Source organism: Paroedura picta, chromosome 18 (genome assembly GCF_049243985.1).
Source record: "Paroedura picta isolate Pp20150507F chromosome 18, Ppicta_v3.0, whole genome shotgun sequence".
In the NCBI taxonomy this organism is placed as follows: Eukaryota; Metazoa; Chordata; class Lepidosauria; order Squamata; family Gekkonidae; genus Paroedura; species Paroedura picta.
Window position 1 is genome coordinate 14,760,494 of NC_135386.1, and position 259,710 is coordinate 15,020,203.

Here is a 259,710-nt window from a genome sequence, read left to right on the forward strand (position 1 = left end):
AGTCCAGTCAGGCACCTTTAAGACCCACAAAGATTTATTCAGGGCGGGAGCTTTCGAGTGCAGGCACTCTGACGAAGGATGGCAAATTTTGGAAATGTCTTGATTCTACTGGATCCTTTTTTCATACGTGGTGGAAATGTAAATTGGCCCAAACTTTTGGATCAAAGTCCATGATAAGTTGCAAACTGGGTTCAAATGTAAATTTGTACTAGAACCCAAAAAAATGTGGTTGAGTCTTTTACCTGTGGGTCTTCCTAGGCAAGGGGCAGAATTCTTTCTCCAAGCAACAACAGCAGCAAGACTTCTTATCGCTCCCGGCTGGAAGTAGCAACAGGAGCCACACGTGGCTGCATGGGGGGGGGGGACTCAGAGCACTTGCAGTGATGGCCAATATGATGGGCCTGGTTAATCAGGGGCTGCCAGAAGAATTCCAAAAACATTAGGACGAGGACTGTGAAACTTCTGTCCTAAAATGTTCTGTAAAATCTGCAATACTGTTAACATTATAAATGTGTGTGTGTGTAAAGGTATCCCCTGTGTAAGCACCGGGTCATGTCTGACCCTTGGGGTGACGCCCTCCAGCGTTTTCATGGCAGACTCAATACGGGGTGGTTTGCCAGTGCCTTCCCCAGTCATTACCGTTTAGCCCCCAGCAAGCTGGGTCTTCATTTTACTGACCTCAGAAGGATGGAAGGCTGAGTCGACCTTGAGCCGGCTGCTGGGATCGAACTCCCAGCCTCAGGGGCAGAGCTTCAGACTGCATATCTGCTGCCTTACCACTCTGCGCCACAAGAGTATGGATGGATGGATGGATGGATGGATGGATGGATGGATGGATGGATGGATGGATGGATGGATGGATGGATGGATGGATGGATGGATGGATGGATGGATGGATGGATGGATGGATGGATAGATAGATAGATAGATAGATAGATAGATAGATAGATAGATAGATAGATAGATAGATAGATAGATAGATAGATAGATAGATAGATAGATGTTAGTAGCACTAAGCAATAATTTGAGAGAACAGAACAGAACATAGTTTGCTGGTTAGTTTACAGTACACACCCCTGCTTTACTGCATTTCTTTGTGCTTTCTTGTATGTATTCCTGACTTTATAAGAGTCCTTAATTGCCCTGGTGGTTGGACACACTGTATTGCTTCTTGTTGTTTTGCTCTAATCATTTATAGCCCAACTCACTTGCTGAGACTGAAGGCAAAATAATGACCACCACTCAGTCAGACAATAAGCAATGCAATAGGACTACAATTACAGTACTGGAAAACGGAGAAACAAATGCCTTTTAGAGGTGAAATCCACATAGGCAAAGTGCATGGAAAGTGGGCTGGAAATGCATTATTTGGTGTGTGTGAAAGAGCCGTAATACTGTAATACAGGAAGTTGCCAGCCTTCAGGTGAGTCCTGGAGATCTCCTAGAATTACACCTGTTCTCTAGAGCAGGGGTAGTCAACCTGTGGTCCTCCAGATGTTCATGGACTACAATTCCCATGAGCCCCTGACAGTGTTTGCTGGCAAGGGCTCATGAGAACATCTGGAGGACCACAGGTTGACTACCAGACAGAAATCAGTTCTCCTGGAGAAAACAGGTGGTCTGGAGAGCGGACTGTTCGGCATTGTACCCACTTGGGGTCCCTCCCCTCCGCAAACCCTGCCCTCCCCAGGATCTTCTTGTAAATCTCCAGGAATTTCCCGCCCTGGAGTTGGCAACCCTAGCTGGATTGGCCAGGAGAGTTTAAATTAATACTTTGCCTGTGACCCATAGAAGGGCAGAAGAGAGCGCCTCCCCCAAGTTTCCTTCTATTTTTTGGAAGTGGGTAAAAATTAGAAATGGGTCTTCTGGCCCTTTAAGCGCCCCCCCTCCGCCCCCGCCTCTTCCACGTTCCAGCGCTGACCGCTCTGCCAAACCTGATTCCGGGCTCCGAGCTCTCCCGATGCCCGCACCCCACCATGGCCCCGCCTTCTTTTGCCGCCGATTGGTTGGAATCCGGCCGTGGCCCGCCTTTCCTGCTCCTCCGAGCCAATCGCGGGAAGGAGGAGCGGTCAGCACGAGCGGGTGCGCCCGGACCGAGGCTGCTGGCAAAAGAGGGAGGGAGACGAGAACGCGGTGCGAATTCAGGTTAGCAAAGGGGGGGAATTGGGGCGGGGGGCCATGCGGGCTGAGCCCCCCTGGGCCGCGCCAAGGGGTCCCTCTGGGGCCAGTCCTGGCTGCAGGCGTTGCATTTGGGGAGGGGGTCCAAGACCCTCCCCCCCCATAGCAAAGCCCTTTGGATGGGGCGAGGGGGGGGGGGCTGATCCAGAAAAGAAGGGGCGCTGCCCGGGGCAAGCCCTGCTTCGCTCGCGGAGGCTTTTGGACTTTGCCCCGGGAAAGAGGCGTCGACTCCGTAGGACCGCCAAACTGGAGCTTCGCCGGAGGGTGGAGGGGGGGGGGCGAAACAGGGGAGGGGGTGCTTTTGGGGCCCGGGCAGCAGCAGGTCCCGCTTGGGGTCCGTGGGTGGGCAGGACCGGGGAACAGGTGCGGGGAGGGGGACGTGGGGAACGCCAGCGCCTGCCAGCCCGGTCGGGCGATGCTTGGCTGCTGGACGAGCCGTGGGGACTGGCCTCGAGGCAGCTTCGAGCGCTTTGCTGCCTGAGATTGCGAGCAGGGGACGTGGCTCGGGGGGCGGAGTGGTTGGCAGCTGCCGGTCCGAGTGGACAATGCTGACCTTGATGGGCCAACGTTCAGCCTCGCGGGTATTCCCGCTGCCGCAGAAGAAGGCAGGTTTAGGAAGACATTGTGTTATGTTGGAGAGGGGCTGCGGCTCAGGGGTAGAGCCCCCTGCCTGGCATGCCGAAGGTCCCCGGTTCAAGCCCTGCCCTCTCCTGTTAAAAGGGCCAGGCAGCTGGCGATGCCTGAGACCCTGGCGAGGGGCTGCCCGTCAGAGCGGACAATCTTGTTTGGACTTTGTTTAAGGAAGGGCCGTAGAGGGCTCGGCTTCTATCTGCCCATCATTAGGCGGTTCCAGCCTTGCTGGGTTTGGCTGTTTTTTAGGGGAGGGAAGAGGTTCAGGCCCAGGTTCAGGCCCCGGCCTCTCCAGTTACAAGGACCAGGCAGGGCAGAGTTAGAGTCCAGGGGCAAGTTCTGTTCAAGGTATAAGCTTTCCTCTACCTGCAGGAGGCAGAGTGCGTGCACGCAAACGCTTCTACCCAGAATAAACCTTCAGGGTGCCCCCCGGACTCGAACTCTGTCCTGCTGCTTCGGACCAACGTGGCGACCCACCTAAATCGAAGGATCAGGCCGTGGGCATGGTGAAAGACCTTTGCTTGAGACCTTGGAGAGCAGCTGCCATCTGAGTAGACAATACTGACCTTGAAGGGCCAGTTCTCGGATTCAGCTTCTTGGGCTGAGTGTGACACCCACAAGACCAAAAGGCATGTTGCTTTTGAGGGACTCTCCTGGCTCCTTCTCTAGCCCTGTCTGACGGCCACTGCTGGACACAGGCCAATGTATCATGCTCAACCTGGGCTTCCTGACCAGTGCAGAGAAGACATTAAAATTGCCGTCGGTTTTGGGCTAGGTTTTACGGGGGCCATTCAGGCCATTTAATCCAACCCCCTGCTCAATGCAGGATCAGCCTCGATCATCCAGAATAAATCTCTGTCCATAGAACCATAGAGTTGGAAGGGGCCATCCAGGCCATCTAGTCCCCACCCCCTGCTCAATGCAAGATCAGCCTAAAGCATCTGTGATAAATGGATGTCCAGCTTAAAGACCACCAATGAGGGGGAGCTCCCCACCTCCTTAGGCAGCCCCTTCCACTGCTGAACTAGACTCCTAGAATCCTAGAGTGGGAAGGGGCCAGAGAGACCATCTAGTCGCACCCCCTGCTCAGTGCAGTATCAGCCTCAGGCATCCAGGATAAATCTCTGTCCAGCGTTGCTTGAAGACCACCAGTGGGAGCTCCCCACCTCCTTAGGCAGCCTATAAAATGGGGCCAACCCTGTTTAGCTTCCGAAATCAACATTACAACCATATAATACCTTTCGTGGATGCTGCTTACCAATTTCTTGCTGCTTTACTCTCTCCTTGTATATGTATTCTGGCAATTTCCATTTCGTTGTCTGAGGGGGGGGGTGCACAAAAGCTGACGCCTCAAACAAAACTGGGTCTTAAGGGTGCCCCGGATTCAAACTTTGTCCCACAAAGTATTAGATTAAGCCAGAACCAATGCCAGCGAGAGCAATGGCTTTTTTAGTAGACCAGATGTTTAAAATGATGGACGGAGGTAAGAGAAGATGGCTTGAGGAAAATGTACGGGACAGGGACTGAGGTATTTTAGGTAGCACAGGACACCAGCTCTCCTGGCCAGGGCAGGGGAGTCAGATCTGATTTGAGCAATCTTGCTCTTCCCAATTACCAGTATGTTTTTATGAGCAATATGGGGGGGGGGACACCATTTTCTCTTGCAGGGAGCGGCGTAAACCATGTGGCTGAAGGAGCATCTGGCCAGGCCCTTTCAAGCCCCGGCCTCCATCCGAAGGTACCCGAGCAGCCAGGTCGCCTGGTTCAGGAACGGGCCGTCCGATTCGGAGGACTCCTCGGAGGAGGAACTGGACGTCATGGAGCTGCGGGCGAGGGGCAGGGAACGGCCGAGGAGCACCGCCGGCCGGAGCCGAGCCGGAGACGTGATGCTGCTGGAAAGAGAAGTGGCCGAAGGCGACAGCTTGAACAAGCTGGCTCTCCAGTACGGCTGCCAAGTAAGGAGCAATTTCTTCTGCAAGAATTGATAGTCAGGGGTTCTTCTGTCAGGCTGCCGATTTCAGCCACAGACTTAATAGGCTTAACCGTGCAGGGCGTTGCAAACCGAGGGAAACCACGCTGGTTTGTCCAGTTCACCCGGAACAAGAAGGCGTCTGGTGGTGGAGCCATGCCCGGATGCTGTGACCTAGATCTTTGTGTGCTTCAGGTGGCACCGGTCGGTCCCTTTGGTGGCTTACCACCCGAGGAATTCTTTAAAAACAACAGCAGAGGAGTGTACTTATTTAGTTGTTTGATTTTTACATCGCCCCTTTCTCGTAACAGCCTCAGGGTAGTTGATGAGCTATAAAACCCCATAAATGCGCAGTTAACCCAAATCGATTTAAAAACTAGTTCTGGCTTTAAACGTTAAAAGAAAATAAAATGCTCCAATAATATCCCTGATAGGGGCGTAAACAATCTGTATCTCCGTTTTGTACCCCTAATTCTGATGGTGGGGAGGTGGAGAGGAAGGAGGCTGGTTCTGATGTTGTTCTGGGCGTAGACGGGCCTCAGCCGTATGCCTGGCTGGAGCGTGCTGTTTTGCAGGGGCTGAGGAACAAGGTGGGAATGGCCCATCATGGAGGTCCACCAAGTTAGGAATGGTGGAAAGAGAGCTTCCAGTCGCCCAAGTTCATTGGCAGCTGTGTTTAGACCAGGGGTAGTCAAACTGCGGCCCTCCAGATGTCCGTGGACTACAATTCCCAGGAGCCCCTGCCAGCATTCGCTGGCAGGGGCTCCTGGGAATTGTAGTCCATGGACATCTGGAGGGCCGCAGTTTGACTACCCCTGGTTTAGACTCCTTTTGGAATTCATAAGGTGTGGTCACGGGACATTATCTGAGCTGGCTTCCAAAAAAGAAAAAGCCCACCAAGCCAACATGGACAATTTCAAGGAAATAGTTCCAAGTGGGTAGCTGTGTTGGTTCTTTAATAGAAGACTGAGATTTGAGTTGGACAGCACCTTAGAAAACAGCCAGGCTTTCAAGGTCTGACCTTTTGAGAGGCAAAGCTCCCGTCATCCTGTAATGTTCATATCCTGGAAATCTGGTTGGTCCATGACATGCTGCTGGACTTGAACCTTCAGCTTCAGTGAAGTTGTACATTAATAGAATTAGCCCAGCCCTTCCGCAACCTCCTGACCGTAGAGTAACCCCTGATATATTCTTCAGGCTTCGAGGAACCCTGGAAGTGAGGCCAGCTGGCCACGCCTCCCTGCCACCCTCCGAAGTCACGTGTTTAAGGAGTGCATGGCATCACTCATAAAAGGCTTGTTAAATAAGAAGTTAGTTTCATTTTGTGTGCGTGCAGTGCCTTGCCTGAGCAAAACAGGGAAGCATCTCAGCTGTCATCAAGCCCACCATGCAAAGTGGGAATGATCAGTTTGGAGATCACCTGTAACTTTGGGAGTTCTCCCCTTTACCCCAAGGAGGTTGGCAATCCTAGCAAGACCTGAGAATAAATTTCCCCAGGGTCGGAAGTGGCTGCCAGGGAAAAAAGGAATCCTTGTACGAGCTGTGCACAGTCCTTGCAACAGATTCTAGCTCTTGGCTAGGGATGCCAGCCTCCAGGTGGGGCCTGGGGATCCCCTGGAATTGCAGCTCATCTCCAGACTGCAGAGATCAGTTTTCCTGGAGAAAAGGGCTGTTTTGGAGGGTAGACTCTGAGATTGGACACAGTCCTCTCCTGCTTGAATATCTGCATCCCTGTGCTTCGAACAGCTTTCCTCCAGCCGTTTTCGGCAGGCAGGGCTCTGCGAAAGAATTCTGGGAGGGGGGAAATGGGAGGAGCCAAAGTGGGGGGGGGGTGCAGCAGATCCAGCTCTTCCCTCCCACTCCTTCCCCACTGTGCGTGAATTCCACAAGGCCAGCACTGACCAGACAGGTGGGCAGAAAGCCACTCTGTCCTCCTGACTCCTCCCTGGGTTAGTTAAATTTTTTAACTGAAAAATTATATATGTGCATTTGAGTCCTGTTGCGAAGGGCGAGGCCGGTAACTTCTGCCCTACTTGAGAACTCAGGAGCATTTGGTTGGGCTTCTCCTGGAAGCAGAAAGCTGGGCAGGATGGATGCCGGGTCGAACGCCGAGGACAACTGTAGAACTCCTCCTGTGTTTGGTTTGGCAGGGTCCAAACTGCAGCCCCCGGGGAGCAGCGCGGGAGGAGCCACCTAGATGGTTGGGTGGTTTGGCTTGGAAGAAGTTGCCAGCTCCACCTCCGTGTGCCCTCGGGCGTCTGCTTCTCCTGTCCCCCTTGGCTCGTTTCTCGCTCGACGCCACGGTCGCCGAACGGCACTTAAGAGTCGCGCGTCTGCTCTTTCTGGTTTGGCCATGAAGCTTTTCCCTGCCAAAGCCAACAAAAACAATCCTGCAAAGTGACTAGCTCGGGGCTACATCGACGGAAGGGCAGGTTTATTTTTATTTGTTTGATTTATGATGGAAGGCAGGAGGGCCCGTGCCAGGCTTGGCTTTGGGACAAGACGGCTGGGCAAGCCTCACTGTTCCTTTTGCAAATTATTATTTTTTAGACTTCTCTTCCCCCCTGTCTTGGGCTTACTTCTCACGTGCACGGGCGCTACGTCAGCTGGGGGGTTCATTTTCTTTGGGGAGACGGCAGGTGCGCAGCTCAGATAGAACAGACTCTCCTTTGCGTGCAGAAGGTCCCTGGTTCAGTCCCCGGCATCTCCAATCCGTCATTAGTGATGCAAAAGACCTTGGCCTCAGACCCTGGAGCGCTGCTGCCAGTCCGATAACTAGCAATCCCCAACCTGTGGGCTGCGGACCACATGTGGTCCTTCGACTAATTGGAGGTGGGCCCCAAAGGACGCCTTCCCCCCCCCCCCCGGCCCTTTACAACACACTTTGGGTGTCATTGTCTCCCATCACTCCCAGATCTCGTTGCAGAGAAACAAGCTCAGGGTTCCCATTGATTTGTCATTGTCATGAGTTAACATTTCCATGAAAATAAAATGTTCCTTATGTTCATTGTTGTGGCGTGTCTGTATCTTATTTTGAAGGGATGTTTAAACATTACCATAGCGATCAGAGAGCGTTAGGGCAGTGGTTGAGAGTAGAGGAGTAAACTACCCCCCCCACCGGGCCTCAGTAAAAGGCGTTGAGTGGTCCCCGGCGTTGAGTGGTCCCTGGTGATAAAAAGGTTGGGGACCACTGTGGTAGACGATGCTGACCTTGATAGGATCGGGTTCAGTAGAAGGTAGCTTCATCAAGTCATCTGATGGATTTAAGGTGAAGGAACTGTCACATCTTTGGAGAATATCCTGCTAAATTCAACCCCCTGCCCCAATCCATGAGTTAAATCCTAAGGGACCCAAGCAAGAACTCTCCCAAGGGAATGGACCTTGAGAGCCAGCGTGGTATAGAAGTTAAAGAACGGCTGATTCGGGAGAACTGGGTTTGATTCCTCACTCCTCCTTCACGTGCAGCTCACTGGGTGACCTTGGGCTAGTCACAGTTCTCACAGAGCAGATCTCTCATAGCTCTCTCCACCCCGTCTACCTCCCAGAGTGTCTGATGTGGGGAGAGGAAGCGGAAAGTGTTGTTAAGCCACTATTTTTATTATTTATTTTTATGAGTACTGCCCTGTCATACTGGGGAGGGATTTCTGTACAAAGTGGGGAGAAAAGCTCTTGCTCTGATCATGGATTTCACCATTTCTCTGGCTTCTCCAGGTTGCAGATATCAAGCGGATCAACAACTTCATCCGGGAGCAGGACTTGTACGCTCTGAAATCCATCAAGATTCCCGTTAAGGTCAATGGCATTTTAACGGAGACTGTCGACCTGCCTTTGGCTCCTCAGAGCTCTGGTTTGCTCCCCACCGAACTACTTGGCTCTCCAAGCACAGGGAGCCCCTCTGCGGACGGCAAGCAAATTGATCAGTATTTCAGGGGGATCGACCAGAATATTGAACGGGCGGCGCAGGCCGAGGCTGGCTTCAGCCCAGACTATTGCATCGAAACGCCAAACCGGTCGCCTCCGGAGCCGGAGAAACCCAGCAGTGGAGCTGACTGCGGGATCCAGTGGTGGAACGCTGTCATGGTGATGCTATTGGTCGGAATCGTTTTGCCCGTGTTTTATATTGTTTACTTCAAAACGCAAGCGTCAGGAGTGGCCGCCCACGCCTCCAACACGACCGTCCCCGCCAACAGCTCTTTGCGTGCATCCGTGGTGACAGGAGTCTCAGTGTCCGTTTCGGGGGCCGAGCACCCGCCCACCTCGCACGCCCCTAAAACGAATGCGGCCATCTTGTCGGGTGAATGACTTCTTGCCCCGGAAACGAAGGGAGCTGCAAAGAGGCTTGCAAATGGGGGGGGGGGATGAACTCAGAAAAGACACAGAGGAGAGACGGGTCTCTCGTGGCCCAGCGCCACGGGCAGCCCCACTGCCGTGTATGTAAACACAATTCTATCCCAATCAGGTAGAAAAGAAAAAAGGAGGGCTGGCCAACCTTCTAACAGCAAAAGGGTATCTCACATCTGTACTGCTTCTCTTCCTCAAGCGAACAATTCATTTTGGTTGTTAAAACGGGATGCCACCCTGCCACACCTGTCTTTCTACGGGATCAGGGCCAACCATCGTTTAAACAAGGGGTGGCCAAACTGTGGCTCTCCAGATGTCCGTGGATTACAATTCCCATATGCCACATTCGTCAGCTATTATGCCATAGATGCCAACTCCTGGAGAGAGGTTACTGTGGGTAGAGCGGTACTTCAATGTATTTTCCCAGTTTATAAGCCCACACCCTCCTCCATGGTGAGTGACCCTGCTATTCTCCTATATGGGACTGCACAGAAACGATGAAGATGAAAATGGGGTTGTGCTTACCTGTAACTGCTGTTCATTGAGTGGCCTTCTATGCAGTCACACAACCCTCCCTCCTTCCCCACTGTGTACCGCTGATGATAGATTGCCTTACCTGTTCCGGCGGCAGGAAGGAGAACTGAGGGGAGAGTGCTAACCCCTACCATGTCACGTGACTTTGGGTGGGAAAGTCCCCTCTGTGAGGGGACGGGTGAGCACTCTTGGGAGCTTCTAGAAACTTTGCTAAGTTTGCTAGCTCTGTCTCCATGGCAGGCCAGCGAAGATGCAGACCATGGGAATCTAGTCCATGGACATCTGGAGAGACACCGTTTGGCCACCCCTGGTTTAAACAGTGAGATTTGCCATGGTGATATCTGGCTTGTTTCTTATGGTCTCCAGCATTTCTGGCTGAGGCTCGTCATGCTTTGAAAAATTAAAACCAAAAGAGATGGTTTATTGGAACTGTTGCTATAACAGCACCTACCCATCGAGTCTGGGGTTGCATACACTGAAGCTACGTCCTCTGTGTGTGTGTGTGCTGATTCTGTGAACTTAGGCAGATAGTAAGTGGGTGGGCAGAAAGGAATGTGTCCATGCTTGGCTCTTGTGGTCCTTTCTTGCATGCCCAGGGAAATGCTGATTGTTGTTCTGGAATCAGGAGGTGAATTTCTTCCAGGCCAGACTGGCCAGTGATCCTGGTTGTTGTTGGGGTGGTTTTTTTTTGAGGGGGGGCATCATCTGGGCATAGATGGATGGGCAGATAGTTGTGAATTTCTTGCATTCTGCAGGGGGTTGGACTAGAAGACCCTACAGATCCCGTTCAACTCTATGATTCTATGTGTGTGTTTAATAGGACATGCTAACCACTGACATTGAAGGAATCTTGGGACTCCCTCCTGCCAGCGTTTGGAAGTACCATCTAAGGGCAGGGCAGGCTTGTTTTTTAGAAGGGGGCTTATTTATACCCCTTGCCACGAATAGGAGTGGGAAAAGGAGCAAGAGCAGACGCTACTTCCTGCAGGCCTGCCCTCTTCCCTGGGCCGGGAAGGCTCTTCGCAGCCTTCTCTGAATCCATCCTTTGCTCATTCACAGGTGAATGTGGTTATAGTGGTTAAGAACGGCAGCCTCCGATCTGGAGAACCGAGTTATTCCCTCCTCCTCCACATGCAGGCCAGCTGGGTGACCATAGGCCAGTCACAGTTCTGTCAGAGCTCTCTCAGCCCCACCTACTACCTCACGGGGTGTCTGTTGTGGGGAGAAGAAGGGGAGGTGATTGTAAGCTGCTTTGGGACTCTGTTGGGTAGTAAGAAGCAGGGTACAAAGAGCCAGCTCTTCTTCTGTTAACGCTCCATGCAAGTCTCAATGTCAGAGCTGATCTAAACCATGACAGTGCATCTGCGCCTTCTTGATTTAGGGTGTTAAATGTCACCTGTTCCTCCCACCCATTCCCAGGTTTGCCCATGCAGGAGAGCCAAGCAGGTTGCCTGCCTGTCCGCCACACAGCTGGTGTGGACTACTGCAGAAGCCGTGTACCATTAAACTCTTCTGTCTCTCTGCCCTCCTTAAAAATACCCGTGCTCGGTATGGAAGAGGGACACATACTTTAGAAAACAGCTACTCCCAAGTTTCGCTGGATGCCCATGGAAACAGGCAAAAGCCCAACCGTAATGGAAAACCGCTTGAAAAAAAACCTCTTAAGGCCAGAGACCAAAATAGACACACCCTTCCACTCAGGCCAGAGCACTAAGCATTAATTTCCATTCCACGGCTCTCTTTTAGCTACCCGACGATGCGCGTTCGTGGAGAAATGTGGCTGGCCAAAGGACATGGTTCCTGAACGCATGAAGATAAGAGCAAATGCAGCGCTCCTGCAGTACAGGATTCCAGGAAAGCTCAGGGCAGGGATTGTTCTTCGGATCTGTTATAAATATGTCGAGACTTGTCCAAGGCCCAGAGGCGAGCCAAGCGATTGAGAGGCGAGGCAGGGCGTTTTGGTGCGACTCCTGGTCGGAAGACAAGTATACGGGGCCAAGCCCGAGTAGCCCAGGCGAGCCTGATCTTGGAAGCTAAGCAGGACTGTTACGTGGCTGGGAGACCACTGAGGAACGGCTGCGTTTCCACGTGGAGGCAGGCCCTGGGAAATTGCGTCTCTTGCCTAGCAAACTCCACGAGGGGTCCCCGCAAGGGAGCAGCGACTAGATGCCACCTTCTAGCACACAAAGGGCAGAAACTATCTTGGCTTTCGCCTAAGTTTCTAGTCCTTAGTGGCTTTGAGGTTTAGGCTTCAAAGGGCGTGTTCCCTGAAGTCGCTGAAGCGGAAGATTAACAAAACACCAAACTGTTTCCAGGGTTTCTGCGCCCTGCAGGGCTTCCTTCCCAAAGGCCTGGCAGAATGGGAATGGTACAAACAGCGTTTTAAGCTGCAGTGTTGACAGGCAAACGTGGTATGGTGTTCTTTTCGGAGATGCAGAGGAGATATTTTCGGATGGGTCTGCAGCGCTGCCAGCTTCGGAAGGTTTGTGGGTGTGGTGCGGAGAGGCCCTCTGACTGCTTCTCAACTCAGACCCCGCTCAGCTCTGAGCTACTGCTCTGTGACCTAAAGAGAATGGCCTTGGCTGCCATCTACCCATCAGTAGGCACTTCCAGCCTTGCTGGATTAATGACCCGGTTTAGCATCAGGCAGCTGTTTTTAGGGGAGGGGCTGTGGCTCAGGGGAAGAGCCTTGAATTGGCCTTGCAGAAGGCCCCAGGATCTGTCCCTGGCATCTCCAGTTGGGAGGATCAGGAGGAACAGAGTCCAGAGGCCCCTTTATGGCCAATCAAGTTTTATTCAAGGTAGATCTAAGCTTTCCTGTGTGCGCAAGAGACAGTGTGCACGCACACAAATGGCTTTGCTCCACGTGCTCACGCATTGCTGAATCACCCACAGTGAAATTCAGTGTACAGGTTGTAATTTTGACGCTCTTGAGTAATTGGTTTAACCATTTGTCAGCTGCAGAAAGAAAAGTTTATTTGTGGTTTGGGGGACACAGGAAGGGTGAAATTGGGGGGAATGGGGAGCCGGACAGAGGATGCCACATATAAAACTAACTAAACCCCCCTTTTCCCTACACCTCCTTTTCTATCTTTCTCAGACCCACCGCCATTATAACCTATGTCCTCCAAGCTTACAATTCTTTCAAGGATACAAAAGCTACAACCGGTCAGTGGAAATTGATGTTCTGCCCATTTTAGTCCCCGGTGTTTCTTGGGAACAATTTGGATGGTTAAAAAAAAAACAAAATACTGTTGGAGAAAATAAAACATACCTTTCTCTTGCCAGCTCCCCTCGTTTCTGTCTCCTTCTGCGCGGCTAGGTCATGGATCTTTCACGTCGATAAAGCGGTACTTTCTCAGTACTTGTGTGAATTCATGCAAAAACTGGATTTAGTGACAAAAGAGGCCAGTGCAGTCGTGGAAGCTGGGGGAGGCGGGAGAATAACAGCGAATTGATTTCTAAGCGTCCGGAGTGGCACTCTAAATATTTTTAGCCCTAGGAACTCGATGAATTTTCAAGAGCCACTAATAAACCCACGTACTTTTCAGCATTAAAAAACTAGGCCAGGAGGAAAGTGCCTGCCGTTGACTGTATGGGAACATCCACAGCTAAATCAGAGACACCAAACGAGTTCTCATTAAGGAGGCATTCAAAACCATGAAACTGCGAATCTACTAACTCGCTGGCTTTACTAAAAAGAGAGAATCTGGCTTAGAGCAACAGCATCGGCTCTGTGTACAGAAGAACCCTGGCTCAGACCTCGGATCTCTCCAGTGAAAAGAATCAAGTATTTGGTGATATAGAAGACACACACACCCTCCCCGGAGAGGTGCTGCTGCTCAGGGTTGAGCACACAACACTGGCCTTGATAGAGCAAGGAGGCCAGGGCTACCTCTAAACATCTAGTTTCGGATGGGTCGCCTGTTGGCCTGTAAAAGAAAATCGGAGTCCTCTGGCTCCTTGGAGACCAACTGGACTTCCAAGGTCTAAGCCAGCCTTTCTCAAGTACTGAGAAACCCCTGAAACATTCAGCTTTCAAGAAACCCCATGTGCAATATGGTTGGGAAGCAGAGCTGTGGACACGCCCACCTGGGGCCCCTCCCCTTCCCGCCCCCTCCAGGCCCATCAGTTATTGGCCATTTTGGGAGGGGAGGAGGGGGGGTCGTATCACCAGATAAATGTTTCTCAAATTTTTAAAATACATTAAAAATCAATTAACTTCCACCATTCAGCCCTGGGGTTTCACGAAACTCTGGTTGAGAGAACCTGCTCCAAGCTTTCAACAGGCAAACACCTTTCATCAGATAACTGAAAAAGAAGACTCTTATGCTGGAATCCTTGTTTAAGATGCTACCAGACTCAAATCTGCTCTCCTGAACTGCTCACTGGAAGAATTCCAGGAAATTCACCCTGATACCCCAGGTCCCTGAGCAAACCTGCCAGAATTCCCCTCTTCCAGACAACCACCATGAGATACTATCCGCTTTTGCATCTCAGTGTAGGAAAACCAAGGAGAAACAGGGCCCCGTGTTGTGGTGAACCAAGTGCTCGGCCTGAAGGCTGACTGCCTAGGTCACAAAGGTTTATTTTTGACTTCTATCATGTTATTACCTGCCCAGAACTTGTGAAAGAGGCCTGAGATAGAAAATACTCCCAAGTGTATCCTTGGCTGACCTTTACAGGGTAGGGCAAACCCTGCATGTTGTTCAGGCATGGGGAAAACTGAGCAACGGGGAACACGCAACTTCAAGAAAGCACTGAGTTCTAAACACGAGCGAGTCGGAGGTACACAGTAAAAGCCAGCATTTTTACTTTAGTGAATACAAGATACAAATATTTTACAACAACTTCTAACATTTTTCTTAACCGTTTGATAAAAAGTTCACTAGAATATTTATCGTATAATGAAGAGGGAGAGAGAAAAAAACACCACATCTGGGGTAGGGAGGGGGGGGGAGATTAACTTAATATTTTTTTTCCCCTTAAAGATTTGTTTCAAATACGGCAACAAAGCCCAGCTTGTGCTGCCAGACGGCTTCAACCGCAAAACCGCCTCGTCTGTGAACCGTGACTACAAACATTTACCAAATACATATATATTCATTTGTTTTTTTTAAAAAAAGCTTTTCTCTTTTTTAATTTTAAATATAGCAAAGGAGTGTTTTCTTCTTGCACAGCAAAACGAGGGAAGTATTCCGTAAGAAGTTTTCGTTAAAGTCTTTCACATTCTAAATTCCTAACTTCTTTCCCGTGGTTGAATTGAGGAGTCGACACGTTCCTTATTTACTATGTATTTCTTGTGCGCACGGCATACGCTGTCGATGCACGGGTGCCCTGGGTGCCCTTCACGGGGCAAAGGCCAAAGCATCTCCTAACGTTACTCCTTCCTTCCCGAGAAAACCCGCTCCTCACGCCAAGTCAGAATCGCTGATGTGGAGTCAACGCCGGCCGCTCGAGATCTAACTGCAACCTTAGGTGTTATCAAACCTGATTTACACCTTTTTAAAAAGGTGTCAAGAAATTTGGGGAGGGGGGAGGGTTTAAAAAAAAAACATATACTTTGAACATCTTCATGCGATGAAGCCGTGCAGCTCCCTGGCAGGCAACCTGCATCTCGGCCGTTGGGGTCGGGGGGTCATTGCTTCTTTGAACGCACTCCCCTGCCAATAAACTCCTGCTGCCACATGGGGATGAAGCGCCTCTTCTTCCTGACGTGCCAGATGAATGTCACAGGGGAGCACTTTCAAGCACATGCTCCCCTTTCCTAAGGAGGTCCTGGCCCAGAGGAGGCACACCACGTGCTCCCTAACTGTGTATTTCAACAGGGACCCTGGCCCCCCTATACCCAGGGCTGGCAGCCGAAGAGCTACTTGAGGTATGCAAAAGGACTGTGCGCCCAGCAACCCAGGAGGCCCTTCCCATGCCTCTCCCCTCCTACGACTATTGCTTTTTCTCCATTTCAAAAGTGGCTCATCGTGCAACAAGGGACTACCGTTCAAGACGTAAGCCCGGAACCCTGCCAAGCACGTGGGTCCTGGTGGACAATTCTTTGGATTCTGACCTCGGTGCGTTGCAGTGGCCACCGTAGCCAGATTTATTGTGCAAATGTCTGTTGCTTGGTGCAGAAGAATTGCTGGAAGTTAAGCGTTCTCCAGGCGCCACCGACACAGTACCCTCGACGGGCGTTTTTGTCCACCGCAGAGCCAGCGTACTTGGGTGCAAAAGCAAATATTTGGTACAAAAGGGGTCACAAACAGCAGGCGGTAGCGACTCACCGGCTCACCCACATGCCCAAGGAATGGATCCCGGCTGCAGTTACACCAGCACAGGGCAGTCCGGATGCCATTGCCACTATGCCTGTCTACAGGATCAAGGTGTAAATGTTTCCCAAAACGTCTGATCAAAATCACATGATTAGTGTTGCTGGTTTGCTAAAAAAGAAAAACGTTTCCTGCTTTCGGGCTGCAAAGTTCTTCCACGCGAGGATCCCGGAACAAGGAGACGGGCTGTGCATTAACAGTCCAAGAACCGAACTTCTGAATATTTAGCTGGCTTGATTCAAATGGGGGGGGAGGGGAGGGGGGGGGGAGAAAAAATAAGCACAAGCTGTCAGGTTCAATGCTTTGTTTTTAAGGGCGATGGAACTCCTTACAAAACCTGCATAGGAATAAAGACTTATTGAGATTACAGTCAGCAGAGCCATCTCATTAAGGCACACAAGAAATGGGACAGTAAATGTGAAAATGAAAGAACTCCCATTCAAAAGCACTGCGAACAGCTCACGGGGCGTGCGTCAGAGACAACAGAGAACCGAGATCTTTCGGAAGCCTTAAAAAGGATCCATGAAGTGGTGGGTTGGTTTGCTGGGGGCCGGGAGAAGGTCATTCTGGGATGTTTTACTGCTCTACATCTTGATGAATTCCTGAAACCAGGATTTACTGCTCTGTCACGGCAAGACAGAAACAGGTGAAAGTTCCTGAACTGAGTTTCTTGAGCTGTTGAGGGGCTATAAAGGGGGGGGGGGAAATAATATTCGGGACACTTATGTATTTATGGGACAATTTGGAAAAGAAGAGCCATCTATCTTTTTTTTTTTTAAACCCACAATTATATATAGTTTTTACATAAAGTGGGAAGGAGGGAATGTGAAAACTGGGAATGCCCTTAAAAGACAGCTGGATTTAAAAATCATCCCTTCAGAGAAACAAAAGATCAAGTCGAAAAGATCCACCCTCCTCTACTCCAATTTACAAATTTCTCTGTAATTTCAATTTTTTTAATCCCATTAATCCCAAGGTTCAGTTTGAAGAAGTAGAGTCTGTGGGTAACAAATTCTACCTCACAGTCTCCAAATTCACAGAAGCTGGGATGGGAAAACACAGCTGATGTTTCTGAATTAAATCTAAACCCCTCTGATAAAGAGAAAGAATCAAATTCTTGGTCTCTCAAAGGGAAACGTCAAATTTGGCGGCCCTTGTCAACAAACTGCCGCATAAAAACCCTGTCAATGGATTATGAGAAAAGGCACACAGGATCCATGCACACTTGGCTATTTCTTAAGGTGTGCAGTCTCATGTTTATGTGCAAGTCACATGTTACATTCAACACAGCTGAACATGTGACTTAAGCCCCACAAGTCCCTGGTGTCACTTGTGAACTGAACCCCCTGGCTGTTTCTCAAATACATGTACATGGGGGCTGTACATGCCTTGACTAGCATGTGAACAGGGCTACGGTGACCACGTGTACATCCCACACGAGGAGCCATTGTGCATGCATGGCTGCCACTCTGACTCTGAAGGCTGCCCTCCCCTCCTGGGGTGAGTTTTCTCCAGATTCGAACACAGACTCAACAGTTTTGTATTAGTAATCTGAGATGTGCCTAGTAGCCACAAGACAGAATCCAGCAGGGTGTCGTGGTTAAGAGAGATGGCCGCTAATCTGGAGAACCAGGCTTGATTCCCCACTCCTCCTCCACATGCAGCTAGCTGGGTGACCTTGGGCTAGTCACAGGGCTCTTAGAGCAGTTCTCCCAGAGCTATCTCAGTCCCACCTACCTCACAGGATGTCTGTTGTGGGGCGAGAAAGGGGAAGGTGTTTGGAAGCCACTTTGGGTAATGAAAAGCAGGGTATAAAATAACCACCTGTTCTCTTCTTTCAATGAAATCTATTAACCTGTGGACTATATTGCTCCAGCATGAGATGAAGGTTTCAGGACGATTTCAGGAATTATGCCATTAACACTTGCCCCTGTTTATATGTACTAAACCCTGTTAAAATTGACTTAAGACAAATACATCTTAGAATATATCTGGAGACATGCTTACAGAGTCTTCCATTCTATGGCTTTCCACAGGTATAGTGTTCAAATAATACCTAGTTAAGAGGAGGGTGTTGCCGGATTACTACGGGAGGGGGCTAGGGTGCTAGGAATCAAAATGTTTCTTAAAATATGATTTGCTGCAAAACCCACACACCACTTCAAAAAAAATTCTTTTTGCTTCTCTCACGGGTGTATCACTCACTTGGACGCGAGCAACAGGAATTGCTTTCTCCTCCGGCCCCTTCTCAACAAGAGTCAGTTCTTAATACGATGCCTAGAACGGACATGTTACGACGACTTTTCCCATTTCTGCAGGATGAGCTCCACAGCAGATTTGCATGTGTGTGTCAAGATGGGGAGGGGTGTCACTTCGCTATCTATATACATATATTTATATATGTATATATACACATATATGTATATATATATATTTATAAAATGTATAATGAAGCTTTACCATACAGCACAAAAAAGAGTACAGTTTAACAGCACACATTCACCACCAACGAGGGGGAGGGGGGCAGCCCCTTTTTTAAAGACCCCCTCGGCAAAGAATCCAAGTCATATTACTTAAAGTCCAAAGGAAGTACAGTATATTGAACAAAATAGTAAATATTAAACAGTGAATACTCTACTTAATAAGGACCTTGCCTTTTCTGGCTGGGATTTTTTTTTCTTCAAGTTGGCGTCAATCCACAAAAATATACTTTTTAAAATCTGGTGAACGTACAATACATAGATAGGTACTTACACCAAAAGGTGATAATATATTTAAGAGGCTATATACACAAAGTTTGGCTCCACTTTTAATTTACATATAGAATAATAAGTATTCATGGCTTATTTTTCCCCAAGGTTTTGCCTGCAAGTTTTTTTTTTCCTTCCTCTCCTGAAAACAAAGAGTAAAAAAAAATTTAGAACTATACTTTACAAAAAAGCTACCCCCCCCTCCCCACCCCATACAGCTTTGGCTTATATAAATAATTCATAGCAGAATGTGTTCAAAAAGTAAGGTATATAATTTTCTATATAGTCTTCAAGGAGGGTATGGTTTTCTTTAATAAAATATAGACATAAGCGAAAATTGGTTTTCTACTTTTTTTTTAAAAAGGCGGGAGGAACATAAAAAAAGGAAACTTTTTTTGACATACTCCAATTATAACTTAATAATATATTAAAATTTTCTTTTATGGTTTATCTCCCAGGGGTGGCCAAACTGTAGCTCTCCGGATGTCCATGGACTACAATTCCCATGAGCCCAAGTCCACAGAGATCCAGAGAGCCACAGTTTGTCCACCCCTGTCCCTAGGCTACTATCTTCAGAATAGTTCATGCAAGCTCGTTTTTGTCCTTCTTCATTTGTGTTTCTCTAAATCGCTTTTAACCTCAGTACCTTTTTTCTTTTTGCATGTGCAAAAAATCAGGTGTTTTATTTATCTGTGGTTTCTTTTTCTTTTTTAAACTAATGCCAGCCCTTCTCCATGCGCTCTCTGTAAGAGAGACCCATGCTAGATTGGGTAATATAAAGGTCATTCTATGTACAGTATTGCTTTCTTGTCGTACTGCTCTGCTGCTACAAAGCGGACTACGGGGCAACCTCTCAAAACACACACGGGAACAACTACGACGGGCGAGCCCTTGCGGGCCCCTCCCTCTAATTTGGTAGGATTATATACGGGGTATGACGTTTCTCTTGCAAAACGTTACGATATTCTCAAGGAACGAGTCCCAGGTAACAGCCGGACTGGACCAATACCTAAGAGGATTGTTCTGTTTTCTATCTCTCGTTTTTTTTTTCTTGTTTCACCACAGAGCATCTGCAGCTACACAAGGAGTCTTGTCATTTAAGTGCCTGCTGATTTTTGTGTCTTGCTACACACACTCATACATATATATGTGTACAAAGATATATATATGCACGTATGTATATACATATAAATATTCCTTTCGCGTCCTCGTTTATTAATTTAGATATGTCAGGACTGTTCGTAGAACTCAAAAAGGTAGAAACGGAGAGGGGCGGGGGGGCGGTTTATGTCACCCAGGCGTCCATGCGCATGCGCTTCACCGTTGGGCTCTCGCGGTCTTCTGCATTGGGGGGCCTCCCCAGGCCGACGGGGGAATGGAAGTCGCTGCGGGGGTCCTCCCGGTCGCTGCCGTCGTACGAACTGCTGGAGCTGCTCAGACTGTCAATGGGAGAGCGGCCCAGCTCCTGCCGTGGCGGCTGCGCCTGCTGCTGCGCCTGCTGCTGCTGCTGCTGCGGGAACGCGGACGGGGTCACACGGTCTCTAGGAGGCGAGATTGGTTCGGACTTGATGTTGATGTTTTGGTTGGTGTTAATGGATAAACTGGAACCCTGAGATAACTGGCCTCCAGCCCTAGGGAAATTCAAGAGGGGGGGGGGGAAACAGCCGTTAACGGGGGGTTCGTCGTGGCTGCAGCACGAGGGCCCTTCCGCCCGATGACTGAGGAAATCATGATCTCAAGTTTAAGAAGGTGAACAGCGAACGGGAAGTTAGAGAAGGACAAAATGAGCACGGGGGATTCAGATGGAGCCCAAACACCCTGGCATCTGACGCGTCCCCCCCACCCCCCGGCAACAAGAACTGCTCAAAAGTCATAAATCAGCCACCCACGAAAGCTCAAAAGCATGCCTGGCCCAACAGAGTAAGGCCAAGCCCAAACACGTGGGCTGCCCCGCTGGGCGTAACTTGGCGGAGGCTGCCGCTCTGCCCAGGGCTTTCGGGTGTGATTTAGTTTTCCACAGGCCTACTTACACAAGAGAGCTGAGGGCTGCCTGCCCTAGAGGATGCTGCTGCCAGGCAGATACTTGTCCTAAAGACAGCATTCCAGGGGAGTTGAATCCCTGCAGGGCCGACAGGTCTGCACTAGTCAAGGAGTAATCTGGATTGGGGGGGGGGAGGAGAGCGGGTGAAGGAGAGAGAGAGAGAGAGAGAGAGAGAGAGAGAGAGAGAGAGAGAGAGTTGTTTAATACAGTGTTCATCACACAGGTCCAACAGAAGGCACGGCGGCTAATCATCGCCAGCACTGGCCTGATGGGAGTCCACCGAAATGAGTCTGAGGTTCTTTGCCAAAGGCATGTGATGACTCTCCTCCGCAGGCCAAGTCTGTTTTTCTATGTGCATCCAAATACATTCTTAAGGGGCCTTTCTTTGGGAGCTCCCGCCTTTTGACGCTGGGTAGGTGGCAACCCAAGAAAAGGCCTCTGATCAGTTACAACACCCAAAATTAGGGAATTCTCTCCACAGGGAGATCTGTCTCTCCCTGCTGCCACTGTGGTCTGCCCACAGGTGAAGACTTACCTATTTCATTGGGGATTCCCTCACTGCCTCTCTACGTGTTTCGTTTAATTTTAATGTACACCAGTGTGGTGTCGTGGTTAAGGGCGGCCGCCTCTAATCAGGAGAACCCGGTTTGATTTCCTGTTCCTCTACATGCAGCCAGCTGGGTGACCTTGGGCCAGATGAAGCTTTCTCAGAGCTCTGTCAATCCCAGCTACCTCACAGGGTGTCTGTAGGGCAGGGCGGACGATGGTAAGCCGCTTTGAGACTCCTTCAGGTAGTAAAAAGTGGAGTACAGAAAACTAGCTTCGTTCGTTGCTAATTGTTTTTAGACAGTGTACTTCAAAACATGCAATGTTTTCCATGATTCGGTGCCTTGAGCACCCAGAGCCAGGTGGAAAAGGAAGGACAGAATTGATTTAAATAAAAAAAAATGAACAATAGAATCCATCCTCACAGCTAAAGCTGTCAGCTTCAGAAATCTGCTTTGCTCTCATATTCACAGACAACCTATTTTAGACAGAATGATTGAAATACATATATTTAGACAAAACACAGAACCTTCCGCTTGCTGCCTTTCAGAAGCCAGAATACTGCCGTCTAAAGGCCAAAACACGGTTAGTTCATTTGAAGAAACAAACAAGTCAGGGGTGTAATCAGAGTGAACGGATTTGGAGCGGCAAATTCCATTTAACGCTAGGAGAGGTGGCAACAGCTGACCTGAAAGAATCTAACCTGGAATGGATAGCGAGCTGCCCCAGGCATAGCAGCCGGTATCTGACAACATCCGTTCACAGCACATGGAATTTCCTTCCTCCTCCTCCTGCAAAGCTCCCGGAACCCCTTGAAACATTATTCTTGGGGCTCAATGGGCCTCAAAAAGAGCACAGGGGACAAAGAGCACAGGGGCTGCAGTGGGAGGGGGAATGACAATCATTGGCATTCCCTCTACTCCAAAAAGTGCCTTTAAGTCTTCTGAATGGGGTGTGATTCCCTGTCGGTTGCTCCTCCAACCCCCCAGAAATGATGAGACAGGCTAAGAGGGATGACGATATATATATATATCATTTTCTTTAACAACCTGTGGATTTGGTTGACTCGTTCTTGACTCCTGAGAGAACTAGTGGTGTCACAATAGCCATTAATTCTGACATAATTCCCCACTACCACCCATTTCTTGCTCAAGGAAGTGCATCGGCCAGGTGCCTTCTAGAACAAAACCCGAGAAAGTGGCAGAACCATTGGCCAGACTTGCACATTGGGGATGATAAAAATTGACTCACAGGGGCAAGAAGGTACAAGAAGTACCACGGAGAGGTAAAAGAGTTCTTGGGGCAATTCAAATATACCAAGAGAACTGGGGGAAAGAGCAAGCTGGAGGTCACTTATATAGGGCGGTTGAGATCTGGATTCTGGAGGCCCTCATGACCCACAAAAGAAGCACGATCAAATGGCTTTGCGCACAAACACGCTTTTGAAAAACTCCTTTCATTTGCCATAGTGCATAGGTTACACTCAAGGCACCCTCCTTAAAAGTTTAAGCACACAATGGAATTTGTTTTCCTGTGCTTTTGTGGCAGGAGGAGCTCTCTCGATTTCATTGTGCTCCCTTGATCTAGGTCGCGACGCTGAGATTAACTTCGGGGCCTAATCCACTGCTCAAATTAAAATCCAGGAATGTCACAGGGGAGACAAAATGAACACAGACAACAATCAGAATGGGCAGAATACAGATTTCTCGCTGAAGCACTGCTCAGAACATTATACTGAACGTGGATCTGCACTTATGCAATGTCCTTTAGAACAGGGGTAGTCAACCTGTGGTCCTCCAGATGTCCATGGACTACAATTCCCATGAGCCCCAGCCAGCATTTTCTGGCAGGGGCTCATGGGACTTGTAGTCCATGGACATCTGGAGGACCACAGGTTGACTACCCCTGCTTTAGAACACCCCGAGATGCTGATCTTGTCCCGGTTTGAAGGCTAAGCAGCATAGGCCAAGGTTGGATGGGAGTCCACCAAAGAAGATGGGTTTCTATGCTGACGCAGGCAAATGCAGACCACTTCTGCTCCTCCCTTGTCTTAACGACCCCCACAGTCCTTGGTTCGCCATGAATCAGCCATGACTTGGCAGTGCGCAATTCTGAATTCTCCCTGTGGAAGAAGGTGGGCGGAGAGGGCCAAAGCTGTGAAATGCTTACCAGTATTGTACGCTGTTGGCATGGCGGAGTAAACCAATCCCTGCGGGGGCAAGCTTGGCGTGGTCACTGACACGACCGGCGTGGCGAGAGGCTGCGTCGACTGCGAACTGCTTAACCGCTGGGTGTTCTAAAATGGTCCACAGGCAGAACAGGCGTCAAAGACAAGCGGCAACAACCAAACCACAGCTAAAATCAATGCAAAGCTGGGAGCACTTTGATCCTTGCCCGTGGGATTTCTACAGAATTTACAGCAAGCTCCTCCGCACCACTGGAAAACTTAAGGCTCTTTATGGGCTACTGCTGCTTCCAGATTGGGGGGTTGAGCTCAGTTAAGAAAGGAATGTTCCCCTTGTGGGCAAGTGACCCTGAGCCCCCATGTGACTGTGGAACTGTCACCTGCCTTTGGAGGGTTTCTGTGTGCGAGAGAGAAGTGCAAATGTATAAATACTAATACATATATCCTGTTTCGTGCATGTTTTTATTAACAGCGTACATCTCAATCTTATCCTTGAGTTACCCTTTATGGAAAGAGCAATTCAAAGACTGAAGATGCTGGAGATGTTCTCCCAATACCATTGAAAAAGAAGAAGAAGAGTTGGTTTTATATGCTGCTTTTCTCTACCAGGAGGAATCTCAAAGCAGCTTACAATCGCCTTCTCTTTCCTCTCCCTACTTCAGATCTCCCCTATGAGGTAGGTGTGGCTGAGAGAGGCCTGGTATGACTGCTTAGTTAGAACAGCTCTATCGGGGCTGTGATAAGCCCAAGGTCACCCAGCTGGCTGCTTGTGCGGGAGTGGGGAATCAAACCCAGCGTGCCTTATGAAAGCTGGCTTTGAGGCCAGCCTGACCTAGGAAGGCACCAGAAGCTTCCTGGGATATCAAAATTCAAGGGATGCTGGGCTGCCCTCCAAGCACTTCCTCTAGGGATGGGGAAAGAGCACAGAAAGTTGGCCAGGGCTTGCAGGGCCTGGAATGTACCATCTCCCTCAACTAGTTATCTAACTCTTCAGCATCCCCTCCCAGGGCAGAAGGGTTTGCAAACAGACACTCTGCTGAACCAGCAACAGAGGATCGGAGTGATAAAATATGTAGATGAGAAAGGATGGGGGCAAACAACTGGGGGGAGAGGGGAGTTAGGAAACCCAGATTAAGCTGGTTCTGGTTTATTTCAATTCCACATACCCATTTACTTAAGACTTAGGGGAGGACTGGTTTTGTGGGAGGGGGATCACTTGGGCATGGAATTGGGGTCACTGAGGGTAGGCAGGTAGTCGTGAATGTCCTGAATTTTGCAGAGGTTGGACTAGATGCCTCTGGAGGTTCCTTCCAAGTTCTATGATTCTTGTGTTTTGTTTCAGCTAGATGCACATTTCCCTTGCGGGGGTCGGTCCCACCACCAGAGGGCAATCTCCTCCTGTAACATGCTAGTTATGAGCCAATCTTTGCCCTTGTCTAGGGAACTTGTAGGACGTTTCATGTATTTTTTAAATGTCTTTGAGTTTGAAGACTTAACAGGGGAAGTGGATGTCTTTCCAAGACAGGGGAAGTCTTTCTTTTGCCATGTGCAGACTACGGCAGAGACACCGATCCCTGGCCTGCAGCCATACATCTCCACTGAGCACAGGCCATGAAACAATGGATCCCACCCACAAGCAGATTTCTGAAAATGTGTACCATGTAAAGCAGTCTCAGCTTACAAGCAAAATGATTGGTTCATCCCTCTGAAAATCCCCACTGACTAATTAAGAAAACCATTCCTTTCACCCAACAGTCCACGAGCCTGAGATGCCATGACGGGAAATTGGAGGCTACAGCCTGAGAACAGCCCTAATTCGAAAAGGGCACCAAATCTATACGAGAAACACCCTTTTATTGATTCAAGTGGGCCGCCGTGATGGTCTGAAGTAGCACAACAAAAATAGAGTCCAATAGCACCTTGAAGACCAACAAAGATTTATTCAAGGCGGGAGCTCTTGAGTGCATGCACTCTGTGCATGCATTCTGTGCATGCACTCGAGAGCTCCCGCCTTGAATAAATCTTTGTTGGTCTTCAAGGTGCTATTGGACTCTATTTTTGTTGCACCCTTTTATTGACTTTCACAACATGGCTAAAAACCACGGCTTTCAAACTCGGGAGGTGTATGGAGCGGGGATGAGTCACTAGCTCACATGAGCCACTGGCATTCAACTGGACTGGACCCGAGTTCAAATCACAGCTTAGCCAAAGACTGACTGGTGTGTCATTTTGGTTTCCTGTGACCCAGTTCAATGGCAAACACAGGAGTAAAACTGTTCTGTGACCCAGGTCCTACAGACGAGGTCAGTCATACTCACATTACCAGGCTATGGATTTATAACCTTAAGGAATTTCGCTGTGCAACTAGGTAACACACGTGTGACCTGCCTAGCAAAATCCCACAAAGTGTTTTCCTAGGGGAAAGGTAATTACCCCTTAAGGAAGCAGAGGACAGGGGCAACACGCTACCTGGCTCTGAATAATCACTAGCAGTTAATATACAGGTGCAGGTAGAAGCAGCTTGTTGCAAACTTCCACTGCAGCTGAACTCTTGCGTTTTTACTTCCTTCCCCCCCCCCCACACACACACACACACACAAAATAGGCATTCACAAACTCAAAACATGGCAGTCCATGCTTTGCATGCAACGAGAGCCTCAGAGCAGCAACAGGTCTGTGTGCGAAATAAACGGAAATAATAGAACTGGTTGGTTTTCCAGTCGGATTTCTCTTTTCAACACGGCTGGCCACCCTATTGCTCTTCCTTAAACCAAGGGAGAAAAAACGACCTGGGCTCCTAACAAATCCCCATTGATTAAAACCAAGCACGCCTCTGGGCTAAGGCAATGTAAAATATCCGAGGCAGAGTCCTTCCAAAGGCGTGCTTGTGTACGTATATAGACATATATACAATTCCCAGTAGGAGGAAACAGAAAAGAGTTGCTTGTGCTGATAACCTTCTTTTGTTGAACAAGGGAACCCCCTCGTGGTTTGCTGCTCTTCCAGAGCATGAAATTAACTCCATCCCTAAGACGGTGATCTCACCCAGAATGATGTAATCACCCAGAAGGGAAGGCAGCAGCGGTAGCGGCAGCGGCACAGGATCTGCCTTACAATCTGCGGAACTTCGCGAGCAAATTCCCTCCTCTAAAAATACTTAATAAGGTGCAATAAGGTGCCTTAGGGTAAAGAGTCCAAGTTCTCCTCTGAACACAGACAGTCGCTGCTGGAGGTCCCGCTCCAATGTTCCCTTAGAACAGGTGAGGGCAAACTGTGGCCCTTCCAGATGTCCACGGACTACAATTCCCATGAGCCCCTGGCAGGGGCTCATGGGAATTGTAGTCCATGGACATCTGGAGGGCCACAGTTTGCCCTCCCCTGCCTTAGAAGCTTCAACCCACAATAAATGTTAACTTTTTTCAGGGGTGGGGGCTTGTTAGCGATTATGATGTTTTTAAGCGATAGACACGGCCGGCGATAGACCAAGACGGGTTGTGGGTTTGCTTTCTTTCCTACGCCGAAGGGAACGTTGGGTCTACTTTACACACACACAGTGAAGAAGAAAGAGTGCCAGGTTTTGAGGTCTCATACCAAGTAGGACCCCAGACTCACCAACTCCAATTCATCCTCCTCCGACTGCGCTCAGCAAATAAGAGGGATGATAATAATAAAGTTACTAAGAATAGGACGGCTCTCAAGAATGAAAGAGTCACGTTTGGGCTGGAAGAGTTTGCTGTGTTTAGCTCGCTCGGGTTTTGATCTGACGACTATGGGGGGCGTCCGCACTTTGGCCCCCCCTCCCCAAAAAAACACAACACTCTGCCTCCCAACGCTTCAGAGCCCATACTGTCTTTACTGTAGTCACAGGGAAAGCTGATCCTGGCATCGGAAATTGTGATTTAGCAACATTCGTTGGGTTAAAACTCCTTTCGGAAGCCCATGGCTGGCAGCCGTGTTCGAGGCGGGAAACGCCAACAGTCTCGGTTGCGCCCTGCCCATTCAGAGCATGGAGCACGGAGAGACAGCCATTCCACGCTGCAGGGCTGCACTTTGCAGCCTGACAACCAGGACAGCCAGAAGGCTCAAAGATGAAAGCGTGTCTTCAAGGCTCTTGAATTACTGTCTCGGGAATCTCCGCGGGCAGTAAAACTCTCTTGTGTTTCTAGCCCTTATGGAGGGCAAAACGAAACAAAGGCGGGCTTGAGAGCACACGGCAATGCCAGATGCTACCTCAGAAGCTGGCGGGGGGGGGGGGGAGAATGCCATTCTGGGATCAAGGTGTGGCAGTGGCTCAGAGCCACCTGTGGGGGAGGGGGGACGTTACTTTTAAGTGCCACTTGGAGATGAAAACCTCTTGGGGTGATTTAAAGCAACACTAAATCACAGGATAAATGCTCCCATCAAACATTCGGTCTCTGCAGGGGCACAGTCCGAAAAAAGGTAGGGCAGGAACTGAGATTTATTTATGTGCCCCAAAGGGCACAGCCCTCTGCACAATTATTCATGCCGCCTGGCAGCACTAGAATTAGTAAGTTCGCAAATGCCTGGGTGCAATTTATGCCAGCAGTGGATTTCAGCTTCTCTTGGTGCAGAACTTAACTTCTGTTAACTAGTACCCGACCCTAGGCAATATGAGAGTGCAATCAATCCACAGCTGCCTGCAATGCCGTAGGGCAAGGTGATGAAACCGTGGCTCTCCAGATGTCCATGAACTACAATTCCCACGAGCCCCTGCCAGGCAGGGGCTCATGAGAATTTAGCCCATGGAAATCTGGAGAGCCACAGTTTGGCTGTAGGGTTTTCAAGGCAAGAAACAAGCAAGCATGCATTTACCAGTGCCTGCTGGTCTCTCACCCAAAGACTAACGCGGAGTAGCTGCCCAGATCTCCCACCCAGGGCAGTGCAAATGCAGGAAACGCTACCGTACAACAATTGACACAGGACGAAGAAATACATTTTTGAAAAACTGGCAGAGAAATGTGTCACAGGATGTGTTGGCCAGAGTTGACCAAGATCTCTTGAAACGGTGCCGGATTTAAACAAACAGACATGTGATTGTTCCTACCAACATGGCCAAAGAAAGAACTGCCCCACCCCTTCTTTTCACCAGAGATATCTGTTCTCTGGGATAAGTGGGGGCTAAAATATTCCCTGATGATTTCCTGCACATGATCCTTCCCATGAGTAGGACAGTTAAAAATTCCGTATTCAGGGTGAGACATCCTGCATGCAAGTAACTGAAGAATTGAAAAGGCCAAACATTACTTGATATACAGGCAGTTTGAGAAATAGGACAGGAAGTTCTCGTGGACTGCCTCTGTTACAGGCATCTAAAACAGGGGTAGTCAACCTGTGGTTCTCCAGATGTCCATGGACTACAAGTCCCATGAGCCCCTGCCAGCAAATGCTGGCAGGGGCTCATGGGAATTGTAGTCCATGAACATCTGGAGGACCACAGGTTGACTGCCCCTGCTGTAAAGAACAGCACCAATCAAGACATTTAAAACTTACCAAAGGAGGCATCATGCCTTTGCTGGAGGGAGGGATGACCACGCGGAGGTCTGGTTTCCGATTGTTCATGCTGAGGTTGCCCCCACCGGGGGGAGGGGGAGATTTCGTGGGCATTGCTTTGTTCAGGTTATTCCCGCCAGCGGTGCTGCCAAGCAAGCCTGGAGATGCTCGCGAGTTCACAAAACCATTTCCTGTAACGGGAGAAGAGCGGGTGGGCAGGGAGAAAGAAGCAAATGTTTAAGAACGGCCAAGCTCAATTACTGCACCAGGGAACATATGGGCGCTGAACAACTTCCGGCATTTTCAAAAACAGGATCTCATACCCACACAGCTGTCTTAACAGGGATTGCTGGAACCTGATCAAGTCATGATCAAGGAAGCCTTCCCAGTAATCCAGCTTGTTCCCTGAACATGCACGGCTGCACAGATACCTGTGTCTTCAGTTTGTGTGAATGTGTGTGTGTGTGTAGGCCTCACCATCTTTCACTGAAAGCCAACTCATTTGGCCAGCGCCCTGCATGACTACGAGCCCACAACCACTTCCCAGAATCCTTTGCCACACGGAGGGGTCTGGAAGAGTTGCAGCGGGAGTGTCGGCGTGAAGCTAGACAGCGTGAAAGATGATGCCAGAGAGGACAGGAGGGAAGTGGTCTGCATCCTACCAGGCAGAATGGGGCAGGGGAGTCTTTTCCTGGGGCGGGGAATCAAAATGGCCAAGATGGCAGCTTTTTAGGGCATGATCTATCAGCTTAGCTGCTGAGGAGTCGCAACAGGGAGGACGGTGTTCTAAAGCCATCTGTTCTTCTACTGCTGACGTCTTCAGAGTTTCTTTGGCACCGGTTGGGACCTTTCCCAGTCTCGCCCTGCCAGAAGGGGCACAGAATGTCAGCAGGAACGCTTTCCTACGTGACTCTCGGAGAGCTTGCAAACACTAAGCAGCCCGCTGAATGTCAGCAGGGCCAAGCAAAATGTGTTTGCTCTTCCCTTTTGAGAAACGCCACGGACCTCATCAACAGTTTACCATGGCCTTGGCAAGCTGACCCTCGTGGGTACATGGAGGACCACAAAAAGCAGGGGCAAATGTCTATTTCACAGTTCTCTGAGCTCAGACAGGGACTGTTTGGTTTCACAAGACATCATCTCCTACTAAGGGAGGTCCCAGAACACATGTTTGTTTCATGCCTTCATCCCAAACCGCAAAGGTTCTGTCCGGGAGCACTTTACAAACCAGCAAGATTTCCAGGGTTGAAGCTTTTGCAAACTGAAGCTCCCTCAAAACAGAGCTTTGGCTCTCAAAAGCTTATACCTCACAAACATTGCTGGTAGCTTGGTGCTGCTGGACTCGAACTCCGGCTCTTCTCTTGGAAAGCAATGCAGCTACCCACCCAAAAACAGCATCCAAGCCAGGCTTGGTTGTGATACGAGTAAGGAGACGCTTATGGGCAGGGGCGGCGGCTTCAAGTCCAGGTGCACCTTAAGAGACCACGAAGATTTTCAAAGTGTAAACTTCCAAGAGTCAGAGCCCCTTTCATATGGAGCTTTGACTTTCAAAAGCTTAGACCGGGGTGGCCAAACTGTGGCTCCTGGTCTCTAAGGTCTTCATTCCAGCACTTAAGCAGTAGCCCAATACAGCATCCCTCCTGAAACTTACGGCAGGTTCACACTGAATTGGCTAAAAAATCAAGGGGAAGGGGAGGGGGGTTTGTAGAAGGAGTTTAGAGAAGGACACTTTATAGAAGCAGAATGCAGCAAATATACTAAAATGAACTGAGGTCTTTCAAGACTGCCTGGCATCAGAAGAGCAGAGTTCTTGGTGTTGGTTGCATTTTGCCCATTCCAACAGCTGTGTTTACTCCAATCAGCCATTCGTCAGCATGATGTCCAGAATTACAAGTCGGTTAGATTTCTTACCCCCACCGAATGTGATATCGTCTGTTAATAAGCTGCAGGACAGCACACGCACAGCCACTCTACTATTAATTGAATATGAGTACTCCCCTGTGCCCTATTTTATTATAGCAAGTCCGTGTTAAATTTAGAGGCGTGCCAAAAGAAAAAAAATATTGGCTCTGCATTCCGTGTTCAAGTCTCCAGAGCTAATGAGCTAAGAATTGTAAGTTAATGAAGTATGTTAATAAGGTACAAGGGAGGTTTTCAAACCTCCCTGCTTTCAGAGAATACTTCCCACCTAAACTCACTGGCTAAAAACACCTCTATGGCAGGAGAGGCCAAACTGTGGCTCCCCAGAGGTAAGTGGACTACAATTACAATTACCGGCCAGGTCTTCTGACCCTCACCCATCACCATGCATGAAGACAGACTGGGAGGGCAAACAGCAGAGGGGAACTTGTACACCTGTGGAGGGTATTCTTAGGAGACTCACGGTTACTGAACAAAATCCAAAAGACAAACACTCCCTGTATGCAACCAACACACACACACACACAGTCTCAACGTACCCTGTTTCGGTCCTTGGGGCATACTTTACAGTAGCGATCCCCAACCTGTGGGCTGCGGACCACATGTGGTCCGTCGACTAATTGGAGGTGGGCCACGAAGGATGCCTTCCCCCCCCCCCCGGCCCTTTACAACACACTTCAGGTGTCATTGTCTCCCATCACTCCCAGATGGGACTATCTCGTTGCAGAGAAACAAGCTCAGGGTTCCCATTGATTTGTCATTGTCATGAGTTAAAATTTCCATGAAAATAAAATGTTCCTTATGTTCATTGTTGTGGCGTGTCTGTATCTTATTTTGAAGGGATGTTTAAACATTACCATAGCGATCAGAGAGCGTTAGGGCAGTGGTTGAGAGTAGAGGAGTAAACTACTCCCCCACACCGGGCCTCAGTAAAATTGTCAAGCATTGAGTGGTCCCCAGTGATAAAAAGGTTGGGGACCACTGCTTTACAGAACAAAACATCTAGAACTGAAGACAGTGGGCTTAGAGATGTGTGACTCTGCTTAGGACCACATGGAAAAACATTTACACTCTTTTTGGACAATTAAGCAGGCAGGATCCTGAGAAGCTGGTATGGTCACTTGGCTAAATGGGACAGAATATGGCAGGCAAAAGAGAGTCTGGTAGCCCAAAGGGAATCAGTAGAGCCCTTGGCTCCACCAAACAGCATTATGGGAAGGGCTGCTTGACTAAGATGGCAGTAGATGTTTCTGTGGTCATAGGAAAGGGTTCAAGGGCTGGTTCCTTGGTCCCTGTTTCTTACCTCCCCCACTTCTGGGGTTTCTCCAAGCCTGAAGAACGTTTCAAGGGTTTCTCAACGGTAAAAAAAGTTGAGAAAGGCAGAATAAGAGCATTTCATTCTGGCCACACAAAACCATCTATCTATAAAACCTAATCCCCAAATGAGAAGTAATAAAAAGATCACTGGCATGCGCAGTCAACTGATAAGACAGTATTTACCCAACATATCCATTTGTTTTTAAGGATTTGATGCTAAACATCTAACAAGCCCCATCTGCTTCCTTCCAGTCTGTTTAAACAAGGAGGTTTCGAAAGCATGCAAGGGGGAAGGGGAGTCCGTTGTTCTCAGGTTGTCCTCCTCCCGGTCACCCAAGCAACATGAACAAAGTATCCTTAAAACCAAAACGAGACCGACGCTATTTCACCTAGCCCACGATCTGCTCTATGGCCTCTCATCACAAGGAATGGGGCCAGCCACATCCTTTGCCCAAGGGACCAGCTTATTCATATTGCATGATAACATGGCTTATCTCATTTATTTGACTTCGCCTTTTCCCACAGGGGCCCCAGAGCCACTGAAGGTCTCCTCCATCTTGCCCTCACAACAATCCGGTGAGGCAGCCTAGCCTAGACTGGGTGATTAGATACTCATGGAAGAGTGGCCTTTCCTATCAATGGGAGAATTCCCGGAAGGACTAAAAGAGGCAGTGGTTCGTCCGTTGCTCAAAAAACCATCTCGCATGAGGTCCACTTGTTCCAGCATCTTCCACTAGGCCCCCGAGACTCCCTCCCATGAAGTTAATGCCTGTACCGACCATTCATGGGATCATCAGTATGTTCCAGTTATGATAGTATTGTTCTGTTTACTATTTATTGTTCCATTCTTTATGATTAATGTCTTCTCTGTATTGTTCCTGCTAATATGTTCAACGTGAACCGCCTTGAGCCTCCAGGGAGGGCAGTATAATTAATTAATTAATTAATTAATTAATTGAATGTTCAGGTGGCCATTGACATCACTAGACATCACTGGAGCCCACTTTCCCTGTTGCTCTACAGGCCCTACATAGAGTAGACCTAAAGCATTGACTTTTGTTTTATCCTCTTGCTCATTCCAAATGCTGGTCACATCAGGTGGAAATGTATGGGTGACATCACTTCCAGTGCTATGTCACTTCTGGGGGCCTGGCAGACAGGTGTGGCCAACTTCTGCGGTTCCTCAAAGCCTGGAAAATATTTCAGGGGTTCCTTCATGAATAAAAGGTTGGAAAAGGATGGTTTATAGGCTATCAGAGCCCTTGATTCCAAGTCCATGCGCTGGTGTTCACTAAGGCCATGCACAATTGTTTATCTCCATTGAATTAATATATCCATACACTCAGGAAATTACATGACTACCTGAACTTTTTCCTGGCCCCTCTCATAAATAGAAACCTTCCATTTCTCCACCCTGCAAATATCAACACAATTTAAACATTATTTTCAAAAAAATATGAATGGAGGAGCGGGCTGGGAATACATATTGTGATCCAGCCTGAGTTTCAATGAGAAAGGCAGGCTATGAAATAAATAAATAAAAGTGGCCACAAGCTCAACAAAATTGGGGACCCCTGCACATTCACGAGAAGTATCATTCCATTTGATGTAATCCCCCATTAATTTGAATGGGAGGGTCTTCAAAGCGATTATATCGTGTTCTCCAGCTCTTATTTCTCTTTACCTTAAGAGGAATTACATCCGTTCAGAGCCCTGGGCAACGAAAGTGATTCCTGAGTCTTTCACAAACCATGCTGGAAGCTCATGTGTTAAAACTGTTCCGCCTTCGTGTCCACACCCAGAACACTCATTTCCTGGAGCCCTGATAATAAGGGACTATCAGACTTCCAGAGTACATTGCATACCCTATAATGACACTCTCGGACGAAAGCTTCTCAACCGAGTCCTCTGTGCAGGACCTCAGCCACACAAAGCAGATGATCTACAAGCACTTTGACAGCGAGAAAGCCGTTTTCGAAACCACGTTTTAGAAGGAGAAGTAATTTTGCGCGCTGTACACACAAGCCCTCGTCCAGAGAAGAGCCCCCCAGGATCTCAACCGTTTCTTGATCTTTCAGATCTCACAAGCCACCCATACGACATGCAGACTTGGGGGCAGACCAAGAATACCAAACTGTAAGCACCAGACAAAGGGCAATTGAAAGCAGGGGATTTTGCACAGAAGGTCAGGAGCCAGGGGCAGATAACAATTACAGGATGATGTAACCGTCAGACAGCTTTCCCAAATGAAGGATCCCTGTACATGCCAGTGCTCACTGATCCCACACCATACACACACGTACACTCTCCCTGATCAGAGCTGGTCGTTTACACCTTTGAAAACAAGATTTTGGGGGGCAGGGAGATAAGCAATAACTGGCTATACCTGGAGAAGCAATGGAGACAAAGAGATACGGTATAGCGTGCTGGGAAAAAATATATAGATATTATTGACAGAAGAGAGTATATTTTTCACTCACAACAGTTTGGTGATCCAATATACTTCTCTTACAAGCTACAAAACTATGTACTTTTAAGGAAACGTATTTTTTATTGTTGGACCTTTGTACACTGCCATGAGTTGCTGGATTACGGTTTTGTAAATTGGGTGGGGTTTGTAGCTGGCTTGGAGTCGTATTACAATAAATCTAATTCATGCATACCTGGTCTTTCCCGTCCATGAGGACCCAAAGCAGCTGACAGTGCTCTCCTCCCCTCCATTTTATCCTCCCAACAACCCTGTGGAGTAGGTTAGCCTTAGACCATGCGACTGGCCCAAGGTCACCCAGAGTGGGGATTCAAATCCAGTCTCCCAAATACCCGTCCAACACTTTTCGCCCCTATGACACACGGTTGACTGGAAAGGAAATGACAAATATGGGGGATGCTTCTGTCAAGTCTCAGTGGACTTATGTAGGGGTTTCAAGACAAAAGACAAACACAGGAGCTTTGTTTACTACGGCTTTCCTCTGCATAGCAGCCCGCGACTTCCTCGGGGGTCTCCATCCAACTACTAATCACAGCCAACTCTGCTCTGCTTCTCATACTTGTCTCTGGCTAATCTGAGTCCCCCAGGTCAATGTAGCGCTTTCAAAATTAAAAAGTATTGCCCTAAGAGGTACCTTCGCACTAAAGCGGGCTGGTAGGGCACTCCCATTCAACAGCTCCCAACTCCACTATAGTATTTCTTGGATAATTGTCATCCCCGTCTCTGGCGCAATGTTTAATCCTGACATCCCTGCCTCCTGTTTCACCTGATAAGAATCAAGACCTGTCTCTGGAAAGGCACCCATTGTCCTTGGCATTCTTCTGAAAATGAATTACGGGGTATTGCTGTCAACTTCATGTTGACAGCAGAAAAACGGGAAGCTCGGTGGCTTCGAGGAGTCGAGGAAATCTCTGCTGAGTCAAAATGACAGAGGAGACCATTCTTAGGGGTGAGTGCTTTGGTGTGGTTTGGCCACCTTGGCGATCACCAAAGTTGGTTCTTATATACCACATTTCTCTACCAGAAGGAGTCTCAAAGCGGCTTACACTCGCCTTCCCTTTCCTCTCCCTGTGAGGTGGGTGAGGCTGAGAGAGGCCTGATATTCCTGCTTAGTCCAAACAGCTTTATCAGTGCTGTGACCAGCCCAAGGTCACCCAGCTGGCTGCATGTGGAGGAGGAGCGGGGAATCAAACCCGGCTCGCCAGATTAAAAGTCCGCACTCCTAACCATTACACCAAGGAGAGACCATCAAGGAATACAAGGTTTGGTAATGGAGAGGAAGGCAATGGAGAACCACTTCCGTTTCTCTCTTGCCTTAGCAGTGGCCTTGAGTCAGCTGCAGCTTGACGGCACTTCACCGTTCATTTATCCACCCGCCCAAAAGAAGACACTTTGTTTATGGATCGGGTTTCAAAGCTGACATAAAACCAAGTACACTTCACCGATTCTGTGGTTCAGGCCTTTTGTACTTCACAGTGGGGGCTTGAAGAATAAAAGAGATTTCCGAAAAGCTCTCTTATGAAATCACTAATGAAGTCACTAATCCGTTACCGGAATAAAGAAGAAATCAGGTAAAATGGATAGCAGATTTTCCTCCAACAAGAACTGCCTAGCTTTTGTTGTTGTTGTTGTTCAGTTCTGCTTCCAATCTAGTCCTTGAGCTCTTTCCACTCAACCTTTATTTTACTGGCACATCAGTATCATTTACATGGTAACCACCTGAAACACACAACAAGCTCCCCCCTCAACTGAGGACGCATTTGCCATTCAAATCCGGCAGCTGTCTACTGCAACTCCTGCATAGCACGCCCTCTCCCTTTATTTTAACCTTTCTAGAACATCTGGTGGCGCTGAGTAATCGTCCCTGGGAAACACTCACTAGATTTACCCTGAGATTGAGAGGGCCTCCAAAGTGTTTACACCACGATCCTGTGCTAAGCAAACCACCATCTCTTTCAGGCGTGACAAAACCTCATCATTGGCGACCTGGGATGGAGCCAAAACCGCCCTGAAAGTCACGCCCCATCCACAAGTGCATATGCGCAGCTATGTGAAACAGTGATGACAAATGTTTGGCTGGGTTTGGAGAAGCATGGCTAGAACTATTAACAGCGGTGGCTTAATCATGTTCGGAAATCATGCTTGCGGGTCTAAGCACTGATGAAAGTTGGGAGAGAATTTGTTTCATTGACTGGAGTTCCCTGGAAAACTTTGGCCCTCCCATCCAAATAGTCCAGAAGGACTTACAAGTAAATCCTAATTGAACAATAAAGTCAATGCCAGCTCCTCCATCCCAATACACTGTGAATCATGCCCGTCAATCATGAGTAGGGTTGTACGCTTCGGCTCAGTTCGGCCACCTTGGCGCATAGGAGGCAGGGGGGAATTAGCTTTTGCCTTCAGAGTCCTTTGGGGAGACTCATCTTGCAGGGTCCCAGCCAGAAGCACCCATTCGGGAAACCCTTCCAGGGTTTTACAAAACCCTGGTTGAGAAAGCCAGCTCTGACCTTTGAACATGAGCAGCCACTCCCCAACATAAGGCCCTGCTCAACGGCAGTCTACAGCCACTGCCCATCGCCCATTTTAAGATGGCAGCAGTTATAGTCTGCTCATCAGTGTGTGGAGGGGGAGAATGAGAAGGGACCACTCAACAGCGGCAACGTGGCTACAAGTAAGTCTTCAAGAAAGATAAGCTATCTAAAGAATGCCAGAGTTGTGCCATCAGCTTACATAGATCGGCAAGAGTCTTCCAATCTAAAATGCCGGACCTCTGAAACGGACACTTGTGGTGGGGGCCCGGTTTCCCTACATTACATGCTCTTTCCAAAGAAAAGCACTCTTGGCTCTCCATTCGGGGCTAACAGATCTTCTGTAGTGGGAGCTGTAGTGGGAGCAGGTGTTTCCCCTGCTGCCTTCCTGCAGTGTCAGAAATTCATCACAAATGACACCGTGCTGGCCCCAAGCAAGAAACACGCCTTCCTGGAGGAGAAAAACCAAAGATCCCTTCCAGGACTACGCGTTCTAGTGATGCAAAAGGCTAAGCATGTTGTTGTTGTTATGTGCGAAGTCGTGTCCGACCCATCGCGACCCCATGGACAATGATCCTCCAGGCCTTCCTGTCCTCTACCATTCCCCGGAGTCCATTTAAGTTTGCACCTACTGCTTCAGTGACTCCATCCATCCACCTCATTCTCTGTCGTCCCCTTCTTCTTTTGCCCTCGATCTCTCCCAGCATTAGGCTCTTCTCCAGGGAGTCCTTCCTTCTCATGAGGTGGCCAAAATATTTGAGTTTCATCTTCAGGATCTGGCCTTCTAAAGAGCAGTCAGGGCTGATCTCCTCTAGGACTGACTGGTTTGTTCGCCTTGCAGTCCAAGGGACTCGCAAGAGTCTTCTCCAGCACTAGAGTTCAAAAGCCTCAATTCTTTGACGCTCGGCCTTCCTTATGGTCCAACTTTCGCAGCCATACATTGCAACTGGGAAGACCATAGCCTTGACTAAACGCACTTTTGTTGGCAGGGTGATGTCTCTGCTTTTTAGGATGCTGTCTAGATTTGCCATAGCTTTCCTCCCCAGGAGCAAGCGTCTTTTAATTTCTTTGCTGCAGTCCCCATCTGCAGTGATCTTGGAGCCCAGGAAAATAAAATCTGTCACTATCTCCATTTCTTCCCCTTCTATTTGCCAGGAATTGAGAGGGCCGGATGCCATGATCTTTGTTTTCTTGATGTTGAGTTTCAAGCCAACTTTTGCAGTCTCCTCCTTCACCCGCATCAACAGGCTCTTTAGTTCCTCTTCACTTTCTGCCATTAGAGTGGTATCATCTGCATATCTGAGGTTGTTGATATTTCTCCCTGCAATCTTGATCCCAATTTGTGACTCCTCTAATCCCGCATTTCTCATGATGTGCTCTGCATACAAGTTAAATAGGCAAGGCGACAGTATACAGCCTTGCCGAACTCCTTTCTCAATTTTGAACCAGTCAGTGATTCCATGTTCAGTTCTCACTGTTGCTTCTTGACCTGCATATAAATTTCTCAAGAGACAAATAAGATGCTCTGGTATTCCCATCTCTTTAAGAACTTGCCACAATTTGTTGTGCTCCACACAATCAAAGGCTTTAGCATAGTCAATGAAGCAGAAGTAGACATTCTTCTGGTACTCCCTAGCTTTCTCCATGATCCAGCGTATGTTGGCAATTTGATCTCTAGTTCCTCTGCCTCTTCGAAATCCTGCCTGTACTTCTGGAAGTTCTCGGTCCACATATTGCTGGATCCTAGCTTGTAGGATTTTGAGCATAACTTTGCTAGCATGAGAAATTAGTGCGATGGTGCGGTAGTTTGAACATTCTTTGGCATTGCCCTTCTTTGGGATTGGAATGTAAACTGACCTTTTCCAATCCTGTGGCCATTGTTGAGTTTTCCAAATTTGCTGGCATATTTAGTGTAGCACTTTTACTGCATCGTCCTTTAAGATTTTGAATAGTTCAACTGGGATGCTGTCACTACCACTAGCTTTATTGTTGCTCAGACTTCCTAAGGCCCATTTGACTTCACATTCCAGGATGTCTGGCTCCAGGTCAGTAACTACCCCATTGTGGTCATCAGGGATGTTAAGCTCGCTCTTGTATAGTTCTTCTGTATAATTTTGCCACCTTTGTTTGATCTCTTCTGCTTCTGTGAGGTCCCTACCATTTTGGTCCCTTATCATACCCATCTTTGCATGAAACGTTCTCTTCATATCTCCAATTTTCTTGAAAAGATCTCTGGTCCTCCCCATTCTATTGTTTTCTTCTATTTGTTTGCACTGTTCATTTAAGAAGGCATTCTTATCTCTTCTAGCTTTTCTCTGGAATTCTGCATTCAATTGGGTGTATCTTTCTCTTTCTCCCTTTCCTTTCACTTCCCTTCTCTCCTTAGCTATTTGTAAAGCTTCCTCAGATAGCCATTTTGATTTCTTGCATTTCTTTTTCTTTGGGATGGTTTTAGTTGCTACCTCTTGTACAATGTTGCGAACCTCCGTCCATAGTTCTTCAGGCACTCTGTCTATCAGATCTAACTCCTTAAATCTATTTGTCACCTCCACTGTGTATTCGTCAGGGATATGATTTAGTTCATACCTGAGTGGCCTAGTGCTTTTCCCTACTTTCTTCAATTTAAGCCTAAATTTTGCAACAAGAAGCTCATGATCTGAACCACAATCAGCTCCTGGTCTTGTTTTTATTGACTGGGAAGAACTTTTCCATCTTTGGCTGCAGAGCACATAGTCAATCTGATTTCTGTGTTGACCATCTGGTGATGTCCATGTGTAGAGTCGTCTCTTGGGTTGCTGGAAAAGAGTGTTTGCTATGACCATTGTATTCTCTTGACAAAATTCTACCAGCCTGTGCCCTGCTTCATTTTGTACTCCAAGGCCAAACTTGCCTGTTATCCCGGTTATCTTTTGGCTTCCTACTTTAGCATTCCAATCCCCCATGATGATAAGCACATCATTTTTGGGCGTTGCTTCTAGAAGGTGTTGTAGGGCTTCATAGAACTGATCAACTTCATCCTCTTCAGCAGCAGTGGTTGGGGCGTAGACCTGGATCACTGTGATGTTGAATGGTTTGCCTTGGATTCGAACTGAGATCATTCTGTCATTTTGGGGATTGTATCCCAAGACTGCTTTTCCTACTCTCTTATTGATTATGAATGCTACTCCATTTCTTCTGCGAGATTCTTGTCCACAGTAGTATACCTGATGGTCATCTGAATTAAATTCACCCATTCCTGTCCATTTTAGTTCACTGATTCCTAAAATGTCGATGTTCAGTCTTCTCATTTCTTGTTTAACCACGTCCAGCTTGCCTTGATTCATGGATCTGACGTTCCAGGTTCCTATGGAATAAAAATCTTTACAGCATCGGACTGTCTTTTCGCCACCAGTTACTTCCACAACTGAGCGTCCTTTCGGCTTTGGCCCAGCCGCTTCATTCATTCTGGCGCTACTCGTACTAGCCGTCTGCTCATCCCCAGTAGCATATTGGACACCTTCCGACCTGAGGGGCTCATCTTCCAGCGTCATATTGTTATGCCTATTGGAACTGTCCATAGAGTTTTCATGGCAAAGATACTGGAGTGGTTTGCCATTGCCTTCTCCAGTGGATCACCTTTTGTCAGAGCTCTCAGCTATGACCTGTCCGTCTTGGGTGGCCCTGCACGGCATAGCTCATAGCTTCACTGAACTACGCAAGCCCCCTTGCCACAACAAGGCAGCGATCCTTGAAGGGGGTGGCTAAGCATACTGCAAACCAAAACAAAAGTCCTGTGACAACTTAAAGCAAAGGTAGTCAAACTGCGGCTCTCCAGATGTCCGTGGACTACATTTGCTGGCAGGGGCTCATGGGAATTGTAGTCCACGGACATCTGGAGGGCCGCAGTTTGACTACCCCTGCCTTAAAGACTTACAACACACACACACAAGGCAGCCTTATACTGAATAAGATAATCCGTCCATCAAGGTCTGTATTGTCTCCTCACACTGGCAGCCACTCACCAGGGTGTCAGGCTGAGGTTTTTCACCTAATCCACCACTTGGTCTTTTATTTTTTTTAAACTGGAGATGCCAGGAATTGAACCTGGGACCTTCTGCATGCCAAGCAGGGGCTCTGCCACTGATCTACAAGGTTTAAGCCCCTTAATACATTTAAAACAAACCGTTTGTGACTCACCCACTGGACTAGAACCAGCTCCGTTCGGCACCGAGAGATCCGCCGTGGATAACATGCCACCTGGTCAAGGAACAAAGAGGAAAAGCACATCAGTTTGCTCTCGTAACTGAATCGTCGGCCCTGATTTGCAGGAAACGATTTGCCAATTGAAACAACGGGAAGGCGGGAGAAGCGGAACAGCCATCTTACCTGCGCTGCCCGTGCTCGGGGGCCTCTGAGGCCCTCCGGGAGAGACGTTTCGATGCAATGTGGCCTGAGGGGGACTCAGCAGGGCCGTGTCCGTCAAGGTCGAGCTTGCAGCCAGCGCTGGCGAAACAAGAGAACTCCCTGGATTGCTGTAGGTCAGGGCATTGGGGCTGGACACGGGAACAGTGACGGACATTGAGAAGTTCTGTTGTGGCAAGCCAGGCTGGAAGGAAAAAGGAAAATCAGTGTCAGCTGATTTTACAGAATTACATTTTCCCCAAAAAAGAATTACAGTTAATAAATTAGAACACCAGCTTTTATCTTTTTTTAAAGAGCATCTCATACATTCACCTATAGAAAAGGCACTTTAAAAAGGTAAAGGTAAAGGAATCCCCTGTGCAAGCACTGGGTCATGTCTGACCCTTAGGGTGATGCCCTCTAGTGTTTTCATGGCAGACTCAATATGGGGTGGTTTGCCAGTGCCTTCCCCAGTCATTACCGTTTACCCCCCAGCCAGCTGGGTCCTCATTTTACCAACCTCGGAAGGATGGAAGGCTGAGTCAACCTTGAGCCGGCAGTTGGGATTGAACTCCCAGCCTCATGGACAGAGCTTTCAGGCTGCATGTCTGCTGCCTTACCATTCTGCGCCACAAGAGGCTCTTAAAAGGCACTTTAGATATTGTTAAATGAAGAGTCTTTCATTGTCCACATACAAACAAAACACAGCACTCTCCAAGACTCGTTACAAGTAACCCAAAAGCTACCTTCACTTCAAAGTTATCACATGGAAGTCTTATATATTACAAAGGGGACAGAACATGAAAGATTACGAGCATTCACCTGTTAATTTAAAGTTTAGGAAAGCACAACATCTGGGTTATCCCCACACACAAAAAAAACAAGTTCTGCCTTCTGGATGTTTTAAAGATGCATTAAACATCTAAACCCAGGGGCTTACTGGGAAGAAAAAGCCTAGAAATGTGCTATCAGTTTAGTACTCCCAAACCAAATTACATAGTCATCAAGTTAAAAGGTTAAGAAAAGCTCGGAGAAACTTGCACTAGGGTATGTTAACAACTGTATTAAAAATATTTTAGGCAAGAAAAGATGGCAAATTAATACACAACTCTGCAAAAGCATATTCGAAGAAATACAATTTGGGTAATATGCATTTCACTAAGAAGATCAACATGTATACAGGCCTTCCAAATTAATTGTGGAGAATAAGTGGTCGACTTCATCACAATTTAATAATCATATCAGCAACTGAGCAACAAAACATTAAGTTTTAAAAGGAAGCATGTCCCTCTGGTAATTCATTCAATAGCCACAGCCCATTTTTCAAACAAAAATCCTTAAATTACGGGATTACAAAAAATTAGGAATAAATAACATTTGACACAGAATGATAGGCCGTTAAACTCCCTTTGGCCAAGGGCATGCCTCTTTGCATCTGCAAAAGAATTATACTCTTCAAAGCTATTTTCCACTTCAATCCTAAACTCATTTGCTTGGCAGAAAGCCCCACAGTAGAATGCATCTCAAATGCGAGCACATGAATTAGCACACCTTTCAACAGTCAGAGATCAAAGCCCATGTAGCTGATCTGGCTGTACAGAATGAGACACCTAGAAATCTCTTGCTGGATCAGTTACGTCAGGCCAGGTGCCGCTGAGAGTTGAAGCATTAGATGTTGGTGTATGCTGGATGCTACTTTTAGGATGAAGGGAGTGCAAGTAGATTATGGCATTATCTACCCTGCAAATCTTAATTCTTGTTGTACTAATCTGTCACAGCGACTGGCGGCAAAGCTAGGAAACTAGTTTTAGAAGGACTCCATTAAAGGCTCTCAGCACTTGGAGGGAAACTCCTGTTTCATCATTATCTATGGATTGCCTCACTGAGACGGGGAAAAAATCCTCCAAACATCGCCAAACTCTAAAAAACATTCCAGTGCCAAATATCAGAGAACTAAAGAATCATACAATTGACAAAATAAATACATTGCACGTTCATTGCATCACTTAAAGCCCATTTTTTTTTTAAAAATAGGTTATCACTTCAAAGATTCTTTAAGCTTCTTGGAAGGCACAATAAAAGAACACCAAAAATCAAACACGGAAAAACATTTGGGCAGCTAGTCATCTATTAGATTTTGTAAATCATTCTCTTTGTTTACATATCACTGTGATGATACAGAAGTTTCAACTATATAACATCTGTGCTTGTATTGTATTTTAAACGCCCTATACCTATTTAAAACCTTTTTAAATGTCCTGTACCTATTTGTTGTCAAGGCCTCTGCTTCAAAGGAAATTTGGGTAACACTCAAATTCTGAACCTAACATGTTTGTGATCTTTTTTTGTTGTTCAAAAAAACACTGACATTTAAAAGAACTGGCAAGAGCGAGAGAAATCAGCCAGGACTATGACCCATGAGGAGGAATAAGAAATGGGTATATGGCATACATTTCCCTGCCTCTAAAAACCTTGTACTCAGCCTGCTGTTTGCGCTGATTTTAGTGAGCTTGACAGGCACTGAACGCCTGCTTTCCCCAAATTTTAAGAGGACTGGAAAGAATTTCTTAGGAAGGTAATACTAGTAGAAGAGTTTTTCCTTCTTTAACATCCTAACCCTAGTGGATATATAGCAGATGAAGGTCTTTCCTCCAGATCTGCATGTCAAGTTTCTTACACACATCCGTGATTTCTGGCTCAAGAATGCCCACTCTTTGGCTTTCTGAGCATGAACAGCTGTTGTATACTCATGGCAGCTGGGCAGCGTTAGAGAGAGAGATCGCAAAATGTTCTCATGCATGCGGATAGAAAACACAAGCCATACCACAGTACTCACTGCGATTTTATGATTCCGCATCATATTATCAAACTCTTCATTAATTTTTTTATATTTTTCTTCTGTATGTGGCGTGAGCACATAGGAAGTGTCAGGGTCCGGGCTGTCGCACCCTCTGTTTTCCTTCTTGTTCAGAGCCTAAATGATGAAGTCAATAAAAAGAATCAACACATACAAAGTAGGAGGGTAAGGAAAAAAAAGTACTTACAGGGCCTCGCTTGAAAATAAAATCACTATCTTCGTTTAGTTTGCTGAATCTGTCCTCCGACATGGGACTGTGCTCAAAGTAATCGTCAGCATCAGGGCTCTCACAACCATTAAGGCCTTTCTTTCTTAACGTCTGAAATACAATTGGAAAATTCACACACAGACAATACTAGCTTGCCATGAGACTTTAAGAAAAAATAAATTGCAAACTCGGATTAAGGAGGAACAAACCGATTCACATCCACAGCCACTGAAACCATTCCCAAATTTATCTTTGCTTCTTCAGCACCCCTAACATATGTGATTTTTTTTAAACCTCTGAAAATCCCCACAATGCATTTCTGGGAATCGCTGGGTTCCTCAGGCTCTTACTGCAAACCCTTGGTAAGAAGGGAATAGACAATCCCCTGATCTTCCTTTAGAAGACATATGTAAAGGTGAGCTTGGGGGATTTTTAAAAAAGCTTCACTAATGTCCTGTGTGAACCAAGACTCTCTTCTAGAACAAAGAAGGGGCAGAAAATAAATTGCAATTAACAATTATAAGGGACCCCAACATATCGCCCACCAAGTCGTTTTAGAAAACGGATGGGGCCACTTGCCCAACAGGGCTTCTGATTAGACACTGAAGTCCCCGAGAAGGTGGGGGGCTGGACTGGATGGCCCTCGGTGGTCTCTTCCAGCTCTAGGTGATGCTGATTCTAAACAGCTGGGCAGATAGAAATAACCTTGTTTCAGCAGCAGCTGCCCCCAGTCTTGGTTCTGTTCTCTCTCACGCCTCTTTCAAAGTGTCCTTCTAAAAAGTATTGCTCTTCTCTTCTGAATTTAGGCTTCCCTCTGTGCCTGCAGCTCCACCTCATATGACACCCATTTTGTGGTTCTGGCCATCAAACTACATAGATTCATAGAATCACAAAGTTGGAAGGGGTCATACAGGCTATCGAGTCCCACCCCCTGCTCAATGCAGGATCAGGCTCAAGCATCTGTCCATCCACTGCTTGAAGACCACCAGTGAAGGGGAGCTCCCCACCTCCTGAGGCAGCCCATTCCACTGCTGAACTAGACTCATAGAATACTAGAGTGGGAAGGGGCCATGCAGGCCATCTAGTCCCACCCCCTGCTCAGTGCAGGATGCTTAAAGACTGCCAGTGAGGGGGAGCTCCTTACCTTAGGCAGCCCATTGCACTGCTGAACTATTCTGACTGTGAAAGCAATTTTCCTGATCCTACGCTGTTTCCTTTTATTCCCTCCTCTATGATTTACTATTTAATATTCTACATTTTAATTTCCCCCAGGTTGGAATCACCCTAGCCAAGTTGCCATTCACCATGTTTGGCAATGGTAAGCTAGAAAGACCTCCCAGCTTGGCAAGGACAATTCAGAGAAGAAAGCAAAAGCAAAAAGGAGATCCCATCGAAGCTCAAGAAGGCATTCTGGCATTGTAAATGTAAAGCTTTCATGGCTGCCTGGGATTCTAGTCCTAAGAAAAAACTAGACTGGTCAAGACTTATTCATGTCGTAGACGAGGTATGAGGGCTGCCTGCATCCTCAGAACAAGCCAAAAATGTGAGTTTTAAAAGCTACTGATTTAGGCAGGGCTTCAAGTTGACCACCATGAGAAAGAGCCGTTTCTTTGTAACCGCTGTAGACAGGGAACCCTCATATACATCTCAAATATCCATTTCATTCCATTATTTGGGGGGGGGGGGGGTTTAATTTATATATATGGACCGCCACTCCCGGCACAGCCAGCTCATGGCAGTTTACATAAAAACATAAAACAGCGTAAAACCCCAATAAAATCGCACTACAATCGATGGCGGCAACAATTCACCGTCTACTTTCCCATGTGAACCCTCAGCCCTTGTGAGCAGCAGTCGCTGTCGCACTGACAGAAAACCGCAGGTGATGTTTGGCCTGGAGGGACCCGATCTTAACTCCGACCTCAACCAAACGCCTGGCAGAAGAGTTCCGTCTTGCAGGCCCTGCGGAACCCAGAGACGTGTAGTTTCTTGGCAGTTGAAAAATGGTCCTCCCAAGGGCGTTTTTTCAGATCTACCTGAGCCAAAAATATACTTCCAAAATATCTTTGCAGTATTTTCCAGGTATATTTCGGCCCGAATGTATCCAGGTTTTCTCGGGAAAACCCAAATAAATCCTGAGAAAATCCCGGATATATCTGGGAATTACTGGTAAATCCAAAACCAGCAGAGAGGTGGCAGCAGACTGCTCCCGCCTCTCAGCTGTTTGAAGGGACTACAGGAGGGCCTGACAAACATTTTAAAGGCACTGCAAATGACAGCCCAAAGTGGGGGGCAGATTTGAAGCTGGCTTTTTGTACAGGCCAGTTTAAACAGCCAGTCCCAGAAACTGCTCTGCTGCAGGAAACAATCTGCCTCCCTGCCCTGCACAGACCCTGTGGCCAGCTTCTTCTAACATGCAATTTAATCTGTGCTGTAGAAGAAGCCAAGTCAGTCCCAGGATTGTGTAGGCTTAAAAAAAAAAAACAACGTATTTTTCTTCTCAGGTCCATCAGCTCTGGGGAAAATTGGGAATTTCCAAAAAAATCCCAGTATTGGGATCCAGGAGTTTTTGAAAATACCAAAACACCGAGGGTCCAAGAAACCCACATTGAAAAATACCAATTAAAAACAACTGCACACCTCCTTCTAATGAGATTTTTATGCTTCAAAAAGTTGCTGACACTAAATTTTTAAAAAATACAGGAACAAGGAGAATTACGGGTACTACACATTTATCTGCCGTACCACTTGCTTTTCAGGGAACAAGCCACACTCCCTGTGCAAAGCTGCCGCATTTCCTATGCAGCTTCAAACACTGAATAACGTAAGGAGTCACAATCCGTGTAACTTCCTCCAAATACACAGCACTCTTCTCAGTTTCTTTCCTAACTCGCAAGAGCACACAAATCCAAATGGCTTGAAGAAGACAAGGGGGTCATCATTAACAAAATATAATTCCTTCTCAGGTTACTTGGCACGGCATCTCACACATACACACTCAGAGCCTCCCCCCCCCCAAAAAAAACCCAACTCAGGGCATCCAGAGGAAAGATGTGTCACTTTCCCCAACACCTGTCACAATAATCTCTACTGTCTAACCAATCAGGTGGATACTTATATGGACTTCACCATACATGGTGCTGCTTCTCAGGGCTTCTGGACGCTGGGAACCCTCCCAAACCTTCAACAAGTCCTGCCTGCCAGTCCTCCACACCGTAATATCAGCAGGGAAAATGCTCACACGACCGTCTGGATTACATTTAACCTTTCATAAATGATGGAAGGCTATAAATAGAAGCAGGAAGCTTTGGGTATTCACACCAGAACGCACTGATTTTTGCCAAACGGACTGCTTACTTGCCATTTTTTGGGAAAGGAATGCCGGCTTATATAAATCTGCAAACCTGATTAACAAATTATGGGCCTCAGCAATTGCTCCCGATTGACTACTTTTGACTGAAGCGTAATTGGGCGTGGAGAAATTCTGCAGAGTGCAAAATCTACGCAGGACTTCCACCCCACCCCAAAGAAAAAGAAAAAAAGCTGCACAAAAGAGCCAGAACGAGTGGAGTTTAACTTCTAAGCTCCAAGCAGAAAAGGGGTTATTTTTATCCTGCGAAGAACGGAATTAACCCCGACGACTTGGGAGGAAGGGAAGGTCTCATTATCTTTCTCTTACAGATTCTGGAAACCTTCATTCCAAGCAAAGCTCCTGTCACCGTCTAGCTGCTTTAAAGCCGCAGTCCCGATTTCTAAACAGTCAAAGTCCCTGTGTGGGTAATCTGAAAGTTGTGCCTCCTACTCTTGCGTGCAGAAGCATCCCTTTTGCAGGCCTAACCCTGATAAGAGCCAACACTTATTTTATCATTATCGAGTGCCATAAAAGCAAGCTGTTACTCCTGCACGACCAGGGAAGCAAGTGGAATGCTGTAATCTTCAAGCAAAGCCGGGCAGACTGTGGGAGTCAGGCCAGGGTATGTTTTCTCATTGGCTGTGAAGATAACCAGCTCTTGCTCCAAATGTATTTTGTTACAGGCCCTCGATTCATAGGAGTTTGCCAGTGTGTAGGCCACAGCATTTCCATGGCCTTGTTCTCAGCATCCTCTGGTTTGTACGCAGTGTGCTCTTTTACAAGTTTGGGGGCGGAAAGTGCCATCAAGTGTCAGCTGACTTATGGTGACCCAGTAATGACTTCAAAGCAAGAGATGTTCAGAGGTGGCTTTCCACTGGCTGCCTCTGCAGAGCAACCCTGAGTCCTTTCCTTTCCTTAGTCGTCTCCCATCCAGTTACTAAACAGGGTTGATCCTGCTTAGCTTCCAACATCTGACAAGACTGAGCTACCTGTGACATCCAAGTGAGGGCAGGTTGACTGGTACACATACACCTGGAACCTTGGACTCCATTTTAAGCCCTGTTTGAATTATAGGGTGAAGTTCATTGCTGGGTTGGTAATGGAATGTCCCAACATCCACCTTATGGAGGTATCCTCCACAGATAGATAGGAGACCACAAATTCTATGATCTCCATAATTCCGTCCCTTCTCTAACTTCAGAAGGATAGGGTTTCATCTCAGTCATCAGAGGGTGAAACGGCTAGAGCAGGGGCTCATGGGAATTGTAGTCCATGGGCATCTCGACGGCTGCAGTTTGATTACCCCTGGGCTAGACTATATGCCAAATTCCAAAATAATAATATATTTAGCTTGCCTTTCAAAAAATTGTTCAGAACAAGTAACAACGTTCATAAAAACATCATACAAAATGGGCTAAAAACATCATTCATTGAAATCTAACTGCCCCCAACCAGTATTTTCCCCAGACAGGGGAGTGTTGGGAACAGGAGCTGATCTTTCGTTCTCCCAGTGGTGAGGTCAATATTCATTGGTGGTGGTTATTTGGGGCTCCGACCATAAGCCTAGTGAAATAGCTCCGTATTGCAAGCCCAGCAGAACTGGTTAAGGCGTGCTACGTGCAGCCAAACAGACAAGCAGATAAGTGAAAGCACACTCACAACTGCAGAGAAGTGAAGGCCAGGGATCTCCATTTCTATCGAGGCCTTCATCTCTCTTCTTGGGTTTTACCTCTCACATATCTAATGGCACACAGAGCACTTCCTCTCCGAGAGCAGAAAATCGAAGTGTGAACGGTGCCATGGCTACCAGTGGTGGGGACCAGCTGTACCTGCCCCCAGGAAATGGAACTTCTGACGGTATTACCGGCCAAAGGAAATAGCACGGTGGACAGTGGCATGCCAGAGTAAAAAACCCAAAAGAGGCAAGAATGTGACCACCTCAAACATGTTCATTAACTGCCTTGCTTTTGGTGAAGCGTCACACTACTGAATTACAAAGAATAGCTGGGAGATAATTAACATGTGCTTGCTTGAGCTCCTAATTTGCCAGTGTGTGGTTCCACGCACTTTTTCCTTTCAGTGCTCAGCATCATGACACATTATGTTCAACCCTACAATTTCTGAAACTGCCTCACTGAGAGGGTGTTTTTTTTTATTATTATTATTGTGCTCCCTTGGCATTGAGTAGTACTACTATTTCTCTCGTTGAGTTTATAGCCTGAGATGGAGTTATTTTTATATCGAGCATCTCGGTTTAAGACCTAGGAGAGAAATCTCTTTAAAACTATGTGTTCAGTCTGACATTGGAAAGCATAAGTCATTGTTGGCATTAAACACACACACACACACACACACACACACACACACACACACACACACACACACTGGTAGCCACAGTAAAATAGATGCACACTTAGCCATAACTGTTTGAGTGGCACTCAACACGCACACACAAACATGCACGCCTGCGGGCCAAAATCTAGATGCTTCTAAAGCATGAGACATGCTTTCACATCCCCTTGAGAAGACACAACTAATGCCTTTCCCCCTCCGTTCTTTCCTGATGCCACCGAAGAGCAGGTCTATTATGCACAAAAGCAAGCGTGGAAAGGCAGGTGTGCAACGTGACCACAAAAAGAACTACTCCGAGAACATTTGTTGTAAGTGCAATTCCATTTCATTCTGCATCGCCTCTGTGCGGACCGGGAAAATGGAGGCTGAAAAGCTTTTCCTCGGCAGAGGAGATAAGAGGGTCAGTCGAGACACTGCAACTCTGCTCTGAGCATTCTTGCCGCCTTCACGGCCATCCATGTGTGATGTCACACTTGACAAACATGAAGGACAGAAACCAGGTTGATGCCTTGCAAATATATTGCCCGGAAGATGTCCCTAGGCAATGGGACTCCAAACAGAATGGACTTCTTAAAACATCGGTTTTTAGAAAACAAGATAACGACAGAAGAGATTAAAACTGTTGTTCTGTTGTAAACTAAGAAAGAGTGAGCAACAAGCTCCATCAGGAAACAGCTTAAGAAGTCAGTCGGTCTTCATGAGGGTGGAAGAACATTTTTTAACTGTCCCCCAGAACACATCGTGGAGAAATGTGCACATGTTGCTAAGGATCGTAACAACTGGATACACAAACACAAACCACAGCAAGTGGCTGAAGCAGCTTTGAGTCACCTTCTCCAAACTTCTCACTGCAGCTCTTACTTCACATGCAGAGGCCATCATCTCCAGCACAACCTTTTTGTGTAGTCAAAGTCAACAATGGGAAAGTGAGTGGAATTCACCCAGTTGACTCCAACTGGAAAGAGATGACAAAAGTCAAGGCTTGTTCCAATCGGCATTCTCTGTGAGGATGATAAAGGCCCTAAACTGGTAGATCCCCTGGACTTGGCTTTGCAGATTTAACCTTCTCCTGAGATAACATGAACTTAGATACCCACGGATCTCATTATCAACATTTTCTCCTTGGATAAGCAAAAGTCCTTGGCATGAGCTTCCAACAGCTTTCTCGCCTGGCTAAGGCACCGATGTGATTTATGATCCCGTATCAGAGCATTGAGCTTAGTCCTCATGTTCCAAGTCAGATGTTACTCTGAGTAGAGCATCACGTTCTTTGTTGGAAGCATATCATGAAAGAAGGTTAAAGGGATGGGGGTTTGTTGTTGTTGTTTTAAATGATACACTCAAGGATTGTGCGAGAGTTCCAGCATTCCACGGACCAAGGGAAATTTAAGCTTCAGCTGTCTCGTGGAAATTGGAGTTGTGACTGCATTTCTTCACAATGTCAGTCATGCTGAACCAGCTCCCTCCACTGCCTGGACACACATGGGCAGCTCCCACATGCATCATAGGCCTCGATGTGACACAATGTTCCATATTAGACTACTAGAATGGGAGGAAGTCATGTTAAAATCTGACCTGCAATCATAACCCTATAAACATCATACAAAGGCAACGAATGAAAGAACGGGTTCTATAAAAGCTAAACAAGGTTTGTACTTGGATGGGAGGATGTCAACGAAGACTCTTCGGAGGAAGGCAATGGCAAACGTCTGCTTCTCACTTGTCTTGAAAGCCCCTTGCTGGGTCACCAAATGTCAGGGGCGAATTGAGGGTACTTTCATATGTAATAGGAGACGGCCAAATCTTTATTGTGTACTGATCAATAATGTTTCCAGCCTAAGGAGGTGTGTATAGGAAATATGAATGCTAACTCCTTCATCAGGAATCCTGCCTGATCCTAAGTTTCTTCTGAAGCTAATCACAGGTAGAAGCACTGGAGACTGGGCCAGGAGCACCACTATTTCCTCATGGCCAGACAGGATCCTAAGAATTTACATAATCCCACAGGAATGTGTCTAGGACAGGTGTTCTGTTGATTTAGTGAACATACACTTGTCTTTAAAAGGTCCTTGATGGAAGAGTCATCTGTCCAGGCCTTTTCTCTACTGCCCGCTGCACCTGTCAACGGTCGATGCTACGGAACCACGGCCTTCATCAAATTCCTTCCATGTGAAGATTTAGAGCAACTGTTTTTGAAGCCTTTCCTTCCAGCAGTGTCTTACACACCTGTTAATTCGTTTTCAAGGCCAAAATCAAGAAGACCCAATCGTTTCACAGAATTAAAACAAGCGTGACTCTTAGGAATTGAGACCATCTAAGCCAGGGACTTGTGAAACTAGGCCGAAGAAGCAAATATGTGGATACCAATGTTTGGAAGTAGCATCAGGGCCCCACTTGTGGGGCCCTCCAGGGCAACTGAACAGTTTGCTAGCCATGAACCATTAGCCTAATCCAGCAGGGCTCTTCGTGGGTCACAAGTAGGGTTGTGTGCGGCAGCATCCGAATTGGCCATTCCAGGCCGACTCTGCCAGCACCGTGGGGCAGGGGGGAAGGCGCGGGCGCCGGTGCATAACTCGGCACACATAAAGGTAAAGGTATCCCCTGTGCAAGCACCGGGTCATGTCTGACCCTTGGGGTGACGCCCTCTAGCGTTTTCATGGCAGACTCAATACGGGGTGGTTTGCCAGTGCCTTCCCCAGTCATTACCGTTTACCCCCCAGCAAGCTGGGTACTCATTTTACCGACCTCGGAAGGATGGAAGGCTGAGTCAACCTTGAGCCGGCTGCTGGGATTGAACTCCCAACCTCATGGGCAGACAGCTTCAGACAGCATATCATACACACGGAGAATTATGAACACAAAGACAACTACTGCTCCAGCTCATAAACCTTAATGCCATTTTTCCGATGTTAATTTTTAATGACTTTTATGCCGTTTTGTGTTTTCATCACCTGGAAGGGGGGTCACAGAAATTTCCTAAGTAACATCAAATGAATCAATAGAAGCTCACAGCAGCAAATGTGGAGCTGAGAAAGAAGGAGTTCTTTTCTCATTCAAAAGCTCTATAAGTTACCACATGGACCCGCATATGCACAGGGTCATTTGTTGCATTGTACAAATGGCTCTTCTAGCACAGTAGACATTGGGCTTGGACATCAGACAGGTCAAAATGCCTGTTCAGCCACGAAGCTCACTGGGATCACAGAGAACAAAAGTCCCTCATCTTGCTGATCTGTGGATATTGTGAGTTCTGAGAACAGACGGAAAGCACCGCAACAAAATGGCTAAAATGGAGGGAGGAACCAATCGCAACCTGGCTCCCACAGGGGCTGAGCTGTATCCCAGAATGGTGGGAGGTTCCACAAAACATTAGGAGGTTCCAAGCCAAGCATCCTCCTAGGTCAGAGGCAGTTGTTTCCCAATAGGTGTTCCCTGTAGACCAGGGGTAGTCAACTGGTGGTCCTCCGGATGTCCATGGACTACAATTCCCATGAGCCCTCACCAGCATTTGCTGGCGGGGGCTCATGGGAATTGTAGTCCATGAACATCTGGAGGACCACAGGTTGACTACCCCTGCTGTAGACAAGCAAGTGATGCCTCCTTGGCTTTTCTACAGTACCGCCTTCTCCAACCAGGTGAGGGGAAGCTGCAAGTGAGTGCCAAGAAAGCATCTTTAGGAACCAGGGCACCTATGGCACAATGCTGGAGGATCACTTCCAGAGAGAAGCTTGCATCACAGCAACTGATCCCAAGGAGTCAATGAGGTTACCAGCGACTGGCAACTCAGCCCACGTTCCCCCAATGGAAGTGATACGATAGAATCGAACAGAAGTGACGGCTCTCATGCACGTGCTTCAGGATCTAGGGCATTTTGCCAAAAGACTGTTCCATCCTAAAGCCTGCACACACACACAAAATCACCGCCCTGCCTTCGACAATATAAGCACATAAGAAAACAAAGTCCCTAATAATCTGTTCAATTGTTTTGTAATCCTTAATGTCAAGCAACGTTTTGGCTTCGATTCATAAACACCACCTGATGCAATGCCAGCCGGGATCACCTAAACTGAATCTGGCTTCCATTGAGCAAAGTGTGCCGTTTTACTTCCTAGAGACGTTCAAGATTCAGAGGTCTGGAAGGATGGTTTCCAAGCGCAAGGATTGATTGCCAGGTGCGATACAGTTCTGCGGAGAGTTAACTTGGCTAAGCAAGCTGCAGAGGTTAACTTTATCATGACTTGCTTTTCATCATCTCGGGAGACACAAGGGCCACACCGCACATGACACGGCAGCGCACAAACTTCGACTCGCTAGCAAGGGTAGCCTTGAGTCACCCAACAGGTTGGCAAATATTTATAAATTTCCCTTGGGGGGGGGGGGCACGTACAGCACGGACACACCTCTTTCTCCACGTATGAGGTCAGGTGTATTCAGGATCCCTAAAAACAGGGATTACAAAATATTTTCCTTCCAAAGGGAAACACACTCGCTGCAAGTACTCTTCCACCTAAAATGAACTCAGCTTTTGTTCTCTTAGACATCAAGAACCCAAGGCCTGTTTCTACCAGCTCCCTACAGCTACTTCTCTCATTTCTTCCACCCATGGGGCAGCTGGGTTGTTTGGAACACAGAAACCACAGGCCAGGACGAAAGAGCGAGCGTCAAAAACAGGCCACGGCGGCCAATCGGCGCGCTGCTCATCAAAAGCCTCGCTGGGTGAGGATATGCCCCCGGGCACGCTCAAAGCAGCTCTCTGGATCCTGGCCAGATCAAACACAACAGCTGGCTTCGTTAATTGGTAGGTGGGTAACAGTTGCTTTGGCAGAACGAGTTTTGTTTGAGGACAAGGGGGAAAACCCTGCAGCTCCCAGTTTTCTGGAGGCAAATAAGGCTTAACGGGGTTTGCCCCAACATGCTAAGGCTTCTCCGTGTCCTAAAGTGAGCGGCTTTTAAAACCACCGTATCCTGCTCCTTGTAATCCTCTGTCAAACTGCGAGCAGAAAAACCATGTTGATTGGCAGCGCAGTATTCCTACAACGCATCAGCTCTCGTGAAAATCATCAGTGCCGTAACAAGAAAATCCACACCGTTTTTACAAAACCTCTTGGCAAAACCCCAAAAAAACAAGCAACCCTCCCTGCTCAATCACCATTCTCTAATATATGACAAAAATATGAAGTATTAGTCCTTTGTATTTCAGAAGGGGGTATATGTTGGGGAGAAGGCAGCCCAGTATGGCCTGAAGTTCAGATCTGGGTCAGTATTTGGATGAGAGACCAGCGAGAAAGGCACTGCAGAGGGAAACAATGGCAAACCTCTTCTGCTTCCCACTTGCCCCCAAAGTCGCCTCCAGCTCAGTGGCCCCTCAACAGCACTACGTACACACTGTATTATGTTAGATCATGGCATCCCCAAAAGATGGCTGCACATTCTGTCTCCGCTGAGGATCACTAGGAACCCATTTGCTCGGAACAAAGCTGAGCCCGGGTTACAGCGAATAAACTCTGTCTGTTCCCACTCAAGACATAACTACCCATTCGCCAAAGAAAAAATGCACAAGGGAAACGAGTGAACGACAGCGCACAGTTCAAGCCACGTTGTCGCATGCACTCCATTACTGCTGAACAACATGTAAGTTTAAAATTAACCACATATTTTAAACCGCTTACAGGAGACCCAACTGTGTTGCCCTGAGTTTCTGAAGACACCACTGAATCATAAAACCATGGAGTTGGAAGGCACCTGCAGGGTCCTACCCCCTGCAGAATGCGGGAAATTCACAACTACCTGCCCGCCCACAATGACCCAATTCCACGCCCAGATGATGCCCCCGGATTTGGCATTCCAAACTGACTACCAGATGCTGCAAATGAGACAAGGCAGTCCCACACAGAAACAGATTTCTTCCGGCATATTATGTGATGAACTGCTAAAAGCGGGACGTATTGCTCTTTGTACGGTAACATGCGAGCTTTCTTTTTGGTGTGCCAGCCAAGAGCTTCTGCATACACTATACACAGTTTAAAGAACAGCTTCAAACTGCTAGCTAGCTTGGAGTAGTGGTTAGGAGTGCAGACTTCTAACCTGGCGAGCCGGGTTTGATTCCATGCTCCCCCACATGCAGCCAGCTGGGTGACCTTGGGCTCTTCACAGCCCTGATAAAGCTATTCTGACAGAGCAGGAATCTCAGGGCTCTCTCAGCCTCACCCACCTCACAGGGTGTCTGTTGTGGGGAGAGGAAAGGGAAGGTGACTGTAAGCCGCTTTGAGACTCCTTCAGGTAGAGAAAAGTGGCATATAAGAACCAAATCTTCTTCTAGGAGCACAGAAATTCATTCACGTATTTTCAGAATGTGTGTAAACACATAACAGCCCCTCTAGAAACTAAAGACTCAGGAAGCCTACACTGCTGGTATTCCTGCTTCAGTTCCTTGTCCTAACTCTGTCCCTAAGCCCTTATCGTCTCAACACGCTCCATCAAATTTCATCTTATGCCGTAAATCTGCATGACAAATTAGATGCAAGTGCAGTCTTGTCAACCTACAGGCTCATAAAATACGTTCCCAAACCAATTAAGGCACTGGCAGTGAAGGTGCTTGCTTCCCAACTGCCTTCACTGCAGGGTTCCCCAGTTGGCCATCCATGGGTACCATGGCTCCTAGTGTCCATCAAGTGCTTTCAGAAAGCAAATGGGACTAGATGGGGCTTTGGCCTACCAGGGCTTCTGACTGCCTCTGTAGATTACAAGGCACCCTGTTAGGCTCCGCCTAAAATGTTGAGGAGTCACTATTAGAGTTCTATATAAAATCTCGATTCCTGACATTTTGTGATTCTCTCCACCTACCGCAGCAGCCATTTTGTCCTTGCATTGGGTCACAATCCCAAAGGTGCCTACTGGATCAAAAAGGCTGGGGACTCCTGCTTGGCAGATAAGCCAAGGTGAACAACTTCATCAGCTTTCAGATGTCTTCAAAGAGGGCTGCACGCCTTGGCTTGGATTCAGCAACGCACAAGCGGAAACGCAGAAAGGCTTAGCGCAGTTCCGCTGACACAAGGTATCGTGCAACCCTTGGAGCTTTCCTGGCCCTGGAGTTCTCCCAGAATTACAACTGATCTCTAACTACAAAGATCATTTCCCCTGAAGCAAATGGCTGCCTCAAAGGGCAAACTCTACAGCATACTGTAGATTCTAGATGAAAGTCCGCCCCAAACACATACACCTTACATGCACTGCCAAATCTCCAAGAATTTCCTAGGCTAGAGTTGGCAAACCTGACTTCAGAGTGCCTCGCTGATTCCTTGGTCCTCTGGCAACAGCTGTTTCAAGATGGGAACCACCTGTCAACCCCAAATCCCCCCAGACCAGAGCCTTACCCACTTTCCTGAAACACAGAGCAGGTGCTGTATTGGGGAGTGGCGCTCAGAAAGACACACTGAAGATCCACAAGCAACTCCCAAGCCACTGAGAGAACATTCCGTGCATGAGAGTATAAATTTCATTATGGGTGCGTTGTTCATATTGTGGTATACACAAGCAGAAGGTAATTTGATACAGATGGCGGTATACCTTTACATCGCGTTGCTATCAGCCGCCTGTGCTGGTTCTCCAAGAGACTGTCTGGCAGTTAAAGCAGGCTGATAACAGCAGCTCAGGCATCTAGTCTCAAGGTTGTGCTCTCGCCCTAAAACTGGAATCGTCTCAGCCACAACAGCTGGTCTAACACTGTGAACTAGGCAGAAAGAAGAACGTGAACAACAGCACTCAGATCTGATGAGCAGAGACTTGGTAGTGGAGGGTGCTTATATGAACAATTCTCAAGTCTTTCACTTGATTCCGAGGAAATTTTCTCAGGTACCTTCTTTCAGGTGTTCCTTTGGTAGAGTCCTCCAGCTTCCACATGCATAGCTAAGACTAGCCTTGACACATTTTCTTGGGCTTGACGAGCCAGCCCCAATACATTTTTCAGAAGAGCTTTAATGCATTTCAACAACCATATTTTCTCATTATCACCACCACAAAATTTCATCCACAACTGTACGGTTTCCCGGAATTTTATTAAAGCTTTGACAAAAGTGTTGCAATGTAGAAAATAAACACAGAGTAAACCCTGGTTGCCAACATAGCCATCAAAAGCTATCCTTGAATCCTTGCCTAAATTCTATCCAGTTATTCAAAATGCCATTCTTGATTTTAAAACATTCACTTGATTGAATATTGCGGACAATATAGAAAGCAGATTATTTGATCTACCACCACAGAATGATGGAAAGCTTTCATGTAAACAAGCAATGCTAACTGAATGGTGTAAACAGAGCACTGGATGTACCCTGAAGGTTCCTTCTTCTCAAGGGCGAGGAGGACATTCGGAACCACTTGGGTTCCTCTTCCCCCAATCCCTGGAGGCGGGAAACTGGTTGCATTTTCCAGCTCAGGGGAGAGGAAGAGCCTACTCTCAGTCTGAAGATTTCTGCGGCTGATAACAGTCCACAATGGGTGTCAAATAGACAGACAACAAGGCTTACAGAGAGAGCCCTACAAAACAAACCACACAGTAAACTGTCAGAAGAGGGAATGAACAAGGAGCATGGAGACTGGCATTCACCCTTTAGGAAGCATAATAGGCTGAGCAGAGACCCGCCAATTCTATAAAACACATTCTTGGGTGAAATGATATAAGCAGCTTTGACAATAATGAAGAAATCATGTTGGCATCACAATGAAATGCTCACCTGGCGCAAAGATCTGTCAGGGCCTGAGCTAAGAAGTGCTTGAATAACTGGAACAGAGGTCTGCATGCTAGAAGGAAAGCTCTAGCGGGATGTAAACATAATGGGTTGGGTCCGGTCAGTTTTTCACTCCAATTCACGCAATTCCCCTCCTCATGTCATTCCCCATCTCACCTGGCAACCCGCCATACTGGCCTTGCGGTTCTTCAGCATAACCTCTGAGGGGTCAAAAGGGAGTTCCTTCCTCTTGGAAGAAGACCCAGCTTGGTGTAGTGGTTAGGAGTGCGGACTTCTAATCTGGCAAGCTGGCTTTGATTCCCCATTCCTCCTCCACATGCAACCAGTTGGGTAACCTTGCGCTTGCCACAGCACTGATAAAACTGACCGAGCAGGAATCTCAGGGCTCTCTCAGCCTCACCCACCTTACAGGATGTCTGTTGTGGGGAGAGGAAAGGGAAGGCGACTGTAAGCCATTCTGAGAGAAAAGTGGCATATAAGAACCAACTCCTCCTCTTCTTCTTCTTCTTCTCCCTTCTTCACCAGCAGAAAAGTGGGTTGGCTTCAGCATACAGTATAGGCATACAGACTGTGGCCATGGGCATCTGACTTCCTTTGAGAAACATGGATGGGCAGGTTGACATTTTGGAATTCCCCCAGTTTGTGAATAGCCAGGATTAGACAATAGCCTTTTGGCTTGTGGAGCTTGATAGCCAGTGATCTAAATATCTGGAGGATTTTAAAATGCAGACCATTCTTTCCCCACGAGACATCAACATGTGTTTCCCTCTCTTGTGTCACCAGCAGAGATGCCAATTAATGTGACACAAGTCAGACAAGAAGGCAGGTCACACCACAGACAATCACCTGAACCAAGTCACTTCAGATTAATGAGAGGGCTGCCCCTGACACACTGTTTTCTTAACAGAAAAGGACAGAGCAAGCAGGGAATGACACAACTGTAAAACTCCCAAGCTCTATTGCTACACTCCAAGAATAAAAGGAAACTGTAAATACCGTTTGGTAGCATTCTTCTTACAGGGCGTTACAAAATGTAGGGATGGGTCCAAGCACTTCTTCCACAAATGAAGGCTACAAGAGGGAATGACTATTAAGAACGCTACGCTGTCGATGGGGGGGGGGGGGGAGTTGTATAAAAGCCAAGCAGGATGTGGTGAGAGGAGAAAGGCTGGACAAAACTGAGTGGGAATGCTGGTCAGAGTCCATCCCAATATGGAACTCACAACTTCCACAGTTTCTCTGAAAACAAAGAACACTAACAAGGATAATATCACTGCTGATATTAGTAATACATTTCTAATTGCAAACCTGGCCCCTGTGTGGATTGGTAAAAAGAAAGAATAGGCCAGGTACATTTTTCTGCAGACCTGGGAAGACGTGCAGGTTTGCATCAAAATCCCACCCACCCCCCCATTAAAATTTATGTTCCACAATTAAGGAGATGCCTGCCCATTAATCTCCAATTTTGACCTATTTATTTCCTTCACAGAATTAGACCCAAACAAATGGAAACCTTATACACCAAGCTCTTTATTCCTGTTTGGCCCTTGAATCTGTTAAACATCTTTATTATGCTGCATGCTAATTTACTGCTCACCCTCTATGTTTGGATGGGTAATTTCAATTTCATTCTATCTGAAGAAGGGTGTCTGCACATGAAAGCTTGTAACTCTGCTCATTCAGATTAGTCTATAAAAGTTACCAAGTCACTCATTTGCAGAGGATCATCAAAGGAATAAAAATAAGCAAACAAAAAATAACCAGCCATCTTAAAATGAACCAAAGCTTCTGCATCCAGCCAAAAAAGAGGAAGCTCTTCCTTGCAGTTGCCAACCAGTCAAAAGCTTATTTATAAGTAATGTTTTTTTTAAAACACTTTGTGTCCTGGCAAGAGGAACTCTTCAGCTCTACCTGTCTTGCCAGAGACAGACACATCTACCCAGCTCTGGGTAGATGTGTTACGAGGAAGCCACCACTCAGAAGACAATGCCTTCCTCTACTCCTTGGCTTCAAGGAGGACTCATATTGTTGTTACATTATTTAGAGTACTGGCAAGAACCATGGTACTTTACAGATGTTTAAAGGTATCCTCAAGACCCTGCAATCTAAAGGCTGCCATATTTTATTGAAGCATCTCTTGGCAGTCCTTGGTGGAGGGGCAGAGCATATGGATCATTTCAGATCATGTTCTGTTGCGTAGCGCAAAATTACCTGTGCATGAAGTTCTCCTTTACACCATTTGATGGTGTTGAATGAACTCGTTTCTCAGTTACTTTCTACACTAGCTAAAATACTCAATTAAATTGAGTATTTACAAATAAAAAGCCTCTTGTGGCGCAGAGTGGTAAGGCAGCAGACATGCAGTCTGAAAGCTCCGCCCAGGAGGCTGAGAGTTCGATCCCAGCAGCCGGCTCAAGGTTGACTCAGCCTTCCATCCTTCCGAAGTCGGTAAAATGAGTACCCAGCTTGCTTGATGGGGGGTAAACGGTAATGACTGGGGAAGGCTCTGGCAAACCACCCCATATTGAGTCTGCCATGAAAATGCTAGAGGGCGTCACCCCAAGGGTCAGACATGACCCGGTGCTTGCACAGGGGATACCTTTACCTCTGTTTACAAATAATAATATAGATCTAAGAAACTGGGGGGGGGGTGACTAGGTTAGGGACAGAGGTCAGCCTTTTGCCATAGTGACAACAACCAGGGTTACCCCATACTCCTTCGTGCACAGCCATGCTTTTTTCCATCACTTCAAGAAAAAATAACTGGGGAGAGCTGATGATTAGATGTTGTGGTAGCAAACATAGAAAATATGGTCATTGAAATATAAAACCCTGGAGGCTAAAACAAAAACAAAACCCCTGGATTTTAAAGCCAGCACAGAGACTTGTCAAGGCCTGGCCTAAGGTATGCAGAACGACAGAAGACATTGCCTTTCCACACCTCCTCCAAGGCTGCTGCAGCTTGCCAAATCCCCTCGCATGATGAATACTGCGCCGCACGGCTTCTCGGTGATGTCACATCCATGAAGGTTACTGCTGTGCCAGTGTGCAGACCCAAGCCTGCCCCCATTTGTTGGCACGGTGCCACTAGCTGTGAAATGCAACTATGCGATACCAGAAAATAAGGATGCGCTGAAGGTCAAATAAAGCGTTGCAGTTGTCCTCGGGTTTACGCCCTTTCTCTGCCATTTGCCGGAATGGCCACAAGAAGCATGCTAATTGTCTGAATGTATTATCAAGTGAAACTTCTAGACAAGAAGCATTTTGGCCACGTCCTGGAAAGGGCACACGGAGCAGGCCCTGGGTGGTCGACCAGCAAGAACGATAAGCAGGAACATTTGGTAGCCCCACCCACAGTAGGCAACCTCCCATGTGAGGGAACAGTGGGAAGGGGGGGGGAATGAGGAGGGGAATCAACCACACAAAGGCATTGCATCCAAGTGGGAAGAGGTCACATCACAGCATCTGTGACATTCTAGGAACTTAGCCAAACTCAGGACCACTGTGACGTCATTGGCACTCACCCGAAAATGACATCAAAGTGTCAACAACACTCTCTCCACCCAGGCGCTACCCCTCAGATGCTCACAGGGGTGGCCAAGTCCAGGGTTCTGAACCCAGGCAAAGACAAAAATTCATTTCTACTGGCCTTCCCCTCTTCTTCCAACCCCTCAAAGGATAGCTGGATGATACATTAGAAGCCATAATTTACAAAGAATTAACAGTAATTAATGTTGAACGTGGTTAGGCTCCTACTCTCCTTGAAACCAAAAACCCTGGTCCATATTTGCGTGGCAAAGGGAACAGAAGAGGGGCAGAGGCCATTCACTACATTTACATCTCAATGCTCACTGTATGACTTTAATTCCAGGAGCGAGCAACAGCAAAATAAAAGACAAGCCCAGTGGCACCTTAGAAAGTCAACAAAGCGCATGCCAGCATAGGCTTTCATGAGTCAGAGTGCATTAGATGAAGTGAGCTCTGACTCACAAAACCATATGTCTGGGGGGAAGATCTGTTAGTCCTCTGGGCCTCTGGACTTCTCTTTTACCCTCCAATGAACCTCCCTGGACTTCAATGCAGATCAAGGCAACTGGTATATCTTCTCAGTTAAAGGACAAAAGGGGGTTAACAGTTGTTCTACAGCCATATAGGAGATTTACAATGCAGAAACAAATCTTCCAACAGAAAAGCCTCTATGCATCTTCAAAGTATTTACATAGTGCTCCGTGCAATCTGCCAGCTCAACGGAGAGAAATGCCAGCAGATGAGCAATTCTACAGAAGGTTGGCTAAGAGCACCGTCCCACCCATCGCCACCTCAAGCAACCATTTGCTACTTGCCTGAAAAGACGCCACCCAGAACCGTACAATCATCTTCATGGCCAGAACTCAACCGACAGATCAATCACTCAGTTTCATTTAACACTGACCGATTTTCTTGTAAAAATGATGGGTTTTTTTAAAGGTTTGAATAAAAACGGCAATGGAAGGACTGAATAAGAACCCATTTACTGCAGTATGGGTTTTACTTCCCCGTGACATGAGCTCCAAATTATTTATATGACTACTGAAGCAAAACAAACAAACAAAGAGAAGTCTCTGACTCTTTGAAGATTGAGCCCAGGATGCTGTTTAACAGGTTCCTGAGCCGATTCCTAAAGTGGACCTTGTATCGTCCACAAAAATCCTGCTTAGCCAGTAACAATGAAGTAAGTAGAGTCATGGCTGGCTAAAACCCTATGGAAGTCCTAAATACTTTATGCCTCCATTGATACAAGGAGCACACACTAATCAGAACAAGCGGATGAACGGCAAAAGAGAATATTGGTAGGCCTAGAAATGCCTACAGAAATGTGATTACAGCTCAAACTTCTTCCATGAAAGAGAGAACATAAAACCATGAATTCCATGATGATAAAGGTTTGAGTAATACTGAGCATGTAATACTTGCCCCCATCTAGTCAGCGCTTGGACTAGCTGTAGTCAGAACCCGGATGGGAGACAATCAAGAAAGATGGGGGCTGCTATGCCAAGGAACACAAGGGCAATCCACCTCCAATCTCTTGCCTAGAAAACCACACAGTCCTGGGGCAACATGAGTTAGTTCTGACTTGACAGCCCACACGGGACAATTGTCATCAGAGCATGGAAGCTAAGTGAGGTTGGTCATGGTTAACACTTGGATGGAAGACCACCAAAGAAGACTGAGATCACTATATAGAGAACGGCCATGGCCAATCGCCTCTGCTCATCCCTTGCCTTGAAAACCCCATGGCCCTGGGGGCAGCAGGAGTCGGTTGCAATCTGACAGCACACAGTGATTATTACTTCATAGCACCCCACAATGACCTCTCCTCAAGTCGACAAAAAGATCCAATTACGTCTCGGCCTTATCTGAGCAAGCGTGCAATTCAATTCATTCCCAGGACTTTGGTGAACGCTCAGTTGGACGCGGTGGTTCTCCCCCCCCCCCCCAGACTAAAGCAGGAAAGGAATCAATTCAGTAGTGTTACCTCAACAATGTCCGAGTTGGTTCTACTCTCGTGAGGTTCGTTGTATTCTGTGTATTTGAGGAGGACTTTGTCCATATCTGTGCTGGCATACTGAAAGAGCTTGTTCGAACTGTTAAAAATGATGAGGGCGATTTCACAGTCACAGAGCACGCTCAGTTCGTAGGCTTTCTTCATTAATCCAAACTTCCTTTTTGTAAAGGTCACCTACACAAGAGAGAAGACAGAAGGGTTTCATTTTTAAGAGAAAGACATCAAACAGAACACTTGCTGTAGCAATACGTAATAGTCAGCACACAGAGCGTCTACAAATGGAACATCGTCAAGGTAACAAACTTTTAACAAAGGATTACTTGACACAGGTAGCCCAAGCTAGCCCTCCGTACTTGGATGGGAGACCACTGAGGGAGGTCCAAGGTTGCTACGCAGAAGCAGGTAATGGCAAACCACCTCCGATCGTGACTTGCCTTGGAAAATCCATGAGGGGGTCACCATAGGTCAGCTGCAACTTGATATCGCTTCCTACCATCTCAAAAAAGAGCTGAGAAGGACTGGTCTGTAAGACCTCAAACACAAACCCATGAAACCGAAACCTGAAAACATTGTTAAAAGCGTTGCTTCTGGGATGCTGGCCAACCTTAGGTGAGAACCAGAACTGGGCGTCAGATTAGATACAGTATACACACATCTAGTGCGTGTCCAGAAAGGAAGTTTACGCAGTGTTGTATAGAAGACTTCCAACATCAAATCACAGAAAGCTTGGCCACCAGAGATAATCATTGGGGGGGAGGACCGAAAGGTACAAAAGACAAAATGGAAACAGAGCTCATCTTTGTTCAGGGATTCATCTGCATAATTTAAGCAGCCCACAAAAATGACAGAGGTGAGTGACAGGAATAGATCAGCAGCTCCAAAGATGGATTCGAAAGACATTATCTGTCTACCTGCCTCTGACAAAGATCGATCCTTCCTACACGTTCCAGGCTAATTACAAGGCTCTGCCGCCAACCTGAAGTGACAGGGCAATTCTTAACGAGGCATCAATTTTAATTATGGGCCTGTCCCTCTACATAGTTATAAAGTTGTTACGAAGAGTTGCGCGTCCATTGCCAAGTCTCCATTAGAAATGTTTAAAAGGGAAAGTGGTAGTAACAATTATTGTCCCGAGCCTCAAAAGAAGATTCGGGAAATTAAATAAGCAACAGAAGCAATAACTTGGCGATTGTTCTCAATTTTACAACTTCATGCAGTTCAGACAATGTGCAAGATCAATGTGCCGGCTTTGCAGCTCTGAGACCAGAAGGAAAAACCTTTTCCATCCGGCTGCCCAGGAACACGACTGCGAGCCACCTGCAATGACGGCATGGGCCCCAGAGTCCCTCACCACCCCCAAGGCTCCCCAGTTTCTGGAGGGGCAACTCGCTACGGGGCCCAAGAGGTGGGGGTGGAAGAATGAGGCAGCAACTGGTGAGCAGCAACAGGGTCAGGAAAGATCCAGAAGAGAGCAGCTTGGGAAGGGGTGGCACCGACAGAATAAAAAGAGCTCAAGAGCAAAAGCCAGGGAGGAGCATGGTAGCAGAGCTGTGCATGTAATGAGTCTGCCAGCAGAGAGGCAGGGACATTTCTGGTCTCCAGAATCCCACCCCCATTCTGAGGCTTGGGAGTGTCCCAGTGAGAGATCCCTGGAACAGTGGAAGACGTCACCCCGCTGGGCAATCCTGTTGTGAAAAGGCTGCAGGCAGTGGAACTTCATATACTGAAATGATCACTCAGAAGGAAAAAATTAAGTATACATACAAACAGCCGCCAACATCCAGAGAGAATAAAACCACCCCTCAAAAAAAAAAAACCCTGTTATTTTTACACATTTCTTGTGTCTAGGAAGTGTTGTGAGAGTAACAAGGATTCATTCGACTGGTAGAAAATTGTCCCTGGGATATAAAAGCTGGAAGATCCATTAAAAAAAAAACGCAGCTAAATTCTCAAAACAGCGACTGACATTTTGAGATTTTGGAAAGCACCTGGCAAGGCAAACCCTTTCTTGCAAAACCCGGCCAGCCACAAGTCAAGATGGAACAGTTGCCATGTCACATTGCACTCCTATCTGAAGGAGTCTCAAAACGCTGGTAGACGAGACACTCCTGTTTATTCCAGTTCCACTGTGTGACCTATAAACAGGACTGCCTAGAGAGGATTTTCAAGGCATCACAAAAATTCAGACTGCAGGATAAAGGCCCAGTTCACTGACTGAGCCACTTTGTGGCAGCTAGGAAGGCAACACCAGTCAGAGTCAGACAAAATTATACAGCTGGATAATCCTATGCTCAAAGAAAGGATTATGCCCCTAACAGATAAAGTCAAGGCCTCTAAGGTCTGCAGCATGAGAGCAGAAGTAGCAATAACCAGGAGGATCTTTTTTTTAAAAAATCAGCTTGATTGGTCATGCAGGCTCCATCCCTTTCAAGAGAGACAAAAGGTCTGTTTTGTAATTTTTAGGGCATGTTATTGCAAGGTGTTTTACAAGGGTCTGCCCTTGACAACTGCTCCAGAAAAGAGTGCCTGGTGGCATGTGGCAAAGTATGAAGCTTCTCACTTAGAATCATAGAATTGGAAGGGACCTCCAGGGTCATTTAGCCCAACCCCCTGCGCAATGCAGGAAATGCCCATTGGCACTTACCGTGAAGGGTACTTCTCCCTGGGTTCTAGGACTCCATCCTTGATGGGTGGTTCTCACCGCTGGTGCTAGGGAGGCAGGCCTTAAATTTACTTCCTCTTCCTGTCTCCCTGGTAGAACCGCCCTCATCTTCAGTTGTGATCCTTCCAAAGCTCAGAGAAACAATACTCCAAACTACCGTAACCATAACTCTCTGTAATAATTTTTCTTTTCTTTCATTCTTTTTTTTTTTTTTATAATAAGAACATGAAATAGTGGAAGAGGAAGCAGAAAAAAACAGTTCCGAATAACTAAATTCCAATATTCCCCCTTTTCCTGTCCCATAATGACTATAACTGGACTAAATTTCAGACGACGCCCAGGGAGGGCTGGATGGAGTCCTAGAACCCAGGGAGAAGTACCCTTCACGGTAAGTGCCAATGGGCATTCTCCCCTGGTTCTAGGACTCCATCCTTGATGGGATATGCAAGAGCTTACTTTGTCCCGGGCGGGATTGTGTCGTCTGAATCTAAACCTTGTAAAAGAACACTTCTGCCAAAGGCAGCCTCCGCTGCACTGTAATCACTAAGCTTATATGGCTAAATTTCTGTCCTCAGTTTTTTAAACTTAAACTGTCCGATGCATCTTGACTATCTTTGTATAGCCTCCTAATCTGCTTTATGCCAATAAACGTATTGTATTGTATTGAATACTAAGCTTATAGTGCCTAATAAAGGTGGAAATTGAAAGACCAGGTAGCCGCCTTGCAGATCTGTTCTACAGAGGCAGAATTTATCATGGCAGCATTTGTTGCAGCCCCCCTAACTGAATGCGCTGTAATGCCAGAGGGCACAGGCCTACCCAATGAACTGTATGTTTCAGCAATACAATCCCTGAGACACGTTCCAACAGCCACAGTAGACATCCTTTCCCCTTTATTAGGCGGAGAAATGCTTATGAACATTGACTCTGATCTCCTAAATGGCTCCGTACGTATAAGGAATGCCTTGAGGGCCCTTCGTACATCTAATCTATGCCACAAAACTTCTTTAGGATGTTTAGGGTCAGGAAAGAATGTAGGCAAATTGATTTCCCGCATCCTGTGGAATCTAGATTCCACCTTGGGCCTAAATATAGGATCTGTCCACAAAACCACCTTATCTTTGTAGAACACCCAAAGATCTTTCCTAATGGATAAAGCTCCTAATTCTGAAATTCGTCTAGCAAACGTTACTGCAACTAAGAAAATAACCTTGAGTCGCAAATGTCTCAATGAAATATCCTGTAAAGGTTCAAAAGGTTGTCTCAGCAACGCTGATAGTACCACACTCAGGCTCTAAGTTGGGAAACGATGCATGGCTGGGGGAGAAACTACCGTGGCTCCCCTCAGAAACCTAGTAACGTGAGGATGCTTGGCTAAGGGAAACCCTTGAACCTTTGGAATAACTGTCGCCAAGGCTGCCACCTGTCTACGTAATGTGGATGGTTTCAAACCCTTATCCAATCCTTGTAAAAATTCCAAGATGACCCATAACCCAGTCTTTAAAGGGTCCTTTTTTTTTTTTTTTTTTTTTTTTTTGTCTGCACCACCTGACAAATACCTTCCAAGAATAATTATATATCCTAACAGTAGAAGGTTTTCTGGCCGCCAGTATGGTGCTAGTCACCTTTTCACTAAGGCTGCATTTTAGCAGAGCTGACCGTTCAGTCTCCGCGCGGTCAGCTGTAGCCAGCCTGGCTCGTAATGCCAAACTGGCCCCTGTGTCAAGAGATCTGGTATTACCGGTAATGACAGGTGTTTCCCCACCGCTAGACGCAGGATTGTTGCGAACCATGGTCTGCGTGGCCAATAAGGAGCCACCAGGATTACCTGTGCCCCTTGCTGTCTGACCTTTCTGAGCAACTTGGGAATGACTGGGACTGGAGGAAATGCATATAACAGACCCTGCGGCCATTGAGCCGTCAGGGCATCTATCTGTTCTGCTCTGAGTTGAGCAAACCTGGTGAAAAACCGAGGTAAGAGCGCATTCTCCTGACTGGCAAACAGATCTACCACTGGATTGCCAAAGTGATCCACAATCATTTTGAATACACCCCAATTCAAGGACCATTCTGCTTCGGAAATCTCCTGTCTACTGAGCCAGTCGGCCTGTACATTCAGGATCCCTTTGATATGTTCTGCTCTCAGGGACAGAAGAGTCTTCTCTGCCCATTGTAAAATCAGTGACGCTTCCTTGTGAATTGAGGGAGATTTCGTCCCCCCTTGCTTGTTTAAATAAGCCTTGGCTGCAACATTGTCCGTTCTTACCAGGACATGCTTTTGCTGTAATTTGATTTGGAAGTGTACCAAGGCCAGTCGAATTGCTCTGATTTCCAATAGGTTTATTGGAAACTCCCTCTCTTGTGCTGACCATTTCCCTAGAACATGCCTAGTCTCCAGAGTGGCTCCCCACCCCGACAGACTGGCATCTGTGAATAGGACTAATTCTTGTTCACGAAAAAGCGTCCCTGACCAAGATTCACCGGCTTCAGCCACCACAAGAGGCTGCTCCTTACGGCAGGAGTTAACCTGATTCTGATGTTTGACTTGGCTTTTATTTTCTCCTGAAATGGCCTTAGAAGGGACTGTAAAGGACGCAGGTGGAAATGCCCCCATTGTAATGTTTCCGTGTTTCTACCAGAACTCCCATGAGTTTTGCCAGTGTCATAAGTGAAGTTGATTTTTCTCGTATCACAGCCCCCACCAGATCTCTGGTCTTTTTGATCTTTTTGTTTGGCAAAACCAATTTCCCTTTTTATTTTATTTTATTTTATTTATTTATTTATTTATTTATTTCGTGTTCAACAAAACTCCCAGATACTCCAAAGCACTGGGTAGGAACCATGGAACTCTCTTCCAGATTGACTAGAAATCCGAATTCCTTCAGAGTGGTAATCACTCTCTCTGTGTGTGATGTTGATTCCTGAGCTGATGACGCTCGGATCAAGAGGTCGTCCGAAAATGATGTATTAACACGCCTGACTGGCGTAATGCCACAAATGGAATTGGACGCCAATCCCCGTTTGATTTTGGCACTGTAAACAGAATTTTCTCTGTTCCTCTGCAGGAACTATTTCTATTGCTCTTATGTTTAGTAGATGTTGGACTGCTTTTAGCAGAGCATCTCTCTTGAGCCGATTTGCGCTTAATGGGGACACCAGACACCTGTTGGGGTGAATTGCAAAAAATTCTATTTTGTAACCAACCTGAACTATCTCTGCAGCCCATTAGACGGACTGCGCTTCAACCATCTGTAAGGGAACAATGATAAACGACCCCCTACCGGAATCTCCCTGTCTTCTAGGGAGTCATGCTTTATTCTGGGAGGAGTCCCTGTCCGGCTTCTCCTGTCTGTTGAAGCCTTGTCTGCTATATCGGGAGTAACGTCCCCTACGAAGGGAATATCGACTATTCCCCCAGGATCCTCTCCTGTTCTCCCGAAATCTTGGTAGGGTGTTCTGTGATCTGAAAGAAAAGCCTTGAAACTTTCTATCATTACCACGTCTAACAAACTTTGGCATCATTTGCTTTTTATCTCGGGTTTCGATCAAAATTCTATTCAATGCATCCCCGAACAATTTATCTCCCTGAAAGGGGTAGGCAATAACAATGGATTTGGAATGATTGTCTGCAGGCCAGGCCCTCAGCCAAAGACCACGCCTAGCAGCTGCCAAGGACGCAAGTCCCCTGGCTGCAAAAATAACTGCATCCAAAGTAGTATCTGCTAAATAACAAACTGCCTTTAACAGTCGTGATACACCTTCAGTAGACTTCTTGTCTGCTTCAGGAATTAATCTTACCAGCTTTCCAGTCCAGACTATCGAAGCCCTAGCCGTTATGGAAGCTGTGGACGAGGCTCTAATGGCCATAGCTACAGCCTCATGTGCCTTTTTGAGAGAAAAATCTCCTTTTTATCCATCTGGTCTCTAAGGTGACCCTCACCATTCTGAGAAACCAGACCCTGTGACTGCAAGGCCGTGACTGGTGCATCGACCAGAAATGTCTGTAAAACTCTTCCACATAGTCTGAGAGTTTGTAAAAAAAAAATTTTTTTATATATATATATATATATATATATATATATATATATATATATATATATATATATATATATATATATATATATATATATAAATGCCAGAAATTGCTTGTTAGCCATAGGTTTTTGCCATTCTGCCTTAATCTTTTTTTCTTTTTTTTCTTTTTTTCCAAAAAACTCAAGCATAGGAAACACCTTTTGTACGACCTCCACAGGAGGAAAAAATTCTTCCTTACCTTTCACTCTAGGCTTCATATCTTTTTCTGGCGGTGCCTCAGCTGCCTCTGGCTGAATAAGGGCTAAAGCCACAATACATTTCTGTAATAAGGGCTAAGCCACAATACATTTCTGTAATAAATCTTGAAAATCCTCCTCTTTACAAAATCTCTGAGTTGACTCAGGGACCTGAATATCTTCCTCCATCGCCTGTGTCCCCTGTTCTTCATCCATCAAAAACTCACCTTCTGGATCGCTCACAGACGATCCTGAGGACATAGGTAAATTATAGCATATCTTTCTAGCCGCCTTGGTGGGAACGGACTGAGGAACCTGCTCATAGTGAACAGAATGCGATGGGGAATAATATTGAACAGGAGGATGCAGCATCCTAGGCGGTAAAGAAGGCACATTTAAAGCAGACCTCTGCTGATAAAACGAATTCATTTCGTTTCTTAACATACACTTCATAAAATTGAACATTTCAGAGGACATGCCAGCAGGCAGCCCTTCACTCACGTTTGCAGGTCTGTCTCCAGAAGAAGTGCCAGGCCATGGGTGTCCCAGAGAGCCAACAGAGGTTTGGGATTCACCTTGTATTATAGAGCTCGTGCAGTCATTTTGGCATTCAGCCACTAGGGGGACTCCTTCCCCCACGTGCAACTCAGAGCTCGGCACATGGCTGCCCTCAAGGCCAAAGCTCCCTGCAGAGCTAATAATGACGCAGTCAGAATTGCCTCCGGAGCTTGTTTGTTTAGGCAGAACGCCTCTGCTAGCCCGTTCACACTTCTCTCCACGCAGCCTTTTGGCTGGTTTGCAAATAGCCTTCCTAGGCTTATCGGGCTGCTGCTGGGCTGCCACGGTCAGTAAGGTTCCCGATGGAACGCAATCTGCCGGGCCCGTAGCTCCACCGGCAGCTCCATGCGTGCCTGGGAGATCAGACTCCAACAAATAATCATCTTGAAAAACACTTGTTGCCATTCTGAACAGTAAGTAAATTTCCTATTAATCTAACTTTTAAACTTTAAACTCTAACCTGGCAACATTAACTATGAACTGGGAGGGAAAGATACAGAGGAAAAGAAGTAGAAGGATTTTAGTATAGAAATTCCAACTAACAGTCTTAATCTAGCTTCTATAAAAAAAAGGTGAAGAGCTAATGCTCACACAACCGCACTCCCTGCAGGCAGGAGAAAAACTGAAGATGAGGGCGGTTCTACCAGGGAGACAGGAAGAGGAAGTAAATTTAAGGCCTGCCTCCCTAGCACCAGCGGTGAGAACCACCCATCAAGGATGGAGTCCTAGAACCAGGGGAGAATTCACAATTCCCTGCCCATCCAGTGGCCCAGATGAACCCCACCCCACCCCAAAAAAATACCCCAGAATCCCTGGCCAGTCTGATCTGGAAGAAATTTGCTTCCCGGTCGGCTTTTCCCTGGGCATGCAGGAAATGGCCACAACATACAAGCACCGACACAATCCCTTCTGCCCACCCACTCACAATCTGCCTAAGTTCACAGGATCAGCATTTCTGTCCAATGGCTATCTAACCTCTGTTTAAAAACCTCCAAAGAAAGGGAGCCCACCACCTCCCAAGGAAACCTGTTCCACTGAGGAACTGCTGTCAGGAACTTCTTCCAGAGGTTTAGCCAAACATACTTTTGAATTAATTTCAACACATTGGTTCTGGCCCAAACTTCTGGAGCAACAGAAAACAACTCCTCTCCATCCTCTATGTCAGGGGTAGTCAACCTGTGGTCCTCCAGATGTTCATGGAGTACAATTCCATGAACCCCTGCCAGCAAATGCTGGCAGGGGCTCATGGGAATTGTAGTCCATGAACATCTGGAGGACCACAAGTTGACTACCCCTGCTCTATGTGCCCTTCAAGTACTCAAAGATGGCTACCATATCACATCTTCTCTCCAGGCTAAACAGACCAAGCTCCCCCAACCCTTCTTCATACATCTTGGGCTCTAAACCCCTCACCGTTTTCGTTGCCCTCGTCTGGACGTGCTCCAGTTTGTCTACACCCTTCTTCAATTGTGGTACCCAAAACTGAACACAGTACTCTAAGTGAGGTCTAATCACAGCAGAGTAAAACGGTGCCATCAGCCCAAAATCGCAATTGGCAGGAAACAGACTGAGGAGGGGTATCTCCTACCGCATGAGACTGGCAGTTCTAAATTCTACCTGCCTCCTTCAGAAATCGTAAGTCACCAAAACAACAAGATGTTCTCCAGCCTCCAGAGGGGGAAAATTCACTTATTTCTATTTGCAAAATGCTTTTTTATTTAGTATATTAATGAAAAAAATGGTAAATAAATTCTCCCATGTAATTCTTTTATTGATAAAGAGGACAGCACTTGATAATGCCATCACCGGTCCCTTTGATAGCTAGTTTACAACACTTTATTCAGTCTAGTTCAATTATATAAATGGTCCACAGATCACTCAAGCAGATAAAAGCTCCTAATTACCACTACAATGACAGACTCATGTTAATTATAATCCCCTGGAGTATCAGTTACTTTGTATAGAGCGTGTTGATTTTAAATATAATCCTATCTGAAGGGAAATGTTTGGGTTTTTTTTAGATTTCCCTGTCTGTGTACTCAGTAAACTTCTCAAAAGAAAAAGGAGAAATTATCCTGACCCAAATCAAAGTCAAGAAGCCCTAAAAGGTCAAAACAAGGGGAATGAATTCAAGCCCGCATAGTGCAGAACGCAACTTTAAAATTAAAGTTATTAAAATGAGAAGCCCAAGGCTTATCTCATCTCTTAGCCTCAATAAAATCAGTGCATACATGCATACCAATGCCTCCACTGACCAGATGTGCTTCGGCGTTACCGCCTTTATCAACAGTCAAGCATGAAATACAAAAAGCACACATAAAATACAAGAATTACAAAGACTGTTATGTGCAGAGTTAGCTCCTATACATAAAATGATATTATATACTCTGGACCAGGGGTAGTCAAACTGCAGCTCTCCAGATGTCCATGGACTACAATTCCCATGAGCCCCTGCCAGCATTCGCTCATGGGAATTGTAGTCCATGGACATCTGGAGGGCTGCAGTTTGACTGCCCCTGCTCTAGACACAATGGACCTTAGGCCAGGTAAACCAAATTGAGGCCTCTAATGCTTCAAATGCAGGCCCTGGTCAAGGGAAGCACTTTCAGTGTCCAGTAAGCACCATGTAAACTTCAACATCAGAGTAAAACGGCAGCACTGTTGTCACCTTGCTTCTCACGACTCATTCAATTCTATTCCACCTTTCTCCCCAATGGGGACTTAACCTAACTTGCATCAAGGCCCTGTCCTCCATTTATTTATTTATATTGAGGCTCCCTTGTAACAAGTCACCTCAGGGCGGTTTACAACGACGACTTGGTAATAATCACAGAAAAACCAAGATATATATAATTATCACCAGGAGCAATGTTAAAACATTAAAATTGTATACAACCAGCTTGGTGTAGTAGTTAGGTGTGCAGACTTCTAATCTGGAGAGCTGGGTTTGATTCCCAGCTCACCCACAAGCAGCCAACTGGGTGACCTTGGGCTTGCCACAGCACTGAGAAAGGTGTTCTAACCGAGCAGTAACATCAGGGCTCTCTCAGCCTCACCTCCCTCACAGGGTGTCTGCTGTGGGGAGAGGAAAGGGAAGGCGACTGTAAGCCACTTTGAGACTCCTTCTGGTAGAGAGAAGTGGCATATAAGAAACAACTCTTCTTCTTCTTCAGTAATATCAGGGCTCTCTCAGCCTCCACTCCCTCCCCTTCCTTTTGGTAGAGAGAAGAGGCATATAAGAACCAACTCTTCTTCTTATAACGATTAAAAGTAGATAGAGGGGCCTGGATCAGAGCTTTTCTCAGCATTCCTGTGAGCCTCAGCCATAAGCTTGGAGGAAGAGCTCTCTCTTGCACGCCCCGCAGAACTCAATGAGCTCTGTCAGGCCCTGATCTCTCTGGGCAGCTCATTCCACCAAGTGGGAGCCCAAACAAACTTCTCAGAGAACAGGGACTACCAATCAGGTCTCCATGGATTCAACAAGACTGGGATCCCCTGATTTATAGGATAGGAAGCCTAAACAGGCAGAGAAGAAAGGGAGGGAGACTGCCACTGCTGGCAAAGCTGCTGGCTACTTTCTCTGATCACACGGGCAAATATGCATAGGGGGAGGGGGCCATTTATTGATTTATCGTATGATGTAGCCGGGAGACCTGAGGACTCTCTGGCAGCCAGGCAGCCTGCCTCCGTGTCATGATCCTTGGTGCCTCTTGGAGGAACTCCATCCAAATCTTTGGAGGTCTTCCATCCAAATACTACCCAGGGTCGGTCCTGCTTAGCTCCTGAGATCTGTCGGGATCAGGCTTGCCTGAGCTATCCAGGAGGAGGTCAGTTTTACACAATAGCCAAAAGCCATCCAGTGGGACCCCATGAAGATGCCTTCTAGTGAGTTAGGCCACTGGTCTATTGGATCAGTCTCAGCCCAACTGAATGGCAGCAGCATTCCAGGACCTTTTTGACAGGAGATGCTGGGGACTGAACCTGCAACCTTCTGCGTGAGGCGCAAAGGCTTTACCATTTGAACCACAGCCCCTCCACATTCAACAATCTTTTTTTCCAGATTCTGACAAATGCAGAGATGCTGTTTCCAGAGTCCTTATACTCAAATACGGACTCACTGTAAGACAAGAGTAAGAAGGGGGAAGAGTCGACAGTTCTATCCTGAACTGCGGTTACTTTAAAAATGAACACGTGGTATTTCGACGTAATCTGCAGCTCTTACCTGTCTGTTCCGTTCATCCATTATTCTCGTGATTTGTATTTTCTTCCTCCCCATTGTCACTGTTTCCCTCTTTATAATCCAGAAGCACTCAAGTAAAATAATCCGCAAACTCTGTGTCCTAGCACATGGTAGGCAGTTTTCTCTGGACTAAAGCCACAGTCTGTTCACAGTATTGCCTCCAAAACCTGGAATGGAAAGACACATTGAAATCAGTTCGACAGCGTTAGAAATACAAAATTTCACACCATTTATTTCTATACCGGAAGTCACCAGCAAGACAGACCAGCCCGTCCTTAATCAAAAAGGCACTCTGCGAACTAGGTCATACGAAGCCATCCCTGCACCCTGTCCAAAGCACTCGCATCACAACATGGGTTTATACAATTCGGCCACCGTAGCTGTGTCAAGGTTTACATTCATTGTCCAGTGACTGAGAATGCGCAAAAAGTCAACATCTCCTTTTGAAAACCCTGAACGGATCTTTAAACGGAAGAATGGCACTCTTATTTTACATTCCATTATGGGGAAAATAGCACACACACAATGCATTTCCTCATTCAAAACATTTATCGGTTCGGTGTTGTTGCAAACATGATGACATCAAACGGGGAAAGAAAAGTTTTCCAATGCATCGAGAAGTTAAACTGAGGTCCAAAATCTGGGTATAATTCCCTCTCAATCTCTTTTAGGTTTGTAGCCCTCTCCTCCTGACAATACGGCAGGCTTGAGAACAACTCTATGAGAGCGCGGTTAAAGACCAGCATATTCTGAATGCCGTTTAAAAATAGATCTATTGGATATGTCTCCATGCTGTGCTTCATTTTCCCCCACAGACTATTTCACAGGAACATACAGACTGACAAACAGCTGAGAAATGCAAGGTTAATGTTCATTACTGTAAAACTTGCAAGTTTTCACACATCACTAACAAGCCAATTACCGATCCGACACTCTTTCGCAGCTTGCAAACCTCTCCAAATGTAAACGGGAGTTACGGCCCACATAAAAAAATGAACGTCTGCGCACCAACCAACCTGCACAGAGCTATGCGCCTACACTATTCTCACAGTATATTGTTTTCTGAATGACTCTTACGTAGCAATCATACTATCAAGAGTTCAGCAACAGAATCAAGGTCTTCGCTTCCTCCGGCAAGAATTCCAAGTTTATTTTTATTGGACTTTTTAAATCCCTCTTGCCCCAGGCTTGCCATTTGCCCACCCACCCAGTTGTATGTTCTTTCCCCACTTTACCATCACAACAACCCTGCAGTTAGGCCAGAAACAGCGTCACTGGCCCGAGTTCACCCACTGAACTTTCTGGCTCCAAGCCCACAGGTCTACTCTATGCCACCTGCCACACCGCCTCTTTCACGCTCAGTGAGTAATCTGGGTTAGAAAATGGTTTGGCTTCTTTCCAGAATCCAGAGAAGTGAACATTGCTATATAGCCATGCAAAGGGGGGGGGGGGAGCAGAGGGTACGTTTTAACTAGCCCTCTCCCCACCAACCCATGCCAAAGAGCAAACCGCTTTGGAAACTGAGGGGAATTTTCAACTCAGCTTGAGGAGTGACCTGCTCTTCGAAAGAAAACCCAAAATCCCAAAGGAGGTGCCCAAGCTCTTCGGGGTGCCTAAATAGGAGACTTAGATCCTGAGCTGTGCAGCCAGGAAGATTAAAGGATTTGCCATCTTCTGAAGCTTTTCAGCAAAGGAATAATAATTTTTTTAAAAGGCCACTGGAATAGATACCTGAATCGGAGCCAAGTGTCACAAAATGCCCTCTCCTTTCAAGCCACGTGCAGGGAAGTGGTGCAAGCCATGCCACAAACCATCTCACAGTTAACGAAGAGAGACAGCAAGAGGAGATTAGTCACGGACTACATTTCACATTCTGTTTGCCCTCAAATGAGCAGACAGCTGTGACATTCTGATGCAACATTAAAAAATGGTTCAGAGGAATGTTATTGGAACGAGAGACGTCGGTTGACTGTTCCTGTGGCATATTTAAATATACAGGATACTTACGTGCCCCCCTTTCTCCTGAGCCGAGGCACAACGGTCAAGCCTTTCTTGCTTAAGAACAAAAACTGAGTCCAGTCGCACCTCACAGACCAGGAGTCAAAACGCAATTTGGTATTGGACAAAGCAATTTTGACTTACAGGCCTTTACACCAGTGGCTCTCAACCTGGGGGTCAGGACACCTTTGGGGGTCTAACAACCTTTTCACAGGGTCGCGGCAAGGCAAGCAGCGGGGGGGGGGGGGCGCTGCCAGTGTTGTCACTCCTCCTGAAGGCACCCACCAATTTATATACAATTAATAACCAATTTATATACAATTGGGAACAATGGATCTTCATGTCATTGGTCAGTTTTGGTTTAATTTCTGTGAAAGAACCCTTGCATCATTTTATGGTTTGGGGTCACCACATCATGAGGAACTGGATTAAAGGTTTAGGAAGGTTGAGAACTACTGGCTGACCCCCCTGGAAAGTTCTGCTGGTCTTTAAAGCACCACTGGACTCAAGCTCTGATCTCCTACTGCGTACTACCATGGCTAACCACCTGAAACTTGTTTTAAAATATCACCTGCGCCCAGAGACGCAGAGCAACTATAAACATTGACACGGGGCGCTAATGTTGACCTTTGGTTCAGATGGTAAAATACAGCTGTGTGTACCTGGGGATTTAATTTAACAGCACACCTAGCATTGGCATGACCACTGCCCCCTTATTACATCAAGGCACAGGAAGGACAACAACATTATGATTGCATGCACGTCTCTCAAGAGTGAGGAGACAAGGCAATGCTGCAACCGAATGAATGCAGATATGAAGAAATGGAGGACGTCTGGGCGATTTTGCCGCCCACCCTCCCCCTGGAGAGCTTACCGACCTTTATTTCCTTCCCTCTTCCATATTATGGTACAAGAGATTCTGCCAGAGTCAAATCCACCATCAGTTTAATGTGTTTGCTTGTTATGAGAAACCGGGGTGGGGATAAGTGCACCCAAGAGGGGAGAGACACGGCAGGTCGAAGGGAAGGCATGGGAGAGGTCCCGGGGGGGGGGGGGGGGGCTTGTGCAGCCTGAGCAATGGGAGGCAAAACATTAAGCATGCCAAGGGTGCTGCCTACGAACGCAACCTCAAGGTTTGCGGCGTTATTGCCTTTGTCTGGGGATGGAGTCATGACAGCAATCTTGGTGTGGAGCTAAAGTAGGTTAATTGCACTGCCTCACAAAATCCTGGCTGCGTCTTCTCTTCTCCTGCTCTCCTTTCCCCCACTCTTTCGCTGCTACATCTGCAGGATCATGCGAACGTTCAGCTTACTGGGAGTTCAGCTTGAGAGTCTAAGGAGCAGAGGCAACCCGCTAATTCCACTAAATAATTACTGCCCAAGGAGTGGAATCTGGGAATGGCCATTTTTGTCCCTCTCATTTATGCCCACCTCCCCGCACCCCAAGGATTAAAATAAAATGCAAATTGTATGACAGGTTGCTAAACAGATATCTTCCCTGTTGCCTCACAACATGCCTGGGTGAAGTCTAAGAAGCAGGCAGAAAATTAGCAGAGTCCAAGCGTCTCTTTGTTAGCCAAGAGCAGGGGTAGTCAAACTGCGGCCCTCCAGATGTCCATGGACTACAATTCCCAGAAGCCCCTGCCAGCTTTTGCTGGCAGGGGCTTCTGGGAATTGTAGTCCATGGACATCTGGAGGGCCGCAGTTTGACTACCCCTGGCCAAGAGCAATGGAATGTCTCAAAGTGATGCTGGAAAGCGACAGAATGAGGCAGGAGGGGGGGAAATGTAGCAAAGTGAGAGGGAACAGCGGATCAGTGACACAGAGCAAATGGGCTACTGCAGAATTGGTTATCACAGAAGAGGGCATGTGCCGGGTATGCATGGAGCCATTATTTTAAAAATAAATAAATAAAATGTATACCTTCCCTTGGAATTTAGATTTAAAAAGATAAAGCAAGAGGAGTTTAAAGCTTTAATGAAGTAAGAATGCCAAGTAAAACAGAAAAAAATTATCGTTCCTGATAAATGATTGATTCTTCAAATGTGCCTAAGTTTGCCCATAACAAATATGCACAATACAGAATTTAAGAATGCAATTCTTTCAGTCCTATACATTTAATGCACACTGCTTGATCTATTTAATACACATAAGCCAGAAGGTGTCCAATAGGACAGGAAGGCCTGGAGGATCATTGTCCATGGGGTCGCGAAGGGTCGGACACGACTTCGCAACTAACAACAACAATAGCAAGCCAGATACACTTTGTAGTTTACTATTTTCAGTTTATCTTTTCTCAAATGGCAAACATGTTGTGAATATGTCAACCATTACAATGTGTCAAGTGAAAGTTATGCGTTTTACAAGATTAAAATACACTTCGGTTTGATAAGAAGAACTACACGCATTCCAACTTCTCTCAACATATGCTTATTCCCACAATTTCAGAATTTCTGGAACTTGTTCTCTGCCCAAATGAAAACCACAGATCACGCAGGATCATGTAGGACAGGGGTGGCCAAAGTGTGGCTCTCCATGGACTACAATTCCCGTGAGCCTCTGCCAGCAGTTTTGTGTAAACTGCCCTGAGCCGTATGGGAGAGCAGTTTGATGATGATAATGTCATCCGTTCAGTCATGTCCAACCCTCAACGATTCTATAGGAAAGTCTTCGCCACACGTCTCTGTCGATGACCGCCACTTTCAGCTGGTCCATGGTCATCCCTGTATCGGCTTTGATCGTGTCGAGCCAGCGGATCCTTTGGCGACCACCTTTCCTTTTGCCACATTTCCTTTTGTGTTTAAAGGAAGTGAGGTTTAGCCGTAATATCTTCCCTTCTAATGACATAGTTGGTTTGCTCCTCTCTAAAACTGTCTTGTTGGTAACTTTGGCTGCCCATGGGATTCGCAGTATTCGTTTCCAGAACTAGTGTTGGGAGGGCAGTATAAAAATACGAGAAAATAAAATCAATAAAATTTGGCCACCCCTGATATAAGGAAGAAGTGATCTGTGTCCCACTATGACACACACACACACAACCCCAGCAGATTAGAGCTTTGTATAAAAAGACTTTATATATGGACAGACTGGAAGTCAATAAAGATCTTTTAAAATTGGGGAGAGATTAACGAATTTCTGTAACAGCTTGGCAGCTATATAGGGATTCATTTGAAATTCCCCGTTGCACTGCAGTGATCCTCCATGTATTGTTATGTCAAGCATTATCCCACACTTCCAAGAGTTTTTTTAAAGAAGGCTCTCTCTAACCAGGAGGGTCCAGAGCTGGAACACTACCCTAAGTTAAATGCCTTTGGTGCCAAAGAAACCACTTGGGACTCCAAAGCAAAGGAAGGATCCGGCCCCCTCCAAATTGCAAATCTTATCCAGACACCTGTTCAGAAAAGAAGAAACCTGGGTATCATCTGCATAGGGATGAAACTTCACCCCAAATTCCTTAACAGTATGTTATGTACTTCCATGAGGTCACAGGACGGGGGGGGGGGCAGGAACTTTGCTAAATTCCGCAGCAGAAGTGAAACAGAGCAGAGGGCAGCATCCACCAGGGCTGAAGAAGAACTGATTTTTGCACCCTGCTTTTTACTACCCGAAGGAGTCTCAAAGCAGCTCGCCAGCGCCTCACCTTCCTCTCCCCACAACAGACACCCTGTGAGGGAGGTGGGGCTGAGATCGCTGTGAGAGAACTATGACTAGCCCAAGCTCGCTCTGCATGTGAAGGAGCAAGGAATCAAACCTGGCTTTCCGGATTAGAGGCTGCCGCTCTTAACCACTACACCAAGTGGGCTCTCAAGCCATTAACTGTAATATAATGCAAATTATATAATGCAAAGAACAGCCAGGCTCTAGGGAACGCTTGGTGAATCTCGTGGCAGTCTGCTGAGGAGCCCCTTAAGCACCTGAGAACTGATCCAGCTGCACAGCAGGGTGCCACTGGTTTGTGCCACCCAGATACCATGAGGGAGCGTTCCTTCTTCGCTATTGCCAGATTCCACCCGAGTTTCCTTCATTGTTGCTGTTTTGTCATTCCAAACAACCTGGTACACCATGAAGCCAATCAGCCTCTATATAGTAGCCCAGGGCACTTAGGAAAGATTGTGTGCACAGCCTACTCTCCTCACAGGGATTCAAAGGAAGCACCAGACAGGTCGACAGGAATTCCCGGGGGCTGACAGGAAATCACCACTCCGGGAGAAGGGATGTCAAACTGAACAGTCCTCATCCCTGCAGAGGATTACTGGCATCAACAGGAAACAATCCATCCATGACAGCAAAATGTTACAAAGTCATCCACTCACAGACCATACCAAATCCAGATTACTGTTACGTTTTTCAATCCAGTAGTATTTTACATTTTAAGAAGTGGACACTGAGGTTCCCGAATTTGAATTTGGTGGGGCCTTAACACCACCTCCATGACAAGACTCTCCTAAGGCGGATATGAACAGCTGTGTTGGGTCTGAAGTAGTAGAACAAAATGTGAGTCTAATGGCACCTCTAAGACCAACAAAGATTTATTCAAGGCGTGAGCTTTCATGTGCAGGCACACCTCCTCAGATAATGGAACAGGGATCATAACAGTACGGATATAAAGAGAAAGTAAATGAGTAGCAAATTAGTAAACAGCATCGTAAGCCCAAATATGCAGCATAATCCTTTGCTAAGGCAGACAGAGCCAATCAGCTGGTTCCATATATGACTAACTTGTCCTGAGTACCCATTACCAGGTGAGCTTGAAACGGAGGTTCTACCTGACAGGAGGTTCTACCAGACAAACCCATGCAAGGAGAGGTCAGATCATAGCAACCCCACCTCCCTAAACTATCACGCCTAAGAGAGTACAGTACAGGTAACAGGGAAGGACAGGACTGGAACAAACTCCATCTAGCTTGTTCCCCCAGGTGGACCAGTAAGTGATCCCCTGGCCAAAGAAGTGAACCTGAACGTACCCTGAAAGCGATTTCCAGCCATATCCCACTCCTTTCCAAACAAGCGGCAGCACAAACCGTTCTTGGACAGCTGAGCTTGAGAAGGTTCCTTCATTTTGACCTCAAGCAAGCACAAAGAGGACGCAAATTATCAAAACAGCTCGCTGCTCATTACCTCTGGACCACCTACGGGAACTGGAAAAAGATAAGACACACCAGCTCTGCCCACAGATTTGCAATCCAGTGCAATTCTAATCAGGGTTTCACAGTTCTAAAGGCACTGAAGTCGATGGTCTTAGACGAGCATGCCTCTAAGACTGCGCAGGGGGCATAATACAAGGGGAAAAAACCTGGAATGGAAAGGCAGGAGTTTCTGCTTGAGAATGTCAGTGAAGAGGTTTCCTTCGCTGGTGGGTCACTTTGGATCTAAGTGTTCTACTATTGCGATCCCCAACCTGTGGGCCGCGGACCACATGTGGTCCTTCGACTAATTGGAGGTGGGCCGCGAAGGACACCTTCTCCCCCCCCCCCCGGCCCTTTACAACACACTTTGGGTGTCATTGTCTCCCATCACTCCCAGATGGGACTATCTCGTTGCAGAGAAACAAGCTCAGGGTTCCCATTGATTTGTCATTGTCATGAGTTAAAATTTCCATGAAAATAAAATGTTCCTTATGTTCATTGTTGTGGCATGTCTGTATCTTATTTTGAAGGGATGTTTAAACATTACCATAGCGATCAGAGAGCGTTAGGGCAGTGGTTGAGAGTAGAGGAGTAAACTACCCCCCCCCCACCGGGCCTCAGTAAAATTGTCAAGTGTTGAGTGGTCCCCGGTGATAAAAAGGTTGGGGACCACTGTTCAATGTACAACACAATACACAAAGGTTATGCCATTCAGTGATTTGCTACTTTTTCTGGCTGCGCGTTAACATCTAACCTACAGGCAGTAAATGTATTACTGCACCTAATGTCAAAGTTGCGGCTCAAAAGCTCCATGATTTTTTAATTTATTTATATTTATATACGGCCTTCCCTTGCGGCCCAGAGCAGTTTACAGAGAACATAAACGGAATTATACAACATAGTGCAATAACAATGCAGCGGCATCAACAATAAACATGGTGACATTATGGCTGTACCCTCACAGAGTGAGTGTATCTGGATGGGAGAGGTTTGGGGAGCCCGACAGGTCTTGTCACTGGCATTAATCAAATGCCTGGCGGAAGAGCTCCGTTCTGTGGAACCGCAATAGCTCAGACAGGGCCATGATCTCTTCTGGGATCTCATTCCACCAGGTGGGGCCAGGACAGAGAAGAAGCTGGCCCTGGTTGAGGTCAAATGTGCTTCTTTGGAGCAAGGGATCCTTAGCCGGTTGGTGTTGGCAACCAATGCTGGAGGCAACATCATAGGAAGGTGTGGGCCTCTCTGCCATGTTGATGGCCCCCTCGACCAGGGGTAGTCAAGCTGTGGTCTTCTAGATGTTCATTGACTACAATTCCCATGAGCCCCTGCCAGCAAATGCTGGCAGGGGCTCATGGTACTTGTAGTCCATGGACATTTGGAGGACCGCCAGTTGACTGCCCCTGCCCTAGACAAACTGGCTGGCCATTGTGTGGGGAAGATGGCATTTTTTTTTGAGTGTTTTTAGGCCTCTTCTTGACTTGGTATTTTTTTTAAACATGTGCAAGAATCCAGAGGGGAGCTCTTAAACTGTTGCCGCAAGAAATCAAAAAGGGGTCGTAGGGGACAGGTTTTTGCAGATGCTTTACATGTAGAGTCTGACTTGTCAGCTGTTCAGTAGTGTCTGACTCCAGCTGCCGCCACAATCTGCAATCCCTCAGCCGGTGCGGGATCGAGGATCGTGGTGGCGGCTGTGCCACAGGATCACCAAGAGTCTGACTAGGCAGCACCAAAATCACAGAATGATCATGACGGTCGAAGGCAGTAACAGCCACGCTCCTTAGCGGACATGGACAAAGTTCAAAATCTGAGTGCCAGGCTTCAGTGAAAGTAGTGCAGGAAAAACAATGCCTGGCTACCAAGTCGAGCCCTTTGATGAGCATCTGATGAAGCATAAGGAAGCAAAAGCATAAAGCAGCAAGCTGACAGGAGAGGGGCGTGAGAACCATGCACATCAAATAATACGGAAGCAGGAGGAGCTAAAGAATAGGGGTCTGTTGCTAGGCAGTGACTTCACATGAGTATGCTCAAGGCAAAGGGGAGAAACCAAAGTGAGGGGCAGCTGGGGCGTAGGCAGCAAACCTCTCGATCCCAACATCAGGAGAAGGCTCTGGTCTCTATGACCGGCTGCTGGCCCTCCAGATGAACTGGTCAGCCACAGGGCGCATCAGGATGCTGCCCTCAATGGACCGCTGGTATGATCCAGCTGGGCACCTCTTAAGTACTACCAAGCTTGTTATGCATTGCACTCACGGCAAATGACATCCAAGTGACTCATTTTAAAACTGCTCTAGCATTTAAGCCCTGTGCTAATGCGTCCCAGTTGTGTAAAATACACCATGAATTTTTTTAATGAGTTTTGTTCTTGTGAATTCAACTGTGGCAGCAGAGTTCATAGGCAATTTAGTCTGAAGTAACCTCATTTAAATTACAGTTCTGTATGCACACATTCCAGGATGCAAAACACAGCAAAGAGTGGGCATTACTTCAAAGTAAGAGCAATGAAATCCAAGGACCTCACTGCCTTCATAACAAGATTATAGATAGGAAAACACACAAAGTCCAGGCATTGTACCTAAAACTGTATGCAGCCGTACCCTAGTCTTTTAGGCCCAGGTTCTTTTTTTCTATTGTGGGCTCAGGGCCCTAGATTTCAACGTGTATTTTTGTGTCCAGTTCTTCTGAGACCATTTTTATCCCAATCTTTTTTGGGAAGGCGATTTTGAGTTCCCTTTTTCCTTATGGGTAATGTTTGTTGGATTTTCTTTTCTCCTTCCCACACTCACCCCACATCCAGCCCATTTTCTGGCAACTGGACTACATTGCCCAACCACTCTCTCTCCTCCCTCTACCTTGAAGACAAGTGGTTTAATTTTTATTTGTTTTCATAAAGCATCAACATTATCGATGCACTATGCTAATGATAGTTTAAGCAGGCACTCGGAAATCAGAGATTTTATTTCTAAAAAAGAAATCCTGGTTGCAAGCTGCACTTCCTCAACCCTCCGGTGCGGGGGCCTTCCTGGGGGTCAGACCGATCTGACCGGCAGGGAACCGTGGTCCCTCTCTGCTTCTGCATTGCGGACAAACCCACCCTCGAGGCTTCAAGGGGCTAACAGAGCACAGCTGCCAAGTGCACACAGCTGCCAAGTGCACACCTGAGTCCCAAATCCAGAAACCTCAGGCAAGGTGTCAGGAGCCTCCTTCAACTCCTCCTTTGGTTTTGAGGTTGCCACGATGGTGCAGCTGGTGGATGCAGCTCCTGAAGACTTGTCCTCCGACATGCTTCGAGGCAAAGTACATCCTTGGAAATCTAATCTAACTCCAAACTTAATTAAATTAAGCATGGACCCTCTCTGTTGGAGGTGAGGGGAGCTAGCCATGAGCTGGAGAAGCCAGCCCTTGGCCATTCAGAGAGGCATTTACATCTGAATAGCCCTACCTGAGCCAGCAGAGGGGCAACCTGACCATCTTTGGATAACTTCCCCAATGAAGTAGAACAAATATGAAAGAAAAACCTATTTACTGGAAAGTAAGTACTGCAGAGCATTTTTAATTGCTAGCAATATTATAAATCAAGAAAATTGCTTGTCAACAGGAACGCACATTATACTTCAAGAAAAACAGACGCCCAGATTAGTCTGCACAATTAAGCTTAAGGACGACCACTCTAAAATGTTACATGCTTTGATTCCTAAAATACAGATTAGAAAACTTAACCCTGGAAGGCATGTGGGGGTGGGGGTGAACTGCACAGTTCTTATCCTAGTTATTTTAGTTCTTTGAAAGGAAACAAAGAACTTGGCTCATGTCTATATATTTAATGGCTTTCTCTATATCCCAAGAGCTCCATGATTAAAAGAATGCCACCTACCAACAACTTCACATGATGAATCGGCAATTGAGTCCCTCTGAGTGCACCTAGTTATGTCTGTCCCTGCTTCCAATTAGCTGGATACAGGGAAACAGGACCCATTCCTACCAGGAACCTGGCATCCCTAGCACAGCTTTCCCCTTCTCCTCCTCCTCCAACTCACTCCAGACTAGGTATGCATAAAGGCAGCTGAACAATAATGTGAGGTCTGAGGGCATCTCTACAAGAGCCAGTGTTAGCACATAGAGGAGAGTGTCAGATTAAGATCTGGTACCCCCATGTTCGATTCCCCCCACTCCGCCATGGAAGCCTGCTGCATAGCCTCAGGCCAATCACACACACACACACTCAGACTAATCCATCTCACAACATTATTGTGAGGATAACATGCAGAGGAGAGTAACGTAAGCCCTTTTTAAACCCCATTGGGAAGAGAATCAGAGTATAAGTGAAAATAAATAACAGGCCTACACAACACAAATTGCTTTTAATTCTGCGGTGGTGGAAAACACCGAATCACAGCCAACTTATGGCGTCCTATGGGGTGTTTGAAGTGACAGATGAGCAGAGGTGGCTTTGTGGTTAAGTGGCAAGAACAAACCTTTTTAACTTTTCCGCAGAATCTGACTTTTGCAGCTGTGGTTCCAACATCCTTAAAAAATTGCAGAGCTCCCACAATGAGAATCTGGAACTTGAGAAATTACCTAATGACCTTCGAATGCCGAGGACATAACAGTGACAATGCTTAGTGTGCATATGAATTCGTAGATCCCTCGCATTAACTCCACACCACCCCAGGACTCCCCAACTCCAGACAGGAGATCACTGATGCAGAGCTTAAGTACACAGGTGTAAAATGTGAAGGTAACACTCCAGCCGATGCCTTAATAGCCTTCAGCCTGCAAGGCAGCCAAAGTCTTGTAAATTTGATCAAGCAGGAGAATGGGACGCTGCCAAGAGCCTTCAGGTTGGCAATGCTTTCCTATCTTCTTCTTTTTTTTTTTTTATAGAAAGTTTTTATTTTATTTTCCAGAGTTGAAAACAGTGAGATACATGCAATCTACATTGTTAGTACAGAAAAGGAGAGCTATACTCTTCATTTGATACACTTGGTTCCCCATTTTTAATCCCTTTTGTAAATAGTTCAGGTAAGGGCCCCATTATTCTTGAAAGGCCTCTTAGTGTCAGTTTGGCTATCTTGGTAAGATCAGCTAGTTTATTCACCCAGTCTTCTGTCGAGGGTAGTTCTTACGTTTTCCATTTCTTGGCCAATTCTAGTTTTGTTGCCGTCGTCGCATAGTAGAAGAAGCTCTGTATGTGGGTTAGGAAGCGCTGTGGAAAAACATTTTGGTTCCCTGTTTCAATCTTACAAACCCTCTTCTCTCCATTTAAGATTATAGACTGGCTACAATATTATGGACTTTTACCCAAAGCTTATAGACTTTTTATAGACTTTTTCACGTTTGCACCACATTTAAAAAGAGAAGTCTACTTTGTTACCATCATTTCAACATTTGTTTGCATAGTTTCTGATAGTTTTAACAATCATAAACAGTTTATACTTAACATAGTCCTAGAGCCCTCCACATTTTCACTAGAAAAAGGGAAAAAAGAGAAAAAAAATACTTAGTTGTACGGAAAGAAGGGAAACAAATATATATAAGTATACATTGTTGATACCAGAAATAATAAAATGGAGTCTTCATTAATTAATAGAAAATATTTTTCGTTAGTTATATATACACCTCCTCAGCTAGAAACCTTTTTTTAGTTATGCTTTAAATTTAGGCTGGAAGTCACTACATAGATATGCTAGATAATTCAAATTCAGCTATCATAGGAAATCTCAAACCCCACACTATAATGTAAGCCCATTCCATTAGGTGTCTCCTTTTAGTTATGCTTTGATTTTGGGCTGGTAGCCGCTGCGAAATTAGGTTTAATAATACAAATTCAGCTTACTTAAAAGATCTTAGACCCCAGATTAACTTGCTTTCCTAATTCTTTTGCTATCTACTTCCTTGAAGAGCTACAGCAGCTGAAGTATCAAGTTGATGAATGACAAGTTGCCAGCAGCTGAAGTGCCGGCCACAGTGGTCTCCTGTTTCTCCTGCATCGGCAAGGAAAAAAAAAACTGGATGCAAGACACACGTTGGACTTCAAGGTATTGTTGTGTCTCTAGTTGTGAAGGCAGCTGGGAGAGGGCCATTTGGTAAAGCAGCCAAGTCAGGCTGTTCCAAGACAAAAGAAAGTGGTAACATGAGGCATGGAGAAAAATGGCCAAAAGGGAAACTAAGCTTCACCAGCCCTCAGATTTCTCTTCAAGCTATGCATTTTTTAGGTATGAGAAACCTTCTCTTAAGTATTTTTACTCATTCTAAAAATGAAAGTATTTCACAAGCATTTTTGTTCTTTTTAATTGCTCCCTATTTTCTTAATTTTTCTACTGGAAGAAAAAAGCCCTGAGTATCCACCCACCCCATTTCCCTCCAAGTTTTCGGATATCTGATCAAAAACTTCTCCCAGGTTGCAAAGGCAGGAAGGGGAGAGTGATACCCAGAATGTTCTCAATGTGGCTGAGGTACAGGTGAGTGGCCATGGCTTAGTGGCAGAGCATCTGCTTGGCATGCAGAAAGTCCCAGGTTCAGTCCCTGGCATCTCCAGCTGAAAGATCTGGCAGTAGATTCATAAGTGTGATTCTTGCACTTAACAGGAAGTTTTTTAAACTGCCTCTTCAAAATGGGCTTGAACACAGCAAGCCATTTAAACTGCTGCTGGTTAATCTAACTTTTAAAAAACCCTGTATTCAAACATAGGTAAAGGTAAAGGTATCCCCTGTGCAAGCACTGAGTCATGTCTGACCCTTGGGGTGACGCCCTCTAGCGTTTTCATGGCAGACTCAATACGGGGTGGTTTGCCATTCCCTTCCCCAGTCATTACCGTTTTCAAACATTCAAACATACATAAAGCCAAACTTGTCAAGGGTGGGCTTGCTATCATCTCTTGCTGGACTGCCTCTCCTTTCTTCTTTCAAAAGTACAAAGACTGAAACAGGAATTCACAACATGAAACCGCAGGACAACATGCGGTGAGTAATGTGCCGTTCTGAGGCACAGGTGCGTTCCCAGCTGTTAAGCCGGCTTGAAATAAGTGAAACTCGCACGTCGCTCCTTTTTCGCAAAAACATTCGGTAGCAGGGAAAAACTTCAACAGACCTAATTGGAGAGTTACTCAGACGCTAACTGGAGATAAATTCCGATAATGCAGTCCGTTCCGGCAGCTTAGATTCATCACAGTGAATTATGGACCAGCCTGCTTGACTAGCTTAACGTGAGGACAGCATCACACCCCGTGGCATTGTATCAGGACTGCAGACCAAACAGAAAAGCACCGTCAGGCTCTCAGAATTCAGATCTACACAAGCTATAATGAAAAAGAGATGAAGTGTTCCATGACCTCTATTGCAGGATTCTTCGAAGAGTCTTCATCTCAGATCCTCCCCTGACACTTTACCCAACACACCCACAAGGGACCTTTGTCATCAACACTATATCCAAGATACAAAGTGGTTTGTAACAATCATCTGTATTTGTTTCAAGGATTAGCTTGGCTATAAACTTTGGCCACCTCATGAGAAGGAAGGACTCCCTGGAGAAGAACCTAATGCTGGGAGCGATTGAGGGCAAAAAAAGAAGGGGACGACAGAGAATGAGGTGGCTGGATGGAGCCACTGAAGCAGTCGGTGTGAGCTTAAATGGACTCCGGGGAACGTTAGAGGACAGGAAGGCCTGGAGGATCATGGGGTCGCAATGGGTCAGACACGATTTCACACCTAACAACAACAATATCCACTGCACACCCACTTCAACAAGCCCCTTTCGCCCAGCTTCTTTTTCTACTCCCTGAACAAAAGATGCTTCTGTACCACCAGGCAACATATAAGCCTTAATGAATTTATGGCAGTTCTGCTGGAAGATCCAAGTCACTTCCTTATTTTCAGATACCCTTCCTGTACTCTTCATCAGGCACATATGTATCTTTTTTCAAATGATTCAAGAATTGCTTTCTGCCAAAAGAATGTGCAGCATTGCTTTTCGCCAAAGGAATGCGTAAAATGCAAAATCTTACAATGATGTAAGTCAGACCAATCTCCACAAGGTGCAATAAAAATACTACCCATGTTGTATGGCTGAACACGTACAACTAAGCATGTATGGACAGAAGGTATACACTGTGCAGAATGCTCAGGGGAGAAAAGTTAATATAGATAAGGAAGTGTCACCGAAGCATGAGCACAAAATGGCACAAAGAAAGGGGATGGCCTCACAAACTTCAAGGATAAGAAATCATTGTATTCTGACAATGGTATATTTAAAAACTTCAGCAAACTCCTCGTCATGTGTTGTCTTCACAACGAGATTATGAAGCATGGCAATTAATGTTCCAAATTTAACACTGCCTAACGAAGACATGGCTCTGAAAACGGACTCTATGATTAAGGTTCCCTTCCACTAAACTTCTTCACATTCTGAGCCACGGTGGAAGATCCAGCGGATTCCAAAGCAAGTGTAGAAAGTTCTTTTCTGAAAAGACCTATTACAGCAGACCAGAGGCCCTCAAGTCTGGGCTGAGCTTATTAGCCAGACCAAATGCATGCTCACACCTGACCTTCTGGGGGGGAGGGTTCAAATGGCATCATGATGAGTTTTCATAAGGCGACCAAAGTTTACCACGCTCCAGAAATCTAAGCTGCTCCCCCCAAAAACACCCCCAAGACCAAATAAAAAAAAAACCAACATAAAGCAGTCTTTGTATTAAACCTAACAGCACTGCCAAAGCTTGCAATATAAAACAGCTAAAAACGGAATTTTGTACTTCCAACAGCTCCAATGGATGCCTGATTGTTATCCAACATGATGAACCATTCTTCCCTGTTACTTGTTTTCAATGGATCTTCAAGTTGATGTTTATGTTGCAATTCAAAGCTTTGGAAATTCCTTTTATTATATATTACCTTTCATGCTCCTTGTTTTCAATGTATCTTCAAGTTGATCTTTATTTTGCGACTCAAAGCTTTGGAAGTTCCTTTGATTACGTATTATTTTGTCTAATTTTATATATATATATATACATACACACACACACACACACTAGTAATAAGGCCCGCTGTATAACGAATACAGCGGGCGCTAGCAACTCACCGTTTTCCGTGGCTGCGCGCGGCTCGCAGTTGCTCCGGCGGGGACTCGGAGGGACCAATCGGCAGGCGCTTCGTGCCTCCTGATTGGTCCCTCCAGTAGTCTGTCCAGAGGAAGGGGCCAATTGGCACCCTTCCTCATCATGGACACATCCCGCCTCGCAAGCCCTTATCCTTTTATTTAGTCCACGGTGCCCGCGCTGCGGGCTGTGTTAAGATATGTATATGTATATGTATATGTATGTGTATGTGTGTGTGTGTGTATGTATATATGTATGTATGTATGTGTGTGTGTGTGTGTGTGTGTGTATGTGTGTGTGTGTGTGTATGTGTGTGTGTATGTGTGTGTGTGTATGTGTGTGTGTATGTGTGTGTGTATGTATGTGTGTATATATGTGTATATATGTGTGTGTATATATATATATATATATATATATATACATATATACATATATATATATCTTAAAACAGAGCACATCCAAAGAAAATCCCACCGGTGGTTCCCAGAATAATGGCCGGTGGGAGAGCAGAAGTTCACTCCTGCCAGCATCTGGAGGAACCTCCAAAACATCTATTGTCCTCTTCAGCTCTGAGCCAAGAGGAGGAAGGGCGCTCATTGCTCCAATGGAATATGGGGCTCCTAGAAAACCAGCCTATGAAATTCGGAAAACCATCCTTCTTGAACCACTTTGCACCATAACATGGTTTCAACACACTGGCTTCAGCCTTCATCCCGATGCTTCAGTTCCGCCAAAGGCCAATTATAAAATGGTAATGACTGGGGAAGGGAATGGCAAACCACCCTGTATTGAGTCTGCCAAGAAAACGCTGGAAGGCATCACCCCAAGGGTCAGACATGACCCGCTGCTTGGCCAGGGGATACCTTTACCTTACAGTAACTCAAGAGCCACTTTCCTATGGTATAATGCCATGCACCTGACAAAAGTGATGCCCATATGGTTGCTTTGAAGTACTATGGGATCACAGCCAGCTCCCCAGCCCAGAACCACGCTCCTCCGTGCTGCCTGTTACAGAAGTAATAACCGATGCAAGTCTACAGACTGCGAAGTAATAAAAATACACATGCAAGCTTGAATTCAGATGCCCTTTCCTTCCCCAGTAGAATTTTTCAGACTTTAAATATGCAAACATTTCAACGGTATCTGCACCAGCAGAGCACTGTAACCTTTAGGTTTCTAACTGAGCCTTCACGAAGGATAATTAGTTATCGGAGCAGAGAGACTGCCCTAAATAACCCCCAAAGTTCTCAAGAACCCAGTAAAGTAGAAGCAATTAAGACAGCTGATCAATGGACATTGCCACATTTGTTCATATGAGATGGGGGTGGGGCATTCAAATGCAGAAGGAAGCCGGCTATTATGAATTTATTTGATAGATACAGGGATTGGTAGATGCTAAGGGCAACTCAATACACTTTCATATTTAAGCTCCTGGAAAGCCGCGTGGGAGTTGAAAGAAGTACACAAAGCAATATATTTTGGAGTTCAGAGGACGCCAGTGCTAGCTTCCAGACATGCCCAGGGGAACTGGTGACTAGCGTACAGCAGAGAGTCTGGAAGTCCCAGACAATGATTCTACTGGTGAATATGGACGCCAAGATAGTAAGCAAGGAAGCTGTTATCCCCCACACCCAAATGTTGACTGTATTCTAAATCGCTTTAAACAGGCAATTGCAAAGTTCTAACTGCCCAACGAGCACATCTTTCAAACCGACTCTGGAACAGGCCAATTCTCCTCGATGCGATTCACAAAGAGGGTTGATTTGCCAGTCTGTCTGCATTTCCGACGGAGTAGCAACGCTGCTGTTTGTAATCACGATGGCATTTCAAGAAGAGTCATGATACATCTATTAAGCGCTCATCAATGTAACGCGACCGAAAAATGACAAAACAGTGGATCTGGCTTGCAGCTGTCACGTCTGTCAGAAGGGCAAGCTAATATAGGCCAAAAATGACACAAATCTCTCCCGTTTCACCTCATGATACCCAAGGAAGGCCACCCCTATTCTACTGCATTCTGTAAATGGCATTTCTGTCTACATTTCTAAAAAGACACAGGCCTATACAATGGCAGGATGTTGAAAAACAAGATACTTTAGACAAGGGTGGCCAAACGGTGGCTCTCCAGATGTCCATGGACTACAATTCCCATGAGCCCCTGCCAGCTGGGAAATGGGAAATGTAGTCCATGGACATCTGGAGAGCCACCGTTTGGCCGCCCCTTCATGAGCTCCCATCATTAAATAAGCAGTATCTCAAAAAAGCCTTATAATATTTAAAAACGGGAGAGGGGGGAGGAAATCCAGGCAGAAAGCTAAGGTTGGCTACCACACGGTATGCTACATATCACATGGAAGAATACAACTACCACGGTGCAGCTTTTACTTTCAACTATTTCCAGGTTTTACTCATTCACTGGACAGATACTACGGCAAACACCGTTCTAAATTAGACCAGCACAAGTAGTAAATTTCAGGAAGCGTTTATGTTTTTGTTTGTTAAAGCAGATTCCCTTGGGAGGAAGCCATGCCTCATTACAAGTCAATTACAATACCCTACACTTCAAACAGAAATGAGGAAGATGGGCTTGGATAAAGAACATCAAAGAGCTGGTTTTTAAACCCCGCTTTTTACTACCTGAAGGAGTCGTGATGCGGCTTACAACCCCCTTCCCCTTCCTCTCCCCACAACAGACACCCTGTGAGGTTGGGGGTGGAGGGGGGCTGAGAGAGCTCTGACAGAATTGCTCTATGAGAACAGATCTAATAAGACCGTGACTATCCCAAGGTCACCCAGCCGGCTGCATGTCCAGATTCAAAGCCATCACTCTTAACCACTACATTAAGATGGCTTACATGCTGTTACATACCGGCAAGTCATTCACCGCCACAAGAATAAAGAATTTATCATATGGATAAATAAATAAACAAACAAACAAACCGCTTTAAAAGGTGACAGACTCATGGAAGTCTATCAGTGGCTACTAGCCATAGTCACTGAGGGAAGCTTACAGTTCAGAGGCAATGTTGCCAGACCTCTACAAGAGCTGGCTGGTTCCTGTGTGCAAAAGGATGCTGTACCAGATGGACCACCGGTCTGATCCAGCTGGGCTATCCTTATGGAGGCCTCAGCCTCTGTGCCCTGTTGACTGTCCAGAGGAACTGGCTGGCCACTTTGTGAGACTGGATGCTGGGCTAGATGGACCCACTGGTCTGATCCTGCAGGGCTCTTCTCTTATGCCCTGGTGTTGGCTGTCCAGAGGAACTGGTTGGCCACTTTGTGAGACAGGATGCTAGACTAGATGGACCACTGGGCTGATCCCATACGGCTCTTCTTATGGTCTTATACCACATGCAAATTAAGTTACAGCTTATGCCTCCAAGATGCACACTTCCAACTGAACAACAGTTTACCAAAAGATTAAGAAGAGTTCTGCATAAAGCAAAAAAACAAAAAACTGTATTATTGGGTTCAAACTCTTTTTCAGCAATCTGCTCCATTATCATCCTACTTAAAATCTCTACGTTCAAGGTAATTTTTCCTACATCAGCATGAGGCAAACCTGAATATACCGTATCCGTATTACACAGCTCGCTTCACAAACATGGTTAGCGGACATGCACAGCGACTATTTTACAAAATAAGGAAACAGAGAGCAAATAAAGCCAGCGAGGCAGATGAGTAATTAGTTCTCGGCAATTTGCTCCTCACCATGACCCCCCCCCCCAAGTACCCGGTTCCGCCTCCTCCTTGATCCTGCTAATCCCCAAACCCTGGGCACTCCCTACAGTCATTTTCAAAGCCGAAAGGTCAGGCAGAAAGAACCCCGGTGCCACAACACTGGAACTGTTCACACATCAGCATTCCTAACAATTTGTTCCATGTAACATTGCCAGTTGTGTGTGGGGGGGGGGGGATGTTCATGTGGTTAAAATTGCTGCAGGGGTTCATTCCAGCTGTCCTTTATTAACAAGGGCAGAGAGATGCATTAGTGATACTGTTCTTCTGCTCAATAGATTCACTCGCAGGCATTAGCTTTCTGATGCATCTCCTTTATTACCTCATACATGGCTTCTACTGAAGACTAAGATTCTTAAACCACCACAACAGAGATCTAGCAGGTCAAAACAGGCTACAGCAGAATGTCTGTATTAATTTGGGGTATTCAAAGGTCGCCTAGGTACATACAGAGAGGGATTGGTACCGCTTGCATTTCTATAGCTACACCCATACCAAATTCAAATAAGGTGAAATCAGGGAGATCAAAACACAGCTCCTAAGGATAATGCTGGACAAGGTATAGCAGGGGTAGTCAAACTGCGGCCCTCCAGATGTCCATGGACCACAATTCCCAGGAGCCCCCTGCCAGCATTCGCTGGCAGGGGGCTCCTGGGAATTGTGGTCCATGGACATCTGGACGGCCGCAGTTTGACTACCCCTGAGGTAGAGTCTCAAAAGGAAATAAGTTTGTATTTTTTTTAAATAAAGCCTTCTGAAATGCAAGCTAAAAGCAACTGTGAAAAAATGTGATTTTGTTTGTCAACAAGGAAGCTAACGTAAGGAAAGTGTTTTTTTTTACTATTAGGTATCTATGTTTTTATCTATATTTTATTGTTATATCGATGACATCCAGAACACTCTGCAGGGGACTTGAGCCGTCATATGGTTATAGAAGCACATTCTCTTCCCATGCCTTATCTGTACAGAGATTTGGAAGTAGAAGACTCAAAAACCGGAGACCATAAAAATGGAAGAAATGGAATTCAGGCAAGACATGAGGAAGGGAAAGCAGCCTCTTCCATGAGATTTCATGGTTTAAATATAGTAGGCTCAAGTTAACAAATTACTGAAAAGCAATTAGAAGTCATAACATGCTAGAAAGTAGTATTTCACAGATTTTCACAACCATGCCAAGGTCAAATTATGCACATCAGCTGCAAGAGTCCACCAACTCAAGATCAAGCTCTCTTGTGTCCTTCATACCAAATATGCTGGCAGATTAAACTATGCATTCTTTGCCCAAATGGTAAAGCTAACATGATAGTAATGTGCACACCAGTGAAATACACATAAGCAGGAACATGGTAATGACAGTTATAGCGATACAAGATGCCAGCAAAGAAAGGGTGAATTATTACTCTCAGAAGCTAAGCAAGGATGGCCCAGGTTTGTGTTTGGAGGGGAAACACCAATGAAGTCCAGGGTTGCTATGGAGGGAGAGAAAATGGCATGCCACTTCCGTTCCTCTCTTGCCTGGGAAATCCTACAGGGTCACCGTCAGTCAGATGCAACTTAATGACACTTTCCACCACCAATGGCTAAAGCAATTTGATGGCCAAGCCCATTAAGCAAATGACTGAAGTGGTTTAAGCTAAATCATCTTCCAACTGCTCAGTTTAGGGAGCAGCTAAAAATAAAGCTTCTTTGAGGGAACAGAACTAATGAAAAAGGCATTCGAAAACTCACATGACCCTCTCCGAGTAAGATCTCGACGCTGCAGAGTCATGACTCGCTTCTGAACATCACAGCCACCTGAAACGGCGTTACTGAGTATATGCAACCCTATATTTTATTTAATTCAGAGAGCCAGCTTGGTGTAGTGGTTAGGAGTGCGGACTCCTAATCTGGCGAGCCGGGTTCAATTCTGCACTCCCCTACATGCAGCCAGCTGGGTGACCTTGGGCTGCCCACAGCACTGATATCAGGGCTCTCTTAGCCTCACCCACCTCACAGGGTGTCTGTTGTGGGGAGAGGAAAGGGAAGGTGATTGTAAGCCGCTTTGAGACTCCTTCGGGTAGAGAAAAGCAGCATATAAGAATCAACTCCTCTTCTTCTTCTACCCCACCTTTCTCCTCACTGGGGACCCAAAGCTATATCCTTGAGTTTATTCCCTCAAAAACCTTGTGAAGGAGGTTAGGCCGAGAGTATGTCACTGGTCCGAGGTCATCCGGAGAGTTTCCACAGCAGACCTGGTGCTTAGCACTCTAACCCAGGCTTGCTCAACTTGGATACCATTGAGAGACCCCTGAAACATTCTTCAGGCATCGAGAAACCCCAGAAGTGGAACAATCATGCAGAATATGGCTGTGAAGCATAGCTGTGGACACGCCCATCAGAGGCCCCTCCCCCTCCCACCCCCCTGCAGGCCCAATCACTGGCCATTTAGGGACAGGGGAGGCAAGAAGACATGACCATGCATAGTCATATCACTGATAAAGGTTTATCAAATGTCAGAAATATATAAAACTTAATTAACCCTCACCCATTCAGGAAGTCCTCCCGGGGCCATCAAGAGACGCCAAGACTTTACAAACCCCTGGTTGAGAAAGGCTGCTCTAGACATCATCCTATGCTGGCTCATGCCACTCTTGCCTCCTGAATCTCCCCCATGACCCTCTTCTTCCCTCCCATACTTTTTGTCCCCTCTTCTCATATAAATTCACTTCTAGCATGAGCCTCACTGGCCCAACAGCAGTCCTGCTTGCATTTGTTTTATTTATACCCCACTTTTCACTGCCCGGAGTCTCAAAGCGGCTTACGATCCCCTTCCTTTTGTATCCCCACAACAGACATCCTGTGAGGGAGGTGAGGCTGAGAGAGCTCTGACAGAACTGCTTGGTTGGAACAACACTGTCAGGTCTGCGACGAGCCCAAGGCTGCATGTGGAGGAGCGGGTAATCAATCCCGGCTTGCAAGATTGGAGGACACTGGCCTTCTCCCACCCTTCCCATAATCCCATACTGAGATTTTCATTCGATTTACTTTGTTTGTAATAAGCAGGAGGATAAAACTATTCTCACTGGCCCACCCCAACTGTATCCCAAGCTGGAGAAATTACTTTAGATTACTTTCACAAGGACTGATCCCCAAATCCATTTCTGAACTTGCTCCAAATCACACCTTACAATGTATCCAAGCATCACAGTTACCTTCCCTTAATTTTGCTCATCCTTCTGCAGATAAGATGCGACACAGGAAATGTGTTTGCAAACAGTCACTCAAAGTCCTCTGGCTGCATTGCGATCTCTTAATCTTCCCCTAAGCCACGTCCCTCAGATCATATTATTCCCCCTTCCCAACATCTAATCCAAGGAGGCTTCGCATTATTTACAAGCTCCAAATGCACGTTAATCTTCCAATTACTGACGTTCAGATCCTAAGACAGCCTTAGTGGTTTTTAACCTGTATAGCTATTGTAAATGGTTACAAACTCGGTAGGTAAGCCATTTGGCCTTGGCACTGGTCTACATACCAGCAAATAACCACACAAATTGCAATCTTTCTGCAGAAAAAAATCTTTACCTTGATATGCAGTCAAGGAGCATATTTTCAGTTCCCACAGCAAAACACACACACACTAAAGTGCCATCATTCCTTTACACTTTATATAAAACCTGGCTGTCTTTAAGGCAAAGTGGGGGTCTCACCTAGGAATCATGTTCCCCTCCTAATTTGCTAAGCCAACCTTTTGACAACTGAGAACCCCCTGAAACATTCAAGACTCAAGAAGCCTGGAAGTGATGTCAGCAGGCCATACCTCCCTGCCACACCCCCAAAAGTCACATGTCAACAGAGATGACATCACCCAGAAACTCCCTTCAGATGTGACAAGCCCAGCCCTCCCAGCAGCCTACTCCCTTGGGCTGGAAACAGGGCTGAAGCAGGCATCCGGTGCTCTTATCAACCCCTGCCATCCCCCCCAATGCAGTTTAGTTAAATTGAGAGTACTTACGTCTCTGGACTACAATTGCTACTAACCGTGATGAGCCTTAGCCAATAAGGATTATGACTAGGGGCCCTCCCCTCCCACCTGCTCCAGGCCCATCACTGACCCTGGGGGGGGGGGGAGGCAGGTTGACATAACCATGTATGGTCATATCACCCTTTTTTTTAAAAAAATTAAACCCCACCTAATTGGTGAAACACTTCCAGGGCCATAAAGGAACCCCCAGGGTTTCACAATACCCCTGTTGAGAAAATCTGCTCCACATGTTAACACTTAGTTAACACTTAGCTGGCCTGAAAATTCCACCCCTTCTGGAGTCTAATCAGTCTTCTTCCAGCCATTTTTTACCTCTCTCCCTCTGCAGACCTTATGTATTCTTCTACTAGGCTTCATCTTTATGACAGGTGAGGGGAAGCTGTAGCACTGCCTATTAAAAATTTCTGGAACGGGCAAGTGACATGTATGCCTGGCATGAGATATTGGCTGCAGGAAGACTGCTTCCCACTCATGGAAAATTTAGTTCTCCTTTTTCGCTTGCCCTAAGTAAATGCTTTGCAAGAAAAATTGCACAGCTAAATAAAGAGACAAAACCTATGACTTGAAATATTATTAATTAGAAATACTTCTATTACGCTTTTTATTGGGGAGAGTAAGCAGCCCTTGCCTTTAAAAATGTGTATCAACATGTCATTAATTTGCTAAGACCACTGTACATCACTTATCAGGATTCCTATATAAACAGGAACAGGGTGTTGGGGAAGTCTTAGCTTTGTACATTATGGGCCAGGGAAGTTTGTTTTCCAGTGACAGGGGAAAATTCTACTCTTTTGAGTCCTTTATTTCTGCCCTAGCCATTAAAATGAACTTTTAAAAATACATTCAGGGGGGTAGCCGTGTTTATCTGAAGCAACAGAACAAAGTTTGAGTCCAGCGGAATCTTTAAGACTAACAAATTTATATTCTGGACATAAGAAGTGCTCGTGCATCCAAATCTTATACCCAAAATTAAACTTTGTGGTCCTAAAGGTGCCAACGGACTCAGAATCTAGGTTGCCTTCTTGAAGTATAACCTTTTTTCAGAAGTTAGCAAGCAGCCCCTACACTGACAGAAGCAATCACAGCGGACTTCACATCAATTCCTTCCAAAGCAGAGATTGGCACTGATCTTACGATATGTCTGAAAATACTTCCAGCCAAAAACCTACCATTAATCAAGAGCTCTAAACACAAATAGAAATACTGAAGAAAAATACCCCCTCACATATACATTTCCTAGGCCCTAGCCATATTAAAAGGTTTTCCCCTGCTTGCTCTCTCTTTCAACCTAAATCCAACCCACTATGTTTCATGTGCCAGCTTGACTGATGCCATCCAATTTCTCATCCCTCCCCCCCCCCACAAAGGAAGGCACATTAAGTTCCCAGGATTCTTCCAACAATGAAAAGCCAGCCCTCCATACCCAATCTCTCCACATACCACACTTGGCATCCAAGACTCCCCCTCCCCTATGGCTGAAAGGGGAAAGGGAGAAAGAACAGATCTTCTACATCCTCTTGCTTCTACATTTCCACTCTCCCTGAACATAATTAACTCTTCCCAGCCCTGCAGTCCACAGATGAGGGAGGCAGAGGGAAGGAAGAAACCAGAAAGGATATCTCCAGGATACCATGTGAGAGGAATTTACAGTCTGAGAAGGAACATGATTCTGTCAACAAGACAGCCTACATCCTTCCTTCCTTCCTCTGCATCCCCGCACAGACACACATTTCTTGCCCTCAGAAGCCGCTGCTTGAAATGTTCACCAAGACTCCCATTTTGCACACTGTCCCAAAAAGGGAGCCCTGGGGAGGTATTTGACAAGGACTTTTACTACATGGATCCATTTTGGGGGGAAATGGGAAACAACATACAGTTTCAAAGGGTCCTTTCTGCACCGCAAAACCAACACAAGAACAGCAATAATTCGACTAAAATATTCTGATGAGGAAAAAATCTTATTTGGGGTGAAGGAGGAAAGAGGGTCAGACTTCTTAAAAGACATTCTTTACCCCTTCACCCCCAAAAGGTATCCCCCTAATCTGGAAGACACATTTCTCTTCCAATGTTTATAAGAATTTTCTGAATAAATACATTACAGATGATTAGCTGATTTAGTCAATAACAGCTAAATGAAACAGGGATCCTTATAGGCTACACAGATGTTTGAGTCCAGTGGAACCTTTAAAACCAACAAAGTTTTCTTCAAAGCTTAAAAGTGCCACAGGACTCAAACTTAGTTCTGCTGCTTCGGACCAACACAGCCAGCCTTCTAAATAAATGTTGTTAAAGCTGCTAGTAGACTAGCAGTGGCATGGATGCCACATAAAGTATTAACATTACAGAAAAAGCAGAATTCATTTTTTTACCAGCCAGCTATACCACGCCACACTGTCACTGGCTCCAACTATGGGGGGGGGGGGGAGAGAAGCAAAGCACAGTTCTTAAAAGAAGCACCACATACATTTGCTCCTGGCATTAACTTTCTCCCCCTTGATCCCAAAAAACCCTGACCTTCCAAAAAATTGATTCCTCTTTCATGAAGACCTATCTCCCCCACAGAAATCAGATTTCTCTGTCATACTCACACAAGACGACAGAGTCAAACAAATAACGTCACCTACCTGCCTCAATATGTACAGGTTTCTCAGTGTCTCTCTAGACTGCAGGATGTAATAAAGGACCAACGTGGTATAGCAGCTAGAGCTTCCTGCCAGGAACTAGGAGACCCAGGCTTGAATGCCCACTCTGCTATGGAAGCAACTGGTGACCTTGAATCCTTTTACACAGCCTCAGCCTGACCTACCTCACAGGGCGGTTTGTGAAGCTCAAGCTAAGAGAGTCCGATTGTAAGCCACTCTGGGGAGGAAAGCAAGAGTACAAACGAAGCAAGGGGGGAAATACACATGCAGTTCTTTCCATACCCCTCCCAATTCAGGCAACAGGAAGGCTCTTCCAAAAAGATTAGTACACACGTGTCTGAATATGCCTATATCTGTGAGTACGCACATGTATGTGTGCATATATACACACACGTATATAAATATATGTGTGCGTGCATATACACACACACACATGTGCATAAACATGTGTGTGCGCAGATGCACACAGAGAAAGCCAGAGAGGAACATGGTATCCTTGTCCGTCGGCTGCCTCTGCGATCTTCTCTGATCTGGTTCCACTTTGCAAGCCACCCCGGGGAGGAAGAGCCTCCCAAGCTACAAAAAAAAAGCAAAATGATGCATGCATGCATGCATTATCCCTCCTCCCCCCCAAGAAGCCAGTCCACATTGCTGGTGAGACCCTGCACGGCCGACACGGACCCCCGCCAGCCTCCCACTGCTTGGCTGCTCGGACTTAAAGGGTGGCCCCCATGCCAACCTCCCGCCCTCCCCGGGAGACCCTCGGCGCCCCCCTCCCTCCCTGAGTTAAAGGGGGGTAGGAAGGCGTCCCCAGCCCCCTAACCTCCCTCCCGACTCGCCCCCAGACTCACCCGCCCGCCCCTCCGCGCTCTCTTCCTCCTCCTCCTCTTCCTCCTTCTTCCTCCGCCGCCGCCGCCTCCCCAACTGAGGCTGATACCGGCGGACGGATATTCACAGGGCGCTATTTTTAGGCGACGCGGCCCGCGCTGCCGGAACTACTTCGTGACTTCTCGCGCCGCTCTCTCATATCCTTCCGCCCACAGGACCGCCGTTGACACTCTGGCCGAGCCGAGGACAAGGGGGCGGCTTCGGGGTCGTCGTGGTCGCCCCCCGCAAGAGAAAAAAGCCGAAGTCGTGTCTACACGAACGACCCTTCCTCACTAAAAACGGCTCAACGGCCGCGGGACTATATCGGCTTGAGCCGCGGGGAGCGGCTCGGTTTCTTATGCTCTTGACGGCCGTCGAGGCAATGCCGGGAGCTGATTGGGAGGCGTGGTGGGAGTGGCTAGACACCGAGAGCCAATCAGGGGCCAGAAAGGGAACGCTGAAGACGTGTTCGACCAATCAGAGGAACGTTGGTGGGCGGTTACCCTTGACAATGTTTGACAGGACGGCGGGTCCAATCAGAAAAATGTACACAGGGTAACCAGCGGCCAATCGGAACGTGGAAGTGCTTTGGCACGCTGCCCGAACCGTCCTTGCCTGGGTCCTGAGAGTGTCAAGGGCCTTGCGCATGCGCCCGAAGCTGCCTGCACGCCTCTTTCCCCCACCCAGGGAACGAGTGACGCATCAGCGCGGGTTGAAGGGGAGGCGCATGCGCATCCGCTTTGGCATGCTTTCAGAGTTTGTGAACCTGCCATGAGCGCCTGGGAGGGGTTTATTTCCCTGAGATCTTTTCCTCAGTAACCAGAAGTACTTTAAATACAATCCGCCCAACACATAACACGTGAATGACGCGCCTCACACGCGCGCTAATCAATCACGGGCTTTATCTTTCGGAAACACGGAGGTGTCATATTTTGACAGGAGAGCGCTGATTGGCTGGAATTGATACAGCCGCCGGCCGTCAGCCAATCACGTCGCTCCTCTTAAAAGGGAGAACCCGTCCCTCCCCATTTCTAATTTTAAAACAAATAAAGGATTGTTTAGTGGCGGGGACTTCGGCCTGATTCTTTTAAATGCTTTTTTTTTTAAGTCCTCTTAAAGCGTTAGGATGTTTTAATCTGGGCTGGTTTTTCTTGACAAAAGTTCTGTGAGGCATGTGCAAAGTGCAACCACACTGGGGCCTCCGGCTTTGGCAGCCTTTCCCCTTCCCCAATGAAAAGAAACGTGCAAAATAGAATAAATATCCACAATCCTTGCAAATCTCTTCCCGTGTTTGCACTGAGATCTTTGGCCCATGTTGGGCCTACGCAACTTGTGGTCCTGGAAGACTACCAAAATTTAGGGCAGGGTAGGGGCTTTCCTGAGTCACTGCTCATCTCTTCAGGTCTTCTTGCTCTGCCACAAATTCGGTTAGTCTTCACAGTGGGCCTGGCAGCATTCTGCACTCACTGGATAATGCATTTTCAGTACACTTTAGAAGTAGATTTTCCCGTCCCGTACAGGAAAATCCCAGTACACAAGCAGTACACACGTGCGGAATGGCCAGGCCTCTTGCTCTTTTCTAGTGCTACAGACAGACCTGTTAAATTCGTGGTTTCAGAGGTGGGACCAAACACCAGAAGTGATTTGAGCTCTTTATTAGGACCCCAGTATGGTAAAAGAACTGAACTGAACCAAAGAAACCCACAACCGGCTTATATATAGAAGCTCCACAATAGTTCTTTCCACCCAGGCGTGCTATTGGTCAGTTTTGCTTTAAACTGACTAGATCTGGCAGGCGGGATCTAGCTGTGCCTTGGTCAGTTACAGCACAGGCTTACGATCCTACCTTGGACCTCAAGCTTGGTCCTCAGCATAACTACAGACACAACGCTGCCCATCTTGATCTATTTATCTACATAAAGTTTGTCAGGTGTGCTTGTTGCCTTGGCAGGCAGTGGGGAAAAGTACCAGCATTTTCAAATACCTGACAAAGAAGACATGGTCTCCTAGTTCAGCTCCTTTCTCATCTGCACTTTGGTGTCATGAACAGTTACCAGATTTTGGGGGGGGCGGGGGGGGGCAGAATGAGGACTCAGCAGTGGAGTTTCTGACCTGCAGATGAGGCCCAGATGTCTCCCAATTGCTACAAACCTCCATAATAGGGAGATGAATTCCCCTGTAAGCAATGGCAGCTTCAGAGGGCAGATTATCTGGCATCCTATCCCTCCTCAGCTCCCTCCCTATTGCAAACACGACCCTCCTGGGTCAGATCCCCTCAGGACTTTGGTGGAGAATGGTTATGGAGTTGCCAGATTCAAGTAGAGAAACTTCAGGAGATTTGGGGAAGGAGCCTGCAGAAGACAGCTTTCTCACTGGGGTACAATTTTGTAGAGTCCAATCTCCAAAGCATCCATTTTCTTCAGGGAAACTTACCTCTGTGTCCTGGGGACGAGCTGTAATTCCTGGGGATCCCCAGGTCCCACCTGGAGCCTGACACCCCCTATCAGGTTGCCCTAAAAAATCCAGGATTTTCTCTTCTATCCAGGTGATGAAGTTCTCCCCAGCTCTTAAAAAAACACCCTGGCAAAAGTTGTTTACTTGTTTCTTCCTGTCTTCATTCCCACATCGAGATAACTAGATCTGATTCCTCTCTGTATGAAGATAAGCTCTCTACTTTTGTTCTTCTCCCCCAGCTAACCTGTAGGCCACAGAGGAAAGCCAAAGCAAATGATTAATTGCATCATTCCCAAATCATCTCATGATTTTGAGGAGCTGTAGCACGATTTTGCCGCCGAATGTTTAGCAACACAAACGGCACTTGGCTGGAAGCCTCAGCTGATGAGAAAGGGACTCATCAAACATCCTAACACACACCATTTCGATTGCTTCCAATTGTTTTCTGACACAGAGCAGAAACAAGTTGTGCCCTATCTGCAGTTGTCTCTAGCATGGGCATGCAAATCATATGCAAATCACCCACCGCATTCTTGCATGACAATGCCCTGTCGTGGTGAGCAAATCTAAATTCTTGTAGAAGGCTTCAGGAACAGTGCTCAACCTGACTACAGATTTGAACTTTCCAGGACCAGAATTAGGGATAATAACCCATTTTCAAGCTCTCGCTCTCCATAACGCTCAGAAAGTCAAAATCACGCTCACTGAGTATAATAGCAGTTATTCACATGTGAAGAACTGAGAGAAGGTCTCTCCTTGGCAATTAATAGGAATATGACACCATTTTCTATTGCAGGGAACCAGGAGCAAATGTGCATTATTATTAACTTCATGCTTTTGCAGAGGGTTGGGGCTAGATGTCTTTTGATTTCCCTTCCAGCTCTTTCTATATATTTTTTTTCAGTCAAAAATCAGCTCCCAATGTGACTCAGGGTTTAAAAACGACACACTGAAATGCATGGAGAAGATCTCAGCTGAGTTACAGCAAAATCCCAACAGGAGTCTCACTTCTGAGTCCAATGACTTCAATGGGCATTCTTAGTCAGGTATGGTGGATGTGCCTGGCTACTTCCCAAAATCCTTTGATAAGACATGGAAGTCAGGGGGTAGGGCTTCTTAACTAGGGCTACCAACTCTGAGTTGGGAAATTACTGGGAGATTTGCAGGTGGATCTTGGGAAGGGCAGGCATGGACCTCATTGGGATATCCTGATCCCGAGACTACAGAGAGCTGTTCCCCTGAGGAAAATGGCTGCTCTGGTGGGTGGACTCTATAGCACTATAGAATCATAGAATCATAGAGTTGGAAGGGGCCATACAGGCCATCTAGTCCAACCCCCTGCTCAACGCAGGATCAGCCCTAAGCATCCTAAAGCATCCAAGAATATAGCCTATATCGTTGTAGTTTAAACCCATTACTGCGCGTCCTTTCCTCTGCAGCCAATGGGAACAGCATCCTGCCCTCCTCCAAGTGACAACCTTTCAAATACTTAAAGAGGGCTATCATGTCCCCTCTCAACCTCCTTTTCTCCAGGCTGAACATTCCCAAGTCCCTCAACCTATCTTCATAGGGCTTGGTCCCTTGGCCCCAGATCATCCTCGTCGCTCTCCTCTGTACCCTTTCAATTTTATCTATGTCCTTCTTGAAGTGAGGCCTCCAGAACTGCATCCAGGTGTGGTCTGATTATATCCTCTTCAGGTTTCATATGCACCCCCAAAAAATCTCCAGGTATCACTTAACCCAGAACTGGCAACCCTGTCCAGATCCCACCGTGACAAAGGAGAATACTGGTGATTCCTGCGGAGACTACTCTTAGAAATATTCTCTGAAAGAAAAAAATCAAAATTACAGCCTGGAGTTCTTTTTCTAACTGGGCACTTTCACAGATCAATTCTTGGGGCACCACATGAGGCAAAGCATCTTTAGTTATCGCCAACGAGGGAGTTCATAGCCATTTTTAAAATCATGGAAATTCCCATGCTACTCCAGTTGGAAGGAGCTCTGAGTCACCTTCCGTGCGTGAGTCACGTTCACTAATAGATTCAGGTGGGTGGCCGTCTTTCTCTGAAGCAGCTGGACAAAGTTCAAGTCCAGGGGCGCTAATGGTTTACTTGGGGTGTGTCCACACTATTCCCATCTAAATCTCATTGGTCTCTACTCTAGACATAATTTACCATGCAGGTGGTAGTAGAAAATAATTTCGCGATTTAGTCTCCTTTCCCCTCTGCCTCTCCCATTTCGAGCAAGGGTCTGTTCAACCCTGTCTCCCAGGGAACTGCAAAAGGGAAACCAAGAGTATTGCAACATCGTAGATAGAACCATCAAAGTAATCTGGTGAGCCCACTACACTGTGCCAGAAGTCCAAAGATGCCCATGGGATCAGAAATGTGGGGCATGAGGACACACTGTCTGACCCAAAGAGGGGCACACCAGCAGCACTCTCTGTGGCATTAGAAGGAACAGTGGAATTCTCATGCGGGGCGATGTGGTATCAGGAGCGATCCTAAGGACATTTATTTACAGGGAGTCCCATTTTATTCCATAAGGCTTTCATTAGCCTCTCTTCCTTCACACCACCCTCAGAACAACAGCCCTGCAAGGTTACGCTGAGATGGCATATCTGGCACCAAGCAGAGGATCTACAGCTAAGTGGGGATATGAACCTGGATCTTCCAGACTGGTCTGGCACAGTGACCACTAGTCAGGGCCATGCTCAAGATTTTTAAGGGGTGTGTAGGTGTGTGTGTGGGGGGAGGGTGTTATAATACTTTCCAGAACATATGTGGAACTTCTTAATTAGTTCTATCTCACTTTTTCCCTCAAATTTTGAAGTCTTCTCACTATTATCATTCCAGCTCATACCATCATTAATGGGTTTTCATTGATTCATTTAGTAGCTTCTTGTTATTATTTATTTGTTTGTGTGTTTGTATCCCACCACACCCACACAAATGGATCAAGGCAGGTAACATTCATGCCCAAACCCCAAAATACAATAAAATAGTTAAAACCATCCATCAAAACGTATCAGGTGGCAATAAATATTCCCCTACTCAACAGTCTGCTGGGGAGGGGAGGGGGGGTGTTGTTAAACTCTCCAGTCTTGGGGGGGGGGTTAAACCCTCCAAAAAAAAACCCACACTGATGCTTATTCAAGATGAGGTTGGTATTTACAGGCACATGAACTTTAAAAATACCTATCTATAATAAAGAAGCAAACAGAAGAAGCGCTTGTTTTTTGTACCTCACTTTTTACTACCTGAAGGAGTCTCAAAGTGACTTATGGTCACCTTTCCCTTCCTCTCCCCTGTGAGGTAGGTGGGGCTGAGGGAGCCCTGAGAGAACTGTGGCTGGCCCAAGGTCAGCCAACTGACCGCATATAGAGAAGGGGGAAATCAAACCCAGTTCTCCAGATTAAAGGCCACCATTCTGAACCACTACGCCAAGCTGTCTCTCAATAGTATTAAAATAGTATTACTATTAATAAATAGTAGGAAATCCTATCTCAAAGGGAGCTACGGTGAAGGACGATGGCATGGTATAGCCCAGTCTCACATAGAAGCTAAGCAACTTAGGTATTTGGATGGGTGACCACCAAGGAAGACTCTGTAGAGGAAGGCCGTGGTCAGCCACCTCTGCTTCTCACTGGTCTTGGAAGCATCTTGATGGAGTCACCATAAGGGTTGGATGGGAGACCACCAAGGAAGATTCTGCAGAGGAAGGTAATGACCACTCACCTCTGCCTCTCATTTGCCTTGAAAGTCCCTGGCCAGGGTCGCCATAAATTGGTCAGGACTTGACAGCACGTCTTCTTTGGGGGAACTCTCGGGCACTTTCGTGTTAAACCAGAAGTGCAGGGGAAGTTTAAAAAAAATAAATTGGAATGATGTCATCCAGGTGAAGGCCAGCGAAGCTTGGTGTCTGTGGAGATGCCCTAAATAAAAGCACCTTGCATGGACCTCTGCCCCGAATGCCAAGTTAATGTGTCGTCCTCGGAGTGTCCCCCTTCCCCTGAAAAGGAGGTGGTGACTCCCCTCTTTGCGGTGCCTGCGAGGGGCCATTCAGCTCCACAACCACCCTTTCACCGACCGCTCCATACTCCTCCGGTGCTGAATATAGTGCACAATATTTAAATTGCCTCAGGAATATTTGCTTTTCCAGAACTGGCGGCCAAGGTACACAAGATTAGATCAGACATTGCTTGTAGAGGAATGCTGTAACGTGGGCGGGAGGCGCGTCCCCCAGATTGAAGTTGCAGGTAAAAAAAAAAAAAAGGATGAAAAAAGGAAAATCTTTTTCAAACACCTCCGTGCGCAAATTGTACATTTGTTCTTCAGCTGCTGAATTGGATTCTCCCTCTCTCTCTCTTTTTTAATCGCTTTCTTCTTTACATTTGGTATTTAAGGACAGAAACCGGGATGCTTTAGTCTGTAAATGGCGCTGCCTTATTGACCCAGATTCGAGCAAAGCTTAAAAGATGGAACGCGGGTCGCTTTGGGATTCACACTCCGCTGCTGGAATTTTCGCACCATGCTGCCTGTTAACATGAACCAACAGCTGGGCTTTAAAGAGTCTCTATAAATAGCATGCTCAACACTGGTTTTTCGGAACACCAAGAAAGTACACCTTTAATAAAATTCCAGGTGGAGAGGGCTGCATTCCCTTCGTTCAAAAGTGGCTGCCTTCCTTCCTTCCTTCCTTCCTTCCTTCCTTCCTTCCTTCCTTCCTTCCTTCCTTCCTTCCCTCCTTCCTTCCTTCCTTCCTTTCCTTCCTTCCTTGTTTCCTTGTTTCCTACTTTCTTTCTTTCCTTCCTTCCTTCCTTCCTTCCTTCCTTCCTTCCTTCCTTCCTTCTTTTTTCTTTCTTTCTTTCCTTCCTTCCTTCCTTCCTTCCTTCCTTCCTTCCCTCCTTCCTTCCTTCCTTCCTTTCCTTCCTTCCTTGTTTCCTTGTTTCCTACTTTCTTTCTTTCCTTCCTTCCTTCCTTCCTTCCTTCCTTCCTTCTTTTTTCTTTCCTTCTTTCCTTCTTTCCTTCTTTCCTTCTTTCTTTCTTTCTTTCTTTCTTTCTTTCTTTCTTTCCTTCCTTCCTTCCTTCCTTCCTTCCTTTCTTCTTTCTTTCCTTCCTTATTTCCTACTTCCTTCCTTCTTTCTTTCTTTCTTTCTTTCTTTCTTTCTTTCTTTCCTTCTTTCCTTCCTTTCTTCTTTCTTTCCTTCTTTCTATCTCTCTCTTTTGCAAATGCTATGGAAAACAAACTCATTAATTTTAAGTGATCACTTTCGAGAGGATTAGCAATCTTTACAGATGAATCAAGAGGGCTAACAGAAAAAGTAGGAGGGGAGGGGATGTGGTTCAGTGGTCGAGCATCTGGTGGGGGGGGGATCTCTGGGGCGTGAAATTGGGATCACCATGGGGTGGACAGGTAGTTGTAAATTTCCTGCGTTGTGTGAGGGTTGGACTAGATGGCCCTGGAGGTCCCTTCCAACTCTAGGATTCTGTGATCTGTTCTGCATGCTGAAGGTCCCAGGTTTCATTCCACACATCTCCAGGTAGAAGGGTCAGGTAGGCGATGGATTTGAAGAAAACGTTATTGGATGCTCTGGAGAATAGTCAGTGCTAAGTCTGATGGATCAATGGTGTGTCTGTATATACAGTAGCTTCATATGTTCTCCTGAGGGTTGCCAACCTCCATATGTGACCTGGAGATTTCCAGGAATCACAATAGATCTCCAGTCCATAGTAATCTCTAAGTGGGGCATGCAGAATTACTACTGTTATGTCCCCTCCCGAGGCCCCTCCCCTCCCCAAACCCTCCCTTCAAAATCTCCAGGTATTTCCCAACCCAGAGCTGGCCACCCTAGACCACAGCGTGGCTCCAAGCCCCTCTCCTGATAGTTTTGCACATGCATCCATCAGCAGCTCCTCTTCCACCGGTCTTCTACGTCCTTAAGGGTAAAACGGGGAAATTATTTCTGGGCCTGCCAAGACTGTGCTAATGAGTCACCCCCACCCTGTCTGGGGTGAGACCACGTGCCCCCAAGGCTGCTTTTAGCCCCAAAATGTTTCTTCGACAAATTAATCACTTGTATTAAGAGTGAACCGGTTCTGGGGGATTTGATCCTTCTGAATGCCTCCTTGTCACCGTGTATTCCGAACACGCAGGGATATTAACGCCGGCTTCCGTCTCCTCCGCGCCAATTGGAATTTTATTTTCACAGGCTCTCTCGGTTTCCTGCCGGTGCCATATCTTTCCATTCATTAAAAATGCAGCTCGCAATTAAACATTCTGACATAACATAGCTCAGATTCTTCGGCTGCAGCCAGAACCAGGAGCTGTTCCGCAAACCTTCTCCAGACGATTTTTTAAATTTTCATATCCTTGCCACCTTCTTTTAATAACTCTCGAGGAAATGGAGGGGGGGGATGGGGGGACTACAAGCCTCTCTGAGGACCAGTCTCGTCTCCCATGTGTTCTTAGCACACAAACGGGGGGTGCCAGGTCCCCTTTGACTACTGGAGGGGCTGGGGGGGAAGGTCCGCCAAATCCAGGTTGGGAAAATCTCAAGGGAACACACACAAATCCAGATGGCTGGGTTCCCCCCCCCCCCCCTATTTGTCTCTGTTAACCCTTTTCATTATGCTGTATATTAATTTATTCTCACACTCTACCTACACGTTTGAACGGATTACGTCCAGTCCAGGACATTACATCTGAGGAAGTGAGCGTGCGCATGGAAGCTCATTCCCCGAATAAAACTTGGTTGGTCTTAAAGGTGCCTGACTGGACTCTAAATTTGTTCTGTTGCTTCAGACCAATGTGGCGACCCGCTTGAATCTATCATCAGTGAAGGTGTACGGTTGTTGTGACAAATATGCTTTTCCGAATGTTCCCATTGAGAATGGGAAGGAAGAGCAAACATTCAGTAGACCAGGCTGGATTGTCAAGCCAGAGCAGTTCCCCTGAAGGAAACGGCATGCCCTCAGAGCTGAGCTTCTCCCCCTGCGCAAAGATCTTTTCCACGGCTTCTACCAACTTCAGTGTGTCAGCAAAGCTTAAGCAAAGAAGAGGTGAAGCACCAGGCTGTTTAAAATAATAAAATATTTTTATTTAGAAGAGAACCAACTTGGGAAGGAAAGAGGAGAGACAGAGTCCTAGCTAAGTGTTCCGTTCCGCATTCATTCAGTCTGTTCTGGAGGGAAGCAGGGCAGAAGTGTGCTCAGAGGAACAGGAAGAGATTATTTGAAAAATTTCAGGAAGTTCCTGAGCTAACTATGCTAAAAACATGCCTCCTCCAGTGCCCCCTGCTGGCCATTCTTCACACGCTTCTGAATCATGCCCACTACAGATCTTGCGTATTCCAAAACAGTGGCTGGCCGCCATTCCAGTTCCTCCATCAACAAAGCAGCTGTGGCGGGACTGGGTCAGACCCAAGAGCCACCAGCTATCAACGGTCTTCAGTATTTACTTAACCAAAGGACTTTATAAAAATATTATTTATCAATTTCATTTATATACTGCCACTCCCGGCCAGCCAGATTGGCAAACATTAAAGATCCAGCTTTAACTTTTTCTACACAACCACAGGGAAGGTTGTCTTCACGTTCTACGCCCACAATAATACAGTATTTTTATTCTAAATCGAGTCACATCTCAGAAGCTAAGCAGGGCTGACCTCGGTCAGTATTTGGGTGGGAGAAAAGGAGGTTGAGAGGGGACATGATAGCCCTCTTTAAGTATTTGAAAGGCTGTCACTTGGAGGAGGGCAGGATGCTGTTTCTGTTGGCTGCAGAGGAGAGGACACGCAGTAATGGGTTTAAACTTCAAGTACAACGATATAGGCTAGATATCAGGGGAAAAAATGTTCACAGTCAGAGTAGTTCAGCAGTGGAATAGGCTGCCTAAGGAGGTGGTGAGCGCCCCCTCACTGGCAGTCTTCAAGCAAAGGTTGGATGCACACTTTTCTTGGATGCTTTAGGATGCTTAGGGCTGATCCTGCGTTGAGCAGGGGGTTGGACTACATGGCCTGTATGGCCCAACTCTATGGTTCTATGAGAACCCCAAGGAAAATGAGGGTCTGGACACAGAGGCAGGTGATGGCAAAGTACCTCCCAACGTCTCTTGCTTGGCTGCTAGACAACCCTTCTGTTGTAGGATCTCCTGGCTACACGACACACACACCACAAGATAAAGAAATAGATCTTACCAAATCTGGAGGCTCAGGGCAATCAAGAGCCTAATCTTCTTAGATCTCAGAAGTCAAGCCCGTTAGGACTTGGAAGGGAGACCCTCCCCAGGGCTCATCATAAGTCAGCTGTGATTTGACTGTGCTCCACACGCTCAATCTTGATTCTGTGTTATTCCGCATGCTATCTCCTTTCTTTTTGTATTGTGCAATATATTTTGGGACGGGTTTGCAACGCACAAACACACACACAAACTGGGGGAGGGTGGGATGCTAACCGGCATTTGTGCAGTTCAGAGGTTCTCTTTAGAGGCACTCTGCCATTCTTTGCTATTTGGTGCCTTGTTTTTTTTAAAGGACGTTACCCGTAAAAACTGCACAGTCGAGTTTGCTAGCACAATGCGTGAGCGGGAAACCTGCGAAAAAAATTCCAGACCAGAAGGCCGGGCCAGGTTTTGCATCCCGGAACTTGCCAGATGGCCCGACAACCATCCTTAGGAACACCCGGAGAAGGCTGATCTCTGCATCTGGAGGGGTTATGCGTGAGAGTCGAAACGGAGCAAAGCTATCGAGAAATCGTCGTCCTTCAACATCGGTGGGGAAGGAGGGCCAGGCAAAGGTGCTTGGCATGTACAGAGGAGCTTGAATTAATTAAGACTTTGCCATTTCGGTGATTCAGTCCTGCTAGTGAAAGGCTCTGCCTCGAATACAGCCCAAGCCACTATCTTGCTGCTTCTATTTATTTGTATACATTTCCCCTACTTTAGGACTGCAGATCTCAGCAGAGTCCTGTGGGGGTACAAATTATAGTACTCCATTAAAAAAAATTGTGCAGACATGCTCAGAGATGCCAGAATTATAGCAGACTTGCAGACTTGTGCAGACTTGCTGAGACACCCCAGAATTATAGCCCTGCTCCAGGCAATAGAGATTAGTTCCCCTGGAGAAAATGGCTCCTTAGGAGGGGAGACTCCATAGCATTATACTGAGGTCCCTCCCTGCCCCCAAATCCTGCCCACTCCCGGATCGATGCTAAATTCACCCTCCAAAGCAGCCATTTCTCCCAGAGGATCTGATCTCTTTAGACTCTTTAGTCTGCGGACTGGCATCCCTAGGCCAAGCACAAAAAGTTGAGTCATTGCAAGCCACGTATCCTATTACAAAGGACACAGCTGTTTCCAAATGGGTGCTCTTGGTGGACACCATGGTAATGTCTCCCGGGTTTTTCCAAAGCACCTCTTACTACATCAGTGAGGCGGAAGAATGCCAGGGCTGACTATTTGATTTGTGGTCAAGGTGCTTTGGTGAAGAAGCCTACTGGTTCCAAGAAAGTCATCAACTGGAACCACAGTGTCCACATTTCGCATAGAGTCTGAAGTGTAAGAGCAAACCTTGTACAAAGATGGATTCGCGTGGGTTGCCGCGTTGGTCTGGAGCAGCAGCAGAAAGTTCAAGTCTAGTGGCGCCTTTAAGGTCAACCAAATTTCATTCTGGGGGGATAAGCTTTTGTGAACATGCACACTTCTTCAGATAGATTTATGCTGTCAGAGTCCAGTCAATTCTCCCAATAAGCAAACTTTGTTGAAGAAAATCTCTTTATTGAAGATGCAGTGAACCAAGCATCTCTAAACCTTTGCTAAGACTAAAACACCTAATGACCATTGCCCCTTCTTAACCGCTAGTCCCCCAGCTCCCTCTGCATACCCATTTAGATATAAAACACTCCCATCTCCCTTAGCCAGGCCAGGAAGACACAACTGACACCTCTGGCCCCAAGATCAAAGAGAGATTGCACATTCCCACGCAAGAAACAACTTTACAATTAGAATCCCTGGTGCAAACTTCACTGCCGTGAGCCAACTACCTTCACACCTAAAGCAGCCAATTATACAGAATGAAAGGCAGATAAAAACATATGGCAGAATGGTTTTGAGACATGCACATGAAAGCTTATACCCAGAATCAAACTTCAGTCAGCCTTCAACCTGGCACTGGACTCAACCTTTGTCCAAGTAGAAAGATGTTTGAGAAAGACCGCCCCACAATATCCTCGTACACAGATCCCAGGAGACAAGAATGTCCAAAAACAACCGATTCGTCGGAGAGCCAGAGAACAAAATAGCTGCAAGTGTTCCAAGGTGGATGCTGTCAATTGGCAATGCTCACCACCAACCACCTCCACACCAACAGGGCCGAATGACAGAGAAGACTAGAAACACGGCATGGCCTGCCAAATAGATCAGGAGAGTGTTTCCCCCCCCCCCTCTCCCCAGCACAGCTTGTCTGGCTTTGGATGCAAACCGAAGGCACATTCTAGTCCTCAACGACAGTCGTATGTGCCCGTCACTTCGGTGCCATCTGAACATTCTTGTTCCCGGCATGGCAGCCGGTTTTGCGAAACCATTTATCATTCAGTGACGGGAACAGCACAGGTGAGGTGGCAGCGTGCCAGGCCTGTCTTTATAGAAATGGAGGAATGGGACTTCAACAACACCCACGCACAAACTCTCTCCTCGCACGTCCAGGGCTCAGCGTTAAATAACAAGGAACCCAACGGGGAGAAAAGGAAAGCATGTAATTTTGCTGCACGGGGGGAGCGCACAAGGCCTTCCGTGTACGACTCGAGGTCGTCAAAGCAAAAATGTGTTAGGGCTCTGCTAAAATCTCGTGTGCGCCAGACACAGACGCTCACATTCATAGGTCCATTAAGCCAGGGGTAGTCAACCTGTGGCCCTCCAGATGTCCATGGACTACAATTCCCAGGACTACAATTCTCCTGGGAATTGTAGTCCATGGACATCTGGAGGACCACAGGTTGACTACCCCTGCATTAAGCAGCGATTTCCTCATTAATGCTCTTGAAAGGAAGAACAGTACACCAAGAACCTAATTGGCTTGTGTGTACTAACCCCCAGGGAAAGAAACAGTCATGGAAAAGTCCTTGTTTTGCCGGATTCCCTGTGGGGGCCTGGAGATATCGTGGAATTACAGCTGGTCTCCAGACAACGGAAAGCAGTTCTCCCAGAGAACAAGGCTGTTTTGGAGGGTAGATTCTGTTGTTACACCTTACGGAGGTCCTTTTCCTCCTCAAATCCCACTTTCCCTGGGCTCGGCCTCCAAATCTCCAGGAATCTCCCAACACAAAGGTGGCAACCCTAAACAGCACACCTAGGGATGCCAGAACCCAGGTGGGACCCAAGGACCCCCTGGAATTCCCCCTGGAGAAAATGGCTGCTTTGGAGGGGAGACTCCATAGAATTCTACTCCACTGAAGTCCCTTCCTGCCCCAAATTCCACCCACTCCTGGCTCCACCCACAAAGTTTCCAGGTAGGTCCCAACCCAGAGCTGGCAACCCTAGTTCAGGTCTACATTGACTTAAGCACATTGTTAGGAACTTCTTCTGCTCCAAAATCAGCATGTCTTCAACTGTTTGGCATCCTTCTTGAAACAGGATTGTCATTATTTATATATGGAGCTATATCCCCACTTTCCCACCCTGGGGATTCAAAGAGACCTATAATAAACTGGATGGATGGATGGATGGATGGATGGATGGATGGATGGATGGATGGATGGATGGATGGATGGATGGATGGATGGATGGATGGATGGATGGATGGATGATGAGAGAGAATGCTGGATGGATGGATGGATGGATGGATGGGTGGGTGAACGGATGGACAGGTGGATGGATGGGTAGGTGGGTGGGTGGGTGGATGGATGGATGATTTATTTATCTGAGAACTGTACCTCTGGGACTGTGGTTGTTTCTGCCCAATGGGCTTTCTTTGGGCTATGAGTAATGGGGGTGATGGGCTAGGGGCCAAGAGCCATAACTCCTTTGGCCCATCAAGCCAACTGTTGCCTCATCCAGGCCAAATACCCGCAACCAAAGTGGAAGAGAAGCTCAGGCGAGAGCTCCTTCACCTGGCGCCAAGGTGTTTATTTATACTCCACTTTCCCTCTCCAACAGCAGCCCAAAGCGGCTTACTGGGTTGCTCTCCCATCCTCCACCTCAAATTCACCACTCCCCATGAAACAGGCCGAGCGATGTTCTGCTGAGTAAGCTCTGAGCCAGTGGCGTGGCATTCCAGTGACTCTCTCTCTCAGGCCATGTCTCTGAGGGTGATAAGGTGTGGAAGTCAAGCAGGTCGGCCCCCCTCATAGCCTCAGAGAGGTCTCCCAAGATGTTTCCACTTCCTTCCCCCTCCCATGCTATATTTCTTAACTGTTCCTTTAACTAGAGTCCCATCACACCTTGAACCTAACAAAATTTGTGGCAGGACAGGAGCTTTCATGACTCACTGCACACTTCTTCAGATACTGAAAATTAGGGCAGTGACTCACAAAAGCTCATGCCCTGCCTCAAATTTTGTTAAGCTTTAAGGTGCTACGGGACTCTTTTCTCTTCTCTTCTCTTCTCTTCTCTTCTCTTCTCTTCTCTTCTCTTCTCTTCTCTTCTCTTCTCTTCTCTTCTCTTCTCTTCTCTTCTCTTCTCTTCTCTTCTCTTCTCTTCTCTTCTCTTCTCTTCTCTTCTCTTCTCTTCTCTTCTCTTCTCTCCAGACAGATTACAGCCAGCTTGGAGAGCTGGGTTTGATTCCCCACACCTCGACATGCAGCCTGCTGGGTGACCTTCAGCCAGTTCTCTCAGAGCTCTCTCAGCCTCACCTCCCTCACAGGGTGTCTGTTGTGGGGAGAGGAAAGGTAAACCACTTTGAGACTCCTTTGAATAGTGAGAACTGGTGTATTGTGAAGTTTCTACCAATTGCCACAATAAGAGACCTTGACTTGGTGCAAAGATCAATTTATTGTAAGATTGCAAGTCGGCCTTATCAATACGTTGCCAAGGCTAAGGAACAATAGCATCGGGTTGCTTATATCCCTTTCCACTGCCTGATTCCCAGTTTGAACGGAAAACTCCCTGATTCCCAGTTTGAACGGGAAACCCAGACCATGTAGGATCAAAGACACAACATCTCTCTGCAAAACACCAGATAAGACCTTGTAGCAAAGGGAGAGGAAATTGAGGACGCTTAACACAGCCTGCGCTCCCCAGGGCTCCCCCCCCCTCCCCAAGTGCCTATTAACAGCATGATAAATGGGGACAGGTACAGGGCTGGATCAAAAGCTAAAGAAATGGCTAGATGCACATCAGAGCAGAAGATCCCAAGAAACCGATTGCATGAATATATGAAAGAATCACTGACTTCTAGCAGGCATAAAACCCCACTCTATTTCTTCTAAGCCAATGACCCATCTTTATCTACCATTAACTAGAGTTCTCTTTACAACAGAAGGGCCTACTGGTCAGGGGATGTGTGTGTGTGTGTGTGTATTAAGTGCTGCTGGGTCACTTCTGAGATATGGCGCCCCTCTGAATGAACGGACTCAAAAATGCCCTGCTGTTAACAGCCCCTCTCAACTTAAGTCTTAAGTTCCTCTTTTCCTCCTGCCTCCCATTTTCCCGAGGGGGCAAAATACGGAGCCTGCAGGAATGATTATATCATTAACAATCGCGTGCAGTTCTGTAAAGTTTAGGGCAGCTTCCTCCAAGCCCCCACAGCGCCCTTAGGGCAGCACCAACACAAGTCACGGCTGGTTTTACCTGTGATCCTTTTGGTCTGGATATTTGGCCCATTTATTTATTTGGTGAGTTTTTCATCTCTTCAGAGCAAGAAGCAGGCAGAGCTGGTTAATTACTTAGCCCAGCTCACACGAGTGGCCTGCCCTTCCAGACACATCCCCCCCCCCTCCTGGGCTTTGTTTACTTGTTATTATCCTTTTTTAAAGTGTCATGTGCAATTCCCTGCAATCGCTCACAATGCCCTACATCGTCCTGCCTGCGTGTGATTTATTGCATCTGAAAGAAAGCCCAGTCGTATCTGTCGGAAAAGGAACAGGGGACGGGAGGGGGTGGCGGCGGAAGGGAGCAAACCGAGTTCCGGCTGTGGACGTTGACATTTAGCTTCCTATAAGAGATGGAACTTATAGCTTACTGTACCGGGCAAGCTTCCAGTGGTTCCTTTGTCCCCAGCTCCTTGCTAAGTGCAGCTGACGTCTCTTTTCAGAAAGCTTCAAGTGACAAACCGATGTTTTTTGTTTCCGGCAGAAGTGGGGGAATTACGTATTTGGGAGCACGGATAACAGAAGAGGCCATGAGTAAATCGCACCTTATGTTCTTAAGTGCCGTCCAGGTGCAGCTGGCTTATGGTGACTCCAACAAGGGGCTGTCAGGGCAGGTTAGAACAGGGGTAGGCAAACTGTGGCCCTCCAGATGTCCATGGACTACAATTTCCATGAGCCCCTGCCAGCTTTTGCTGGCAGGGGCTCATGGGAACTGTAGTCCGTGGACATCTGGAGGGCCACAGTTTGCCTACCCCTGGGTTAGAAGCCAGAGGGGCTTGCTGTTGCCTTTTTAGGCAGAGAGCCTTCCTCCGTGGTCTCCATCCAAATACCAACCTGGCTTAGTTTGCCAGATCTGACGAGATTGGGCTAAAGCACGCAGCCTTCCCTCTGGATCACATCTTAGCCCCGTTATGACAAAAGACTTGGGCTGCAAGGCAGCAGATGCTGACGCAAGATTACAGACTCTCTTGTGCACATTCAGCAATGGGGTCTGGGAAGGGGAGAATCTGGCAAGGGGTTTCAACTAGGTACATTTTGCATTTTGAACTGCCTTGAGCCCTCTGGGGAATGGGGTGGTAAAAACCTAAAAAGAATTTTTAAAAAAATGGTATCGATGGTATACAGCCCACCCTCCCAAGCGGCTGCTTTCTCTGGGGGAGCTGATTTCTGTAGGCAGGTGATCAGTGGTAATTCTGGAAGGACTCCAGGTTCCACCAGAAATTTGGCTCCAGAAAATAACTGGAGCTAGAATGGGGCCTTGGAGCCTTGGAAGGTCCCACAGACCTTCTTCCAAAGCTTTACAAATGGCTAGATGCACATCAGAGCAGAAGATCCCAAGAAACAGATTGCATGAATATATGAAAGAATCACTGACTTCTAGCAGGCATAGAAGGCTGCTGACAAACCTAATTTCACACTTGATCTCCGGAGCACGGAGCTGCTTTGGCAGTTCGGTTCATTATATTGTAATCTGTTCCACTATATATTTCTGGTATGGGCTTGGAGGAGGAGCATGTCTCATGGCTCAAGTGCCACTCAGCACTTAACACCCACTCAGGGCAGCTGTCCCGCCCCTAAGTGCCTCCCCCTCCAACCGGCCAGCCAATTGCCTTCCATCCCCCACCCCCGACCACCCCTCTCCTTCCACTTCCCTCCCCAAGCCGTACCTTCACCAGGCTCCACCCCAAATCTCCAGAAATGTCCCAACCTGGAGTTGGGAACCCACACTTCCTGAAAGGATCTAACTCCCAGCAAACCTTCCTCATTGCAATTACATGACTAACAACGGATAGCCCTTGGAAGGGAATGAGCAACTGAAAAATAGGTATCTTCCATTGATTGACTGTGTTATTTTACAGCTCTCAGTCTGCTTATTTTAGTGGCTGCTGTACATATCCTATGTTTTAATGGATGAGTGTGTGTCATAATCCGACCTCTGAAGAAGGCCCTACAGGGGCCAAAATGCATCAGGTCTATAGTTGATTGCTACAGTGCATATAACTTTGTTCTCGCAATAGCCTATGGGCTGGGTATGGTATGTTTTTCAATTTTTTAAAAATGTGCACAATAAAAGCTATATAATTTTGTAATTAACTGATGACATTATACAGACACTCAACCTTTTAAAGTCCTGGCTGTTTCCAGTTGGGTATAAGAAGGACGGTCTAATAATTAAAACAAACAGAGAGAAACAGACCTATCCACTGGCTATATGATAAATAAAAGAAAGAAAAATGTCCTATTTTTGTAGTTTTCCTTGTTTCTTTATTCTTTAGGACTTCTGTCAAAACAGAATCCAGGTAATCTCCATTTTCAGTGAGATTCTTTCATCAGTGGCAAGTCCTTATATATATTAATAGTATAATACTGGCCACAGGCTCACATAGGTATGGGGATACCAGTCTGTATTGACATGTTCCCCTTGTTTCCAGTTGGATTTCTGTGGTTCTGGTTCCAGATTCCCCCCCTTCCCTTTGTCTCTTGTTTGAACAGATTTCTGTCACTTGGAGATCCATCCCGACCCCAGGAACTCTCCATCCGCTGCCTGGAGGCTGGCAGCCTTAGAAGCAGCCCAGACCTCCCTCTCTTGAAACGTCCCTGTGACAAACACCATGTCATCTCCAGAGAGGCCTGTGACAACCGCCAAGCATTTGCTGCAAAGGTCTCTCCTCGGGCCAACCGGGCCTCATCTGTGCATCTATCGAGGGGCGAGAGGTTCCTGACAGCTGCCCGGAGCCAGAGGGGGCCGATAGCCAAGGCCGGTTTTAAGTGCTGTCTGAAAGTGTCACAGAAATACCAGCCTCTTTCCTTGGAGCAGATGGCACAGGGCGGGAGCCATTTTCTCCTTGAGATAACTTTGCCCTCCTTGGCTGCCGCTCATAAATAATGCATTTTGGCCCAGGGTCTCTCTCTCTCTCTCTGGCTCTCTCTGCCATGTGAAAGTGTCCGATTTCACCCAATGTCTTCTGACTCCGTCCCCCTCGTTCTGGAGGGGGGAAAGGAGGGCAAGGTAAACCAGGAAAGCACAGAACAGCTGAGAAGACTGAGCATCACAGCTTGGCGTAGGGGTTAAGAGCGGCGGCTTCTAATCAGAGAGCTGAATTTGATTCCCTGCTCCTCCACAAGCAGCCAGCTGGGTGACCTTGGGCTCGTCACAGTCCTGTTGGAGCTGTTCTCCCAGAGCAGTTCTGTCAGAGCTCTCTCCGCCTCGTCCACCTCGCGGGTTATAGGGAGAGGAAGGTAAGCCGCTTTGAGACTCGGGTAGTGAAAAGCGGGGTATAAAAGACAACTTTTCTTCTTCTCTTCTTATACTGCATTTTCAAAATAATAAACCTCTCTTTCATTCTCCTGCTTTCTTCATAAGAAGAGATCCGATTGGAATACAATCCAGAAAGCACCTTTTATCCGTGGTCGAATGCGCTCAGTCGCTGCCAATTTATGGTGCTCATTTCAGTGTGAGGTCAGCACATTGGAGAGCTCCAGACCATACACCCAGATCCCCACCCCCACTGCCCATCTGCTTCCACCTGGCAACACTAAGTACAGTCAAGGTCCCCCTAGGGTGGCCAACCTCCATGTGGGGACGGGAAATTTCCACCCCCAAAATCGCCATGTAGCTCGCAACCTATTCCACATGTGTAGGATAATGCACTTTCAATGTGCTTTTGCAGCTGGATTTTCTTGTGCAGAACAGGAAATTCTACTCCTAAAGTGCATTAACTAATGTGTGCAGAATGGGCACTCGAGAGGATTGTGCGGGAGGGTTTTAATGGGGGTTTTAATGGGGTCTTAAGAGTCTCTTGTGGCGCAGGGTGGTAAGGCAGCCAACATGCTGTCTGAAGTTCTGCCCATGAGACTGGGAGTCCTATCCCAGCAGCTGGCTCAAGGTTGACTCAGCCTTCCATCCTTCCGAGGTCGGTAAAATGAGGACCCAGCTTGCTGGGGGGTAAACGGTAATGACTGGAGAAGGCATTGGCAAGGCCACCCCGTATTGAGTCTGCCATGAAAACGCTGGAGGGCGTCACCCCAAAGGTCAGACATGACTCGGTGCTTGCACAGGGGATACCTTTACCTTTACCTTAATGGGGTCTTACTGGATTTTATGTTGTTACCTGCCATGAGCCGCTTGTGGGAGTGGCAGGCTACAAATTTTAAGAATAAATTTTAAAAATAGGTAAGTAAACCTGTCGGTGGCCATCTGAGTCCCTCGGGTTGTGATGGTCTGGCCTGGTCACGCTACTTGAATGAAGCCAGGGACAAAGAAGTCAATTAAATTCCATAGCGATTGACAAATTCCAACCGTTGTCTCTGATTGCTATTAGGCCAACAAGCAGTGATGTAAAAAAAAAATTAAAATCCAAGTTTTCAGTCACAGGTAAATAAACTGAGTGGATAAAAACCTGCAGGGAACTAGGGTTGCCAGCCTGCAGGTGGAATCAGACCATTCCCCAGAATTTCAACTGATGAGGGTGAAATGATGAACAAGGTTTCTTGCCCTGCTTTTCTGCCCTCACCTGGCCACCGAGGTAGCTCCTGGGGACGGGAGAGAAGTCTTCAGGGCATAATGCCAAAGAGGGGTTTCAGCCACATTAAATAACCCCCTTCCAGTACACTTTGCAAACGGATTTTATCGTGTGAAAAACAGCTTAGCTTTATTCGCCTTTGCGGCAATGAAAATTAGGAATAGATTTGCAAGACTTGATTTCATCAGATTTGGTTAAATTCTTTGTAACTGGTACAAATTGTGATTCGCAGGGGTAGTCAAACTGCGGCCCTCCAGATGTCCATGGACTACAATTCCCATGAACCCCTGCCAGCGAATGCTGGCAGGGGCTCATGGGAATTGTAGTCCATGGACATCTGGAGGGCCGCATTTTGACTACCCCTGCTATAGGATCTCTTGAACCCGTCCGGTTTGCTCAGTTGTCGGGATGATCACTTTCTTGTTTGCATGTTTGCAAGGGCCTTTGGCGATATGGAACAAATTTGACTGACTATTGGGCAGAAGGTCAAAACCCACTCGCAAATGGCTACTGAAGGGGATTGAAACCGCATTATTATTTAGCATGTGTGGACGCGCCCAGAGAGTCTGCCTTCTAAAGCAGCCATTTCCTCCAGGGGAAATTATCTCTAGAGATCAGCTGCAATCCCAGGAGATCTTCAACCATCAGCTGGAGGGTGGCAATTCCAGCTTCTTGAATGAACGACTGATCCCCCCCATCCTCATCCAGGAAATACAACAGGCTCTTCATGAGCAGCCAATTCCAGAAGGGCAACTGTAGCACAAAAACTCCACTCTCCTTCACACCACGTCTTCATGGGACCTTCCCCGGTTGCTGTGAACCAGCCGCAAAGGAAGCCGTCTGGCCACAGTCTGAGAAATCCGGAAGCAGAAGTGCAAAAACCTAGGCAGATCACAGGAGGGGTGTGTGTAGGCCTGCATAGGCCTTGTCCTTCCTGGGGTAGGGGGGCAGACAGATATCTTCCCAACCATGTCATGACCAGGAAATCCAACCAAGCAATTTGGGAAAGGCAGACTTTGATCTGCCCTCTTTTCTCCACGCATGGAGCCCGAGACGGCAGGAAGCAGGCTGTTTTTAGGGCTTTGAACAGGACGGACGCAAGGGCATTGCATTTTACAACAATCGCACACACGTAAACGCAGCCTTCAAAGAATAAAGTCATTAAGATAGCCTGTCTTTGATTTTGACTCCACTAGGCTTGCCCCCAGCCTCCCGTTGGGGCCTGGAGGTCTCCCAGAATTTCAACTGATCGCCAGGTAAGGTGTGGTTAGAAACGGCCTTAAGAGTCATCTAAGAACTGATGATGAGTTTTGTTGTTTCAAGAGAAAGGGTTCAGGAACTTGAGAGAGGCTATCAGCTTTCTGGAAACCAAAGGAATCAGAGAATACTCCAAGAAAGTGTTTGGAAAACCCTGGAGCTAAAGTCTCTCAATGTAAAGATTTGAAGGGACTGTGAATAGCTTAGCAAACCTTCATTAGCCTGAAGAACTAAAGTTTGTGCATATACTGGTTTCACCTCAGAGTTATCTATATCGAGGGATTTCACCCCTGATTTCACCTTCCCCTCTGTGTTGAAGAAAATATTTTGTTAATTTGGAATCTAAAAACATCTTGAGTGCCATTCAAGGTAAAGGGGGATTCCAGTCCTCCCCTCTCCCCAGATTTCATGGGCTGAACGAATGTAATTTTTTACTCTGTGTTTGTTTTTTAATAATTTTACTGTATCTGATCTTGCAGTGGCCTCTGGCCTAGTGCAATAAAGTTTGACTTGAATAGCCAAAATATCGCACTGTGACCAGGTGGGACAACCAGGGTTCTCCCGCAAAGAAGAAAACACATTACTAGGGTGGCTCCATCACAGGGATAGAGAAGGAGGGGAAATCTTGTCTCTGAAGGAGGGAAGTGGCCCAGGCAACAGAAATCAGTTCCCCTGGAGAAAAAGACTTATTTGAAAGGTGGAGTCCAGGCCAGGGCTTTATACCCCAGTGAGGTCCCTGCCCACCCTCTGCAATCTCCACTCTCAAATCTCCAGAACTTTCCCAACGTGGAGCTGGTGACTCCAGCATTCTCCGTGTTTTCAGCTGCACCAGGGATATGTCTGGACTCCCAAAAGTTCTTTCTTTACAGCTAATTTAGGCTGGTATGGGCAGTGTACCAGTTTGCAGAGGTCTATTTCGTGTTTTCCAGACTGTGCTTCTTGTTTTAAACACAGACAAACCCAAACACACATCCTTGTTCATCCAGTTTTCAGGTGGGACCTGGGGATCACCCAGAATTACAGGATCTCAGGACTACAGAAATCAATTCCCCTGTAGAAAATGGATGCTATCTCATTGCTGTCCATTGAGGTCCTCCCTGGGCTCCATCCCCAAATCTCTAGGTATTTCCCAAACTGCATCTGGCAGCCCAATATCCTGTCCATGCCCCACTGGTGGCCACTGCAGGTGGAACCAAAGGAGCAATTCCAAAGTCAAGTGAGCAAGATGAAAGGTATTATATACACTTGTGTTTTGCCAGTGATATATCACCACGATCTTCAAGGTCAAGCATGTTTTAAAATTGACATATTCATAAGGTCTGGGCTTGACGGATGAGGCAGAAGATTAAGGAGCGAAAAGAGGAGGGGGGAAGCCTGCAGTGTTCTATTAATTAGGCAGAAAGTAACTTTAATCTCCCTGCTTGTAATTCCAAATTCAAGATGGATAACAAGGAATCGGGGCTCCTTGATTAAGGAAGAACACGGCCAGACAATTAAAAAGCGGTTTCTTGTTCTTAGTGCATTAAGCCTCGCTTAGGGAAGGCCCTCTCTAACACCAATTACTTTACATGTCTGTCTGCACACAATGAGAGTTAATAGGGCTTCAACAGTGTAAAGGAGCAACTAGATGAAGAAAAAGAATGAAGAAAAAGAATAGTTCTTATATGATGCTTTTTTCTACCTGAAGGAGTCTCAAAGCGGCTTACATTCGCCTTCCCTTTCCCCACCACAGGCACCCTGTGAGGGAGGTGAGGCTGAGAGAGCCCTGAGGAGGAGGAGGAGGAGGAGAAGAAGAAGAAATTGGTTCTTATATGCCGCTTTTCTCTTATCCCAAGGAGTCTCAGAGTGGCTTACAATCACCTTCCCTTTCTTCTCCCCACAACAGACACCCTGTGAGGTGGGTGAGGCTGAGAGAGCCCTGATATTACTGAAAAGAAGAAGAAGATTTGGTTCTTATCTGCCACTTTTCTCTACCCCAAGGAGTCTCAAAGCAGCTTTCAATTACCTTCATTTTCCTCTCCCTGTGAAGGAGGTGAGGCTGAGAGGACCCTGATATTCCTGCTCGTTCAGAACAGCTTTATCAGGGCCATGGCAAGCCCAAGGTCACCCAGCTGGTTGCATGTGGAAGTCCACACTCCTAACCACTACAGCAAACTGGCTCAGGAGGAGGGTTCGAAATTCAATGTGTAAAAAAGCACACACCAAATGGCAGAAGAGACAGAACTACCCTGAAAAAGGATAGTTTAAGGAAATGACAGGCAGTAGAAATTCCACAATGAAGCTAGAACAATTTAGAACATGCTGCCAATGCTGTGACTTCACAAGTAAAGTCCAATAGGTGCTTATCCTTGAACTGTGACCATCATAGAGTATTCTCAGGGGCTTTCCGCACCGGGATCCTTGTAGCAAATTGTTTGCTGAACGAAAAATCGCCATTTAAAATAGTAGAATTCGTCATTATGCATACCTGACTTTGTAGTGGAATCCAGTTGCGTTTCCATCGTTTCCCACAAGCTTCCGGTCTCAGCAAAAATCGCTAGAAAGGAAGCGCTATTGCCGAGCTCGTCCCGCCCCTGGCCGTCAAGCAGCCAATGGGCAGCCGTCAGCATGCTCCCAAACAGCCCCTTTCCCTTTAAGAAAGGTTTTTAAAAAAAAAACACACCCATTGCAACGAATATGTGTTGATTCGTTGCAAGGAGAGACCCATCCAGCTGGCAGGTGTGTTTGAGCTGTCGTTTCATCATTGCCACGCTCCCCCCGAGTGGAAAAAAAAAATCCCCCCCCCTCACGGGCCCGATTTTCGGCCGAAAACAGTGTAAAAAATAACAGTGTAAAAAATAAAGGGAAAATACATCAGCAAACGGGCTTCTCTGTTGTTTGTGCTTAGTGACTAAACAGCTCTGGGGAGGGACTGAAGCCGGGGAAGCCTCTAAACAGGCTTGCTGGTGGGTTGAACTTCGCTCGCTCGGAGAAAAAAAAATGGCGATGGCTTTGCCGGAAGATCAGAGGAGAGAGCCAGGGGGAGGGACTTTGTAGAAACCACAACAATGGTAACGCACAGAACTTTCCCGCTAGTGTTGCAGATTGGTTGCAGGAGTGTAGCGCTTTCCGGAGGGTGAATCCACTTTGGGGGATTTCCCTGAAAGCGCTACAAGGAAGCGCTTTTTGCGGATCGGTTTCAGGTGTGTGGCAGATTGTCAACGACGTTGTGCATAATGGCAAATCAGTAGCGTTTTCAATTGGCAACCATTGTGCGATTTTGAAGGCGTGCGAAAAGCCCCTCAGAGTTGAATTGTATGTACCCAACAACTCAAATGCAGAAGTAGAGGAAATGGACATGAATATTAGAAGGAGAACTGAAGGCTGCAATTCAGGAAAAATTAATTACTGCTTTTTCTGTGCTGGGGACACAAGGTTAGAACGGGTCTGCAAAAGCACATCGGTAAAGCTGTATGAGTTTGAACAATAAGCAATGTGATCTTCTCAGGTTTCTTCACCTGCCCTGGACTAGACTCACAGCCTTATGCACCGAACAAAAGTTGATTTTTATAAAATAGTTTGAAATAGCTTTGCTGATTCTTTGCTCAGAGAACGGAACAAGGAGGTAACCACGGTAGAGTCCACCTGGAGTTTTGCAAAATGAACCGACAGAATCCGATGAGTGAAAGAGGAAAGAAACTGGGTTCAGAGCTGTCAGAATCAGAACTTTGGTGGGTTTTTCAGAGCCCAGTTCTGGTTATCTGACTGGATGTGGCTTTTTGGGTTAAGGACAGACTGGTTGGCAAGCTCACAGTCGGCTAGACGGATGCTGCACACTGAAGCTATTATTTCCTGCTGCTTCAGAGTTAGTTAGCGGCCTAACAGCAAGAGGGCAGAATAGGAATTAGCAAGGACAACCTTAATAATAATAACCAATAATTGTGCACAGCGGCCTCATGGTGATCCCTGGACAACTAACCCATCTGAGCACTAACCGGGGCCAACTCTGCTTTGCTTCCAAGATGGGAGAAGATCGGGCCAACCCTGGCTACTCTTTCGAGCATTGGTCTACACTCCAGGCCAGCGTGACATAGCGGTAAGAGAATTTGGCACTGAACATCTGCTATGCTTGGGTGGTGTGTTTGCTGCTACCACTGCTGCCTAACAGAGACAGACCCCACTGGCACCGTGGGGACCCACTTGCACCGTTCCCCCCCACCCACCACCTGTGCCTTCCTGTGGATTGGGGCCCAGGCGAGGCAGAGCAGAACGGGGCGTGTCAGAGAAGAGAGAAGGCAGGAGGCAGCAGGTGGAGCTACGGCCAAGCAGGGTTTGCCTGCTCCGAGTTGAGAGACTCTTGCCCCTTGCCCTGAATACCGGGTGTGGGGTAGGGTGGGGTAGCACCATAAACGTGCTCTGAACTTGAAGAGGGAAAAGGGGGCGTGGGGAGGAAGGTTTCTTCTGTAATTGTTCGCTGCCTGGTGCTCCCTTTGTAGCTACCTTACCGTTTCCTCCTTCAAACTATAAGAGGGAAAAACCTGGTTTTGTTTTCCCCCAGGTTGAAAAGGGAAATCCCGAGAACATGGTGTGTCATGGCTAGATAGGGAAATCAGCGTGACACGTGGACATTCCCCTTGAATGAAGGAGCTTCCTGCATTCCAGGTGGGGGGAAATCCCCTTGTGAAAGATACTGTGGTCTATTCAATAGACATTGTTTCTTTCTTTATATGCAGCTTGGTGTAGTGGTTAAGAGCAGTGGCCTCTAATCTAGAGAGCCGGGTTTGATTCTCCAGACCTCCTCCACATGCAGCCAGCTGGGGGACCTTGGGCTAGTCGCAGTCCTGTTGGAGCTGCTCTCATGCAGCAGTTCTGTCAGAGCTCTCTCAGCCCCACCTACCTCTCAGGGTGTCTGTTGTGTGGAGGGGAAAAGAAGGCGGTTGCATGCCACTTCAAGACTCCTTCGGGTTGTGAAAAGCAGGATAGTAGAAATACCCTCTTCTTCTTTATATATATATATATATATATATATATATATATATATATATATATATATATATATATATATATATATATATATATATATATATATATATATATATATATATATATATATATATATATATATATATATATATATATATATATATATATATATATATATATATATATATATATATATATATATATATATATATATATATATATATATATATATATATATATATATATATATATATATATATATATATATATATATATATATATATATTAAATTAAAAAGAAAAATAGTCCAAGGGAAATACAGAAAAGAGAACAAGGGTGTCATAATACCTTGTCATATATACAATTCAGAAAATATTTCTCCCCCCTATCCTCTTAGTTACCTTAAGACATTATTGGGATTTAGGTTGAACGTTTTACATTTCAAACTGAATATTTTGCAGCTCCAAGGTTAGCCTCCCCCCCCGCATGACTCATGAGACTGTAAGTCTGGCAAGGGTGTGTGGGCAGGGCCAGAGCGCAAAGTTTGTGCCCTGCACATCGAGACCAACCATAATGTGGAGAGCCGGTAATGGTGGCAGCGTCGTGCAATGGTCAGAGTGTCAGACATCTGGCCACGAATGAAGAGAAGGCTTTGCAGAGGGCAGACTAGTTCAAAATAAAATAAACTACTTGATAGCAAGGATCCCGAGCGGACCGCCCGCATTGCAAAATTTTTAGCAAAGGTTTTTAGTATTAACTCCCTGTTTTTAACAAAATTGAGTAACTCTGCCTGACTCTTATAATTGTACCATTTTGTATCTCCTTACCTGTATTGTTTTTTACGCCAATAAAGGCTTTTTGTATCTTGTATCTAGTTCAAAAGAAGAGTCAGCAACTGGCTCACAAAGTGCACGGTTGCGTCTGTCGTGCTGCTGGCGGCCGAGCTCGAGGTCCAAGGCAGGATTGCAATCTTGCCCTGTAACCAGCCAACGCACGGCTAGATCCCAACTGCCGGATCTAGTCAGCTTAAAGTGAAAGGGACCGATAGCACGGAAAGGCGGGAAGATCTATGGGGCTGTACTGTATAAAAGCTGGGGCTTTTGTGGGATTTCCCTAGTTCAGTTCCGTTTGCTTCTCTGTAGCATCTTGCTGGGGTCACAGTAAACACTGAAATGACCTCCCAGCGTCCTGCTCTCAGTACCTGTGGATCTAACTTGCACAATTCATGTGCTAGTGGGGTAAGACTGCCTATCTGATCCAGCAGTTAAGGGCTGCTTCAGTTCCTTGGAGCCACTTGTGGTGCAGACTGGTAAGGCAGCCGTCTGAAAGCTCTGCCCATGAGGCTGGGAGTTCAATCCCAGCAGCCGGCTCAAGGTTGACTCAGCCTTCCATCCTTCCGAGGTCGGTAAAATGAGTACCCAGCTTGCTGGGGGGTAAACGGTCATGACTGGGGAAGGCACTGGCAAACCACCCCGTATTGAGTCTGCCATGAAAACGCTGGAGGGCGTCACCCCAAGGGTCAGACATGACTCGGTGCTTGCACAGGGGATACCTTTACCTTTACCTCAGTTCCTTGGAGAAGGGGGTGGCCATTCATCCCCTAATCGCAGGCAGCACCAGATTCGTGGCTGTGCCCTTCTGGTTCCTATCGCTTGTCCTCATTTGTACAATACCCGCCCCACTGCAATTTGTCAAACCCCACAGAAGCGTCTGGCGATGCCAGCCTCCAGGTGGAGCCTGGGGATCCCCTGGAATTAGAGCTCATCTCCTGGTGACAGACATCAGCTCCCCTGGAGAAAATGGCAGCTTTGGAAAAGGGGCGCCATCGCATTATATAACAGAGGTCCCTCCCCGTCCCAAATCACACCCAATCCCAGCTTCACCTCTGACCCTGGACTCAAATTTTGTTCTGTTCAAAACTATCTGAGAATTGCCAGGGTGTGTCGTCTGCCACAGGGAGGCAACTGAACTTTTGCCAAGCGGGGAAGCTAGCATGGCTCGATATCCACGTTCTCTCTCCGTTGTTTCATTAAGGGCAGTGGTGACACGGCCAGCGCATTAATGTGCATCTCCTATTGATTTCAGTAGAGCTCACGATGCCTGGTGCATTGCGCCCCCCCCCTTAATTTTTTCCAGGGGTGTTCCTTGCAAGACTGTGCCCAAATTTAATGAAAGACCCACGTCCCGGTTTGCAGTTTGTGTTACGAGGGAAGCCACAGGTGGATGGAAAAAGAAATTGGTCCCCGCGGAGAAACTTATTACAGGTATTGCCTGGCAAGCCAGATATGCATGCTGGCAGCACCATCTCTGGGGAAGCTGAGAAAAACTGGGGATGCCCCCTAGGGTTGGTCAATGCAGCATCCAGCGGGACGGGGCCCTGAAGTTTTTAAAAAGCTGAATTAGAGCCACCCAGGGTCGAAATCTGGACTGGGGCCCTGTGGGAGGGGAGGGGAAATATGTACTTATTTAGATTTTTATACCACCCTTCCATATGGCTCTGGGCGGTTCACATAGAACATCACGGGGTAATCACATAGAACTTTGCAACAAATATAATAAATATAACAATCATAACATAACATGTCAACCAGAACAAGATTTAAACAGGAACATTGACACAGCTTTGGGTTGGTCAGATTCTTCAGCCATGGGAGGGGGTTTCTGGAGGGGCAGTGGGTGTTTTGGGGCTGGTCGGCCTCAAGCAAATGCCCAGTGGAGGAGCTCTGATTGGTTTTGATAACAGAGAGTCCACCTATAGTGTTAACTTTTGAAAGAAAAAACATGGGCATCTTTCTTTTGAAAAAACGAGCTAAGATAATATTTGGGAGAGGGCCTGTTTGGATCAGCAAAACCCTGAAGAAGCCACCCCCACCTCTCCGTTCTCCATATAGACCCAGTGTACTTCAGGACCTTGGCTGGCTCTAATTCGGTTTCAAAAAGTGTTGCGGAAATGCAGTTTCAGATCTCTCTGCCATTTGACCCTTTCGTCCCCAAGCGGATTAACCTCACCATTCCCAAACACTGTCCCTTTTGAATACTTCAAAGTGAATATGTGAATATTTTGAATATTTTAAATATTTCAAAGCCTTTCTTTCTTTTTCCTCTCATGCAACAGGTTGGTTTTTTATTATACCTGGATCCAGTGTGTGTGAGTGCGTCTGTGTGTGGGTGAAATGCACCGAGCACCAGCTAAATGGAGAAACAAGATACGATACATGCCCTTACTACGATTGTTTCTCCTGTAACCATATTGACAGGGTAACAGGGGTGGGGCTGGGCTGGTTTTGTGCCTGGCTTTAGCAGGCAAACATGGTCAAGCACCGGCACAATTTCGGATTCCGTTTCTCTACATGTCCTCAAGCCCCAATGACGAGATCCCAGTTCATCTCCCAGGTGCTTGGCATCTCAGCACGGCTCCCAGGAACGGCAGCCGGGAGATTTTCTCTCTCTGCTCATTCATCACTCTAATTAGGTCTCAGGACGGAGCAAGCTTCCCTCCGACGGCGATAAATCTAACATTTCAAAGGGGATAACTGTAACCTCGAGAATGCATCTAGTCACGATACTTGTAGCCTGTCTGCAGAACTGGGTGGACGCCGTGTTGCTCCCAGGGTAGGGTGGTCAATTCCATGTCGGGAAATCACTGGAGGTTTGGGGTGGAGCCTATGGAGGCTCAAGGGGAGAAGGAATCCAAGTCCAAGGGGAGAAGGAATCATAGAATCATAGAATCATAGAGTTGGAAGGGGCCATACAGGCCATCTAGTCCAACCCCCTGCTCAACCCAGGATCAGCCCTAAGCATCCTAAAGCATCCAAGAAAAGTGTGTATCCAACCTTTGCTTGAAGACTGCCAGTGAGGGGGAGCTCACCACTTCCTTAGGCAGCCTATTCCACTGCTGAACTACTCTGACTGTGAAAAACGTTTTCCTGATATCTAGCCTATATCGTTGTACTTGAAGTTTAAACCCATTACTGCGTGTCCTCTCCTCTGCAGCCAGCAGAAACAGCATCCTGCCCTCCTCCAAGTGACAACCTTTCAAATACTTAAAGAGGGCTATCATGTCCCCTCTCAACCTCCTTTTCTCCAGGCTGAACATTCCCAAGTCCCTCAACCTATCTTCATAGGGCTTGGTCCCTTGGCCCCAGATCATCTTCGTCGCTCTCCTCTGTACCCTTCCAATTTTATCTATGTCCTTCTTGAAGTGAGGCCTCCAGAACTGCACACAGTACTCCAAGTGTGGTCTGACCAGTGCCGTATACAATGGGACTATGACATCTTGTGATTTTGATGTGATGCCCCTGTTGATACAGCCCAAAAATGGCATTTGCCTTTATTACCGCTGCATCACACTGCCTGCTCATGTTTAGTTTACAATCACAGAGTCACTGGTCCACAGAGTCACTGGTCTACAGCAGGCATTTTCCTCCAGGTAAAGCAGATCCTCCCCAAAGGTAGCCCTGTCACCTTAAAAGGGTTGCCAGCATTGTCCTTAATCCTCAAAGGCAAATTGAAGAAGAGAAGGGGCTGCTTCTCTTGCTGGTGGCCTCCCTTCAAGGCACTTTGCTGAGCTTTCGAGATCTGATGAGATGGGCCTATCCTGGATGGGCCAGGAGTCATTACACAAGAGGAACCCTCCGATATCAAGACGAGGGACTCCCAAATTCCTGCTCTGCTTCCTGTTCTGTCAAAGGGGTGATAACGTCTGACCAAAGAGAAACATACAATGTCACGGGAAGAGCGACTGGCTTTGTTAGAGGGGACTTTCTCAATGCCCTGGTCGTGGTGGGCAAAAGCTAAGCTGGGCCGGCCCAGAGAGAAAGCAGACCTTTCTGGCAGGGTGTCATTTCGCTTGGCTCCAGACCGGACCGGAGCATTTCGACTCCAGCTCAGCTGTTATCCCTGGCGCGGTTTGCATCCCTGGCTCTTCTCAAATAATATCACTCAGAGGTCCGGGCCAAAAACACTAGATTCAATACAGGTTCTGAGTGGTGTGGGAGAAGAAGACAATGTTTTTGCAAGCATTTTCCCGTTCTGAATACCGAAGCCCTAACAGGCTGGGGTAGGTGTGCTCCGGCTGTGTGCACACACAAGCATTTTGAAAACACTCCACTGTTTCCTGCCATGTATCTGAAGGGCGTTCATTTATTTATCACAGGGCCATGTGTGCAATGTAGCCAGGAGATCCAGAGATTGTCTGGCTGCCAGGCAAAAGACGTTTGGAGGTGGTTCCCGATCGCTTGCCCCCGAGTCACAACACGGGTATTCCTTGGGCGGCACCTTTACAAGCGCTAGCCCAGGCCGGCCCTGCTTAGCAGCCAAAATCTGATAGGATGAGGTTTGTCTGGGTTATCCAGGCCGGGTCTATCCGAAGGGCATATGAATTATCTTCACTGGGACGGCCGACTAGGGATGTACAGGGTTTTTTTCTGGGTATTTTTCGATTTGGGCCTACTGGTCCCCCCCCCCAAAATGTTGGGATTCCTGGAAAATCCTGTATCCCAATAATCACAAAGTATTCATAATTCTTGGATTTTTTTTTTCTGATCTAATGTGAAGGGAGAGCGAGGAATCAAACCCGGCTCACCAGATTAGAAGTCCGCATTCCTAACCACTATGACAAGCTGCAAGAGTCCAGGAGCACCTGAAAGACAAATTCTGTGACAGGGGAGGAGCTTTCAAAGTGAGCGTTGACTCGTGGAAGCTCTCACTCTGCCAAAAAAGTTCTTCTTCTTTCAAGTATTTAAAAGGGTGCCATATGGAGGATGAATTGTTCTCTCTTGCCCCAGAGGGACAGACCAGAACCAATGGGATGAAATTAATTAAAAAGAACTTCCATCTAAACCTCCGGAAGAAGTTCCTGACAGTCAGAGTGGTTTCTCAGTGGAGCAGGCTTCCTCGGGAGGTGGTGGGTTCTCCATCTTTGGAAATGTTTAAAACAGAGGCTGGATAGCCATCTGACGGAGAGGCTGATTCTGTGAAGACTCAAGGGGGTGGCAGGTGACAGTGGATCAGCGACAGGGTTGTGAGTGTCCTGCATAGTACAGGGGGTTGGACAAGATGACCTATGAGGTCCCTTCCAACTCTATTATTCTATGATTCTAAGCGCTACTGGACTTTTGCTCTTTTCTACTTGATAAAGATAAATCAAACAAAGGAAAGATCATACCGCCAAGTTTATAACCCCCACAAACACGCCCCATATTTTGAACCGGCCGCCTCTCTAGTCTGATTGGCCATATCCTACCTGCCCCAACCTACCACCATCGTCTTCCTACTGCCCATGTTCAAGATGGCCATTGCAGTTATCTGGAAGGGTCACCTTTACTGGCTGCAAGTTAGACCTGGTGTTTGGAGCTCGGCTGACGAGCCGTCCCAAGGCAGAGATCTCAGGGCATTGTTCAGCTGGAAGGGTGGCGAGGGCAAGGAAGTTTTAAGAGCGCAAACCGCGCCAGAAAGAAAACGCTGCAGCCCATTGTTCTGTCACATCAAAGGAGCACTAATGAACCATCCATGCACAAGCCTGACCTCTTTCTTCCTTTCAAAATCTGGCCCGTCCTTTTGCATGAAGGGCACGCAGTGACAGGCAGGCGAGAGAAGAAACAGAAGGACCCACCTCCCTTCAGAAATTTATTTCATTCCAGTGAAAATCATTAGGAAGCTCCCAGATTCTGCCCTGCTTTAGGCTCTGAACGCGAGCAGATGAAACGCTTTCATCCTTCTGTTGGCCAAAGTCAAGAGGAAGCTTTGATCCTCAAAGATTTCATAATAACCATTTTGAGTTTCTTTTCATGGTTTTTGGACGAGCACGGAACGGGACTCCCTCCTCTCTTCGTTTTCACCTGGTTTGAAACTTTTTTTTCTCTCCCTTTGCCTTTGCGGGCAAGATGGTGGTCCGTTTTCATCAGTGGTGCAAAATCTACGACATAATTTTGCATTTCTCTGAATTGCCAGAGGGAAGAGAGAGTCTGACCCACCACGTCCGAGGTTCATAAAAGCATAAAATTTGGCCTTCGAATTTTTCTCCCTCAGAAACCAATTTCTGGACATTTACATTTTGAGTGTGTTTTCATGGAGCCATTTCCACACTGAGGGAACACATTCAGCATCAAGCGTGGTTTGCTATTGTGGAACCTGTGGTGGTGAAGAGTCTGTGGTCTTTTCTACTGTGAATGCTCTTTGTTCGCAGAAAGGGAAGTAAGACATGAAAGCTCCAAATAGATGTTTTGGGGTGGAGTTACAGGGTTGCCAACTACAGGTGGTGACTGGAGATCTCCTGGAATTAAAACTGGTCTCCAGACAAGAGAGATCAGTTCCCCTGGAGAAAATGGCTGCTTTGGGGGGCAGACTTTATGGAATTATACCCTGATGAGGCCCCTCCCCAGGCTCCACCCCTAAATCCCCTGGAATTCCCCAATACAGACCTGGCAACCCTAAGTGAGAAAAGACCAAGTAAATTAAAACTGTGTCCAACTGAAGACCAACTGAAGAAAATATTTATTTCACTAGACTTGGTTTATACCTCTCCTTTCACCCTCAAAGTGGCCCCTCTTCTCCTGCGTTTTCTCCTCCCAAGAATCCTGGATGAAGTGATCCAGCAAACTTCCATGGCCGAGTGAGGGTTCGAGTCTGCATTTCCCAAATCCAACCTGGCAATCTAACCACTATGCCAGGGGTAGCCAAACTGTGGCTCTCCAGATGTCCATGGACTACAATTCCCATGAGCCCCTGTCATCTGGAAAGCCACAGTTTGGCCACCCCTGCACTATGCTATGCAGGCTACCATAGCCAACCCCAGGAAGGAATTCTAGATGACGTTGCACTCCTTTTGAGAGCCAGCATGGTGGAATAGTTAAGAATGGCAGGCTCTAATCTGGAGAACTGGGTTTCTCCCTACCCCTCCTCCACATGCAGCCAGTTGGGAACCTTGGGCTAGTCACAGTTCTCTCAGAGCTCTTCTCACAGAGCTCCCTCAGCCCCACCTACCTCACAGGGTGTCTGCTGTGGGAAGAGGAAGGGAAGGCAGTTTGTAAGCCAGTTTGGGCCTCCTTTGGGTAATGAAAAGTGGGGTACAAAAAAAATGAGCTCCTCTTCTTTTAGAAGCTCCATAGCCTAGGAACATTGCTAAAGATACTTCAGTTCTCCTCTGCTCTGACTTTTTCCAGCCGTCTCCAAAGCCAACCGTGTGTACCTTCACCTCCCCAGCAACAGAAGCTTGGAAGGCACAGACCAAGAGAGACACGCATGGGGTTGTTCCGTCAGATGTTCACCAGATGTCCTACCAGCCGGTTGGCCGACCAGGTTCCTCTAGCTGACGGGTGAAGCGGAGGTGCGAATTTTGAATGGCTGCTCAGTTGCCAGCCTGTCCAAGGCTTCAAGAGAGGCAAGGATGCACAACCTCTTAAGTCTCCCACCTGGCAGACAGATCGTACGCGATAAAGGCAAGATCAAAGGGCGCCAGCAGGACGTGTTCTTTGCCGGAGGCTTCCCTCTGCAGCGCGAGTGGGCGGCCGCGTTCTGTGCTCCCCGGCCAGAAGGGCCCCGGGGCATGCAGGTGGGAGGGGGCAGAGCAGGTGAAGCCCATGTCCTGTGCCTATTATAGAAGCCCAAAGGCTGCCAACGCTGGGATGAGGATGGAAGGAAAGCCTCCCTTCACCCTTCATGGCATTTAAAGGAGAAGACCTACTTTCCAGGCGAGATCCTGACCAGGAAAGAGGGAATCGGGAAACAGGAATTTGGTGGAATTATTATCCAATCGCTGATGGATGGACAGAAGCACTGCCTGTCTTCGCACTGAATCCATCACCAGAATTTTCGTGGAGGAGGCCTTGCCAGCTCTGGTTGGGAAATACCTGGATAATTTGAGGGTGGAGCCTGAGGAGAGTGTAGCTTGGAGACCAGTGGTAATCCCAGGAGGTCTCCAGGTGCCGCCTGAAGGCAAGCAACCCTAATAACTGTTCCCCAAGGCGAAAAAGGGAATCCTGTTTTCCTCTACTTCTCTCATTGGAGTGTGAGGAGCTTCAGGAGAACTCAGGAGATGTCATCTTTGTGACTTCAAGAACCCCACACCAACCCCCCCGCCCCCGTTCAGAAACAATGGCTTTCATCATGGGATGATACTTGACTTGGACCCACCCAACATTTGGAACTGGTCCAAAGTCCCATGGCAGCCATTTTGTGGTGGGGTGGATCAGGTCCTACTAATGGCAACCATTCTCTCTGTTGTCCACCAATGTGGACTACTTTGTTTTGTTTTTTGCAATTAAGGTACGTCATCCTCTCTTCCCCCCTCCCAAGCTTGCTGTGGCTATGAACGTAAATGCGAGTTCTAACAAACTTCTCTTGGTAAGTGTTTCCCTCCAAGAGCCAGCTTGGTGTAGTGGTTAGGAGTGCGGACTTCTAATCTGGCATGCCGGGTTCGATTCTGCACTCCCCCACATGCAGCCAACTGGGTGACCTTGGGCTCACCACAGCACTGATAAAACTGTTCTGACCGAGCAGTGATATCAGGGCTCTCTCAGCCTCACCCACCCCACAGGGTGTCTGTTGTGGGGAGAGGAATGGGAAGGTGACTGTAAGCCGCTTTGAGCCTCCTTCGGGTAGGGAAAAGCGGCATATAAGAACCAACTCTTCTTCTTCTTTTTCTTCCTAAGGTCTTAAAAGCAGAGGCTGATGTCCAACGGACAACTTTGGAAGAATATCTGCTTGACCTACTGAACGGCCACTGACAAGGCATCATGGGAGATTTTTACGTCAGAACAGGCTTGGGTGACAAGGACTTGCTCTGTTCTAAATTTTGGAAGGAAAGCTTTTTTATATTATGACGTTTTTACTTTGCTGGTCTAAGACGGTATTAAAAAATACTGCTACAGATCTCTTAGAACAGGGGTAGTCAACCTGTGGTTCTCCAGATGTCCATGGACTACAATTCCCATGAGAATTCTCATGGGAACTGTAGTCCATGGACATCTGGAGGAACACAGGTTGACTACTCCTGCCTTAGAACATCACAGGAGGGCAGTGTCATGCAAAGGACAAAATTATTAATAGATCAGGAGCCAAACTGATGAACATGTTATCATTTGCAATGATTCATGGAAATAACATTGTCGTCTCCTCTGGGGATTGTCAGGTTGTCTCCACGCACAGTGCTAGGGTTATCTACCACACGTTAATTGAAAAAATGAGCTTTGCGAAAGTAAAATATGAGCTTTGCTAAAGTGATCGTCTCCCCATTTCCAGCACAGTATCCCTAGCCCAGCCCCTTTCACCCTTTTGACCACGGAGAAGCCCCTGAAATAATCTTTCAGAGGTCAAGGAGCCCTGGAAGTGATGCCAGCTGGCCACGCCCCCTGCCACACCCCCAGAAGTGACATCACTACCCGCACCCTTGGCCCTCTGTTTTGCTCTGTCCCCTCACTCTGCCTAATGTAGGTTGGAAAGAACAGGAGCTGAGAAGACAGCCCAACCTCACACCATCACCCCACTTCCGCGGACCCCCTTCAGAGCTCCTACAGACCCCTGGTTGGGCATCCCTGCCCTGGAGGCTACATCAGATTTGGATACCGGTCAAAGTAAACCCAAGATAATGACAACTAAATGAAGATGATTTAAAAAATCCAACAAAACTGCATCCAAGATATTAAAGACTGGAGTAGCACAACGCTTAAAAGGCTCAACCAGGTTTGGGACCCTTGCGGCATCTCACTGAATTGTACTTAGCATATATTAAAAATCACTCTTTAAAAATGTGCCCCAAAAACTAGGGGGAGGGGGAGGGGAGCAGGAAACCAGCAGCAGGAAGGCCAAAATGGGCCCTGAAAATGTGTCCTTTTTGAGGGAATATCTTAGCAGAATATCTGAGCAGGTTTCGCTCTGCTCCGGGGCTCACAGAGCTTAAGTTCACTAGAAGCACGTTCAGCTGCAGGGCCTCCCTTCTGTGGTCAACTCTGGCAAAATGAGCCGAGTTTCCAGTAAAGCCTGGTTAGCTTTCGGTCTCTGCAAGGTCGTAAATCTCATGCCGGAGCAGCTTGGGCCAGAATAACCAGAAGAGGATCCGGTGACAAGAATACACAGCAACGGGACGCGAAGACAGGTGAGGGGAGGACAGAGTGGGAAAATGGAAGCGGTGTTTGTATAGCTGGGCAGACTTTTGACACCTCTTGTTCGGCTGGCGGCTTTTCTGGTGAGCTCAGGTTTTTAAAATCGTCCGCGCACTGATTGACAAATGGTGCGTTTTTTAATCTAGCGAAAAAGGCAGAACAAAAAGGCCCATTCACGATCAGAATGAAAATGGACTTCTAATCTGGAGAGCCAGGTTCGATTCTGCACTCCCCCACATGCAGCCAGCTGGGTGACCTTGGACTGCCCACGGCACTGATAAAACTGTTCTGACCAAGCAGGAATATCAGGGCTCTCTCAGCCTCACCCACCTCACAGGGTGTCTGTTGTGGGGAGAGGAAAGGGAAGGTGATTGTAAGCTGCTTTGAGACTCCTTTGGGTAGAGAAAAGCGGCATCTAAGAACCAACTCTTCTTTTTCTTCTTCTTGTCCTCTGCTGTCTGGTTCGCAGAACTCAAGCTGAGTTCAAATTCGGAGGGGGGGGGGCAGGACATTGGGAGATGGCAAAACTGGCAGGCAAGCTTCCCACCTGAAGAGTAAAACAGATCTTGCAAAACGACACAAAGACACACACTCTTTCCGGGAAGGAATTTGCTTCCGCCTATCACAGCTGATCAGAGACAGCCCTCCTTAAATGTATGGTAAGTAGCAGTAGGCCTTTCAAAAACACGATACCTAAAGCCGAAGTCAGGAATCAGGAGACGGTTGAGCAGAGCTTCACTGTAGAGGACTGGAACAGAGAAGGGCCAGGGAAGACAGGCAGGAAAACGCAGGCCTTCCACCCATGAAGCCTCTCCTTAGGTACACCAAGGCTGGGTGGGGCAGCCTTCAGCCAGAGGGGTTGCAGCTGGGCTTAATCCTCCTGAGCTGCACCTGGACCCCATCTTGACTGACAGCTTGTTGCCAGCCAGCTGACCTTCTGACCAGCTGCAGGATTCACACGCTGCTGCCTTCACTGCTGCTCCGGCGAATCCTCTGGGCTAGAAGGGGTCTTGTCCCTGAATTGATTGATTCACACATGCTGGAACGTGGGGCTGAGTAGCAGCCTGGCTGGGACCGGGAGAAGAGCAGCGGGCCTTGCATGAGCTGAGCTGTCTCAAAGCCCAGCCCTTTGCAAGAGCTTAGCTCCTGAGCAGGAGGCGCAACGGGGGAAAAAGAGCGGATGTTTTTTCGAGACGGCAGTGGTTCGTTTTTTGGCGAGTGGAAATTCACAACGCTTCCGCCTTTATTTGAGCGTTCCGGATCTGGTTCTTAAATCAAGCTTTACAAAACCTAAATGCTATTGGCTGTACTTTTCAGCTGGGAGAGGAGAACGGCTGTGGGGACAAGCAGAGCTTTGGTCGCCATTGCTCTTTGGAGCGAAAAGCAAACATTTCCCTTGTGCAGAACTCTTTAAAACAAGGGTGGGCAAACCGTGGCCCTCCAGATGTCCATGGACTACAATTCCATGAGCTCCTGCCAGCTTTGCAAATGGATTTTATCATGTAAAAAATAGCGTATCTTTATTCGCCTTTGCGGCAATGAAAATTAGGAATAGATTTGCAAGACTTGATTTCATCAGATTTGGTTAAGTTCTTTGTAACTGGTACGCATTGTGATTCGCAGGGGTGGTCAAACTGTGGCCCTCCAGATGTCCATGGACTACAATTCGCATGGGCCCCTGCCAGCAAATGCTGGCAGGGGCTCATGGGAAATGTAGTCCATGGACATCTGGAGGGCCACAGTTTGCCCACCCCTGCTTTAAAAGGTTCAGGAATCCTCAGGTTGGTTGTGAGTTCAACAACACTAAGCTGATCTTTTTTCACCTGGCACAACCCCCACTCTTTAAAAAAAAAAAAACATTTATGGGTTCTTAAACAGGGAAGCTATTTTGACCCAAGCTGCCTTTGGCTTTCGGCTGCCTGGGCAAAACCAAGGTTCATTTTGAGCTTCCCTGCTGTTCAAAGCAAACAGACGCTTCTCTCTCCTGTTTCGAAAAGAGAAACTCTCTACCTCTCCTGTGCTCTCCGCTAGCGAGGGTACCTTAGAAAGCTCTCTTGGCTGAGGACGATAAGCTGTGAAAAAGACGGATTTGGGAAAAGCAGAACAAAATAGACGGGGAAAGACCCACCCTGCATTGTTGGGCATGACGCTTGCTTGTTGCATGCCGTTTTCTGGGCACGAATGCGCTGCCCAGCCCTTCTGCAGGCCTCGTGTCTCTTTGCTCCACCACTGGAAAGCTGGCAGGGCCGAGGTCCTATTGCATCTCACCGTCCCTGCGATTCTCATTAACTTTTCCAGCTACGGGAAGAAACAGACCCTGGTCTGTAGCTGCCTGGCCCTTTTGGAACACCCCGGCTCCTTGGCTTCGGCTGTCCCCGAGAACAGGCGGAAACCGGCCAGGCCAGAAACGCTGGACAGCCCATGCCAAACTGTGGCTTCAGACACAACGCCCAGTCCTGTCACCAGCATGGCTGCAGACGGACTAACCCGGCCACCCGGCCTGATCTAAGGGACAGCATCACGGGGCCTCCTGGTAGTGTGGAGCAAGAGGGGAAAGCTGAAGACAAAGGTGGAAGGCAAAACGGCCCGGGGAACTCCCATGGGCCGACTGCCAGGCCGAAATGTCTTAAATCCCCAGCCGGAGCCAGAGGCCTATTCTGGGACTGGCTGGCATCGCCGAGCTCTGCTGTGGTATTCCAGTGCCTCAAAGAGGGACCGGTCCAGAAGGGAGGCCTTGAGAGACGCATCAGCTGCCTCGGACAGGCTTGCAAGACAGCTGGTGGGGGCTTCCCTTGAGCAGGAAAGGTGGGCAGGGTCTCCTCCTCTTGGGGCTACGCTAAAGGTCGGGGGGGCAGGCGTACTTTGCCTGGAGCCACAAAACACCTGTGGCAACCCCATCGATGCATCCTGAGATCACTTGTATGCACAGGGAGGGGGGAAATACACAGGTAACATTACCACCTCCTCTCTGCTTCTTTGCCTTCGTAAACACCGGCAAACTTCCATTTTTGCCGCGTGCAGAGTGTTTGTAAGCGTGGATATGGGCAGATTGAGTCCTCTGAACGTATTTTACTGGGCCACGAAAACTAGTCTGATGCGGCCAGCTTGAAGAATTTGCTCTTTCTCTAAATCGATTATATGGATTGATGATCTAAAAATTTCCTCGGGAGGCAGTGGATTCTGCTTCTTTGGAAGTTTTCGAGCAGGACTAGATCGTCAACTGACAGAAATGCTGATTTTATGAACGTGGGCAGATGCTGAGTGGGTGGGCAGGAAGGGATGTGCCAATGTCTGTCTCTTGTGGCCCTTCCTGGCATACCCAGGGAATTGCTGATCGCCACTGTGGGATGGGAGGTGAATTCCCCCCAGACTGAATTCTGGAGTGTTGGTGTGTGTTTGGGGGGGGGGGGGAATCACTTGGGCATGAAATTGGGGTCATCATGAGTGGGCATGTAGTTGTTTCCTGCCTTGTGTAGGGGTTGGACTAGATGATCCTGGAGGTCCCTTCCAACTTCTATAATTCTGAGTCCAGGAGCACTTGGAAGACTTAACAAAACTTATGCCAGACAGGGCAGCTTTGATCAGCTCCTTCCCTGCCACAAATTCTGTTAGTCTTTCAGGTGCTCCTGGACTCTGGCTGTTCTGGATTGTTTCTAGGGATTATTTCCCACCACCCCTTCCCTGACCCCTGCCCTCCCTGGGGTTTGCCCTCCAAGCCTCCATGAATTTCCCAACCCAGACCTAAAGAAACAGCCATTGTAGAGCTTGGGAAAGGGCCACCTGCGCCTACGAAGGCCACGCAGCAGACCTCCATCAGAAATGGTTCCTCCTGTTATAGAGCTACACCTGTTGACTTCCTCACGAATCCCCCCTGGAGTTCAGTACAAACCCAACACCCTGTACTTTTCTCACGTTTGAGGAGTGGGATTTTGCAAACAAATGGAAAGCTCCTTGATTTGCTGGAGGACAAAAGGCTCCTCTAGACACAACTGGCTGGTTTTCTCGGGTCACGCCGACCGCACGCCGAGCCCTCCCAAAGGCAAGTTTGCTTCCCGAAGGCCAGAGGCACATGATGTGCTCTTCCTTAATTAGTAGAACCGCGATGTGTGCCGGGAGCAACGCTTAGGGGCCCAAACGCCAATTGTCATCTCTGCTGTGAACAAGAGAAAAGCACAACTCGTGCATCACGGGCGTTCCAGCTCAGAAGTGACCCCACTTTGGCAACATGGTGCTCCAAGCAGCACATGAGAGCCGCCTCAGGCCTCAAGAGCTGCTATGTGGCCTTGTTACCCAGCTCCTGCGAGGGGCCGGTCCAACAGAACTGGGCCGAACCGGGCAAAATGGGGCTCCCATCCTTCCTCTAAAAGGCTCAAGGGTTATCTTCCTCTATTTCAATCTCGCGACCACCAGGGAGAGCCCGAGAAAGACGGGGACTGGCTTCACAGGAGGAGGGGGACTTGAACTCAGGGCTTTCCAGTGTCTAGCCTGACCACTGTCACCACCCTGGCTGTCAATAAAGGTGGTGATAGTTAATTCGTCCTAAGCGGTTCTTTGCCTGCAGGAGAAGGGCTCATCATCTTCTTTGCTTGGCCACGTTTTTACTTCCATAGGCCAAGCCGAAGGGTTCTAAAAGCAGAGAAACGAAGGAAGACTTGAAATTACAAAGTGGCAGGAATAGACGCATGCGCGGGTAGAGGCAGGATGCGTCCGCTTGGATTTAATCCAGCATGGGTGTCATTCCAAAGGGGCAATTCCCTGCTGGTGGGGATGGGCAGGAAGGATTCCTTGGGTTTCTCAAGAAGAGACAGCTCTTACAGAGGGCGAGAGGGCAAGGCTTGTGCCACTGTCCTCTGTGGGCCACAACTTATATTTCAAAGGCCTCCCCCCTATTAGAAATCCTTTTCTTGCGTCCAACAGGGTAAGAATTCAGCCCCTTTCTTCCACCTTGGTTCAGGGTTGGAAGCTTTTTTCTCCCCCACTGACTGTTCGCCAGGGTTCCGGAGGGGCCATTTCACTGTGTACATCCACAGGGTCTTGCTGGAGTGCCAGGAACTTCCTGTCCTACCTTGAGGAAGTCACATGGGGAGGTGGACTGGGGAAGAAAGATTTTGGGCACCGGATACCCCCCCCCTCCTTCCACGCCATCCAGCCTCCCTGTCCTTGTGACTAACACACGGTAGGCAACCACCATGGTCCCCCGTATATTACACTGGAGCGTATGACCCTACTGGGCAAGGTGATACTTGTAGGTAAACGTCAGTAGGGGATGAATATTAAGAAAGCAGAATAGATATCGTATTAAGCCACTGCGGAACAATTTTTCTCCGAAAGCGAGCTTGTTCCGGCTGTGATTTTTCCATTTGCTGGAATAAAGTCCTCGTGTTCAGCCTTCGCCGGCTGGTCCTCTTCGTCGGCTTGCCACTGATGCAACGGGGTCCTTCTCCCCACTACACATTCCCAACCGCCTTCACTACGCCCTTTCCAAGATCCCGATCTTTCAGCACATTAACTCCCCCCCCCCCAAACAAAAGCCTCGTGTCAAAACCCACAAGCAATTTGTGGTTCTCAACTACAAGGCCAGCAACGCGTTAAGGAAAATAAATCTCTGTAAACGGACTAAGCAGGGCTCCGCCTTGCTCTGACTATTTTGTAACCAAAACAGCTAATGCCACCCTCCCTTCTGGGCTTCCCTCTGGCTTGTGTGCCATTAAGAGCCTCGGAAACTTCCCAAAAGACGGTCCCTCGCAGGGCAGGAAGAATCCCTGTAATGTCTTTTTCGATCCCAAGCATCTTACAAAAAAAGTCATGCCAGGGGAAGAAAGGGACTTTGTTTTGTTCTCCTTCTCGTGGCTTCCTCTGAGGTCAGGACGTTGGGCCGAACCTTCTTGGAAATCAGGGAGAGTTTTGAAGCAGAGGCAATTGTGACCCAGACAGCTTTCCGCCTTACGACAAGCGCAGCCAACTCCCCCGTGACACGTAAATTCTTTGCAAGCCCACAGCAGGCAGAACCCAACCTGCTGCTATTTTTAAAACCCCTTTTATGAAAAGTCCGGATCGCCTCCGAGTGAGACGGCCCCTCGCCACAGACTCATAAAGACCAGGACTCCGCGATTCAGGGTGAACTCCCTGCTTCCCAAAGATTTATAAGTTCTCACCAATTGTCAAAAGGGCAGGGGGGGGGGGGCGGAGAAACAGAGATAATATTAAAACCTAAATGGAGAGGGGGGGAAAGGAAAGAAAGCGATGTTCTCGCCAGCAAAAGTATGCCGTTACCTTGAATGGCTGTTCTCCTGTAAGCAGCAATACACACCCAAGAAGACAACTTTCTCTCTCTCTCTCTCTCTCTCTCTCTCTCTCTCACACACACACACACACACACACACAGAAACCAAACTTACAAGCAACACAACTGTATTGTTAAAAACCTCAAAAGGTTGGCCCAGGGTTGAACAAAAGCCTTGTGTGACTCCTACAGTGTTCCAGAGGGGGTCTGCCTGGCTGATGTTTCCTTGTGTACTTTCTGCCTGGAAGGGGGATAAGCGGGAAGGTGTTAACCTTTTCTCAATCTGGAGCGCTCGAGAGTTTTTGCCTCGCCTCCAAATCCAATAGGGAGCAGATTTAAGTGGGCTCTCCGCGTTCCCCTCCCGGTCGGGCAGCTCCTCCTGGCCGCTTCGGCACCCACGCACACAAACACACAAACACGTCCAGCGGAGTAGTCCTGCGCCCGCCGTGACTCCAAGTTGGCAAGGCTCCCCAGCAGCTGGGAGTCTTTATCAGCTCAATAGGTCAAAAGTCTGCAGACAGTGGGTGGAACAGCAATAGGCCACAAAACTAACACTTGTCCTCCTGGAACACAGAAGGGAGGGGAGGGAGAGAAGAAAGCAGTCAGGGGCGTAAGATTAAAAGCCTGGCTCTCATCCACAGCAGACGGCTTTTCTGGGCAGTGAAAAACAGAGAGAGAAAATTAAACGAAGCACACAAAAGACTGGAGTGCGTACAAACAGCGGAATGGTTTTCTTCCGTCAACACACGCAGCTCAAATACTACAGCAGCTCTGGTTGCATCTGGAGAAGGCCTCCCGTTGAGCTGCCCTTCGAGCTCTTCGGGGACATGCGGCTAGCTGCCCTGCACGATATGCACGGCTTTCCGTCCCCGGTCGGCTGCTCTGGTAGAGGCACCAAAAGCCTAAGTTTGCATTTCTGGAATACCCGAGAAATACTACGTGGTTTGCGTGCCCTGGTCCGGTAAAAGGGACTGTTCAGTCGGAAAGGGTGGCTGCTGTTAGGATCTAGAACCAGGAAGATGTGGGAATGCAGGAGTCTTTGTGGCCATGTGGCACTAGGGTGGGCCCAGGATGGTGACGACCACAGAGCTGCCAGCCACGCACTAAGCTGGCCGTCCCCATTCAAAGGCGAGGCGAACGGGCAGCTGTGGCAATCAGGGCAAAGCTTTCTAAGAGAAAGGAGAAGAAGGGCTTCTCGAAAATTGGGTTTCGAAAACCATCTGGCTGCCACCCAAATTACTGTTCTCTGTGTGTGCGCTTCATCTTGGGGAACACAATAGCATAAACATCAGGGCACAAGCAAAGAGCACCAGAAGTGGAAAAGGAGCCAAACACAGATATTTTGCTTCCGTCATCAGACTGCTCTTTTGTGAATGCTGCAGAGCACGGCTGCCTCAGACGGAGACAGTAACTGCTCAATTAGAAGGCTTCCGCAGAGCCCGTGAAGAAGAGCTGATTTTGATCCCTCACTTTTCACCACCCGAAGGAGTCTCGGAGCGGCCTTCCCTCCCTCTCCCCACCACAGACATCTGGGGAGGCAGATGAGACTGAGTGAGCTCTGAGAGAACAGCTCTAACAAGACTGTGACTAGGCCAAGGTCACCCAGCTGGCTGCATGGGGAGAAGTGCGGTATCAAAGCCGGCTCTCCACATCAGAGGCCGCCGCTCTTAACTGCAACACCAAACTGCTCTGGAGAGAAGAGTCAAATGGAAACAAACTCCACTTCTCCCTTCATTCCGAGAGGAGCAGCGCTTGGCTGTCCAGGCGTATCCGTTGCGCTTCAACTCGGTGCAGCCTTCGGGGGCTGCTGAGACCCTGTTGGAGCCCCCGTCTGTAAGGAACCAGCACAGGCCAGGGAGACGGATGAGTCCCGTCTGAGCACCACAAGCGTGGCCAAAAGAAAGCACCAGGTGAAAGCACCGGCCTCTCACCATCTACTTGAGTTCATGTGAGAATATTGCCCCTTGAAGGAGCATTTCTAATAGGAGGAAGAAGAGGAGTTTTGGCTCTCAGGATCAATGAGAACAAACGGTTGTGTGTGTGTGTGTGTGTGTGTGTGAGTGTGTGTGCGTCCCCCCCCGGTGAAGAAAACCTGACTTGGAAAGATTAAATGGCAAGCCACGGAAGGCCATGTTTTCCCGTTTCCTCCTCCGTTTGACTCCATCGCCAAAGCACAGCCAGGCAGACTCGCTTTCCGTGGCAGGAAGAAAAGCCTCACTGCGGGGAGGGCCGTGGCTTCAGAACAGTGTCCTGGGGAGGGGTCGTGGCTCAGTGGCAAGGCATCTTGCCTGGGGTGCAGCAGGGTCCTGGGATCACGCCCCGGCGTCTCCGGTTTCAAAAGTGGCGAGGGATTTGAAAGGCCTGCGACCCTGTGAGCTGCTGCCGACCTGAGCGGGCAACCCCGGCCTGCTCGGATTCGGAGACAGGCAGCTTCAGGTGTTCCGTGTTTCCAGCTTGAGAGGCAACGGCCTGCTGCTCCCTCCATCCCCGCTGCTCCTCGCTTCAGGGCCACGCAGGCAGAGGCAAGAAGGGCTGCGTCGTCTGCTGCTGCCATTCAGTGACAAGCCGCCGGGCAGGGTATAATTTTCCATATTTGCATGAAAAACGTACAGATGCTGGGCTTTTCTGTAAACGGGGAAAAAAGCAGCAGGAGCTAAAAGTGCTCTTATGGGGGGGGGGGAGTGACGTTTAACATGGCTTGTCTCGAATTGCACTTCCAGAGTTTTGAAAATACCTGCCCACTTTTGAAGGATGGGAAGCTTCTGTTTCTCCTGGTTCCGGGGGGAAGGGGAGGGGGAATGATTATATTTGGGCATGAGAGCCAGCGTTGTGAAGTGGTTAAGAGTGGCAGCCTCTAATCTGGAGAGCTGGGGTTGATTCCCCGCTCCTCCAGAAGCAACCAACTTGGGTTAGTCATAGTCCTGTTAGAGCTGTTCTCACAGAGCTCTCTTAGCTCTGCCGACCTCTGTTGCGGGGAGAGCAAGGATAGGTGATTGCAAGCCGTATTGAAACTCCCTCGGGTAGTGACAAGCGGCATATAAAAACCAGCTCTTCTTCTTAAATGCACAGAGAACACATCCAGAATGCCTGGCTGGAGACATTCCTTTCACTTCCCAATCTTGGTTCCCTCTTGGTTTCATACATATGAATAAATTCCAAATGACTGTGCTATTTCCCCGCCAATGGCCAAAAAAAATCCTTATTTTCAAGAAACAAGACTTTTCAAGAAACCTGCATGCAAATGAGACCTCTGGGGACCACTTCAGCTAGTCTTCTGTGTGGGACAGAGCCAGTGGTCAGTCCAGGACAAGGCCTAGATTCAAACCCTGTTCTCTGCCGTAAAAGCTTGCCAGGTGACCTTGGGCTAGCTGCACATCTACCTCAAAAGGACTGCTGTGAGGGTGAAAAGAACACAAGCTTTGGGTCCCTGTTGGAGAAAAGGGGAGGGTATAAAAAATGTAGTTCAATGAAGCCGGGTGTCGTTTCGATATTTGCACAGATGTGGCTTGCAAGAAACAGAAATAGGACATCACTTGAAGGGGGGGGGGGGATAAATCAACTATGCGGCTGGCAAGAAACACCGAAACAGAAGTTTCAGGCACAGGGGCAAATCTGTTTTGAGAAGACAAGGTTCCCGAGCAAGTCGTTATAAAACCAGTTAACACGCACAAGGTAGATCCCACCTTCCCCTCTAGCCGAGACCCCAGGGTGACTCCCCCCTGTCATTACCCCTGATGCAATCCGGCCATGGGCGTTTCTCTCAAGGGGAAGAGCTTGGGGTAGACGATGGTAAACATGGGTTGGCTGCAGCGGTGGCAGTGTCCCAGGGGGCAGCGCAAGAGATCGGAGAGGCTTCTCGGCAACGAGATCGGCGTCAGGAGCTGGAGACCTAGGCGTTAGGGGAGGAAACAAAAAAAAAGGAGAGGATTGGATGGAAAAGTCCTCGAGACAATGGACTGGTGGCCTCGTTCACCGAGAACTTTTCTGCATGGGGAATTCGGCCTAGTCCAGAGTGTGTCTGGGCTGAATTCCCCGTGTGGAGAAGGCCCGAGTGGACCACACCCTAGGTTAATACCTTGTCGGAAATTCAACAACAAAACAACCCAACCACATAAGTTTCAGTGGTGACTTGGGAGAATGAAATGCTCAAGGGGGTATTCGTTAAGACTTGGGCAGTGGGTCTTCTTCATGAAAACAGTCCAGGGCAAGGACAGACGATCATGGTAAGACTTCGGGGCTGTGCCTAGATCAGGCTTTTTCAACCTTTTGCTGGCAGAGGCTCATGGGAATTGTAGTCCATGAACATCTGGAGGACCACAGGTTGGCTCTACCCCTGCTCTATGGTATAAAAGTTGAGGAAGGCTGGATGAAGGTTTGCCAATCCACCCATTCAGGTGCTCGGTGACGGGCGATGGGATCCATCGCGGCTCGGCTACCTTTAAGAAGCCCGCAGTAGGTGTGGTGCAGAGTCCGCATGGCCATCTCTTGCAGGGGCAAGACGGGGTCCAGGTGGGTCCCAATCGACTTCACCTCTGCTGGGAGAAAAACTGTCAGCTGCCCCGAAGAAAAGGAGAGCAGCTTCGCATCTGGCTTCTGAACAGGAGAACCACAGCTGGAGAAACAGTGGTGGAAAAAAGAAGACTGTTTCAATGGGGAATAACATTGCACACTAAAGGCCATCACCTGGTGAATCCCCTGAGACTCCCTTTGGTAGCACGTTGCTTCCACTCACCCAACTAAAACCTGCATTTCCCACCCAACAACCTGCTAGGCCCATGGAAACAAAAGATACCACTGCTTTGCTACAGATTTCGGTAGCTCCCTTGAAACGGTCCTTGGCCTCAAGGGACATCAGTCAGATGGACACCAACTCCATTCTTTTCCCCAAGGTGGGGATCACCATATCCCATGCTAGTGGCACAGATGGTGTGAGTGACAGGGTCTACAAAGTTTCGTCAGAACACAGGAGACTGGGGTTCGAATCCCTGGCTGAGTTGCAAAACCCATGAGGTCTTGGGGAAGACATTAGCCTTAAAACAACTGCAGAAATCACCGAATGATGCCCTCAATCTTTAAGAAAGGAGCATGGAAGAATGCTAGATTCTGAACACCACTGGCCAGTCAAGGATTTGGATTTGGAAACGCAGCCACGGGCCACACTGGCTTTCACGAAAGCCGAAAGAAAAACCAACCAAGGTTTTTAGCAGCGAGCCCAAAAGTAAAAAGGGAAGAATAACTGACTGCAGTCAGTACATCCCAAATGCTTAATAGTCATTCATTTTCTGGGTTTTTTTTTCGGGGGGGGGATCATCTGGGCATGGGATTGGGGTGGCTGTGGGTGGGCAGGTTGTTGTGAATTTCCTGCATTGTCCCGGGGGTCAGACTAGATGACCCTGGAGGTCCCTTCCGGTTCTATGATTCTATGAGTCTGCCTCCGAAGTTGGGGCTCACTTCTGCAACTCCTGCCCCAAGCACAGTCACTTCCAACGGCAGGTACACACGAGGTTCTGTTTGTACGATCGCCTTGTAAAACACCACCCAGGCCTTCAAGAGGGGGAACCTGCCACTGGCACTTTCGTTAATATGCATGCTTTTTCGTTTTGCCAGCGGTGCCTAAAGCATACAAGTGGACCCTTTTACGCTCCGGATGGCTCCCAAATTAACCTGATTCTGTTTGCTAAAGGGATTCTGTTTGCTAAAAGGAATATTTTTTTTCGGGCCACAAATTACTGTCCTGGTGCAACAAGTAAATAAGAACCGGCGTGCCATTCTACGCTGAACAAATAGTTCGGCAGAATGTTTTCGGAGGGCCTTGGTCTCGGAAAAAAAAACTCCAGAGAACAGTCTGTGGATGCAGAGGTTTTGAAAAGTTACTTATGAAATTACAAACTGAGCCAGACTTTTATTCTGCTGGGCGATCGTCCCAAAAATGTCCTATAATGTCAAAGAAGTGGACAGTCTGTCAGGAGCTTAGGGAAATGAAATACTCATGCTGAAAGTATTGAATGTTTGGAAAATTAAAGCGGGAGACTTAGGAGACTGTAGGCCATCGTAATCCTTTCAACCTAAGGGTAAAAGCCACCCAAACGTGATCGGAAAAAGGCAGCCTGTGTGATAAGAAGGAGGGTGACAACTTAATCCGGACACTTACCCACTGCAGCCGATAACTTTATTATAAAGGTAAGAGGGAAGCCCTTTCAAGTAAATATTGTTATCCACATAAACGTACTGCAGTTCTCGGGAACGACCTAAATCTGGATGTGGGAAACAAAGAAAGGGGATGAAGAAATCAAATTTCTGCCAGAAATCGTGGTGATATGCAGACAAACCCGCCCACCGCTACAATCTAGCAAGGCTCTGCTGAAAGAGGAGCTGCCAAGAACTGCTTGCTCATGAAACAGACGGGATTTGTGCAATTTCTCCCATTTCTCATTTGCAAGGTCACGACGGGTTCTCCTTGCTCTCTTGGGATACCTCTAAGGAGCCCTATAACATGATGAAGGAATGACACAGGGAAAAGTGAGGCTTCCAGATTTACCAGGTACAAAGATTTCCAAATTCCTAAGAGGGCTGTCGAATCTCTCTCACCCAGTAAAAACAACCAGGGATGGTACTAGTGAAAAAAACCAGCAACAATAACTATGTGCATTTTCGGGGAGTGGAGAAAAACAATTAATATCACCTGCAGTTTTGATTTGCCGGCTTTCTTCGCAAGACAATGAAAACGTTCCACTCCTAGGAACAGGAATTTTGTGGCCGGTTATAGGGCATGCCTTTTCAGCGCAAAACATAACTTGGGGGAGCTGTTCTCATCCAGATACAAGAGTTGAATGAGGTTAGCACATGTAGTGAGGTAAGAAACCAATATCTTTGTTGAGTCCTGGGGGTTCCATTGTTTTGAGTGTTGCAGTATTTCCCGGGAGCTCATTAAGGGAGTCTTGGTGGTGGCAGCAAAAAGAAATAACGGGACAGAGGGGAATGATTGTTTCCGTTCAACATGTGAGTCCTAGAGAATAACCCCCATCAGTTTTTGTTCTACCGGAGGGATGCTGCAGAGACAAACCCTCAAGCCGCCGGGAAGCCTTCAGCCTTGCGGCATGAGGATGTGCTACTGTCTCACCTCAGCTGCTCGAAGACAAACAGCTGTGCCGAGGAGAACCTCAAAAAGATTCCCTAAACATCTGGCAGCTACCACTGGAACGGGCTCTTTCCCACCTTCCCCTGCCATTAATTTTTGAACTACTCTTCCTGCTATAAACAGCCCTTTGCTCAACGCAATCCCTTCTTGACTTTGTGGAGCAAGGAAGCTGTCCATCTGAGACTACAGAGCAAGTTTTCATGTGGCTTTTCTAAAGCACTTGAAGGGGGGGGGGACACTTTCCACTCTCCTCCTTCCAAAGCGAAAGATCAAAGCCTTTCTGGTGGAAATGACCAACTGCTTCTGAGTCCTGAACAACCCCCCCAGTTCAAATATTTCCCCACCCTTCATGTTTTAACCTCAGGGCACTGGCGTATGGTTTCCACATGGCTCTCTTTCATGACGGTCTTTAACTCTGCTGTGAAAGCGAACACAGAGATGAAGTCTATACTGTGAGAGGATAACACCCCCTCCCCTTTAATCACAGGAAGGGGGGGATCAGACCGGCTTGCCTAACACCAAATGCATGCGCACTCTCAAGAGAGCATTACCATTAAGATTTTGGGTCGTGCCATCCTATGGCCACGTTCTCAAAAATTGAATGCCGCATTTATTGGGGCAGTGGGAGCCAACGAGGGGTTGGATTCAGACGAAAATTCCCAGTAGCAGAATCGAACCCCCTCAAAACGGTGCTCCTGGGGGACACAAGACACCCCCTCCCCCGGGAATAACAACAGGGGAGGAACTTGCAGCAGGAAGGGGGCCTCTGCAGAAATTGCCGATTCAGTTTGGATCCAACCCAGTGATTTTCGCAATTGGAACCTCAAAAGCACTGCAATTCAGCTCAGCTTGGGATCTGCTTATTGTCAAGTTACTGAGCACCTTTAAACAACACACACAAACAAGCATGAACTGACTCAGATCTGCCCCCGCTCTCCTGCCTTCCACCAGGGATAGAAGTTGGGTGCCCTTCGTCATGCTGCTCCAACCAGCACTCCCTCTGCAATGGCACCACTGTGCTCTTCACCTGTGGGCACCCTCCCTGACTCTCTCACCACGGAAGGACCACAGGGAAGGCCCTCCCATCTCCTCCACACTCCCTGTCTCACCTGCACCCTCCTCCCTTAACAGGTGTGCCACTGCTCTTCTTGGCTGCTGGGGGACTGCAAGGAGATGCCCCCGCCCATCCTCCACTGCAGCCCCCCATTCTCCCCAACTTTCAGTCCACCCAGATAGCTGCGGGGGAGAGGGTCCCATTCCCCAGCCCATTTTCAAAACGGACCTCTCGGCTAGTTGCATTATCAAGGTGTCCTTCCTGAGTTGTTCAGTCTAGGCGGTTCTAGTTTAATTTTTTCGAACTGCCATCCACTACCATCTGCCACAGGCCTACCCAGCGTCCTCCACACGACTACACGGAAAGGTGCAAAGTCCTCTTCAGGATATGATATAACATCAGCTTGGTTTAGGCTTGGAAACTTATTTCTACATCAAGAGAGGCTGTTGACAACCATGAAGTAAACGATGTGGGTGTGATTATACATTATATTAAAATATCTGCCCGAGCCGAAACAGACGAAGCTATTTATTCGCCTCAATGAGAACATTTGTTGTCGACCCAGAAGCCACCAAACCTAATTTTAAGGCTCTTCCCCCCCCTCCCCTGCTTTAACATGTCGGTTGACATTTTTAATGTAGATATATAATTATGACCTGCCTCGCAGAACTCAAACGGCAAACATGTGGAAAGACAACTTGTGTGTACATCTGTGGCCATCTTGACCAAAATGCAGCCAAGGTCCTCTGTGATGAAGCCTCTCCTACACAAGGGCAGAAAGGAGGGCTTTCATGGGGACCACTTGCCAGGCTAGACAGCTGAAACCCAAGGCCACGCAAATTGTTGACTTTATCTTTTGAAAAATCACAGCCGTCTCTCCAGAGGAAGCTCAACAGAAGGTCTCAGTCCTCATCTCAAAAAAGGCACCCTGTGAGGTAGATGGAGCTGAGAGAGCTCTGAGAGAACTGGGACTGGCCCAAGGTCATCCAGCTGGCTGCATGAGGAAGAGGAAGAGGAGGAATCAAACCCGGTTCTCCAGATTAGAGGTCCCTGCTCTTCACCACTATACCAAGTTGGCGTTCTAGGCAGGCCAGTGGTGTGATCCAGCTCAGCATGACTAACGGCCTTATGGACGTCCCCAGCAAGCACAGAGTCTCCCTCTTTTTCAAACCCAAAATTCGAAGACCAGTCTTAAGAGGCCTAACGATTTAATTCCAGTTTCCTCAGCAAAACAAGAACAATGTTGCGAGCAGAGATTTAGAAATACCGATGGATCAAAAGAAAAGAAGACTTTAAAACAGTGGTTCTTAACCTGGGGGTCAGGACCCCTTTGGGGGTTGAACGACCTTTTCACAGGGGTCGTGGCAGGGTGAGCAGCTTGGCGGGGGGGGGGTGCCATCCACACAACAGCCTTGCGGGCTAGATGGAGATAGAGTGTTCATCTCTCTGGAGCAGCGGAAAAGAGCAAGATGGGCATGGTGGGACAAGAGGCAGAACTGAACTGAGAAACCCCAGAAAAATTTTTTTTACATATAATCATGAGCCATGGATCTTCATGCCATTGGTCAGTTTCGGTTTAATTTCTGTGAAAGAACCCTTGCATAATTTTATGATTGGAACTGTATTAAAGGGTCGGGGCATTAGGAAGGTTGAGAACCACTGGTTTAGAACAAGAATGCAGTCCTGCCTCTCTCCACACATGAGCGAAGGGGCTTACTCACCCAGCGGCAAGAACGCCAAACGGTTTCCGGCCATGGATAGCTCATTGAGACTGGGGAGCTGGCACAGATGTCGAGGGACGCACCACAGATGGTTCCGGTCAGCAGTCAAGTACTGAAGAGAGAGGCACAGGTGAAGCCTCTCTGGCAGAGTTATTAAGTGATTGGTCGAAATGTCCAACGTCTGCAGCTCTCTGAGGTCTCCAACCTCTGCAACCAAAACAGCAGGCATTACTGGGCAGTGTTTTCGCACCATCTGACATGCCAGCTACAATGCGGTGGGCAAAGTCAGCATTCCACACATTGTAATGTCCACTAGATGCGGTGGCCAGGGCTGTTCCTGATATCTGTCGTGGCTATAAGAGAAGCACACGGGGCCACTGATGCACAACCAGGATGCTGTAAACAGTTAGACAGGCCCTGACTGGGCTTCAGCACCCATTAAAGTCAATGGCACCATGCCAGCCCCAGAGGAGATCAGGGCCCTGATGGAAGACAAATAGTTCCGCGGGGCCTGCAAAAGGGAGTTCCTCCGCCAGGCATTTGGTTGAGGTCGACCTGAACCACCCCCTCCCACAGGGCCTCCCCCTGAGCCTCCATCTTATGGCACCCACTACAGCTCCACCCAACACACTGGGCTATTGGCATGCGTTAATTTAACGTTCTCCATATTTTTCAATTGTTTTACTATGTTGCTGTCATTATCACTGTATTGCTGTTAAACTAAGTTATCTCTACCATTTCTGTTTGATGTGAACCACCCTGAGCCTTCAGGGAGGGCGATGGATGGATGGATGGATGGATGGATGGATGGATGGATGGAGGGAAGGAGGGATGGAGGGAAGGAGGGATGGATGGAGGGAGGGAGGGAGGGATGGAGGGAGGGAGGGATGGAAGGATGGATGGAGTTTCACAGTCATCTCCACTGACCATCCATAGGCCAGCAAAAGTGTACCTAACATTTGTATACGTGGAAAAGGACAGCAGCTGAGATTTTGTCAATCTCTACCCTTAGCTGTTGTTAGTTCTTTGCTTTAAAAACAGCATTACATACACACACATACAAATACACACGCTTCTTTGACATTCACAGCATGCTGATAGCAATTTTGAACACCACCTTGAAATCTTCTGATGAAAAGTAGACTCGGTCTTTGTAAACAAGGAAAACCACTTCTACACCCTTGCAATGGCACCTGCTTCTCATCTCCCCAATTTGCATAACTTATTTGCAGTAGCACTTAGACGACTGATTCTAAAGTTGCGCCAAACTCTTCTTTTGCAATGCGCGCCTACTACCAGGTAAACAAGCAAAGAGCGCCTATGTTCATTTGAAGCTTCATTAGAAACAATGGAGAGAGAGGGAGAGAAACAGAGGCATGGAGAGAAGGGGGGTAGAACAAGGACCAATATGAAAACGTCCGTTCTCATGAGTTTCCGGCAAGCCTCGCCGTGTAACTTCCAGGGTTGTCTTGAAATGTAACATTGTGTGACTTGGTATAAAGCCACATTCATCACATCTTAATTAAAACAGGATGGTTTCCAGTGGCCCCCATAAAGGAGGAAGACAGACACCAGCATACAAATGAGGATTAAGAAAAAATTGGAGAAACAAAGTGCTTGTTTTAAAGCGATGCGTAGTTTGTACCGCATTCAAGATACGGAGACATTAAAAGGGGAAAAAATTAGTTATGATGCTATTGTCCAGAATTCAGCCATGTTGCTGTTGATGAGGGCACAGTTGCTACAGGAAGCAGGGATGCAATGGGGCAATTTTAAGGGCCAACAGATCCTAGATGGATTGTAGCCTGGAATACAGGTGAACAAGAAGGAATGCTCTTCCACTGTACCCCCCCCCAAAGAGCATGGAGGTCCAGTGATCAGCATTTGCTCAGGTAGTTGTGAATTCCTGCAGGGGGTTGGACTAGATCAGCGGTCCCCAACCTTCTTGTAGTCGGGGACCGCCTCCAAGGGTGGGAGAGAGCCGGCGGCCCGGCCACAGCAGCTGCACGTAAACACGCACGCGCAGTTGCCGCACATGCGCGTTTTCGCCACTAGGTGGCGTCAACGCGCATGCGCAGAATAGCCGCACGTGCACGTTTTCGCAGGAAGGGGGCGCAACACGCATGCGCGGCAGCTCCATGCGTGCGCATTTGCGTTGCTGGTGTGCCAGCGGCCGCGCCTGCCTCTTCCCCCCCTCTCGCTGCGGGGGGAGGGGAAGGCAGGCGTGGCCGCTGGCGGCCCGGTACCATGGCCTTAACGGCCCAGTACCGGGCCGCAGACCGGGGGTTGGAGACCTCTGGACTAGATGACCCTGGAGAGCCCTCCCAACTCTATGATTCTACGATCTCCAATCCAAAAGAAGTAAAACTGGTCTTGAGCTCAGCCAGGGCCTTTTCGGTCTCCAACCTGGTGGAACGCTCGCCCTGATGAGATCCGGATCCTTCCGGGGCTTTCAAGAGTTCCGCAGGGCCTGCAAGGCACAGCTGCTCCGCCAGGCCTTCGGTTGAGGCCATGAGATTAACACCACCGGCCTCCCTGCTAACAAGATGCACCATCGACAAAAACACCAACTTGCCCAACAGAAATGGGTTCCCCTCTACAAGGTGTTTAAAAATACAACTGAATCAATATAGAAGAAGAAGAAGAAGAGTTGGTTCTTATATGCCGCTTTTCCCTACCCGGAGGAGGCTCAAAGCGGCTTACAGTCGCCTTCCCATTCCTCTCCCCTTAAATTAAAATAGCTTAAATTAGGGCATTTAATGGCTGCTTGTCAATTCAAATTAATTAGTTGTAGATGTTTTATTGTTTCATGCTCTGAGCCAACCGGGAAGGGTGGGCTGCGGTAACAAAGTTGTTGCTGTTGTTGTTAATAACAAAAACAACTTGTTTTTCCAGCCCTTAATAATAAGAGTCACATTCTGAGCACAAGGCACAGGTTGGAGGAAGAGGGGCTGCTTTAATCTCAGGCCAGAGAAGTAGCCAGCTCAGTCAATTCCGGAAAAAAACCTCCATGAGATCTTCTGGAACGTTACTGCTATTTTTTCAATCGCACCAGAGCGTTTGTAAATCCTACTTCCTCTCAACGGAACGATGTTCTAAGGGCGTGTCTCAAGGAAAAGTGTAATAATCAGGCACTTCTGCAACTCTGCAGAACAGCCACGCCGCAGCATCCCTGGGCAAAACGGCAACAGTGCAGGAGGGAAAGTCGCAGGTGTTGCGGGGTGTTGCGAAGGCTTGGCAGGCCGGACCCCTTTCCTGAAGTTGCAAGAACAGGGCCTGGGTCTCGGCAAGGGGCAACTAAAGGGCGCGTCACTCCAATCTGTCGACGGAAGCAGGCAAATCGAAGGAGAGAGCACCGGCCAACGCTATGCTAAGCACAGATATGGCTCAAACACACCCAAAAAGGGGAGAAAAAGCCAGACGAGAAAGACAGGCGCTCTGCCCTGAATCACACAGAAGTTGGAAGCGGCCGCAGGCAGCTCTGCGGAGATCCGTCCAATTACTCATTCGTTAGTTCTCGGCTCTGAGCAGGGACATTGTGCTCCCCCCCCCTCCCTGCCCCTGAAGCGGACATGCACCGCCTCAGCCGTTCTGCGGGACGAGGCATGAATGGCCCTGCTTGTCCACAGAATGCAGCCGGCCGCGGGAGGGGGGAGCATCTTCCAGAAATGCCAAAACCAGAAACTGGCAAGAAAGAACCCAGCTATTTTCAGGTATCGCTTCTCAGCCGCTGCTAAAAATAGCCCTGCGAAGACCGCCGGGGCCCAAATCCTTCACAGCACCCTGGCCAGACTCCAGAGGCGGGGCGGGCACATTCCAGAGCGGGAGCAAAAGGGTTTTTTTCTTTCCAAGTCTTCGGGAGGGGCAGGCCGATGGCTCGGCTTTGTTGTCCCGTCCAGCGGAGCAATTAGCGGAGTCTCTTTTCCCCTTCCAAGGGCGCGTGCCAGAACTGAGTGTGCCATCCCAAACTTCAGATGACATCAACCGCGCACGGACCGGGTGGCAGATAAAGCCATCCGAGCTGGCGGAACGAACGCCACACGCAGCAAGACCGGGGCTCTGTGCTCGGGGGGTGAAAGGGGTGGCCAAAGAATGCCTCGTGCAAGGGGCAAAGATCAGTGGCGCTCGGGTCTCCCGGGAAGGGCATGAAGGGCACAGACCCAGAGGAAAGGTGAGAAACCCGTCTTGGAAATGTTGTCCCAAGGCTCCTTCCGATGGACGAATCACACCCGTTCTGTTCCCTCCCACGTTGCCCTTGCAAGCAACGACTATCGCTGGGCCAGCTGTCCGGAGGAGAGAGAGGGGCCATGTTTCTGCCACAAGTTCTGGGGCCTTCGGGAAGCGACCTGATACATGACAATCGGGTAGGCGCAGCTGTGCCAAGCATGGGGGTAGGAGCGGCAGCTCAAGCAGCGCTTTCCCCATCAGCCACGCAAGCGCCAAGAACACCAGGCCCCTCCGAAGAATCCAAAGGCTGGCTAGGATGGCACCAGATGGCATTTCACGCCAGGCGGCCCGAGGCTGAACACAATCATCGGTCCCTCCTTTCACCATCAGCCACCTGAGCTGTCTCCCTGGTCCTTTAAGGCAGGGGCAGTCAACCTATGGTCTTCATGGACTACAATTCCCATCAGCCCCTGCCAGCATTTGCTTTAAGGGCAGCCAACCCTCATAAGGCTTTCAAGGCTAGAGATCAACAGTGTTGGTTTGCCACCAGCTCTGTGTAGCAGCCCAGCTCCTACCTTGGCGGGCTCCCATCCAAGCATTAACCAGGCCAACTTAGCTTCCAAGCTCAGACTAGCCAAGACCATCCAGGTCAGAGGGGCTGCCAAGGATATCCCATTGCTACAATGAGGGTTCATCCTGCTGATTAGATCTCGCTCCCAGAGCCAACCCAACCGTCAGAACGCCCCCCCCCCCCTCCAAACACACATGGAAAAGTAGCTACAGGGATTCTCAACTATCCGTAAGGGGGGGGGGGGATATCAGAGACTTAGCCCCTCCTTTTCATAGCTGATGGGTGAAACTGCTGATTATCTGACAAAACTACATATGTGCAGCCACGGCAGCTGTGCGAGATTGTGAGCTTGGACCGGAGCGATGGTTACGAAGCAGGTGCAAGAGCTACGAGCCAAGCGCCCCTCCCCAGAAAAGAAAATCATCATGCACTGCATGCACGTTTTGTGTCCCTCCACGCCAGCTTGTCATGCATCGCCTCCCGAAGCGCTGGCACAGGTTCCAGAGGGTGGAGCTTTCTGATCTCTCATCTGCATATCGTTGGCAGGATGCCCCGCCCCCTCGATCACCCCCCCCCTCCCGAGAAACACTTTGCAGGCTGTGAGATATATTCACCTGAGCAAAGCATCAGCAAAACCCTATAATCAACCATTGCACGCTCCTTCCCCTTCTGTAACCCTTAATATGCTCAAATCAAGAGAGTCCCAAACAGCACCTCTAAAACAAGTAGAGAATATTCCATATTTGGTCTCCATTCTTAATCTGCCTGAAAAGCTAAGGCCAAGATACACAAGATGCCAGAGACCTACGATTAGTTTTCACAACATTTACTTTTAACGTTGGGGAGAGGCAGGGAAACGGACCCAATGATAATTATAACCACAGGACCTGTTTCCCTGACCAATTCTATGATTCTATGGACAGATCCTTATCCTGGATGCTTTAGGCTGATCCTGAACTGAGCAGGGGGTTGGGCTAGATGGCCTCTATGACCCTTCCAACTCTATGGAGCAGGGAGTTTCAAAAAATCCATAAACAGAAATAAGAAGGGAATCATTGAGGCTGTTTACATTCCCTTCCTTCATTTACCTTTAATTGTGAACTAGACGCTGGTGCCACATACTGGTTCTGGTTAGACAGTGCTGAATTTCAATAAAAATCATTAAAAAAGAAAACTGGAACAAGCAGTGATCTGGGTTTCCCAGGAAATTCATATGAAAAAAGTTTCTGCTTCAAATCTAAATGTTTCAAAAACTTTAGCAAAAGAAAACTGATGCACCACGACCACGCTTGGAGTGGGGCTGGTGGAAATTTCACATCCCACAGTTCGGTCACCTAACATGACTGATATGTAGCCTGACGACTACAGATAAACAGAGAGGCTAGATTCCCATATGTGGGGCAGAAAATACAGCGCAGGAAAATTTTCCGCCCCACATCAGTGATGGAGGGAGGCGAGAAGTACTTTGAAAATTGCGAAATGAATTCTGGATGGTGACCGAGTGCTGCGAATGAAGGCACCCGCTCCCTGTTCTTACGTGCACGCAGGGAGGTACCCTTGTGTTAACAGGAAGAGGGCTGGCCCTGCAAGGTTACATGTAATGTCTCACTCCTGGTTGTATCAGTCCTCAGACATGCCGCCAGTAGGTGAGACAGAATGGCATCTGCTGGTTTTGCAATCGAGGAGACATAGTCCTGAATGTGGATGATCCAGGTGCCAGAGATGGAATGTTTCATGATGACTTCTGGCAGGTGCTCATGGGATTTGTAGTTTGTGGACATCTGGAGAGCTACAGTTTGGCCACGCCTGGTCTCTTATCTTGAAATAATGCAGAGGCAATGGGACGTCCCTTCGGAACACCCCTTGCCATGAAAACCCAGAAATAGGCTGTGACTTGATGCCCACCCACCCCCAAAAAGGGATGTGTGTATATAGTCGCATATTGCACTGATATCTGTATATGAAAGGATGAAACAAGAAGGCTCAAGGGGGTGGCAGGTGACAATGGATGAGCAATAGCGTTGTGAGTGTCCTGCATTGTGCAGGGGGTGGGGGGGTGGACTAGATGACCCAGGAGGTCCCTCCCAACTCTGTTATTCTATGATTCTAAGAAGATGAACATGGAACAAAAATCCATTGTAAGGCAGATCTACCCAGCTTGACCTTCATTTTTAGACACGCATGCCATTCCTCGTTAATGCTCTCTAAAAGATTCTTTTTTACAAATGAATGGAAGTGAATGTATCTGTTACACACACACACACACACAACAAAGGGAACACAGGACATTGTTTTGATGCTGCAGCCTGGAGCTCTTTGTCTGAATTTTAGCACAGCGCTCTTGGGGTGGGGGTGGGGGGGGTGGGGGAATGATCAAAGCAGCCATGATAAGTTAATGTTCTTTAAAGTTAAGTATCTCAGCACAGCTTCCCTTCTCTGCTCTTTCAGCCCCTGGCTCAGTAGGGCTCTGGAAACATCATCGGAGGTCAGGAGACTCAGATCTCCCACCCCAGAACGGCCACTATCAAGAAAAGTAACAAAAGAACAGTCCTGTTTCCCATGCTGCTGTCAGAATACAGTTGAAGGGGCGTTAATTTGGACAAGCTTTTAAATAATCTATGTGTGTGTGCCAGCCTTTTTCGTTCTTTTGTGGAAGAACTCCTGAAGTATTTTTCAGGCTTCGAGGGACCCCCCTCCCCACCCCCTCCAAGCCCATCACTGGCCCTTTGGGAGGGAGGAGGGGTGGGTCAACATGGTCATATATGGTCGTTATCACCCGATAAATGTTTAATAACAAATTTGAAAAACATATAAAATTAATTAAGTCACGCCTATCTGGGAAACCCTTCCAGGACTGTCACGAAACCCCAGGGTTTCATGAAACCCTAGTTGAGAAAGCCTGGCGTAGAGGCAGTGCAGGATAGTGGCTAAGAGCATTGGTGAAGGATCCTGTGAGACCTGGGTTCAAATCCACTCTCATACCACGAAGGCTCATTGGGTGACATTGAGTTAGGTACACTGTCTCTCTTTTTGGAGAAAGTGACTACTTTGCTGGATCAGGGGGATGCTGTGGACATAGTTTATCCAGGTTTCAGTAAAGCTTTCAATAAGGTGCCGCATGATATTCTTATTGACAAGTTGGTGAAATGCAGTATGGATCCTATTACTGTTCAGTTTTGTGCACCGCAATTGAAGAAGGATGTGGACAAACTGGAGGGCAACGAATGTTGTGAGGGTTTGGAGAGAAAGACGTATGAGGAAAAGTTGAGGGAGCTTGGTCTGTTTAGCCTGAAGAGACGATGACTAAGAGGTGATGTGATAACCATCTTCAAGGACTTGAAAGGCTGCCAAATGGAGGATGGAGCAGAGTTGTTTTCAGTTGCCCTAGAGGGTCAAGACCACAACCACTGGGTTGAAATTAATTCAGAAGAATTTTTGGCTTAACATCCGGAAGAAGTTCCTGACAAAGCTTAACATCTGGAAGAAGTTCCTGACATTGGAACAGGCTTCCTCAGGAGGTGGTGGGTTCTCCTTCCTTGGAAGATTTTAAACAGAGGCCAGATGGGCACCTGACAGAAATGCTGATTCAGTGAACTTAGGCAGATTGTGAGTGGGTGGGCAGAAGGGACTCTGTTGGTGCTTGGCTCTTGTGGCCCTTCCTTGCACACCCAGGGAAATGCCGATCGTCACTTTGTGATCAGAAGGTGAATTTCTTCCTTCTGGCCAGGCATTCTGGGGGGTTTTCTTAAGGGGGGATCATCTGGGCATAGAAATGGGTGGGTCACTGTGGGTGGGCAGGCAGGCAGTTGTGTGTTTCCTGATACAAGTGGATGGACTAGATGGCCCCGGAGGTCCCTTCCATGATTCTATATTTGATTCTCACAGGGTTGTTATTAGGATAAGATGGAAGAGAGGAGAATCATCGAAGTCGCCTCGGGTCGCCACTGGAGAGAAAAGCAGTGTCCAAATGAATTAAATAACAAGTACACCAACCACAAATGAAGGACAACCAAATTAAAGGCCATAATATAGATCAGGGGTAGTCAAACTGCGGCCCTCCAGATGTCCATTCGCTGGCAGGGGCTCCTGGGAATTGTAGTCCATGGACATCTGGAGGGCCGCAGTTTGACTACCCCTGATATAGATCCATGCCGTCACACAACCCGGACACCCCACTGAAACAATGCGTTTGCCTTAGAAATAACTACATCCTTTAACGCTATTATCACAGTCTCTTTTTAAACGTGGCGGGAACAATGGGAAATGTATCGGCTCAGCCAAGGAAAAAGGGAAAGAGTTTTAAGCACCACGCCTGCTGCAATACCCAATATTCAGAACTGAATCGAGCTAGTATGTAGGGCACTGAGGAATTTTCGGAGGGGGGGAGGCAAAATAAAACCTGGGAAGCATTTCAGAAGGCTATGCGCCTGCATGAATACTAAGCACATGTGGTGTATTTCTTGGCAGTCAAATGAGAAGGTCTGGGGGAAGGAAAGGAGGGGGGGGAAAGAATGTAACTTTTCACTCTCGGTGCATTTGCGGACCCCCAATTAGTAAAGCAAATTGCTGAGCGAAACCAGGCTTGGCGTTAATCAATTATAATTCCTAGATTTTATGAATGCTCACAGTGATGAAAAAAGTTACAGGGCAATTTATATGTCGAACGGTAGCAGGAGAGATGAACTTATGTGATCCTGAACCGCAAGAGGCTATATTTAGAAGCGAAGTCCTGTGATTCTCAGGTCTATAAATTATGCTGCTCTGAAATTAAGCTCCGTCTACTTATCCGGTTGGCCAAACGAATGAAGTGCTTTCAAATTGGAAGGGGGGGGGGGTTATTTCATTCAGCTTTGCTGCCACGCTCAACATGCCAGCTTCCTACGGATGATTTTAAAGACAATTTTGGCCGAGGCTAAACCAGCGGGTGAAATGCAAACCACGGCTTAAGGAGAAAGCGGCGCTGAATTGCCTCGCAATGACAAAAATGAAGGCTGATCTTCCAGTGGAAACTCTCTTTTGTATAAATTGGCTTCTGATATTGTTTTGCCCTTCTCTAGTACCACCTTTCATGGAGAGCTTGTACATTTCTGTATTTAAGGCCTGTTGTGGGTTTAAATAGTGCAAAGCGCTCTGATTAGTGGACAACATAAATCAGACTAGAACTAGACAGATCAAGACAGCCCTATGGGCTTCATTAACCTGCATAACTATTTCTTAACTATGCCTGTTGCTGTTAGGTGCTAAGTCGTGACCCCATGGACAATGATCCTCCAGGCCTTCCTGTCCTCTACCATTCCCCGGAGTCCATTTAAGCTCGCACCGACTGCTTCAGTGACTCCATCCAGCCACCTCATTCTCTGTCATCCCCTTCTTCTTTTGCCCTCGATCGCTCCCAGCATTAGGCTCTTCTCCAGAGAGTCCTTCCTTCTAATGAGGTGGCCAAAGTATTTGAGTTTCATCTTCAGGATATGGCCTTCTAAGGAGCAGTCAGGGCTGATCTCCTCTAGGACTGACCGGTTTGTTCGCCTTGCAGTCCAAGGGACTCGCAAGAGTCTTCTCCAGCACCAGAGTTCAAAAGCCTCAATTCTTTGACGCTCGGCCTTCCTTATGGTCCAACTTTCACAGCCCTACATTGCAACTAGGAAGAGTGTCAGAAGGCACCAGAGTGCCTATAAGCATGACACTGGGGACCCCGAACTATACCATTGTGGTACCACAAGCAACATCCCGGGCCCCCCGTAACTATGCCAGTGTGTGCAGTGTTGGCCAAACATGGCTTTCTACTGCATTGTTTTACACTTATACAAACCACTATGTTCTGCACAGTTTTAACAACAAGAACCACCTTTATTGGCATAAAAAATAAGACAAAGAACATAGCCAATTGGTTCTTAAGTTCACGCAGCTTAATTGCCATTTTGTAAGAATTCAGCCACTTTATCCACTGTATCTGGACCCTGATTGGAAAGAAGGCACGGTACCTTGCATTTATCAGAGTAGCCAATACATTTAACTCAGAGTGAGACTAGAGCGTTAGCCCAAATGGCATTGTACGGGACAGTAAAAAAAGACATGCTGTATGGTTTCTATAGAACCTTGTTTACATGGGCAGTGTCGCTGTCCATGGACTACAATTCCCATGAGCCCTTGCCAGCATGCCACGTTGAATAGTCTAGAATACTCTTGACAAAATGTAGAAAAAATTGGTGCTGACTGCTCGGGTAATGGAAAGTATGTCGGAATAGTTGGGGCTGGGCGCTTTCTTCTTTTCTTTTCTTTTTTCATGTTTGTAAAAATGTTCCTTCAGAACTATGAAACACTCAATTAGTTTCACACTTACCTCTGACGCTAGGAAAAATGGTCAAGTCACACAAATCAGACAAGTCACACCAAAAAAGTCACGCTTCTTGGCATGATGGTGTTAGGGGTGGTGAGCCCCCTTCTTTTAAAGGAAGCAGGAAGGATCACAGCATAGAATACTCGACAGCTTGGTCAATACTCCAAGCTCGACATATTTTCCATATGCTGAGAAGTCTGGCTCACATTCACGTCCCCCACTACAAATAGCCTGGCCTCAGGAGAAGCTATACAGAAGACGTGTCTTAAGCATCTCACCATTAGCAGGCACATAACAAAAAATCCGATAAAGCTGGCATTATCTGGGCTATTAATTTGCTACATAATTATGGATCCCCTGGGTCATGTGCACAAGCAATTCAAATTTCAGAGAATTTTTCAGGAAAATGGTTGTCTTAAAAGAGTAGCGAGTTGAAAGTTGGTTCTTATATGCCACTTTTCTCTACCTGGAGGAGTCTCAAACCAGCTTACATTCGCCTTCCCCTCCCTCTCCCCACAACAGACCCCCTTGTGAGGTGGGTGAGGCTGAGAGAGCCCTGATATTCCTGCTCGGTCAGGACAGCTTTATCAGTGCCGTGGTGAGCCCAAGGTCACCCAGCTGGCTGCATGTGGGGGAGTGGGGAATCAAACCTGGCCCGCCAGATTAGAAGTCCGCACTCCTGACCACTACACCAAGCTGATTAAACATCTTCGGCTAAGTAACAAGTTTTTGAAATCAATGATTTTGTGTGTGTGTGTGCCAATTAAATAACTCCACTTTATAGTGGCAAAAGAACAAGTTTCTGCATGCGGGTAGAAGTTGGAGCAAATCAGACATAAACCAACAGACCTGTCTATTTGCTCTTAGCACCGTTCCTCTGAAGGGACAACGCTGAGTTACACTGCAGGGCTGTTAAATGCCTTGTTTAGTTAACTAGCCCTATTTTTAAGGGAAGAAAACCCAATGGAAGTAGTCTAGTTTTCAGGATTCCCAAAATAGTACCTGCAAAGTGGGTGGAAGACTTTATAAATCAGCGCAGAACTGCAGCAAAATGACCCCTTGCCACCACTGGGCCCCATCCTAAACAAGGGAGGGATTGGTGCAATTCAATAGGCTTCCTCTTCCCATTAGGAAGCCTTTGGTTTAAGAGAAAATTTCACGCTCTTACGAACTCTTCCATGAAACCCAAACATAGACGGCGTAAAGAAATCTCTGCCTCCACTTCCATGGTCCATAAGTAGTTGAGAGACCCTGGGCTACCACAAACTGAGCTTGCCTACCTTCTGCAAAGGGCAATTTTGCTAATTTTGGGCATAAGAATGCGTCTGCAATACCCATTATGCACGGGGGGAATAATGCACATTCGGGATGGAATGGTGGCGACTAAAATCACCGATAACGCACGGTGCCAGCTGCAACCGGCCGCAGCTTCGGTGCATGCCGCCGAAAAAGCCACGTTAGCGAAACGCGGAAGAAAGCGCAGCTTCCGGGTGACCGGGGCGCAACCAGAAGCGGCGCCCGGATTGCCACGTGCATAATCGGTTACTCTGGGTTTTGCTGCTGTCGCCCATCCCGTGCATAACCGGTGTGCTTCGCGTCTTCCCCCTCCACATTTTCCATGTGACCCGAAATGGCCGTTTCGGCGGCCGTGCATAATGGGCCCTAGAGTCTCAAGTCTTTAGGATGTTTTGGTTTTTTAAAAAAAAATCCTAGAATATATTGTGAACCAGGAAGAAGTTCCTGAGAGCAGTTTCTCAGTGGAACAGGCTTACTCAGGAGATGGTGGGTTCTCCATCTTTGGAGATTTTTAAACAGAGGCTGGAGAGCCGTCTGACGGAGAGGCTGATTCTGTGAAGGTTCAAGGGGGTGACAGGTTAGAATAGATGAGCGATTGGGGTGCAAGTGTCCTGCATAGTGCAGGGGGTTGGACTAGATGAACCAGGAGGTCCCCTCCAACTCTATGATTCTAGCACTCACACAGATACTGCTGTCCATGACCACGTTAGGCCCCTATGAGGCTGCATCATACCGCTCTGCTCGGCTAAGAGCAGAAAGTTCCTTTCTCCCAAGAACCCTTCCTCCAATTCCAACCAGGCTTCTTCATCAACGGAGGGCCTGTCAGAGAGAGGTTCCCCCACACAACCAAGAAGAGAAACAAGACACGGCGTTTGACTTAGGCAGATGGGGCATGTGCTACAGGGCTGTGAGAGAGGCTTGCAGCCACAGGCATGCTGACATTTAGGCTGGGTAAGAATGATGAGCCCTTAGCACCGAAACCAGAGGTACGGGACCACAAAAATAGAGTCCAGTCGCACCTTTAAGACCGACAAAGATTGATTCAAGGCGGGAGCTTTCGAGTGCAGGCACTCTTCCTCAGACTAGTGAGCAACCATCCTAACAGTGGCAATATAAGGAAAAAGCTAACTATGGTCAATTCGTAAATGTCAGAATAACAGGGTTTGGAGAGGCCCAGGTTTGAATCTCCACTCCAGCACAGAAGCTGGCTGAAGGATGCGGTCAGCCATCCACTCTTGGCCTAACCGACCTTACAGGGTTGTTGTGAAGATAACGTGGAAGACAATGCTGTTGGCAAGGCACATTGGGGAGAAAAGTGGGCTATAAATAGGACTTGGAAGGGAGGTCACAAAAGAAATGCCAATCGCCACTGTGGGATGGTAGGTGAATTTCCTCCAGGCCAGCCTGGATTCTAGAGATTTTTGGTCAGAGGCATCACCTGGGCATGAAATTGGGGTCCCTGCGGGTGGGCAGGGAGTTGTGAGTGTCCTACATTCTGCAGGGGACTGGACTAAATGACCTAGGAGGTCCCTTCCAACTCTATGATTCTATGGTGGCTTAGGCAGAGGTAGGCAATGGCAAAGCAGCTCTGCTCCCTCTTGCCTGAAAAACTCCATGGTCCTGGGGCTGCCCTGAGTTTGAAGGCTACCATAAAGACCTTGAAGACAGAACTCTGGCCAGCGCAGGCCCACTGCCCATGAGGACGGTGGTGAGACAGGCCTTTATTCTGTGGCCACCTCGGCTCAAGTCTAGAGTTCCGGTTCGTTTTCTTAAATCCCAGAAATGCAAACGGCGTCTTGAAAGGGAGCTTTAGTCCAGGGTGGGTGGGGAGCACCAGCCACTGCCAACCCGGTTTAATTAATTCACTTTACATCCAAAGTTGGCAAAACATGAAGGTTTTTTTTCTTCAGTAAATCTGTAATTAACTATTAAATGTTTGCTGAGCAAACACTAAACCCCCCTCCCCGAAATTTTAATTAAATCGTACAGCACGGTGCCACAACATGCAAACTTAATCAAAAACAAAAAAAACCCCAAAACTCTTGTTGGACATTTAAAAATTAACAGATACTTTATTGCGCCTATTAACATGCACGCGTTTTATTTCTAAAGCCTAGCTGCCAGAACATGGTTCCAAGATTATTATTTTTTCAAAGTGAATTTAAAACTTAAACAAAAGAACTTTGAAAAAGGACTCTGGTAACAAAGAGGAAATCTTGACAGGGGCTTTTGTCCTCAACGAGAAAGCGTAAAATCATCATCCACACGGAGTGATGTCTTAAGACACCATCGATGCAACGTAATCCCTCAGAGTACACAGATTAAAAATGTGAGCCGGGACAGAAATGATCCTTATGAAAACATAGTAGATGCCATCTGTGAATGAAAAAGGCTTTGATGCGCAGCACCGAGAACGGGCAGGAGGGCCCTTGCTCAAACGCTATCGTGCACACTCCTGGCACGCAATTAGGTACGGCCACAGAAGCGATTCCAGAACAACAGAAACGGCTTAAGACGCCTGAAAGGCAACCGTTCCCAAAGACCACGTGACTACTCAGCTGGTGACACCCATGACCGTCCCGGGCTCAGCCTGTCAGAGCAAACTGGGCGAGGTGTGCCCACGACTGCCGCTGAAAGACGGCTAAGCCAGATGCAAAACATCTGTAAGCGGTGGCAGCGTTACTGCCCATCTGCTTTGTCGGGTGAGTCAGGCAGCTTCGCAAACTGGAAGGGGGAGGGGGGGGGGAAAACATTCTACTTCACAGTCGTGTGTTGCCTCTTGGTAGAACTGGAGCTTGTACTGGGAAGGCGAAATTTGGGTTGTTAAAAACAAAGCAAAACAAGCCTCACCTGTTTATTTAATTAAAATATTTAGACCAGGTGGAAGAGCCTCTTGTGGAGCAGAGTGGTAAGGCAGCCGCCTGAAAGCTTTGCCCATGAGGCTGGGAGTTCAATCCCAGCAGCCGGCTCAAGGTTGACTCAGCCTTCCATCCTTCCGAGGTCGGTAAAATGAGTACCCAGCTTGCTGGGGGGTAAACGGTAATGACTGGGGAAGGCACTGGCAAACCACCCCGTATTGAGTCTGCCATGAAAATGCTAGAGGGCGTCACCCCAAGGGTCAGACATGACTCGGTGCTTGCACAGGGGATACCTTTACCTTTACCTTAGACCAGGTGGAAGATGGTAACATGGCTCTTGAATACAATATTTTCAAAGATCATTAAGTTGAGTCACAGGGCCCTGAGGTCTTTTTCCCAAAATTTATGTGGGGGTGGAACGTGTGCCTCGACTCTCAGCCGATCTATGGTGCCCCGGGAGGGATTTCAAGGCAAAAGGGGTGCTGAGATGGTTCGCCACTGGACATGCGTGGTGGTCTCCCACCTAAGTACTGACCACGGCTAACGTGGCTTGGCTTCTGAGATCTAAAACGGCTGTTTTTGCAGTGACCTGGGCGGCCTCGGCTAGCCCGAAGTGCAAATTCATAAATGAACTTCTGAGAGTCGCTGTTCACTTCTTCAATGAGCCTCATGAAAGCTCCTACCGAGCCACTGGACTCCTGCCTTTTCCTACTCTGAGAGAAACACCAACATAGCTACCCATCTTGGTCAACTGGGGTTCTACAAGCAGCAGCTTCAGAAATGTAATGTCGGTGAGGATGGTGTCGTCATCTCCAACGAGCACGTTTCCCTCACTTCTCCATCGAGAGCTATTTATTTGGCGTGTTCTATTTTAAGCCTCATTACTGAACTTTTAGTGGCCGAGGTCAGATTTTCTAGCATTTAAGTGTGCAGGATGGTAAATAGTTCAGGCAATGCATTGGAGAGGAGCAAAAAGAAGCCAAGACAATTGAAAGACGGGGACTGGAAGGAAGCCAGGATTCCCGATGCCAAAGCCTATGATCTAATCATTGGCTGACAAAGCCTTGATATTTATCAGAGACAGCTTATGCTGCCAGCATGCCAAAAAGCAGGCGGTGTTTGCTAAACGAAGACACGGTCCAGCTCCTGAACAGCGCAACTGGTCTTTTTCCAGTCTTTGAAGGAAAACTCCTGGGATTATAACGAGGCTAAGGGTGTTTAGAGAGATGGTTTTTCATAACCCAAAGGAGTCTCAAAATGGCTTACGATCGCCTCCCCCTCCTCCCGCCACAACAGACACCCTGGGAGGGAGGTGAGGCGGAGAGAGCTCTGAGAGAACTGGGACAGGCCCAAGGTCATCCGGCTGTCCTCTCTAGATGAGAAACCGCCGCTGAGAACCAAGCGGCAGAGGAGTTATTAAAGTAGCGGTTGAGCAAAGCCATTTATTTTGAGTTCAACATTTGTTAATTTCAAAATCCAATACTGACAATGGCAAATGAGGAAAGTAGAGCAGTGTTATCAGGGCTCTCTCAGCCTCCCCTCCCTCACAGGGTGTCTATTGTGGGGAGAGGAAGGGAAGGCGAATGGAAGCTGCTTTGAGACTCCTTTGGGTAGAGAAAAGCGGCATCTAAGAACCAACTCTTCTTCTTTTAATGACGACATTGTACGTTAATACTTTCTTTCAAAACGTTCGATTTTAAAATTATTTTTCAAATTTCATCGCGTTGGACATTTGCATTTTGTTTTGTTGCTATGGCTTTCTTGGCTAATGCCAGAAAGATTGATTAATCAAATTAATTCTGCACAGATCCTAAAGTCCACTCCAAGCCTCTGGCTAAAGCAAAAGAAACGGTATCTTAACTAGCTATTCCAAAAGCCATTTTTTACATCCACCCTGTGATCTTGATAAAGTGTTACGCCCGACAAAGAATTTCCTATACCCTATAATGGTTAACAAATGGTGATATTCTTAGCTCTGCAAAATCACACCTAAAGCTTTGAACACACAAGAAGGTTTAATGCTCCATATTCCATATAAAAGGAGCCGGAAATAAAAGAAGCTTCCATGAGAGTAAAGGCCATTTCCTAAGCAAAGTTTAGGAGACCTGCAGTCAAATCACTCAGCACTACAAACTCTCCTTCACCCCCTCCCCCAAAGTTCCTCTTTCAGGAAACTGCCAAGATCACACCTGAAGTTCTAACACAATGTTAGCTTTCCTTTGAACAAATCTTATTTTCACAGGGCAGAAGCACAGGGGAAATGATTTTGGGGGGCTCCAAAATACCCAGATTTTGCAGGCCCTGCAGAACTGCGATAGGAAGGGCCCGGATCGCTTCTGGCAACTCATCCCACCAGGTGGGGGTCATGGCTTAGAATCACCTGGCCCTGGTCGAGGCCAAATATGCTTCTTTGGGGCCGGTCGGCACTGGCCGTGTGTAGTGCTCTTTGGGGGGCATGGGCAGAGAGGTGGTCTCTCAGGTACAAACCGCGCATGCCATCGGCTGGCACCGGGACTCCATAAGGAGGTGTGACCTGCATTCTCAGCAGTGATATGAAATATATCCCCACTTCCAATACACATTCCTCATGTCCAGAGGAGGGCAACAAAGAGGGTGAGGGGTTTGGAGACCAAGACGTATGAGAAAAGGCTGGGGGAGCTTGGTCTGTTTAGCCTGGAGAGGAGGCAACTGAGAGGGGATCTGATAATCATCTTCAAGTATTTAAAAGGCTGCCATATGGAGGATGGAGCAGAGTTGTTCTCTCTTGCCCCAGAGGGACAGACCAGAACGAATGGGATGAAATTAATAGAGAAGAAATTCTGTCTAAACCTCTGGAAGAAGTTCCTAACCGTCAGAGCAGTTTCTTAGTGGAACAGGCTTCCTCAGGAGGTGGTGGGTTCTCCATCTTTTGAGATTTTTAGACAGAGGCTGGAGAGCCGTCTGACAGAGAGGCTGATTCTGTGAAGGTTCAAGGGGGTGGCAGGTGACAGTGGATGAGCGAGAGGGTTGTGAGTGTCCTGCATAGTGCAGGGGGTTGGACTGGATGACCCAGGAGGTCCCTTGGAATAATAGAATAATATTCTATGACTCTAGGCATTAAAAAGGAACCTCTCTATTCATGTTGCAGTTCAGAAATCAGTGAAGCAAAGCTCTTCAGCAATGAGACTTTTAACAGCAACGCTGAGTCCTCTTTTGCTCGCCTTTTAAGCAGCTGACCTGTCAGACCTGAAATGCATACAGCGCATCAGCGCATGTCGGTCGCATGCGTTGTGACGCTTCAGGGCCCTCCTTACCTGCTGGCAAGTATTTCAGTTGGTTGTTGGCCAGGCGAAGATGGCGTAAGGACCTCAGGCGGCCGATCTCAGGGCACACGATCTCGAGCGCATTGTCGCTCAAATCTAGGAACTGCAGCTTAACCAGGGAACCTATGGCTTGGGAAGAAAAGCAGAATCGATGTGATCCAGTGCAGGGTCTGAAACTTCACAATGTTCCATTCTGACACATCGAAAGGAACGGAAGTGAATCAAAAAGCACTGCATTTTTTACTATCCAAAAAGTCTCCAAGGGGCTTACAACAGCCTACCCTTCCTCTCCCCACAATAGACACCCTGAGGGAGGTGAGGCTGAAAGCTCTCTGAGAGAACTGTGACTGGCCCAAGGTCACCCAGCTGGCTGCATGCAGAGGAGGAGTGGGAAATCAAATCCCCTTCTCGGGATCAGAGGCCACCTCTCTTAGGCGCTCCACCAAGCTGGCTCTCCAGGACGCACTCAGGACACTAAAAGCACTGGTCAAATCTCAGCTTTGGCTCCTCCATCTGTAAAAGCAGACTAGTTAAAATCTGCCTTGCAAGGTTGATCTGTGTATTTTTATTTACATGCTGAGCTCAAAAGCAATTCATGCAGTCATGAAGCATAGGGACAGATGCACTTAATAAATGATTCATAAAAATCATTCATCAGGTTCCAGACAAACCCCAAGCCTGGCCTCCGCTCTTGCGTGTTTCCCGGCTAAACCCCACTCTGCTTTCTAAGAGGAAAAGTTGGCAGTCTTCAAGTATGTCACACCTCAGATACTCGGGTGATATCAAAGCCTCCAGTGGACTTCACAGGATCTCAGCTTTATAAACGTTAATAACAAGTGTAGTTTCTTTCATTATTTGAAGGTTCTGAGATGCTTACCTTCAGGTACGAAAACTATGTTGTTTGAATGGAGATACCTGAGAAAGAGACAAGGAGCCACCTGTCATGTTCAAGGGCTGACTGATAAAAAAGCAGCTGCCAAATTTCCACTTTGTTGTATATGTAAAGCTTGGAGGGGGGGGAGGTTGTTGGAATAGCAGAGAGAGCTTCAAAAGTAACGCGAACACAACAAAACAAGGACTAACATTACCGTGGGCTTTTGATCGCTCTGCCCTAAACAAGTAAGAAATCTCACACATTCCCAAGCTTTTTTTCCTGGGTTCCCACTTTCATGGCAGAGATGAGATTCATAATTTCACAGGCATTAATCAAGAGGTAAGTACATTTAGCTTGGAAAAGGTGTAAACTGTCCATCCCTCTATACCAGGCTTTCTCAACCAGGGTTTTGTGAAACCCGGGGGTTTCTTGATGGCCCTGAAAGGTTTTCCTGGATGGGTGGGAGCTAATTAATGTTTTTAAATTTGTTAAACAATTTGTTAAACAATTATGGGGTGATGTGACCATATAAAGTAGCCTCGTGTGGCTCAGGATGGCAAGGCAGCCGACAAGCTTTCTTAAACTCTGACCATGAGGCTGGGAGTTCGATCCCAGCAGCCGGCTCAGGGTTGACTCAGCTTTCCATCCTTCCCAGGTCGGTAAAATGAGTACCCAGCTTGCTGGGGGGTAAACGGTAATGACTGGAGAAGGGAATGTCAAACCACCCCGTATTGAGCCTGCCATGTAAACGCTGGAGGGCGTCACCCCAAGGGTCAGACATGACTCGGTGCTTGCACAGGGGATACCTTTACCTTTTTATGGCCACATCGATCCCACCCATAATGGGCCTGGGGGGGGGGAAGGGGAGGAGCCCAGGGTGGGCTTGTACACAGCTATTCTTCCCAACCATATTCTGCATTCCCAACCATATTCTGTACCCCAGATACTTCTGGGGTTTCTTCAAGCCTGAATAATGTTTAAAGGGTTTCTCAACAGTAAAAAAGTTGAGAAAGGCTGCTCTATACATACAACTGGTGTGGAGGGGGGGGGAGAGTCAGCTCATGCCAAGGATCAGCATATAATCCATATGTGGTACTCAAACCTAGTTTATGCAACTTGGTTTCCTATTGCCCAATCGAACCACAGACATTGCTGGAATTTATCTTAGGCTAATCACTGGACTCTGCAAGTGTCCACAGATTGCTGCCCAGTCGAAAGCATAAATACTACACAAAAAACGACCAAGCGGGGTGCCTCCTGGAATCTAACAGGTGTGTGTTCGACGGTGGAATAAAGGAAGAATGAATGGCAAACAGATCCAGATTCAGCACTACGGCTGGGTGGGAACCAGAAAGGCCTGTGATGCGCTCACTGACAAAAGGGATTTTCACATGGAACGGCATGAATCAAGGGACGCTCAGCCCCAGCAGCTGCATTAGAACTTGCAGTCATACCGGAAATGGGTGGAGCCACTGAGATGTCCCAGTTTGGCTTTGCATTTGGAAAGAGTTCCTTCTCAAACGCTTGGAAACCCCACGATTTAGGGTCTGTTCCAAAAACTCTTAGGTGGATATTCATTCATATAAGGTATAGTTTGATTTAAAGAAGAAGAAGAGTTGGTTCTTATATGCCGCTTTTCTCTACCTGAAGGAGTCTCAAAGTGGCTTACAATCTCCTTCCCATTCCTCTCCCCCACAACAGACACCCTGTGGGGTGGGTGAGGCTGAGAGAGCGCTGATATCACTGCTTGGTCAGAACAGTTTTATCAGTGCCGTGGGGAGCCCAAGGTCACCCAGCTGGCTGCATGTGGGGGAGCGCAGAATCGAACCCGGCATGCCAGATTAGAAGTCCGCACTCCTAACCACTACACCAAGCTGGCTCTCTCTTGCAGAATGGGCAGAGACCGACATAGCATTTCATGAAAAGGTTCATCCACTGTGGGATGCTCATTGAGAACAAGACCGGACAAGTTTATGCCGGGCTCCAAACACTTATTTCAAACATGTCCCAAGGTCTGGGTGTGTTTTTGTGGGGGGTTTAAAAAACTGTTGCCTTTGATCAACAGGACAGCCCCCACCCCCCGCCCCTCACCTCTCACAATCTGATGCCGAAAGCCTGAATACGGGCTTGTCATACACAAACCAAAAAAGCCCCTCGGGCACAAAGAATGAGACACGTTTCTTTGGCTCTCTCCCTTTCTATTTCTTATTGGAGAGGCTGATAAAACTTTTATCGGGTGCCCTCTGGTGGGGAGTGCTTGCAACTGCCGCGATCTTGGAACAAAAGCAAAGGCTTTTCAGGTGGATCTTTTCTAGATGTCTCAAAGACAGTTTTGCAATCGCTGCTTGAGCACAAAAACAGTTTGGGTTTCCGTGAAAGGACGTGGAAACACCCTGGAGGACGAGGACAAAACACATCTCCGCTCAAGCTGGCTACGGCAGGCTGGCGGAGTGAAAGGCGTTTGCGAGATCAAGATTTTTAAAACGAGGGCTCTTGAGTCAGGGCATCGTAAAATACTAGAGTGGGAAGGGGCTATCCAAGCCATTAAGTCCAGCCCCCTGCTCAGTGCAGGATCAGCTAAAAGCACCCAGGAGAAGGACCTGTCCATAGAATCATAAAATTCTAGAATTGGAAGGGGCCAAACAGGCCATCTAGTCCAGCCCTCTGCTCAATGCAGGATCAGCCTCAAGCATCCAAGATAAGGATCTGTCTGCAGGATTCCATGGTGCCGAGGACAGATGGCAGCCCTTGACAGAGTGAAGAAAGAAGAGGTCTTAGATATTCTCAGCCAGGATTCAAAGAACTACAGGAGGTACATGCCAAATGGCTTGTAGGCACCCTGTGGTTATTTTCTTTCTTTCTTTTTTAACGACACGTGCATAGTCCTCGACAAAATGCCTTTAACACGTCACTGAGTTGAAAACTGACTTAAAAATCAAGCCAGAGAACCAGAGAGAAAGCGGGAAAAGAGCAGGAATTGGTATGGCCCACTTTTCACTACCTAAAGGAGTCCCAAAGAGGCTTGCAAACTTTCCCTTCCTCTCCCCCCAACAGACACCTATGAGATAGGTGGGGTTGAGAGAGCTCTAAGAGAACAGCGCTGCAGGAACAGCTCTGAGAGAACGGTGGCTAACCCAGGGTCTCCCGGCAGGTTGCACGTGGAGGAGTGGAGAATCAAACCCAGTTCTTCAGATTAAAGTCTGCGTCAAACCACTACTCCATGTTGGCTCTCACCAAGCGGTTTGAATAGTTGCATTGAAGCCTTTAAATGTAAAATTTTAACATACACCTTTCGAAACATCAGAACTGCAGGAAAACTGCCCAGCTCTCCAGTTTAAGATATGCCTCCTAAGCTCTGTGTGCTAAGGCAAAAATTTACCTTTAAAAAAAAAATTGGATGTTTTATGGTTGGCTTCTAGCCTTATGGGTGTTCTATGAACATTTTTTAACTAGTTAACATGGCTTTTATTGGTTTATTTCAATGCTGATCAGTTATGTTGTTGCGTTTTTTTATGATTTCTTGGCAGTGTTTTTATTTGTAAGCTGCTTTAAGCAGCTCCATAAGTTGTCATGACCTTTTTTGATGCCCAATCGGACCAAAGCCTAGGATATTTTCTAACCTGCTGATTCTAACACCGAAAGAATCCAGGATGCAGCTGCTGAAACCTGAAGTGCTCCATTAATCGTCTGCCAATCCCAGCACCAGCTCAATTCAAGGAGAGGGGAAGCGAACGCAATTCGGCAGCTCTGCAGTCATAATTTCCACATTGACAGAGGCTCTAACAGCACGAGCTTAGCAGAATATCATGAATTGCTCTAACAACCTGTTAATTTTATATCGAACTTCCTTAACAGCCCCAAATCTATTGACCTGCTGCAAAGTAATCCAACCAAGGGGAATTTCATCCCAACAGCCAAAGCCTTTGCATCCTAGCTCCTCAATGGAGTAGCATAGTTCTTATTTAGTTAGTTATTCTCTATATGGTGACCCTCCATGCCAACGGCTTGTGGCGGTTTACAATAAAACAGAGATAAAGCCATTTAGAAACACCCCACTCCCCCTGACCTCTTATATACCTATTGCTGGTTACTCAGGCTGGGGTGGATATGGAAGAAGAGTTGGTTTTCCTACCCTGCTGTTCACTGCCTGGAGGAGTCTCAACGCGGCTTACAATAAACTTCCCTTCCATTCCCCACAAATGGCTGCCGTGCGAAGGGGAGGAGTCAAGTACAAAATGGCTGCCTTAAGAAGGGGAGGAGCCAAGTACAAAATGGCTGCCATGGGTAAGGGAGGAACCAAGTACAAAATGGCTGCTATGGGTAGGGGAGGAGTCAAGTACAAAATGGCTGCCATGGGTAGGGGAGGAGTCAAGTACAAAATGGCTTCCATGGGTAGAGGAGGAGCCAAGTACAAAATGGCTGCCATGGGCAGGGGAGGAGCCAAGTACAAAATGGCTGCCTTGGGCAGGGGAGGAGCCAAGTACAAAATGGCTGCCATGGATAAGGGAGGAGCCAAGTACAAAATGCCTGCCATGGGTAGGGGAAGTGTCAAGTACAAATTGGCTGCCATGGGTAGGGGAGGAGTCAAGTACAAATTGGCTGCCATGGGTTGGGGAGGAGTCAAGTACACATTGGATGCCATGGGTAGGGGAGGAGCCAAATACAAGATGTTGTTTTGGGAAGGGGAGGAGCCAGGTAAAAAATGGCTGCTATGACACGAGAAGAGACAAGTACAAAATGGCTGCCCTGGGTAGGGGAGAAGTCAAGTACAAAATGGCTTCCTCCCCTTCCCATGCAAGCCATTGTATGTTGATTGGCTCAGCACACGTCCTGACTCAGTGTTCATAGGTGGAGCTCACTTACTGACTCAGAGTTCATTGGCTGATCTGACTTCCTGTGTCAGTGTTGTTTGGCTGCCAAGGGTAGGGTAGCATGATTAAAGGACAAAATGCGTTCAATGGGAAGGGGAGGAGCCAAGAACAAAATGGAAGACATAGTAAGGGGAGGAGACAAGTACAAAATGGCTGCCATGGGTTGGGGAGGAGCCAATTACAACATGGCTGCCATGACACGGGAAGAGACAAGTACAAAATATCTGCCATGGGTAGAGGAGGAATCAAGTATAAAATGGCTGCCTTAGGATGGGGAGGAGCCAAGTATAAAATGGCTTCAATGGGAAGGGGAGGAGCCAAGTACAAAATGGCTACCACAGTAAGGGAGGAGCCAATACAAAATGGCTGCCATAGTAAGGAGAGGAGCCAAGTACAAAATGGCTGCCTTGGGAAGGGGAGAAGTCAAGTATAAAATGGCTGCCATATGTAAGGGAGGAGCCAAGTACAAAATGGCTGCTAAGGGTAGGGGAGGGACTAAGTACAAAATGGCTACCATGTGAAGGTGGGGAGCCAAGTACAAAATGGATTCCTCCCCTTCCCATGCAAGCCATTTTGTGTTGATTGGCTCAGCACACTTCCTGATTCTGTGTTCATTGGCTGACCTCAATCCCTGACTCTGTGTTGATTGGTTGAGCTCACCTCCTGACTTAGTGTTGATAGGTGGAGCTCACTTCCTGACTCAGAGCTGATTGGCTGATCGGACTTCCTGACTCAGTGTTGATTGGCTTATCTCACTTCCTGTCTCAGTGTTGATTGGCTGCCAAGGGTATTGGAAAAGTGAAGTACAAAATGGCTTCAAAGGGAAGGGGAGGAGCTAAGTACAAAATGGCTGCCATAGTAAGGGGGGAGCCAAACACAAAATGGCTGCCATGGGTAGGGGAGGAGCCAAGTACAACATGGCTGCCATGGGTATGGGAGGAGCCAATACAAAATGGCTGCCATAGTAGGAGAGGAGCCAAGTACAAAATGGCTGCTATGGGTAGGGGAGGAGTGAATACAAAATGGCTGCCATGGTAAGGGGAAGAACTAAGTACAAAATGGCTGCCAAGGGTAGGGGAGGAGTCAAGTACAAAAATGGCTGCCAAGGGTAGGGGAGGAGTTGATAGGTGGAGGTCACTACATGACTCAGTGTTGATAGGTGGAGCTCACTTACGGAATCTTATTGGCTGATCTTACTTCCTGTCTCAGTGTTGATTGGCTGCCAAGGGTAGGGTAAGAGGAGTCAAGTACAAAAGACTTCAATGGGAAGGGGAGGAGCCAAGTACAAAATGGATGCCATGGGTAGGGGAGGAGCCAAGTACAAGATGTTGTTTTGGGAAGGGGACGAGCCCTTCCCAAGTACAAAATGGCTGTCATGGGTAGGGGAGGAGCCAAGTACAAAATGGCTGCCATGGGAAAGGGAGGAGCCAAGTACAAAATGGCTACCTCCCCTTCTCATGCAAGCCATTTTGTGTTGATTGGCTGAGCACACTTCCTGACTCTGTGCCGATTAGCTGAGCTCACTCCCAGAGTCTGTGTTGATTGGCAGAGCTCATGTCCTGACTTAGTGTTAACTGGCTGAGCTCAGTTCCTGTCTCAGTGTTGATTGGCTGAGCTAAATTGGCTAAGCTCACTTCCTGAGTCTGTGTTGATAGGTGTAGGTCACTTCCTAACTCAGTGTTGATAGGTGGAACTCACTTACGGACTCAGAGTTCATTGGCTGATCTGACTTCCTGACTCAGTGTTGATTGGCTTATCTTACTTGGTTGGCTTATCTTACTTATCTTACTTATCTTACTTGATTGGCTGCCATGGGTAGGGTAGGAGGAGTCAAGTACAAAAGTCCTCAATTAGAAGGGGAGGAGCCAAGTACAAAATGGCTGCCATAGTAAGGGGGGATCCAAGTTCGAAATGGCTGCCATAGGTAGGGGAGGAGCCAAGTACAAGATGCTGTTTTGGGAAGGAAAGGAACCAAGTTCAAGTACAAAATGGCTGTCATAGTAAGGGGAGGAACCAAGTACAAAATGGCAGCCATAGGTAGGGGAGGAATCAAGTACAAAATGGCTGCCGAAAGCAGGAGGAACCAAGTACAAAATGGCTGCCATGGGAAGGGGAAGTATCAAGTACAAAATGGCTACCTCCCCTTCTCAGGCAAGCCTTTTTGTGTTGATTGGCTGAGCACACTTCCTGACTCTGTGTTGATTGGTTGAGTGGTTTCCTGACTCAGTGTTGATTGGCTGAGCACTCTTTCTGACTTAGTGTTGATAGGTGGAGCTCACTTCCTGACTCAGTGTTGATAGGTGGAGCTCACATACTGACTCAGAGTTGATTGGCAGATCTGTCTTCCTGACTCAGTGTTGATTGGCTTATCTCACTTCCTATCTCAGTGTTGATTGGCTACCAAGGGTAGGGTAGGAGGAGGAAAGTACAAAATGGCTTCAATGGGAAGGGGAGGAGCCAAGTACAAAATGGATGCCATACAAAGGTGAGGAGCCCATTACAAAATGGCTGGTATGGGTAGAGGAGGAGTCAAGTACAAAATCGCTACCATAGAAAGGGGAGGAACGAAGTACAAAATGGCTTCCAAGGGTATGGGAGGAGCCAAGTACAAAATGGCTACCATAGAAAGGCGAGGAACCAAGTACAAAATGGCTGCCAAGAGAAGGGGAGGAGCCATGTACAAAATGGCTGCCAAGGGTAGGGGAGCAGCCAAGTACAAATTGCCTACCATGTGAAGGGGCTAGCCAAGTACAAAATGGCATCTTCCCCTTTCCATGCAAGTCATTTTGTGTTGATTGGCTGAGCACACTTCCTGACTCTGTGTTGATTGGCTGAGCTCTCTTTCTGACTTAGTGTTGATAGGTGGAGCTCGCTTCCTGACTCAGTGTTGATAGGTGGAGCTCACTTACTCAGAGTTGATTGGCTGATCTGACTTCCTGACTCAGTGTTGATTGGCTTATCTCACTTCCTATCTCAGTGTTGATTGGCTACCAAGGGTAGGATAGGAGGAGTAAAGTACAAAATGGCTTCAATGGGAAGGGGAGGAGCCAAGTACAAAATGGCTGCCATGTTTAGGGGACAAGCTAATACAAAATGGCTGCCATAGTAAGGAGAGGAGCCAAGGACAAAATGGCTGCCATAGTAAGGAGAGGAGCCAAGGACAAAATGGCTGCTATGGGTAGAGGAGGAGTCAAGTACAAAATGGCTACCATAGAAAGGGGAGGAGCCAAGTACAAAATGGCTGCCTAGGATCGGGGAGGACCCAAGTACAAAATGGCTACCATGTGAAGGGGCTAGCCAAGTACAAAATGGCATCTTCCCCTTCCCATGCAAGTCATTTTGTGTTGATTGGCTGAGCATACTTCCTGACTCAGTGTTGATCGGTTTATCTCACTTGCTGTCTCAGTGTTCATTGGCTGCAAACGGGTAGGGTAGAAGGAGTCAAGTACAGAATGGCTGCCATAGTAAGGGGAGAACCAAGACCAAAATGTCTGCAATGGGTAGGGGAGGAGCCAAGTAAAAAATGGCTACCTTGGGAAGGAGAGGAGCGGCTTACAATAAACTTCCCTTCCATTCCCCACTAATGGTTGCCGTGCGAAGGGGAGGAGTCAAGTACAAAATGGCTGTCATGGGTAAGGGAGGAGATAATCCAAAATGGCTGCCATAGTAAGTAGAGGAGCCAAGTACAAAATGGCTGCTATAGGTAGGAGAATAGTCAAGTACAAAATGGCTGCCATTGTAAGGGGAGGAGCCAAGTACAAAATGGCTGCCAAAGGTAGGGGAGGAACCAAGTACAAAATGGCTGCCAAGGGTAGGGGAGGAGCCAGGTACAAAATGTCTGCCATGGGAAGAGGAGGAGCCAAGTACAAAATGGCTACAATGGGAAGGGGAGGAGCCAAGTACAAAATGGCTGCCAACGGTAGGGGAGGATTCAAGTTCAAAATGGCTTCCATGGGAAGGGGAGGAGCCAAATCCAAAATAGCTGCCATGGGCACGGTAGGAGCCAAGTACAAGATGCTTTTTTGGGAGGGGGAGGAGCCAAGTACAAAATGGCTGCCAAAGGGAAAGGAGGAACCAAGTACAAAATGGCTGCCAAAAGCAGGGGAGGAACTAAGTACAAAATGGCTGCCATGGAAAGGGGAGGAGTCAAGTACAAAATGGCAGCCATAGTAAGACGAGGAACCTAATACAAAATGCGTGCCAAGGGTACGGGAGGAGTCAAGTACAAAATGGCCTCCATAGGGAAGGGGAGGAGTTAACTATAAAATGGTTTCCATGCGAAGGGGAGGAGCAAAATACAAAATGGCTGCCATAGGTAAGGGGAGGAGCCAACTACAAAATGACTGCCATAGGTAAGGGAGGAGCCAAGTACAAGATGCTGATTTGGGAAGGGGAGGAGCCAAGTACAAAATGGCTGTCATAGTAAGAGGTGGAGCGAAGTTCAAAATGGCTGCCAAAGGTAGGGGAGGAACCAAATACAAGATTGCTGCCCAAAACAGGGGAGGAACCAAGTATAAATGGCTGCCAAGGGTAGGGGAGGAGCCAAGTACAAAATGGCTGCCAAGGGTAGGGGAGAAGTCAAGTACAACACGGCTGCCATAGTAAGGGGAGGAGCCAAATACAAAATGGCTGCCATAGGGAAGGGGAGGAGCCAAGTACAAAATGGCTGCCATAGGTAGGGGAGGAGCCAAGTACAAAATGGCTTGCATGGGAAGGGGAGGAGCCAAGTACAAAATGGCTACCTCCCCTTCGCATGGAAGCCATTTTGTGTTTATTGGCTGAGCACACTTCCTGACTTAGTGCTAATTGGCTGAGCTTACTTCCTCACTCAGTGATTGGCTGTGCTCACTTCCTGACTCAGTGTTGATTGGCTGAGCTCTCTTCCTGACTCAGTGTTGATTGGTTCAGCTCATTTCCTCACTCAGTGTTATATTTAGGTAGGGGAGGAGCCAAGTACAAAATGGCTTCCTTGAAAAGGGGAGGTAAAAGGTAAAGGTAAAGGTATCCCCTGTGCAAGCACCGAGTCATGTCTGACCCTTGGGGTGACGCCCTCTAGCGTTTTCATGGCAGACTCAATACGGGGTGGTTTGCCAGTGCCTTCCCCAGTCATTACCGTTTACCCCCCAGCATGCTGGGTACTCATTTCACCGACCTCGGAAGGATGGAAGGCTGAGTCAACCTTGAGCCGGCTGCTGGGATTGAACTCCCAGCCTCATGGGCAAAGCTTTCAGACGGCTGCCTTACCACTCTGCGCCACAAGAGGCTCATTGAAAAGGGGAGAAGCCAAATACAAAATGGCTGCCATAGGGAAGGCGAGGAACCAAGTACAAACTGGCTGCCATAGGTAGGGGAGGAGCCAAGTACAAAATGGCTTGCATGGGAAGGGGAGGAACCAAGTACAAAATGGCTACCTTCCCTTCCCATGCAAGCCGTTTTGTGTTGATTGGTTGAGCACACTTCCTGACTCTGTGTTGATTGGCTGAGCTCACTCCCAGAGTCTGTGTTGATTGGCTGAGCTCATTTCCCGACTTAGTGCTAATTGGCTGAGCTCACTTCCTCACTCAGTGGTGATTGGTGAGGTCACTTCCTGACTCAGTGTTGATTGGCTGAGCTCACTTGGCTGTGCTAACTTCCCGATTCAGTGTTGATTGGCTGAGCTCTCTTCCGGACTCAGTGTTGATTGGTTCAGCTCATTTCCTGACTCAGTGATGAATGGCTGTAATGGCCACAGGAGGAGCCAAGTACAAAATGGCCTCTATAGTAAGGGGAGTAGCCAAGTACAAAATGGCTGCTATAGTAAGGGGAGGAGCCGAGTACAAAATGGCTGCTATAGGTAGGGGAGGAGTCAAGTACAAAATGGCTGCCATGGGCATGGGAGGAGCCAAGTACTAAATGGCTGCCTTGGGAAGGAGAGGAGCAAAGTACAAAATGTCTGTCATGGCAAGGGCATGAGCCAAGTACAAAATGGCTTCCATGGGTAAGGGAGGAGCCAAGTACAGCATGGCGGCCATGGGTAGGGAAGGATTCAAGTACAAATTGGCTGCCATGGGTAGGGGAGGAGCCAAGTACAAGATGCTGTTTTGGGAAGGGGAGGAGCCAAGCACAAAATGGCTCCCATGATACGGGAAGAGACAAGTACAAAATGGCTGCCATGGGTAGGGGAGGAGTCAGGAACAAAATGGATGCCATGCGTAAGGGAGGAGCCAAGTACAAAATGGCTTCCGTGTTTTCCCATGCAAGCCATTTTGTGTTGATTGGCTGAGCTCTCTTCCTGACTCAGTGTTGATTGGCTGAGTTCTCTTCCTGACTCAGTGTTGATTGATTGAGATCATTTCCTGACTCAGTGATGATTGGCTGAGCTCTCTTCCTGACCCAGTGTTGATAGGTGGAGCTCGCTTCCTGACTCAGTGTTGATAGGTGGAGTGTACTTCCTGACTCAGTGTTGATAGGTGGAGCGCACTTCCTGACTCAGAGTTGATTGGCTGATCTGCTTTCTTGCTCAGTGTTGATTGGCTTATCTCACTTCCTATCTCAGTGTTGATTTGCTGCCTACGGTAGGGTAGGAGGCGTCAAGTACAAAATGGCTTCAATGGGAAGGGGGGATACTGAAGTTCAAAATGGCTGCCATCAATAGGGAAGGAGCCAAGTACAAAATGGCTGCCATGGGTAAGGTAGGAGCCAAGTACAAAATGGCTGCCATAGTAAGGCGAGGAGCCAAGTACAAAACGGCTGCCATGGGTAGGGGAGGAGCCAAGTACAAAATGATTGGCTGATCTCACTTCTTGACTCAGTGTTGATTGGCTGGAACTTGTGAGATCACTTCATGATTCAGTGTTTATTGGAGCCACATACAAGATGGTTGCCATAGTAAGGGGAGGAGCCAAGTACAAGGTGACTGCCAAGGGTAGGGGAGGAGCCATTTTGTTCTTGGCTCCTCTCCTACCCATGGCAGCCATTTTGTATGTGGCTCCTCCCCTACCCATGGTAGGCGAGGCTGGGAGAGTTCTGAGGGAACTGTGACTGGGCCGAGGTCACCCAGATGGCCGTATGTGGAGGAGGTGTGCTGGGGAATCAAACCTGCTTCTCCAGATTAGAATCTGCCACTCTTAACCATTGTATTACACTGGCCTGAAATAAGAGGACCTGAAACAAGGAGGGGGGGGGCGGAACCAAGGAGAAAGTGGGAGGCATACATCATTCAGATGGCCAAGGCCTCAACCATATGCCTGGAGGAAGAGTGCCGTTTTACAGGCCCTGCAGAATTCAGACATATCTGATTTTTTTTTAATTCCCAGCATTGCTATTGACCCTTCTTGCAATGTCCCACCCATCTACAGTCCAATGGGAAAAATGCAGGGAAACGTTTAGAAAGCAGGAGACAACATGCATACTAAATGTTCTTAATGTTGACTGTCCACAAGTAATCTTTATACTCAGGCTACCAGCTTTGTTTGGTGTGCCTTTTTAACTTTTAACCTTATTTAGTCCACGTTACCTGGTTTGTTATCATTGCTGCCCTGTTTTATCTGTTATTTCTTTTTGTGTTCTTTTGGTCAGTGACCGTGAATAAATCTGGAACAACTAAAGGTTCTGGCCTTCATCCTCTTGCAATCAGCCTCCCTGCAAACATCACTTCTAGGTCATTTCTTCCTTTGTGGCCCTGTTAGCATCTTTTTAAAGGGCCTGGCGGCTAGACACAAATTGCATGGCCAAACCCACGCTTCAGCCTAATTCCGTATCAAAACTCAGGTATCAGACAAGGTGAAGTCAGGAGGGCTGCAGAATCCTGCAAGAGGAATTGCAGGTCCCCAGCGGCCCAGTGAAAAGGGATAATGTTCAGACCGCAGAGCTTTGATAACCAGCACCGGAGCTATCTTCAGGCATGCAAGCGCCTACCATTGCCTCAAAATTATAAGATGTGTTGGCCAGGACACAGCTGCAGGTGGTCTCAAGTGGATATTAATGCCACTGCAGAGGCACACAGGTTTTCAGCAGCAAGGCAATAATAAACAGGTATTCATCTATAAAAAAAATTTTTTTTGGGGGGGGGGGAGGGAAGAAATGTCATGATTAAACCAAATATTGTATTGTAAACAAACAAAAACATGGCATACTCACAGTTCTACAAGATTAGGAAGCTTCTGGGCAAGGTTTTCTGGCTAAAAAGAAAAATTGTGAGATTTAATTGCATTTTCAAAAGGCAACATTACTCACTCTCTCTCTCTGTATGTCTGTGTGTGTGTGTTTTTAACTATCCAGTTATTCCTTTGGCATTCATAACATTACCTGGCCAACAAATCACAGTAGACAAAAGGGGCACAGCCTACAGATATTACACAGCCTAAAGATATTACACATACCAAAGAGCCAGCTTCCAAAGGCCCTGGCATGACTCCAGATGCAATCCACGCTTAATAAATTACGGTGTCAAAATGCGAACTGGGATGACACTTCACAAAACAAAACTGGGCAGGATCATTAACTTCCCCAAATCTGGCGCAGGTTGACAATGCTGCAACGAACACGATACGTAGGACACAAAATGCTTCAGCACAATTAGGATCTCCTGTGCCAAAATTCAGTTTCCCTGACAAGAACATGCGGCAGATGAACGCCCTCGGTCAATACAATTAAATAATCACACCGGCTATTTTTAACGGCCGGCTTGCTGGCACTTTTCAATTACCGTAATGCATTCTCTGCGCCAAGCCAGCTGCCTTCTAAACATGGAGGCCTTCCAAAGCAAGGGATACTTAAAAAAAGAAGACAAATCAAAAACTCAGGAGATGATGTTACAGCAGCTATGTCAGTGATTTCCGTGTGAAAGCTCAAGGTGGTGGTTTTGTTTTACCAACTTCTGCGTGGGTCCTATTTCACGAAATGATTGATTGCTGCTGGGTCTCTTGCGGTGCTGGGTCTGAATGCCAGAGTAGGCCTCATGTGAAATTCTCCAGGCTCAAGTTGGCTGGGGAAGGAAACCAAGGCACCAGCTCCCCCATCTGTATTCCTGCAGCAAACACATCTTCTCAAGTCACAAAAGCTGCACAGCTTCTTCCTAAACTGGGTTTCCCAACTAAGTTTTTGGTCTCTCAAAGGTACAGCAGCATGGGGGGGTCCAGGAGGCATGGCCAGCTGACATCACTTCCTGGTACCTGGAAGCCTGAAAAATATTTCAGCAGTGCCTCCATGGGCAAAACGTTGAAAAAGGCTGTCCTAAACAATCAGAGCTCTATGTTACACGACCCTTAGATTAGCCATATGGCCCAAGGTGGGGCAGATTTAATACCGGACATTCCAACCATCATTCTAAGGATGGTCTTTTCTTTTTTGGTCACTGTATGTCCCTTGGCGTTTCTGAAACCAAACCAATCAGGAGAGAGCGACCACAGCACCAGTCATAGGCAGAAGCACCACCCTAGTTCTGAAACAAACAGAAGAACTGGACAAGCCTGCCGTACTGCAGGTTTCTGGGGGTTTTTTTCTACCTACTGTGCTTTAAGCTTTTGTGTAGCTCTCCAGAGGAGTATCAGGGATGAGAATATAAGCAGAAGCAGCTGTCCCAAATTTACCAGCATGGCTAACGCAGAATAATGAACGACAGTTTAATTCCATGTGAATGAGTCGCTAGGCTCAGTCATTCACTCCTTTTCCCCTTCTGCCATAAAGCAAGCTCATGAGCATGTTTATTTGACTGTAAGATTTATATATACCAGGGGTGGCTAGACTGCAGCTTTCCAGATATCCACAGGCTACAATTCCCATTAGAAGGCCAGATCCTGAAGATGAAACTGAAATACTTTGGCCATCTCATGAGGAGGAAGGACTCCCTGGAGAAGAGCCTAATGCTGGGAGCGATTGAGGGCAAAAGAAAAGGGGACAACAGAGAATGAGGTGGCTGGATGGAGTCCCTGAAGCAGACGGTGCAAACTTAAATGGACTCCGGGGAATGGAAGAGGACAGGAAGGCCTGGAGGATCATTGTCCATGGGGTCGCGATGGGCCGGACACAACTTTGCACCTAACAACAATTCCCATGAGTCCCTGTCAGCATGCTCATGGGAATTGTAGTCCGTGGACATCTGGAAGGCCACCATTTAGCCATTCCTTATATACCCTTCTGTTTCAAAGCATTCTAGTAAAACCCAACATTATTGAAAACAAAAAAATATTGAACCATAGAACAGAGAGCCACCGATAATAAACAGCAGCAACCAGCACACTGTGATACAGCTCAGACAAAGCATCAAAAGCATTGTCAGTACAATCCTCTTTCCTCACCAAGAACACTGCATCACCAATGAACAAAAAGCCCAAGAAAATACCCGCAGGAAAAAAAATCTTGCACTAAAAGATCCTGCATAGTGCAGGGGATTGGACTAGATGACCCACAAGGTGCCTTCCAACCCTATGATTCTATGATTCTATGAAAAGAAGAAGAAGAAGAAGAAGAAGAAGAAGAGTTGGTTCTTATATGCCGCTTTTCCCTACCCGAAGGAGGCTCAAAGCGGCTTACAGTCGCCTTCCCATTCCTTTCCCCACAACAGAACTTATTCACTGAAGCATCATCAATTAAGGAGGCACCAAAGTCTTTGTGTGTGTGTGGTGGGGGGAGGAGGTGTTCCACAGCTTCAGTCCCCCCTTCTCCATTCTCATCTCCTGGATGGCTGGCACATATAGAAGGGGAATCAACAAAGGCCATTTAAGGGTTTGCAAACTGATCCTAGAAATAGACTGGAAGCAGAATACAGTCAGTGTAATTGGTATGCAGGAGGGGGGGGAGAATATGATCATCATAGCAAGTCCCAGCTAGCAATCAGGCTGGCTAGTTCCAGTTGATGGGCCAAAACTAGTATCTGTATAACTTTGCCTTGACAGACACTGAGAATCTTAGCAAAGCCTTGACAGATACTGAGAATCTCAGCCAAGTAAAGACAATTCTGGCAAAGGCAATGGGTGTGGCTAGTGAAACATGACCTTCCAAGCGTCTCCAACGATTGCTTTGTTCAAACGTCAGGATGGAGAGCACGCATGTGTCAGGCTGACAGACTGGAAACAATCACTTCTATGGAAGAAAGCATTTATTTTCCAAGCAGATCGATACCTATAGCTATCGAAGCTGAAACTGAGGAATACAGTCAAAAGACAGCACTTTACCCCAAAGTTCCCACGCCAATTGAAGGTGCCCCCTCCCAGGTCCAGGTGCCGTCTGGGAAGACAGCCAAGACGATAACCCAAACCTCCCTGACCTTGGTTCTGCTAGCTACAGCTTCTACACAGATAAGGCTGTCTGGAAATGTTGCAAAGGAGAACAAAGCATTACACAGAATACAGAAGGCCAAAGCAGACAGGCTGAACATTAAAATAAAAAATTGATGCACCATGGTTCACATATGTCATGGCAGCAATCCTGGGATCCCGACAGCATGGAAGACACACCACAATGTCGGCCCTCGGTGAAGGTGGTACACATGACAAACAAGGAGCATTCTGGATAAGAACAAAGCAACAGCTACACAGAAGCAACCTTGCTCTGTTCAGACAATGAACCCTGCCTTCAGGCTCCCGGGTAATACAAGTGGTGCCCTGCTAGATGAGATCAGTGGTCCATCAAGTCCAGCATCCTGTTTCACATAATGGCCAACCAGGTGCAGGTTCTCTCAAAGGCCTAGGACAAAACATAGGAGCCCACTTCTGACTAGTTCTCCCTGACAATTTAAAGCTGCATCCAGGAATTGTCATGCTTTGGGATGTTTGCTTCTCAGAGGAAAAACAAAAAACACAGAGCATAGAGACTAAATCTTCCACACAGAAATACCACAGGCTGAGGTCATTTTGCTATGTTTTCTGACAAAATTAAATCATACCAAAGTGGTCAACGAATTTCTCTTCATATAGAGTCGCTCTAAGTACTGCAGGCCTTCATCCTTCAGCAATTCCAGAGGAAAGTGATGCAGGTTTCGGTAGTTTAAGAACAGGTTCTTGTGCCTTTCGAGCTTTGCCTCAGATATAGTTTTGCAAAGTTCTGAAGCCATGGCAGAGACCGTGCCAGCCACCATATTACAACTCTACGTGCCGCAGAAGTTGATCATTTCTAAATAGGGAAAACAAAACATAAGCAGCATACAAACAAGGCCGAGTTTTGTCTTTTCCAAAAGCCCTGTTCTTCTGAAATGCCCAAACTGACAAATAGGGAAGGCAGCCAGATATCTATTTTCTCTTTTCTAGTCTAACACACATGTGAAAACACACATGAAAGCGCCTTATACCAAATCAGACCACTGGTTTATCAAGGTCTGCTCTGATTGGCAGTGACTGTCCACAATCTCAGAGACAGGTCCTTTCACATCATCTACTGCCTGGTCCTTTTAAATGGAGATGCCAGGGACTGAACATGGGACCTTCTGCATGCCAATCAGAGGTTCTGTCATTGAGCCCCAGCCCCCTTGTATATATCGCATACAAGACTAAAATGTACAAATGGCATCTAAACACACTGTCAGAAGCATACAACAATTGAAGCTGCAGTACACCAAGTCTTAACTCTTGATGTATCAAGGGCAGTCTTGTCTATAACTGGCAGCAACTTTCCAAGGTCTCAGGCGAAGATCTGCCACATTACCTACTGCTTGAGATGCCATCCTCCAGGTGGGACCTGGTGACCCGACAGAATTACAGCTCATCTCCAGACTACACTTCCCCTGGAGAAAATGGCAGGAGGCCACTACAAATGGAGATCCTCTGAAATTAGACATTTCCAGACTCAAGAGGTCAGTTCCCCTGGAGAAAATGGCTGCTCTGAAGGGGGCACTCTAGGCAAGGATGCCAGCCTCCAGGTAGGACCTGGAGATCCCCTGGTCTGTTTCCCTGGAGAAAGTGGCTGCTTTGGAGGGTGGACTCTATGGCACTACACCCCAATGAGGACCCTGTCTTCGTCAGCCTCTCAACCACAGATCTCTAGGCACCTAGATCTGGCAACCCTACCCACTGCCTGCTCCCTTCAACTGGAGATTTTCCTGGGGCCTTCTGCCAGCTGAGCAGATAGATGCTCTCTCTTTAAGCCATGACCACTCCTTTTTTCCCACCCCACCCTCGCTTTAAGGACAGTCTTGGAATGTCTATGTTGGCAATTGGAATTAAATTAGATTGGCAAGATTAGGTTTTATCTTGTGTTGTAGGATTCCAGCCATGTGGCTGAAACATATTGTGCTCCGCCCTGAGTCTGCTGGGAAAAGGCGGAGTAATGCGAAATACGTCCATGTAATAATGCGGATCCGGGGCACGGATTCCCACCTCTTGCAATTCTTCCTCCATTCCCCAGAAAAGCTCCCTGCACGCGCAAGGGAGGCTGCCCCCCAGGGGAGGGGAGGCAAGGATAGGCCACGCCGCCCCTCCATCAAGCGTCTCCATGGGAACGGCCCCGTTGCCTCAGCAACCAAGCGGCAAGGCGGGACCAGACCCGCCCCCGCCGCTCCCCGGCGACGCCCCCCCCCCTCGGGAAAGAAACCGCCGCCTCACCTTCGCCGCCACACCGAAGCGGGGACTTAAAATGGTTTTTTAAAAAGCGGCACGGGAAAACCCCGACGGCCCAACCGGCCCACCGCGAGAGGGGAGGCGAGAGGGAAAATGGCGGAAGGGAAGCGACGGATATCAACATCCGGGTCACGGGAGCGGGTGGGGGGAGAAAAGGAGCGGGATGCCGCTGATTGGCTAGTTCGGGCGGCCGCGAATATCGCGAGATTAGGGAGGGCGAAGGGGAAAGGCGGCGTTTCTGTGGCATGAGCTTTCGTGTGCATGCGACAAGATTTAATTCTGGGCATGCGCTTTCATGTGCTTGCAACAAACTGAGCATGCAACAAAGGATAATTCTGGGCATGAGTTTTCGTGTGCTTGCAACAAACTGAGCATGCAACAAAGGATAATTCTGGGCATGAGTTTTCGTGTGCTTGCAACAAACTGAGCATGCAACAAAGGATAATTCTGGGCATGAGTTTTCATGTGCTTGCAACAAACTGAGCATGCAACAAAGGATAATTCTGGGCATGAGTTTTCGTGTGCTTGCAACAAACTGAGCATGCAACAAAGGATAATTCTGGGCATGAGTTTTCATGTGCTTGCAACAAACTGAGCATGCAACAAAGGATAATTCTGGGCATGAGCTTTCGTGTGCATGTGATAAAGGGAGAATCAAAAGGGGGTTACATCCTTTCCCCAGTTTATCCTCACAACAGCCCTGTGAGGTAGGTTAGCTGAATGTGACTGGCTCATGGTCACCCAGTGAGTTTCCATAGTTGAGTAGAGATTGGAATTTCGAATCTTCCTGATCTTTCTTGGACCAATAGGCCAACCAGGACACTGGGCTAATCGAGCTTATCCTGTCTGTAAAAGAGTGTGTTTTGAAAGTAGGGGGGATATTGCCTTCTAAGCAGAAACTTTAAATATACTGAGACAAATGCTTTCCCTTATGTTCCTCATGTCAGCCAAAAAGTTATTTCCTGATACATTTTTATTCAATAATAATTTTTAGGCAGGTAACATCTTAATGTAGCTGAACAGCAGAATGCTTTATAGTTTTGATGCCCAGATTATGTTATTAACAATTTGTATTGATAGCACAATACTTAACTGAACATTTTGGTGAACCAATCAGTTTCCTTACGCCAACTAACCCCCCCCCCCACCACCACCACCTATATGTAAGGCTTGAGGAAATCTGTTTCAATGTATCTGAAGACGTGGGCATGCACACGAAAGCTTATAGTCAAAATTAAAATCTGCCGGTCTCAAAAGTGTCACCGGACTCAAATGTTCTATCCTCTCCCAGTCTCTCTGCACTTTAAACGCTGAGCAGCAGGGGGTACTCTTGCATATCTAATAGCTCCTTTAAACCCGCAGGGTGTCATAGCCTTCCTGGCTCACATTCCAGCCCATATCTGCTCCATTTTGTATTAAATCTTCCCTACCTGGACCTAATTTTGAGTATTTCAGGTTACCCCATGTTAAGAACAGGCAATTGTGGCTAGCAATTTCCCCCCCATTGTGCAAATTCACTGCTCTGAAATGCTAGAAAACAAAATAAGTAAAGGACATAAAATGGGTTTGCAGAGGATCATAGCTGGATGCTAATTCATAACCACTTGTAATCACCATGGTACTCACTTTTAAAATTAGAACATGTTCCTATGCAATACTTCTTACTGGGACCAAACACCACCAGGTATTTGGTTGAAACGGGGCTGTCAGTAACATCTAAGAGACACGCACAAAACACTCTTCCCCTGTAACATCTAGCTTCTGGCAATCAACATGGGAGGCTAATGTGGAAACACTTGAACATGAAGTACGTGAAGTTGTTTTAGAATTAACTGTTTTTAACCAAGACAGCTGGGCCTGGAGGGGAGTCATAAATCAAATTATAAACAAAATAAAACTGTTAAAACCCGTAATTGAAGCTTTTTAAAAAAAAAACGTTTTTGTTTTAATGATAAAGAATAGAAAGCACAAAAAAAACAGAAGGTAAACTTTGCCATTTTACAGTCTCCAATATTCTCTTGCCCGATACAAATCATAAACCTAATTTTTAATATAGTCCATGTAGAAATACCAGTGATCTTGAAATTCTTCAGCAGGTCTTTTATTTACCAAACATGTAAGTTTGGCCATCTTATATAGTTCTCTGATTTTGCCCAGCCAGTCAGTCATCTTGGATAAGCTCTGTTGTTTCCATTGTTGAAGCATTTCAGCTCATCTGAACACATTTTATCAGGCCAGTCCTTACAAAAAAGCCAGGGGGGTTGTTTCAGGCCCTGGCTTTAAGACCTGTTCTTGCCAGCATTGCTGTGTGAAATGCTGAGCAGGTATGCAGATTTAAAGCAGCACTTCCTGTTATCAATTTGCACCCTGGTTTCTTTGCTTCGTTTATACCCTGCCTTTCTCCCCAACAGGAGACCCAAAGCTGCTTACATCGTTATCCTTTCCTCTGTCTCATCGTCACAACACTGTGAGGTAGTGTTAGGCTGATAGTGCGGAGTGGTGGCGAAGTGTCATGAAGGTCCAGTTGACATGGCAACCCCATAAGGCTTTCAGAGGAACAAACAAGCAGACCAACCTTGGACTTCACGGTCTCATATCCAAGTACAAACCAGGGCAGGCCTTGTTTAGAGATCTGAGATGGGGCTAGCCTGAAACCATCCAGGTCAGAGGGAGAATGTGTGACCGACTTGACCAGCCAGCTTGGATGGTAGAACGGGTTCGAATCCGAAGTCTCCCAGATCAGAGTCCGACAGTACCGCAAGCAAAACAAATGATGCTTCTTTGCTGAAATTACAAAGGCCAACAATTTTCCTTGTCTCTTTCAATCACCCCACAAGAGTCATAGAATCATAGAGAGCTGGAAGGAACCTCTGGGGCTATCTAGTCCAACCCCCTGCAGAATACAGGAACTCACAACTATCTGATTACCTAGAGTGCCCCCAATTTCGTGCCCAAATGATCCCCCCCACACAAAAAATCTCCAGAATGCAGCCTGGCCTGGAAGGAATTTACCTACCATCCCACAGTGGTGATCAGCAATTCCCTGGTATGTAAGGAAGGGCCACAAGGGACAAACATTGGAACATCCCTTCCTGCCCACCCACTCACCATCTGCCTAAGTTCATAAAATCAGCATTACTGTCAGATGACTATCGAGCATCTGCTTAAAACCTTTCAAAAAAGGAGAACCCCCCACCTCCCGAGGAAGCCTGTTCCACTGAGGAACCACTCTAACTGTCAGGAACTTCTTCTGGATGTCTTGCCGAAAATTCTTTTGAATTAATTTCAACCCACTGGTTCTGGTCCGACCCCCTGGAGCAACAGAAAACAACTCTGCTCCATCTTCTATACAACAGCCCTTCAGATCTCTCTTGTTGGGTGAGAGCAAATGGCTTACTTTGTAGTTGACTTAAGAATTCTGGAGATAAGATTCAGATGATGCAGGTGGCATTAGAGTGACCTTTCCCAAGCCATATAGATGTCCGCTCAAGGTAGCTATTTTTGAGCTAGTTGCTGGGGTGGCGCAGTACACAGGAACTGTGATCCCTATGTGGCCCTCCCTCCCTAAGGGACTTTCTCTGGTTCCTGGAGGCCCTATCAAATTTTAATTAAGGTCTGCTCAAACAAGTTCTTTTGCCAGTGGCTTCACAGAGACTGATAGCAGGAGCTCCGTGTCTCTAAAAGACTTGAAAGTCTATGCTGACTTGGTGGTAGATTGCGCTGGTATTTTGACCGGTTCCTGGAGAATAGGATAGAGTGGCCCTCGATAATATCAAAGTGGGTCATCCTTGACTTCAATTGTGGAAAGAAGAAACCATGTCGAGGAAGGGACAGTGGCTCAGTGGCAGAGCATTTGCTTGGCATGCAAAAAATTGCTTGTTGATTCTGTGAGCTTAGGCAGATTGTGAGTGGGTGGGCAGAAGGGACTGTGTCAGTACTTGACCCTTGTGGCCCTTTCTTGCACGCCCAGGGAAATGCCAATCACCACTTTGGGATTGAGAGGCTAATTTCTTGCAGGCCAGACTTGCCAGGGATTGGGGTCAGTGTGGGTAGGCAGATAATTGTGAATTCCCTGCATTCTGCAGGGGGTTGGACTAGATGACCCTTGGGTGTCCTTTCCAACTCGACGATTCAATGATCATTTATCATTTTCAGTTCCATTTTTTAAAAATGTCCACTCTGCCTGTCTATCACAGGTACACAGCTGTAAAGCTTCAAATACTGTTCTGGCAACAGAACAGAAAAATTCTCTGCCTCCAAGAGGACGGGACAATTTAGGGGCATTCAGGTTTCTAAACCTCTTTTCTGAAGTTCCCTAAATTGTCCCTAAGAGCAACAAGAAAGTAGGAGCCTGGAGTTCTCCCAGATTTATCTCCAGACCACAGAGATAATGGATGAAATCTGCTCCTCTCTCTGTAAGCTCCCCACCCCCAAAATCTTTAGCTACTTCCCAGTCCTGAGCTAGCAACCTTAGGAACAGGGAGGCAGAAAAGTTTAATTTGGCAGATCCAAGTGCCTTCTGTTAACTGGAAATTTAGACTGGAATCGATGTTGCTTTGCGTGTTGCTCAGGGTCCACTTTGGATTCCTTTCATCTGAATGCAGTTGCAGTATGAAAAGAACTCAGCCTCGGCATGCAAGCAAGGACAGCCTCTGTCAAACTTTACACTAACACTTCTCCCCAGCCCGGAAAAGCATCCAAGACTTTCCCCGTTTGTTTACGGACTTTTACATAAATGACCCGCAGATGGAATATCTTTGATGACAGAGTGAACTTTGCGGTAAACCTTTAAAGGCCAAAACCTAAAACGGAGGTAGAGACGGGCGACCTTGTTAGGAGTTGTTTGCCTCTCTGCTGAGCTGGCTCCGGGTTGTGTGCTGTTAAAAGTATTTGGACAGGGACCCTCCACGTCACACAGCAGGCACCAGAAGAACCTTTATTTAATTATGCCTCCCTGCCAGAATTGCCAGCAGAGAACTCAGGGGGGGAAGTGCTGTGCTTGAAGACTGTGTCAAATCTACAGTTATTTTCTATTCTGGATCTACCAAGCTGTCGCCCAGAAGAAATATGTAAACTTGAACTCACATAAGATTTGGATCCCCACTCCACCCCCTGTCTAAGAGGAGGGGGTCAAGTGGACCCCAGAGAGAAAATTCTCTTAAACTTTTCCCTTCTGGATCCTCTTGCATGCAGAGTTACAATATCCAACAAGAACAGCCCTGCGAGGTAGGCCAGACTTAGAATGTGTGACCCGCCCAAGGTCCCCCAGTGAGATTCCATGACTGAGGGGGGGATTGGAACCCAGGTCACCTGAGTCCTCCTTTAACATCTACCCCACATGGCTTTCGTGAGGTGGCTGCTTGTTGGACAGGAGCAAGCAGCGAGTCCCGGGTGAGTCATGCAAGCCATGTAGCTTCAAGGCACCCAATGGTTGTTGCCAAGCAACAGAGGGCTCCTCTGTCGCCCTCCAGAGGCTGAGAATGTGTAACTGCCTCAGCATCCCCTCGCTAGCTTCCACGACAGAGCGAGGATTCAAACCTGGGCGTCCGAGATCCAAACCCTTAACCGCAGCATCGACCCAAGCTTTCAATTAGGTACAATATACAGAGGTTCGAAGACGGCAGGCCTATTTTGAGGACGGAGCTCTCAGTGACTTATTCAACAGGATCCTCGGCATGACTGCCCTTCAGGAAAGGTGTTGATTGTCCCTGCCTGGAGCTTCTGATACTAAATAAACCTGCGACCTTTCAAGAAGCTCTGCAACAACTGTTGCTTGGGCCTTAAAACGAAACTGCCCCGAGGGACCGGCCTAAACAGAGCACTTGTTTCTCAGAGGACCAGAAGCTAAAGATAATTGCAATGTGCTTTTCACTTACAGAGTTGAGGCCACCCTGGTGAGCGGCCCATTCCGAAGCTCCTGCCTCTGAGTTCTGCACACCTTGGGCAGTGATGAAGTAGTTGAGCAGGTAAGGCAAGGCTGGCCAAAGCGTGGCTCTCCTGATGTCCATGGACTACAGTTCCCATGGGCCCCTGCCTGCAAATGTTAACAGGGTAGTTTAAGCCAACTGGATCCCTAGTGGATCCTGCCGCCAGCCGTCCAATCAGGCTGCAGCAAACACCCTTAAATCTACTGGCTCCTGCGGGAAGGGCAGCTAGGCATGAGCTAGTTGGCAGCTCGGACTTACAATCTTGCCTCAGACTTCAAGCTCGGTCCTCAGCAGATTCACATGTGCAACAAATTCCCTTGGAGAGAATAGCTGCTTTGGGAGATGGGTTCTCTGGCTTTGGGCCCCACTGAGGTCTCTCCTTCTCCAGCCCCCGTCCTCTTCAGACTCTCCCTCCACACCTCCGAGAATCTCGCAAGGTCACAGAGAGGGCTCTCATAGCAGAATGAGGATTTGAACCACAGAAGAATCAGTGTAGTGTGGATTTGGCTGAATGGATTCAGAAAATCATGGTGCTCTTCCAGTCTGTGGGGATTTCCCCCCTTGTCTTTTCTGGCCTTTTTTTTGGGGGGGGGGTGAGGTAGAAGCACCAACCTTATAGCATAGATGCTCAAAGGAGTCTCAAAGCGGCTTCCAATTGCCTTTCTCTTCCTCTCTCCACACCTGTGAGGTAGGTGAGGCTTGGAGAGAGCTCTGAGAGAACTGTGACTGGCCCAAGGTCATCCAGCTGGCTGCATAGGGAGGAGGGCGAAGTGGGATACCAAGCCTGAGGAGGGGCCATCTTAGCACTAGCTTGTTGGTCTCTATGATGCTAGCAGAGTATAATCTGGAGTTCGAGTCTCCACACTTCCACATGGAGCCAGCTGGGTGACTTTGGGCTGTCCACAGTTCTCTCAGAGCTCTCTCAGGCCCATCTACTTGAAAGGAAAGGAAGGTGATTGTAAGCCACTTTGAGATTCCTTTAGGTCGTAAAGGTAGGGTACAACCCCCCCCCCCTCGGGTAGGCAAGGTTCCCTGTATCTCCAAAACAAGCAAAACCGGACACGTCGTTTTGTAGGAGAAGGCACCGGTGTCCTCACTTACCTCTGGGTTACTCCCAAGGAGAAAGGGCTTTGAGGCCTCGGACAGCGTTTGGACACAGGGTATGAGAATGCATGTAGAGACAGGAATGGCCAAGGAACACATGCCTCTCGGTTTCCAGTTTTACTTGGGCAGCCCATCCATCTCTGACTGCTGGGTGGGGTTGGCCCAGCTCCCAGGACCGAGAAAGTAAGAAATCGGCAGGCACAACATGGCCGGGAGCACGCTGTTCTTGGCGGGGCACGCTGTGCCAAGGGGTGCAGAGACACTGCTCCACACAATGTTGCCGGGGCTATTGAAATAGCATCCGCAAAACGCTCAAAAGCAGGACATGTTGCGATTAAAAATCCATTTCCTTTTTGCTGCTTTCTCTTTTGTACCAGGCATCCGACTGAATCAGTCTCGGCTCCTCTCAGGATGAACGCGGCCCGTTCCCTAGAGAGGAATCACTTCCATCGTGGTGTTTAAAAACAAACCAAGGCCGTTGTGGATGGCTTAAGCATCTGTTGGCCTTTTCGCTTTTTGGACCTTATTCATCTTTGCAGAGAGAGGCCTAATTGCTGAAGGGGGGAAGTCCCTGCCAACTGAAGCCTTGGTCTTAAAGGCAAGGGAGACAGCCTGGCTCCGAGGAGGAGAAGAGGGTTGGCAGAGAGGTACATATTTGTCATTCAAAACACTTAAGAATCTGGATATGGAACATTTTTAACAGAGCGGGACAAAGTTTGAGTCCAGCGGACTCGAGCATCGTCCAGCTGCTTCAGCCAACATGGGTACCCATCTGAATATGTTTTTAATGTCAGTAAGTTTGGGGTTTGCTTTGCCCCGATCCAACTGTTTTGCAATATGATACAAGCCAGCGAAGTAATGGAACAAGAGAGGCGGGCCGCAGATGGTTCCTGGGAACTCCCAAGGTGGCCGGAAGAGGACCACGAGCTCTCTGAAATCCCCCCTCTTGTTGCTTTCACCCAGTGCCGGTTCAGATGTCCCTGGTTAGGGCAGCTACATGAGTTCCTTTTCACATGTTCCCTTCCAGAATTTGTTAGAAACAACTTGCACTCATTAGGGAAACACATCCACGTTAGTATGTGTGAAAGACAGTGCTTTTGGGTTGAAGGACTAACTTTCATACATTCAGGTGGGTCTCCATGGTCTGACGCACCTTAAAGACCCACAAAATGTTATTCAACGGATAAGCTATTGTAGGCAGGCATACTTCCGGCATCTGAAGAAGTGTTCAGGTACACCAGTCTTTCTAAACTTCTTGACCATTGAGAAACCCCTGAAACGCTCTTCAGGCTTGGAGAAACCCCAGAAATAGCACAATCATGTAGAATATGGTTGAGAAGCAGAGCTGTGGACACGCCCACCCAAAGCCCCTCCCCTTCCTATCCCCCTCCAGGCCCATCATTCGACATTTGGGGAGGAGGGAAATAGATTGGCATGACTACATATGGACATATCACCTGATAAATGCGTAACAAATTTAAAAAATATATGAAAATTGAAAATCTCCTGTTGCTGGCAACATGATGCCCCAGAGATATGCACATTTCCCAGAGTTTAGGGCCTATTCCGCACACATAGGATACTGCAATTTCAATGTGCCTCGGCAGCTGGATTTTCCTGTGCAGAACAGGAAAATTTACTTCTAAAGTGCATTGAAAGTGCATTATCCTGTGCACGAACGATTGGAGGTAATGTGAAATTAAGCATGAACGATGGGAGGTAGTTCTAACAGCGTATCTTTCCAAATGATTTTTTCCTATGTGTTGCTCCTGTATGGCTTCCAGAGAGAGGCCGGGGCTGCTTATAGGGCAGTTTGCCCAAAGCAAAGGAAACTCTCTCCTCCACGAAGCCTTTTAAAGTATTACAGCTGTCTCTGGAACTCCCCGGTCGATGTTTGTTGTTCTGCTGATTGCGTGCCTATTTTTATACCCACCTCCTGGGCTCCTGACTGGTCCATCTGCATTTCTGAACTCCAGGAGGATTATAAGCGGCATTTGTACCAGGACCCCTTGTGCAAGGCGGGGAGGAACAGAGCGATTTGCAGGACAATCGAACAGAAGAAGAGACGGTGGCTGGCTCCGTTGTGTTAGCAAAAACAATTTTCCTTCCTGCTCCATTGCCTTGACGTTCCTTTCTTCAAAGGAAAACTGGGAGGGAAAGGAGAATCAGTTCTCATGCCTTCAACCATTTTGCTACTGGGCCATGCAATCTGGGGAGAGCAAACCTGAGTCGCTATTAATTGAGGACATGGCCTTTGGCCTCGCAGCTTCACGGATCTTCATGCAGGTTTCAGAAGGGTGACATTAAAGAGTACAGCGTCCTAAATCTGAAACCTACCACCTGTAAAATTCTAAACTGCACACTTATCAGCAGGGCCGAAACTCAGGTGAAAGAATTTACAAGCGGCCTTCTTTTTAAAAGGCGTATCATCTTCAAGACGCAAGAAGCTGCTGAATTCCAAAGACAGCATCCACGAAGTCAGGGCTTGAGTATCTCAGGGTTAGCCACTCCCTGATGTGTGAGAATGTTCAGCCTCTACAGCGATCTGGCTGCACACCGTCAAAGCGCTACGGCCCAAGGAGGCAGCATACCTTCTGTGTTATGTTGCTGGGCGGAAAGGCGATATGTCCTGGCTTTCTTAGGTCAAGTTTATTTTTACAAAACACTTTCATTATCGAGCAGCTAGTGGGCAGCTGTGAGGCAACGGGGTTAGAATAGGACTGGGGCGGGGGACAGACCTGGGTTCAAATCTCCTCTCAGCCCCCAAAGCTGAGCCAGTCGTTATCCCTCAGCCTAACCGGGGTTGCAGAAATGGCAAAATGGAGGAGACTTACATCGCCATTAGAATCTTTTTCAACCTTTGGACCATGAGAGTACCGCTGAAATATGTTTCAGGTTTTGTTTTGGGTAATCCGATGGGGTTTTGAAGGCAGGAGATGTTTAGTGGTGGCCTCTGCACAGCAGCCCTGGACTTCGTGGTCTCCCATCCAAGTGCTGATCAGGGACAACTCTGCTCAGCTCCTGAGATCTGCCAAGACTGGCCTAGCCTGGTTAGCGCCACTAATTTGTCGTGCCGTTGCAAGTGGCACACGAACTCCCAGATTCTCGGCCAACACCCAGCCTTTTTTGACCGTGCAGGAACCCCTGGAATATTTTCTGGGCTTCAAAGAACCCCAGAAGTGGTGCCATGCCCCTTCAGAAAAGAGCTGGTTTTTACACCCAGCTTTTCACAGCTCAAAGAAGTCTCAAAGTGGCTTAAAATCACCTTCCCTTCCTCTCCCCGCAACAAGCACCCTGTGAGGGAGGTGAGGCTGAGAAAACCCTGAGATTACTGAAGAAGAAGAGTTGGTTCTTAGCATTTCTCTGCTAGAATGAGGCTCAAAGCAGCTTACATTTGCCTTCCCTTCCTCTCCCCACAACAGACACCCTGTGAGGAAGGTCAGGCTGAGAGCTCAGACAGAACAGCACTATCAGGGCTGTGACAAGTCCAAAGTCACCCAGCATGTGGAGAAGCGCGAGTCAAACCTGGCTCGCCAGATTAGAAGTCGCCGCTCTTAACCACCACACCATGCAGGCATGGAAGTAAGTTGCAGGATCCAGTCGATCCATCAACCAATCATAATTTCATTATGAGGAAAGAGACCAGGCCTGTAGAGCTACAGGAGAACTGCGCTCCAGTGATGTCTAGCAATGTCAGGGCCCAGACAAACTTATGGGAAAAGCTGCATACTACTGGGGAGCTCTTGTAGGATCCCAGGTGTCCCCAAAACCCTGGTTGACACTCCTTGCTCTACCCATTATGGCAAAATTGTATTCTCCAGAAAGCATTAGTTGTTCCATTTTGCAGAGCATATGATACATACACTCAACAGGCTGTTGAAGGAGAACCTCCACCGGAGTTTTCATCCAGATCAGTTTCTACAGCTGCTCTTGTTATTTTAAGACCCATGTCTCTCCCCCCCACCCCCTGCCAGCTAGTGGGATAGGTGGTGTGCGTCCCAAACATACCTTCTGGGAAAGACCGTTGAGTCATAATGTGGTAAAGGTCCCAAGGTCACGCGCATTAGCCAACGAGCAGCAAGGATAAACCTTTGGCCTCCCGACCTTCTCCAGTGGTGTCCCCCACCTGCAGGGAGACGGAGGGAGCCGCACCCCACCCAGCCCCAGTTCTGCAGTGCGTTGACGTTACCAAAAAAGGTACTTGGAATTGAGAGTGTGGATTCCCTCCCGTTTGTGACACGCTGGAATGGGACTCCGCATCGCTTTTATCTCCGTACTTAAAAACAAAATGCTGTCTTAAAACAATCAGCCGGCTTTCCCCAGGCTCCTTAAAAGGGAAAGGAAGAGAAGGCCAGCTGATGAGTGACCTTTTGCTATTTATTCTCTTGTTTTGCTGGCACGTTAAGGCTTCGCCCAGGCAAGCACTTACAAGACAGAGCAGAGGACAAAGTGAGGGGGATCAGAGTGACAAATCAGTGGGAGAACTCCTGCTTGGCATGTCAGAAGCATGATGTTCAGTCTAGTTAAAGAATATTGGCTATCCAGGTTGGGAAAGATGTCCCCAAGCCCTGGAGCGCATTTGCTACACTGGATAAGGGAGGAGCCACAAGCAGGGATAGCAAAACTGTGGCTCTCCAGAAGTTCATGGACTACAATTCCCATGAGCCGCTGCCAGCATCTGGAGAGTCACAATTCAGCTATCGCTGGCTGCAAGGAATTGAGCCACCTGCTCTAAGACAGCTTAAATGTGCAGAAGAGCCACATCTCCTATTTGTGCACTTCTACATTTAATCATGACAAAAAGTAGCAGGAAAACAGGAAAAAACCTGTTCCATTTCCTGTTTGCAGGAAGGAACTCCCAAGCCCCTGCATCTATAATTTCTGTGAAGAAGAAGAAGAAGAAATCAGTTTCCTTGGATGTGTGTGACTCTTTGCTCGACTGTTCTTAAATGTATGAAAAATTGGCCTCCCTTTTTTCAGAGCATAAAAAGACAGACCCCACATTTTGTTCCGTAATTGATCTCCTTGAAAACAACCCCATACTTACAAAAAGACAGGGGGGGAAGCCGCACTAATTGCCAATGTTTAATACTTGACAGAGGAAAAAGTGCAAATTCACAACAGATTAAACCATTACAGGAAATACACACACGCCATCGTTAATTGACCGGGGTGAAAACGGCCAATTAAATCCCACCCCACAATAACCCACTGCATTTCAACCTGTCTGCAGCCTTTGAAAACACCTACTCTAGCAATCTACAGTCTATTAAGGGTTGCCTTTCTCACACAGAACTCTAATAAAATTTCCTCAGCACCGCACTTACTCAGAAAGACTTTCAAGACCAAATCCCCCAGTCCAGCTAATAGTTGTGACTCAAGTACCAACGAAAGACAGAGAACATATTAGTGGCAACTCTTACTATGACTAAACTGGATTGGGACCTGCTTTATTATAAAGTGTATTAAGTGCACTTCTGTTTTTTGGCTAAGATCGCAGCAAAAAGAGGAAAAAGTGATCCTACTCCTAAGCATATAAATATAGAATAAAACAATTTCCCCCAAACTCTATTGCATTCATCTTCCATACATGAAAGGAATCCAACTCATTTTTTTTCCAGACAGTATTAACCTTTCTACCTTCAAGTGGTTTAGAACCCAAATATTAAACGGAAAACGTACATTATTATATACACCAATATAGAATTTTTAATCTATGTGTGGCCTCTTAGACCATAGTCAGCTGTACTGTTTCAAGATATAAAAAATAAGCACCAGCTCAAGCTGATAAGAGTTATGTGAAAACAGACTGTGTTACAGGTGTAAAAAAACCCCCAAAATCTATAGTGAAATCAACCTAAAATTAGACGTTTACACAACAGCGTTATCTGGCTTCAAGCATCCAAGTGAAAAATCCACCACCTGTGCGGAAGGAACTATAGCTCAGGAGCAGAGAACATGAACTGCATGCACAGGGGTCCCGAGTTCAAATCCTGGAACGTCTAGTTAAGGGATCTAGGATGAAAACAAGTCTCGATCGAAAGCTTTGGAGAACCACTGCCAATCAAAGCAGGGAACAAGGAACTGGAAAAGACCACTGGGTTTTAGTTATTTTTCATTAATACCCAACTTTTTTCCATAATGGGGACTCCAAGTGGAATACGTTCTCCCCTCCTCCACAACCCTGTGAGGTAGGTTAGATGGTGTAGATGTGTTCATTTCACCAAAGGTCGCCCAGCAAGCTTCCATGGCAGTAGAGATGCAAACTGGGGCTTCCAAATTCTAGTTTGACACCCTAACCATTACGGCACAGTGGCTTTGACCCTGCATAAGGCACCTTGAGATGGTTACAAGCATGGCCAGCTTCCTTGGCACGTCAAAAAGCTTGCGTCTCGATTTCCCAATAACTCTTAGAAGTATTTGAAATGGGATAAAATATTCATGGGAGAAACCCATGCTATCTTGTGTTTGGAACCTTTTTGCTCCCCTGCTACCACAAATCATAAACGTGAGCTTACATATTCCAAGTGCATCTTGATGCTTCTTGCAAATCAACGTGATCAGGAATACAAATGAAATCATTCACGCTTCAAGCTCCCCCTGGTCTAATTGCATGCATTTGCTGGCCGGCATACATGGCAGCCGCTTAGGTTTAACTTTGTGTATTAAAAAGAAGGGGAAAAAAAACAATGCTCTAACACCCCTTATTGAAACTACAGGCCTTCTTTCTGGGAGCTGGAGACAAAATGCTCTCAGAACACACGATTCATGGTGGACCTTGCTAGAGCTGGTTGTGCCACAGTTTCACGGCAATGAACCGAAACTGTGTAAAAAATGCTTGGTGAGAGGCGCTTCGAAGGAGGATGCTCCCTTTTTACTGGCCCTGCTCCCATGACTTTGACAGAACCTGACCTGCTCCTTCTACCCTGGCTGCCAACTCCACTTGCCCAAGGAAAGGGAGATGAATAGGTCAGGTTTTGCTGCTGACCCCCAATTCTTTTATCAGGCTGAGGCTAAGGATGCAACAGCAATGCTAGCATTAAGGTGGTGACCGGGTGGCCAAACTGCGGCTCTCCAGATGTCCATGGACTACAGTTCCCATGAGCCCCTGCCACTGGCAGGGGCTCATGGGAATTGTAGTCCATGGACATCTGGAGAGCCACGCTTCTGCCACCGCTGCATCAAACTCTTATTACTATTAATGCTACAATTTGTTCACTGCAATCACACTGGTGAAGAAGCTAGAAAACGAAGGCACACGTGTTGAAAATTAGGTTCCCTCCCCCCTCAAAAGCCTTCTAACCAGCCTTCATGCTCCTCCTCCTCCTCTCTTGCATTCATTTGGTCATTTCCCTCTGAAAGTTATGTTTGCTGGCATGAGAGATCGCCGTGGTCTTAATTTAGAGCAGGTTTTGCCCAATGGGGAGGAACTGTGACTCTGTGGCAGAAGGCCCCCCAAGTTCAATTCCCGGCATCTCTAGTTAAAAGGATCAGGTTGAAGGTAATATCAAAGAACCTCTACCTGAGATGCTGGGGAGCTGCAAAGAGAGCAGGCTACATTTCCGGTATGCAGCTGCTTTGCATGTATAGTCTGTTATCCTAAGAAGGTATCCGTGAGTTGAGGGCATCAGCCTGTCTGCATAGCTTGGGATGTAGCTCAGGGCTCGTTTCAAATCCATCCCAATGGACGTAACAATGGATTAATATATATTGAATGGGTTTCTGAGCCAGGACCCTAGAGCAGGAGTGGCTAAACTCTGGCTCTCCAGATGTCCATGGACTACAATTACCATGAGCCCCTGCCAGGGGCTCATGGTAATTGTAGTCCATGGACATCTGGAGAACCACAGCCTGGCCACCCCTGCTCTAGAGTCATCCCTTTGTTTCTTCAACTTGCTGCTTTAAAGCTGAAAGGGATCTGATGTTTGTTAAAGGTATACTTAAATACAATCTGAGAAAGGGGAGCCATTCTTTTTTTAAGGACAGTATTTCAGACTTTGCAGCGTTAACCAGACATCCTAAATGCTGTTGAGGGACCCTGCAAAATATATGAGTACACTGTTGTGCCAGAAAATATATTCCAAACCTTTTCCCGTTAACGGATACATTAGGAAGGAGTCCCGTTTTTTGAAAAATTCCGCCGTATCGTCAATCACCCTAAGTAAACATTGTATAAAAGCCCTATTCTCAGAACCAGGGTCCATCTTCCTCCTCCTCCTCCTGCTCTTCATTTTCATTCAGATAGAGAAGAGCAATTTTCGTCTCGTCAGAGACCACGGACCGGTGGTCGACCATCCTTTGCAGCTGAATCGTTTGATCAAACGCAGACCGCTCTGATCTTTGTTCACTTTCGGCATCTCCCTCGCTCCCCTCGGCTGTGTCCTCGGCCGGGTGGGCATCCTTCGTGTCCGACAACAGGATTTTTGCTCCTTGCCCACCTCCTGCTACGCTGCTGATATCCATCTGAAAAGTAAAGGATGTTTCCTTCGGTCCTACCTTTATGTGTCCAAGAGAGTGGCTCTCCGGTGGCCCGTCCGTCGGAGAGAGCTCCACGACACCGACCTTTGGGGTTTTCTCAGAAATAGGACCTCGGAATACGATCTGCTCTGTGTGAGTTTCGGCAGGGCCGAGTCTGATGTGCCTGACCGAGCGGCTGACCTCGCCGGGCCATTCCATTTCCAAAGTGTCTTCCCCCGCAGAACTGATGCTGGAAGATTCGGAGACGGAACCTTGGTACGCAACCCGTTCGCCGCTCCAAATTTCCGTCTGCCCCAATGTCACGTGTCTTAGTGACCCTTCGGAAGAGAACCTTTGTCCAGATTCACTGAACGCCAAGTGCTGTTCAGCGATGGGACCTTTGAAAACTATTTGCTCTGCTGTCACCGATTCCTTGGGAGCTAACTTAAAGTGTCTGACGGTTGCGTTAGAATCCAGCGTCCCTTCTTTGAAAAGCCAGCCTGGATCATGACTCAGTTCGGTCATCCGAGGAGAAGATTCTTCATGTGTGGCTTGGCCTGTGATCGGGGTTTCTTTCTGCCCTACCTTAATTTGCCTCACCGACTCCTCGATTGAAATAGCGTCCTCCCCAGTTCCAGAGAAAGGTCCTTCATGAGCAACTTGCTGAATCCGTGCCTCTTTCGGATCTATTCGAATGTGCCGGATGGATCTGCTGGTTTCTGCTGTCCCTCTCGCTTGAGGGAGCAAAAAGCTATTATCGTCTGGTGACGAGTCAGAAGTTGGCCTCTCGAAAATTATTTCTTCAATGACTTGCTTTGAGCCCAACGTGACCTGCTTACTGGACCTGCTATCAGTAAAATACTGTACCGGAGCAGAGCTTTCAGGACTACTCACTTCCACTCTGCCACGAGCAGGCCCTCTGTACGTTATTTCTTCGGCTGTCCGAATCTCTTCAGGGCCACGCGTGAACCCTTGCACGGATCGGCTGATGCTGGTTGTTACTCCTGCCTCAATGCCCCCTGTACCAAACTCCAGAGTTTCTGGAATGGGGCCTTCATGAAGAACTTGCTCAGTTCTGCGGATTTCAGTGGGGCCGACGACAATCTGCCGTACAGATCGGCTGCTATCAAACAACCCTTGTGTGGCAGATAGGTCGCTTTTGTCGTCAAGTCCCAAACTTTTGAAAACGGGGCCTTCGCTGACAACGCGTTCGCTAGTATTGTATTGCACGCCATCGCTGCTGCTCCATTTAGTCGAGCTAGAAACTGCTTCCGTAGCCCACGGTGTGGAAGAAACTTCTATTATTCCAGGTTTATTTCTACCACCACTGTAGTTTTCCGGCTCTGGCTTCCTGTGTTCATCAAAGGTATATGCAGCGGAGATCCGTGTTGGGGACTCTTTCTCTGTGGCAAGGCCCTCCCCAAGATACGCTGTGTTAAACTGGTCGGAATCGAGCGTCTCAGACAGACTGACTTCTGCAACAATAGTAACCAAGCCCCCTTTCTTGGTCTGCTCCACTTTTTTAATATCGACTTCCAAACTGCTTGAATCAGCTTGGCCTTCTTTAGTCAGTGCCGAGAGCTCATATTTGACGCTTTCCGGAAGGCTGTCCTCAAGGGTTTCCAACGCTTCCTTCAGCTGGTGTTTAGGGTCTTTTGACTCCTCCGAAAACAGACTCTTTATCGACGTCTGAAATTCGTGTGGTATTTTAATCTCTCTCTCGATGACGGTGGATTCGACGTGGGCCACCTGCTCGGCTCTTGGCTCGTCCTTCGAAACGAAGGCGCTTTCGTCTCCCCCCATCACTTGATAAATAATTTCCGGGGAACCCATGCCTTCATCTCCCCTCTTCTGAGCTCCCTGAAGAAATTCATCTTGCCACGAATACTTAATTGTCGATTCTTCTTCAATATGGATTTGACCGTAGACGGAGCTGTCCCCTTTCTCATGAGTCAAGGGGTGTTCTTCGGGAGTTGATACAAAATATTTTTCTTCGTCCACGACATCGTCTCCCTCAGAGACTTCTTCTACATGAGACACAATCACACTGGGTTGCTGTTGTTTAAGGTGTCCAGCAGAACTTGCGGTAACCTTCTCTTCGCCCCCGTAATACAGATGTCCTGCCATCCAGGGTAATGTATCTTCTGCCTCTTCTACTTCAAAGGGTGTTGGTAATTCTGTTCTTTCATCAGTAGGAGATCCTAATGGCTCCTCGACTATCTCCACTTGGACCGTTCTTTTTCCTTGGCCCTCCCTTCCTGTCAAGCTTGCATTTACGATCTCTTCTAATACAGCTTCAGATAAAGCCCCCTTAGCGTCTCCCAACCCTTCAGCTTCTTTTTTTAAGAAACGTCCCAGATCAAACTCTTCCGAAATGTTCAGGTCTTGTTGAACGGTAGACTGTACGGTGACCTCCGCCCTCGTGTTCCCGTCCTCAAAAGCTTTCTTTTCAGAGAAGGTGAACTTGGTATCTGTGGGAAGTCCCAAATCCGAAGGTTTCTGCACAATACCTTTAAGAATGTCAGAAACGATATTTTCTGCTATGCTTTCTGTCAGTAAAGAATCTATTTTAGGGCTTCCTCCTTCATGTGCTCTGTCTTGGTTTAATCCCCTCTCTGGAATATTTTTAGAGGAATCAGGTGTGGCTTCATCTTTGGGTGTACCTAACGGAGGTTTCAGGCCTTGAAATTTTATTTCTGCACTGTTCTCTTGAAACAACCGGCTTTGATTACCCACTTCAGAAAAGACAGGTATCTCGACAGATTGCCTGCTGTGTGCTGTCACAGTTTCCTCCTGTTGGACCAAGCTACTTTTATCCATCATTTTATCGGATGGCAAATCTTGTCCTGATGTATCCACCCTGATGCGCTCTTCCCATTTCACATATTGTTCATTCTTGGGAGTTTTTTCTTCTGCCACTTTGCTTTCCTTTCCACGATCACTGGTGCTCAATTCGTTCATGGCATGCTTTCCCTTCTCTGTCCCATGCTGCATTTCCACCTTCTTTTGAAAGTTAACCGTTGTTTCAACTCCAGTCAAATTCTTTTCCATCTTTGCCTGGACAGCATCAGTTGCCTCCCTGACCGATCTTTCCTTTTCATCTCTTTCTTGTAACCAAAAAGGTTTTGTTGGCTTAACTTCCTTGATTGGCTCATTTGGTTGAGCATCAGCCCCTTCTTGGGTTCTCTCGTATTTTGTTTCTTTAGAAACAGCATTTAGGCCATGAGATATAGTAGGCGCCCCCACTATTTTGGGCCTCACGTTCTCAACCTTCGTATCTTTTCGGACTTCCAGTGAGTCTTTTGGAAAAGATGTGGTTCTCCCAGCATCCATTTTCTTTGTTTCGGGCAACGTTCTTCGCCAAACTTGACTCTCTCTGGTAATGACGGAAGAGGGAGTAAAAGTTCGGACCTGCCTCTGGTCTGTCACGGTTCTCCGATGGGTCGCGTCCTTCACAAAAGTGGCCGGAGGATGAGATTCGCGCCAGACGGCATCTCTCTTGAACGTTCTTCCAGGAGTAGCTGCCTGAATTCTGCCAGGTCTCGTCTGAGATGAATAAACTGCAGAGCTGCTCATGTTTGCCATTGCCATTTTATATCTTGTGTCAACATTTTTGATTGCGGGGAGAGCTCTGTTGCCTTTCTCTTGTCGATGAGCTGCGTAGCGGTTGCTATACTCGTGAAGCATGTCTCGGACGCCTGCCAGCAGATAAAGAGAAATGAAAATCATACCTCTTAACGCAGTGTACTTAAGTGACTTATGAACATAATAAAACACAGTTGACTTGATGGGGTTGTTGAACTCAGCCTAAAGCCAAAGCCAAGTACTTCCGTTCCTGCTTATCTCCACAAAATATGGGCGACGAACACGGACAGTTATCTAATCACGGGGTTTTTTGTTTCGTCACACTGCAGAAGGAGACCCTTGACTGCCAATACCACCAAAGTTGGCAGGATCTGCACCTGCAAAGCAACAAGCCAGCGAATGCTTGCAGAATGATGCAACAGTTATACACAAATACTCCATTCAGAATTATTAGCAGCCATTACAAGGGAGACCTTCTTCCCACCTGCTAAGTCTAAACCAGAAGGAGAAGGAGAACGAGAAGCCTCTTGCCCACGGTGGCATTGAGAGCCCAGCATCTGGTTGTTTCCACAAAACAGGATCCCTTCCCCTCTCGTTTATCCCTCAGCAACAGGTTTTCAGAAGCTATCCTGACTCCAAACTTGCTTGTGGTTAACAACTCTAGCTACAGCTCCCTTTAAAGCAGCCAAGGGCTTGTCTTGCGGTAAAGAATTTAATTAAGCAAACCGCGTATCATGTAAAGAAAGCCACCGTTTTTCCATCCCGAATCTACTGCCAGTTGTCTTCACCAGGTGTCCAGGTTCTCCTGTTCTAGGAAAGGGAAGGGGAAAAAATATCTCTCTGTGCCCACTTTTTCTATATCACGCTCAGAATGACAAACCCAAGGGCTGCAGGTGAAGACTTAGATAGGTGCTTCCTTTCTCCTGAGCCTGAAAACACAGCATCGTTCCCAAAGTTAACAATCCATACCTTGGGGCACTTTTCTTCCGTGCTCTTCTTCCCACATGAGAATCCACTGGCTGTCCTCCCCTTCTAACAAGGCCCTGCGAAGCAGAAAAAACAAGTTTTGAGGTCTGTGGGAGGAGATATTTCACACAGAGGAAAAATGTAATAGTCCTGGTCTCCTGGGGTTAACGGGTGGGACAGAGAATTTTTTAATAACGAGGGAATAACAGATGTTGCACTTCAATTGCGGCTGAAGGAAGTCTGAACTCCCACCCAGTTCCAGATTAGGAGAAGTCTGAAAATGAATTAAACACGAAGGAACATTTCCTTCATGCAGGAAAACAGGGAGGTTCCAAAATATTCAGGACCAAGTGGGGATCTTTATAAACTCAGACATATTAGAAGTGTACCTACCCCCTGACGAAAAGAAAACTGAATATACATTTATTTATTACTATCTATTATCAGGCTCTTCCTCTTGGACTGTGCCCCACTTGGTTTGTGAACACTCTGGCAAGAGACTCTCTGCCATGCCGAAAGAACAACTGCTACCAATGTGAATGTTTTCCAGTTTTATTTTAAACCTTGTAGGTGGCACAGGACTTTACATTTTGCTTCAGCAGACTAACGTGGCTACCCCTCTGCATGAAGAAGAAGAGTTGGCTTTTATACCCTCTCAAAGCAGCTCACTCTCACGTTCCCTTCCTCTCCCTACAACAGACACCCTGTGAGGTGGAGGGGGGGGGGTTGCTGAGACAGCTCTGACAGGACTGTTCTGTGAGAACAGCACTTATCAGGGCTGTGACTGGCCCAAGATCCCCAAAGAGATCAGGGCCCTGCCTGAGCTGACGCAGTTCTGCAGGGCCTGCAAAATGGAGCTCTTCCGCCAGGCATTTGGTTGAGGTCGACCAAACCAACATCTGCTGGACCTCCCAGAACCTCCCCCTCCTCCATGAATTGATCCCCAAACCGACCAGCCTATGAGTCTGTAGTTGACAACACAGTCACCGTTAATAGAACTGTTGTATGGAAGGGTTAGAACTTTGGGTTAGAACTTTGTTATAGACTGCTGAAACTACTGTTACTATGAAGTTATTTGCTGCACTGTACTTATTCCTACATTCTATGCCAACCAACCTGAGATGCAAGGGAGGGCAGTATATAAATATAATAAATGAATAAAATATATATAAAAAAACCAAATCCATCCAGATGGGATATTTTGCGGAAACACAAAAGCTTCCACATTTTGCGCTGGGATGTGAGTGTGTCGTAATAAAGAGTTTTACACGGCTTTCGATGTTGGAGTGTTAAGCTGTTACGTTACTAATACAACACTGTGAATTCCACTGTGCCAAATGTTTTGAACTGATAACGTGTCAGAAGCACAGCTGGATGGGCCTGATACAGTTTTGAAACTCCAAGATAAGCAATTCTACTTGATGTTCTTAAAAGCAAGCCAAGACGGAGTTAATTATGTGCTTAAGTGCTGGGAAGTTACAACCCACTTAAGGCGACCCCAGCAAAGGCCTTTCATGGCAAGTGAGAAGCAGAGGTGGGTGGCCACAGCCTTCCTCTACAGAGTCTTCCTTGGTGGGCCCCCATCCAACCCTTATGGTGACCCCATCAAGGTTCTTCCAAGACCAGTGAGAAGCAGAGTTGGTTGGCCATGGCCTTCCTCTGCAGAGTCTTCCTTGGTGGTCCCTCATCTAACTAGTAGCCCTGCTTAGCTTCTTAGATTGGGCTTAACCATGCTGCCTTCCCACTCCTCAGTTAGTTAGGAAGACAGTCAAAACTGGCGGGGGTTTAACCACCTACTATCACTGGACAATATCAGTACCTTGAAAACTACACTCCGGATAATCTTCACAATCATGAGAACTAGACAGTCAGTTGGTTTCAAATAGGGCTGGTTTGTGCAATGACCGTTCCTACGAAGAAGCTTGTATGTCTCTGCCCAACTACCTCTGTTAATGTAACCTGGAGAGGAGGCACCCAGGTATCCTGCAATTAGACCCTCCGACTACGCCTCCAATAGACTTCCACGTTCCCTTTATTTACAAAAAATTAACATTTCAACAACAACCAACAAGCCTTTAATAGCATATAAAATTAACATTTCAATATAGCTCATTTCCCCCCCTGTGGGGACCCCAAATCAAACTTACAACATTCCACCCTTCGGCATTCTATCCTTGCAAACAACCCTGTAAGGTAGGCAAGGCTGAGAGCATAGGCTGCCCGGCCAGCTTCCATTGCGGAGTGAGGTTTTGCACCTAGATCCGAGTCCAATTTCTGACCACTACCCCACACCGGCTTTGCCTGGCCCAAGGAAGAGTTCCAGGCGTCTCAAAACCAGCTTGCTATTTGGTGACTTTTGGCCTTTGCCTGCCATTTCTTCGTTCTCCCCATGAGTCTGGAACGACCCAGCCGGTCCTGCCCTTCCCCGGTTTCCCCCTTAAGCACTCCGTGTGCTGCTAAGACCCCCGCAGCGAGTCTCCGAAAGCGTTAACTGCAATGATGACGGAAAGGAGGAATGCGGGTTAGTTTGAGTGGGGATTTTTGGCTACCGATAAAGCAACCGTTTGCTCCGTTGCCCCAGCAACGCCGTGAAGTCACTAAAAACAAAGTCCCCAGCCAGGCACTGTATAAGGCAAAGGGCAAGCACATTGGGCAGCATGCCGCCTCCTGGAACAGGACGGCCGGAAACAAGCTGCTTGGGAAAGGCAGAAGTCTCACTTAAAGAAAAGAAAGGAGGGAGACAGGTAGATGGAGACGCTGGCTTAGCTTGGGATGGGCCCGAGGTCTTTTCTCCATGTAGTCATGGGGGGGGGGGGTCCTGTGTGCATATTCCCGGGATGCAAAGCCCATTTCCTCAGCCGAGGGCAGGAGTTGGGAGGGGGGGCGGAAGCAGGAACTGCTACGAACCCAGCCGAAAATTCACACAAACCCCGCCGAGTGGGAGGCGAATAAAGCCAGCTGCATGGACCTGCCCTGGGGAGCAAACCGGAAACTTTATATCGCTATTTTAGCCCTGCAGGATCCTGTTCTAGCGGTGGGATGTTGTCCTTTGAAAGCCCTTGCTGCTGCGAATATTTGTTTACGAGTCATTCTCCCCCCCCCCCCACTTGTTCCCGCTGTTTTTTACTTCTTCCCGCACCCTGCTGTAACAACCTGCGGCAGATAAATAATGGAAAGAACTAAAAGGGAAGAATGGTTCTAGTTCTCATGGCTGCTAGGAGGCTGCATCTGGTAAAAACAGGAAAAACAACCACCCCTGCCAGTTTTATTTTATATATTTAAATAATTTTATAAACACACACAAATATACAACATACACACAAACACACATATATACACCCTGCCCTTTCCTGAAGGTTCAATGGTTCAGGAGTGAAATTCTAGGGTAACAATCTCCAATAGTATTGTTTGTTTTTGTTTGCTTGTTTGTTTTCTATGCCAGCTTCCCAGCGATCCCGCCGTGTACATTAAAACACATAAATACGACATTTAAATACAAATAAACATTCTAAAACCAGTCTTTATAATAAGCAATTCAGACATTAGAGTTCACGGTATCAATCACCTTCTGTTTTACCAAAGTGAGTCTACAGTCCGGGGGGGGGGTCACCTTTGATGGGGGGGCAATAGATGTTATTTGCGTGGCCTCAGGCAAAAGTCTGGCGGGAGAGCTCCGTCTTGCAGGCCCTGCGGAACTGTGCCAGCTCCAACAGGGTCCAGATCTGCTCCGGGAGCTCATTTCACCAGGTTGGGGCCAGGATAGAAAATGTCCTGACCCTGGTTGAGGCCAAGCGTACTTCCTTGAGACCACCAGCTGGTTGATATTAGCAAAGTGGAAAACTCTTATGGGGTATAGACAGAGAGGCGGTCTCTCAGATACGCAGGGCCCGAACCACAGATGGCCTTATGGACAGCCTTATGGAGGAGAGGGCTATACCAGAAAATGAGAGGTCCCCTGTAGGTCACTGCAGAATCCTCTGCTTGTGTACACATAATCCTGGTTCTCAAAGTTTAAAGGGAGGAAGCCAAAAACTATACAGGAAAGGTGAAAGATTGATGGAGTATTTAATAAAGAGTGATGCTAGTGTCGGGAGAAAGAAATACCGAAAAGGACGGAGGGACGTAAATGCACCAAAGATTTCTTGATGTGTCAGAGTCGTGGACAAAGAGAACCAGAAGTTCAGAGGCCAGGACAGTATAAAAAACAAGGGCTAACCCATGTGGGAGAGGGACCATCACCTTCTCCTTATGCTCTTCTGCTCCTCTTGCAGTTTTAAGAGAGGCATCAAATACTTTCTAAGGGAATGCTGAATTCTTGACCCTTACCTGTAAGTTGCAATTTCGAGGCTGAGGCTGGCTTTCACCTGCAGGAGGTCATGGTAGTCCCTTAAGTACTCGGCGATAGACATGGTCAGGAACCGCCGTTCTTCTTCCAGGGCTTCAATGATCATCTAAACCAAAACGACAAAGGCTGTCACCCTTCATCGGAAGCACAACCGGACGGTGGATCGCTTGAAATCAAGTCAAGGGCAGGATCCCACAGATGAAGTGACTGGTCCAAGTGGAGGACCAAGATGCCTTTTTCAACCTTCTGACCAGGGAGTAACCCCCTGAAATATTTATTTATTTATAAGTACATTTATATGCCACTGCTCACAAACCTTCCATCTCGCAGCAGCTATCGTCAATAAAATACAAATTAAAACAATAAAACAGCTCCACCAACCCACTCCACCCTAGCCTAGCCTTCCCACCTCCATCATTCCACCAATCTGCCAAGTCCCTAGGGCGATGGTAACAGGGGGAAGATTTCAGAGGGGGAGGGGGTGCTAGATCTTTTGTTGGCCCAGCCTCAACCAAAAGCCTGGCAGAAGAGCTCCATCTTGCAGGCCCTGCGGAACTGACCAACTTCCGGCAAGACCCTCAGCTCTTCAAGGAGCTCTTTCCACCAAGCAGGGGCCAGGGCCGAAAAAGCCCTGGCACTGGCCGAGGCCAGGCGGACCTCCCAGAGGCCAGGGACCACCTCCCAGGGACCAGGGATTTTCTGGCTTCAAATAATGCTGGAAGTTTTACCAGCTGGCCACTCCTCCCTGTCACACCCCCAGAGGTCACATGTTCACAGCATGCATGGCATCACTCATAAAACAACAGGCTTGTTAAATAAGAAGTTAGTTTCATTTTTGTGTGTGCAGTGCCTTGCCTGAGCAAAACACGGAAGTGTTCATCTCCACTGTCATAAAGCCCACCATGCAATGCAGCGATTCTCCTCAGGAGGAATGATCGGTGTGATCTGGAGATCACTTGTAACTTTGGGAACTATCCAGGTACCACCTGGAGGCTGGCAACCCTAGCAAGACCTGAACATATATTTCTCCAGGGTCAGAAATGGCTGCCAGAGCAAAGGGAAACCTGGGAAGAAAGAAATCCTTGTGCAGGTTGTGCACAGTCCTTGCACTGGATCCAGGTGGAGTAGCTCTCGGCTAGGGATGCCAGCCTCCAGGTGGGGCCTGGGGATCCCCTGGAATTACTGCCCATCTCCAGATGAGATCAGTTCCCCTGGAGAAAAGGGCTGCTTTGGAGGGTAGACTGACAACGGACACAGTTCTCTCCTGCTGGAATATCTGCACCCCTGTGCTTGCAACAGCTTTCCTCCAGCTGTTTTCGGCAGGCAGGGCTCTAAGAATAAATTCTGAGGGGGGAGGAAATGGGAGGAGCGAATAGGGGAGTGCAGCAGATCCAGCTGTTCCCTCCCACTCCTTCCCCACTGTGTGTGAATTCAACAAGGCCATTGCAGACCAGAGAGATGAGCAGAAGCCTGTCTTCCTGATTCCTCACCCCCCCAACTGGAGTGACCCCTCTGGGACTCTGGAGTAACCCTGAGGTTACTAGTAACCCTAGTTGAGAATGACTGCTCTGGGGCAACACATCCCCTCACTGGAACACGGCTTTCAGATAAACACACACTTAAAAAAGAAAGTGGTAGAACTCGGACCGCTCAAGCTAAAGTATATTTCAACCCAAAACATTGGTCCCAGTTTCCCGATGTACAACCAGAAAACCCTGGTTGAGGACCCTGGTTTGCTTCTCTGATCCACCCTTTCCATGATCATGTATTAGTTCCTTCTTGGGGTCATCATGCCGAACTAGAGGCTTCCAAACCGCAGTTTGTGACTCAACGGTTGTTGAAATCTCTGTGGCTGGCAAGTCTTGAGGCTTCATCTGCAGAGTTGGGAGAGGGCTCATGGGTACTGTAGTCTATGGACAGCTGGAGAGCCACAGTTTGGCCACCCCTGGCTCCCCCAGTACTAAGAAAGCACACGTCCCTTCTTTGCACTCCAACCCTCTCCGCTTAGGGCTGGGTCTGCTTCCAGACCCACCGGCTCCATAGATCCCCAGTTGCCTCGTTCAATTCATTGTTTAATTCACTGAGAAGTCAGGGGAACCAGCTTTGTACACCAAAAATATTTGGTCTCCTTCTGCTTGGCTGGAGGTGAATAACTGCGTGACACACTGTGCTCAAATGCCAACTGAACTAGCTCTTGTGGTTTCTCTTTCAGAAACGCTGGGTTCAGGAGTCTTCATTGCAGTTGGTCCCAAATTCCCCGGTGATTCTTCCAGGGAGGGGGTGGAGGAGAAGGGGGAAAGGTGCCCCTGGACTCTTGTGCTGCTTCAGACCAACAGATAAGGTTATTGTCTCTTCCTAAGAAGGGCTCATGGCTTGGTGCATGGTCGGATACAACAAGGAATGTAATATTGGTCGTTTATGAAAAAAGGAGAGCTGAGCTTTACCAGAGTTACAATTTTTCACACACACCAAAACAAACAAACACAGAGAGAGTTGCTCAGATGAAAGTCTATTTCGGCCAAGGAGAGAAAAGGCAATTCCTTCTGCAACTTCTCCTTCAACCCAAGACTCTCAACCTAGTCAAATAAGGTGGGCCTGCCTCTCGGGATACAAGAGGGCTGCCAGCTGAGGTACACCTGGAGATTTGGGGAGCAGAGCTGGGGACTTCAATGAGGTACAATGTCACAGAGCTGACCTCCTAAAGCAGCCAATTTCTCCAGAGGAACTGATTTCTACCACCTGAAGATCATCAGCTGTAATAATAGGAGATCTCCAGATTGGCAGCCCTACCTCACAGCTACTAACACAGGATACCTGCTCTATTCCTGCTTGTTTACCAGCCCCAGAGCCCCAGGTACCTATCTGTAGATATTGGCATTCTTTTCTTTCCCTGTGGGGAAACCTATTGACTGAACTATTCTCCTGGTAGTTTTCTGAATAAGAAAGGTTATGCTGTTTAAAGCCGAATGCAACCCACAAACCATTCTTGGTGATAATCACAGGTAAGCATGGTCTTTTGATCACCTGGCCTTTGTCATACTTCAAAAGGGGGCCGTCGAGTTCAGTCAAAATGTGCCACCTTGGCAAACCACCGAGGCCAAAACGGATTTTGACCACCCAGGCGTGCCAAATCTGGGCTCTTTGTAATGCCCCCACGGCCTCCGGAATCTTGGCCAGCAATGAAGCCAACAATGAACTGAGCACAAACAAGAGAAATTTTCGGGCGGGATGAATAAGCTCAAAACAATAGTGATTAGGCCCATGGAGAAGAGAGAGAAAGGGCTTTACTCGTAGGTTGGATTGAACTGGAGTAACCTCAGAGGGGCCAGGTGCTTAAGCGGTCAGCTCAAGACTTCAGGCTACCTTGGCCCCACGGGGGTCTTCTGGTGTGATTTAGAGAGGGCTGCCTTGGGCAGGAGCTTAGGCTGCCTGTATAGTTGAGTGGCTTCTGAACATATCTCATCCGGGAATATTTTATAACTAAGGGATACCTGTCCTGACCTAGATGGCTCAGGCAGTTCCTGGGAATTAAGCAGGGTAAGTTTGTAATTGGAGAGGGTTTGTAATTGTGAATTTCCTGCATTCTGCAGGGGGTTGGACTAGATGACCCTGGAGGTCCCTCCCAACTCTTTGCTCTGCTCTGGTTCGGCCTCACTTGGGAGTCCTGTGATCAGTTTTGGGCACCCCAGTTGAAGGGGGATGTAGACAAACTGGAGCCTGTCCAGAGGAGGGCAACAAAGATGGTGAGGGGTTTGGAGACCAAGACATATGAAGAAAGGTTGGGGGAGCTTGGCCTGTTTAGCCTGGAGAGAAGGCGACTGAGAAGTGATTTGATAACCATCTTCAAGTATTTAAAGGGTGCCATATAGAGCAGAGTTGTTCTCTCTTGCCCTGGAGGGATGGACCAGAACCGATGGGATGAAATTAGTTCAAAAGAAATTCTGTCTAAACATCCGGAAGACGTTCCTGACAGTCAGAGCAGTTTCTCAGTGGAACAGGCTTCCTCGGGAGGTGGTGGGTTCTCCATCTTTGGAAATGTTTAAACAGAGGCCAGATAGCCATCTGACGGAGAGGGAGAGGCTGATTCCGGAAAGGTTCAAGGGGGTGGCAGGTGACAGTGGATGAGCGATTGGAGTGTGAGTGTCCTGCAGAGTGCAGGGGGTTGGACTAGATGACCCAGGAGGCAATCATAAACCAGCTCTGTTCTTCTCTTGCCTGGAAAGCCCCATCATCTGTTCCCTGCCTCTTGAAGGCGTTTTCCACCAAGGAACACTTCTTTGTCTTTAAAAGAAAGGTTTGAACAGGGAAAGCAGAAGCAGCCCAGGATTTTAGCACCCCTGATGAACACCTTTCCCTTCTTTATTCCCACAACAGAGGTAGATGGGGCTGAGGGAGCTCTGAGAGAACTGTGAAAACCCAAGTTCCCCCGGCTGGCTGTGGGACTCTCACCCGGTTCTCCAGATGACTGTCCAGCGCTCTTGAATCGCCACCCCACGCCGGCTCGAACGCGACGCCCGCAGCCTCTCCCCATCGAGCTCCTACCAGCGGCCCACCTTACAAGGCTGTTGTAACCTCAGGCGAGAAAAAGACGGCCAAGCTCCCGCGCACCCCCATCCTCCCATTCCCGGCCGGGCCCTACCTCGTACTCGGCCAGCTCTGCGCCGTGGCGCTCCGCCTGCGCCCGCCGCTCCCCGTCGAGGCGCTCGGCCAGCGCGGCCAGCTCTGCGCCGCGGTCCTGCAGCTCCTCGAGCCGCCGCTGGCTCTGCTGGTTGGCGGCGCGCAGCCGGTCGGCCTCGGCTTTACCCAGGCGGCCCTCCAGCTCGGCCAGCGCCCGCACCTCGGCCTCGTAGCGCTCCAGGCTGTGCGCGCAACTCCAGCGCAGCTCCAGCGCCGCGCCGTGCGCCTCCGCCTCCTGCCGCCGCCTGGGGCGCACCGCGGGCCGGCCGGGCGGCTTGGCCGGGGGGCGCCGCCAGCGCCGCCGCTCCTCCTGCAGGCGAGCGCGCTCGGCCGCCAGGCGCTCCAGCAGCGCCTCCAGCGCGGCGCAATCCCCGGCCAGGCGCTCCAGGTGGCCGCGCAGCTCGGCGGCCTCGGGCTCCAGGCGGCGGCGGCGCAGCTCCTGCAGCTCGGCGGCCAGCCTCTCCAAGCGCGCCCGCTCGCACCGCAGCGCCTCCCGCTCCAGCGCCGCTTCCCCGCCGGCCCGGCTCAGCTCGGCCACCGCCAGCCGCAGCTCGGCCACCTCCTGCTCTGCCGCCACCGCCACTGCAGGCTGCCGTTGCTGGCCGCGCTGCGCCGCCAGTTCTTGCGCCAGGCGCCGGTTCTCCTCCTCCAGCGCCCGCACCCGGCCCACGTAGGCGCGCAGGCGGCAGTTGAGCTCCTGCAGCTCGGCCTCCTCGTCCCACGGCTCGCCCTGCATGGCTGCGCCTCCAGCCGCTGGCCGGCACTGGCGCGCCCGCTCCGCTGCGCCGCTTTGGGGCTGTCCCGGGCTGGGCGGGGAGTGGGGGCCGAGGCTGGGTGGCCCGAGGAGGCGGCCGGACAGCGGCCCCTGCTGGACACGCGCCCCGGGCTCTGCTCTGGGGCCTGCCTCTGCTGCCTGCCCCAAATGATGGGTTTTCTTGGCTTCTCCCTTCTTGGCTTTCTCTCCAAGGGGGATCCAAAGTGGCCCACATCAAGTCAAGTCAATTTCCACCGGGAGTCCACCAAAACGCTCTCCGTTTCCAGTCCTTTCCTCGGTGGCAGAAATGAGTCTTAAATCACAAAATATCCTTATCAATATCCTGCCGACAAAAGTGCGTCTAGTCCAGGCTATGGTCTTCCCAGTTGCAATGTATGGCTGCGAAAGTTGGACCATAAGGAAGGCCGAGCGTCAAAGAATTGAAGCTTTTGAACTCTGGTGCTGGAGAAGACTCTTGCGAGTCCCTTGGACTGCAAGGCGAACAAACCGGTCAGTCCTAGAGGAGATCAACCCTGACTGCTCCTTAGAAGGCCAGATCCTGAAGATGAAGCTCAAATACTTTGGCCATCTCATGAGAAGGAAGGACTCCCTGGAGAAGAGCCTAATGCTGGGAGCGATTGAGGGCAAAAGAAGAAGGGGACGACAGAGAATGGCTGGATGGAGTCCCTGAAGCAGTCGGTGCAAACTTAAATGGACTCAGGGGAATGGTAGAGGAAAGGAAGGCCTGGAGGATCATTGTCCATGGGGTCGCGATGGGTCGGACACGACTTTGCACCTAACAACAACAACAAATCCTTATTAGTATAACATGTAGCAAATAATAATCGGAAATGTACCCATACTCCACAAAGTGGTATTAATAAATTCAGTATATTCCTTCAATGTGCTCTCTCTGTAACATCAGAGTAACTGTTAGAAGAAATGTCAAGATGGAACTTACTAACTGTGTAAAGCCCATGTGTTCATATCTTATGGTATTTGTTAATCTTTTAAAATAACTTTGATCTCTCTGGCTTCCTGCAAAGGCACATCTTTAAATTTGTCGTCTTGGGACATACATGTATGCAGATTATAATATGTAGAAGATCATGAGGTGAATGAAGGGGTGAGAATTGGTGACTCATCTCCCTTTAAATTTGTATAGCAAAGTATTGCTGACTCAGATGCTTCAGCAAAATAAATGAACACAGATGAATGAGATAATTGGAGACCAAAAGCTTACAGCCTGGACTCTCTACACCAGGGGTAGTCAAACTGCGGCCCTCCAGATGTCCATGGACTACAATTCCCAGGAGCCCCTGCCAGCGAATGCATTCGCTGGCAGGGGCTCCTGGGAATTGTAGTCCATGGACATCTGGAGGGCCGCAGTTTGACTACCCCTGCTCTACACCATGAGAACATTTCTTGCCTGATTATATTTCAAGTAGATTAACAAATGTGGTAGGATATGAGCCTCTGGCTCATGGGAATTGTAGTCCATGGATGTCATGTGGGCGGGGGCTCATGGGAACTGTAGTCCATGGACATCTGGAGAGCCACAGTTTGGCCACCCTTGCGCCTACATCCCCCTCTTCCCCAGCATGGGGTGAGTTTGTGTGTGTTTTTAGAATTTTGCCAGCACATTTCCATGTCTGCCTCTAGATGGAGCATTCTGTTTATCTTCACTTTCCAGTCCAGATTTATTTTGTTTTTTTGGCAAGGAAGGTGGAGTTGCGCCAGAGCAGTTTGCTGGGGAGGGTGGAGAAAGGGCTAGCAGGATTTTGGAAACTGCTCACTCGTCTTATAAACACTGTAGGACAGATTCAGGTGGGTCCCTGTGTGGGCCTGAAGAAGCAAAACTAAGTCTGAGTCCAGGATATAAATGTGTTGTTATTACGGTTGCCAGCTCTGGGTTTGGAAATAGCTGGAGACTTTGGGGGTGGATCCAGGAGCGGGACCTCAATGGAGTAGAAGGCTATGGAGTCTCCCCCCCCCAGCCGTAATTTTCTCCAGGGGAGCTGATCTCTGTCACCTGGAGATGAAATGTAGAACCAGGAATCCCCAGGTTCTACCTGGAACTAGCATCCCTAATTGTTGTAACCCTGGGCCATAACATCACCGCATAAACACCAACCTGTAACCATGTGCCGCGAAAGCAACCAAGTGGTTTCCTTGGAAAGTTTGAAACAAAGGTGGCAAGAAATAAGTGCAACGCAAAATTGCAATGTATCTAAAATGCCTGCAGACTTATCAGATACTAATTTCTTCCTTATATTTACTGATAAAAAGGTAAAAGTGGCCACTTCGAGGGTAACAAAAGGAATAGCATCAGCCGATTAAAAAAACAATACATTTATTTATTTATAATTATATTTATATGCCGCTGCTCTCAAATGTCTTGCGGTGGTTTGCAATCAATAAAACACATTAAAAACCTGTAAATCCCTTAAAATAACACAACAAAATGGCAGACAATATTTTACCTTCTCTTTCCCCCTCTCCGTTCAGCAGCGGGTCAATAGATCTTCCTTGCAATTTTCCCCTGGGAGCGAGGAGCTTAGCTAACTTCAAACTTTCATCCTTAGATGAAAACAACAAGATGCATCCCCGGCCTCAACCATGTGCCTGGCGGAAGAGCTCCCTCTTGCAGGCCCTGCAGAGAAAAAGGAAAGACAATGAATTTTTATCGGTAGATCTTTTTGATCCCTGCCACAGGTATGTTTTGAGATCTGCCCTGGAAATACTCAGATGGCATGGTTTGAACACGTGCGCTCATAAATGCCTTGTGTGCCCCCAAACATAGACCCAGAATAAATCTTTATTGGCCTTAAAGGTACCCCTGGATTCAAACTTTGTTCGACTGTGCCAGAGCTGATGTTACAGACTTGTGGAATCTTTGAGAGCCATGCACACTTCTCCGTGGTCTGGGACCCAGCGGCAGATGGAATTCTTGGCTGAGCCCCTACCCAGATGTTGGACCCCCACCCCCACCCGTTTCTGGTCTTTCTGAAATTGGTAAAATCCGTGTTATTCCAGAGGTCCAAAGGTAACTGGAGGGGGGGGGTATGCTTTTCCCCAGATGGTCTTGATTTAGCTTTTCTACGGCTGCTTCTATTGCAGATTCCCGGAAACGTTTCATTCCCCCCCCCCCAGGCTTTTGGTCGATGTTGTTGTGTCTTTTTGTCGTCTGTTTTTTGTTCTTGGATCTGCGAGGCACTGGAAATAGGCAGATGCCCACCCACCTCTCCCCGAAACGAACCAAAAGTCGAAAACAAGAGAAGCTGAGGTTTCTATGGACGTGACCTCGAAATCAAATCCAAGTGACCCTTCATACACACAGATTTGTTAATAAATCACACTGGAAGGGCAGCAAAATGATTTTAACATGTCAAACCAAACGGGTTTCAAGAAAACGGCAAACAAAATATACGTCTGTGCTGAAAATACGTATCAAACCTTGATTGCACATAGGATGTGCAGGATTGTAATATCAATAGAGCACTGAGGTCGTGAAGGATACAAGCTTGCAAATATAAAATCACAGTTTGGCCACCCCTGGCCCAGAGGGTCTTGGAGATATCTTGGGATTACAATTGCTTTCCAGTGTCCAGGGAAAGAGCAGTTTGCAGAAAAGAGAAGGACAATTTCCACAATAAAAGGCTCTTGCGAATCTGTAGGGGGGGGGGCAGAACTCTTCCACTTACAGGCAGCCTTGTTATGCAGACTGAAATATCTCACTTGTTTGGAACAGAGAAGCTTTAAAAAGGCCGAGCGGGTGTCATGTGGAATGTTTCCCGGTGGTGTGTAACATTTCACAGTCCTGTTCGAGGTCTCTGGAAGAAAGACTCGCACCCACAGGTTGGCGTTTCATGTGGTTTCTCAGGGTGTTGCCAAGAAGCCTTTTGTGTGCCTTTAAAATATTTGGGGCCTCTCCTGCCCTAATCACCCCTCCCCCAAATTGGGAATAGACGGGAGCTGTAAAAATCCACAGTAATTAAAAGGTTACAGGGATGCGGGAGAAAGTCAATGGGCCTGCAAAATATGGGCAGCGCATTTGGGGAGAGGAAGTCTCTTTTTAGGGGTCTGTACAATAAAATCAGAGTCCAGTAGGACCTTTAAGACCAACAAAGATTTATTCAAGGTGTGAGCTTTCGACTCACACCTTGAATAAATCTTTGTTGGTCTTCAAGGTGCTACTGGACTCTGATTTTATTGTGCTACTTCAGACCAACACGGCCACTCATTTGAATCTATCCTTAGGGGCCTGTGTGTCTGTTTACTACCAGCTGTACCTGGATGTCCAGCCCGTAGACAGGGAGGCATCGAGATGGGTCTAAATTGCCCGGAAGGGCAGGACAAAATATTTAACCGAGCAATCATCTGATGTGCCGGTATAGAAGGCAAGGAAGGATTTGGGAGTGGCGGTAGAGAAGTCAAAATAGAAATAAATAAAATAAGTAAGGGTTGGGAAGACCTGCTTCAGAAAGCCACGAGGACAACCCCAAATAATTTCTTGAGTTAAAGTCTTTCTATGGTCAACATCCTTATACAGAGTGTCTTCGAATCACCTGGCCTTCCTACATACATTGAATGGTATGTAAAAAGCTTATACCCCAAAACTCTTTTTGGGCTCTAAGCGGCCCCTGGATTCGACTCGAAGCCTTTATATATCATGGATGGATGTTTCGGGATCTTCCTCAGCCACGTTCTTTCCTCTAATCCAGGGGTAGTCAAACTGCGGCCCTCCAGATGTCCGTGGACTACAATTCCCAGGAGCCCCTGCCAGCATTCGCTGGCAGGGGCTCCTGGGAATTGTAGTCCACAGACATCTGGAGGGCCGCAGTTTGACTACCCCTAATCGGTGTTTTGTTTTTGGAAGGTGTGTTATCTGCATGGGATGGGGGCAGAGACCACATTTCGGTATGAGCAGTTCCCCATTTGCCCAGTAGGTAGCGCCACACGCTCAGCTCCTACAGGCCGCAATTCAGGGGCCGTTCAAGGAAAAGAGGGGAAATCCGCATTCCTGCCCTTTCAGTGCCCTTTAGAAGTAGATTTTGCTGTTCTGGGACAATCCAACTGCAAAATTCTCCTACATGCGCGGAATGAGCTCGCACCACGCACCTGGACATTTGCTGGTCATGCCCAGGATGCTGCTGAGAATGTTTTCCCACAGGGCAATAAAAACAGCCGTGGAGTTGCTTTCCTGCTCAGGGCGGGGTTGTGTGGATGCCAGGGACGCAAAGATGAAAAGTGCAGGAGAGTCCCCAGTTGGTAAACAACATGGAGATCAGATACAGTTTTGGGAGTTCTCCAGGCAGGGATGCCAGCCTCCAGGTGGGGCCTGGGGATGCCCTGGAATTATAGCTTACCAGGTTTCAGAGATCTGTTCCCCAGGAGAAAGTGGCTGCTTGGGAGGGTGAACTCAATAGCATTATGCTCCACTGAGGTCCCTCCTTGCCCCAAATCCTGCCCACTCCCCGCTCCATCCCCAAAATCTTCAGGGATTTCCCAAACCAGAGGTGGATATCCTATCTCTACCTCACCAGGTGGGTGATAACCCTAACTCTCTAGCACATGCATAGTTCCAGGTCAATATCTAGCCTCTTGGCATTTGAGCATCTTTCCTTGGAGCGGGCCGATAGCCGCACATCTCCTTTGCACGTAGCAAGTCCCGGGTTCAGTTCCTGTGCAGGGTAAGATGGAGAACTCCTTCCGCAGTTGAGGAGAGGAGAAGGATGTAAGCCGTTTGGGGACCCCGCGGGTGGGGGGGGAGGCGGGGTTTAGACTAGGGACTTGGATGACCTGGTTCAAACCCCCACATTGCCACAAAAATAATCTGGCAGGGGCTCATGGGAATTGTAGTCCATGGACATCCGGAGGGCCACAGTTTGCCCACCCCTGGACTAGTCTCTCTCTCTCTCTCTCTCTCTCTCTCTCCCCTGCCGTTAACCTACCTTACAAGGTTGTTGCCGTGAGGCTAAAATGGTGGGGGATAAAATGTTGTAAGCTCCTTTAGCTTCTCCGCCAAAGAGAAAGCGGGGTATAAAACATCTAAACAACAGGGGAGTGTGGTATAGGAACCAAAGCGTTTCTCGCCTTCCCGTTTTGCTTTTCCTCCCCTCCTGCCTGGGCTAGCTGCGTTCTCGGTCCTTGACCCGGCTCGGAGATTTCCACCCGGAGCGCCTTGATTTCAGTAGTTATTTTGGCTGGAGAAAGTTTATTCTCATCCAAGGAATTCCGCGCAAATTGCTGGGGTGCCGGCCACAGCCGTAAGCCCATAAATCTCTGATCCTTCCCCTCAAACACACCGCAGCCCCATGAGCCTCGGCATTATTACAAGGTCTGCGTCCTCACACACTTCTGGAATCCCCGGGCTAACCAGTCAAAACAATCCTGCGGCCAGCTGGCCTCCACAGCTCCGCAGCATCGCAACTCTCCAGAGGTATTTCTGCTCGGCGGCCCGGCCTCGTTCGCCTCGCATCCGTGGTGCCGAAAGATGGGAGAATGGAGTATTCTCTCCTCCGTTTAGACACCTTTCTCCCCAACGGGGATGTACAACTTGTCATGGAGGCGTGAGGCTGATCCTGCATTGAGCAGGGGGTTGGATTAGATGGTCTCTGTGTAGCCTCCCACTCTAGGATTCGGTGATTGCAAAAGGGCTTAGACCATTCTCTTGGCCTCCCTTTTATCCTCACAACCACCTTGTGAGGTAGGTTAGGCTGAGGTCCAGCTAGGCTTCTGTGGCAGAACTGGGATAAGATTCTAACCCATCGGCCTAGCCCCCTCCCTATGGGGCCAAATTCCCTCTAATTTTTCCCCACTACTGAGTGAAGCAATTCACAGTCCTATCCTATCCTATCATAAAATCATAGAATCATAGAGTTGGAAGGTACCTCCAAGGTCATCTAGTCCAACCCCCTGCAGATTGCGGGAAATTCACAACTCCCTGCCCACCCACAGCGACTCCAATTTCATGCCCAGATGATGGCACCCCCCTTAGTCTGGCCTGGAGGAAATTTGCCTCCCCACCCCAAAGTGGCAATCAGCATTTCCCTGGGCATCCCAGAAGGGGCCACAAGAGCCAAGCATGGGCACAATCCCTTCTGCCCACCCACTCACACTCTGCCCAAGTTCACAGAATCAGAAACCTAAATAAAGCAGAAATGCTGTCATCTTATTTATTTATTTATTTATTATATTTATATACCGCCCTCCCCGGAGGCTCTTCAAATGGGCAATGGACAGCAGGGCTTCCTGGGTGAAAGAACAGCCACTCCTATGCTCAGGTTTAGAAGAAAAAGAGCTGGGGTTTTATACTCTGCTTTTTCATGACTCAAAGGAGTCCCAAAGTACCTTACAAATGCCTTTCCCTTCCCCTCCCCACAACAGACCTCCCCCTGTGAGGTCGGTGGGGCTGAGAGAGCTCTAAGAGAACTGTGACTAGCCCAAGGTCATCCAGCTGGCTGCCTTTGGAGGAGGATTGGAGGATCAAAGCCAGTTCTCCAGATTAGAAGCCGCTGCTCTTAACCACGACACCCTCCCTCCCAATCTCAAGGTCATTGCTTTGGTCTGTAATCACCAAATCAGGCCCTGTGAATGCCCTGAAACGAGGGTAGCGGGGGCGTGGGGGGGGTAGGTATTGCATGTATGCTGATGGGGTTTGAGCCGAGCTTGCAGGCTCCTGCCCCGGAGAAATCACGAGAGAGAACAAGGGAAGCAGAGCAAGATGAAGAACAGAAGCGTTTCTCGGGAAGGGTTGCGTGGAGCCAAACCGATCAAGAAACTGGAGCAAGAGAAAACTTTTCTTCTTCTTTTGAGGAGCTAGAACAGGATCTGGATCCATAAGCCACTTTCGGAACCAGGATTTTCATCCTCTTGTTAAGAGTTTAAATGTTCATATGTTTCTAGAAGATTCTCTGGAGTGTATTATTCTAGCTTCGTCACAAATCTGCACACATCCAAGGGGCCATCGGCCCTTACAGGAACATTTAAACTCCTGTTAAGAATTTATTGATCAGCCATGGAGGTATGTCCAGGTGGGACCCAGGAGATCTGCTGGGATTGGCGCTGCCCTCCGTACCGCAGAAGTCGGATCCCCTGTAGAAAAGGGCTGCCCTGGAGGGTGGATCTTCCAGACATGGTTCCCTGCTAAGGTCAAAGCCCACCCACCCCAGGCTCCAGCAATTCCCCTGCTGGGAGGTGGCACCCCTAAGGTTTGGCATATCTCTGTATCTACCAAAGCAAAGGGTATGGTTCACACATGAGGGCACAGAACTGACCCCTGCATTCGAGGCATTACGAAAGATCAGTCTGGGGGTCGGTGACCGTGGTGGCCCATTCTCATAGACAAGTCGCCGTACCGTTCCCAGGACCCTTGGCGAGCAAACACGGGCTGTGCGGCCCCCCTTTTTGCAACCCCATTAATCTGTGTGTGTGAACCAGCCCTTGCATGGGAGTTACAGGTCAAGGAGAATAGCGGTGCTTGGGTTGACAGCTCTGCGTTGGAGAAACACCTGGAGATATTTGGGTGCAGCCTGAGGAGGGGAGGGACATTGTTATAGAGGAGGGATGGGCAAACTGGCTCTCCAGATGTCCATGGACCACAATTCCCATGAGCCCCTGCCGGGGCTCATGGGAATTGTGGTCCATGGACATCTGGAGAGCCACAGTTTGCCCACCCCACCATAGAGCCTGCCCCCCAAATCAGCCACTTTCTCCAGGGGGGAGTTATCTTTCTTGTTCAGTTGGCATCACGGGAGGTCTCCAGGCCCCACCTGGAGGTTGGCACCTCCACTTCTTCTGCTTCCTAGTGCCATCCTGAGGCCTACGCTGACCATTTCAAGACTGGCCTGAGGACGGCTGCAGGGTGGGGGTTGGGGGGAACCAGCCATGGTCCACCACCAGCCCATCCTCTCTGCCCTCTCTCATCCTCCTTCCCTCCCTCTCCCCACCAATTACTTGTCATTGTGGGGAAACAAATCAGGCCTCATTATCATTAACATTTGGACCGCTGGTAAACAAGCTTATTTATGCTTGAGCTCCGCCGGAGAACCAAAGCCCAGGGAGAAAGAGCCCTTCGTGGTAGGTGGCCCTGTGAAACTCAGCCCCCCTCCTCCTCCCGGTTTTGGCTTTTTTGTTTTCCGTTTGAGGACCGCCTTTGCAGACCGGCTGTGAACCCAGCCAGACAGCTTCCCTATTCAAGGCGGGCTAGGTTAACGAAGGAACGGGGTGTGCTTGGGACCGGGACGCTTTGGGAGCATGGGTGGTCAACATTTTTATGTGGTGATACGTATCCTTCGCTCTTGCCAGATTTGAAACACTCACCTCCCCCCTCTCTCTTGTTGCTCGTAACCCTTTCCTCCGTTGCTCCGGTTGAAAATTCCAGTTTGGGGGGGATGCCTGAAGATTTGGGGTTGGGGCCTGCTGGGGAAGGAAAAGACCTCCTCTAGGGATGCCAGCCTCTAAGTGGGACCACTGAGGCCCCTGTCCTGTTAAAGAGCAGCAGGCTCTCATCTGGATAACCATGTTTGATTCCCTGCTCCTCCTCTACTTGCAGCCAGCTGGGCGACCTTGGATCAGTCACAGTTCTTTTAGAGCTGTTTTCACAGAGCAGTTCTCTCAGAGCTCTCTCAGCCTCAACTGCCTCCCAGGGTGTCTGTTGTGGGGAGAGGAAGGGAAGGGTGTTTGTAAGCTGCTTCGGGTCTCTTTCGGGAGGTGAAAAACGGAGTATAAAAAAACAGTTCTTGGTCTTCTTCTGTAGACTGAAGTGATCCAATCCAGGAAAAAACACCCAGCCTTATATTTCGGTGAGAACTAGGCCATGATCAGCAGATTCCTGTGAAATCCAGCCGAGGATGTCCCTGTTTCACAGATCAGGCAAGCAGAACGTGGTTTTGAATGGCCAGTTCCTCACATGTAAATAATCTCCCTGCGCATAGAAAGCTAGCTCCTCAGCAAAGAATCTATCTACACTGTGGGCATTTTGCCCTAACCCGGATGGCCCAGCTAGCCTGATCTTATCATATTTCAGCTTAGCACAGCCTTTCTCAACTTTTTCCCCGCTGAAAACCCCCTGGAACATTCTTCAGGCCTTGAGAAACCCCAGAAGTGGCATGATCATGTAGAATATGGCTGGGAAGCAGAGCTGTGGACACAAGCACTCAGGGCCCCTACCCTCTAGGCCAGGGGTGGGCAAACTGTGCCCCTCCAGATGGCAGGCAGGGGCTCATGGGAATTGTAGTCCATGGACATCTGGAGGGGCACAGTTTGCCCACCCCTGCTCTAGGCCCATCCTTGGCCAATTTGGGAGGGGTGGGTGGGTCAACATGACCATATATGGCCATACCACCAGATTAAATGTTTACCTGATTTAAAAAATATATAGAAAGTTAATTAGCTCCCACCCATTCGGGAAACCCTTCCAGGACCATCAAGAAAGCCCAGAGTTTCACAAAACCCTGGTTGAAAAAAACCTGGCTTAGCAGGACCAGCCCTGGTGAGAACACGGATGGGAGACCTCCAAGGCAGTCCAAGGCAGAGGCAGGTAAAGACAAACCCCCTCCGTCCGGCTCTTCTTGAAGAGCCCAAAAAAAACCCAAAGCAACAGCAACACAAAACCTGTTACGAATCCCAGGTAAGAAAGGCCAACTATGACTAAAGGAAATAAAGCAGGCAAATCACTTTTGGAATGTCAATAGAACACCAAACCCAGGGGAAATGTCTCCTCTTCCTGCAAAGCCCCCTGCAGCCTGTTCTCAGCTACTCCTCCTCTGAGGGGCATTTAGGATTTCATGGGGGCAGAAACACAGAGCGCGGGAATAACCGGCGATCGCGGCATAACAGAAGGCCTGGCGGTGGAGGAACAGAAAAAGGTATAATTCAGCTAAGTAGCCTGTGTGAATTTAGTCCTGTGACGTTCCCAGACTCCACAGCTAAACGGCTGGCAGGACGGGGAGGCCGGCTCACAGCGCCGGATAATCTGCCCTCCTGGTTCCTGCCCTCCAGCAAGCCTGCATGGGAAACTTTTGCTGGAATCAGATCTTTATTGTTTACTAAATTTGGGGTATTTTTTCCCTCGCTTAACAAGTCTCCCAAGAGCTTTCCGGGCCAGGAGCTGGTATTTTTGCTTTGGACCTACAGGCTCGGGCAGTGTTTGGGGTCATCTTGGTTGACCATGGATTTGGCCTTAGTTTGGATTGTCCAAGCTGGCCAGAGATCCTCTTGCATTGCGGAACCTGAGCAGGTTTTTTCCCGGGTTTCTCAGTTCAGTTCTGCCTCTTGTCCCACCATCCCGATCTCACTCTTTTCCGCTGCTCCAGACAGACAAACATTCTGTCTTGATCTACCCCGCAAGGCTGTTGTGTGGATGGTGACCCCCTCCCTCTCCAAGCAGCTTGCCCTACCATGACACCTGTGAAAGGGTCGTTCGACCACCAAAGGGATCCTGACCCCCAGGCTGAGAACCGCTACAGTATACAGAGGCAGTGAATAGCAAACCACCTCTGTTCTTCTTTTTCCTTGATGACCCTACACAAGATGGCTGAGACTTGGTGGCACCTTCTACCACCACATGCGTTTGGTTTCTGGTTCCTGCTTTGGATTGGGCCAGTATTGTTTCCAGCTGTTTGTCTACTGAATGGCAAACCAGTATTCACCATTCCGTGGAGGTTGAGGAGGGTCATGGGAGCCCGGCAGAAATCTAACCTCTCCTTTGCCACGGTTTCCAACCCCTTGATATCCTTGAGCAATGTCCTTCCTTTCTGAGCTGGATTTCTCCTCCTGGGAACCAATATAATAATGTCAGTGCCAGGGCGGGGGCGTGTCTGTGGGTGGGGGGTGTTGTTGTCGCAAGCCTCCAGGTTTTGTTCATTGCCTTGGAGATGAAAAACGAGGCAAAATGTTGCTACCCTCCAGCTGTCGTCTGTACCAACCTGCGTCGTCTTGCATGCTGCCTTCACTCCGGGATCATTTTGTCATGGACCAGCCAGCTCCTGCAGAGCCCCGCAGAGAACCCCTCTGAGAAAGAGGCAGCCAGCAGGCCTGACGCAAACCCACAGTCAGTTGCAGAGATGATGCAGGAGGAGGCCGTCTCTGAGGTTACTGACATAGATCCATGGCCAGGAAACAGGATGATGGCCCCTCAGCCCTGTGTAGGCAACAGAGGACCACCTGCCGGCCAGTTCACCAGAGCCACAGGGACAGCATGGAAGGAAGGATAGGAAGCAAGCCAGAAGGCACAGCGCCAGACTGGCAGCACAGCACAGGGTCCCTGTCAGCCATGAAGATGAGTCTTTGCAGGAGCAGGGCTGAGGAGGCTGGCAGGTGTTTAGCCTGGTGTGGCTGCCTGGAAGCAACAGGTCTGATCGTTCCTGATTTTGCAGCCAGATCTATTCCTTCCCTGACCCGAGCCTGTGCTTTAAAACTCTGCTTTCGGATCTCCCTTTGGATTTGAAGCTGTGAGTGTGCTTTGCTGGTATCTGCATTTTGGGATGATATTTTGACTAGCTGTGTCTGCCTGTCCAGTGTCTGCAATCAGGACACATCTGGGCAGAGCCGCCCTTAGGGTTTCCAGAAACTATAGGATGGCTTCTGATCAGGAGAACTGGGGTGACCTTGGGTTAGTCGTAGTTCTCTTAGATCTGTTCTCCCAGAGCAGGGAGTCAGGCAAATGATTTCACTCACTTTGAGGGGGAAAAGAGCATATAACATTTCCACGGGATGAGAGCCAAATGGGTGTCGTAGTTAAAGTGTTGATGAAAGTCAGGGAAACTCAGCTTTGAATCCACACTCTGCCATGGCAGCTTGCTGGGCGATTTGGACTGAGCCACACATTTTTAGCCCAGCCTCCCTCACAGGGTCGTTGTGAGGATAAAATGCAGGAAAGGAGAGCAGCGTAAGCCACATGGGGTCCCCTTTGGTGAGAATGGAGGGAGATTTGAAAAAGTAAAAAAAGAATACAATTAATTGATTAAACACGAACCCCTCTGGGCACAAGAAGGGCTGCTTTCCCAAGGTGACTCCCCTGGCACTGACCGTCACGCACATCAAAGTCTCTTGACGCACCAAGAAGCAGAATTCGGGCTCGCCTGAGATGCCCAAGAATTCCAGGCTCCTGCACTTGTCGCTCCAAAGTGTTTGGGGCTCTCGGGTGTCACTTGGAGTTGACCAAGAGTCAAGTCTGATTAAGCACATCTGACCTTACTGCCAAGCTGACGGGGTAAACTTAGTAAGTGGTCATGTGAAGTCATGTGAGCCTATTCTAAGGCAGCCCCCACCTCTCGTTCAATAAATACAGTGCAGATTATATAATTGAGAGTAAAGGACACCGGTTTCACTTGCGCCATTAAGCTGATATTACTTCCTGAGCAGATAAGAGGTCCTTTGTATCGGAAAGAGGGAAAAACAGACGATTTGGTCTGTATTTCCCTGACGTTGGGTGCTCAGTGCTGGTTGTGTCTGTGTTAAAACTGGAAGCCTTCTTCGTCCCCATATTCAGATTAATGGGTCCATTTGTGCATTGATCAGGCTGCCTAGAAAATGAGTCTTCCTCACAAATTTAGGAATGAGGCAGCTAGTCCTCAGTCCCCAGATCATCCTCGTTACTCTCCTCTGAGCCCTCTTAATTTTGTCCACATCCTTTTAGAAGGGAGGCCTCCAGAACTGCACACAGCGGCCCTCCAGATGTCCATGGGCTACAATTCCCATGAGACCCTGCCAGCCAGTTTGACTACCCCTGGTAGGGTTACCACCACTTTCAAGGGGAGGAAGGAGCAGAGGTGGTTGGCCATTGCATTTCTCTGCAGAAGCCTGGCTCTGCTTAGCTTCCGAGATCTGAAGAGGTCGGGCTGTCCAGTCTCATTCCAGATCGCAGCACGATACATCCAGCCATCAAAATCAGAAAACTGTTCCTACAATGCACTCCGGTCTAGACACTGAGGCAGGGAAGGCAAGAACAATGTAGTGGAACACAGTCCGTGCAATAAACAACGTAATAAAACTGTACTACAAGAGGAGATAACGGCGCAATAAACACAGTGTAATATATACAATGAAGACTGCTTTCAATTCCGCAGACATAAACTAGAGCGTTATTCACTTTATTAAAAGGAATCGCGCTTCGTTTTACAAGACGAGCGTAGGAACGTTCAGTTTGGAGGGGGGAGACCGTTTACAGTCAAAGTTCTGCTGCCAAATCTGCACGGAATTGTTTTGCTTTGGGGTCTCCATTCCCAGTCCCCAGGCGTGCTTTAGCTCCACCCTAAATGAAACAATTCCTTTGATTCCACTGTTGCAATATATAAATATATGACCAGAGGACATGCCGTTTTTTAAATGAGAGACGTTATACCCCTACTCTTTAGCAAAGCTTGTTATGACTGAAGGAAGGGTAGATTTGGACAGGTGTTAACCTCAGCCCCTGGAAGGTAGGGAAGCGTAGCCTAAACAGAACCCTGAGAAAGATTAAAATGGGAAATCAGCAGGTTATTGAAAACATGGCAAGAACGCTGTGGACTTGTGCTGGTTTCCCAGAAATCACAAAAGGTAGCTTGGTTAGGAGTCGACTTTATGACATTATACTTCACGGGAAACTCTGTTCTACTCAGGATTCATCTCCAAATCTCCAGGATTTCCCTAATTTGAGAATACCCCATCAAGGAATTATCTTCACTGTTCTTCAGCATCAAGACAGAACTGGTGTGTGTGTGTTTGTGTGTGTGTAGGGGGGGGTTGCATCAATGGATATGGGATCAAGGTATGTACCTTGATACAACCCAGCTCTTTGTTCTTTTAGGCAATTTCTTCTTTGGAGGTAATTTCATGAGGGTTTCTTGAGGGAGTGTCTGAGCTCAGAGTTGCCTTGAATGGCAGGGGTAGTCAAACTGCGGCCCTCCAGATGTCCATGGACTACAATTCCCAGGAGCCCCCTGCCAGCAGGGGGCTCCTGGGAATTGTAGTCCATGGACATCTGGAGGGCCGCAGTTTGACTACCCCTGAGCTGCAGTTAAACTGAAAGGGGTAAACAGCACTGAAGATTAATGTGATTGTTTCAGAGGATTTCTTGAGGGAGTGTCCCAGCTCAAGGTTGTATTCAACGAGGATGAACAAACTAGTTAACTTGAGAAGGAAAAACAGCACTGAAGGTTATTGTGGTTCTTTCAAGGGTTTCTTGAGGGAGTGTCCAAGCTCACGGCTATCTTGAATGCGAATGGACAAACTGCAATTAAACGGAGAGGGGAAAACAGCATTGAGGATTATTGTGGTTGTTTCGGAGGGTTTCTTAAGGAACTGTCTGGGCTCGCAGTTGTATCAAACGAGGATGAGCAAACTACGGTTAACTTGAGAGGGGAAAAAACAGCATTTAAGGAAGTTGTGGCGAATTCAGTGTTCCAGATAGCTGTGGAAAGGCACATCTTAACAGGGCCATGATCTTGGTTAGGGGTGGAGGTTCTCTTGGACTCAGCATTTTCTGGTGGCACCTCTGGTTAGAAGTGCCTTGGTGTAAAACATGTGCAGTGGTTGCCGATTTGATGCTCAAAGTCCAATTTGTGCAAATGATTTTGAAGGGATTCTTCTCCATCACTATTTCTCCATCCATCAAGAAGGTAAGGTTCTCATCTGCCAGGTGCAGGGCCTTTTCTGTGGTGGCCCTGGGATTATGCAATGTTCTCCAGAAGTCTGTATGGGCTTTTCTGCATTTTCGTTTTTCCTTGTTGTTAAATTCTTGTTTTCTTGGGTTTTTTCCCTCTGTTCCACATACATTTTGCCCCCTCTGGTGGTTAACCTGACATAAAACAAGTTTATTCCAAAGGTATTTCCTTGCAGTGAAGGACATAAATTTGAAATAATCCTGTTTTATGTTGAATCGACTGCTAAAGGGAGGAAAACACGTGCAGAACAGGCTCCTGTTCCCCCAAAAACCTGGAACTTAACAAGGAATTAAATAAGAATATAGAAAAATCCAATATCAGGGGTGGCCAAACTGTGGCCCTCCAGTTGTCCATGGACTACAATTCCCATGAGCCCCTGCCAGCACAAAAAACATGCAAGGGGTGGACTAAGATTTTAAAAATATGTCAGCATTTATACTTATTAAAGAGTTGAAAGACCCCTCCTGTTTATGTGTGTGTGGAAAGGCGGCCCCATAAAAAGCGTAAATAGACAATATTATAAGGAATTAAAAGAGTCTCCCATTACTTTTAGACTAGAGACGCTGCACTTTTAGAAATTCTCTTTCCTGTCCTTGCTCTTAAAAGCACAGGAAACTTAAATTTACTTTAGTGCAACTTGGAATCAGGATTCTGCTGGCTGCAGAGGAGAGGACACGCAGTAATGCGTTTAAACTTCAAGTACAACGATATAGGCTAGATATCAGGAAAACGTTTTTCACATTCAGAGTAGTTCAGCAGTGGAATAGGCTGCCTCAGGAGGTGGTGAGCTCCCCCTCACTGGCAGTCTTCAAGCAAAGGTTGGATACACACTTTTCTTGGATGCTTTAGGATGCTTAGGGCTGATCCTGCGTTGAGCAGGGGGTTGGACTAGATGGCCTGTATGGCCCCTTCCAACTCTATGATTCTATGATTCCAGCCTGATATTATTTATATTATTATAACCAAATTATTTAGGTCCCATTATGCACGCGTTGGATAATGCACTTTAGAAATAGAGTTTCCTGTTTTGCACAGGAAAATCCAGCTGCAAAAGGACATTGGAAGCGCATGGTCCAGCTGGTGCATAATAGGACCAGGCTGGGCTCATTCCACACCCACTGGATAATGCCCCTTTGAGCTGCTTTAGCAGCTGGATATTCCTCTGTGAAACAGGGAAACCTACTTCTAAAGTGAATTGGAAGTGAACTATCCAATGTGGGCAGATTGGGCCCCGTCTCAGAAGTCAAGGGGTCCATCTGACTCTGCCCATTTTGAACTTGTCCATCCAACTCATAACCTTCAGCCGACCTTGAACATTCCGAGAGCAGCCCTTGATGTTTTCTTAGCAGCCCCATAATCACACGTTTCCCATCCCGAAGAGAAGACGAAGAACTGCAAAGTACAGAGAGTTTGTTTTCTGTTGATGGTAAAATAATAATTTTCTTTGTCGCAGTGCGGGGGACAAACAGTTTGGATGGCTGGAATGCCACTCGGCCACCTTTTTAGGCTCACGGCCCTGAAGCAAAGTTCTGCTCTGCTCTGCTCTGGTGTAACCTTTCACGAATCTAGGCCTGGGAGAGATGTTCTTCTGAGCCAGGTCCCCTGGGGTCAGCGGCTGGAGACAAGGACTGCTTTGTTCATCCAATCAGTGTCTTCAGTCACCGGCAAAGGAGGGTGTTTCTCAGCACCTGATTTTTAAGATCCTTTCACTGAAAATTCTGGGCTCATTCCACACGGAGTGAACGTTCTCTGGGACCCAGCCAGGTGAACCAATATTGGTCGCCCGGAGATCAATTGTCATAGTAGGATATCTCCAGCCACCACCTGGAGGTTGGCAAGCAAGGATCTTCCATGTATTAGCCTATCTGGGTTTCTGTACCTCACTTTTTTGTATCTGAAAGAGGCTCAAAGCGGCTTCCCAATCACCTTTCCTTCCAACAGGCACCTTGTGAGGTGGGTGGGGCTGAGAGAGCTCTGACCGGGGATTCTGATTTGGGGGGAGGGGTCATCATCTGGACATGGAATTGGGGTCTTGTGGTGGGCAGGTAGTTGTGAATTTCTTGCATTCTGCAGAGGGCTGGACTAAATGACCCTGACGGCCCCTTCCAACTCTAGGATTCTATGATGCTAAGCTTCCATGGCAGAAGGGAGATTTGAACCTGGGCCTCTCTGGTCCTTTGGCCTGCTGTACACTACATAGCCCTGCCTCTACATGTACCTGGCCATTGCACACTATGTTCAACAGAGAGCCAGTTTGGTGTAGCGGTTAGGAGTGCGGACTTCTAACCTGGTGAGCCAGGTTCAATTCTGCACTCCCCCACATGCAGCCAGCTGGGTGACCTTGGGCTCTTCACAGCCCTGATAGTGCTGTTCTGACTGAGAAGTGATATCAGGGCTCTCTCAGCCTCACCCACCTCACAGGGTCTCTATTGTGGGGAGAGGAAAGGGAAGGCGACTATAAGCCACTTTGAGACTCCTTCGGGTAGAGAAAAGTGGCATATAAGAACCAACTCTTCTAAGCAATCCTTTTGCACACTTAACTATTTTCCGAGCCCTTCTCCCTGGATGGGCATCCCATTGAGAACTTAGAATGCTCTTCTTGAGCAGTCCCATTCATCCACAGACGTCTTCATTCATTGTCTGTTTCCAAGGTTAAGTTCTGCTGGCGAGACTCCGCTTCCTGGACCGAGGGGCGCATTACATAATCGCCAGTAAATGTAGCTCCCAATTAGATTTCTCCGGCAGCCACAATGAAGTTGATTGGAGCATTATTCAGAGTTCTTTTCATTAGCTGGAGCCTTGGAAAGGAAGCTCTTTTGGATTTGCAACATGCCGTTTGTGAGGGAGCCGGCAGAGGACTGCAGGACAGCCCCCCCCCCCCCGTGTCCCTGTGTTATGGCTCGGACGCTTGGCCACCCATGGTGCAGAATCGACACAGCAGGCACTTCATATTCACAGAAAGGTTCGGACTGGGGAGTCTTTTGCATGCTGCACGACGCACGTGCTTAAAATTATTTGAGTTCATATTTGGATGGGAGACCATAGAATCAGAGAATCATAGAGTTGGAAGGGACCTCATGGGTCATCTAGTCCAACCCTCTGCACTATGCAGGACACTCACAACCCTCTCGCTCATCCACTGTCACCTGCCACCCCCCTTGAACCTTCACAGAATCAGCCTCTCCGTCAGATGGCTCTCCAGCCTCTGTTTAAAAATTTCCAAAGATGGAGAACCCACCACCTCCCAAGGAAGCTTGTTCCACTTCGAAACCGCTGTAACAGTCAGGAACTTCTTTCTGAGACGGAATTTCTTTGAATTAATTTCATCCCATTGGTTCTGGTCTGTCCCTCTGGGGCAAGAGAGAACAACTCTGCTCCATCCTCTACATGGCACCCTTTTAAATACTTGAAGATGGTTATCAGATCCCCTCTCAGTCATCTCCTTTCCAGGCTAAACAGACGAAGATTGCAACTTTTGCTGTTTGCTGTTTTCCCGATTGAAAATCCCATTCTGAAGCTCTTTTGAGAATGTTAATCAGTCTCCTGAAAAGCACTCCTTCATGAGGGTAGTGGACACATAGCTGAAGGTTGGAAGGCTGTCCCCCCCCTGTGGCCGCCCCTGTCAATCAGCTAATGATCGTGGGAAGGTGGGACGGGTCAGCAGAAGACCTCTCCTCCACCCAACTCCCTATAAACTAAATTCAAACCAGTGAGTGGCAGTGCAATTTATGATTTAGCTCAGAAGTGGCCGAACTGTGGCTCTCCAGAAGTCGATGGGCTACAATTCCCATGAGCCCCTGCCAGGTGGCAGGGGCTCATGGGAATTGTAGTCCATGGACTTCTGGAGAGCCACCATTTGGCCATCCCTGATTTAGCTTCTTAAATCTAGAGCATGTTATCTTCCTCTGAGCTGAATCAGGGCGATCTTTTGTCCAAACCATATGAGGCACATGCGTAGACCTTCTCTCATTAGCGGAGAGTCCATTCCCAGGGTCATCGTGAACAGTAAAATCTTCAGCGACTGGGAGACAGCAGGTCTGCTTCCTCCCACTAGCAAAACAGGCCCGTTTCCTGCAAAACGCAACCATGTAAAGATGACCGTGAGGGCACCGTGGGAGTATAAACAGGCTGGAGTCTGAATCACACAATTAGATTGCGAACCACAAATTAGCGGAATTGTGCATCACGAACGGCCAAGGTTTGCTCTGTAATACACAGCTTGCTTCCTCTGTTTTCATCCTGAGATCTTGCTCTTCCCCCTAGATATCTGAGCATGCAGCTAAAACCTTCAAAATTCGGTAAGATCCCGAGAACTGAGAACCCTACTTCAAGATTGAGGCGTTTGCACCTTTCGAAGTGGAGACCTTGGGTTCAAATGCATTGTTGTGGTTGGTGTTGAATCGTTTTATGATTATTTTTGATGGCATTTCCATCTAGGCTGCCACTGCTATAGCAACTGTGGGCTGCAACTTTTGTCCTTGCTTCCCACACCTTCTTCCTCGCCGTCACAGAATGTTGCCCTGTTCCCCTGTGCTGATTTCACATCGACAGGATTCTGCCGATAACCGACGGCTAATCCTACCAGATGTTTAGCCCTCTCTCGAGGGTCTTAAAGGGCGGACTTCTGGATTGACTTCTGAATCCGGTGTGCCTGTACAAATAAGCTGTACCAAGCAAAAATGCAAAGGGATTCCCTATTTCCCTTGTACCCCCGGACCTTTATGCCAACGTTCTTTGAGCGGGCTGACGGAATATAAACCCTGTTGAATCAAACCAGCGATCGATCTACTCCAGCGTCCTGTTCCGCATACTGGAGGGCCAGCAGATGGGGCAATAGAGACCAGCTCCTTCTGGGAATCCCATTGGTTTTTCAAGGCAAGAGATGAAGTTAGCCATTGGCTGTCTGCCTTTGGGTTACGACCCAGGACTTCCTTTGAGGTCTCCCATCCAAGTCTTTCTTGGCATTCCAGATGTGGTGTGATGGGGCTCACCTGGCCACTGAGGCTGGGGCTTCAGAGAGAAAGGGGAAGGGGAAACTATACTGGGAAATGTTGGCTGGTTGGTTGGTAATTCAGTCGATAGCCTGCCACTCCAACACAGTGGCTCTTGGCGGGTAACAATGATCCCCCATAGTAAAACTCTTATAAAACAAGCATAAAACCCCACTAAAACCCACCCTCGGTGGCGAAGGAAGGTCCTTCCCTCTAGCTCCAATAGACTTCTTAAAACTGCCTCAGGGGGACAAACCCAGGCGTAGCCCGTTGACCTGGATTACTCATGGGAGGGGCCCAGTTCTTACTTGTCCGCACCTCAACCCAAGACCTCATGGAAGAGCTCCGTCTTGCAGGCCCTGCGGAAATGGGAACGTTCCAACAGGGTCCTCAGCTCTCCCGGGAGCTCATCCCACCCGGTTGGGGCCAGGACTAAAAAGGTTCTGGCCCTGGTTAAGGCCAGGCGTACCTCCCTCGGGTCAGGGATCACCAGCAGGTTTACACCTGGCAGAGCAAAGGAGGAAGCTGATCCTGCAGATATGTGTGGCCCAGGACCACGGGGTGGCCTTAAAGGTCCTGATCCCTTGATTTCCCCAATAGAATTCCCACCATGATTTCCCCTTCCCATGTTCAAAGAAGTGAGCTGTGATTTATGATGCTCATCTTGAAATAAGTGTTGTGAATGTGTCTGGTGCCACAGAATGTGTTGTTTTATTGTGCTATGACAGACTAACACAGAGGATCTGGTTGGCCACTGTGTGAATCAGGATGCTGGACTAGATGGACCACTAGTCTGATCCAGAAGGGATCTTCTGATGTTCTCATGGTCACCTCCATGTTTTCTGGGGCTTCAAGGTTTAGTGCAAAAACCCAGATGGTTTCTCTGGAGTTATTTCCAAGAATGCGGGGGGGGGGGGAAATCAGGGGAAAAAACACGTTTTCTACTCATTGATTTTAAAAAATGTTATTATGGATCTAATTAAAAAAAACAACCATTAGAACAGTTTTTCAAATGTGCCGGCATCTACTCAGTTGACAGAAACGCCCATTTTTGGGGTGCGGGAAAACCTAATGCAGAAATGTGTCCTGCTTTACTGGAATTCCCACGAGGTCGAATGGGTCCCTGAGATATTAACTAAGAGAGGCCTTTGCAAAACTCTGGTGCAAATGAAAAAACTCCCACATTCATTTAAGAACACTCCACCCACAGATAGACCAACAGATTCTCTGGCTCTCTGCCTTGCTTTATATCAAACAAGCATTTTAGTACACTGTTGCTATAGGATTGTAATATGGGGTTGCTATTTTGGTTTAGAACTCAAAGCCGAACTTCCTTTCCTGAGTCTTCCGTCCTTCCTTCCTTCCTTCCTTCCTTCCTTCCTTCCTTCCTTCCTTCCTTCCTTCCTTCCTTCCTTCCTTCCTTCCGAGTCTTTCTCTTTTCTTTCTTGTCTTTTCTTCTTTCTTTCTTTCTTTCTTTCTTTCTTTCTTTCTTTCTTTCTTTCTTTCTTTCGATTGATCAATAGTCCTGTTTTATCAAAGCAAAAAGAAATGGAGTAGCGTGTATTAAAATGTCATTAATAAAGATAGCAATAGCGTAAGGGCATGTATACACACAGTGTGTGTGTGTGGGGGGGGGGATCTATTTCGTGACTTGCTGGCATAGCCCAGTGAAATTCACGTAGAATAAACAGTGCCTATTTATAGCCCAGTAGAAGCTGCCTGTGGGCCTTTGTGTAGCTGTGTTTTCCCTCTTGTTTGCTCTGGATGAATGGGGGTTTTCAATCACAAGCCAGACTCCGGCAGGAAGGGAAATCCATCCGGGTTTTCCACCCAGCAGCAAAAGGCATCTCATATGTCATGAGCAAAAATATGTGGCCGGGACAAACCCTGGAGTGGAGTTTTTGCTGCGCCAGGATCAGGATTTCTCCCCCCCCCCCCCCGCCCACCATGGAGCTGCATTGAAACCAATGCAGTTGGCTTCACAGTGAATTGTCAGAGCAGATGTTCTCAGGGAGGGAGAACTGGCGCTCCGGTTCTTGGTGGGCGATTGTACTATTAATTAAACTAATTGGGGCAGTCTGACACCTGGCTAGCCTTTTGTGTTATCCTTGAGGAAGGGGGGCAGGGTGGGGAGGCTGGCCAGCCTTGGTATCAGATTTTTGAAATTCACTCTGCAGTCTATGAGATTAATGCATCTCTCCCAGGCTGAAGGCTGAGGGGCATTTGTGGGTGAGCAGGCACAACTTCCGTAGGCTAAACACAGTGGGAGCTACAGAGCCAGGTGGTGCAGCATCTGTTGGGCTAGGCTGTGAGAGGGCCAGGTTTTTTGAATCCCTGCTCTGCCAGTGAAGCCTGCTGAGTGGGGAACGCCTGGTCTACCTCACACGGGTGGTGTGAGGGTGAAATGGAGGAGAAGAGAGCAATGTGAGCCATTTTCGAGGAGAAAGGGGACATCTAAATAAAATAAAAATAAATAATGATATTTCATTCTTCTGAGCTCTTGTGGCCTCAAAATGCACAGCTTTGCCATCTCTCTCTTCCTGGCTAGACGATGATGCCTTTTTAAAACAGCCGAAGAGCAGAAATCAGCCGCTGATGCTTTTCCAGGCATGGGGTTTGGGGGTAGAACTTCACCTGTTGAATTTCCCTGCTCTTCAGTAAAAGCAGCAGGCCAAATAGCCTGAACCTGGTCCAACAGGAGCCTTAAGGAGTTAGTACTTGAAGAAGAAGAAGAAGAAGAAGAAGAAGAAGAAGAAGAAGAAGAAGAAGAAGAGAAGAAGAGAAGAAGAAGAAGAAGAAGAAGAAGAAGAAGAAGAAGAAGAAGAAGAAGAAGAAGAAGAAGAAGAAGAAGAAGAGAAGAAGAAGAAGAAGAAGAAGAAGAAGAAGAAGAAGAAGAAGAAGAAGAAGAAGAAGAAGAAGAAGAAGAAGAAGAGTTGGTTCTTATATGCCCGCTTTTCCTTACCCGAAGGAGGCTCAAAGCGGCTTACAGTCGCCTTCCCATTCCTCTCCCCACAACAGACACCCTGTGAGGTGGGTGAGGCTGAGAGAGCCCTGATATCACTGCCCGGTCAGAACAGTTTTATCAGTGCCGTGGCGAGCCCAAGGTCACCCAGCTGGTTGCATGTGGGGGAGCGCAGAATCGAACCTGGCATGCCAGATTAGAAGTCCACACTCCTAACCATTACACCAAACAAGGGGAGACCACAAAGGAAGGCTGGGGTGCTGATGAAGAGGCAGAACAATGTCAAATCTACATTGCGCATGTCTTGCCCCCATGGATGAGGCTGTCATGCGTCAGTTGTTATTATTCTTTTATTATTATTATAGTTATAATAAAAGCGGAAGAGCCCCACTAAGGCATGCAAGTGGCAACGCAAAGGCGACAGTTCCAAAAGGATGTTTCTGGGGGTGTGGCCGGTGCTTGCCACAGACTTGAAATAGAGCTTTGAAATAGAGCTTATATCCTACCTCAAGTTTACTGTATTCTTAAAGTAGCCATCTATTAGGAAGCTTCGTAATTTAGTTGCCGAGTTGGCCCTGCAATTCTGGAGCCTGTAGAACGTGTGTTATTTAGATGTCGATTCCATATGCCGGCCGGTGCTCATCTTATTTCCCCTTTCCTCGGGAAGACCAGTGCCATTTCCGATAAAGGAAAACTTAAGTTCCTCCTGTGCCAAGGGATAAAGTCCCCTTTTAGGCAGGTTGCTAAATTTCTTGCCCTTGCATATCCAGCACGCTCAAAGATATTAAGTGGACTCCTTATCTGAATTCAGTGTATCAATATTTTAAGATGTTTTCTTCTATGAATAATCCACACATGGATATTAGGTTCTGGCTCAATGCTGTATTCCCTAAATTCTATTCTTTAGTCGCAAAGAGAAGGAAGAGGTGGCATTCTCTTTGCCCCATGCAACCCACTGGACTTACTAGAAAGAGAATCCCATGGGACACAGGAGGTCCTGCTTCTGAGCAAATCAGGTGGGGGCGCAGAATTCTTTTTAGGGTGGGGTGGGGGCAAACACTTCTCCTATTTCCTTTTCACATTGTTCGGTTCTGTCTAAGCTTCTCCCTTTGTTTGTCAGGGTCTCATTCATGTATTTGCAGCTCTTTGGGCTGAGCCAAACAAGTCCGTTCTGGGGATGTTGACTCACCAAACAGAAACGTAAAGTATTCCTCTGAGTTGGAACAAACAATGCCTTTTGCCATGTAAACAGTTCTGGGAATATCACCGAATCTAGTTTGCTCTTTCTGCAAAAAAATGCGATTGGAATTTGAAAACAACCGCAGAGTTCTCTCGAAGGACGGCTGATATGGCTACAGTATCTATCGACTTCCTCTGGATGGGTCTTGAATCCGAAATCAGGACCGGGACTGAAATTCATTGCTTGATGAACCTGCACGGAAAACCATAGTATTAATAAAATCAGAGTCCAGTGGCACCTTTAAGATCAACAAAGATTTATTCAAGGCGTGAGCTTTCGAGTGCAAGCACTAAGTGCTTGCACTCGAAAGCTCACGCCTTGAATAAATCTTTGTTGGTCTTAAAGGTGCTACTGGACTCTCTCTATTGTGCTACTTCAGACCAACACGGCTGCTCATTTGAATCTATCCTCGTGGTATTAATGCCAGCTTTGAAAAAGTCTGGCAGTTTTGCAAACCGCCTATGATTCACATACCTGCTGAAGCGCAAATGATTTCTCCTGCGTGCATTATATATTTGGAATAGTTGTATAAGAGGTGTTATGTAGCTGAAATAGTTGTACAAGAAGTGCCCGTTCATATGCAATCCTGTTTATTCAAAACTGATACGGTAGGAGTGAAAAACAGGGGATCAGGGACTGGGGGTGGGAGTGTACCTGCTTACCTGAGTTTATTCTGCTTTCAGTGTTAGCCTAAGTGGATACAGGTGAGTCGCCATGTTGGTTTGAAGGAGGAGAACAAAGATTGAGTCGAGAGGCACCTTGGAATAGTGGTTAAGAGCAGCAGCTTCCTATCTGGAGACCCAGGTTTGATTCCCTGCTCCTCTTCCAAATGCAGCCAACTGGGGGGACCTGGGGCTAGTCACAGTCCTGTTAGAACTGTTCTCACAGAGCTCTCTTACCCCACCCACCTCGCAGGGCGTCTGGGGTGGGGAGAGGAAGAGAAGACGATTGTACGCCACTTTGGGTAGTGGAAAGTGGGTTACAAAAACAAATTCTCCTTCTTAAGACCTACAATTTTTTTATCCAAGGTGTGAGTTTCCTGTGCATGCACATTTCCTCAGGCTACATATATAAGGAGAGAGTAAATTTACTGCCAATTTACTCTCTCCTTATTGATCTTGTCTGATAATTTCTGTTTTATTGGCTGAGGAATTGCGCACGCACATAACAGCTCACACATCTTGAGTAAAACTTTGTTGGTGTTAAAGGTGCCCCTGGACTCTGTCTTTATTATCCTAGGCAGAGTTACACCTTCTTAGCACCTTGAAGGCAGTGAACTTAGAAGAGGGTAACTCTGTTTAGGGTTCAAATGGGTCACCTTGTTGGTCTGAAGCAGCACAATAAAACCAGAGTCCAGTTGCACCTTTAAGACCAACAAAGTTTTATTCGGTGTGAGCTTTCGAGTGCAAGCACTCTTCCTCGGGCTATGAACTTCCATCATGACAAGTTTAGGATTATTTGACCACTGTGCCTAAATTGTCATGTCTGGGCAGAACACAGAGCTTGCTACAGAGAATCCTCATGGATTATAGCCGTCCCCTCCCAAAACTGGATCAAGGTCTGATAAAAATGTTATTGGTAAAGAAAAGTAATACGTTTTCGTATTACCAATCTTCTCTACAGCACGTAACTGATTTAGTTCTCAGCAGAATCCGGAAACAAAAGTAATACTTTTGTTTGGTGTAGTGGTTAGGAGTGCGGACTTCTAATCTGGCATGCCAGGTTCGATTCTGCACTCCTCCACATGCAACCAGCTGGGTGACCTTGGGCTCGCCACGGCACTGATAAAACTGTTCTGACCGGGCAGTGATATCAGGGCTCTCTCAGCCTCACCCACCCCACAGAGTGTCTGTTGTGGGGAGAGGAACGGGAAGGCGACTGTAAGCCGCTTTGAGCCTCCTTCGGGTAGGGAAAAGCGGCATATAAGAACCTACTCTTCTTCTTCTTCTTCTTCTTCTTCTTCTTCTTCTTCTTCTTCTTCTTCTTCTTCTTCTTCTTCTTCTTCTTCTTCTTCTTCTTCTTCTTCTATACTAAGTCCAAGCAAGATAAGACACCTTTTTGGGGGTTTATCATAATAAAAGATATTAATTACATGGTTTCTGGATTAAGAAACCCCTCCAAAAAATAATTGTTAGATTTCTTTTGTGATTTAGTGTGCAACAGGTATGCTTCCTGGAAATGTATTCAGTTCCATGCCTGAGTGTATCGGCTTCACATGGGCAGAAAGCACCAACTTTACTATGGAATTCTGACCACTTGAAAGAAGGTTACTTTTATATGGCAAAATCCGTTTCCAGTTCATGTATCAGCGTCCGGTGAAGGAAGCTATCTGGGGGGGGGGGGGGTATTCAAGTTTGTCATCCCTGTGAAATTCAGTCCCTGGGCAGTGAAATGCAGTCACAGAAAAGAGTTAAACCACTTTAAAATCCCCGGACAACGAGGGACAAAATATCCTGTATTTGTGGACAAAGATTCAAAATTTACTAGTTGTTTCTGCCCAAGGGGAAATCGTTCGAGAGCAGTTGTGCGCCACGGCAGGTGAATCAACAGCTAAAATCATAGTTGATTAATTGGTGGGGCAACTTTGAATCACAAGAAGTCCCCTTTTAAATGATGGGGGGGGGGGGTCGAGGGTATGTTTTTTCAAAAACCGAAAAGCCATTTTGCCTCTGATATTTCACTGTTAAGGGAATTAAAAAGAAATCTCTGCAAATGGGCTTTAATTCCATCAGCAGTGAATGTTTCTTTTTCATTGTTACATGGATTCATTCTCTTCCTTCCATATCTTCAAAGAAGCACAGATGTCAATGAACAACAGAGTAATCAATCTAATAATTAAGTTAAAACAAAAGTAATCAATCAGGTCAAATGTTTATTTGGCATATAACCCTAATTTCTAGGAGTGAATTTGCTCCTTGAAAAGGAGGCAGTCCATATTTAAGTGTTCTTTCTTTCTTTCTTTCTTTCTTTCTTTCTTTCTTTCTTCCTTTCTTCCTTCCTTCCTTCCTTCCTTCCTTCCTTCCTTCCTTCCTTCCTTCCTTCCTTCACCCTGACTCCTATTCTCCTTCGTTCCTTTCCTGAGTCTTTCTTTCTTTCTTTCTTTCTTTCTTTCTTTCTTTCTTTCTTTCTTTCTTTCTTTCTTTCTTTCTTTCTTTCTTTCTTTCTTTCTTTCTTTCTTTCTCAGCTTAACTTTGCTTCTGCCATTTCTTACTACTTTGAGTCCTGGTCTTAATATTTTTACTCAAATGTCTTCCCGGACAAGGAATGAGCTATTCAAATGGCACTGAACATAAATGGGGAATGGTTTTGTGTTTGATGGAACAACTGCCACAAAATTGTCGAGAGGGGAAGAATCTGAAGCCATCGCTTGGGATCAAAAATTCAGGTTTAAAGAGAGGTGTTGTTGTTTGCTTTAAATAGATGCAGTGACAACTGAGTCTGCAATAAAGAATGCCAGGCAGTATGTTAAGGGGCAAAGATAATCCCTGTGGTTTATTTACATTGCATGCAATTAGTTGCATGCAATTTACCCAGCCTTTCCCTCTGCCTGCTTTTCTCCTTCTTTTACATTTATGTCGGCTTCTGAATATCAGCATTTCCCTTCGCCCCTCTGTCTCTGTCCTCCCTCCCCTCCCCTGATGAACCAATGCAGAATCTTGGAAACAGGCTAAGGATATGAAATATACACAGGACGGTGAAATTGTTCCAATTCAGTGACATTAAGCTTTTCAAAATAAATGCTTAGCTTTCCAAACAAAAGTCAGGAGGGAAGTGAGGAGAATATCTTTCCGCTGATTTGAAGATGGAAAAATATTTGGGGAGGGGGGTTGTGGCTCGGTGGCAGAGCATGGCATGCAGGGTGGAGAAGGTCCCAGGTTCAATCCCTGACATCTCTAGTTAAAAGGTCCGGATGGTACGTGTTGTGGATGCCCTCTGCCTGAGACCCTGGAGAGCAGCTGCCAGTCTGAGTGTGCAATTCTGATGGAAGCTCGTCCCCTGCCACAAATGTCTGGATGCTTGAGGCTGATCCTGCATTGAACAGGGGGCTGGACTAGATGGCCTCTATGTCCCCTTCCAACTCTATGGTTCTATGGACAGATCCTTTTCCTGGAAGCTTTAGTCTGATCCTGCATTGAGCAGGGGATTGGACCTGATGGCCTCTATGTCCCCTTCCAACTCTATGGTTCTATGTTTCTAAGATTCCATGAAATGTTAGTATTTAAGGTGCTCTTTCTCTTTTCCAGTGCACTTAAAGAGTGAGAGATTTTCACCATGCCTTTTCCTGCTCTGCTGGTTGTTTACTTGCGAGGATGTTTTGCTGGGGGGAGTAGGATTTTTTAAATGACATTTCTATCTGCATGACTCATTTCTGCTATGTTGATAGAACCATGGGAAAAGAAGAAGAGCTGGGCTTCTTTTATTCCTTGCTTTCCACCTCCCAAAGGAGTCCCAAAGCGTCTTACAATCACCTTCCCTTCCTCTCCCCACAACAGACACCCTGGGAGGGAGGGGCGGCTGAGAGAGCTCCACGAGAACAGCTCTGAGAGAACTGTGACTAGCCCAGGGTCACCCAGCTGGCTGCATGTGGAGGAGGAGTGGGGGATCAAACCTGGCTCTCCAGATTAGAGGCTGCCACGGTGGCTGGGAGGGACCCGGGAAGCTTGGAGACAAGAGATTTTAAAACTGAACTGCTACGGAAGCAAACTGTTTTGAAATGCAATTCACATTGCCCTAACTGCAACAGAGGTCAAATGTCAGCATATGGAGCGTGTCCATCTTGCTCAACATCCGCGCTCCAGCCGTGAAGGGCCTTTCTCAACATCCCTAGGAATGGAATACAGGCTTTCCTCCGTGCCAAGAGGCTTGCTCACCCAAAGAACCACCGCCTCTTCCCTATCTTCAGTCTCTTAGTAATGCGTGGCCCCCATCTGCAGATACTTAAATCCGCAGATCGGAGACTCACGAGTGCTGAACAGATGTCTCTGCAAATTCAGGGGACCCTCTAGGTTTCCAAAAAACAAACAAACCCTGAAATCTATCTTTACATATAGAAGGGAGATTAAATCCCCACCAGAGGGACAAACCAGAACGAATGGGGTGAAATTAATGCAAAAGAAACTCCAGCTAAACATCCGGAAGAAGTTCCTGACAGTTAGAGCGGTTCCTCAGGGGAACAGGCTTCCACGGGAGGAAGCCTCGGGAACAGGCTTCCTCCTTCCTTGGAAGTTTTTAAGCAGAGGCTAAATAGTCATCTGACAGAAATGCTGGTTCTGTGAATTTAGGCAGATTGTGGGTCGGTGGGTAAGCAGAAGGGATTGTGTCCATACTTGGCTCCTGTGGTCCTTCTTGCACGCCCTGGGAAATGCCAATGGCCACTTTGGGGTGGGGAGGCAAATTTCCTCCAGGCCAGTCTGTCCAGGGATTCTGGGTTTTGTTTTTTTGGGCAGAGGGGGAATCATCTGAGCATGGAATTGAGGTCACTGTGGGTGGGCAGATAATTGTGAATTTCCTGAGTTCTGCAGGGGGTTGGACTAGATGACCCTGGAGGCCCCTTCCAACTCTATGCTTCAAACTACATTTGGGCTGCTTGTGTGCAGCCAAGCCAGGCCCAGCCTCAGCAGAGGTGAATGTGGCAGTGATGGAAACACACCAGCAGCCTGGCTGGGCCCAATCAGTTTGCTGCCATGTTGGGCTTGGGTGCAGCTTTGGTGCAGCCTCTGCAAACCCAGTTATGCAAAGATCAGACACAATTCCTTCTGCCTTCGCCCCCTTTAAAATTTCAACAAATATGTTTACAAGGTGTGCATGTGTGTGCGTGAGAGAGAGTGAAAGAGAGAGAGAGAGAGAGTGAAAGAGAGAGCAACCCCAAAGGGAAAATAGTTTCACGTTGTTCTTTCCCTCCAGGTCCAAGAAGTAACCAAACATGTCTTTTCTAGGCTGGAGTCAACCAGCATTCATTATATAACGTTAATAGTGTGGTTTGGGAATCGCTACTGTATTATTGGCTCAGATGTCGTACGGTAGCAACTGCCTGTAAGCACATTTAAAAACACAACAACAACAAAACCATATTGCTCATTAACTGTTTGAATTTTATCACTCCATGCTGTTTGTACAAGTAGGAATTTGTTCGTGCTAAAGCTCTTCTTGATCGTAACAAACCTGGCTTCTAGACAAACTGGACAATACAGGCTGGGATGTACTTAAATCAATCAATCTACCTACCTACCTACCTACCTTTTGATTATCAATCATCTACTATCTCTCAATCATTGATCATCTATCTATCCAGGGGTAGTCAACCTGTGGTCCTCCAGATGTTCATGGACTACAATTCCCATGAGCCCTGCCAGCATTTGCTGGCAGTCCATGAACATCTGGAGGACCACAGGTTGACTACCCCTGCATCCATCCATCCATCCATCCATCCATCCATCCATCCATCCATCTAGGCTACCAACCAGCAAATATTCTGCCGCTCAGTAAATAACTCGTACTGCAATTTGAAAAGTGTTCTGCTCCTGGATTTTCCCACGCTCTAGATACTCCCAGGTTCTTCCCAGCCCTGCATTACCTAGATTTTGGCTCTGTCCCCCTGCCCTATAGTTAACAGCCCTATCTAAGAGGGCCACAGGAGTCTGGGAGACAGTAACTCATAATGGGTCCCCCTTGGGGGAGGCACCAAGATCTCTCCCAAGGAAGCAGTCCTGGCTCTTGTTTATTGAGGGAAGGAAGAGGGCAAATCTATCCTCCTCCAACCATTGTTTTGGCAGAATTGAATGAGGATTGTTTTAAAAACAGGGTGGCCAGCAAAGAGCTGTTTTCTGGCACCCAACAGCAAGCCCCATGTGCGTGAGAAGCTGGTCCCGGACTGCATGGAAAGGCAGAAGATTACCTTCCACGGCTACTCTAGCGGTGTTTACAAGACTGTGGTTTGTTTGCCGTATTCGCCGGAGAGAATGACTGGGAAAGAGTCCCAGATACAGCATTGTCCGGGTTGGGTTCCAGAGAACTTGGAGGGAACTTCCTGAGAATCGGACAGCAGCTTGTTGGGTTTTTGCAAGAATCTTCCCTCCAGCCGGACCTGCTGACAGCACAGAGACAGGGTTTGGCTCGGTCAGTGGATGCGACTTTGATTCGGGCTCCCCCGGATACAACCGTTCTTCTGCATGGCTTCATGGGAATGCGGATCCAGGGCCAGGAATGCTGGAAAAACAGACTCATCCGATCAATATTGGTCCTCTGTGAGAACTTCTCTCTTTCTCGAGAAGGAATTGTCTTTTTGCTGCCTGTTAAGAGACCTGGAGCAAATTCCTGTTAGGAAAAAGTTGGGGCCCGTTAGCAGTAGTAGCAACAACCGAATAAAAACAGAAGTGAGCAAATCACAGGCCCGTCCAGGGCCCCTCTCCTTCCTGCTCCCTCCCGGCCCACTGGCCACTTTGGGAGGGGAGGTCAACATGACCATAGATGGTCCTATCACCCAATAAATGTTTAACACATTTTAAAAATATATGAAAAATTAGTTAACTCCCACCCGTTCGGGAAACCCTTCCGGGGCCCTGAAGAAACCCCCGGGTTTCATGACCCCTCGGTTGAGAAAGGCTGCACTTTGGCATCAGAACCCACGGAGGTCTGCCCCCTTTCCAGCTCGACCCCCAAACGGTCAACTCTCAAACTGGAATTTCATATCCTGGAACTTGCATCTGTAACTAGAGTGCATTTGCTGGAATATAGGAGAAGGGTTAATCTGTGGAACTCCTTGCTGTTGAGGCCATTAACCCAACCAGTTCATGGAGAGAAATTTTCCAGTGCAGGATAGTGGGAATTCCAGGTTTGAACCCCTGCTCTGTCGCGGAAACTTGCTGGGTGAAGTTCGTGAGTCAGCTAGGTGATGTGGTTAAGAGCAGCAGCTTCTAATCTGGCGATCCGGGTTTGATTCTCTGCTCCTTCATATGCAGCCAGCTGGGTGACCTTGGGCCACTCACAGTCCTGATAGTGCTGTTCTCAGAGAGCAGTCCTGCCAGAGCTCTCTCGGCTGCAGGGTGTCTGTTGTGGGGAGAGGAAGGGAAGGCGATTGTAAGCCGCTTTGAGACTCCTTCGGGTAGAGAAAAGCTCTTGTCGACCCTTCTCTTCTTCTGAACTTGGGCCTGTGATGATCATTCAGCCCAGACAACCCCAGAAGGTTGTTGTGAAGATAAAATGGAAGAGGCAGAGATGATCTTGTAAGCTGCTTTGTGTCCCTGTTTTGAAGAAAAGCAGGGCATAAATACCTAACCCGAAATTATCCAGTCTATCCAAGCACTCAGAATGGAGGATATCTCCAGAAAACGACTAAGGGGGAAAGTTAACCTGTGAAACTCACCACCACCAGACAGGTTTGATACATTCATAAACTTCAGGAATATTACAGCTTTTAGGCACAGTCTGTCAAAATCCAATTTCTCTGTTTGAGGCGGTGGAGCCCTGAGGACTAGGTCCAGTGGGTACTCCTCTAGGCGTTTTGGAGACGGACCCTCTGCAATCTACTTCGAATCCTAGCCAAGTCTATTCAATGGAACTTATTCCCTGGAAAACGTACTAGCAGTAGGGGCATCTGTTCACAACTCCCCAAGACATCCGGCTGGTTACTCTCGGACAGAGTCTTGTTGGGGTGGTCTAACCAACTATTGCATCACCTGATGAATACAACTAGGTTTGGAAGAGAGAGAAAAATAAGTCACAGACATGCACACAAATTTTATTCAGGCATTATCGCCTTGTTTTGTTCCTTTACTCTTTGTGTCCCTCGCCCAGGTTTTAAAAGCGAGGGGAGGTGGATTTCCGATTGGGGAGGCTGCAGGGGACCAAGAGAGCTAGCCCACCCCTCCTTCCCAGGACAATAACTGGTTTGTAGGTTCTCCCTCCTCTCTTGTGTAGGTTTTACAGCTAAAATGCTTGTCCGGGGATACGACTCAGGATCTCCACGCTCACATGCGGCTTGACCTTCAAAGTCCTTGAATTCTTCTGACGGCCGCCGTGATGTAAACCGTTTTACACCAACACGAC

The 259,710-nt window shown here is 47.7% G+C and overlaps 4 protein-coding genes across 11 annotated transcripts; 1 reads left to right on the forward strand and 3 right to left on the reverse strand.

Annotated features, from left to right (window-relative positions):
- The first annotated feature begins 2,052 nt into the window (after positions 1–2,052).
- On the forward strand, positions 2,053–12,939 carry LYSMD4 (LysM domain containing 4). Its single transcript, XM_077317597.1, has 3 exons — positions 2,053–2,145; positions 4,476–4,763; positions 8,489–12,939. Exons 2-3 carry the CDS (start codon positions 4,491–4,493, stop codon positions 9,077–9,079), a joined length of 864 nt encoding a protein of 287 aa, XP_077173712.1. The 5' UTR covers positions 2,053–2,145; positions 4,476–4,490; the 3' UTR covers positions 9,080–12,939.
- Positions 12,940–14,443: 1,504 nt separating this feature from the next.
- MEF2A (myocyte enhancer factor 2A) lies at positions 14,444–104,305 on the reverse strand. 7 transcript variants are annotated; one of them, XM_077318022.1, is made up of 11 exons: positions 103,897–104,305; positions 76,413–76,597; positions 64,670–64,873; positions 44,478–44,615; positions 41,627–41,846; positions 41,438–41,497; positions 29,009–29,199; positions 27,110–27,133; positions 23,482–23,608; positions 20,756–20,882; positions 14,444–20,356 (listed from the first exon to the last, which is right to left on the reverse strand). In XM_077318022.1, the coding sequence occupies exons 2-11, from the start codon at positions 76,464–76,466 to the stop codon at positions 20,011–20,013; spliced, it is 1,491 nt and encodes a 496-aa protein (XP_077174137.1). In that variant the 5' UTR covers positions 76,467–76,597; positions 103,897–104,305; the 3' UTR covers positions 14,444–20,010. The 7 variants fall into 7 exon arrangements, with proteins under 7 accessions (XP_077174137.1, XP_077174135.1, XP_077174136.1 ...); XM_077318020.1 differs by having other exon boundaries at positions 27,089–27,133; XM_077318021.1 differs by lacking the exon at positions 44,478–44,615 and adding an exon at positions 44,686–44,817 and having other exon boundaries at positions 27,089–27,133; positions 103,897–104,304.
- Positions 104,306–148,403: 44,098 nt separating this feature from the next.
- On the reverse strand, positions 148,404–196,152 carry LRRC28 (leucine rich repeat containing 28). Of its 2 annotated transcripts, none has more exons than XM_077317577.1 (10): positions 195,996–196,152; positions 194,345–194,571; positions 190,600–190,640; positions 177,614–177,651; positions 176,728–176,865; positions 158,206–158,412; positions 154,444–154,546; positions 152,729–152,904; positions 152,022–152,181; positions 148,404–148,855 (listed from the first exon to the last, which is right to left on the reverse strand). In XM_077317577.1, the coding sequence occupies exons 2-10, from the start codon at positions 194,534–194,536 to the stop codon at positions 148,783–148,785; spliced, it is 1,128 nt and encodes a 375-aa protein (XP_077173692.1). In that variant the 5' UTR covers positions 194,537–194,571; positions 195,996–196,152; the 3' UTR covers positions 148,404–148,782. The 2 variants fall into 2 exon arrangements, with proteins under 2 accessions (XP_077173692.1, XP_077173693.1); XM_077317578.1 differs by lacking the exon at positions 195,996–196,152 and adding an exon at positions 195,771–195,945.
- An 11,961-nt stretch (positions 196,153–208,113) lies between these two features.
- Positions 208,114–225,861, reverse strand: SYNM (synemin). The gene is made up of 4 exons (XM_077318385.1): positions 225,034–225,861; positions 220,376–220,500; positions 216,053–216,126; positions 208,114–215,196 (listed from the first exon to the last, which is right to left on the reverse strand). The coding sequence occupies exons 1-4, from the start codon at positions 225,805–225,807 to the stop codon at positions 211,229–211,231; spliced, it is 4,941 nt and encodes a 1,646-aa protein (XP_077174500.1). The 5' UTR covers positions 225,808–225,861; the 3' UTR covers positions 208,114–211,228.
- Positions 225,862–259,710: the final 33,849 nt, after the last annotated feature.

Coding starts and splice junctions, on each gene's coding strand:
- LYSMD4 (XM_077317597.1), top strand. CDS start 4,491: ATGTGGCTGAAGGAGCATCTGGCCAGGCCCTTTCAAGCCCCGGCCTCC. Junction 4,764..8,488: donor CTCTCCAGTACGGCTGCCAA/GTAAGGAGCAAT, acceptor TGGCTTCTCCAG/GTTGCAGATATCAAGCGGAT.
- MEF2A (XM_077318026.1), bottom strand. CDS start 76,466: ATGGGGAGGAAGAAAATACAAATCACGAGAATAATGGATGAACGGAAC. Junction 41,498..41,626: donor CCCGAGCACGGGCAGCGCAG/GTAAGATGGCTG, acceptor TTCCTTGACCAG/GTGGCATGTTATCCACGGCG. Junction 29,200..41,437: donor AGCTGGTTCTAGTCCAGTGG/GTGAGTCACAAA, acceptor CTCCCGTTACAG/GAAATGGTTTTGTGAACTCG.
- LRRC28 (XM_077317577.1), bottom strand. CDS start 194,536: ATGGTGGCTGGCACGGTCTCTGCCATGGCTTCAGAACTTTGCAAAACT. Junction 176,866..177,613: donor CATAGTTTTCGTACCTGAAG/GTAAGCATCTCA, acceptor TTTCTTCCCAAG/CCATAGGTTCCCTGGTTAAG. Junction 154,547..158,205: donor TTTGGCGTTCTTGCCGCTGG/GTGAGTAAGCCC, acceptor TCCCACATCCAG/ATTTAGGTCGTTCCCGAGAA.
- SYNM (XM_077318385.1), bottom strand. CDS start 225,807: ATGCAGGGCGAGCCGTGGGACGAGGAGGCCGAGCTGCAGGAGCTCAAC. Junction 216,127..220,375: donor CTCGAAATTGCAACTTACAG/GTAAGGGTCAAG, acceptor TCTGCTTCGCAG/GGCCTTGTTAGAAGGGGAGG. Junction 215,197..216,052: donor CGGAAGAAAAGTGCCCCAAG/GTATGGATTGTT, acceptor ATCTGCTGGCAG/GCGTCCGAGACATGCTTCAC.